General features: G+C 46.4%; 1 protein-coding gene across 1 annotated transcript; it reads left to right on the top strand.

The window, feature by feature from the left end:
* Positions 1 to 15,656: 15,656 nt before the first annotated feature.
* EEF2KMT (eukaryotic elongation factor 2 lysine methyltransferase) lies at positions 15,657 to 213,200 on the top strand. The gene is made up of 8 exons (XM_078662965.1): positions 15,657 to 16,391; positions 62,325 to 62,387; positions 123,300 to 123,380; positions 139,695 to 139,796; positions 169,808 to 169,941; positions 170,651 to 170,958; positions 206,062 to 206,211; positions 209,766 to 213,200. Exons 1-8 carry the CDS (start codon positions 16,314 to 16,316, stop codon positions 209,864 to 209,866), a joined length of 1,017 nt encoding a protein of 338 aa, XP_078519091.1. The 5' UTR covers positions 15,657 to 16,313; the 3' UTR covers positions 209,867 to 213,200.
* Positions 213,201 to 250,077: the final 36,877 nt, after the last annotated feature.

The following is a 250,077-nucleotide window of genomic DNA, read 5'->3' on the forward strand; positions in this document are numbered from 1 at the left end:
TCTCAGACCTACAATTCTTGATACAAGACTATAAACAGCGCTTCCCTGAATCGTCATCAGCCCCAGCAAAGGAGAAGAATCCACCTACTCCAGGGCAGACCACATCCTCAAAACCTAGACAGTCACCTTTGGTGGTCCGTCCAGAAAGGGAACAAGTTCACCATGTCCCGTCTTCGGGCGACGAAGACGAAGGACCCGAAGAAGGGGAGGTACAGGACGACCAGTCAGACCACAGAGACGATGAGGACTACATCGCTCCTTCCCCAGCCACACCTGAGCCCACTACATCAGATTCGCCGCCAGCGGATATTGGCGGTTTCCACAATTTGGTGGAGAGAGCGGCCAAAAGATTCCATATGACTATGGAATCCCACGAAACAGACTGTTTCTTGTACGACTTTAAAGACCCTGCCAAGAAAACCTCCAGATCAATTCCCATCATTGATCACATTTGGGAACAAGGAAAACAGCTCATGCAGACACCGGCCTCGGTCTCCGCTGTGGTACCAAGGCTCGACAAAAAGTATAAGGCACCGTCGACAGCTCCAGCATGCCTTAATGGACATCCTAAACCAGATTCCGTAGTTACCCAAGCGGCCCAAAAGAACTCTAGGAATCCATCATCCCCTTTGTCAGCTCCACCGGACAAGGAGGGCAGGAAACTAGACGGAATTGGCAAACGATTCTCTACTACATCGGCCATGACCGTTAAGGTAGCTAATGCCATCGCGCTGCTAGGCCGTTACAACAGACAACTGTGGGAGGATATTGCACCATACCTCACGGAACTGCCTGATGATCTCAAGGAGGAAGTCCAATCACTCCTTAAAGAAGGCCAAACATCAGCATTGGAGATCATTGACTGTGCTGTGGGCGTGGCAATGACCGGCTTCAGACAGCTGGCGGGAGCCGCGGTCTTGAGGAGACAAGGCTGGCTGAAAGCCACATCCTTCCGTCAAGAAGTCCAAACAAAGGTCCTCGATATGCCCTATGACGGCCAGCACCTCTTTGGGGAAAAGATCGACGAGGTCTTACAAACCATCAAAAAGGATACAGATACGGCACGAGCACTGGGCACATTACAATTTAAAAGCCAGTCCTTTCGAGGGAGCAGGGGCAGAGGTCAGCCCTCTTACAGAGGATCGTACCAAAGCAAATCCTCTTATTCTTATAGCCAAGGTCGATCGCAGTACCAACAGCGACAACAGCCACAGGGCCGCCAGACCTCGTACGGAAGGTCTAACTACAGGGGAAAATCCCAGAGGAAGGCCACTGGCGGACGCCAATGACCGTTTCCTCCAGCCAGTCCATCTACCATCTTGTTCTTTCAAACTTGGAGGAAAACTAACACACTTCCTCCACAATTAGAGATCAATAACTACAGATCGGTGGGTACTCCAATTGATCCAATTTGGACACTCACTGGAATTCAACTCAATTCCCCCACCAACTCCCCCTCGCCAACTTTAACAGAGGCATGTACGCTTACTCCTTCAAGAGGTATCTTCCATGTTGAAGAAAGGAGCAATAGAACGAGTCCCTCCAGCTCAAAAAGGGAAGGGATTCTATTCCCGCTTCTTTCTCATACGGAAGAAGGCGAAGAAATGGAGGCCCATTCTAGACCTCAGGGCACTCAATGCATTCTTGAAGAGTCAATCCTTCCGCATGGTGACTATCCAAGAGATCTTAGGGTCGCTGGAGGAGGGAGATTTCATGACGTCTTTAGACCTGCAAGACGCGTATTACCACATCCCTATCCACAAACGCCACAGGAAATTCCTCAGATTCGCAGTCGCAGGTCAGCACTACCAATTCTGCGTCCTCCCATTTGGCCTCAAATCGGCACCTGGAATTTTCACCAAGTGCCTCTCCCCTGTGGCAGCTTTCCTACGACAACATGGACACCAGGTCTTCCCTTACCTGGACGACTGGCTGGTGAAAGCACCATCTTTGACAGACGCAGCCGAGTCCTCCAACGCCTGTCTCAATCTTTTCCAGCACCTGGGTTTGACACTCAACTACCAAAAATCTGCCTTACAACCTTCCCGAGTTCTCACCTTTCTCGGGGCAACCTTGAATACGAAATGCTCCAAAGCATTCCCATCACAAGAAAGGACACACAAACTTATCTCGCTGGCTACCGCTGTGGCCTCAAAGCCATCCCTACGGGTCCGCACTTTCAACTCCCTCCTAGGGATGATGTCCTCATGTATCCTGCTTGTCCCACACTGCCGGCTCAAAATGCGCCCTCTGCAGGAAGCATTGACCAGACAGTGGACCCAGAGCACCGGCTCTTTTGACGATCACATCGTCATCACTCAGCAGATCACAAAAGCCTTGCTATGGTGGACGTCACCCAGGAACCTCTCTCAAGGTCTACCATTCCTGCTGCCTGCAACTCCGCACGTCATAACTACGGATGCCTCCCTCGAGGGATGGGGAGCGGTCCTCCAAGATTTGCAGATCAGTGGCAAATGGACAGACCAAGAACGACAGCTCCACATCAACCTCCTCGAACTAAGAGCAGTCTTTCTATCTCTACAAGCCTTCCTCCCGCGCATCAGGAACTCCACAGTGCTTGTCAGGACAGACAACACCACAACAATGCATTACCTGAACAAGCAGGGAGGAACGCGTTCGCTAACACTATCTCGCAAATTGCAAAAACTTTGGAACTGGCTTGTGCTCCAGAATATCACTCTAACAGCGGAGTATGTCCCAGGCAAGGACAACCTCATAGCAGACGCTCTGAGCAGACGGAGATCGCTGTCCCACGAGTGGGAACTCGACCAAACAGTGCTGAACCACATCTTTTCAGAATGGGGAAGACCGCAGATAGACCTCTTTGCCACCAGGGAGAATGCCAAATGCCGCAACTTCGCAAGTTGGCATCCCCAATCGCGGTCCCTCGGAAATGCATTTTCCATCGCCTGGCGCAACGTGTTTGCGTACGCATTACCGCCATTTCCCCTGATCCAAAGAGTACTTCGGAAAATGAAGACGGAACACTGCACCCTAATTCTGATTGCACCGTTCTGGCCGAGGCAGCACTGGTTCACGGACCTCCATCGCCTTTCAGTCCAACCCCCAATCCGTCTAAGCCAACATCCGTCTCTTCTCACGATGTCCAAAGGCCAAGTACTTCATCCGAACCTGAACGCACTCAACTTATCGGCATGGCTCCTGAGTACAGAGAGTTCTACCAACTAGACATTCCGCTGGAGTGCAAGGATGTTCTCGCAAAAGCAAGAGCAGATAGCACTAATAAGAACTATTCCTTAAAATGGAAACGCTTTTGCATCTGGTGTAGGGACAAAGGTCTCCATCCATTTCAAGTTACCCCAGAGCAGTTGCTTCCATACCTCTTACAACTGGCACAATCAGGTCTTGCGCATGCTTCTATCAGAGTGCACTTAGCAGCAATCTCTCGGTTTACAAGAACTTCAAAAGGACCCTCTCTCTGGTCCCACAGGTAAATAAAACAATTCCTTAAAGGGCTCTACAGATCCTTTCCTCGTCCAAGGAGAGTTCCACCATCATGGCATCTCAACGTGGTGCTCAACCAGTTGATGAAGTACCCCTTTGAGCCCATCCACAGGGCGGATATCAAATAAATCTCCTGGAAAACAGCCCTCCTACTTGCTCTGACCTCAGCCAGGAGGTTCAGCGAACTACAGGCTCTTTCCATACAAAATCCCTTCATGCAGTTCAAGGAAAATAGAGTGATTTTAAGAACTAATCCTCGATTTATTCCTAAGGTCCCGTCGGACTTCCACCTTAATGAACCCCTGGTCCTCCGTTCATTTTTCCCAAATCCCAGCACTGCAGCGGAAAAATCCCTGCACTCTCTGGATCTAAAGAGGTGTCTCAAGTTTTACCTGGACCAACAAAGCACTTCAGAAAAACTAATCAGCTTTTCATCGCCTTCAGCAGACCTAGAAAGGGCATGCCACTTTCCAAACAAAGTATCTCACGATGAATATCTTCTGCAATTGCCTTTTGCCACGACAAGGCCGGACGGCCATTACATTCCAAGGTGAGAGCTCACTCTACAAGAGCTGTGTCCACATCAGCGGCGCTATTCGCTGGAGTGCCAATACTGGACATTTGCAGGGCGGCGACCTGGAAATCGCCGAATACCTTCACCAGGCATTACTGCCTGGAGACAGAACTGATGCAGGATGCAGCTGTGGGCCAGGCTGTGCTCCGCCACCTATTCCAGTGAGGTGAGCCTTCCTCCTTCCCACCATCCTTCACTGGTATGCACATTTATTTACTTACTTCTTGTTACTTGTTGATGGTTCTTAGTCGCATGATATGTATTATCTCAGACTGCTTATACTGTTCCATCAGTAATGTGCATAATGTATTGCTTGCTACTCTGATTCAGGCATGTGAATCTATGAAAGACACCCATAATACTGGATAAAAAATGCGTTACTTACCTGTAACAGCAGTTATCCAGTATTGGTGTCTTTCATAGATTCACATGCAACCCTCCCGCCTCCCCTGGAAGGTCTCACCACTCTCTCTAACATGTATTACACCTACCTAGCTTGGTGCATACGAAAATCTGAGAGACTGAGGCTCCTGACAGGAAGGTTCTAGAGGGAGGTGGTAGCTGATTGGCTACCTTCTGGAATTTGGTCCTTTTTACAAAAGGACATAGATAGGCTACTAAGGCAAGGCCCTTAGGCCTACTTTCTCTATGTATGTCTATAGGACATTACTTTTCTATGTACCGGGGACTCCCGTCTCGACGACGGGGAATGATTCAGGCATGTGAATCTATGAAAGACACCAATACTGGATAACTGCTGTTACAGGTAAGTAACGCATTTCTTTTTCTAAATCAGTTTCCAGATAACTATAATGTTCCTGAAGTGCTTATGCCAAGTCACTAACATCCATTTTTAACACTTTTGCGCCACCTGGCAGCTTTGGTACCAAAGCGTTCTTACAGCGATGTACTCCTGGCCCTGTCTTTGTGAATAATTTTAGACCAGAACTGAGAATGGCACTCATATCATGTGAAAAAATAAACATGGAAATCCTCTATAAATGAGACCACTATAATGGGCTCTGACATTTTCACATGTGCACCATTCCACATAGACTTTCAATGGCTTACAATATCTGTTTTGCAAGTACCTCAAGCTCCACAGGCTTCCAAAGACAAGCCGCGGAAGTGAAGGTACCTTGTTTTGCTCCTAGACAAGGGCTAGATTTAGAGCTGAAAAAACTCCAACTCCTGATGGAGTTCTAAAACCAGAGGAAAATGCACCATTACCACCCTCCTCACCATACTGTCGCTAGATGCAGGAAATTTAACAGCTATCCCTTTCATCTCCAGACTGAGCATCATCACTAGGAAGAGGAAGTTCCCCCCTCTCCCACCAACCCCCAGCTTCAAACCTGGCCCCAGATTGCTGGAGTGGAAGAGCACTTAGACTGCGCTCTGAAGTGACCACGGTCTCAGGTCTAGATTTATCTCTGTAAAAATAAAACAACATAATTGTGTGTGCAACCCTATCCTTTATTTTCCTGTTAGTCCGGACCAGAAAACTCCTGACACCACCTTAGCCTTCCTTTATAAACTCCTATCCACTTTTCCTTCACATCTTCCTTCCTTTACAATCTCTCTCCCTTTCGTTCTCACACCTCCAACTCCCTTTATGTTTCCATTCTTTTCCTCATTTATCCTCAACCATTTCCTTCCATTCTTCATCTCTAGATCTTTCATCTTTTTTCTCCTCCTAATCTTTCTCTCTTATATCATCTTTGTGTCTTTCCTTGTTTTATTTCTCACTTATCCAATTACACCCTTTCTGTCCCACTTTTGCATTTCTTTCTCTCCTCCCCTCAACCAGCTCTAATGTAACCGTTGCCTTTTCCTCTCTCCTCCTTTTCTCTCTTGATACTTCCAAATCACCCAGCACTCCCCCCTTTTTGTTTCCAACGGTGTTTCTATCCTCCCACCTCTCTCTTTCATCTGTTTGTCTCTCTCTGTCCTCCACACATTTCCATAATTGTTTCTTTCTCCCTAGCAATTCAACCTCAGTTTTCTTAACACTCTCCCTCTTAACGTTGTCTATCCTTGTAAGAAATTCGATTACTTAGGGGCGGGGTCGATGAGAACCGACCTTAAATAAAAACCACAATTCTTGTCAGGGTGAATCACAAAAGTCATTAGATAAACCTCTGCTTAACTCTCCCGTACCTTGGCACAAATAGAGTCAGGCTTAACTTTGAGGCAATATGTAAAGGTTTTATGGAGCACTCAAACAGTAATAAAGTGAAAATACAACCCCAAAAAGAAAATATTAAACCAATTCAGAAAAATAGAGTGTATTTTAATTAATAAATTGACACCGGAATAACACCTAATAAGTGGAACTAGAGTTGTAATTTTTTTAAGGTCACAATTGTGCCAAAAAGCATTAGGCACCAACTGCGGTTATCTGATTGCGCCAGACCGAGTCAAAGTCAAAAGTTAAGGCTGACTGCGATGAAACGATGTTTGGATACAGAGACCAGATTCATCCCATTGAACTGTTTTACCTTCTAACTTAGAGTCTGATTAATAAAGGTAAATGTACACTTTTGTGTAAGTTTACGATTTTTTGCAATTCACAAACAAATGATACAAGTAGTATCTGCTGAGTCTCCACACATAAAAAGATAGGAAGACGTAAAGATACTACTCATAAAATTGCTTTGTGAATTGAAACAAATTGTGACCTTACACAAAAATGAAAGTTTACCTTTGCAAATCAGGCACTCAGACTTTGTGATGGAAGTCAAAAATCCATAGTGGGACAAAGCAGCAAGCAGGCTGTGGCCGAATAGAGCTCCATACTGTCAGCTTGCTCTTGGATGAGGTTTTGGTAAAGCTGTTGACTTTTGGTAGGAAAGCTTTAGGCGGGAGAAATTTGAATTTCATGTCCCGAGGAGGTCCCTCACTGCTCAGATACTTTTGTGCATTCACCTGGTAGAGATTTCTTCCTTCAGACTTAGTCACTTTTTTGGAGCACGGATTCTTCCAGCAGGGCAAAGCTCCAGGCCTCAACCAAAGAGGGCTCTACGAGAGCAGAGAAGAATGTATATGGAGCAACCTGAATCTTTGGCCCAGATTTTTAGTATCTTTGTCAGATCAGCTTGTCAGGTTAGTCCCAGTCCCCCGTCGATTCTAGATGCCAAAAGTTGGCAAAAAAGTTTCTACATCCCATGTTTCAGGAAACCTTAGGAGGAGTACACTTTGACACCAGCCAAGGGTTAACGACCTAGGGGACAGCACATGTGGGTCGAGATTCACTCTAGCAGAGGCCAACGGCAGGATTCAGGGTAGGTCCAGTTGGAACTGGTCAGCTGGGCAGTTGCAGCTAAGACCTCTGGAAGCTTGTGTACATGTAGCTCAAACAGGAGGTCAGCCACCCAAACCTTCGAGTCACTCCTAGGGTCCTGGGTTCAAGGCAAGCAGGGTCAGTACTCCTTCATTTATTTTATAAGTAAATTATGTGTGCCAATTAGCAATATGTTAATTGTACCATGTTTGAAGGGAGAGCACAAGAACCTTGCCTCTAGTTAGCAGGAGTCAGGCATGCTATTGCCAACCTAAAAGTGTTCAGTAAAAGAACGCAAAAAATCTGGGGTGACCTTGCAGCAAAGGCAAATGTCCAACAGTTCTACTTTTTCCTCTTCTCCCTTATTTGTGGCTGATAACATTTCCTACAGACAGCAGGTTAATCCTTCTTCGGATTTTTCACAGGTCCAAGAGTGTTCTCAGGAGAGTACTTAGGATGCCATATTTGTGCCTAGTGCCAGTCTGTGGATGGGGGAAACTCCAGGCCACTCCCTAACCAATGGGGTAATAGTTCCTGGGGAGACCCTACACACTGTTGCAGCACTTCCTGTGTATTTTATAGTAAACTATCCAACTGTGCCCCTTTGTACCTGAATCCAACATGGCAAAGCCCTTCTTCTCCTGTTCAGAGCTGCCTATGTCTACCCAGACGGGTGACTACGAAATGGGTAAAGCCTCCATTGTGGTCACCCCAAACACGTCCTGGGGCAGCTACCCTCCCCCACTGGGTTTGGAGCAAGCTGACAAAGGAGACAAATGGAGGCAGACTTAGGGGTGATCTACATCTGCCAGTGTCGGGGTGGGCACCCTTTGACGCTCATGTTTTATAGTGCTGCTTTGGTGGGTGTCACAATAAGTCCTACAGCCCACTAGTAGCATTTAAGTTAAAGGACCTGGGTGCATGTAGTACCACATACTAGGGATTTATAAGTAAATTATGTGTGCCAATTAGCAATATGTTAATTGTACCATGTTTAAAGGGAGAGCACAAGAACCTTGCCTTTAGTTAGCAGGAGTCAGGCATGCTATTGCCAACCTAAAAGTGTTCAGTAAAAGAATGCAAAAAATCTGGGGTGACCTTGCAGCAAAGGCAAATGTCCAACAGTTCTACTTTTTCCTCTTCTCCCTTATTTGTGGCTGATAACATTTCCTGCAGAGGTAAACTACATTTTTGACAACATGTTACTCATTTGAACTATTTATTTAGGCTAATTTAGTCAAAACACATAATCTACTTGGCACAATAATAACTTTTATTGTGAAAAAAGAATGAATGTGACATAGATATTATTCATATTCTTTACTGATATTAGTGGTTGAAATACAAAAAAAACAACACTGCGCCAAGCAAGAACATTGCTGGTTTAGGACAAGAAATTTTTTGGGCCAAATCTGTCTTTAGGTTTCACCTGCACAGCGTTTGTGCTGTGCTTATGAAATCTCTTGCATTTGTTTAAAACAATCCTATAACGGGTTTAGAGCCTTCCCATTACATACCTGTACTTAACACTGGTAGGCTCCCACATCACTCTCTATTCCAGTCTTCCTACTGGTCAGCGTCTCCTCCTGGACTCCGGCTTCTGCCTGGGCTTGTGTGTCTTCATCCATCCCATGGAGCATGGAAAGTACTGCTTCTTCACCCTACCTGAATTGGGGACTGTCTGATTTGCCTTCTGGGGTGCGTTGTGATGAGGCTGACTCCACTTGATTCTGCGGGCAGGGGCGACGGTAGCTACAACAAGGACCAGGAGAGGTAAGTCTGCTGTCTTTTTTGCCATTTTGTTTCTGCTCTGGCTCTGCTGCCAATTATTGGCCATATCGCTTCCATCATTGCTGCTGTGCCGATGTGCAGTAACCCACGACAGCCCATTGACAATCTCTTTGCCCTGTGCCTGCTGTTGCGCCCCAGCCTCCCAACCAGTTTCAGCTTGCCTCAACTCTCCTCAACTCCTCAACCTATTGCATCAGGGAGGAAAAGCAGCTTTTACATTGCATTTTCACTCGCTTGCAGACTACGGGATAGAGAGCACACATCCCACACTCTTGCAAGGTTCACATTTGTTCACATTTTTTGCTATTGAGGTTTGCTATCTCCTGCTGGCTGCAACCTTTAACTACAGTGCACCTTAGTGAGACAGCCATAGGCAAACGTAAGTGCGCTGGAAGGCCACAGGTCCTTTCTCCCCACACTTAACCCACCACAATCGACCGATGTTGCAGAGGGCGGTAGGGGAGGTATCAACAGAGATAGAATTGACAGAAAGAAGACTGTCTCTGGGTTCAGCAGCATCCATTCATCTATCAGTTGGCTCACCAGGTTCAAGATCAGCAATCGACGATCGATAGGCAGTATATAGTAACAACGGGGGGTTCTGGCACATCTCCGAATGCAGCCAGTGGAGGCAACTTTTAGGAGCCCTGCTGCACAGAAATCCATCAAGCTCAAAGAAAAACACGGAAGGCAATTTTGAGTAAACAGAACAAGGCAGGGAGTACGAGAAGGGGGGCTGACATACCACCTGCCAGGTTGGCCCATTTAGTGGAGGAAATAGTAGAAAGGGTCAAGGAAATCCTGGGTACAGAACTCACACTAGTACTAGCACTGTTTAGCAGAAGAAATAGTGGAAAGGGTCAAGGAAATCCTGAGTACAGAACTCAAACTAGTACTGGCACGGATGGTCGCAATTGAACAATCATATAAAACCCTAAACAAGCTGGCAACTATGGGAGGAGTTAAGGACGCTTGCTGAAACCCCACTATCCCCCCTAGGAGTCTAGCATCGAACTATGTGAGTAAAAGCCCTACTCCCACTATCCATGCACTAGCACCCAGAGCCATTACATCAACCTCTGGGCATTCAATAGGACATCAAAGGGGCTTACAGTGCCAAAATGGGAGCTAAAGTAGGCCAATGAGCCCACCTGGCATTATCAGTAACAAGCTACCTGTTATAAATGTACCACCTTCAACATGCCCCTATGTGACTATACTTGCAGGAGTCCCTGAACTACGGAAGGGCAGAGAGAACCCCAAGAGGAACTTTCCAATAAATGCTTGAACTGGCTAGCAAGAAATAGGAACTTTGCATCACATAGCATCCTCCTAACACACAGAATGGGGTGGATTGGGCAAGACCGGGCAGAACGTCCTGGGGACAGCATCATAATTAATTTTTAAAACCCGAATATGGTGCAGAAGCATCTATTCGACACTGCCCATAGGCCAATAGAGAAGAGGTTTAGATCGTTTCGGCTCCAAGACCTCTAATCATTCGCTTTACCAGATAAAACTGGGGGCCAATAGGGGAGTCACAAATTGCCCTCTTACTGCTGGGTTATTTCTACAAGCCAAGAACCTCCTCCACCTGCGAGCACCACACACAACTACCGTTCCCATCTCAGCTGCCATATGCAGAACCAAATTGCATAATTGACCCTGGTAGAATTAATGGTGCTTCAAACCAAAACCGGAGGAGGGGTGAGGACTACTACACCATACCGACCTACACCATTTTGACTGTTTGGAAGGGGCTGATTGACCTTTACTGATGGGGAAAAGTCCACAAGACAGTTCACTCATATTTAGTTTGAAAGTAAGCAGGTCTCTTACCCCTAGGGGGTTGTATGGTTTTGAAAGGGAAAACAGTGCCTGGGGTCCTAAATTCAAGCAGGGCTGACCATATAAGGAATACCAAGAAACCGTATACGGACAAAGGAGAGAGAAACTGCTGACAGGTATACCCTGACTTGAGAGAACAGCATTTGGGTCAAATCAAGATTCTGTCTACCGTCACAGTTGGCAGCATTATCAGAACATACACCCCAAACCCCACAGGCGGCAGTAATCTCATACTTGAACTAAACATCACACCAAGAACAGAGGTGGCACTCCGACAGATCATGCAAAAGCAAAAGAGCAGCATGGAGGGGGTTACTCTAACGACAACCACAGGACTCCAGACTAATCTTATTTCTTGGAGTGTGGCAGGTTTGGCACTAAAACTTGGATCACCCAGTTTGATTTCTGCCACTTCCAAGAGACCCGGTCTATCCAGCCACTTTAGCATGCAGGCTATGTGATTTTTCAAAGGCAGCTGTATCACCCACTGGAAAGGGAAGACCATCAGGGGGATTTACAACCTGGGTAAGGACTACAGTGGAGGGGGTGTCAAGAGAGGTCCGGTGGACTCCCCAAACTTACTGTGTGTTTGTCTTGCAACCACCCAGGGTTAAACCTTTTATCTTTATAATATCTACTGTAGGTCTGCCATGAATAACAATAAGCCCATAGTACTGGAGCACTTAAAAGCTCATTGAGCCTCATTACCCGCTAGTGCCAGGAAAATTGTAGTGTATGATTTTAATTGTCAATTTGAACCTCTGAATATAGGGTCCTCTTGCCCTCTGATAGACGAGGATGAACTGTGGTCTATTCCATCTTTGGAGATTGAGACAATTAGGAAATGGACAGCCACTGCAATAAATGTCAACACACTGGTCTTAAACCAGGGGCTGCAAGCCTGCAATGACAGATCTACCTCTGAAAAGGCAAGGTCGCACACCTTCAATCGCATCACATCAACTAGCGTAATAGAATATTTTTTTCTGGATCTTAAATTATGGCCCAGTTTGGAAGATATGGACCAATTAGGAAATGGACAGCCACTGCAATAAAAATGAACACACTGGTCTTAAACCAGGGGCTGTGAGCCTGCAATGACAGATCTACCTCTGAAAAGGCAGGGTCGCACACCTTCAATCGCATCACATCAACTAGCGTAATAGAATCTTTTTTGCTGGATCTTAAATTATGGCCCGGTTTGGAAGATATGGACCAATGGGCCAATTAGGAAATGGACAGCCACTGCAATAAAAATGAACACACTGGTCTTAAACCAGGGGCTGCCAGCCTGCAATGACAGATCTACCTCTGAAAAGGCAGGGTCGCATACCTTCAATCGCATCACATCAACTAGCGTAATAGAATATTTTTTGCTGGATTTTAAATTATGGCCCGGTTTGGAAGATATGGACCAATGGGCCAATTAGGAAATGGACAGCCACTGCAATAAAAATGAACACACTGGTCTTAAACCAGGGGCTGCGAGCCTGCAATGACAGATCTACCTCTGAAAAGGCAGGGTCGCACACCTTCAATCGCATCACATCAACTAGCCTATTAGAATATTTTTTGCTGGATCTTAAATTATGGCCCGGTTTGGAAGATATGATGGTTCTACCTCGGCAGGACAGCGACCACAATGCCCTGTCTCTCAAATTAAGATTAAATGTTAAAGGGTCAACCAACATCTCCAGAGAGATGAAGATCGAGAGTCTCCAGTAACAAGTGCAAGGTCAAATGGAGTAGGGTGTAGAACTCACAGAAGACTTTGGGACAGAATAATGGAGTGGTAGCTGATGGGATGGAGCGAGTGGGGTTGCAAATCTAAACAGGAGAATACAGTCCATCATTAGGGAGAATTGCTCAGATCCACCAAGGGTCGTTCGAAAAACTGAACATCTTATTTTATATTGATGCCAGGCAAACGATAGAAAGCGACCCCCGTCCTGATACAACCAACAGTGTAGAGTGGCAAAACATAAGCAATGAGCAACCAAGATAGGCCCCAAATTCAGGCAGCACGGGGTGCCCACAAACAGCCCCTCAACTTAGCCAAAAAAGAGTGGGAACAGGTAAGGTGGGAGAGCCTCTTATCCGCTGCTAAGCAAAAGGACCATCGTGCTTTCAGGAATTTAATGTCCTTTGGTTCTAGGGAGGGACACTGTACTATAGTGACTAATATTGCTGCGAGCGACCGGGTAGCACACTTTTCTGACCTGTATGTACAGCTAGGTAAAACCACCATTTATTCACCCAAATCATTGAACACAGTACTTGCAAAACAGATACTTGGAAGCCCTGGCGAGGTAGAGGATGATATTGGGGGGACGTCAAACCCTATAACCGGGAACAACCATAGCTTTTTTAAATATCTGTAGAGGAAATTTGTACAGCAATGAAGGGCATCGTCGCGAATAAAGCACCAGGATTGGATAACATTCCTGAGGACCTGTTCCAGGGTGAGGTTAAAATTTGGGGAGCTTCTTTTTCACCATTGCTCACAGCTTTCCTGCAAGGGACACCTCTACCACCAACGTGGGCCGGGGCAGAAATTGTCCCCATTCATAAAAGAGGACCCCGTAAACTTCCAATCAACTACAGACCTATTAGTCTGCTTGATAGCTCTCAAAAGTTATTTTCCAGCATCCTATTGGGCAGAGCATAGGATTGGATGACAGATACTAACATCCTGTCCCTGTTTTAGGCGGGTTTAGGAAGGCCACAAGTACAGTTGACCAGCTGTTCTGACTCCTTATGTTAATTTGGAAAACGGTCACCCTGGAGGGAGGTCGCCTGTACATCGTATTTGTGGACCTCTGCTCTTCCTTTGATCTAGTCCCTAGGTTAACTCTATGGCGGGTGCTGCAGGAGCTGGGGGTGCCAAATTATTAACAAAATATCATAGTGAGGCTGCACAACAATAACTATGCACAGGTCAGATGTGGGAATGCCGGTGAGTTTACAGAGCCATTATCAGTCAATGAAGGGGTCAGGAAGGGGCGCGTGCTTGCCTCCACTGATTTCTCACTCTTCATCAGAGGCCGTCAAACTTTTTGATGCCGCATCCCCCTTTTCAAAATCTTTTAGACGTACGGACCCCCTCCTGACAAAAATTTCTAGAACCTGGTGCTCCTCATCATCAAGAATCCCCACAGAAAACCATTTTTACGGTGGGGAAATAATACCAAACAGTGGTTAGTAAGGTAAGTGAGCGTGTGGGCATGGTCAGAGGTGTAGCTAAAAACAAAGGGCCTCATTTACGAGGAATTGGCACTGCCCTACGCCAATGTGAAAGGGCAGAAATGCACCATATTTATGAAATACAGTGTATTCCTGTCCTTTCCCCTTGCGTTGGCGAACTAAATGCTGCATAGCACCAACATAGGCAGGATTGTTTTTGTGCAGGAAGGGGCACCCTCCTTCACAAAAACAATCCCAAGAGGCGTTTTCCTCTTTCTATATGAGCTGCAGAATGCAGCACACATGGAAAGAGGGAAAAAACAAAGAGAAATGAAAACATTTTTTTGCCGCTGCCCCAGGTTTATGTGATTTTGTAAATATGGGGCAACATCAAAATCCATTGGTGTTTCGTGGAAACTCCCACACAACACCTATGGAACACCTCCTTGACGCAGAGTAAGGCAACATTGTGCTGCTTTGTCTTACTCCATATCTATGAGACCACACATAGCCATGCAGGGTGACTGAGCGCCGCCTCATAGGTACGGTTGAGATACTTGCGCACACTGGAGCATCAAAAAAAGTGATGCTCTGGTGGCGCGAGCCTCTCATAAATAAGTTCCAAAATATTCTGTACGTTTTTTAGGTCTTTCACCATCAATTACCTACATGTAAAATAATGGGCAGTGTAAATGAAAAATAAATTAAAAAAAGTTGTTACCCAATCGGAAATGCACTGTAGTACATTATGAAACCTCTATTAATTAATGCACTGCAAAGGTCTGCGTGTAACTAGGGAGCCACAAAATTAAATCTTCGTTGGTGCAGTGGAGAATAGTGACGTGTATTTTTAGTGGTATGAGGTCACACTATGACAGAAAGCACTGTGAATACCCACAGTATAAGATAGAATGATAAAAAGTGCGCAATTTGCTTTAAGATGAAATGGTGCTTCCATAATGTAGATTTTTACATAACTGTCCCTTCAACACCTTCTTAGGAGTACTGTGGGCTGTGTAAATAAATGCAGTTAGGATTAAAAGCAAGCACTTCACAGCCCAGTTGTTAACTCTTTGCACTACCACAAAAAAAAAAAAATATTTGTCATCACAAAGGCTGGGGTGATTCACTTGGTCCCAAACACCCTTTGCACTTGCGGATGACCTAATAGGACACATTTGCAATACTTTCAGGTGACCAGGCACACTGGCACTAAAGCTTTTCACAGACAGGAGACTCAGCTGAAGCATTTTATCAAGCGAATATTGGAATCCAGGCACAAGTAAGGCTGGGGAATGCATGACCCCCTTCCCAGGACTCCATGGCCCCCCTGGGGGTCGCGCCCCACAGATTGAAGAACTCTGCTCTACATCAATGGCCTTATAAAGCACCTAGTGACAACAATGCCCCAAAACTGGCAGACATGCTGGGTTCTTATTCTCTGTCCACAAGACAGTTTTAATATTTTTACCCACATTTACTTTCGGACCATGTAATTTATTGCATTATGATTGTCAACGTTTTACCATGCTTATTTATGTGCTTTTATGACTTTGAGCCGAAATATAGCTCTTGTACGAAACGAAACTTGGCAGGGCTGTTTGTTGATACTACAGGTGTCTGATCTTTAATGAGTGACAGGGTTGTTTGTCATGACATTAGCTATATTTTCCTCTAGACAATCTTTTGCTTCGTTCATAACACTGCAGCTTATTTCTTGCAATTGAAGTAAGCCGCAACAGATTTAGTATAACATGCGTCCATACTTCCAATTTCTGTGGGGAAGAGTTTTAAAAAATAAATGTTTGTTGCATGTCAAACTCCACCTCCTTTCGGCTGCCACCTCTTGACTACCAATTTATAGAATGGTAGAGTATATTGGTTTGCTTTCCAGCACTCATAAAGGAAGGCTTCTGCCGTTCCATAACAGCACAGTTAAATCGTTCACGCATTGAAATGAATCACGCCCTGCCGGCTGCCGACTATTTACTTCCGGGTAGGGCACGCAGAAAACACGTGGTGGTGCTGGAAACGTTCGGTATTGCCCGTGTACCTCCGGAGGACACAGAAAAATACCAACGCCAGGAACACAGACCGGCGAGATTCTGTGGGCTTCTCGTTTAAGTATTTTACCCGGGCGGCGTGGTTATGGAGCAGCAACAGCTCATTGCTTCCTTCCAGCGTCTCTTCCTCGCTGGGCGACGGTTGTGTTCCTTTCCCTGGGCGGTGAGTACAACGAGCGCCCCTTTACTCCCGGAAGTCTAATGCAGATCTGTTACCGAGTGTTTATTCCCACGGATTGCTTTCACTGGTGTCACGTGGTTTCTTAAGTGTTGCCGACATCAAAGATCGTTACACTGTTTCCGATACACAAAGTGGATAGGCTGACCAGATGGCGCCATGTGACCGGCGCACTACTTTTCCATTCCTGGACTTAGCAGTCTGGGAGTTGTAGTATTGGTTAGTTTGATTTGCATTAATTGGATCAATACTTCTGATAATATTGATATGTAATAGTACAATCCATAAATGGAAAAGCGGTGACCGAGCCATGTTATTACGCTACTTGTGGATAGTTGAGAGACTAGAGAACAGCATCCCCTGTGACACTTCTAGTAGGTTCTACCATGGTCTGCAGAGGAGGAGCGATTTGGCTAATTAGTTGTACAAGCTTTGGTCACCGGAATGATTTATGGTATAGAAACAGCCTTATCTGCCAAACCACTGGCGTTCGACATTGATTCTTATTTTTTTTATTTCTGTAATTTTTTATTGAAAAAAAAAAAGATATATTTACATGGAGCACAATATATACATGGTAGGAAGAGAAGAAGACGAGGGGGGAAAGAAAGGAGAAAGGAAAGGAAAAGAAAACGCCCGGGGGGGGTCCACCTTGTTTCCAGCTTTACAGTCTTATTGGTGTTAGTCCGACCGCCATTTGTTCGAACTCTGCCGTGTCGCTTGGGTCCTCCTTCCCCTTGTCTTGAATCGATTGTCACTCTTAAACCCTCTCCTCGACCGTGGACAGGAAAGATAGAGAGAGAAAGGAGCGGCACAGGTTTCCGGTGTTCGCACTATCAAGTGGGCTGGGTGTTTGGCACTTGTCGGCTTGGGTGTCTGGCTGTAATGCCTATGGGGGTTTGTGCGATGATAGGTAGTTGTCTAGGGACTTCCACATATTTGACTGCCTGTGTGTTTTTGGTGAGTGTGTCGCTGTTATGGTGTCTGCCCCTCTTAGGAAAGTGACCCAGTTGAGCCATGCTCTGGACGTGGCTTTCCCTGTGTCTTTCCAATTGTTCAGAACTGTTTTGACTGCCGCTGTCAGCAGTAAATCAATGAGGTCCCTGTCTTCTTTGGTTGTGATTGAGGGAGACGTGAACCCCAGTGCCAGGCTGTGGAAGTCTAGTTGCATGGCGACCCCAGTGATGTCGCTTATTAGTGTTTCAATTATGTTCTAGAACTTCCTAACCTTGGTGCAGTGAAAGAGTAGGTGTGCGAGGTCCCCCCTATCTTTGTTGCAGTTCCAGCAGGAATCACTGTCGCGGATTCCCACGGAGGCTAGGCGGGCGGGGGTCCAGTATGCCTTATGTATGAGCCAGAATTTAGTCTGGTTTAGGGTTGCTGTAACCTTTTTCCTAGATGTGGATCCCCATAACTCAGCCCTCTCCTCATCATTTAGCACCCTACCCACTAGTGTACCCCAGTAGGTCGTGACTTTTTCGTTGAGTTTGGTGGATCTTGGGCAAAGGGCCTTGTAGAGGTGTGCGACTTTGTGCCCTAGTTTATTAAGGTTAGTGGCGTATTGTAGGAGTGATGGTATTAGTCCGTTCAGGCCTGCTTTCCTTATTGCTACCTTAATCTTCAGGAAGTTGTACAATTCTATGCTCTCTAGATTGTGTTCTTCTTAGAGTGTGTTGAAGGTTAAGTTTGTGCCTCGCTTCTGTAGATTGTTCGCTGTGGAAATGCCGTGCTTGTACCATGAGTGCATGTTCAAAGTCTTGTCCCTGTATTTTATTCTAGGGTTGTGCCATATGGACTCAAACTGAGTTTTCTTTATGCTTGTTCCCATTAGCTTGTCAAGAGTGCCGTCTTGGTACTCCTTAGGATGGGGTTGTCTTTGATTGCTGGGTGTCGAGTGGCGGTTAGCAGGGCGATGGGGTTCATCCCTTCCAGTAGTCCTCTCTCAAGTGTGAGCCATGCCGGGGTATAATCTTGTCTTGGAGTGAGCCAGTATAGTCCCTGTCTAGCTATGCACGCTTTTTGAAATGTTTTGAAGTTTGTTATGTTTAGGCCCCCTAGGTCTTTCGTCAGTCTAAGCTTCTGGACGCTGATTCTAGGCTTCTTCCCCCTCCACAGAAAGGTGTTAAGCATTTTATCTAATCTCTTGTGGAAGTCTTCAGTATTTATCAATGGCAGCATGTTAAGCATGTAGTTCACCATTGGTGTGAGCATCATTTTAATCGTCTCCACTCTCCCCCACCACGTGGTGAATTTGGGGGACCATCCCTCCACTCTTTCCTTTATTTTGCGTAGTGTGGTTTGTTCATTGTGTTCTAGTGTGGATCTAAGGTCCCTCTCGAAAAGGAGGCCCAGGTATTTAATTGGTTCCTTTTGCCATGTCAGGCCAGATGAGCCTAGTACTGTCTTAGTGGTGTGGACGTTTAAAGGTTTGCACTCGCATTTTCCCCTGTTTAATTTGTATCCCGAGACCTGGGCATATTGTTCTATCGTTTCCATCAGTGCCTTGATTGACTTCTCTGGGTTTTCGGTGATTATTAGGACGTCGTCCGCATATGCCGCTAGCTTAAAGGTTACCCCTTCTACCGGTATCCCTGCTATGTCTGTATTGGTTCTGATCATGTTTGGTAGCGGTTCTATCGCTAGCAGGAACAGGGCTGGGGAGAGCGGGCACCCTTGCCTGGTCCCTCGTCCAAGATGGAGTAGTTCTGATGTCCCCCCGTTTACTACCATACATACTAGCAGCCCGTCCCGACGTTGTCCGGGTATGAATTGCTGCCGGCCAGTAGTATATTGTTTTGTAGGATTTCGTTTAGATAGCATTTCTTATCTGTGACAGGCCTGTGAAAAGCTCCGATTCACAGTGCACTGCTGATGCACTTGAGAGTGAGCGTTCAGTAGTGTGTAAACTCGAGTTTCCCTACTTTATTTTTCCTTGCAATATTATGTAGCACGAACTCGACAACATGGCATGAGCACAATTTACATTACAGAAGAACACATTCATTTGTGGTAGGCACGGGGAGACAAAGCGATTTGCCTGGAATCACAGGATGTTGAGCTGATGCCGAGATTCGAATGTAGCTCCCCAGCTCTAAAGTTTGCAATTCTAGAACTTGTGGCGGGAGGTGTGTCTAAAAGTGTATGTCGGTGCTGGCCATCAATGAGAGAGATCTGTGCATTTATCAAATGGGTGGTGAAAAAATATGAGTATGTTGCTGGAGATGTGGGCCGCCGTGCCACCAATGTACTTACCGGGGGAGGGTAAACACCCCTTATTCCGCAACTTTCTTTCCGCATACCATCACTCCGCATACTTTCATTACAAAAGTACCATGACTCCGCAATGCCATTATAAAGCATGGCATTACATTTTATATGCTTTTACCACGCATACATTTACAACGAAATTCGTTGTAAATGCATGAATGGTAAAAGCATGTTTTTTTTTAAATGTTTGGATAAGGTAAGTATGGGTATAGGGATATATGTTTTGGGATACTGAGGTATATGTTTTGGGGTGTTTGGGTATTTTAAGGGTTCAGATATAGTTTTGGGTTATGGGGTACAGGGGTAGGTTTAGTGTTAGGTATGGGTTTTGGGGTACAGGGGTAGGTTTAGGGTTAGGTATGTGTTTTGGGGTACAGGGGTATTTTTAAGGTTCAGGGCTAGGTTTGGGTTTTGGGGTATAGGGGTATTTTTAGGGTTTTGGGGTAGGTGTGTGTTTTGGGGTACAGGGGTATTTTAAGGGTTCAGGGCTAGGTTTGGGTTTTGGGGTGCAGGGGTATTTTTAGGGTTCAGGGCTAGGTTTGGGTTTTGGGGTACAGGGGTATATTAGGGTTCAGGGGTAGGTTTGGGGGTACAGGGATATTTTTAGGGTTCAGGGGTAGGTTTGGGGGTACAGGGATATTTTTAGGGTTCAGGGCTAGGTTTTGGGGTACAGGGGTATTTTTAGGGTTCAGGGGTAGGTTTGGGTTTTGGGGTACAGGGGTATTTTAAGGGTTCAGGGCTAGGTTTGGGTTTTGGGGTACAGGGGTATTTTAAGGGTTCAGGGCTAGGTTTGGGTTTTGGGTTACAGGGGTATTTATAGGGTTCAGGGATAGGTTTGGGTTTTGGGGTACAGGGGTATTTTTAGGGTTTAGGGATAGGTTTGGGTTTGGGGTACAGGGTTTATTTATAGGGTTAAGATGGGTTAGTGTTTGAGGCTGTTGGGGTATTTTAAGGAGTAAGGGTGGGTTATGATTATGGCTTGCAGGGGTATTTAAAGGGAGCAGGGTGTGATTAGCACACAATATGAGACATGGCATGAAGGGCGGAACGTACCACACACCCCCAGCGTTTGACACGCCCCCAGCACACGCCCACAGCACAACGCAGACACGCCCACAAGGGACTACTTTGCTGGCACGGTTCTTTTACCTTTTAAATGTATATGGTGGGCGTCTGCATAGCCTATGTCCTTCTGCTGCAACTGCCCTTTCCAACGCTGTATTGGAAGTTGTGATTGGTACTGTGGTTCCTGAGATTACCCGCCTCAAAGGTTTGGGCTCTCTCTTTATTATATACGGACGGAAGGACGGACACACACACACACACACGGACGGACACACACACACACACACACACACACACACACACACACACGGACGGACACACACACACACACACGGACGGACACACACACACGCACACACACGGACGGACGGACACACACACACACACACACACACGGACGGACACACACACACACACACACACACACACACACACAGACGGACACACACACACACAGACGGACACACACACACACACACAGACGGACACACACAGACGGACACACAGACGGACACACACACACACACACTCTCTCTCTCTCTCTCTCTCTCTCTCTCTCTCTCTCTCTCTCTCTCTCTCTCTCTCTCTCTCTCTCTCTCTCTCTCTCTCTCTCTCTCTCTCTCTCTCTCTCTCTCTCTCTCTCTCTCTCTCTCTCTCTCTCTCTCTCTCTCTCTCTCTCTCTCTCTCTCTCTCTCTCTCTCTCTCTCTCTCTCTCTCCATAAAAAGTTAGAAATAAAGATCCCAGGTTACATCCAGCTAAAAACAAAATAAAGAAAGTTAAGTCCACACCACAATCAATCGGGTCTTGATTGTCTTCACCTAAAGGCCACCCTCAGGAAGGTTGTGACTACAAAAAGGGTGCGTTCGTTGGGCAGGAACGTCAAGGAAATGAGCGCCACTCGAGCTTGCCTGAACTTTAAAGATTTTAAAAAGAGTCGGAGAAACTGCCTCCTAGGGAGACTAAGATATTTACATAAAACTACAACATTTGGGTATCCTGTGGAGACCTAGAGTCACAGCCCAAGGGCCCTTTCGAGTTTGAGTGACTATAACCAGACGGGGTAGCCAGGAGATGAAGCTGATTCAACCTAAATCGGGCCAACAGAAACCTATCACTTGCCCTAGTAAGGATAAAAAGATAATTCTCCATACCCTGCACTGATTTCAGCAGAGCGTGCCTCCTCACTGCAGGTTTCTGGAGCTCAATATTTTCACGGTGAATTTATTAGTCTTATTGTTGTCTTATTTCAAATCTGTATAAATGGGGTGGAGTAATTCTATATTTGAATGCCATTATTATTGATCTGGCCAACAACATTGCTATATACCACCAATACCAGACTGAAACTCGGCTAATACTTAAATATTATGAGCAGCCCAACAAAACAGCATTTGCATCTACTGGGACTGTGTAATACTCTGAAATGAAGGTCCGAAACTTCCATCCACTGAGCCTGGGTTAAACTCACCCCATTCTCATGTGACCACTTGACTTGCATTCTTAGGAACTGGGCCTAGAAGTTAGTTTCCTCTAAATTCAACCATTTTACCCAAGTGAGACTGCTTTGCATAAACCTGCACATAATGAAAAAGAGCTCCAACTACCTCCCGGATTGTTTAAACTTGCAGTGGCTGGAGTTTCTTTAGGATAGACATAATTTGATAATATACCAGCTGATTCTTCCTCCAAAATATAAGAAAAAGAAGCTGAGCATTCTCCCATGAAATCAGGGCCTTATTCACCATCTAGTTTCCAACTTCCCCCAAACTATATTTCTCCAATATCGAAGCTACCACCTTCAGCTCCACAGGACAGCAACACCGAATGGAACTTTCAGCATGAATATTTGGAACTTGTAACCATCGAAACAATTGCTTCTGCTTAGTTCTAAAAACTATGAGTGTGCGATACCAAACCTTTTTGGTGTACTTCTCCAAGGAAATGTTGGGATCTAGACAGCCATGGCACAAAGAAAAGAATTATGAAACGTTTGCACTGGTTCAGAACTCCATATCTAGCACAGTTCAGCAAATGGTCTGCTAAGTAATACAATTTAACATCTGGTAAGGCAACCCACCTTGGACCTTCTGCAAAGATGGCCTCTCCACACTAATTCTCTGACTTCTCTTATCCCATATAAAAACAGTAATCGATCTATTGAGCCTTTGGAAAAAATGATGTAGCATGTAGAAAATGGATGTGAAAAAAAATTAAACGGAGGTTAAATATGCATTTTAACTAGTGCCACCCTGCCAATGATTGAGATTGGCATCATCCCCCACAGTTTCAATATTGCCTTGGTCTTACTGGGCGAAATAATTTAATTCGTACAGATTCTCATATTTTTCTGAAACCCGTATAGATACCGGAAAATACTTTTGCTGATACTCCTTCTGAAGATTTGAAGGTAAAACGGAAATATCTGTATTAAAAACCAGAATCTCGGTCTTAGATATGTTCACTCGGTATCCTGAAAGCTGTGCAAATTGGGAAAAGATGCTAAACAGTTCTTGGAATACCACCCTTTCAGGTGCAAAATATAACACAAGGGGATCCACATTCAGTTTAAGTTTGGACATTCTAGGCAGTGTTGCTTTAACTCCTTCCTTTTGACGAATAAGGTGAGCACAAGAATAAATTAAAAGGACAAAAGGAGTTGGAGAGCGAGTGCAACCCTGCCTAGTGCCTGGATAAATCTGGAAGGGTTCCAATACCTTGCTATTAAGTGATACTGTCACAGTAGCTCCCTGATACAATTACGCTTTTGTCCTTGTGCACTGGGATGGGAACCCCATAGAGTCTACTATCAAAAATAAATAATTCCCATTTCACAAGGTCAAAAGCCTTCTCTGCATCAATAAACAAGACCACTGCAGGAGTCTTTTTTTTTTTTTTTTTAAATCTTTTTTTTCTTCTTTTTTGTCCTCATATTTGCCACCAGATGGAATGACTCTAGATGGAAACTCTCAATTCTGCCAACACAATACCTAACTGTGCGCCCTGGAGTGTTCTTGTTATTGCGTTTAGCTTTCAAGAAGTCTCCCAGAGGTAGGTTCTCTACCATTCCAACTCCCCTGATCAACGTCTCTGTACCTTGTCTTGTCTTGGGGAGGACCGGACCACAAACCCCTGGCATAATCATTGGACATTTGTTGTCTAACTGTCCGACCATCTTATCAATGGAGCCCAGATCCTCTCCTCCACACGATAGGTCTATTTTGCTAATAGTCATAACATTTTTTAGGCAATCTGCAAACCTAGGGGGGATTGGGGATTTCCATTCTCTACATATCTCCTTCCTGGCAATAATAATTACGTAGAATATAAACTGGGTGATGCTGTCTCTAATATCATATTCCTCTGGCAAACCCATCAATATCAGTCTACGGTTACACGTGACTGATCTGGACAATACCTCCTCTAAAAAGGTGCAGACCGATGACCAATAGTTCTTAATCTTTATGCAGTCTGCAAAAATATGTACATCGTCTGCCTCTATATTTTTACATCTGGGACAGAGGTGTGGTATTCCCGATATTTTTGAAAGCTTGGAGGGAGTCCAATAGACCCTGTATGCCGTGTATAGGTGATTTCTTCTGAGGTTAGCAGGTTTCACTATTTTTTGAGATGTTGCAAATGAGTCTAACCAGACCTCCGATTGTTTCTCCGGGTTATCTCCTATTGTATCCCCCCAAAGTTTCGAAATCTCTTCCTCCTGCCTATCATTTGCCCCAATTAGTATGTTATACCATGCTGAAACCTCACCCTTCCACCCTTCTTGTCTATTAACTAGATCTAAAAATTTGCAACCCACTGTTTCTGACACCCAATTTTGGCCTCCCCACCATGATGATATTTGATAGTATTTAAACCTCGCTAGGGACCCTCCCGTCAGATTAGATATAGATGTCCAATCTAATAGTTCTTGATTTACCTGGACATCTCCCCATCGTTTTAAACCAGCCTCTCTCAGGGGAAGGGAGAGTCGATCTAGTAAGCATTCAGGTGTTCCGGGGGAGTCCCAAATTGGTGCCAAGCAGTTATAGTAGGGGATTTTCCAAATTTTGCAGGCTGCTTGCCATAATTTTAAGGCTGTTAGTAAAATTTTAAGGCAGACTTTTTTGTAAAATTTTTGCGCACCAAATTTAAACAAAAAATATTGAAGACCCTTAGGAAGGTCGGATAACAAAGCTTGAAACAAACGGCCGTGTGATGATGAGTCTAACTTGTTGGCTAGGAGTCTAACATTTTTCAACTGAAATGCATAACAGTAAAATAACAAGTCTGGGAGAGCTAATCCTCCTCTTTTTAGCCCCCTCCTCAACTTCTTCCATGCTATTCTGGGTGACTTAGATGCCCAGATAAATGAGCGATTTTTCCCTGAAGATTTGAAATGTCTTTATTACAAAATGTTAGTGGAATGTTATTAAATAGGAAAGTCACTTTGGGTAATACTACCATTTTAATTAAATTAACTCTTCCATAGATACTGAGAGGAAGGTTGGACCATCTTTGGAGAAGCTTAGTTATCTCTTTTACCACGATCTGCCAGGATACTTTGGGTGTCTCTTGTAGTTTCTGAGTGATGTGTATACCCAGATACCTGATCTTTGTTTTTGTATCTGGTATAAGAACGGGACTATTCCAATTCATTACATCTGTTTTATTTTTGTTAATACCATAACCTGAGACTGCTCCAAATTCCTCTGCTAGATTAAATAACTTCGGGATGGCCTCTAAAGGGTTAATGGTGTATAGCAACAGATCATCAGCGTACAATGCCGTCTTTAACTCCAGCCCACCCATATTAAAAGGAAGAATTGTTGGATCAGTACGTATCACTATCACAAAAGGCTCAATATAAAGGTCAAAAAGGAGAGGAGACAGGGGGCAACCCTGCCTCGTCCCTCTTGATATCTCGAACCACTCTGACAAGATCCCGTTAATTAAAACCTTAGCTCTAGGACGCCCGTATAGATTTTTGACAGCCTGAATAAAGAGTGGTGGAAAGCCGAACCTTGTAAGGGTGTCCCACAGAAACACCCAGTTAACTTGATCAAAAGCCTTCGCGGCATCTATTGCCACGATGGTAAGTGGCAATCCCTTTACTTCGGCATAATCGATTGCACCGATGACCTGAAAAGTCAACTTGTTCAGTTGTCGTCCAGGGATAAAACCCCTTTGATCAGGGTGAATGACAGATCTGATAACTTTGGATAGTCTCTCAGCCAAAATCCCCGAGAATATTTTAAGGTCCGAATTTAAGAGAGATATAGGTCTGTATGACTCTATGTTCTTTGGGTCCTTATTTGGTTTTGCTATTAAAGTGATGGTTGCCTCAAACCTGGAGGGTGGAATATCTCCTCTTTGATGGTAAATATTATTAAAAAGGGACAATAGGTGTGAAATAGTCACCTCTTCATTATCTTTATAAATCTCAGTTGGCAAACCATCGGGGCCTGGCGCTTTATTCCTACTCATCTTTTTTAACTGAACTCTAATTTCCCCCTCAGTAATGTCTCTCGACAAGGTATTTTTATCTTCTTCATTCAATTGGGGTAAAGTCCTTTGGTACCACCATTTCTCCAAGTCTTCTATTCCAACCTTGATGTTTTCTCGATACAGTTCTTCCATGAATCTTCTGGCTTCCTCCCTGATCTCTTCTTCCTCAGTTAACTGCTTTTCCGGAAGACCTTTGGTTTAGAGTTTCGATGTTGTTTCTGGTCCTGTCTGCTCTGGCCTTCCACGCTAACAGTGCCCCGCACCTCTCTCCATATTCAAAGTTTTTTAATTTACTAATCTCCCATCTATCATGGGTCTGTTTGTCAGCTCTAACTTTAAGACTCAGCTGTAATCTTTGAAGCTCCTTTTCTAATTCTGGAATCATCTCCCTTTCCTCCAAGGCTGCGTATTGGAGCTCCTGCTCTTTCTTTTTTAATAAAATCTAGTGCTTTAGTTTCTATATCTTTTATCTCTCTTCTTTTTAACCTCATGTGATATCCCAATAGACCTCTAAGAAAGGCCTTAAATGATTCCCAAACAAACTGCTCTAGTGCTGAGCCCTCATTAAATGAAAAAAATTCCCTTATACTATTTCTGATTTTAACTCCAATGTTGTCATCTAAGAGAATAGTTCTATCTAGGGTCCATCTTCGTTCAGTAGCGATATTTGTGAAATTGATATTAAGTTGTACTACTGAGTGATCAGAAAGGCCCACGGGAATGTGAGTAACAGATGCCAAAACTGTTTTCAAAGAATGATCTATCAAAAATAAGTCAATTCTCGAAAATTGCTTGTATCTCTTACTGTAGAAGGAATATTCTCTGAGGTTGCCGTTCTTAGTTCTCCAGGCATCCAACAGGTTGTATTCTTTCATTATATTTTTAAGAGCAGAGTGGCATTTTTGGGGCAGGATGTATTTTTCTCTAGAGGTGTGATCCAGTTGAATATCTAAAATAAGATTAAAGTCCCCCCCAAGAATCAAAGGTACCCTACTCGGGATTAAGGTCCTTTCAAGTTTGCCCAGGAAAATTTCATTGTCCTCATTCGGGCCGTAGAATACTGCAAGAGTGTATGGTGAGCCAGTAATTAAGAACTCGGCTATCAACCACCTCCCGGTCTGGTCTGTATCCCATCTCTGAACTTTAATGCCCTTGTTTGCTCTAATGATTATTGCGACTCCTCTGGATATTCCCTTTTGCCTTGAACATAGAATGTCCTGAACACAATGCCTTTTCTCGAAAACCTTTTTACACACTTTTTCTTCAAGATGTGTCTCTTGAAGTAAGTATATACTGGCTTCGAGATTCTTTAGAAAGTCACATATTCTCTGTTGTTTCTTGAAGCTTCCTATTCCATTAAGATTCCAGGAGATAATCTTACTACTTGTATGGGGATTTACTGCCATGGCCAAATTTTACTCTCCAGATTACTCTCCAGGGTATTGTCTGAATGTCCATGTGGATACTTATATATTTGTGTTTGTCTATATATGTAAATGTTAATTTTAGAGTTTCTATGTAAAAATGAGGACTTTTTTCTTTTTCCCCTCTCCCCTCCCTCCCCCAAGGAACCCTCCCTTCATCTTGGGCGTTTGTCCTGCCCCTATGGAGCTCTCCACCTCACAAGCACCATGTCTACCTACTTGTCCCTTGCCTCGTTAGCTATATCTGCTATCATCAGCGTGAATTAGTGTAAATTAGTGTATTTTTAATGCTTCCCCTCTTCCCTTCTCCTCGCCTACCTTCTCCCCCAAAAATGTATTTTTTTTTAAAATTTTATATTTAACTTTCTCTGGTGTGATGTGCGAGCCCCATTGTTGTGTGTGAGTATTTTTTTTTTTTATACATCGTACAGTTTAATGTACAGGTTTTATGCTTCTCCTAAATCGCTAAGTCACTAAATTGGATCTTAACTAACCTACTCCCTTACCTACTCCCTCATTTTCTGTAGCAGTTTGTCTACCTCCTCCGGCTGGTTATAAGTGAAAGTTTTGTTATTCCACATAACCTTAAGCAGGGCTGGAAACTTCATCTGTACTTTTGCTCCCAATGATCTTAGCTCCGGCATTCTTGATCCCAGTTCCCATTGTCTCTGAGCCGTTCTGCCTCCTATGTCAGACCTGATCTGATATGGGTTGGCCCTATAATGGAGAGAGGCACTTGCTAGAGATCTACTCAGTATCAGCTCTTTAACGGTGTAGGTCTGGAAATAGACCAATATTTTCCTGGGCCCTTTACGGTCTTGGTGTATTCTAAAAGGGTCTCTGTGGACTCTCTGGACCTACGCTTCGAGGTCTATATCCGGGCGGTCTTTCAATACCCCCTCCCTTAGGAGTCTGCAGACAAAAGTTATTATATCCCCTACTTCCTCTCCTTCAGGGATCTTCAAAATGCGAATATTGTTCCTTCTCGAATGGGTTTCCAATCTTTCCATGTCCATCATTAAAGCCTTATTCTGTTTCTTTAAGGCGTTTAATTCCTCACTATTTTCTGTTGTAGAATTTGAAAGGGTAGAGACCTTTTTCTCCAAGGTAGCTGTTCGCGCTTCTATTCCTTCTAATCTGGTTTCCAATAGATCGAACCTGTCGTGTAGTCTTTTCTGATTTGTCTCAGAAGTTTCAAACTTCTCCATCAGGTCGCTTCTTAAAGAACAGAGTAGAAGGCCAATCTTGTCAAACTCCTGGGAGGGAGTGGAGATCAAACCAGTGTCTTTCTCTGTGGTTTCTTCTGACGCAACATGGATTATAGGGGTGATTGTGGATGCACTTTTGAGGATTTCCACAGAGTCAATTGTTGTATATAGGATGGTAAAGGATGACAGGATACTTCTAGTTGATTACAGGTAGGTTTATTGTAGGACACAGCTGAGCACACAACCTCGCCAGCTGACCAGACCATCAACTGACACTAGTAGAATTCTTAGGTGGAAGTAAGAACATACATAGGCATTGTGGTAGACAGAGAATGAGAGAACACTAAGAAAGGACTAAGACTACAGACAACCACATTACATGAAGAATCAATGTACAACACATCTCCCTCCTTTATAGAAAAGAAATGAAAAAGAAACAAAAACCGAGATTACAACACCTACCCCATGTAGTACAAAAACGAGATACACAAATACAAAAAGATAGTAGACATTTGTACACACTCCATCCCCCTCCCTTGGTGGAACCAAAACGTGGTTTAGATAAGGAAAGGTGATCACGCCCACAACCTCCCCAAACACGGGTACACCAAAGAGTAGGTACACTTTCCACACTGACCCCCAAAACACACAATAAGTTAAACAAACCAGGTAAAATTATATAAGCTCTCCTAGATAGGGTACAACAGGGGTATTGACCCGTAAAACAAGAATGAGGCACCGAACGTCAGCACAACAAAGGATATACCATGGGTACTGACTGGCCCCACACCCTCCCCAAAGAAGGGTACACCACTGGGTAAAAGACATTTTCCACAATGACCCCCAAAACACACAAGTTCACACCCTGGAACTAAAACTACAACATACCCTACATAGCGTATACCATGGGTACCGAAAGGCCCCACACTCTCGCCAAAGAAGGGTACACCATTGGGTAAAAGACACCGCCCTACACAATGACCCCCAAACACACAAGTTCACACCCTGAAACTAAAACTACAACATACCCTACATAGGGTATACCATGGGTACCGAAAGGCCCCACACCCTCGCCAAAGAAGGGTACACCATTGGGTAATAGACACCGCCCTAGGAAAGTACAGCCACAACAGCTCTTCTTACACTTTCCACCATGACCCCCAAAACACACAAGCTCACACCCTGGAACTAAAACTACAACATACCCTACATAGGGTATACCATGGGTACTGACAGGCCCCACACCCTCGCCAAAGAAGGGTACACCATTGGGTAAAAGACACCGCCCTAGGAAAGTACAGCCACAACAGCTCTTCTTACACTTTCCACAATGACCCCCAAAACACACAAGTTCACACCCTGGAACTAAAACTACAACATACCCTACATAGGGTATACCATGGGTACCGACAGGCCCCACACACTCGCCAAAAAAAAAGGGTACACCATTGGGTAATAGACACCGCCCTAGGAAAGTACAGCCACAACAGCTCTCAATACACTTTCCACAATGACCCCCAAAACAAACAATAGGTTAAACACACCAGGTAAGATCATATGAGCTCACCTAGATAGAGTACATCAGGGGTATTAGCCCTTAAGACTAGAATAAGGCACTGAATGTCAGAACAACCTCTCCATGAAGAAAACAAAAGGAGAACGGACCCTTGAAACTGGATGAAGAGGGAATCGCTCATACAACCTCCCCTAAGTAAACGTTTATCACCCTTGCAAACTGTGCAATTTCCCTTAAATGCAAGAACAAACTGGATTGAGACAGTAACTGTCCACACTTGACCCCATAAAAAGAGTACACGTATGGGAAATTACTATGGATAAACAAACAAAGGGAAAGAACCTGAACACCGGTGAGCGGTCCCTCACCCGAAGTAAACACCAATATGAAACTGGTTCAAAGTTCATTCTATGTAGCTCTAAGAGGCTCCATGAAGGTTGTCCTCTACCATTATCAACAAGTCAACCCAACCATTGACACAAGTATCGTGACCTGCAGCAGGCAAGACCAGTCAAGTCTCATAAGTAACTTTGAAACTGTCATCGAGTACCTGGTGTTGATCTAGTACGAGCACTCCCATACCTCATTCATGCACCACTTACCAACGCACTTGGTGACTTAATCACCTACAACACAACTAAACAGGGGTGACCACACACACCACATAGCCCCCTCCTAGACAAGCTGATGAGTTGCCTAACAACTATACACAACTCACACACAACATTTGTTGTGAGACAAACTCTAGTCCTGGTTCTTCTCAGAACCTTTCTGTCACAACTCACTGTCGTGAATCTGGGACCTTAGTCCTGGTACTTCTGTAAGCCCCACCGTCACAATTTTCCTTAAGGTTCCGGGACTCTAAACCTTCTTCTTAATTCAACTGGAAACTTCTCAGTCACAATCGCTCAGATGCTCAATCCTCTCCTAGATTCCTTGACTTGCTTCTGGACTCACTGTCTCATATCAGATCTTTTCCTTTAAGTTTTGGAGTCACCTCACTTACAGCCATTATCCTGTACATTCTCAGTCCCGAACACAGATTTTAGACTCTATATTGTTCACAGACCCAGTTCAGAACTCACTGTTCCTCCGTAGTGGACTTCTTGACCAAACTCTGACAGTTCCCGTTGTGAACTTACCGTCCAGAGTCTCACGTGGAGTCGCTGTTCCCGTTATAAATTTATCGCCGAGACTCTCACCTTTGACCACTGTCCCCATTATGGACTTACTGTCACCTTTGTCCCCGTTGCGAACTTACTATCGAGAGTCTCACTTGGGACCTCTGACCCCGATGTGGACCTTCCGTCGAGACTCTCACCTGGGACCTTTGTCCCGGTTGTGAACATTTTGTTCATCTTGCAAACTTGATTCTACTTGCAAGACCACTGCCCATGCTCTGTTTATTTTCAGGCTCTTTGACCAGCTTCTAATTGTGTGGAACTTAATTTCTGTTCTAGATCCTCTGAACAGCCTCTGCTCCTTAACTCATTAGTGCTTCCCTTTGTTGTTCCTGGACGCACTGTACTTTTTATTTACTTCAGTCACACTTGGCTTCTTTGCCCCAGCTATGTACCCTGGTAATAATCTGCACGTTGAAGTTTAACTAATTATAATTTCCAGTCGGTAGTAAACAGCATAGGCAAAATGATCAGAATAATAGAGGCTTCACGTAACACAGTACATTTTCTTATGCTTGCTCACTGACACGTTTCATATATTCTGCCAAAATATTAATGAATACAGAGATGGCACTGTTGTGAAGAAAACAAATTAAACAGTCTTAAAAATGCTGTCTTAAAATGTTGATACGAGGGTACAGTACTGCCGTGTTGAATGCAGTTGGATGACTCGCATAATGACTGCAGCTTAAAACTTGATGAAGAATGCTGACATTTTAGAACCAAGAGAGGATATGCTCGCTTACCTAAACTTCTGGCAATGAAGCTGGTAGCACATCACAAAGTTGCTGAAAATCCTCGTTTTAAGCGCTCCCATTCCGCGCCACACACACGAGGAAACGCTAAACATCCCTTCAATAATACGCAAGTGTTCTCCATTGCGTTGTGCTCTCGTAGCCTCATTGCCATAGGAACAGAAGTACAGAATAAATATAAAATGGATGCTCACGTCGCGTCGTGACGTCTTCCCTTGCACGATGACAGACTGAAGGCACACAGACTTCTTCAAAACGCTGGAATGAGGCTTGACACGCAATGACGCCTAGGAGTAGGCTGCTTTTCCGCTGAATCACACGGAGATTCCACCACGTCATCAATTATGAAAGTGGCATGATGGAGAGCAGGTCGGTGTAAAGGCTGACAAACGGTTGCAGTCAAACGGTATTCAAAGGCAAGTATAAGTTTCATAGTTCAAAACAAAACTCACGGTAGAACTTGAATTCATTTCTTCATTTCCTTACTGCGTTCGTGTCACTTATACACTCGTTCTCTAGATAGTATTGATTTAGCATGTGACCATTATTTCATCCAATTCACTCGTTTTTCACAGCAGCTGTAATTTGTACTTAAAAAGTACTCACTTGATCTCTGTGTGTCACTTCATTTGAAGCATTTCAGGAAACAGAAGAGTCATTTCTTAACAAACAGAGCTTTCATCTGATAGTAGTGGAGGAGTTTCCCATCAAAGATCAGTTTAACTTCTGCTACCAATTTAGGCAGTTTTCTCAATTAACAATTAAATATCTCCAGCCAGTTTCTTTTATTCTCACTGCCCTTCAAAATAACGGTATACAGCAGGACAAAAGACTCACGGTAGATGGCCTTGAGGATTGCCTCTTGTTTTCCTTTCTTCGTTTATATCTGTAATTCACTAATTTTTTTTTTTCCAGCATGTGATTGTTTATTCACTCCGATTCACTAGTTTATATTTAGTAGAAGGTTTGCAAATCTGTCTTCTTCTTTTGCTGTATAAGTCTGTAACTCTCTCGTTTTTGGCAGAAAGTTCTTTATCTATTTGTGATTTCTTCACTTTTGGCAGAATGTGTATTCACCTTAAATATCTGTGTTGGTTTCTTTTCAAACTTGTGATGAATTTCACATTATAGGCAGTTCCTTTTTCCTTGTTTTAAGCTGCAGCTGGTTGCAAAGTAGTTTAGTTTGACTTTTGCTGCCACTATAAACATGTTCCTTAAAATCTCGAGGCGCTAAAAATATTTGAGGATAGTTTCTACAGTTTATAGGTTCTCTGCACCTTACTTATTGCCGCAGAGACTTGAGTTCTTGTTGCGCAGCGCTGCCAGAGTTCAGTAATAAACACACGCTTGTAAAAGATAAGCTTATCTTAGATGCGCAAAATTCATTTGACTTATCTCTCATTCATGCAGTTTCTTCTTTCTTGTTTCCTCTGATCACAAGACTGGCAGCACATAGGTGTAGAGGAGTGGGTTCTTTTCACGAGGTGTGTCTCAGGCTGTGTTAGATGGTTTCTTCTCTGGTCTGGTCAGCAGAAGACGTCGCCAAAATGTTGTATATAGGATGGTAAAGGATGACAGGATACTTCTAGTTGATTACAGGTAGGTTTATTGTAGGACACAGCTGAGCACACAACCTCGCCAGCTGACCAGACCATCAACTGACACTAGTAGAATTCTTAGGTGGAAGTAAGAACATACATAGGCATTGTGGTAGACAGAGAATGAGAGAACACTAAGAAAGGACTAAGACTACAATTACATGAAGAATCAATGTACAACATCAATATTACTACTTCCCGCTTTCTCTAGTGTCTGTAGATTCAGAGAATCTTGATGAAGAGGAGGATTCTCAGAGGGACTATTAGTTTTATTACAGCTTATTAGAATGTCGTTGTCTATATCAGCTGGACTCTCTAGGTCTTCAAGATTTTCCTCAGTTTGAATTTCAGCTAATGGACTTTACCTGTTGACTAAGACTGGACCTGGTGAGAAGGGGGGTGCCGTATTCTGGATGGGCTGCCGGGCATCTCCCATATTAGCTCCTTCTTTTAAAGAATTCATTTTCTCTAACACCTTGAAGTAACTTTTAAGAGAAGGAGTACTTTTTTGCGTTGAAATCTGCTGGGGAGGTTTACTACTAATGGCTTTCTTAGAACTCGTTTTCTTCTTACTTTTATGTGGAATTAAAGGTGAGGGCCTCACCTTCTCACCGAGTTCGGCTGAATCTAGGACCCCCTGCTGTTTTAGCTCTAGTTTTGACCTCAGCTGGTATCTATTCTTGACTACCTCTCCTCGGCTCTTCGCCTGCTTACTGTTTGCCCGGTCTCTCCCCTTATACTCTAAGACTCTAGTAGCTTTGGCTGAATGTAGTTCTACTTGCGTGGGAGTTTCAGTATCAGACACAAAATCCGTGCTCCCTTCCCTCTGGTTCAGCAGAACTGGCACTACTACTTCTGCTACAGGTGAAGCTACAGGTGAAGCTGCCTCCATACGAACTCTACCCTTAGCAGGAGTGACTGGAGAAACTAAGGAAAGGTGCTTATTAATTGAAAAATGCCCCCAGCAGACAGGACCTCGGTAGTGTTGCAGTGGAAAAACGCTTCTCCTGCGCTGCAAAATATCCCACTTCCAAGTAACCCCCTCCTGAATCCCACCACAGCGTCTTAATTTGGCACTTATCTCAGAATTGCAGGGGTGCTTTAGAGAAACTCCCACGTTTGTAGCAGACTCCACCGCCGAGTCTCCCAGGTCAGCTATCGCCGTTCTCGCCACCTTGTCTCTCACGTCCTGCGTCCGCCCTTCCTCCGCGTCCTCACAGCTTGTGCCTGCTGCAACCATCCCCCTGCTCCAGGGTCCTAGCGCCGGCCGCTGACCGCAGCCTCCGTAGATTTCCTCCGTAGATTTCCACCGCCTCAGTTCTCCTCGTCCGCTAGTAGCAAGTAAGTGCAAAGAAAAACCTCATTTTCCTGCTGAAATCTTACACGCAGACTTCGCGCTACCTGTTCTCACCGTAGGGGCTCTATCGGGACATCCTTTCCGTCAGTCCGATGGGCTCAGGTGAAGAGCTCGGCGACAGCCGCTAGCCTGCCGCCGCCATGTTCCCGCCCCACTGCAGGAGTCTTAGTGAGATTGAAATAATCAGTTGCTTCTGTCAGATAATGTGTGTTATAATATTGTTGACTGCCAGTAATAAACCCGGATTGGTCTTTCCCAATTAACTTCTACCAATTTTGCTACTAAGATTTTCATCAGATTTTTGTAATCCGAGTTCAGATTGGGCAGAATGAGTATTGATCCTCTGAGTCTTTATCCTTTTTAAGAAAGCACGTTAATAGGCCTTTTCGAAAAGAGGGTGGAACAGAACCATCTTTCAAGATATTAAATAAGACAGTCAAAGGGGCTGTCACCTCTATAATCGATGCCTGGTACCACTCTACGGGGAACCAATCTTCTCCTGGTGCTTTCCCTCTTGACAAGGATCTGACAGCAGCCTCTTTTTCTAATCGTTAAATTGGATGTACCACATTTAATAGATACAATCTGATAGCTTCGGGAGAGTGATACCATAAAAAACCTGCATATCTCTCCAATCCAAAGATGGGCCAGCTACATATATAGCTAAAATACCCTTTCAATTTGCGAGACTTCCCTGACCAAGGCACCTGTTAGTGGCTCCCAAATTGTATCCACAGTATTTTTAACTTGTCAGGCTTTAGCCCGCTAGGCTAGCAATTTCCCCCGAACTTCCCTCTCCTCCTACAATTGTTCACCATAAGTTCTAGCGCTAATAATTTGCTACTCTAAAGGAAACATCTGCAACGTATCCTTAGCTTGTTCTATCCTCTTAGAGTTCATTCCATTGAGGACCCTAGAAAATTAATTCTGTGCTTATTGAAAATCCAAGGACAAATCCTTAAACTGTGCCCTTGCTAGATTATTAGAGAACATTTGAAAGGCAGAGATATCCCCCTTCATAGTAGCTTTACACACTTTCCAATTGGTCTTTGATGAGAAAGTGTGTTAATTTTCATTAAAAAAACAGATGCTGTAACTTCATTTGCATGAGAAAAAATGGATTGGTCTGTGAGTAATGCTCTATTAAAAACCCACCACTTAGCCCGAGGAGTCTTATTACCGGGCCCATGAAATCGAAAAGGCCTTCCCAATCTGACCATGGCACTATATTATGCTACAAATAGAAAAAAAAAATGTCACTAATACAATTCATAAACATAACACCCATCCCTAAAACTCCCTGATTTCCCAATATTCTCCCTATTGCGCCATTCGTACTATCATTCACCCTAATTTGCTCATCATTCATGCACCCTTCCCTATCAGCCCATGCAAACGTCTTATAACCTTCACCATAGACCTCATGTGCCTTCTGGCCCACCCCATCCCTCCCCCTCTCTTCAAAAGCACACTGAGTTGGCTAAACCCACACTGTGGCTAACCAGCCCTTGCCATCCAGAAAAATGTGACAAAGGTGTTTTCTGGCCCCACCCTAGGACCTCAAACATCTATAGTGGCATCACAAATCCACACCTTAGATACTCGCCACTCGTTTTCCTCTCAGCCAAGAGATGGCGCTCGCTGCCTTAAAAAAAAAATAAGGCACCTAATCAGGACAAACCAATTACACTTCTTCAACAATGTTTCAGTGCACCAGCACACCACATCTATGCTCCTGACAAAACACCCTCTTCTCCCTATTCATCTTGTATCTAACTATGTCCATAGCTCATGACCCAGTGCCCACTCCACAACCTTCTTGGCACAACATTAATCAAGTGTATGTGCCAGACCATAACTGCTTCTAGTGTGACAAATCCACCATCATCATGTTAAGGTGTGCTAGCCCGAGGGCTGCACTAATCCAATTTCCGCTGTGTGTGATCAGAACATCAGGACAGCCTCTTCTTACAAACAGGTTTGCTGAATAGGGCAAAAGTTGTACCCAACCCATGCCGGTACTTCCCTGTCAAGAGACCCTATTCTGTCTGCTGTGAAGTTCAAAGGATCTTCCAAAAAGACGAGAATTGTCCTATTCAGCCAACCCTTTAATCAACGCGTGCCCCATGATCCAAATTAATGTCTTTTCATGGGGCCTCGAACATGTCCTACAAGAAATATACATCGAGCTAATCAACTTCAACACCTACCTCAATCCCCTAAATAGACTAATATAGCTCTTGCAATATATACATCTGATATCTTCTTGGGGAAAACCTAATCTTTCTACCCCAATTCAGAACCACTGCGTTCCATACTACGCTGCCTGTAGCCCCAATAAACTCCATACCTTTAAAAAAGCATTTGCAATGTTATAGGTCTCGCATTTATGAAACTTTTGTAAATGCGACACCTATTGCATTGTAAATGCTTGTTTGTAAAAGCGCCCATGCGGCACTTTCACTTTAATGTCAGCTGCTCTCTTTTCCTTAGACAAGCGTGTCTAAAGAATGTTGCGTGGCTGCAATTGAAGTGAAAGTGCGGTATGGGGCACTTTTACAAAAAGAAGCAACTCCAAACTGACTTCAGACCACAGAAGTCAGCCCCTTCTGTCGAACAGAGGGAACGCCTACAGGGCGGGTCCATGCTGCTGGTGATTGTTATTGTTACTAAAGACAGGGGTCCCTAGAAAACGAATACTGGCGACGAAATCATCATATGCTAAATAGACAATATGCTCTTTGTCCAGCCGGACAGAGTTTATTTGAACAATATAAGTGATAACAAAATTATTATCAAGTGGGCACAACCTGTGACCCACACAAACAAAACAAAACAGCAATAGGAAGGGGAGGATTCAGGCAAAAAGAGAGATGGTCTGTTTTCTAGTAATCAGTAGACAGACTTGATTGTATGTAAGTACCATTGCGCAATACATTCAAGATATTTGAAGCCATATGGTACATTAGTGTCGACGTTTCGATCCCTTAACTCAGATGTATGGGATCATCTTCAGGACAGTGGTTATAAAGCATGCCTGTCTTGAATACATGGAAACCCTTTCATACAAGCATTGTAACATAAATCAGTCACAAGAAGGAATGAGGATTAAGAAGGGGGGCAAAAAAGAAAAGGTAATGTTAAAACAATTGCTAAGTACAGACCAATAAAGGCAAATAATCAGTGCCTTTAAGTGACTTTTTATGCACATAGTGAGGAAGTGGAAGATTACGATCTAGCACACTAATCGCTGCGATTTCAACATGGTTAGCGATAGGCACAAGGTTAAGGCAGGAACAGTCTCAGAGGAAATCAGATTGTTGGAGAAACGATTAAGAACAATGGCTTGATGCAGTGAGGGCGACGCGAGATAAGCACGGTATTATTTGCGAAATCACAATGAGCGTGGAGATGTTAATGGTAAACGACGCAAAAACAACCCAGCGAATGTTAGTACCTCTAAATTATGTCTACATGTTGGGTTGTCCGCCTGGGCTTAGTGAACCGGTGCAGTACGGGGGAGAAAGGAAGCATACGCTGCAACCAACGTGTTTCGAGTTGTAACCAGTGCACAGATGTAAAGGCGCAGCAAGATAAAGCGGCGCGGTGCGGGGAAAGACACATGCTAGGAAGGACGGTTCGGGCGCAGCGAAATTTACCGAGAGGTCGGGTGACTGCACTTTCAATGGAGGGTGCAGTTTTAGGTGAGGGTCCAGCGAGATCAAGGGATCCTGTCCAAAGGGTGGGAGTAATAACCTAGAGTAGAGAACGCACAGTTGAGGTACAAAGCGGCTGGTGGGACAGTGTGTTACGGGGGAAGAACATAAAGAATTCTTACCCTTTAGCAAGTATCGGTTTAGGTAGTTTACCGAAAATTATTTTCAATGGAAAGCAGGCCGTCGCTGGTAGCGGGATACGGCAAAATCTGTAAGGTGGAAAATAAACTAAGTGTACTGGGCTTGGGAACGGGAGCAGTAACGGAGCAGAGAAGGCACACACTTACCGAGTGAATCCTCGAGGCGGTAGTCGGTCGGCGCTATGCTGCGGTGATCGCTAGGTGACTAAAGCAAAATTGGGAATATAAGGCGGAGTGGTCAGAGTCACGTGGGAAGAGTGCATGTGATATGTAGTGGGGCACTAACATTCGCTGGATTGGTGAGCACTTAATCCAAAGCAATGTTAGTTGAATATCAACATATACATACATTACATCAACATACATACATACATACATACAGGTCTCTGGTGTGCAGCCACTGGAAATCTAGCTCTTAGTGTGGCGTGTCTTAAGGCTTCAGTCTGGTGGAGGAGCACTGTGCGCAAAATGGGGCCGGTGGAGTTGATCGAGGTGCCAGCACGGGCACTAATAGAAGGCTGTAGGGGATCGCTGGGGGGGCGCAGATAGTGTTCCAAGGCAATCAGATGGGCAAGAGCACGCTGCACATTGAAGTGGAAAGCCGGTGGCGATATAAACTCGTACTTTCGTTATTCAGGGGGCTCGATAGAAAAGGATGCCATAACTGGAGGTCTCCAGTTATGGCGTCCTTTTCTATCGAGCCCCCTGAATAACGAAAGACACGCCAGACTAAGAGCTAGATTCCCAGTGGCTGCACACCAGAGACCTCCGGGTATTGTTTTTGCATATACTTAGACCAAGCAAGTTGTGAACCGCCCCATCGAAATTCAGAGCAAGATCTGTCAGATTCAGCACGGTGCATACCACCACAATATACCGCGCCTGTTGATTCTCTCGCTTGACAAAGTAATTGTGCTTGTAAAAACTGCTCATTTCTGATATATCTTTGTAGACCTCCTGATGAAGGCACGTTCTGTGCCGAAACGCGCGTTGAGAGCTCTCATCACCCAGCCACACTATATTAGTCATACGTTATAACTGTTTGTATTGATTATATGTATGTTGATGTAATGTATGTATATGTTGATATTCAACTAACATTGGTTTGGATTAAGTGCTCACCAATCGTAACTTGTGGTGAATACATTGTATCAGATGTATAATGCACCAATGTGTGTAAAAAAAATTTTTTTTCGTCTTTTATCATGTCTCAATTTTTAGATAAATCTCAATAAAGAAAGAATTCTATATGTTTTAAATAGTGTTGATCTATTGCACTAAGTCTGGGGTATCCCCCACGTTATGTTATGTCATGTTAAGAGTAGACTAATGTAATTTGAATTGTAGTAACTTCCTAGGAATTTTTCTTCTATTGTATTATTACCCTGGCCTAGGAGTTCTAGAACACTAACAGGGGGTCCTTGATATTTACATAATTATTGGCAGACTCCTTACACAACAACTGGTCTTGCTCTGGGGCATCTATCGTTGGGGCAGGTCATCACCGACTCCATCCCTCATCACCGCCAGTGGCGCCCGACATCCCCTGACAACCACCGGATAGACGAACAGAGGCGACAGGTGCATGCATAAGTCAACCAGCACCGGAGAGCCCAGCAGGTGCACCTGGAACGGGGTGATCAAGTTCTACTCAAGAACCACATGACCAGCAGCAAGTTCGGCCTCCCATATGAAAGGCACCGCAGGACTGTCATTCATGTGAAGGGCACTCGGGTGATGGCCAGGCGAGATGGCGAAACAGTAACCCGCAACGTCTCACATTTCTAGAAATTTTACTCATCCGAGACTGCATCATCGGACAGCGGCACTGGGAGGTCGAATAGGCTCTCTGGAGATGCCTGGCTAGAAGAGGATCAACCGGAGGGAGCTGTTGACTTGACAACCCTTCAATCCGAACACTGAAATGTTTCCTGACGACACCATTGCGTCAGGAAATGCCGAAGTGCAAGAGAGCCATTCTGGGGTCCAACGCCTTGATTGAAGTGGCAAGGCGGAAGAAGAATCAAGTGGGTGCAGAAGCTCACAGTACCGGCTCCGACGAGACCCTGAGCTGACCCGCATTGTGATTGTGGTCATTCCCCATGGTTAACTTGGGACGTTTGTTTGAAATTTTGTTTTGGGGAAGAATGTTATGTCGCACCCGTGACGCAACGGTGCGTTCAGTAGGTTGTCCCGACCTCTGGTCCGAGGTAGGGGTGCCTGGGGTCTTGCCCCCTTTAGAACCTGGCCAGATGTTATGTGACGGCAGTTTAATAAAGGGACTCCGCGGATGTGACGTCAGTAGGCGCGCGTACGCGGTAGCCATAGGCAATGCACCACAGGCTCCGTGTCTTTATTTAAAAGCAGGCCGCGCTTCCCTGTCACGCTAAGGGCCTGATCAGCAGTGGTGCCTCAGCACCAAACACAACATTAATGGCGTGCAGCTCCAACAATATTTTAAGATGTGAGATAGACTGTTTAAGAGATTATTACCATATGCTGTCATTGTGGACCACAGTTGAGTGGAAGGGTGCAGGCTGTGCTGTCCGAGAAAGGTGCTAGAAGGCGGCACTCCATGGGCAAGTTCAGGAAATGTGTCCATATAATTGTCGGGCTCCTACGTCTGACATGAAGGAGAGCGTTCGGCAAGCAAAGTTTTCTGCATCGTGTTTCCAAATGCAGCCAAACAATCCTAGGAAGAAACCCATCTCTTTCTAATCAAGTTGTGCAAGCCACAGCCCCATTGTTTACTCTGAAGACAACACTGCTGAAATAGATTTCGAAATTTTCGACAGTGAAATTAAAACCTAATATTTCAGTGACTGAAAAAAATACTTTTAAAACACAGCGCGTCGAGCCATGCTGCTTTTAAATAAATATATTATGTAGTGTGAAGTCAAGATAGAATTCGGTGAGAAACAATGGTTAAAAAAAAAAAGAGGCAGGAGAAAGTTATTTAAGGAAATAAAATTGTGCCCAGTCTGTAATTATAACATCCTGAGTAACAACACTATCTCATCGTTCTTCTTTTTTGGCAACATTGCTTGCGTGAGAACTGTATCCATCTTGAAGGCAAATAAATGACAACACTGTACTTGGGCCTTCTGTTATTTCACTGCCAAAGGAACTCCCAACTCCTCTGCTAAAGATAGAAAGCTCCTAAAACCTGTCTCATATTCCCACAAAAGCGCAAAGAGGGGTCAAGGTACTACAAGCCTGCACCAGTCAGTCTAGTGTAATGACAATTTGATTAATTTTTATAACAATGATTTTTATTCTACTTCAAATAGGCATTTTAGTGAGCTTTTAAATCACACCTCTAATTTAGAAGGGGCTACTGGGATTCTCTTAAGTGGTGATTTTAATGCAAAATTCTCATTTACATCTTATGGTGTGGGTACACCCACCCCAGATCCTGCTTTGCGCAGGGGTGCAGAGCTGGACATTCTACTGACCCGACAGAATCTTGTTAACGTCATGGACGTTATGGGTGTCTTATATGATATTAACTACCAAGCACCTACTTTTAGAGGAAGGAATTGTTCCTCAACTATTGACTTTATTTTTATTTCCCCTTCCCTCGCGGACCGTCTAATGCCTGCAGAGGTCACTGCTACGGATTATGGGGACCATAACCCTCTTAAAATAGTCCTGAGATTAGCATCCCGCCCCGTGTTCACTAATGAATGTGGGGCTAGGGATATAATACCATCAACTGAAAATCTAAGATTAAAATGGAGGGGTGTTGATAGTGGTAAATAGTTTCAGACACTAGTAGAGGAGAATATGCATTTAATCAGCTCATGTTTATCGATTTATGAACCACACCCAGGGGTAATTGAGGATTTCACTAAACTTTGTTTGGCAATTAAAACCCTTTTGTCAAAACCAATCCCCCGGGTTGAAAATGATACAAGGTGGTTCAATCATGAGTATTCTGAGGCGAACAGGAATCTACGTAAGGTTTTATCATCCAACCCAAGGTGCATAGCAGATGTGAGAATAGCTAGGCGGAGGTATAATATAGCGATTAGTGAGCGGAAGGGTGCCCTCCTTAATGACTGTTGGGAAGCCTTATCTAAGGCTGCTGGCATAAAAAAGAGCAACATATTCTGGTCTGCTGTTAGGGATTTGCGTTCTATGGGTCAGCTATTAACACCTGTTAGCTGCACTATTTCAAGCGAGTCGTAGAAGAGCCATTTCTCTAAAATTTATGCTACTCCCTTACAAGAGTCAGATCAGTATGAACCCGGCCAACTGTCTAGCCTGCAAATAACCCTGTCTGTGGTGGAAGATGCTATTGATCAGAGCCTTGGGAATAAGGCTCCTGGCCCGGATGGGTTGCCCATAGATTTAATCAAATGGAAACCAGAGTTCTGGGCCCCACTTCTCCTGAATGTTTTTAATAATTTACCGTATGCCCCGATGCCTAGTACCTGGGCCATAAGTACTATCGTTCCAATCTTTAAAAAAGGGGATCGATCAGAACCCATTAATTACAGGCCCATTTCCTTGCTCGATAATACCTTAAAGATATTGGGCAGAGTCTTATATAATAAGATTCTAAAGTGGTCAGAGGAAAGTAGCATTTTAGAGCCATGCCAACTGGATTTCCGTAGTAAGGTTGGGACCAATGAACAGTGTTTAAATCTTAACCTGGTCATTGGGAAATATACTATTGCTCGATCCTCTCCAGTCTATTTGGCCTTTATGGACCTATCCTCCGCTTTTGATTTAGTTAACAGGTGCAAGCTTTGGTCAATTTTATTGGCCTATGGACTGAATGAACCACTGGTACACTTTTTGGCCCATCTTCATAAAGTTCTTAAAGCCCAAGTCAGGATCGGCAGAGGGGGTGAGGTCTCTGGAGCTATTGGGGTGGGTAGGGGAGTCAGTCAGGGATGCGTTTTGGCACCCCTCCTTTTCATTATTTATATTAACGGATTGAATAACTCCCTGAAACCCTCGACCCCAGACGTCCCCAGAATTAATAGAAAACCCCTAACGGTACTATTATACGCAGATGATGCGGTCCTCATTGTCCGCACTCAAAATTCTCTGCGTATTTTAGTAAAGACCTTTGTAAATTATATGGGCAGTTTAGATCCATGTGTAAATTAAAAAAAATCCTTTATAATGTCCTGCGGGCCCGGAAAGCGCCAGCTTAATTCTATCACTGTAGGTTGTCAAACATTGATGTACACTAGTACTTTTCCTTATCTTGGGGTGGTCTTTGCTGCAAACGGCTCATGGACTGAGCATTTGGCTCACTCCAGGAGCAAGTTCTCAAAAGCCATCAATTCCATCCTTAGTCTCCCCCGTCCAAAGAACACAGGTGCTATTTTAGCTCTTTTAAAACATTTTAAGACGCAATGTGTTCCAGTAGCCACGTATGGGGCTGAGATTTGGGGTATTGTGAACAGTCACTGCATCCAGCAGGAAGAAAATAGGTTTTGCAGAGAGCTGCTTGGTGCTCCATTTTCCACATTTCAATACATTTGCCATAGGGAACTTAATTTAAATTACATCAATGATTTTATTAATGCTCGCCCTGCTCTTTTCTGGCTATCAATCTGGAGGAACCAATCCGCGTCCCTAACCAGAGAAATTATCAGTGACTGTGTTAAATGTGAGAGAGGAATGGATATCCCTTGGCTGTCAGGAGTGTATCAGAGCATTTGTAGTATTAACAAAGGTAGCCTCTTTTTGAACCCGAGCACAGCCGAAATATTCCATAAAAATGAGTTAAAAAGCGCACTCTATACATTATATAACACAGGTAGGATTGGTACGGAATCGAAGAAATCCTCTGTATTAAGCTATATGAGCATAGAATTGTACAGGCATCCTTTACCAATTTATCTTACCATATCAATGACCCATTGGGAAAGGAGCCTTTTATTCCGTTTGAGAGCGGGCACTGTACAATTTTTGCTATGTTTCCCTTTTGGCTATCAGTCTAACCTTGATCACACCCCATGCCCATGTGATGGAGTGAGTGCACAAACTAATCTGCATTTCTTGTTCTTTTGTAAATATTATTTAAAATATGCAAAGTGGCTTTTAATCCCATTTTTAAAAAAGCAGAGACCTGTTTGTTTGGATAAAGCTTACCAGTGGTTGCTTACTTTGAACAATGGAGAATTGGTCTTTCGCACTAGCACTTTTCTGAAAATTGCCACCCGAGCACGTAAGATGATGTCTAACCTCTGAACATTTTTATCTCTGTATGAATACCTTGCTAAATTATTGATGGATTGTTATTGTGCATTGCCATAAACTGTCTAATTTGATATGAATTTTATTACTATTTTTGTATAATTGTTGTGATCCTGTGCTTTTATGGATTTTTCAGAATCCGAATAAAGTTAATTTGAACTTTGAACTTTGACAATTGAGTGAAACGTGAGGTGCAGTGAGCCTGTCTCATATTCCCCATGCCAGCTCATCCGATGAACAAAATAGTCCAAATAATGTGTTATTCCAATCTTTCTCACATTTGATGCATTTGAGAAAAGTGGTATTTCAAAATGTGAACAGGAAATGGCACAGCCCACCGGTAACATTTTGTCAATGAAACCAACCCTTCAAACTACATCACAAAAAGCAAAAAATCAACTGGGAGCACTGTTGGAATGTAAAGAGCTGACTTCAAATCACATTTTGCCATTTTGAAAACCATCCCTTTTGCTTGTATCACTCTCATGGCATCATCCAGTAATGCATACTGTACTGTCACGTCTTCTTGTGCTATAAAATAATTTATGGGCTCACCCACTGGCCAAGATCAATGTACAGGAATTTATATAGCGCAAATCACCGAGCGGTTTCTAAGCGCTTGCTTAGGGAACCCGTCCTGGTATTCCCTTGTGAGATAACCCCAGCAGGGTATCCGCAAGGTGAAAGCCAGGCATCCCACCGCGAGGGGCCGTTGTGGAGATTAAGCAAGCTATTGCCCAGAGTCGCAGAGTGTGAACCCGTGAATCGAGTAGGCACCGGAGCGAGAATTGTCGAGTCCATGGACATTTTAGGACTCAAGACCCCGCCGAGCCGGGAATTGAACCCTGGTCCCGGGCTGACCTCTGCTTCCAGGTCTGCCTCCTCTAACCAGTGAGCCACACTTCTCCACAATGATGAATAAACCTATACTGGTCATGTTCCTTTTTTGAAACCACCCCAGAGGTGATATCATTTTGTCAGGTAAAGGCCGCAAAACAAATGGCCAGCCACTCTGACTTCCTCCATATCGTTATATAATTAGAGTTCTCTGCCAACAACTGTATCTGAGAACCTTTAGAATCCCAATCGGAAACCTTCCCCAAATCCACCTTTCCAGAGTTTTGCTACTCTCTTGTCTGGATCCTTGGCCAGCCGAACCCTAAGTCTCTCCACTTAACTGTTGTAAGGGCCCCTTGGCATACGCAACTGGCGTTCTTTGCACCTAAAGTTTTAGTGTTTTAAACAAGCCGTTTCTCTGGAAGAGAACGCTGTTAATTCCTTTATTGCCCACCAACAGCACTCTGGTCTCTTGCAAACCCTGCACCCCTCTTTCTGGCTGGGGTGTCTCAGCAAAGGGCCAATAAGGGACTGGCAGACTGCTGGCTATGTGCTGATGGTGCAGGACTCATAGGGGCCATCCATTGCAGTCATAACTCCCCACCTGTCTCCCGCCATGTCTTATCTGTATCCACGCTAAGCCTTACCTGAGATTCCTCGTCATATCTCAACCAAGAAAATCCCCCTAAAACCATAGGTGTCTTACTGATTATGTCCATATGTTTAACAATTGCCTCTGCTTTCTCCAGATGCTTCACACAAAATACACTGGTACATATTAAAAATAATGATAACCAAGTTTCTATGGTTACTGGCAAGTGGATGACCTTGCCACTTCCCACTCCTTTTTAGAACCCTTCTTAGCTTGAATTTCCCTATGCAGTAACTTGTACGCAGTCATAAATTCACCATTGCAAATCTTTTCCTTGGTTTTACTCTATAAATGGGCCTCTAAAGGTTTCACCAAAGCCATATAGTGCAACTTCTTCTAATCATCCATTTTCTACCCCTCCTTATCTGAATCTGCATCACCCTCTTCTGCCTTTTCCTGCTTATCAGCCCTTTTATCTTCACCTTCCCCCAATGTACCTTTCTTATTGCTCATCTCTTCTGTACTTACCGCTTGCTGTTAATCTTAAATTCATCAAATTCATCCTAGCTGTGCCGACTCCTCCCCAACACTAGCCATACAGAATTTGTGCAGTTCTTTAGTTCTCTAACCCCAACCTCCCAATCACCCCACCACTTCCCCATACCTTGCTGGCTGTCTCACAGCTCACTTCCTGTGCATATGCTGATCACTCTGATTCCCTTCTCCGAACTTTGCTGTACCAACACTGCTGTTACCACTGTGTCCTTCGAAATGTCCTACAAAACAAAACAGATTCATAACTCTTATGGTTAGCCCCAAAGACATTTTCCTGCCCATTTCTGCACCAGCTTTACCTGTTCAGCCTACACAGGCCTCACATCTCCACCATCATTTCCTCATTCTCATTATAATCTAGATCCATATCCTCCTACACCCCATCCGCAAACCACACACTTTGCACACCAACTTGTTCCCGGCAGCTCTCCATCACCCACTCTCCCATCATACCATTGGCACTCAGCCGACTTATAATAGGGTTACTGTGGTGTGATGTGTTAGTGCTCCTCAGCATCTGGGGGCACATTAGAATCCCCTTGTCATTGGAATGGCACCATAAAGCTGCACAAATCTCTTCCTGCATGCGTGTTTAAGGCTTCCTTCAGCAGTACCTGGTTCTCTCGATGACCATCCCCTGGGCTGCTTATGCCCAGAGAGCTGCCTCTACGGAAGGACCCTAGAGCTGGCACAGGCTCCTCTAAAACCTCCCCATGTTGCCCTGCAGATAACCAGATCCATCTCATGGCAGCCTAAAACCTGTTCAACCTCTTTCACACCATCCTCTGATACCTGAGCATATTACTATCTTTACTTCAACCTAGTTTATTTCAATCTCGCAAGACATATTTTTGTGAAAAAGACTGCTTTGATAGGTGAAACGCGTTACCAGAGCCAGAAATAAACTTGTTCGTCCTGTGAACCCGAACGTGCTGAACCCGTTTATGGATTGGGAACGGGCATAGTGAGATATATATATATACACACCCACATACTACGCAGTGTAGCATGCTACTCATTTATACAGGCACTGCAGCACCCCACATAGGTGTAGTGAGTGCTATTTTAATGCTGCAGTAAGATACATACACTTACCTTATATACATACCATGTGTGGTAAAAGCTGTTTCTCTTCCCCCATCTGCTTTAAAATCCAATAATGTCTCTACCCTCCTCCTCAAACTTCAACTAATTTAATTTGACTGAATAACGCCCTAATCCTTACCAATAAACTCTAACCCTTTGACTCGAAGTTAGATCCTTGCAGATGACATGTCACAAATCACCTATTCCTCTCTGAGATATACTCAGAGATTCTGAAACAATCGATCATTAACCTTACCCTGAGGAAGTGACACACATCTTTTTCTAAATATAGACCCATATCGTCCTTACCCTTTTTGACAAAAATCATTGAATCGAAAGTTAGATATCAACTGAGAAAATTCCTAGAAGTAAACCACTTACTCTGACAACCAGTTAGGATTCAGATGAAACCATAGCACAGAATTCTTCACATTAAACATCAGAAAAGACATACTTAGTATTCAGGGAAAAGGTCATAATGCCACACTTTAATGATGCTCTCCAAAGTATGACTATAGGGATATTTAACAGGGAATTCGTTGAGGCATTTTTCAACTTTTAATGTTTTTTCTACCATAATATCTGCAGCAGTCTTAGATGTTGATCAAGTCACAGCAGCAACTTTCTAGATTCGTATTACTGTCTTGGCAGCTTCACCAGTTGCACAGTTCTCTTTAGAGTGAATCCCTTCACGTTTTTGGCTACTGAATACTATACATGGACCAATGTTCTCCTATCCTGTAGGATGACCTTGTTTCTCCAGATCTGTTTAGTTTTTATTAATTTAACATTTGATTCTCTAAAAAAAGTCAGGTCTGCATTGCAGACGTGTACCTAGAAAGCAGAATCCAACACTATTCATTTGAGAACTAATGGATCTGCTTCCTGAAGGAAACCGAAAGTGCTTGAGGCTCAGTGATAAGGGCAGTAGAGTCCCCAAACTTTTTAGGATGAACCTTCACACTTCATACTCTCCATCTTGTGGTACTCCTGATTCTGCAGCACAAATAGCAGAATACTTCTGTTTATTGCCTATTACAGGCAGTGCACAACTATTTGTATAGAAAACGGTTATATCCATGGGTAGCATATGAAGAGGTTGCTGTATCTCTTGTTGATATAAGAATTCCTGATTCCTCTGGGTATATTTAATACGTCAGTTGATGTCCGAATTGAGGCCCATTGCTCCCAACAAAGATGTAGTGCACGAATATTAGGAATGGTTGCCTTAGTTACTCACTCTATTGTAGATCTAGTAATTACTAGTATAACCTTTATGTCCTTCAGGAGTGCAGTCTGCACCGTTGTGAGAATGTTGTCTGCCAGAGTGAATCACTGTTCCAGTTCAGCAGTTGAACGTGAATGTGATTATTTTGCTATTTGAGGCCCTTGTCGCACCTTTTTTTACTTCAATTCAATGAGGGAGTTTATCTTAAAGCCCCCATTGGTACTAGGGGAGAGAATGCTCCATGCAATACTTCTTTTCCACAGGCATATCGCTAACAAAGGCTGGTGGCTGATTACCCTCAGCTAGGATAATATTGTAGGTTTTTAATATGTGTGTGTATTATGCATGATCTATCCGCTTTATTTGAACTTCTACTTAATAGTGCCTATAAGGGGCATTTACATGTCTATCTAGCGTCTCTGTATGAATATATTCGTCTGTCGATTTTTTGACACGATTCTCCTTGGGAGTCTGGCATGCTATCGTTATTTCTGCTGCCCTATGTAAGCTCTCCATTGCCCATTTCCTCTTTTGCAGAAGTACTCAGATTTTTTTGAGGCATGATATTATTTAGTTAAATCTTCTGTTTTCTTTCGTGAAGTGAATTTTTCAGACTTCCTTCTTTGCTCTTTGCTCAGTGTCCCTCAGCTGACTTTTACAGAGTTCATAAGAGCACACTAGTCATCTCTGGAATGCTCGTTCAGTCACTCTTTCTATCCTCTGAATTATTCTCTCAGTGTCTGTTATTCCAGACATCTTGTGAGTAATATGGAGAATGGTCCTCAGCCTACAGTTTTATAGTCCTTCACTTGCTAATGCCCTCTGAACGTTTGTGATTGAGGTGATCCACTCCATCTTTTCTATTTACCCTTTTGCTTCTTTTTCACATTGGAGATTTATCTCTTGATATTCCCTCTACCTCACACTTGAGCTTAAGTTTATGTTTAGGTGTTCTAGTACCCAGGGTAGTTTGACCTAAGAATGTGTATATTTCTGAAATAATTGTAGGAAAGTCATGCTCCTTTTGAGAGGGAGTCACCATAGCGATCGACAGCTTTGCTCTGAATGATACTCAAACAATTGAAAAGGTGGCATCAAAATTCCTCATGAGTTTGATATCCAAATAAACCACCTGAGCAGCTCCATATTCGTTTTGTATCTATTACAGAACACCAGAGGTTGTTCCATGCGTACTTGTATACACAATACCAAATATACTTTCCCATGTAGGACACTCTTTGATAGGTGGTTTCATTCAAATAGGAAAGCACATAGTTTGTATCCTATGAAGGTGTCTGAGGATACCTTGCTTTTAATTCATTTTGCAAGTTATCCAGAAGGGTACTTCATCTCGCTTTGTGGGCGCTTTACTCATAACTGCATTAAGAACCTGCAGGTTTATTATGTGAGCGATCTTCTTAACTGACCTGAATTTAAAGTCTTTGGAGCTGAATATGGTGTACATCATCCTAGCACACGGCAGTGGGGGTCCCAGAAGACTTGACTGTCTGATCCTAATAAATGTCTCTACATGCAGTAATTCCCCATTAAAGCAATGAATATGCTCATGGTAACTAATAGGTATGCAAGTTTTTTTTATGGTGCACATCTAGCAGGAATTATAGATGGCTTGTACTTGAAAAGTGTCCAGTATCAGTTTCAGTTGGTGAAAATTCTAGCAATGAGTAAAAGATTTAAAACCGATACGTTTGGCTTGCTGTAACAACAAAGTAGCTGGAAAGCCTTGTGACATCGGATAATTTTTCTGCAGACTGCACATTCATTATTATTAGTACTTCGCCAGCTGCCATTTTACCACAGTTTATAGAAAGTCTCCAAGCGCAATCAAATAATGGGTGACTCCTTTTAATAGTGAAAATTAACAAACCCTTGAACAAGGTAACGCATTCCAGTTAAAATTGTTCCCATCAAACCAAAGTTCTGAAGTCTCCATATTGGTACTCATTCTTGCGAGTGTCTTAGCATATTCAATCTATTATGGCATCACAAAAGGTGCCATTTTATGCATAGGCGGCTGGCATGTCCCGAGGGTGGGGGGCAATTTTTTTTAATACATTAAATAAAATAAAACACACTTAACAAGCGCGACGTCCGCAATAGTATTCTCTCTTCAAGGCAGGCTCCTTAGTCAATCCTGGCGCTGCTCTCATGCTCATGAGAGCAGCGGCCTGATGTTATGTGTCAGGAGTCAATCGTGACCACCTTCAGTATGGTCCCCTAGAACTCGGACAAGCACAAGTATGCCAACCTACCAGCTTCAGCCGTTTAAATGGACAGGTGGTATTCAATCCGTATCTGCTGATCTCATTCAGAGAGAAATCCTGTTTGGAACATAACTGAAATTGAGTAGTACCTGTTGGAGGCGCTGGGGTTTATTTTTCCATAACAGAGCACACGTGGGAAATATGAAATCTATTTTATAAGCCTCAATTGGAGGCTATTCACATTAATATCTTATGTAAAGCTATAAATAAATATATTAAAATAATTGTTGTGATTTATGAATGAACAGAGAGTAAATACAGATAACATAGTACATTAAACAAATTCACCTTTTCCCTTGCTAAAAATGATTAGCATGCAAAGTTCTTCCATGGTGACAAGTGCACAGTACTGTTCACTTGTTGACTACAGACAACTCAGGGCTGTCTGCAAATAACTTTTCTGAGAAGGTAGGGTGCTCTCAAACTGAAGCCTTTATGAAAAGACACCAAGTTCTCCCCTGAACTTCGCGCTGATAAAGTCGTTGTAAAAAAATGGAGCGCGCCTGGAGACAATCTTATGACCCCTCTGCCAAACTGGCATGTAGGAAAGCTCTAAAAAGCTTTCACAGATTTAAGCGCAATACCGTAAAGGTCTTCTACTCCAACCAGATTAGCTCTGCTGGCAACTCAGCAAAAACTCTCTTTAAAATTGTCCAAGGCTTTGTAAAACCTGTTGCCACAACCCGTACGGTTCTCCACACTGCTTCCCTTTGTACTGGTTTGTTGGACTTCTTCCAAGATAAAATTCAAACTTTTTACAGCACCTTTACCTCCCCCTCAGACTACCATTGAGCTCCCCACCTCGTCCAACAACAATGACATGCTTACTAATTTCCACCCGCTCTCTCCTGCTGATTCATTGCAAAAATTATTATCTTGTAAATCCAGGTCATCGAGTGATCCTTGCCTGGCAGAGTTCTTTAAACTTTTGCCACCATGCATTAACGTCCCGTTAAATCAAATTTGGAACTCCTCTCTGAGCTCAGGGATCTTCCCTGCAGTGTGGAAACAAGCCTACCTCCTGTGATCCTTAAAAAAACGGATGCCGACCCAGCTGAATTTAAAAGCTTCAGACCTATCTCCCTGCACCTGCTAAAATCCTCAAACAAATAGTTCATGAGCAACTGTCGAATCACTTAGAATCTAGGAATCTTTTCCACGACTCCCAATGCGGCTTTAGAGCTGGCTACAGCACAGAGACTGCGCTCCTTGAAGTATCTGAGAGTGATCGCGAGAAGGTTGACCAGGGCAAAGCAGCCATGCTTATGCTTCTCAACCTGTCTGCGGCCTTCTATACAGTTGCCTACCCATTTTCATTAATAGACTAAGTGAGCTTGTTATCCAGGGTACGGCCCTGTCCTGGATTCGATCTATTCTGGCTAACCAATCACAATAAGTCTTTCTCCGCCCTTTCATCTCTGCCGAAAAACCCCTGCTCTGTGGGGTTCCCCAGCGTGCGACACTGAGACCTCTCCTTTTCAGTGGGAAATTTTACGTAGAGGAATCGCGAAAATATCATGTTAATTAAGAGGGTTACCTTGCCAAGTACATTTATCAGCAGTGATACCCATTGCTGGAAGTCCATTTCTGTTCTGGTCAGGAGAGGGTTAAGATTGAGAGTCCACGTCAGGTCCGGTTCTCGAGCCATATAGAAGCTCAGGCACTGGAAGCTGAGACGTGTAATGAGATCTAGGATTGCCAGTCTGTGATGTTGCTGTCCCATGTAGTGGAACTAGCAGAGGTTTGTTTTTGTTCATTTGGAGGCTAGAGGCCTCTTCGTGGAGGTCTAAGAGTTGAAGGCAACAGGATCTGGAGAGGTGGGGGTTAGCTAGGAACAGAAAGATGTCATTCGAATACGGCGCAATTCTTACCTTCTCCCCACCCCTCCATCGCCTGCCGGGGATCTGAGCATCGCAGCGTATAAGTCTGGCGAGAGGTTCGATGGTCATTGCAAAGAGGAGCAGAGGCAACTACCAGGTACCAATGCGAATAGGGAAGTGGTCCGACAACACACCATTTATCTGCACTAGTGTCAAGGGTTGATAGTAGCGTAGCTGCACATATCTACGAAATCGAGGACAAAGACCAATATGTTTAAGAACCCCTCACTCAGAAAGGGCAAATTGACGGAGTCAGACGCCTTCTCACAATCAATTAGAAGGAGAGTGCATGGGTCTTGGAATTCCTGAAGTCTGGCCAGGGCTCCATGCACCCATCTTATACAGTGGTGGGTACTACGGCCCGGCATAAAGCCACATTGGTCTGGGTGGACAAGGTCAGGTAGGACACGCTGGAGCCTGTTGGTGAGGATTTTTGTAAAGATTTTGTTCTCTGTTAACTATGGAAATGGGGGTGTTGTGCCACGCAATGGAGTTCTGGGTTATTTGATTCACTGGGAAGGCTCCCAGTGCTTCTTGGTAGAGGACAAGTATGCAAGTATGATATCAAATTTACGGTATTAACCTTCCGGGCCAGGTGTCTTCCCGAACTTCATCCATTGGATCGCCTCTTCTATGTCCTCGGTTGTGTGGAACATGTCCAGGTCTGTGCTAGATGCCCTGGGGAGTGAAGGAAGGGTGATCTCTGAGAACAGGGCCTGGTGATGTTCACAGGTTGGCCTGGGGTTATGGGTGTAGAGTTTAAAATAATAGTCGAAAAGACTGAAACTATCTCAGCGGGATGGCCAGCGGAGTCTTGAATCGCTGGAACAAATCGGGAAGCCATTTCCCTGGGGGCCAACCTACACAGCAATTTCCCAGTCTTGTCCACCTGTCCATATACCCAGTGTGTCGAGGCTCTCCAACACTGGTGCGCCTCGTCAAAATAGAGTTTGCGCAGGTAGGTTATCAGAAGTTATTGTTGTGTGATCTGTCATGCTCTTGGTGTCGAATATACCTTTTTGCTATGCCTTTCATGGTGGACCTCTCGGGGAGGTCACTGTGCCCTGGGTTCAGTCGAAGTAGGATTGTAGTTCAGTGGATATATACTCCGAGCATTGGACATGCGCAAAGTGTCTGATCTTAAGGCGCATGATCAGCTGTGTCCATCCAATCATGCGCCTTAATCATAGTGGAGAACGAGGGGAGCGTGGTCTGAGATGCCCCTAGGGAGGATGGCGTCAAATGCAAAAATCAATCAATCAATATTAGTATAGCATGATTAATCACATGTGAGGGTATCTAGGCGCTGGTGATCTAAGGTGCTTGAATCAATCCTAGCCACTGGCAATCGCTCGGGTTGCATCCCAATGCATCGTTTTTCACCCCACCATGCCACCTCAGTTTGGACCCAGCCATATGCAAATCAGCCTGATATTAATTCAAGCATTCCATCTGTGACCTTGTTGTTGTTGCAGTTGACGCCCTAAGTGCAATGGGTATGCCTAGACTTGGGGTCCCGTCACCCTGCCACTGATATCATGCTATATCTGACTGAAGATCCCATATTAAGGATGAAACCGGTCCGAGGTTAAGGATGAAACCGGTCCGAGGTTACTTGTATGCCGGTTCAGGGAGGACCTGACTTTGCAGTTCGAACTGGACTATTCCCATTGGCGTAGGGTCAAGATTGATTTGCATATGGCTGGGTCCAAACTGAGGCGGCATGGTGGGCAAAAACCGTGGGGGCGAGATGGGGCCCCAAGTGATTGCCAGTGTCTGAAAGTAATTCAAGCATTCAATCCATCACCTTGTTATTCTCCTAAGGAGGATGGCGACAGTGTGAGCCCAGAGGATGTTAGGGACTGGAAACGGGGCAAAATCAATGCCAGAGAGCATTTTATTGGCTGCGGAGGTGTGACCGTACTCCTCAGTTTAAGGGTTCCAGGCCCTCCTGACGTTGCATAGGCCCAGAAAGTTCATCCATCTTGGGAATTGTTCGCTTCTTTGAGTACATGTCGCAGTGGAGGACTCGGGGACGTCAGATTATGGTGGTGCCCTGGAGTAAAGCTAGAATGGTGGATTCAATTCCCTTAAGCGTGGGAGTGGGCGCCTGAGGCAGCACTTAAACATTCAGGAAATTGTATTGTTTGCCCTCTAGAAGACCCTACAGTCCGACAAATCTACAGTGGGTTAAAGAGGAATTAGCAATCACCGCCGGGAAAGTCCTTGGGGAAGGAGCATAGCCATTCCTTTGGACCCTCTTGTGAGTCCTGAATCGAAGACTCTGTCATACCCAAAAGGATGCAGAGAGCACCATGAGGAACCTAACAAATGGGTTTCCTGCAACGTAAGGACTAATGGTTGGGTGCATCTGGCGCAGCACAGGACATCTGTCCATTTAATGCAATCAAGTAGCCCATTGACGTTCCATAACATAAGGAAAAAGTACTTCATGGGGGATACATGGATAGGGTATGCGATCATCTGGTGAACCGGGCCCTCACAGGCGACCGGTTGAAGAAGCAAAGGGACATAGTATAGGACCAGAAGCACAGCAAGCGTCTTGTGTGGGAATCTAAACTATCTATAGAGGAGTTGGCCTAACGGCTAGGGCGCTCGACCTCGGACCTGGAGGAACTGGGTTCGAGTCTCGGTAACGACGCCAAACCTCCTGTGATTCTGGGCAAATCCCTTAATCTCCCCGTGCCTAAAATGAATGTGTGTCCGTCCTCATGTAACGTAACTGGTGCTATGTAAAGCGCTCCGATACCCGATTCGGTTTGGGTCTAGTTCGCGCTATATAAAAGTCTGCAACAAAAAAAAAATAATTATGGCGTGCTTGGAACAAAAGATAACAATAACACAGTGAACCCTCCACACACACCCCCTTCCCCCCAACACTTCCTCCTAAGAATCATCTGTTGCCCCATAAGTTCCAACACAACCAACTATAGCTATAACAGATTGTAGACATTCCAGATGGACCTCCTCCTATTTTAGGATAAATTGCTTTTCAGCTTAAGGAAACTTAGCTACAAAAAATAGCTTAGCCAATATTCACTCCAGCCAAATGCACGTGTCCGGGGCTAGGGCCGCTTGTAGCTTAATCCGGGCAGTCTGTGGTAGTTTACTTCCCAGACTGTGTTGGCCCATGGTCCCCAGAGTCCATGGGGCAGATAGTTTTGGGGAGAGGGGAATACCAGGTAAGTGCTGAGGCCCCAGGGGGCAAGATTGTAAATGTATCCATTTTGGTTTGGGCACCGGCCAGAGCTTTTATCCTTCCCCTTAGTGTTGTTGCTCACTGTAAGGACCCCTAGCGGGGAGCTTGTGGTGCCAGAGACAGATCAGCTCCACAAGTTGGTCGTCCTTAGTCCGTGTGTCTGTGGGCTGGAGGGGGATGCGACCCAGCGGTGCTGTTGTAATGGGAACTCTCCCCATCTCACTCAGACCTGCCTGCTTGCTCCAATGTATCCGACCAGGGGTGGGGGGTGCAATGGCAGGTGTAGCACAAGAAGCCAACAGAGATCTTCAAAAGGCAGGTATAGTTCAGCATCCTACCAGGTCTTCAGTAGAGCACTCGGCGCGTCCACCGTCTCGGTCGGTCCCGTCCTCCATAATGTTTTATAAGGTTTAATGTATATTTGTATATATGATGTCAAAGGCAATTGTCCCTAGTATGTAAGATAATGAATGGTTCTTTATTTATTACCTCCAGGCTTGGTTTGCACTCTGCAAGATTTTATGGCAATTTTTCGATCCCTTGCCCAAAGCTCTGCACTGCTGACCTGTACCCTTAGTGTAGCCATCGTTTAAAATCGGTTACTTCAAATAAAAATAGAATTAACATCCGAGATTTTTTAGGTCGAGCCTAGAGCAGCGCATGCGCTGCTGCTCGACTTTTAGTAAGGGGATTTTCGAAGTGCTACCCCACAAGCTTTTCCTGGCCTAAAGCTTGCGTGCATGTGTGCGTGAACGCGCGCAGCCGCCAATTGCCTATCTTATCTCATTAATTTACATTTACGAGCCGCCATGGCTCATTAAGTGCTTCGTACACAACTCCCTCCGCCGCTCTCTCCCGCTGCAGCCCCCATCTATGTATTCGCAGATAATATAAATATAGCTTGCTTTTTGCGCAGAAGTTTAGCAAGTCTGCATTCTTTGAAAGAGCTGCTTGGGGCCAGTTTAGGGATCAGCTGCTTTCTCCCAAATACAACAGGCTGGTTTGCTCGAGATTACACCACTGGGAAAGAATCCATGTCAGATTTAGTAATGTTTACGTGAACACCAGAGAGAAGGCTTGTTTATTATCTTTTACAAATGAAACCATGCTTTCCAGCAACAATATTTACTACCGTAGTAGTTTATAGTTCTCACGTTAACTAACAGTAATTAGCGCTGTTTCTCTTATTGGTGTTAACAATACCTTACAAGAGCACCATGTTTGGCTTTGAAATGTTATCTCAAGGGAGCACTTCAAAACAACGTTTCAAGTTTGGCAACCTCTCGCCCAGCCCTGTGTGTTGCCTCAGAGTAATCTATAGTATGTTCCCTACACATATTTCCTCCCTTTATCTCTAATTTCTGTAACTTCGGTATCTGATTCCGCTGCTCGTTTCATGTTGCTACATTTGTTGCATGTAGACTTCTGAAATTGACAAACGCAGTGACACTTGCACCACCAGTAACGATTTAAATTTTGATAAAGATTAGCTACTACAGAAAAAACAAGTTTTATGGTCAATTTAAAAAGTGTGATATATACAGTTCCTGACTTTCTTATTTATTATATATCCGTCCATATAACAATAGGCTCGTTTTGAGGCCTACAAAACTGGAGAAATGAGTGGCAAACGCATAATTACTGCACAGTTATTCCATTGCTGCAGAGTTTTGAGTCATGTGGTAATAATGTGATGTTGCTGGGCCTTCACGTGGGTGGGAAGCTGGGGCTATGAGTTCAATGCGCACATGGTGGGGACCACCACCTTTATCCACCAGGTTATAGCTGAGGTCACTCCTCGTAGCCACCACCCAGCCTCACTGAGCTTTCCTACAGGGGCAATTCAAGGGTGACTTGGGCCCTAAAGCATGCAAGAACAATACACCCGTCCCACTGTTCTCTATCTAAATTACAGCTAGAGTTGGGGTGTAGTGGGACTCACATCCATGGACTCTGGCGCCACTGCACCTGCTGCACTAACAATAGCTGAGCCCCTGCCTGTTTCTAGACATTGGAGAAGTGTATTTTTCCTGTCCCTTGTACTCTTTGGCTGGAATACCCGGCATGAATTGAAGCAGCATACAAGCCTGCTTTCGGTTACAGTGGGAACAAGCTAGTTACCTGGCTGCGGCCTGTATGACATTTGCTTGGGACTCAACCTTGGCCGGACTGGCCGTAGCGGACACCGGGCATTTCCCCGATGGGCCTGAGGGGTGTGGGCCAGTTTTGTGCCGGCAGGGCCGGTTTTGCAGCAGTGCTGCAATATCGGCCCCCTGGAAAACTAGCATTGGCATAGTCAATAGGTCTCGCATTTGGGACCTTATAAGTGTTTAGCCATGCAACAGTTGATGCTTTTTACTTGAGTGCATTGTGCTCTTTAGGCTAAAGGGTCTAGAGCCCTGATTTAGAAAATGTGGTCACCCATGACTGCAAGCTACCACTAAGAACACACACTGGCAAGGACAAGAGGTCAGTCCATAACAAGCTGATGTGATGGTTACTTTTTATTTTTTTAATAAGCATATGTTATTTAAAAAAAGAAGAAAAGAAATCACACTTCCACCCTCATGTGCCTGCTAGAAGCTTGTAGTTATTGATTTTTTTTTTTTAAACAGACTTTATTCCATTTTCACATTCCATACAAAGGTATCTCTCATAGGTTCGCATAAAGAACAACGCAGTTGTGCAAATCATCATACAGTTATAACCCCACCTTATCTCATCCCCATGTCTCGTCGGATCGTTCAGGCCAACAGTTCCTTCCCTACAAGGGTAGTAGTCCAGCATGTGCCATGGACGAATCGCATCCAGCCTTTAGGTGAGCCCGAAGAGTCTGTGCCAAGGTATCTCAGGGCTACATAAGCACTACAAGCATCTGCAAACCATACCAATTAACCAGGAAAGGAACATCCCCCCAACTCATATCCCCACCCCACCCCTACCCCAATAGCCATCCCTCCCTCCTGCCCTCAGACATGCCGCTCTCCCTATCAGCACTCTCGCTATACAATAAGTGTGTCCCATGATCCGCTGAGTACCCAATGGCATTGATCCAGGTCGCACTTGGGTGGGTGCATCTGCTTGGCCCTTTCTCCATCTACCCCTGCCCCCTGCGGCCCAAGATTATGTTCTCCCGCATCACAAGGGTGATACCAACCATCCACACTATCAATCTTCATCACCCATCGGGTTCTTAAGGAGATCCACCATCGCCGCCCAAGCTCTCGCCGCGTCCCACAGCTTGTCATTATCAGTTCTCTGGGCTAGCTGGAGCCGAAGGGTCCCTTCACAGTCTGCCCACTTTATGAATTCCCGGAGCCAACGCGTCACACTGGGGCCTGTGGCTGCCTTCCAATGGCTGGTAATTTCACGCTTGGCTAGTACTAACCCCAGGTCCAAGAATCTGCAAGTGGTATTATTGCGGGAAGTGTGAGGGAACCAATGCAACAGGCACACTCCTGGAGTGGTCTGCAACTTCCTATCTGTCACCTCTGTCAGTTTGACCATGACCTCCCCCCAATATCCCTGGAGTAACTGACAATCCCAGAACATGTGCATGAACGCTGCATCCTCCAACCTGCACCGCGGGCAGGCTGTGTGGGAGCCAAAAAATTCATTAATTTTGCAAGGCATAAGATACGCCCGGTGAAACACATAGAATTGTATGAGTTGGAATCTCGCATTGCGAGAACATTTCCATGCTCGCTCCTGTAGCATTTCCCAGGCTTTAGCCTCTATAGGCATACCCAGATCAGCCTCCCATTTCACGCGCAGTCCCTCCAAAGGAGTTCTGGAGCCCTGCGTCAGTCTCTGATATAAGCACGTGACCGCCTTGATTTTACCCGGAGAGGTGACCACATATTGACAAGGGAGGAAAACCTGCGGTTCCTCCATCCCCTTTTTCCAAAAGGAAAGAGCAGCCGTTACTGCCGCATGGAGGAGGAAGTCCTGAGCAGGCAGCTCGTGCCTGTCCATGAGGTCCTGAAAGGGTAAGAGGGCACCATCCTCATATAGAGCCCCAATAGAGGAGATCCCCAGCTCCTCCCATATCTGCAGCCGCTGCCAAACCCCTACGTGGGGCAATGCCTCACAGCACCACACCGGAATCTCAGGGGCATACGCAGGGCCCGCCCTATTGCGCCGTATAGCCCTGTTCCAGCATTGTCGCACCACCCACAGATCTTTGGGCACTTCTCTTTCCCGCACCGGAAACTGCAACAGGATCCGAGTCAGGAGACTGAGATCCTGATCCCTACTTCTCTGATCTGGCTCACCTCCCAGCTTCTCCACCATCCTCTGCGTGAACCACTGCAACTGGGCCGCATGGTAGTAAGCCTCGAAATCAGGTACTGCGAGGCCCCCCTCCTGTCAGGGGCGTGTCATAGTAGTCGGCGCCACCCTGCGTCTCCCTGTGCCCCATAGAAAGCTCAAGACCATCGAGTTGAGTTGGGCAAAGTACTTCCCGGGTATCCAGAGTGAGAGCGTGACAAAGTAATACAACAGGCGCGGTGGAGTGACCATTTTCAGCAGCGCCACCCGCCCCGCGACCGATAGAGGCAGCGTCCCCCAGAACTCAAGGTTACTCTTTGTAGTCCAAGCTTGTAGTTATTGATGCTAACCAAATATATGATCAGCTTTTAAGTAATGTAACATGAATACATTTTAACCACAAAAGGATGATTATAAAAGAAATGGAAGAAGAAAGGATTGGCAAATCAAAGTGTTTGTAGCGCTTGCACTGAAGTATGTTCCTTTTGGGCACATGTGCACATGTGATTGGGCAAAATGCCGCACTCATAGTCCAAGAGAGCCAATAGTTGAAGGGGGCTCCCCCATTGCCCCATGCTGTATGCTAAATTGGTTGGAGCAAAATGTGAATTACAGTTGAACAGACCTAAGAGTGAAGAGGGCTGCCCTCAAGACTCCTTACGTATCCTTGTATAGGCCAGACTTAAAACGTGTGCCACTGAAGCTGGTAGGTAATACTAGAGATAGTAAGTTCACATTGATTTGTCAAATGGTATTTCCGTGATAAAGTAGCTCTTTAAAAAAAAAAAAAAAGGATTTCTTTTGGACAACGAAAATCGCATGTGCCATGCTGTTGGTGACTTATGCATTTTGTTTACACTGTAATTGCAGGGTCACTGCTCTATACTGTCATGAGCTACATCTACTCTAGGATCTGTCATATTTTGCATAAGATGGTATTTGGCAAATTTTCTGTCTTAAATGCCAATACTTTATGCTTGTTTTATTTAACAAACAAAATATTCTTTTTTTTGTTAGGAACTGGAACAGCAGTTGAAGGAGTCCTCGAATCGAGTGATACTGCTGGACATTTTACAGAAGGTATGGTCACAGGCTTCACAATTTGCCCTTTATGCCTTAACTATTGTTTTATTCATGTATTTGTGCCCTAATGTCTTTATTTATGTTGAGTACTGCATAGAATGTGATGTGATTCTAAAGGGGACAACTTAATAATTATACTCCTGTAAGATGTGATATGAACTCTTTTGAATACCCCTTAGTTGCTGTTTACTGGTGTTCTAGCCATTTCTCAGTGGGATGTAAGGCTGAATTTTCTGACATTCAAACTTGTGAACGCAGGTATCTGTTGTGGATCCCATATCTTATTCAACAAATATATTTTGGTCTCATCTGGAGCTCATTTAACCTTATTTGTAAAGTGAAATGTAGAGTATTTTTTTTCCTCATTCACTGTGGTCGATTTAATGATGCATTTTCTTTTTGATATCTGCGAACTATGGTTGTACTTTGGGTAGAGTGTTTTGCTTTCTGAGGAGCTGTGTTGTGTTTTGTTAGAATGCTTGTAGTAAATTCAGTCTGGCCTAAAATTGAGAGCCATGACAGTATTCTTGTGTACTTATTCTCTTGACGGGTAGCTTTGACTGACTCATCCATGCACTCTTCCTTAGTACTTGGAGCCGAAGTCACATGACTAGAAAGCAGATGGACGGTGCAGGTTCACACCTTCAAGGTATAAGAGATTTTTTGACGACATGCAAGAGTGACCTCATTTGCGCTTAAAAAGAAAAACAAAATGTTTTACAAACATTTTGGACCATCACCTACTCCTACAAAATGTTTTTTTTTTTAATACTCAAAAAGGGAAAGGATCAAGGGGCATTTGGGTATCACCTCATTTTAGGTGGTGATAAAATATTATTATTTTGCAACCAATTTCAGTCGCAAAACTTTAATATATGCCTTAAGAAATTGGTATTTGGACGGACACCCTTAACATGTACCTTTTTAAAATGCAGATTCTTAGTGGTTTCGTAAACCTATTTAATAATTTGGAAAACCTTTTCCAAAACTTTAAATGTGCTCTGTACATTCTAAAAAAGATTTCAGCATTCCAAATCCTCTGATTTACCAAATTAGAGGACTTGCGAATGCTAAAACTGTTAGTACATGAGGCTACCTGTTACTAATTGAGTAAGTCGGTTTGTGATCACTAGTAGTGCTATCACTAGGCAACATCAATCACTGTCTGTTCCATTCTCTGTGCTGAGCATTTAATTACAAATAGAAATTTGTAGATGTGCATTTGAATCCTCTATGGCCCATTACATATTATGTGAAGGCTAAATGGAGCTGTAGGTGTGTCAGCGAGTTGAGTGCATGCTGCTGACACCTGTTGTCCTGAAGGAACAAACTCAGTCCTTCGTCTTTCCAAAAGTGATAGATACACTGAGTATCATAAATTTGTGTGGCTGTAGTAAGGCCTCTGATAAACAGCTGCTTTAATTGCTATTTGGGTGAGAAGGTACAGCACAGATCGCTGACAGCTTTTAGTGTGAAACAGGTGGTGCAAATCACAAAATGTTACATAACCCGAGGTAATTTGTGTTATAGCCTCACTATACACCACTAACACTTATTGATAGTCCTATTCCCACTCCTAACTGTCCCCACCCTCTAAAAGTCCCCAAACTCAACCATCTGTCACTGTAGCTCTACTCTACATCATAAAATAACTAACTTTGCTTCCTAAAACTGTAAATCTTTAACTTCTGCCTTTGCAAGTATAAACCTATTTGCAGCCCCCTACCCGATTTGAAACTGCTTCACACACCCCCAACAGCAATAAAACCAATTCACACCATAAAAACATCCTGGCAAACCACCACGCAGAAACACTAGTCAAATCCCCCCCACCCCCGAACCTCTACTGAAGCCCCACCCCACACAATAAGGCTTCCTCCCATGCATCTTAATCTGCTGCTCACAACCTTATGCTCAATGCCTCTGCTAATGCCTCACGTAACTGTAGTAAGTATAGGTCCATGCCCATAGTGGACAAATGCACTCCATCACCCCATAAAAACTGAACAAATTCAAACCTCCACTGCGGGTGAACAATCCGGCCTATGCTTTTCTCTCTGCAAATCGTATGCAACTCCCTATTAGTCATCCTTCTGGCTTATCTATTACAGCCAGCTGGTCTGCCCCTCACCACTTTCATCTTTGTCCACAAAATGTGGGTTCCTGCACAGCCTCTCTTTATTGTCCCAAATCCACATTCATGGCCTTCAACAGTGCTAAATCTTTCTCTCCAGATCGTTGTCACCAAAATAATAGCCAAGATGTCTGGGCAGCTGCCAATCACATGCAATTTGTTTAAACATGGTAATAGTTCAACCCATAACGTCCCACCTTTTCCTTGCCAATGCACTCTAACCCCATTTTCTGGTGGGCCAAGTTGTGTTCCACATCTTTTCAAACTCGCTTTTCCCTCCTCCCACTTCACAAACAAACTCTCCACTATCCGGTGTTCATCTCCTCACTCTCCGGTCTCGGAACAGAACCTATGAAAAAAACACAGCGATTAGGTAATAGAATCACCATTCTGGTTCTTCGCCGTGACGCACATACCTCCTATAGTAGTCCGATGACCATTTCCCCAGCAGCATAATCCTGTCCTTGTCTCAGCCTCCTCTGCTTGCTGCTACCCCAATTGTAGGAAGGTGGCTACCTGACTATGGTTACCCCAGGTTTTTGCCTTGTGTTTAGCTGGTTTTCGACTTAGTTGGCCTGGTTCCCTGCTAATCAGGGCCCCAGGCTATCTGCTCTCTCTGTAAAATGGATTCCATGTACCCTAGGTACATACCACAATTGGAAATGGACTCCTTGTCAGCCCCTGTACTATGCACTATAGGTGCTCAGGGCATAGGTGCCACCAAGGCCTACCAGGGGCTGCATCGTATCTTTTGCCACCCCTGGCTGGTTCTTAAATTGACACAACTGGCTGATCACTCAGCTGGGGCAAGATGGTGTAATCACCTCTTGCTTAGATATAGTATACCTATATCTAAACCTATATCTGGACACATATAAACCTGTGAGCCACTCATATGGAAGGCCTTATCAATCCTGGAGGCAGAGTGCGTGGTTTAATGTGAGTTGGAGCTCTAGCATGAGCTGAGCCTGTCTGCAGCTGTCGGGAACAACTCCCTAAGCTGTTCCGGGATAATACCATACCATATACTATTAAGTGCCTTATAATACTTGCGGTTATATAGCAACTTTGGTTTGGCTTTATCAAAACATGTCGTGTAAGGTGTCATACGATTTGGAATACTATCCCCTCGCCAGTCCTGGCGACGGGGATAGCATTCCACCCCTCTAGAGGGAGAAGACATGTTACTTTGCTGAAATGCGGTTGATTTTTAAAAGAGCCTCAGATCCACAAAATGGATGCTTCTGCCACAGACACGGGTCTGACCTCCTGCAGCTGACCGAAACTCAGCCAAGGAGGCCTGGACAAAGGGTTTCCTGTCGCAGGGAGGTGTCACACCCCCCAGACAGGAGATAGTGGATTGTAGCAGGGAGGTTTGAAAGAAACCAGACACTGCTTGGGGAGCACAAGGCTGCCCCTTGCATAATCCGGCCAAACCGGTTCTGGGGCACACCAGCCCCCGTCCCAGCGCGGCCTGGATCAAAGGAAAGGGGTGTACCCACCCCCTTCTTGGGTCCCACCCATAGGAGGGGACCTAGCAGGTAATCCAGCCCCCTAGTTTGGTATAAGAATGGGAGCAGTGCCAATGCACTTCAGATTATCCTGATGAAACATAAGAAACGAAACTCTGGACCCTTCGACATCCTACTCAACGTAGAAGACTGAAGAATCTCCCTTGTGGTCAAGGAGTGACCACCCTGTGCAAACAGGCACCATCCAGCACCTCGACGTCTGCTTTGTTGCAGTTCCCGTCGGAACTCGAGCGACAGAGATCGACGAGATCAAGCTTGCCTGCCTTCTTGCTGCCCGATCCACAGTCCCTGCAGAGCTGAGACCCGTGGAGGCGACCGGAGGCGTGGGACACGCCATCTTGGAAAGACCACGAGACGCTGACCGTGCAGCCCACGAGTGACCCTCGAAGCTGTACACCGGGGTTTGAGAAGCCCCAACCCTGAGCCACTCTTGCACCGAAGCTCACCCCTCCACACTCGACGAGTGCTGCGTGGGGCCCTTTTGCTTTCTTTGGCTCAACGCGTTGGCCCAGTCACTTTCCAGCTGGCTTGTGGCCCCTGTGCCGGCGAAAACCTAAATACGACTTGTGATTCTGGTTGCTCCAGACTTGCACCCGCTCCTCTGAAAAGGAGCACCCACTCTGACCCTCCTGGTCCGAGTGAGAAGCAATCTTCCAGTTCCGCGTGGATTGCTCTTGCCAAGTGTTGTTTGCTCCGATCTTGAAGCCGACAGCGCCGACGGTGAGAGCCTACGTGGGACAGCGCGTGACCCACTCCTGGACATCGCAGATGCCCCAGAGCCCACGTGGCAGCGGAGAGAAGCTCCTCGACAACCACCTGATTGCGCCCGACATTGCCTGGTTCCGTCCTGGTTCCACCCTGGTCACTGCTGAGTGACCCAGACTCTGTCCCCTCTGCTTTAAGGTACTTTTCTACTCTGATCCACCCTTAGATCACACCGGACACTTCTCCTTTACATCGCCTGCAGCATCTTCAGCTTCAAGCACCCAGAACCTGCGTGACGAAACCCGACGCCACTTCGACCCTATGCACCCGCTTCCTGTGGGTGAGGTAACATTGCAACGCCTGTTCCCACACTGGTACACACCTCTAGGGTCTGTGTCTAAAGTTTTGTCCTTCTAGGTTCATCGGAAGTATCCTAAAACTCTATTTGTGTAACTTTTACGCACCATTGACTTAACATTGGTGCATGCGTGTGCTTTAAGCACTGCACCCGAATCCCGCGGGCTTTTCCTGACTTCAGCATTGCTTGTCCCGACTGCTCCCAGCGATTCCCTAGGCCCTAGGCCTAACCACTGTTCGATTGGTATCTCTTATACCACTTTCTTAATATATGGTCTGAGTGGCCACCCGCCCTCATCCATAATTGTGCAACTTTGTATGTTATACTGTGCTTTTGATTTAACGCTTGTGCCCCTTTGTTCATAAAGAGTACTAGGGATTATGTTTAGAAATAAACACATATATTTTTATAATATATACTTGTGTGGTGTCCTTTCATTTGATATTACAGGACTGTAATTGGTAAAACAGCTCGCTTAACACGACCTCTTGAGTTTAGCCTTTAAGGCTGCTTAGTCTATGCTACCATTAAGATAGCTTGTCTACAAGATTGACTTACAACCAGACACCATAAGGGATAGTTTGGACTGATACAAGGTGGTTCCAGAATTGGAAACATCATATATCAGGCCAACTTCTCACACCAATTCTAAAGAACTTTTCCAAGGAACCCACTACCAACTGCAACATCCTCTTTAGCCTATCTGACATAACTCATCTGGTATTGGCATTTTGTCGTTGTCTGCTCGCGAAGCAAGACCACTGAATCTCTTCCACTGCAAACAAAACAAAGCCTCCGTAGTGTCATTCTCAAGGCCTGGAACATGATGTGCTCAGAAAACTGCATGCTTCAAACAGGCCAACACAAAAACCCTCAACAGTTTTAGCACCTGTGTGTCCCAATGTGGACTGCACTGCCCTGTAACAGCGTGAACTGTTGGCATGTTTCCATATTAAACAGTACCCTATTGTTGGCAAACTCATCGCCCACAGAAACAAGTCAACCACTATGGGGGAAAAACTCCAAGAACGCAGTACTAGTTCCTCCATTGTTCCAGTCTGTTGGCCACTGTTCTAAACATGAATGTCTTTGCCAATACTAACCAAAACCCAATCCTCCTGTGGCACCAGAAAGTATCTGTAATCGTCTATTCAGCCCCCCCAGCCCCTCCAAGGAAATTCGATTGAAATGCTCCAAGAAAAAAAGCCACATTCTCAAATCCTCCTTAACTCCTTCTTTCAGCCTCAGTCTGTGGTGTGGCAGTGTTAAATCACACCAAATCAGCCTCCTGCAGAACGTCCTTCCTGCCCACAGCACCCTGCATGCAAAGTACTTGCACCTCCCACACCTGCACTTTTTTTCTTGCCCAACAAGATATCAATCAAAGAAGAAGTTTCCCAAGTGGTGTGTCACCATCGCGTGCAATGTCACAAATATAAATTGCCATTGTAAAAGTGAACTAAATCTCTCAAACATGCCCACAATGCGGAGCAGCCCAAGGACAAAGCTTTATCCACATACCATTTTCTGCGAACTGTATACTCAGCAGCTTAGTGTGCATTGTGTATCAGGCAAAATGCTGACTTCATGTCACTGTTTGGCCCCACAGGGTTTACCCTGTCTATGGCTACATCAGCCGATGAGTAGGAAGCAGAGGCCATTTCAACCGATAAGTAATCATTTATTTATTGTCCTTCCAGCTAAGACAAAAGTTAAATGAGTTTGCATTGTCCCTTCTGTTTCTTTGGATCAACCTAGTATGTGACACAATCAGTCTATCCAAAAGCCAGTCATCAAATGGGCCTGCCCTGACTTCCTTCTCCAGTTTCTCTCTTACCACCTGGTGGTGTTCCTTCTCTGATTTCACATTCTCTGCTCTCCTCCTTTTCATGGGTCCTGTATAACCCAAATGAAACCCTTGCTGAAACCTCTCCTGTAATAATCTACTGTCTTTTCATACCATTGCAGCTAGTACAAAAAGCCTGTCCAATTTAATCAGCGTAAAAGCCTTTTCCTGCAGGACTCGTTGTCCACCTACCTCCCCCTCTCGCTGTCTGTTGTTACCAAGTTCCTGCTTGCAGTCCTTGTGTTCCTCCCATGTGTCTTACACAGTGAATGAGCGGGTGCCGGACAGCACATTTCAAGAACTTGTGTCAAAGTATGCGGTACTCCTTGATGAAGGATTCCCTGTTAGATGCCCAACAAGCTCCACCCTGTCCCGACCTTCCCTTACCCGCCGTTCCCACCCCTCCCTGAGTGGTATGCCTCTGAAAAGGCAGATAGACTACTGGTAACCCGCTAGCAGTAAACACAATTGGTGCAGGTCACACAGACCCCATTGTGTGGAACCAGAAATCCAGCTCAACTTACTTGCCATCTGCTAGGCACACCCTGAATTCCTCATTATACTGCACCCATGAATAGCCACCAAATGTTATGTGAGCTTTCCTTATAATGTCCATGTCCTTAAATAAAGCCACACAGTGCTCAGTAATTATTTTCACAATACACACTGACGTATACCAAAAAACTACGCAGTCCAGTTTTCAGTGGTACTAGGAGTCTAGGCCTATTTGCAAACTCGTACTCTTCTACATTTGACCCATCCTTGGCTCCTATTTTCCTGTGCAAAAACTTAAAAACCTTTATATACTCTCCTTACCATATGGGTTATTTTGTGAGCCCCATTAAGTGAGTCCCAATAGGTTTGTTATGCCCATGTTGTGCAGCTTTTTTAACCTTAAGCTCCTTGCTGTCCTTTTTGCCCATGTTTTAATTCCACTGTCCTTCATTCCTCTTATCTGACAGCGTCTCCGTATCTTTAAGTCCTTTGCTGGCTTTCGTCACTCCTGAACCCCCCACTCCTATGCTGTCTTTCACCTTTTCCATCTCTGCCCTGACCTCTCCTTTAGCTTCTGCCTCCTCTGGTGTGGTAAATAAATAATTAATTACCGGTACTATTTTTCTATGCATTAACTGAAAAGGATAGCTCAATAAATAAGAGGCAGGATCCGTGGTATCTGAGTCAGATGGGCTTTAATCAGATGGCTCGAGCCTGCAAAGGATCAGGATGGGAAATGACAGTCGCGCGCCCATCATATTAACATCATACAGTATATATAGTAAAACAGTATAATTGCATTGCATACAGTAGGCGTAACAAGTGACAAACGGAAGATAAGAACATATGGGCGTACAAAGAAGGCGTGCACAGGGTGTGCACGGAGAAATGTGATGTAAACGTCACAGAAGTGTCATAAATGGGTGGATACATGGAGGGGGCTACCTGGGCAGCTGGAACCTTTAACCTACTGGTGCGCGCAAACGGGCCATGACGTGTAACTGGGGAGAGCTGGGGGCTCTGACTTCTGCACTAGAAGAGGAGACTAAAGTCTGGGATGTCAGGACGACATGTACCTATAGCATATCTGGTATCTCATGTTTGGAGTACATGTTGATAGAATCTAAAAGTCATCAGGGCAAAGGCTACTTGACACTAAGGCTGGTGCATGCATATATTCTTTATGTATTGCGTGTGCTATGAATCTTCTAGGGATACTAATTTAGTAATTCTCTTGCATGGAGACAGAAAGACTAGACTATAGATGAAGATGTTTATACGGTTCGTTAGCTTAGGAATGTGAAGCCGGGGAGCTGAACTGATAACTAGAGGCATAACATATTCTTGGCAGACAGGCAGACAGGCCAGGCCGGGCACCGCGCTGCTTGGCAGGAAGTAAGTGAAGGGTCAGGGATGCGGGAGGGGCTGCATCGCTCCTCGGAGTGGTTTCAGGAGACTTGAGCTTGAATCTGGTGTCCGGGCCCTACGAGGCCTAGAAACGGGGACAACTCGATGAATTAACGTGCACAATGGAAAAACGTGGGCAACACAGGCCTAATACTCGTTGCTTTCACGAGGACTGGATAACTGGCATATTAACGTTGGACACAACTATAATTGCGTCTTTATTCGGGCAAGGGGGTAAATATGCATATCGATCATGCACATATAACATATAATGGGGAACACGTAGGGACACATGACAGGGCAAAATTCGATTTTCCTCATTCCCTCCTTGTTCCCTACGTTTCCTTCAGGAAACATCAATATTCATGATACCATCTATCTGTTCATACAGCATCATTTGCTCGTCTCTTATCTTCTTGGAATGGGACTTAGGACTTGGAATACAAGAGGTAGCGCACAAGCCGCAAATCGCAGGGCCACATTGTAAACATAGACAACAACTGAATATGATCATTACTACTATTCCTAGGAATGACAATACTTTCCATCCCCAGGCAGATATTATACTCCAGAGCCAACCGGACCATGTCCAGGTGCCTGGATTCTGGTGCAACTGATGGGCTATTTTATGAAGTCTCGTTATAGCTGAATAAACAGACGGTGCGTTATTAGGAATAAAAACGCAGCAACTAGATCCGATGACTCTACAAGCTCCGCCCCTATTGGCCAGTATGACGTCAAGAACGAGGCGGTTCTGAAGAACGACAAATCTCATAGCAGATTGTTCTTCTGTTAAATTACCTAGAGCGGAAGTAGTCCATTCACTACTGCCTCAAGGGTTCTGGTTAACCTACGTATTAGCTTACTATTCTGGACGGGACCTATGAAGAAAAAGAAACCTTTATTGAAGTCTGTATACTGTTCTAAGGCAGTTTCAGTTTGATCGACAATTGGGGACTCGATCTCCCTTCTATGTCTGACATGTACTAGATGTGTATTTCTGTGATAATCGGATGGGGCTAGAAAAACTGGTGGCAGTAGGAAGGCAATGTAACATGTTCCATCCCAATCTAGGGGCAGACGTACATATGCGGTCTGACCACACACAAAATACGAATGACGTGAGGCTTTGAAAGTAGACTTCCCACTGTCACTATACTCGACCACAGTATTACAATCACTGTGTCCTAGATGTACTGAACCATTCCTTCTAACACATAATTCGCCTTTCACTGGTAGGACTGTAATAGCGGGCAAATCTGGAGTAGTCTCGGACTGAACATTCAAAACCATGAAATTCGAGGAGAAATTACCTAGATCATATACTTCATTTTCTAGATCTAACCCTGTTCTATGGGAAAGACCTTCCTTGTCCGGGAAACATGTTCTATTCAGAAGGGACTTATCGTCTGAGGATGATGTTATCGTAAACCATGCTCCACACGAACCATTGTGTGAAAACGGATAGGGAAAGAGTGGCAGAACTCCCTTCGGTGTCTGGAAAGGGGGGAGTCGACCACACACCCAACAATTAGTGGCATTGCTAGTCTGGTGTGAATAGTGTAACATTCGGATAAAAGTATTGTTGCGCATAGCAAGTCGATAGGATAACTCGTGAGGAGGTAGTTCACTAAAAGTGTGCTCTACTGTATCATTAGAGGAAAGATGTACATGCGAATCAATAGGAGGAAAAAATACATGTAAAACATAACTTATGCATGTAATCGTAAGACTCAGAAATAACATAAACCATAACGTAATCACGCATCTGCTGCGCAGATTTTTACAATAACGTATTTTCTTGGAGTTTCTATCTCTCTCACTATGGGGGTCTATCTCATACATGTCAGGAACCTGTCTAACCGCTTCACCCGAGAGGGACTTAGACAATTAAACTGTCTGACTTGCTAGACCGTAGTTTGTTTTTATACTCCTGCTGCGGAGTTTTCTCTAACAGTGGAAGTTTAGAGTCAGTATCGGGGCAGTCCTTGAAAAAAGTCTTTGGACGGAGTCCATGAAAACGCTTGATGTGGCTGGAGTGTAGCCACCCCTTCCGGCCCTCCAATTTCACTGCGGTCCTTGTGGTCATCAGAACAAGTTTCGGCTCTTTCCAGCGGGGCTCCAGCGGACTTGAACGATCAAAGTTCCTCACTAATACGAGGTCGCCTGGTATGACCTCGTGCGGTTTCACTTGAGTGTTGTCTGGAAAGGCAGCCGCAACCTGTGAACGACAAGAGAGTAGTGCAGACATCAAGGAAGCTAGGTAATCTGTCAGCATATTACTGTAAACATCGGTTATTTTACGTGGCATAGGTGTACCCCACATGTTCGGGGGACGACCGAATACGACCTCAAAAGGTGACAGACCTGAACGGGAGTGAGCGACCATTCTCATGTAAAAAAGGGCGACTGGCAGGGCTACCATCCAATCTACGCCTTTCTCTGCGCAAACTTTTGCAATGCGGATTTTCAGAGTCTGATTATGTCTCTCGACGAGGCCAGCTGCCTCGGGGTGTCGTACGCAATGGAACTTCCACTGGTACCCTAGCAGAAGAGATACTTGTTTCATGAGTTCGGATGAGAATGGCTGGCCGTTGTCTGAATACACGACCCTGGGCAAACCATAGCGGGGAAAAAACTCACGAACCAACTGCCTGGCAGTGGTCGCGGCAGTGTAATCTGGGACTGGATATGCTTCTGTCCATCTGGACAAAGCGCATACAACTACAAGGACATACTTGAAACCTCGACATCGATCCATCTGAATATAATCCATCTGGAGGACTTCAAAAGGGTGGTCAGGAGGATGGAATCCACCTTGTTCCACCGGAACACCTTTACCTGGATTGAACTGACAACATATCATGCAGGTACGCACTTTCTGCTTGGCTGCTGCCCTTAAATGCTTGTTAAAGGTTCTGGATACTATCTAACATGGCTTTTTCTCCTAAATGTGCTGGACTATGTGCGGTGTTAATAATGACTTGAACCATAGAGTCGGGGAGAAACCATGTGGCTTTTCCCTTCGTCAACCATCCTTGATCTGTCTGGACCCCTCCTTGTTCAGACCATTTCTTGATTTCATCTGGGGTAGCATGTGACTGTATGTCTAGTACATCTTGTGTAGGGTCTTTAACTGTCATACAAGTAGTCTGATCTGGAACATCTGTCTTTGTCGTGTTAACTGGAATGTCTGGAGTCTGAGCTGTAAGCTTGGCTGTTCGATCTGCTAGATCGTTACCTTGGGAAATGGTGTCAGTGGCTTTCGTATGTGCTTTGCACTTCATAATGGCAATGGCTTTCGGTAAATGTATTGCTTCTAACAGAGCTTGAATGAGGGGGCCATGCTGAATCTTGGCTCCATGAGAGGTCATGAAACCTCTTTCTTGCCAGAGTACTCCAAAGTCGTGTACGACTCCGAATGCATAACGTGAATCTGTGTATATGTTTACTTTCAGGTTCTTGGCTAGTATGCAGGCTTGGGTCAGAGCAATGAGCTCTGCTGCTTGGGCAGACAGGGTGTCGATACGATGTGTTTCTATAACTTCAGTTTCAGTAGTCACTGCATACGCGGCTACTAGTTCTCCTGTACTTGTTCTCATACATGAACCATCCACGTAAAGTGTCAGGTCGGGATCAGGTAATACAATGTCAGTCAAGTCTTGTCTTGGCTTAGTCATGATGTTAATAACTTCCACACAGTCATGTGTGGCAGGGTTTGATGTAATCGAGGGTAACAGTGTAGCAGGATTTAAAATGTTGCAGCGTCTGATTTCTATGTGTGGCTGAAACAGTGTCAGTTCGTATCCTGTTAAACGTGCAATTGTCAAGTGCTGAGTCTGTGTTCGGTTTAAAAGAACTTCCACGGAGTGTGGAACTTGTACTGTCAGGGAGTGTCCTAACACTATGGAATCACTTTGTCTGATAGCTAGAGCTGTGGCTGCAACTGACTTGAGGCACGCAGGCAGAGCCTGGGCTACTGGATCTAATGTGCTAGAAAAATAAGCACAAGGCTTGTGTTGTCCTGCTTGATCTTGCGTGAGAACAGATAATGCTGTACCATCACGTTCAGTGACAAAAAGTGTAAAAGGCTTACTGTAGTTTGGTGTCGCTAACACAGGTGCATTACATAAAGCTTTCTTTAACTCATTAAAAACAAGTGTATGTTCCTGGGTCCAAGGGAGGACAGTCGATGTGGCTGCCTCCTGTGTCGTTAACTGTATCAGTGGTTTGGCTAGATATGCGTACTGAGGAATCCATTGTCTGCAGTAAGAAGTGAGGCCGATAAAAGCTCGTACCTCCTTCTGTGTCTTGGGCTGTGGAAGGTGTGCTATTAACTGGATACGGTCAGGTGTCAACTGTCTACCCCTCTTGGACAGTAAGTGTCCAAGGTATACCACTTGCTGGACACAGAATTGCAGTTTCGAAGGGGACACCTTGTGCCCCATCTCTGCCAGAAAATACAAGACTGTCAGTGACGCACGTTCGCAGTCACGTTCGGTACGGGCTGTGATCAATAGATCATCGACATACTGGAGCAGGGCAGTGTCAGTTGGCATGTGAATACTGTCTAGTTGTCTTTTGAGTGCTTGACTGTAAATACTAGGACTTTCTGTGAAACCTTGAGGTGCACGTGTGAATTTATAGCTTCTTCCATTTAAACAGAATCCGAAAAGAAACTGGCTATCTGGATGAATGGGGACACTAAAGAATGCGTTCTTGAGATCAATAACAGTAAAGAACGTAGCTTCAGAATCAATGGCAGTCAATAGGGAAGAGATATCTGGGACCACAGGGTACTGGGGTATGATACATTTATTAAGTTCTCGGAGGTCAATCACTAATCGATAAACTGGGGGTGCATTTGGATCAGTACGTTTAAGAATCGGAATGATAGGAGAATTACATACATTGGAGTCAGTTTCTACAACTACTCCTTGAGCAATGAGCTCGTCAATAATTTTCGATAAGGCTGCTACAGCCTCAGGTGGCAATTTGTACTGTCGGATTCTTGGTAATACAACACCTTGTTTCAGAGTGACACGATATGGTGTAATGTGCATACAACCTACATCAGTTGGACCTTGCGCCCATAAATGCTGTGGTACATTCAGCAATCTTGGATCAAAATCACGTAACACATAATGACCTTTAAAATCACGTAAAAACAATCTCACTCCTTCCGGGGAGCAGCATATAACCGCTCCTAATTCTTTCAATGTTTTAATACCAAGTAAATTTTCAGGACAGGATTTCGTAAGTAACAAGTCTGTAGTTCGGGACAATGGACCAACTTCTAGAGAAACTGGTTTCGATATTTCATTAACAATAGGCTTTCCTGAAAATCCCAGGGAAACATTTCTTGAGCCTGAGAGTGGAGCCCCTGGAACCTCGTCATGACTAATGGTAGTCCTACTTGCCCCTGTATCAATCAGAAACTTTCTGTCTTTCCCTAATACTTGACTGTGTACATAGGGACCCTCTTGATCTACAGGAACCTCGATGAGAGGCAAGCCAACCTCCCTCTCTAGGCTGTTTCATGAATACTGCTGATATTCTGGATAATCTGACTGTGCGTACTGGTACATCTGTTGTATAACGTGTTGTGTGGCAGCTATAGGCTGCGGTACTGTAACTGTCTGTTGTGCATTCTGCGGTGGTTGCTGCGAATTCTGCGGAACATGTTCTTGTCTAGGAGGACGCGGTCTCTCTTTCGTCTTACCTGTAGCTATGTTGTGTTTCAGAACTGCACATTCGTTTATATAATGGCCTGGCTGTTTACAGTAATTGCATGTCCCTTTAACGGGAGCTGCAGAATGACTAGTCTGATTCGGACCCCTCTTCTGACTATCTGGTGGAACAGACTGTGCAACTAAAACTTTCATTTTCGTGTCTTTCATACGTCTCCTTTCGTGTTCTTGCTCTTCCCTGATTCTGTTCTGGTGATACTGTAACATCTGGAGCATTTGAGACGGGGTATTAGCTTGCCAAGTACTCTCGACCTTCAATACTCGATTTTTAACTTGCGGTAAAGAATTCTCAACTAGTTTAGTAACAAAAAGATGTGGATACGATTCACTACTTGTTTTCAGACCGCTATTAATAATGAAACATTTCTCAAATCTGGAATAAAAATCACTAGTGTCTTCGTCTTGTTTCTGTTTACAGGCTGAGATGGCATCCCAATCTTCCTTTTTCGTGGCTAGTAATCTTGGCAAGACTTGTATTAACAGTTCGGGCAACTCTTTGGCTCTATCCCCAAGACCAGTACCTGGGACTCGTGCATTATCTTCGTTCTCTAACGCGGTCCAGTCAATCTTTTTCTCTCCCACCTCCCATTCTTTTTCTTTCAGTTTTTCATATATGCCCGCAGGCAACAGGACCTTTAACATTTTGATGATATCTGGATACGTGTATTCTCCCATACGGAGCATGTCTTTTAATTCACGGTGGAACCCTGCTGGATCTTTATCGTGACAGGGCACTAACTTTTTCATTTCTAGTAGTTCTATTTTCGTTATAGCGGTGTAAACAAATACTCGTTCGAGATTACCCCCCGCTCCCTTAACTGGATGCACTTCTCGTAACGGATTCTGTCTGTCTATGTAGAACGGAGGTGAAACAGGAACAAAATGCGGAGTCAGGAACGTTCTGTATTTGTGGCGCTGTTCTAAAATGACACTAATTAAATCGGTACCTAGACCTTTCCATCTGTTTAGGAGTAACTCGTTTAATACATTATATAAAGGACCTGGATCAGAATGCTGACTCTCGTACAGTGTGATGAGGTGCTGGATCATATACATACCCACCAGTCGCTGCTCGGCTGGGGGCAGTTTCAGAAACATTTGAGCCACTACTTCGTCTGGAAACGTGGTAGAATCACTAGTCCATCGGACTGCTGATCGGGCTAGTTCTTGTTCATGCATGGTACTAAGCTCACTGTAACCTATTCGTAATTTCAGAACTTTATCGGTAGCCTGGAATACTTGTTCAAGAGAACACTGTTCTGGTACGGGAGGAGGAAAAGCTTTCTTGCAATCTAGGCGTGTATGTCTATTTGAAGGTCTCGTTCTGCCTACATACGCTATTCTGGTGAGATTCTCGTCGTCTACCTCTTCGTCTGAAGAGTCATTCTCTTTCTCGGCTACTCTCATTGCTTCCTCCTTTTGGTGCATACTTATAATTTCTTTACGAATCTTTCTGTACATGGTTTCTATACAATTTTGTGTTCTGTGTTTTCCTTCTGCTATATTGTCACTCCATCTTGTCAGGACTTTCATATCTTCTTTGTTTTTATCAGGATAATCCTGTTCTCTTATTAAACAATTTATTAAAAATTGCAAAATCATGCCTTGAATCTCGACTTTTCTGTGTACCATGGCTTCGTGAATACTTTCTGGTTTCTCCCCTGTTTGAATAAAGTGATATATTCTGTCTAGATGTTGTTCCATATTTGATATGGTAACTAAGAAGCTTGCAACTCGTCGTAAACGTATGGAATATATTATCATGCTATCTTCGCCTGGTACTGGGTCATATCTACAATCAGATCCACACTCATTAAAATACTTTTTGAGGGCTTCGTACGTAGTCACTTTTGGCGTACGTTGTATTGCTGCATCTCTCAGCGTCAGTCGCTTTGTTTGAGGCGGGGTGATAGGAATACCTCCCCCTGCTCCTCCTGAACTGGAATCGTCAGTTAATACTGAATGTGCGGCTGCTGGTAACGTGACTGGCAAAGTGGGAGTACGTAATGTGGGTTGATCCTGGGGTGCTGGCACATTAACAGGACCAACGACTGGAGGCACAGTAATTACATTAACAGGAGGTGAAAGTTGAACCGGTGCAGGATTCGTATTAGCATATTCTGGGACAGTGTCGTCCAAATAGGAAGAAAGGAAAATTTCAGCCGCGGTCGGTTTATGACGCAGCTTAGTCGGGACCAAGGGTGGCGGTAAATTACAGAGTGTTTCCGGGGTTGCTTTAGGCAAACCCTCGGCGAGAAGAGGATACATACCTTTAATAAGGGCATTTCTTTGTCTGTCTGACTGTTCTGCTCTAACTCGTTCACCTTCTTCTAGTAATTCCCTTTCTTGGGCTTTTTCTGAGGATTCCCTACTTAATTCTGCTTTTCTGAATTCTTTCTCTGTTCTTTTATGGGATTCTTTACGCCATAATTCTATGGCATCTTTCTGGGATTGTCTGGCTTTCTTTTTCCATAATGCTTCTTCTACTCTCATGATGCACTCGGCATCCCATGTTCCTGAAACAGGCCATTTATATTTCTCTTCGAGATCCTTCGTGTAATCAACCCATAAATCTAGATACAGTATGGCATCTAAGCCATGCTTATGATACATGAAATGTCCAGGACTGTCCCTGGGAGGGACAGGAACTGATTCTTCAAGTAACCCTTTTCGGGTTTTTATCTGACGTAACTTCGAAAACAGCGGCATATTCAAACCGTACTTGAACTTGAACACAATACACAATGAACACAGTAATGAATAGCAAAACAATCATTCATACCACGACATCAAGAACACATTAATAACAGTTCGAACAGAATACTACCTGATACATTGAAAACATAATACTTGAATTTCTCGAGAACAGACTTACTAGAATTACTGGATGCACTGCTAAAACAGTACAGAACATACCGGTCTCCTAAAGAGACACGTCATACCGTATCCACCTAGGTGAACACGTCGGACCGGATCTGTGTACCCCAAACCCGTCGGACCGGGCACAAACGAATGAACCCGTCTAGATACGTCCCAGCAACGGTACTCACCGGGAAGCAAAACTGAAGGCCTCGGACTGGACTGCTACGACGTCTGGTTACTGCTACGCACTACGCATGCGCCTCGGGCTTCGGTTACAGGTGGGCCTCCGGATACCTCGGACCTTGCTCTCTCGGCTTGGGCTCTGGTCGGGACGAACCGCCTTCCTCACCGCCTCGTCTGGATGCCGGACCGCAGTTTCCGTCTCCTCCGTGGGCCTGAGGGAGACTTGAAGCAGAAATATCTGCACGTGCACGTAGGGTTCCGTCACGGCTGTAGAAGGGTCAGGGGGCCTGCGTTACATCGCCGGCGCGTGGGGAAGGGGCTCGTCCCTATTCGGGCGCCATTATGTGGTAAATAAATAATTAATTACCGGTACTATTTTTCTATGCATTAACTGAAAAGGATAGCTCAATAAATAAGAGGCAGGATCCGTGGTATCTGAGTCAGATGGGCTTTAATCAGATGGCTCGAGCCTGCAAAGGATCAGGATGGGAAATGACAGTCGCGCGCCCATCATATTAACATCATACAGTATATATAGTAAAACAGTATAATTGCATTGCATACAGTAGGCGTAACAAGTGACAAACGGAAGATAAGAACATATGGGCGTACAAAGAAGGCGTGCACAGGGCGTGCACGGAGACATGTGATGTAAACGTCACAGAAGTGTCATAAATGGGTGGATACATGGAGGGGGCTACCTGGGCAGCTGGAACCTTTAACCTACTGGTGCGCGCAAACGGGCCATGACGTGTAACTGGGGAGAGCTGGGGGCTCTGACTTCTGCACTAGAAGAGGAGACTAAAGTCTGGGATGTCAGGACGACATGTACCTATAGCATATCTGGTATCTCATGTTTGGAGTACATGTTGATAGAATCTAAAAGTCATCAGGGCAAAGGCTACTTGACACTAAGGCTGGTGCATGCATATATTCTTTATGTATTGCGTGTGCTATGAATCTATTAGGGATACTAATTCAGTAATTCTCTTGCATGGAGACAGAAAGACTAGACTATAGATGAAGATGTTTATACGGTTCGTTAGCTTAGGAATGTGAAGCCGGGGAGCTGAACTGATAACTAGAGGCATAACATATTCTTGGCAGACAGGCAGACAGGCCAGGCCGGGCACCGCGCTGCTTGGCAGGAAGTAAGTGAAGGGTCAGGGATGCGGGAGGGGCTGCATCGCTCCTCGGAGTGGTTTCAGGAGACTTGAGCTTGAATCTGGTGTCCGGGCCCTACGAGGCCTAGAAACGGGGACAACTCGATGAATTAACGTGCACAATGGAAAAACGTGGGCAACACAGGCCTAATACTCGTTGCTTTCACGAGGACTGGATAACTGGCATATTAACGTTGGACACAACTATAATTGCGTCTTTATTCGGGCAAGGGGGTAAATATGCATATCGATCATGCACATATAACATATAATGGGGAACACGTAGGGACACATGACAGGGCAAAATTCGATTTTCCTCACTGGCACCACCCCTTTGTTTGTTACATAACTCCCCGTCTTCAACCGTACGCTTGTGACCTGCTGGACCACAGTTGCCTTTCCCAAGCCCCTTTGAAGCCATCACTGCTCGCAACTTCTTAGACATCTGCTTACCTGGCTTCAGGGTTAGGGCCCACCCGAGTGCTTGCTGTCCCACCAGCTGCCTGTTGTCTACTACCCTGATTGTGTCACCATTGACATCTTCCCCCGTGCTCCATCCTGCAAAACACTAATGAACGTCTATTTATTCTGACACCGCACCTCCGCTGCCCTGCTGCCACTCGTGCCACCCAGATACTTCCTCTCCTCATCAACCTCAACCAGCTACCCCTCTTCCACATCATCATCCTCCTCTTAATCAAGCACCAACTCCTTCACCTCAGCCACCCCTCTTCATTCGCAAACAGGTTTGCCCTGGCATTTCATCGTAAAAAACTCTTGTCCCACCAATCATGTGGCATTTGTTGCTCCTTCCGTACCTGTGCAGCCACACCAGACTTTTCCCTTGTCCTGACCCTGCTGGGGCCCCACCAGACCTTCCACAGGCTGATGCTCTGTTTTCCAATGCCTCCCTTAAGTTGGCTACCTGCAACCATACACATCTCTCGAGTCCAGATAGACGTCCACTGCAAAAAAACGTATCACCAGTGATGATGCCTGCTTTAGTTAGGAATGCTCTCTGCTGGTCTATGCAATCTCCCTCCTCACCCAATCATATCCATCTCCCCTGCGAACAAGTCTCCCTGCCTCTTCCCACGGTACTTCCCACCCTGTCCCTCTCGTCAACTCGCATGTCTTACCTCTTTTGATCCCCAGGCCCCACTTCCCTCTTGTTTCTCGCCCCCCCCCCCCACTTACTGCTGTCAGGCCCCTATCCCCCATCCTCAGTCAAAAAAAACCCTTCAAGGGCTTCTGCGGTACCTCCCTCAGTCCAAAAAACTACTCTAGTTTGCACTGTTCCCCCTCCTTCTGTTCACCCCCCTGTTTACCCTCCACCCCACCGCTCCACTCAAGAAGGGCTTGAACCACCACCGAGGCAGAACTCCAATAAGGTTGGCTGATCTGCTCCTCCTCTGGCTCCTGCGTGCTAGGCTGCCTTCTTCAGAGCCACACCTACACGCCGCCTATGCGGTTATTGAACATCCTACTCGCTCCTTCCCCCCACCTACACCCTTTACCCTGCAAGGTACTGAATGCAAATTAGGTTTAGGTCTCACCTAGCGACGCTTTGCATGCGCTGTTCGCTTGCGAGACTATTGTCGTCGATTTAGCTTCCAAAGCAGGGGTGGAAGATCTACCCATGCTTCTGATTGGCGGGGCTCCAAAATGTGAGGTTTTCATTAGAAGGGAGGCATGTTCTGTTTCCTCCCTGTCTCCTGCTCGCCGTGCCTTCCCGGACAGGAGATGTGCACGCATTCGCATAATTGCATAGTATTTTCCCCAGTCCAGCGGGCGTCTCTTCTCATCACAGCGCGCGCATGGCACGCTTTCACTTTCACACGCTCCCATTTCTTTTTAACATTCTATTTTCCCCAGTCCCGCGGGCGTTTCTTTTATCACATTGCGCGCTTTCACTTTCGCACGCGGCATTGTTATATATACACAGATGCTTTAGCACGCATTTTGTCATTGTACAAGCTGGCGCGCTGTCACTTGTACTTGTATTATTTATTTATTTTATTGAGGTGCGGCTTCCTCCCGTTTTTGTTGCGCTGTGTCTGGCAAGCGCACCACCGTGTCTCCGAGGAAGCTGGAATCCCGTAAGAAGCCCTCCGACCCCCTTGCACGGTAGAGTAACTGTTTTTTGCACGATGTTTAATAAACTTTCTAACAATTAATTGTCCTGTTACGCTATGCTTGGTGCGAGCACGGCTTATCTTACACTGCAATCGTAACTTCGGCTTCCTCCCGTTCATTTTTGTTGCACTGTGTGTGTGACATGCGCACCACCTTCCCACCATGCACCCACCCTTTAACTCTTCCCTTTTGCTTCTCAGCGCCCCCAAACCCCTGCCCCCCTTGTGAGCACACAGGGAGTGTTATTTTCGTTACACAGCAGTGTAGAGCAAGCGTTTTCAATTTATATTTAAAGAGCCTGTTGCGCTGTGTATGACATGCACACCACTGTGTCTCTGAGGAAGCTGGAATGCCGTAAGAAGCCCTCCGATCCCCTTGCACGGTAGAATATCTGCTTTCTTTTGCACGATGTTTATTAAACTTTCTAACAATTAATTGTCCTGTTACGCTACGCTTGGTGCGCGCTCGACTAATCTTACACTGCAATCGTAACTTCGGCTTCCTCCCATTCGTTTTCGTTGTGCTGTGTGTGTCATGCGCACCACCCTTAACCTCTTCATCCCGTTTGCTTCTCATCACCCACATCCCCTACCACCTCCTGAGCACAGAGGTGTGTTATTTTCGTTACACAGCACTGTAGAGCAAGCGTTTTCAATTTATATTTAAAGAGCCAAGCATCGAGTCTCTCTTCCAGAGCTCCTCCCTTCCACCCTTCACAACATTCATGCGCCACACATAAAATAAGGTAAATTTTAGCTGCTATTTGCTCAGCCCGTGTTAAAGTAATGATTGCTTTTTGCTCTGTTTTAACACTATTTTTTGTTCTTGTTTTATTTTCGGCGTGCCATGCACGCTTTCAGTTTTGTTTTACTTTAACAACGGCAGCGGATGCCGCCACTCCACTAGCGGGAGGCCTGGGTTTTTTAGGTTGAGGAGCGAATAAGAGAAATGGGTTGAATGTTATAGTAGGAGCTATGGCTTGTGGGAACTGGTGTTATTGGTCAGCTGCTTTGGTTTCACTGCTGCTTTGGTTCCACTAGCGGGTCCCATCACAACCCTGTACAACTGCTATAGTGTGTTAGAAAAGTCTACACTGCATTGCAGGTCTTCGATCACACTGGTGACTTCAGTGGACACATCGGGTGAGCGGTGCACAGAAGAGTGCACAGAACCTGCTCACACCTGCACTGTTGTATATGAAGAGAAGAGGGATTCATTATCGCCTCTTATATCGTGATGAAAAAGCCTGCCAAGAACCATCTCTGCTGTGATATCTCGCTTGCTCTTCCCCTATCTCTCTCTCTTCTTTACATTCTTCCTCCCCTGTCCTTCCTCTGTAATGACTATTAATTTCACCGCATCTCTCTTCCTCCTCTGCTGGCTGAGACGGAGCTCAGATCTCCATTCTCAGTTTTGGTCCATGATTAATCTCAGCCGCAGATAACTCCTCTGGGCCGCAATGCAGTCCATCCGTTTTTTGGTTACCGTGCCTTTACAAACTGGGAAAAACATAAACAAATCAACCCCGTTCCCTCAGAATAGGAAGAGTCCAGTCCGAACTGCCAGGCTTGTCCTTTCTGACCCGTTTTGCTTAGTTGTTGGGCCCTACCAATGAGGTCCAGGGCAAGCCCTAGGATCTCTGAACTAAGTGACCCATATCTGGCTTTACCAGTCGCACTTAGGACATTTCACTTAAAAAACAGATGGATAGAAATGCTTGCATTAAGCTAAGCTACATATCAGTACATCGTATTCTCTCTCTGAACGTTAGCACAATAAACAGCGTATTGTAAAAATATTTTCTTAACTGAAAAAAAACCTGGCTTTCCAGGCTGTTTCCGGGTTAGCAGTAAATGTGTTGGACTTGTTGGACAGTTGGACAGTTGGACAGTTCGCTACTATATGAGCAGTTGTTTATGGTGAGAGGTATACAGTGTTTGCCTTTGCATGCTCTTACCAGGAATTTATCGACGTAAAGCTCAATTTATTTATTTATTACATTTATATCGCGCATTATCACCGATTGGTCTCTAAGCGCTTGTACTTGGGAAACTAATCATCGCAGGAGGACAGGCAAGACAAATTATAATAAACCCCAGGCTTCTCGGAAAAGCACAGTTTTTAACATTCGTCTAAAAGGCAATAAATTTGGTTCCTTCCGTAGAACTGGTGGTAGCTTGTTCCAAGCTGCCGGCAGGGTGGTTGAAAATGCGCGTCCACCAAGGGTGGTCAGACGATAACGCGGGCTTACCAAAAGAGTGTCCTCAGACGAGCGCAAAGTTCTTCTGGGGATATACTGCACCACTCTAGCTTTAATGTAACTGGGGGCATTACCAAAGACCGCCTTGTGTGCGATGCATAGACCTTTGAATAGGATCCTCTGCCTGATGGGAAGCCAATGCAATTGGTATAGAAGAGGAGAGGCATGCGTGCCTCTAGCTATTCCGAAAATCAGTCTAGCTGCATCATTCATCACAATTTGCAGTCTCGAGAGTAATTGCTGGGTAAGCCCAACATAGAGGGCATTCCCATAATCCAGACGCCCTAAAATCATTGCCGACACCACCGTCCTTAGAGTGGAAAAAGACAACATTGGCGAGATTTTCCGGAGTTGCCTGAGGAGGCCAACGCATGTGCCTACCACCGACGACACTTGATCTTTCATGGAAAGATTACCATCGATGTGGATACCCAAGCTTTTCACCACCTTCGCTGGTATCGGGGCCGTACCCAACTCCTGAGGCCAGAGAAGATCGTTCCACGGGTTGCCCGAGATGGTGATGGGCAACACTTCGGTCTTCTCTGGGTTGATCTTTAGGGAGTTGGAGGACATCCAGTTACTCGTGAACTTTAGAATGTTGTGCAACCTAGCTTGGGCTTCAGATGGATCCTCATTTTGTATGATAATCTGCGTGTCGTCGGCATAGTTGTAAATCTGACACTCCATCTGATTTAGAGCGGCAATCAGAGGCTGCAAGTATATATTAAAAAGGAGCGGCGAGAGGGCGGATCCCTGCGGTACCCCACAGGTTATTGCCGCTGATGTAGAGATCAAATCTGACAACTGGACCCTCTGCGATCTTCCCTGCAGGAATGAGGTCAACCAGCCCAGTGCGGTCCCCCGATGCCTAGATCTCTCAGGCATTTCAGCAGTAGGTTGTGATTCACTGTGTCAAACGCAGCTGAGAGATCTAAGAGCACCAGGGCCCGGGGATCTTTTTGTCAGCTCTACATCTTAATTCATCCAAAATGGATATCATCACCAGCTCCGTGCTGTGGTGTTTTCGAAAGCCTGCCTGATTCCGCTCTAACAGAGCGTTGGTTTCCAAATGTTTTGAAAGGTGTATCAAGACGTGCTGCTCCATCATTTTGGCCAGGAAAGGTAATTGAGAGATGGGCCTATAGTTTTTTTGATTTTTAAGGTCAGCACCCGGTTTCTTAAGGAGCGGTATCAGTCTAGCTTCTTTGAACGAAGTGGGAACCTGACCCATCTCTAAAGATCTATTGAAGAGGGTAAGTACATCCTCTTCCAGATCTGACATCGCTAGTTTGAAAACATTAGGTGGGCAGGGATCTGCCTGCGAGCCAGAATTTACTCTCTCTACTAGACTGGCCAACATTTCCTTAGTGATCAAGGGAAATGTATTTATAAGCTGATGTACCTCAGGGGGCTCTGGCGCAATAAATAATGGACAATCCAAAATTGGTGTCCGAGATATTTCACTCTGGATGTCAATGATTTAAGTGCTGAGCTATTCAGCTAACCTGCAAGTAAAAGTTCAAGAATGGAAAAGACCCATTCCACCATTAATCTGAGGTTGGTAAAATATGAACTGTTGAGTTGGGTGATACTGACCCCTGTTATTTCACAGTACTAACACGCTGGTGAAGAAAGCAAGCCATGAGCATCAATCCAGTCCTCAATGCTGATAGTATTATTAATTTATCAAACGTAAAACAACCTCCTCCTCTGCTTTCCAGCAAGTTCATGGGATATAGAATTCTCTAAGGCACATATAGGGTATCTGTGTAAACATGAAACTACATTAAAAAAAGTAACCTTTGGGATTCTAATGAACCCGTTTTTAAGCCGTAGATATAATATTTATTTAGGAGTAAAACTGTACAATTAATTATAGTCAGTCGGCCTAAAATATTGTTACAGAAAAGGCAAGACTCAAGCAAGAGTAAAATCTATCCTTTTCAATCCAAAAACTAAGATATCCACTGCTCAAATTAATTTCATATTTCCCCAGACTAATTCACAACAAATCCTTTTTTGGTTCTAAAGTAGTGTGCCGCTCGCCTAAAGGAGCTTAGACACCTCATCAGGAGTAGCAAGCACTTCATAAATGCTTTGTACTTATAGTCCTTGCTCATGAGAAGCAATACTGGCAGTAAAAGAGGCTCAGTTACTGGGGGGCGTGGCTAAGTAAGCCATGATGGCGGACACGGTCTGCTGAGGCTCCGCAGCCGGGCGGCCCAGAAGACAGTAATATCTCGTCGGCCAGGGGGATAAATTGTCCCCCCTTGCATCTGAACCGCAACAGTGCCGGAAGGTGCCTCCGGTCCAAAGAAATCAGTGGCGCTTGTGGGTGAAAAGGCGGAGAGACGAATCCCCGGGCCCCGGGGGGAAAAGCACGGCGGCTGCCTACCTCTAGCCTGGACCGACCTGCAACGGCGCTCCCACCAGGTGATGTCCTGCGGTGGGCGGACCTAGAGGACTCTCCACAGTCGGTCGGGGCCTGGCGGCGACTTCTTCCCACCTCCGACACCAACTAACGATGACCTGCTTGGCCACGGCGGACGTCAGGGAGCAGCCGGGGACTGGCGGCAGCGCCCCCCGCAGTGGCGGGGAAGCAATTACCAACGGCGGCATAGGCGATCGTCACCGGCACTTCACAGGGGACAGACTTCGGGGACGGTGGCGCGAGGGCCCCCCCCATCTCTTTGCTTCTCGCGCCGAGGTTGCCTGCTCCCAAGATAGCGCCCGCGCAGTGAAGCTGCCCTGTGAACACCAACAGGACCTCCGCAGAGCACCGGAGGGTGAGTACCACGAGCCCGGACCCTCCGCTGCCCATACACGCCCTGCCAGCCACAACGTCCAGGGGAATGGACTGTAGACCACCCTTGCCTGACCCCAACATGGCGGCTGCGGAGACAGATCGAGCGCACTGAACAAATCGCCGCCGGACCCCCACAGCGCTACAAGACCACAAGCGCGGACCCCTCTGCTGCCCATACGCCTCCCGGCCTGTCACACCGTCGGGGGGACTGGACTACAGACCACCCTTGCCTGACCTCCCTATGGCGGCTGCGAGGACAACTGGGGTGCAATGAACAAACCGCCACCAGACCCCCACAACGCTCCAGGACTCTACGAGTGGGTGCTCAGACCGTCCCTGCTCAGGAGTACTACACCGGGTCGATGGAGTGATGCGGGGCTTCGGCCCTCCCGTGGTGACCCCCCCGGGTTGGGCAAGACAAGCGCTGTGGCGTTTGCTGTAAGACCGCAACGTGGGCGGAGGAGGACGACGACCTAGAGGGGGAGCTACTGTGCCATACGGACCCTCGCTGTGTGCACACCTGGCGGAACGGGGGAAAGGGCCCCGCTGGGGTGCCGGAGACCTGCGCGCGCACTACGCCCCCTACAACAAGAGGTCCACGAGTAGGTCTACCGACCCCCCGACCGCGCAACCTCGACCGCGCCCCCACGGCTGACGCGGCACAGAGTGAGGGAAATCACTTCAGAAGGCAGAGTGGGAAAACCCAGGGCCACGCAGCAGACGGCGGTTCCAGAAACAGCGCCGGAGAACCAACCTCGCACCAACACGTTGGCTAAACCATCCACAACCCAGCCGGATCTGACCATATCAGATAAACTGGACCAAGTCCTGGCGGCCATTGAACTCTCCAGAGCCTCCATGGAGTAGCGCCTGGGCACCCTCACCACGGACATCACCCTTATACGCGACGACCAAGCTGGCCGACAAGGTGAGGAAAGGAGAGCGCTCCCTCGCTGATTTACATCCCGCCGCGAGTAAACCACAGCAAACACTTAGATTGGTCCTGGGCCGCCTGACAACCGTAGAGGAACGCATGGATGACTTAGAAGGGCGCTCTCGGCGCTGTAACATACGCGTGCTGGGTCTTCCGGAGGGCATCGAGGGGTCCCACCCGATCGAATATGTGGAGGCATGGGTCATATCCTTCACTCCAACAACGGATGGTACAGCTTTCTTTTCCATAGAGCGAGCCCACCGGGTGCCGGCTGGCAAACCACCACCTGGTAACACACCCCGCCCGCTTCTTGCAAAGTTCCTACATTTCCAGGATCGCGACGCGGTGCTGCGGGCGCCAGACGCGCGGGTCCCTTACAAGTAGAAAATCAACACGTCATGATCTTCCCTGACTATGCTAAAGCGGTACAGAAGCTTCGAACATCCTTCCTGGAGGTGAAACGTCGCTTGCGAGCGAACAATATCCAGTATTCGTTGTTATTTCCATCCCGCCTAAAAGTCATTTATGCCGGTACCACGCACTTCTTCTCCACTGCCGCAGATGCATGTGAATGGGCGGACCACCACTGCACACGAGACCCCCCTATGGATGCACCACGAGGGCGCACTCAAAGAGCACCGCGCAATAGGAGGCGCGCCCCACAACCGACGCAAACGCAAGGACGACAGGGTTGGAGGGAATCCGCGGGGCGTCTTGGGATGGACTCCCCGGACTTGGAGCAGATTATACAGGAGCGTCGCAAGGCCCTCCAGGCAGTTACTGAACTCAGGGCGCCGCCCTCTGAGGAGGACATTGAGGGAATCCCCCACCTCTTGTCTTCGGGAGGTGAAGAAGACAGCAACGCGGCCCATTCTGCAGCTGACTCCATTACCTTACCCCCGGTCACTCCACAAATTGCAGACACCCTGCACTGAGTGAAAAGACAGTGACAGACCAGAAACATTCCGCTTCTGTGGGCACATGGAAGCAGGCACCCCCAGGAAGAGGGAGTTGCCCGCACTAAGCGTCACGACGGATACAGCGCTCTACTCTCATACAAGACGAACATTAATCCTTTCAACGCCCTGGCAGGACCAAGCCACGCAGCCACGTGCCACCACCCCCACATGTTGACTTTTTCGCTCTTTTGTTTCTATGAGCGCTGGTTTGGACGTATCGGGCCTACCGATATGCCCCAGGTATTGGGACAGTTCCCCCCCTTACATGTTTTGTTCACCCTAGTTTTCTTCACCCTACACCACGCGGGGGACACGAGTATCCGGGCCACCAGCACATCTGGGTGGGAGTTAGATGGGCCTTCTAAGGGGACCGGGCCACTCGGTCGCCACTCACACCAGCAACCCCCACACTCGAGGTTGCGCTGCTGGGCGCAGATAACGCTAATTAGACTCCCCAATGCAGTGCGCAGATGTTATTTTTCTGACCCTAAACGCACGGGGCCTCCACACACCACGCAAGAGATATGCTGCCTACGCCTATATCAAACGCCAACATGCACAAATTGCGTTCCTGCAGGAGACACATCTCACAGCATCAGAGATTGACAAACTACGGTCCCGATGGCGGGGAACAATATGTGCCACGTCATACTCGGCATTCGCGCGGGGCGCACTGGTTTGGGTCTGCCCAGCACCCCATTCCAGGAAATACGCAGAGTAGTGGACAGGGAGGGTAGATATGCCCTTTTGGAGAGAATACTGGACGGTCAATCCGTACTACTGGGCAGCATATATGCGCCGAATATAGAGCAGGATAAGTTCTGGGACTCCCTTACAGACACTCTGGCCCAATTTGCATCTCTTCCATGGATCTTAGGGGGCGACTACAATTACGAGCTTGATGTTGCAGTCGACAGATCAAACCCAGCACCACCGCGCTCCCCGCCCTCGCGCGATCAGAGCGCATCCGCCGCTGGGTCAGCCACTGGCCGTTAGTGGACGCATGGAGAGCTACCCATCCCCAGACGAGGCTTTACTAGTTTCATTCCATTCCCCACAACTTGCGGATCCGCTTAGACAGGTTTTTATGCTCCCTGTCACTGATCTCTAAGGTCCAATACACAGATTATCTTGGCCGGGTAATCTCAGACCACGATGCACACATAATGCGCGTTCAATGGCGACCTCCTCATCCCCCGGTCCCCACATGGCGCCTCCCACGTGACTGTCTGACAGAACAGGTGTTCCGGCACGAACACGCGCAAAGTATTCAAGACTATTTCATACACAATGCGGGGTCCGCCACCTCTAGACTGATGGAATGGGACGCTTTTAAAATAGTGGCGCGAGGGGCATGCATCAAACAAATAGTGAGGGTGCGCCGTACACTGGAACAAACACTCGTTGACACTGAATGCAAGCTAGCAACACTCACGAAACAAGAGGATGCAAACACCGCAACGGTGGCCCAGGTAGCGGAGGCCAAAACACAATACTCTACTGCCCTAGCTGACATGCGCAAATATAATTTTAGGGCCTATGCCACTCTGATGCACAAGGAGCGAGATAAAACAGGCACACTCTTGGCATGGCTAGCGAAAGAGGACACAGACACTAAACCCATCACCGAGATTATGACTCCCTCGGGTAACCTAGTGCGCTCCCACATAGACATATTACACGCTTTCCAGCAAAACTACACCGTTATTTATCGCACCCCAACTCACCTCCGACGGGAGGTGCTGAACCACTTCCTTGATCCCCTGCCGATCCCAAATATCACAGATGCAGACAAGACCGAGCTAGATGCTAAAATATTGACGGCTGACGTCTCCAGTGCGATCCGCACGCTGGCCCAGAACAAGGCACCGGGACTGGACAGTCTGCCCCTAGAATATTACAGTACCTTCTCTACTCTTTTGGTCCCTCGGCTGACGGAAACTTTTGCGGATGCCCTTGAGAGGGGAGAACTCCCAGGCTCTCTCCGCGAGTCCGTCATAGTCATGTTTCTCAAACCACACCGAGACCCGCAACAACTGTCCTCCTACCGTCCCATCACCCTCCTCTCCGCAGACTGCAAAATCCGGGGGAAAATCCTGGCGGCTTGATACGAGCAAATTTTGCGCCCCTTGATCCATCCGGACCAATGCGGGTTCGTCCCCGGCAGGAATACGTCCCACAACATGGGGCGATTGTTCCACATCCAAGATCAGGTAGGGGACTTATTCCCCCGAGCGGCCTGCATAATTTTCGATCTCGAAAAGGCCTTTGATACTTTAACGTGGCCTTACCTCTTTGCTGTCCTGCGCAGGATAGGAATAGGTCCCACTCTTCTGCAATATACGCAGCTACTCTACACCAACCTTACATCTCGTGTCAGGCTGGGTCGCTACATCTCGTCCCCACTCCGGGTTGAGAGGGGCACTAGACAGGACTGCCCCCTGTCACCCCTGATTTTTGCCCTGGCAGTGGAGCCCCTGGCGATACGTCTGAGGCGAGAAGGGGCTACATGGGGTATACCCATAGCGGACAAGGTCCACTGCGCTTCCCTATACGCGGACGACCTCCTTCTGTATATTCGGGATATTACTGCGGATCTGACGCCCATATGGACAGCTTTGACGGAGTTCGCGGAGGCGTCAGGCCTCCAGGTGAACTGGGATAAATCCACGATCTACCCATTGTGCCAGTCCCTTGAACCACAGGAGATACGAGTGGGTAGGCAGCGCCTGCCGTTGACCACGGACGCCCCTCGATATCTTGGTGTCCATCTCTATCACTCCCCTGCTGACATCTACGAGGGCAATCATCGTAGAGTGTTAGCTGGCATTAGATTGTCGGTGGGCTTTTGGAGGGACCTTCCATTGGTCCCGATTGGTCGAGTAGCTATAGCCAAGATGATCATAGTACCCTGCCTATTGTACTACTTCACGAATTTACCCGTTATTCCACCCAGGGCCTTTTCTCGAGAACTAGATGCGCTCCTTCGTGCACTCGTATGGGGGACTGGCCGCCACCAAATAGCTCTCACCAAATTGCAGCTGCCCACCACGCAGGGAGATCTAGGCGCTCCGGCCTTCGAGTCATATTTCCTGGCGGCGCAGCTCCAGTGGCTGTCGTACTGGACGGCGGGTAGACATACCAGGGAAACCTACACAGCAAGGGGCCCAATCCCTACTCCTGAATTACGCCGTCTCCTGCTTCCAGGTGCCAAGCCCCGTCGGACATACCCACTGCAAGTGTCGGTAGCTCGCCGGTGTATGCAAAGGATACACCGCATAGCGGCGGGTACCCCGTGTTACTCCCCTAGGCTGCCGCTGGTCGGCTGGCCGCAGCGGGAATTCCACTTCACACACACCATGCTCCGCGCATGGACAGACTGCGAGATACCTGAGGCGGAGGGATTGTTTGCGGAGGGACGACTTCACCCCTACCAGCAGCTTGTGGAGGACCATGACCTCCCCCCGGGACAGTTTTTAACACACCGTAAGCTCATAGATAACTTTCGCCCACACTGTGACCTCAGAGTCGGCGAACCGGCAACACACCAGGTCGTCCACACCATTCTGTACATGGGTGTAGGCCAGCACTTGGTCACTTGGCTGTATAAGTCCATACGAGAAGGCCACTGCACAATCTGCGAACCACTTGGGAGGACGAAATCGGATGACAGTTTCATGATGGGGAATGGGTCAGGGCTTTGGAATTTCCCAAAAAAGTATCCAGAAACGCGCGGTTCAAAAACATCCAATTCTACATCTTGCACAGAGCGTATCAGACACCGGCGCGCCTTCAGAGGTTCTTTCCGGACACACAGTTTCTCTGCCCCAGATGTCACTCGCAGGACGCACACTTCCAACACATGTTCTGGAGCTGCCTCATCCTGAGACAATACTGGTCCACCGTCCTCGACACAGTTCGAACACTCATAGGCCTCATGGACCTACACACGTGGGACTCTGTCCCTACTCCTAGCCAAACGAAACATCGCCATGCAGTGGCGAACAGCATCGGGACCTAAGTTGGAGGCATGGGTGGGAGCGGTGCAGAAATGGGCGAAAGCTGAGGAGAAAACCCTGAGGGAGGAGGAAGCTAAGGGACAGCGAAAACATCCCATATTGCTGGAGTGGGCCATGCTGACCCACCAGTTCACAGAGGCACACACGCGCATGGCTTCCAACGCTTCCCAAGATGATCCTACGGTCCCGGCAACGCACACATCGCACTAGAGTACATGTGCGGCAGCCCCCATGCTTCAAGGCCACCTAAAGAGATACGGACACACCATGGCATGCGACTCTTCCTACTCCGCCTGCGGATTTTCCTTACCGGACGGCCCTTATGCACGATGTGACACCCTACTGACAGATAGTGGCTGACGCGACCCGAACATCCTCCATGCTTCACAGTCCCTGACCAGGTCCCCCCCCCCACCCTTCCCCTGACTGGACGTCCCTAGTTTTATCTTCCCCTGTTCCCCCCTTGAACTTGCATTACCATGAAGATGGGTGGACTATTCCCCCAATGTTCCTGCTGTATGTACACACCATGCCTACATGTAGCGTACCCGTACCTCTCTTGTGTACTTATGTGTATCATAAGGTAATGTGAGCATATTTGAAAAAGGTTATTAAAATAATTTACACAAAAAAAAGAGGCTCAGTTACTGCCAGTCTGGCTTCTTGCAAGCAATGACTACAAGTACAAAGTGTGTGTTAAAGCACTAATTGTAGCCTTTCAAAACACATTAAAAAAATGCATTGCCATTTACAATGCCAATTGCTAAAACTCTGGCAAATGCGAGACCTATTGCATTGCAAATGCTTGTTTCTAGAGCATCGGTTGCTGAAATTACTTCTCTTCCTCCCTCCCCAAAGTCGCCTTATGCCCCACTGGCTGCGACCCAGAATTATGTGCGACTCTAGGGTTCCCAAAATGCCACAGCCGTCTTCTTCCCCGTCGCCAACTTCGTTCTGCTGTGCCTCATCCCCCCAGCATGCACCTGTGCTGCCTCATCCCGGGGTCCGCCTGGCCTTTGCTGTCCGCAGACCCTCCCTGCCAAGACTTGCTAGACTTTTTTAGGTCTCGCCTGGCGTTAGCAACGTGCATGCGCTGCTCTCGCCATGGCGAGGGCCTTTTGGAATCGATACGGATTCCAAGCGTGCACGTGGTGGGACAGAAAATGTGCACGAGGGGACTGGATGCTTTACTTGCGGTGTGAGACAGCCGCACTATTTTTCACTCTGGCGGCGCCAGGGCGCATGCGGGTGATGCATCAGTAAACACTTTGGAGTGCCGCCTGGAGCCTGGGCATTCTATTGCCAGCTCGAGGGCAGCGGCACCTCCCCGAGGAAGGAGAGAAGCGATGCATTCCTGTGGGGCTGCTGTAGTGTTTGTGGTAGGGAGCTCTATTTACCTCTGGTGCCTGCTGGACCATGACCACTGGGCCCGACCGTGCCCTCCTTTCCGTGACTACTCCCGTCCCATAAGTGCTGCCCTGGCATCAAGCCCTCCTCCGGGAGGAGGAGTCAAGGTAATCTCCAGGAGGCGGTCTTAGGCCTGGAGCTCAGATACCGTCTGATGCTTTAATCACACAATATCGCCTCAGTGCCTCTTGTGGCAGGGCATCCACAAAAAATGGCAGCTGGTCTGTCCCCCAGCCTCTCACAACAGCGGAGCCCCAGGCGCCAGCCTCCGTGGAATGATGTCACTCACTCACTTTTCGAGGGAGTAGAAAAGTGGCCAGTTTCTTCAGAAGGAGGCGCCCGTGTACGCGACTGCTCACTGGCAGGAGAGCTCCAAGTGACCACTAAACACTTGGAAGAGGCTCGTTGTAGTGAGTGTCAGACCCTACAAAAAACAACACTGAATTAAAGGAATACAACGTTGTGCGTGCACATGCAACTACATCACCATGACGTCACTCGAGCGTTAGAGAGCGCGCAAGAGCATGTTACTACTGCAACACTCTCACAGGTCTGACATCACAGCTCTGGCATCAGCCTCATGCGGTCCTGACATCAGCCTCAACCATCCCTGACATCAGCCTCAGCCCTCTCTGACACCAGCCTCAACCGTCTTTGACACCAGCCTCAACCGTCTTTGACACCAGCCTCAACCGTCTCTGACACCAGCCTCAGCCGTCTCTGACACCAGCCTCAGCCGTCTCTGACACCAGCCTCAGCTGTCTCTGACATCAGCCTCAGATTGCTCCGACATCATCCTCAGCTGTCTCTGACGTCAGCCTCCGATTGCTCCGACATCATCCTCCGCTGTCTCTGACTTCAGCCTCAGCCATCCCTGACATCATCCTTAGCTGTCTCTGACACCAGCCTCAGCCGTCTCTGACACCAGCCTCAGCCGTCTCTGACACCAGCCTCAGCCGTCTCTGACACCAGCCTCAGCCGTCTCTGACACCAGCCTCAGCCGTCTCTGACACCACCCTCAGCCGTCTCTGACACCAGCCTCAGCCGTCTCTGACACCAGCCTCAGCTGTCTCTGACATCATCCTCTGACCCCAGCCTCAGCTGTCTCTTAACATCAGCCTCAGATTGGTCCGACATCAGCCGTTTCTGACAGCATCAGCCTGGCATTGAAGCTAGTTTCTCTCTGACCATTGGCATAGGCAATATGTCTTGCCTTTGGGACCTGCTGCATAACTAAATACTTATAAGGTCCCAAAGGCGAGACCTATTGGCTATGCCAATGCTTATTAGTTTTGGGCACGACCATACGCATGTGAAAACCTCTGCCGCCACTCCTGATGCCTTGCAATTGGGTCTCACTCCGCCTCCGAGCTCTGCACCCTCTTCTGCATTGTGTACCAGCATGTCCGCGTTGACTGTTTACTGTAGCAAGTGGAAAGCTTCCACAATCCTTGGGCCTTCCATAACAGCCCCACGGCACCTACAATACCTCCCACACGGCTACAAAACTTGCTAACTGGACAAAAATCTGACCCTGCCTAGGCTAATAATCAGTGTCACCTATTACAAAATGGTGGCTGGTAGTACAACTGACCCGTTCTTAATTACAGTGCCTCACCTCTCCTACCTAAAGAGCCCGATTTCTTAACTTGCAATCCTGTTGACTGCACCATTGCCTAAAAAGCCCGGGGAGCACACCTCCCATGTCGGACACTCCCTAAGCCCCTAATAATTATATTGACATGTAACTATCAAACCAATCACTACATCAGCCTTTGATACCCTATCTCCCTCGACTTTAACAGCCCGTCTGAGGGAGATAGGGGTGGAGGGTCTAGCATTGAGCCTTCTGACCTCCTTCCTTAACCAGAGAGAGCAGAGGGTCAAGCTAGGAGAGTACCTCTCCCCTACTACACCTGTGCAATGTGGGGTACCACAGGGGTCGGCCTTGAGTCCGACCCTTTTCAACATCTATGTGGCCCCACTTGCCAGGCTAGTAAGATCGCAGGGGATGGAGGTGGTGTCATACGCTGATGACACCCAGATCATGGTGTCTTTCTCTCACTCGGTGAGTACCTCCGCGTTCAGTTTCAGGAACTGCATGCAAGCAGTCTCGGAGTGGATGATCTTAAACTCACTAAAGCTGAACGGAGAAGAAAACCGAGGTCCTGGTCTTTGGCAAGGATCAAGACACATGGTCAAGTGATTGGTGGCCCCCTTCCCTTGGAGCCTGTCCTCAGCCTTCGAAATCCGCCCGAAATCTGGGTGTGATTATCGACACCTCCCTTGCCATGACACAGCAGGTTAATAGAACTGTGTCCACCTGCTGGGGAGTTATTAAGATTCTCAGGAAAATCTCTCACTACCTCTCCCCCCAAGCCCGCAAACAGACTGTGGTTGCTTTAGTTACATCACGGTTGGATTACTGCAACGCGCTCTATGCAGACATCAATAAAGGCCGTATCCGACGTCTTCAAACCATCCAGAACGCGGCTGCTAGATTTGTACTGGATGTTCCTAACTTCTCCTCAGCTACTTTCGCCAGGAAGAGCCTGCATTGGCTCCCGATCCAGGCCAGGATCTCATTTAAAATCCTGTGGCTGGTTTTCAGCGCTCTTTCTGGCGGCTGCGCTGAAGCTATAAGTTCCCTTCTGGTTCCTTACACCCCCAGTAGAAACTTACGTTCTGCTACTAAGAACCTTCTATCCGTCCCTCGGACAAATAGAGTCAGATGGGGGGGAAGGGCTTTTTCCTCTGTGGCCCCTATATTGTGGAACGCCCTTCCCGCCGAGCTAAAAACACTACCTTCCATGGCGCTTTTTAAGAAATCTTTAAAAACGTGGCTCTTCATCGAGGCCTATCCATAGACATGCTCTCGGACCTAAGATTATGTTTTGATTATGATTTGGTTAGGCGCCTTGACGCCCGAAGGGCTAAGTTGCGCTATATAAGTCTTTTTTCATTTCATTTCATTTCATGAAATAATTTTCTTTAAAAACAGCAGAAAAAGAATGGAACTAAGTAATCCGATTGCTTGTGAGTAACAACGCATTATGACATTTGAGCGTATTTTTCGCAGTATACTGAGTTTTAAATCTATGTTGAACCAAGGAAAAACCGGACGGAGATGGGGGATATAAATTACAGTGGGATCAAAGACGATAAATGTACTATTGCCTTTTTAGGTCGAGCTGGAGAAAGCAAAGCGTCCAGCTCGACAACTAATGTTGCCCGTCTCCTGGAAATCTGAGACAGGGGTCGGGCACGCGCGGCGATTGGGATCTGTGGACCCGCACGTCCAGGCCGGCGCCGTGCCCATCTCCTGCCTCAGATTCCCTGAAGTGCGCAAACACACACACAGCCACACTCATGCATGCACACACACACACACGCACACACGCACGCACACACACACACACGCTCGCACACAGCCACCCCCCCCACTCACCTGGCTCTTTTGTCGCGACTCCCCTGGTATCTCCGCCGCATCACCTGGCCTGTTCGAAGACGGGGACGCATTGTAATGAGCCTCGCAGAGTCCCGGTGTCAGTCAGTGGTGCGGGGTGTCCTGGAGTCCCACGAGCGCCAGCCCTGGTGTCCGCGCGGCATCCGTCACTATCCGGCCGCCTCTGCCCGGCTAGACTTCTACTGCCGGTGGGCGGTGCCTCGCCGCGCTTCCTGCCCCGCCTGCAGCGGATTGGCGCGGCCGCACTAAGCACCGCCTTGTTTGCCGAGTAAACTCCCACGGCGCCAATCAACAATGCTATCAACCAGGCGGCGCGTGCTCAGGTACCACTGACTGACATCCCGCGTGCCTGCACTGCCAGGGAGACGACCGTGGGGGCATGATACCCACATCACATCCCAGAGGAGACATCTCACAGCTCAGTGAGAGACACCCTGCTGCTCTCATGCCGGAGGCCACCAGTGCTTTCTTTACAGTTCAGAAGATACCCTGCTCATAGCCCATGAACACCAGTCAGAGACATCCTTCTCGCATCTCAGGGACACTACTAGAGAACATGCCTGCTCGATTTCACGAGGAGACAGCGAGGGTTACTCTTATTGCGTCCCATGAGCATTATGAAAGAGACACCCCCCCTGCTCACTATCATTTGCGTCGCAACGCTGCATTCTTTGTACCTTTGTGCAGTCAGGACAACTGGGGGCTCTGCCTGATGTATGCGTAGTAAAATAAAGCAATGCTCAGGGTTCCAGGAGTCCTTGACGCTTCTGTGCACCGATGACACGCTCCTACGGCACTATTACATGTGTCTGGGTGATCAAGAGAAGACACTTGACATTATTGGTTTACTGGGACGAGGATATAGGAAAGACCTCACATGAAAGTCTAACGAGTACTCTGTAAAAACCCCCTGTCTCTCTTTCGCGATCTCTCTGGATGGATGGCCCCAATCCGTCAGAAGGTACACGCATGCCCCGTGTCCCCATACACATTTTTACAGTAGCATTGATGTGACTTGTGATATTTTCCTCAGCAAAAAAAATAAACACTCTTTGGGCTCATGATGTGTATCCAGGTGAGCAAGTCCTTTTGCATTTAAACGTCGCTACGCCCAGATGTATTGCTACGCTTTGCTTCTGATCAGTCAGCATTTCCAAGCTTTTGCTATTTTATTACTAAACTCTAATTTCAACATTTTAAGTTTCCGTGGGCTCGTGCCTCTTTCTTCCTCTGTCTCAATACCTCCAACACAATAAACTAGGTTGATAACCAACCGTGATAACCAGATGAGAGAGTGACCGTGCACACAAGCGCCAACACACACCGATTGATTTAGATATTTAAAGAGCAAGCACACAGTCCGTGAAGACGACGCGATAAACCTGTTAACCACAAGGTTTATAAATTTGCTTAAATCCACTTTTTGTTTTATTTACGAGGAACAAGATTCTTCAGTGATCAGAAGGGTAAACTTCTTCAGACAAGTTGGTGTGATACATAAAGTGCATGCGCCATGATGTAACGTGTGTGTTTATGGTGTCAGGTAGCTTGGACGGGGCTCGGTTTTATGACTGCAGCGGATCCAGTTGATTGTCTCGTCCATGTGACACTCACACAGAAGACAAAGCGCGGATCGTGCCAGGTCCCGAGCGCAGACGCCTCTGGTCAAAGGTAAAGTTTATTCCTCGCAGCAGTAAAAGGGACTCGGTTGTTTTCGGCCGCCACCAGGTGTCAGCCCGAGGAAGTTCAAGTTCAGGTTAATCAAAGCCCGGAGCCCGTAACCCGGCGGCGTCAAAGCTGCGTCAAGCGCCCACCCGCAGACCTGTACCACAAACCACATCTCCGCAGCGGCTACGCGTTTTGTTGTACACCATTGCGGCCCCCAGGGGAAGTAAAGGTCGCAGACCAATCTTCCCCTGGGGAATTCGCGCGGGACCGGAAGGACAAGGTGGAGGGTGGGATTAGAGGGGTCAAGGGGAAGGGGTGGGATTAGGAGGCCATAAGGAGTCGGAAGAGGCGGAAACAGCCTCTTCCTAACTCCTGAGCACCACCGGGAGGGTCATGAAAACTTTGTAATCGGTCAGTAGGGGGTGGTTGGGGAAGTTCAAGTTCAGGTTAATCAAAGCCCGGAGCCCGTAACCCGGCGGCGTCAAAGCTGCGTCAAGCGCCCACCCGCAGACCTGTACCACAAACCACATCTCCGCAGCGGCTACCCGTTTTGTTGTACACCATTGCGGCCCCCAGGGGAAGTAAAGGTCGCAGACCAGTCTGCCCCTGGGGAATTCGCGCGGGACCGGAAGGACAAGGTGGAGGGTGGGATTAGAGGGGTCAAGGGGAAGGGATGGGATTAGGAGGCCATAAGGAGTCGGAAGAGGCGGAAACAGCCTCTTCCTAACTCCAGAGCACCACCGGGAGGGCATGAAAACTTTGTAGTCGGTCAGTAGGGGTGGTTGGGGAAGGGGCCGATTGGTCAATCTGCGGTATAGTGTGGGCTGTCTGGGGGGACTGCGGCCGGCGCCCCCCCCCCTTTTGGTGGGTGTCGTGTCGGCCTGCGGGCATGTGCGGGTGTTCGCTCCCCCCCCCCCTGGGCCGTGAGGCGCGGCGCCCCTAATTGTTTGTCTGGCAGGGCAGGGCCCACCCCCCCTGTTTGGGCGTATAGCACGAGGGTGGGTGGGAGGCAGGCCTGTCGTTCACCCCCCATGCGTGTCCGTTTTTCCTGTAAGTCCCTGGGGCGCCCGTGGGTTGTTTCGGAGCAATGGCGGGCGGGGCTCTCGGGGTGATATACATGGCCAGGGCTGACTGGCAGGCACCTGGAGGCACCTGGAGGGGGGCGCGGCGGGCAGGCACCTGGCTCAGGCGCGGCACCGCCCGGTATGTGGGAGTGAGCTGGCTGCTGCGGGGGGGGGGGCGTCGCCAGCGGGTGCGCTCTGGCCCCCTCCTCCGCCCGGTGCTGCTGTGAGTTGGCTGTTCTTGGTGGGGATAGCGGAGCAGGGCCCCGCCAGTGCGCATTTATGTCTTATCGCATGGCCGGCTGGAACGTGCGCGGGCGGGGGGCAGGGGCAGTGTGCGGCTGCTGCTCGCTTTATGCCTTTCGGTTCTCATCCCTGGGGGGGGGGGGGGCGGAGGAGCTCGTGGGGGGGGGCGTCCTATGGTGTTTTTATTCCTGCCCCTCCTGCATACCCTTCTGCATACTGCGGATGCCTGGCTAGTGTGGTTATTTAGGCCAGTTTTGGCGCAGGTCCCCCAGGAGCGTGCACGTTTGTCCTTGCCGGGGGCTTTGTTGGAGTGCTGCGTGGGAGGGTCAGGGGGGGGCGGTCGGGGTGTGCAGATGAGGTTTGGGGCTCTGGGGCAGTGTTAGGGACCGCCAGCACGGCGTGAGGCCCGGTGGTGCTCGGCCCCCACCTGGTTGGAGCGGTCTGGTGGGTGGGGGTGGGGGGGATCCAGGACCGGATTGTTCCGGCCGAAGAGGACGCCAGCGGGGCGCACAACGGCCTCCAGATGCTGGCCCGAATCAGTAGGGGGGTCCGCGGCGGCCTGCCCTCCATCGTGGGATCGCGCAGCTCAAGCATGGCAGCGTTCTGAATTTATTTGCAACAATGACCAGTGTGTCACAGTTGACGTGTGGCATGGTGGTCTGCTGAGGAGGTGAAGGGTGCGGACATGTGTGCGGGGTATGCTGTGTGAATAGGGAGTGGGTTAGGGGAGTACAGGATGCAGTACAAGAGGGTTGCCCAAGGGGGGGGGTTCCAGGTAATTTGTTTGTGTTACTACAGGAGTCAAGTACGGTAACAGGCGTCCGCGGGGACGGAAAATGCGGGAACGCCAGCGACTGGAAAGGCGGAGGAGGTCCTGGATGGACTCTCAGGTACGGATCTATCGATGGGGCGAAAGGGGGAGCTGCACGGAAATGGTTCAACGGCTGGTTGGCCGGGGTGCATTGGGGGGTGGTGGGGGGGACGAGGGAGGCTTGTGTACGGTTCACGGTCGGGTGACGGGTAGGCATAGGACTGGACTGGGGACTGACAGGGCACGCCGGGTGCTAGTTGGATTGTTGAGAATAAGGGGTTTTGTTGGTTCGGCGTGGTTGACATTCTTTGCCAAGGGTCCCGGTGCATTTCTCGGAGTGGGGGAAGCGCTTGGGGACCGGGGGGGCCGATTGCTGCGACACAGTAATAGGTGGAATACGCGGCCTGACGGGTGAGGGATTGAGGGGGCTAGGAAGTCTGGCGGTTGGGTTGAGGCCATGGGGGTCCATGGAGTTTCACTGTCATGGGGAGGAGGCCGGGTGTCCGGCGCGTAGGCAGGATTGTACCCGGGGGACGCTGGGGGCGGGAGTAGACGGCTGCGTGGACGTGGATGACTGCCATGGATGCTGCAGATACTGCAGTCCGGCGTAGGAGTGGTAGGGCGTGCAGTTTGCGCTCCAAGGAGGTGGGTTTGCCCGATATGCTGCCACTGTTTGTTGAAGTACAATTTTCTATGGCACCTGCGCGCATGGCTGTGGAGGGGAGACTGGCACGGTGCTCTTCTCATGAGTTACAGGAGACTTGGAGGTGCTTTAGTTTCTCCCTGGAGGTGGTTTGCAGTGATCAGCGTTGGGCAGCGGATGGATGGGTGAACGGCCTTGTGGCTGGTGTGCTTTCGGGTGCTTGCTGGGGGGCACCTGATTCTCAAGCGGGGCGATTTTGGTGCTTTGGGAGCCTTGTGAGGAGGTTTTGTCAGGGTGCCTGGAATCTGGGTGGTTTTAGGGGTTACGGTCGGGGGGGGGGGGCGATCTCCGCGGGCACTGAGATTATATTCTTGTGATCGGGGGCATGTGACTGGGAGTGTTGGTTTTTTCGAAGAACGGTGGGGAGTCGTTGCCGTAGATCGTTTAGGCTTCCTACGCAAGGGGACGGCTTACGGTGGACCACGTTTCTGGGGTTTCGGGGGGCCGTTTCAGAGTTGACAGGCGGGGGGGGGGAGTGGCTGCAGGATTCAGGGTTGCGGGTGTTCGTCACGGTGTTTCTGGGTTGACGTAGCGACTGGTCATTTGTCGGACGGGGGGGGGGCAGAAGGACGGAGGCCGCACTTCCGGCAGGACTAATTGTTCTTTTCTACTACAGGAGTTGGGAGTGGAGCAGGACCCCGGGCGGTCGCCTGGCAGGTGTGGTCCCCCTTTTTTCTCCTGGGCGTGGACCGTCAGACGAGGCGATTTCGCCAGTTGCCTAAGGGATGTACGAGGATGTTGGAATGTGGGGGACGTATTTGAGGGTTTGGGTTTGGATGCTGACAGTGTGCATGCGAAATGTGGAGTCGCCCATTCCAACGTTTCGAATGGGAGGCGGATGTCTGCTTCTCCCAGCAGACGTTGTGGTATGGCTTGACGTGATGATGCACAGAGTGGGACATGCTGCGAGGAAGCGGATGATGGAGACAGTGAGATCGCTGTGCTGGCATTGGGCCTCGCAGCGGAATAAGCCGTCAAGGGGAGCCATTGCATGACGGAGGTACAGGTTGGGGTAGTGAGTTGCGCCGGGGGGGGGGTGGGTCACCTGCAGGGGCAGTGCAGCCCGTCCATACTTGTTACTGGAGCAATTGGGAGCAGGCCATGGTGATGGATCGTTCAAAGCAGGGGGGCGGGGGGGCAAGTGACACAAACCAAGTTCAGCCGGATTTAATATTAACTGTCTACAATGGTGGCGAGCAGGAGGGTGGATGGTCGTCCATCCTGAAGGGAACACTTGGCATCAGTGAGGTTTTGGGGTCCTCCGCATCCTATCTATCTCCATTGGAAACAAGCCAGAGGGTGGATGGGTATTCACCGATGAGGAGGATCTCGTCAACAGCACAGTTGGGCACGGATTTTTTCCGTTACTGGTTGCGGGCAGGAAGGTGGATGGTCGTTCACCGCAATGGGGGAGCTTGGCGCAGGTTGAAATGGAGAACGAGAATGCTGTCTGTGTACACGGGATGTGGCCTTGTGAGGGGGATGGTTGTTCACCTTGGAAGGGGTGCTTGTTACATGCGGCTTTGGTCCCGCATGAATCTTTGGATACGCTGAAGTCAGGCTTGGGGTGGATGGTCTTCCATCATGGAGGGGGTGCACTTCCCAAGTAAGGTGTCGGTCACAGTGAATCATATGGGTTTGCAGTGGAGGTGGACGAGAAGGTGGATGGCCGTCACCAAAAAAGGGGGGACTTGGCACTGACTAGGTTTGGCCTGGGGATCCTATCTGTTTCAATTGGGATGAGTGCATGGGGGATGGTCATCCGCCACGGGGAGTGCACTGATAACGCATACAGTTGCGGTCCCAGTCGAATTTTGGTTTTGGTGGTAGACCAGCGATCGGGTGGATGGTCGTTCACCGTTCATGGGGCGTTTGACAGGAGCAGGTTTCGGCCGCGAGAGTCCTGGCATTTTTCGATTGGAGGCAAGCATAGGGTGGATGATCGTTCACCGCAATCGGGGCTCTTTTTTCTATGAGCGGGGTTTTGGTCTAAGGATCCTATCTGTTTTATTTGAATGAGCAAATGGGTGGGTGGCCACTCACCGCGGGGGGGGGGGTGCACTTGTGGATGTTTGGCCTGTGAATTTTTTCTTTGTTGCACTGGCGGCGAGCAGAGGGTGGATGGCCGTTTTCATCTGGAGGGGTACTTTCGTTGTGCTCAGTGTTGGACTGAATTCCTATTTACTTCCTTGAGGTGCAGGAATGGTGGTGGATGGTCAGCCACCATGGGGGGGCTGGGGGGGAAGGGGGGGGGGGCCTTTCGCAACAAATGGCCCGGAAAATGTGCTTTGTTGCGGGACGCAGTGATGGTTGGTGGATGGTCGTTCACCTTGGAAAAAGGCAGGCAGCTTCCCGACAACTGATTGGGAATGTGATTGGGAATCTGGGGCACGGAAACAGGTGGTGGATGGTCGTTCACCGGCGAGGGGGGACTCTTGTCCCGGACATGGTTTGGCACGACGAAGGTCGGATTACAGGGATTGCAGACAAAAGTGGGCTTGGTACTTTACCGCGAATGGGGGGGCATCTTACTGGTCGGGATTGCCTCGCATTAGGTTATTTGTGTGCCCGAGACGAGCGGTAAGGTGGTGGCTGGTCAGCCACCGGACGCCACAGGGTGGCGGATGCATTCGATGCACACGGGGGGGTGGGGCAGGGGGTTCCCTGGTTGGCGGTTCTTTGGAGGGGTGGTGAGTCACATACGGGCGGATCCACCCCTCGGGGGGAGAACGGTACACGGGTGACTGATAGCGGGGCGCGGGAGGCAATGAAGGAAATTTAACAGAGGGTGCGCGGAGGGCAAGTGAAGGTGAGAATGGGTAGAGGAAGGACGTCACCGAGTGAATGGGGAAGAGTCAAACCGGTGAGATGGTTTGAGAAAGAGGAATGGAGAGTGAGTCGGAAGGAGATAGGGAGAGTATATTTATTGCATTTATGTACTATGTAATAAAGTTGAAAGGATTGCAACCTTGTCCTAATAAAATGGCATTTTACACTTCAAGTAACAGCGTGGAGTGTGGTTCTTGCGCGATCTGCAAGAGCGTCAAATGCATTCCTTAGCACGCAGAACGTGCGTGGTCTTCAGCTTTACTTCTCTTGTTTACTTTAGCCTACTCTTTTTTCCACTCCTTTTCTTGCCGTCACTCCCCGGCTGTGATTGTTGACTTACTCCGAGATATGTACCGCTTTATATAGAAAAATGTAAATTTGTGGTGCAGAGCATGCCCCCTCTTACAAGCCTCTGGAGCTGAACAGTTTGCACACCGATTCCTCCTCTACCTTACGTCCCTGTACCAGCACCACCGTATCGTCCCGCTTCCAGCTGGTGGGGGTGGCAGGGAGCCCACAGGTGGTCCGGCCCGTGTGTCCAATTGTGGGGCCTGTCACAAGTCGCTCGTGTCTGCCCTTTCAGCGGTACAGGGAAGAAAGGGGGCTTTAATGGCCCCATTGTTTCCGACACACGGTTGGTTACCCCCTGCACAAAGGGGTCGAGTCATTTATATTAATTAATTCAGGGCACAGTGAAAACGAGGCACGTTCGCCATCTGTGGCCTCTGAGCCATAATCTCCCTTACCTCCGCCCTAATCTTTCAGGACTTTAAAAACGGTCTGTACCAAGTGAAACGTGAACTGTATATTTTTGTGTGCTACTTTTTTGTATAGTCCATAACACCTACAAGTCTCACATTTTGTCTGCAAGGCCCGCAACTTGGACCATTTTCTTTTGAGCTCCTTGACAGGAGTCTCGCTCACACCTGGAAATCGCCATCGCTGCGATTCTACACACTCCGTGTGATGTAACCAGGTTACAAAATATATATGTCTGAGTGTGTGGTTTCACAGTGGGTTTGTTTGAGCACAGTTTTTGTCAATGTGCGTATACTGCTTTAAAACCATTTCAAAGTGCAGTTCATCACTTACCAGCGAGTACACAAGTGAAGCCACTTTCTTAAAGCAGCACCCTCTCCCACCCCACCTCCAACTGCCACAGAGCTCTCAAGTTTTCCAGGTTCATGCATGAGTTGGTCATTCACTTCACTTTTTTTTTGCTATGCTTTATGGGACAAGTCCTGTTTTATCACATAATACAGATAGAAATATGATTCTCAGAATACAAAGGAAAAAGCAAGCTTGGATGAGCTACCCACACATGATCATTGGAAATGTAAGAGTTCTGCTGTGCTATCTAAAGAACTGTCTGCCAGCTTAGTGACTAGTAGGGTAACATATTGTCCCTACCACTTAAGGTTTTTGGTGCGTGCTAAAGAGGTTATGGGACTATTTTTCAGTGCTGTTCTAATTTTGGCAGTCGCAATGCAAATAATGTATGGGTATAATGTTGCCTTTGTGCTGCTTCTCATCCAACTGGTGCTAGTTTCTTAAAGAGCACAAAAAGCTACTTCATGGATATTGTTGGCAGCTGTGATGGAATAAAAAGTCAAAAGGTGGAAGTATGGAACCGGAAAGGTAAGCGGGAGAGAGATGGAGAAACCATAACTTTGTGCCGTGCTGTGTTATTGCATATTACTTATGGATCCCTAACATCTATCGCCATCACTCTATCTATCTATCTATCTATCTATCTATCTATCTATCTATCTATCTATACCTATCTATCTATCTATCTATCGATCGCCCTCACTCTATCTATCTGTCTATCAAGTCAAGTCAAAGATAGCTTTATTCGATTTTTGACATAAAAATCATAAAAGCACAATTTGATACAGCATAAAAATTGGTTAAAAACACAAGTATGAAGAATTAAAAAGATGTCTTACAAAGATATGTAAGATAATCAAGTAATGACTGTCAAATTTAAATTTAATTAATAAATCAGTTCATGGACGCTCTACACCTTACTGCATATTTCAAAAACCTGGCAGCTGCGGTAATCGTAATTTCGTCTTCAAGCATGTATAATTTAAGTAAGGCTGGTCTGCATTGTCTTAAACCCCATAATTTTAGCAATGGGAGTAGGTGTTTCTTTCTTCCCCATTCATAAAATTTGCAAAACAAAACAACGTGGATATTGGATTGTTTGGAAATATTGTCGCAAGGGCAAGCCACCAGATCAGCAGTCCAGTCATTTATAATAGGAAATGTTAACAGTCGATATAAACAATCAGTCCTCATCCTAGTAGGCAGGAGTCTCGTATAAGCAGTGCGGGGCGGAGACAGATAAAGCGGGATGCCTGCATCATCCAACAAGAGATGGTGATAAACAATTGTTGGTTTGTTACCCTCTAAATAGGAGCGCCTGTCCTCAAGCAGGCCTAAACAGCGAGCCTTACGATCCTTTTTCGAGCTTAATAGACATGAGGTAGGATTTTCATATAATTCAGCTAGCCCCAGTGAGGTTAAAAATTTCTTGACATAAAGAAGCCAGGGTATTTTCCTTGAGTCTGTTAGAGCCATACAGTCAGTGATCACATCTCTATTAAAAGCTGTTTTCTCCGAGGACCATATTTTATGCCATAATAAAATTGGGGTGGTCTTAATTATATCTGAAATATGGACCCGAGCAAGCTCATTGTGGCAGACTGTAGTAGAGATGGAACGTGGAACAGCTAGCAAATATCTCAGGAATGCGTTCTCGTTGGTTTGTATCTCGCGGCAGTCCGCCATGCCCCAGATACCAGCACCATATGTCGCTGTGGAGACACATTTAGCTGCATAGATGTTGAGCAAAATCCCAACCGGTTTCCCACCTAGTTTTTTAGCAAACTTCTTTAGAGCTCCAATTTGTCTAATGAAAGCCAAGTTGCGTGTATGAATAGCTGCATTCCATGTCCCTTTATTATTAAAATGTACACCCAAATAACTAAAAGTTTTCGTTAAGCTTATCTTTGTTGAATTTAGGAAGATATTACATGAAATGTTCTTTTTATTACTGCAACACATAGTAAAAGTTTTGCTCACGTTAATCTTGAGACCTCTCGAGGCCATGAATGTGGAGAAGCCTGACAACGCTTTCTGTAAACCTAACTGTGTCCTGGACATGATAACAGCGTCATCCGCATATAATAGGATTGGGACTGCAAGGCCAGTAATTTTTGGATAGTCGACGTCTAATTTGGCCAGGCAGTCTGCAACGCTATTTATATAAAGATTAAAAAGAAACGGGGCAAGGATGCACCCCTGCCTAACCCCTTTTTTTATAGGAAATTTTTGTGTGCATGTTCCATTCTTTCCATAACGGACCTTGGCCCCAGCTCCACGGTATAATTCCTTTATAAAAACAAGAATATTTGAATCAACTCCCAGGTCTATGAGGGTGGACCAAAGTATGCTGTGATTAAGACAGTCAAAAGCAGAGCTTAAGTCTACAAAAGTCATATATAAGTTGCTTTTCTTAGCCATTAAATATTTGTCTGTAATCAGGGCTAAGTTGAGACATTGCTCCACCGTCCCAAGGCCGGAAACAAATCCATATTGGAATTTAGAAAGAACGTCGTTGTCCAAGGCCCACGCTTGTAGTTGATTTAACAAGACTCTCCCGGCCACCTTCATCATGGAGTCCAGTAAGGAAATCGGTCTGTAGCATTTTGGGTCCATTCTCTCTCCCTTTTTGAAAATCGGTATTATTATGGCTTCTTGCCATGTTGTGGGGAAGCCTTCGAGAGCATAAGAATTTAGTACATTTGTAATGATTGGCGCCCAGAGATGAATGTTGTCTTTGAAGACATCGATGGGAATTCCATCGGGACCTGGTGCTTTAGCGTTAGAGCTTTCCAGTATGGCCAATTCCACCTCTGGGTAGGTAAAATGAGTAAAAAGCGGAAATGACTCTGTCTGACTTCTTTGCGAGTCATTCTCCTTCGCTATCTGTACTTCGGGGTTGGGTGGTTCAATCAGCTCGTCTAATTTGTACAACTCGGTAAAATAATTTATCCAAACATCCTCGGTGATGGCAATTTCTATGAGGTCGGACGTCCTGTCCCTAAAAAAGGGTGCATTGACCTCCCTCCAGAAGGCCGTATTGTCCCTTAGCGTACTTGCTTTTATTAGTGCCTCCCATGCAGCATCTTTTAATTCCCTTTTCCAAATGTTTTTTTTTTTTTTTTAAAGACCTTTATTCTGTTTCTGCACACTCACACAGCTTCTGGCCTACAACCTCTGGGGCCGGCCGCCATCATAACTCTCGTGTTATCAACGGGTGGACTTGACACAGCCGAGAAGCCGCCAACCCGGAAGTGCGGCGGCAATATTGTACATTGTTGCAGATACTACATCATCAGAGTATAGAATCAAACAGGTCCACTTTTATGATTAACAACTAAGAACAACTTGAACATGGAGTCATTTCACACGATTAGTGATATTACTTACAACGGTTGTGATATGTCTAGCCCGGCGTGGGGTACCTTACGGTTAGTGCGTGCGCGCCTCTACCCTACCCCTCGGCTTGCTGCCCCTGTAGTCATCTACATTAGTATAGTCCCTCACCGTGGATACCGGTGCGGAACCATCGCTCCTTCGTCGCCCACCCCCTATCAGCACCAGTACGCAATCTAGAACCTCCACCGCCTCCCCCCTCTACGTTGCTTCAGTCTTCCTCCTCCTCCTCATCTGACGTCAATTGCTCTTCCTCCTCTAGTGGTTCACAGGTGTTCCCCCTAAATGTATTCCATGGGGTCCATATTTTGTTCCATTTACGTGGGCATGCCCTAACAGTGTACACTGACCTTTCTGTTACCATGATCTTGTCCATATTCGTGCACCATTGTGTCAGCGTCGGAGAGACGGCGCTCCCCACTTCTGTGCTATGTCGCGTTTGGCTATTGCCATCCCTATCACTGCCCATTGCCTACCGTGTCTGGAGAGGTCGTTAGGCCCCCATACGTTAAGTAAGCATTGTCGTGGGTCAGGAACCACGGACAAACCTAGTGTTTGTGATACAGTACGCAGGACCCGCCTCCAGTACTCCTGAACACGTGCACAGTCCCAGAGTGTGTGAAACAGGGTCCCTACTTCCCCGCATCCCCTCAAACAATACGGGTGCTGTATCTTGTGTATTGTGTGAAGCATATGTCTCGTATAGTACACCCTATGCAGGATTTTTAATTGCACAAGCCGAATTCTTGCTGATATTCCCACCTCCCTAGGCGAGGCTAGGGCCTCATTCCATTCAGAGTCATCTAAGTCTCCGACATTCTCCTCCCATTTGGCTTTCAGTTTTAGGGTGGGATCTATCAAATTATTCAAGAGTTTGCGATACGTAAGCGATGTCGCCTTCTCCTGCATAAAGTCTGTGAGGAGGCGGTCTTCCATGGGTGACGCCTCCGGGACGGTCGTGCCGCTAGGGATGGCCGACAGCAGGGCGTGCCGTATTTGTATATACCTGTATAGCTCTGTGGGCCTGAGTTCGTATTGCTGTTTCAGCCGTGTGAATGGGATCACCGTGTCTCTGTCCCACAGGTCTCCCACCGTGGATAGACCTATGTTGTCCCATGATGTAAACCCTTTGCTGCAGCGCAGATTACCCAGGGCCTTTGTGTCCCACAGAGGGGTGAGTCGTGTGAGCTTCCCCTTCCACCCCAGTTTTGCCTGTGCCTTGTGCCACAACGACACGGTAAGTTTCGTGGGTCCCACTAGTGAGCGCAGCTTCCCCTGATCGTATAAGGGCGCCAGTAGCGTAGTGGCGCCTAATTGTTCCCTGTCCGCCCTATAGGCTGGATCTCCCTGGTGTACGTGTAGCCATTGATTGATGGGTTTTAGCTGGGCGGCCCAATAATAAAGTTCCAGGTTCGGCAATGCAATCCCGCCGTCATACCATCCTCTTTGCAACTTGGCCTGCGCTATCCGTGCTGGTCGGTTATTCCACATGAGACCTGCCAGCAGGGCGGATACTTTACCAAAGTATCTCGTGTCCACCGGGTATGGTGTATTTTCCAGAACATACAAGAACCGGGGCAGGGACACCATCTTATAGAGAACCGCTCTGCCCAAAAGTGTCAGCGGTAGCGCCGCCCAGAACTTGACGTCTTGTTTTAGGCGGTCAAGTAGCGGCAGTAGGTTTTTCTAAAAGAATTCCACTGGGTTTCTTGTGACGTGTATCCCCAGGTATCGAAAAGCGGATCCCGCTAGTTTAAGAGGGCAGTTGGCTTCCAGAATGGGATCCGGGCCGTGCAGGACATACATTTCAGATTTGCTCCAGTTTAAGGTATACCCTGATATGCTCCCCTGTTCGTCACATAGTGCCAGTAGAGCAGGCACACTCCGCTCCGGTTCCGGCAAGTACACCAGCATGTCGTCTGCGTACAGCGACAGGCGGTCCTCCCATCCTTCCGACCAGGTGATTCCCTTCAACAGCGGGGTGGAGCGTATTCGGGTCGCCAGTGGTTCCAGCGCGATCGCAAATAGCAATGGCGATAGGGGGCATCCTTGACGGGTACCCCTCCCCAGCCGGAACGCTCGGGATATGTGGCCATTTGCCACCACCCGTGCCACTGGCTCAGTATATAGTAGCCGGACCCAGGCCACGAATTTCGGGCCAACCCCCATGTGCGCGAGGACTTCGAACAAGTACTGCCACTCTACCATATCGAACGCCATTTTGGCGTCGAGTGCCAGTATCACCGCCTTTTCCTTCAATTTGTCCGCTCTGGCCAACACCTTATGCACCCTACGTAAATTGAGGGCGGTGTTTCTATGTGGCATGAAGCCAGACTGATCAGGGTGAATAATGTTCGGCAGGCAGGCCATTAGCCGAGTGGCGAGGAGTTTGGCTAATATTTTAACCTCTGCGTTGAGGAGAGAGATAGGTCGATACGACGCACAGTCTCCCGGGTCTTTCCCAGGCTTGGGGATTGCAACAATGGTCGCTTCCCTCTGGTCACTCGGAAGGACGCCCTGGTGGAGGCTCTCCACGTACATGGACAACAGGGGACCGCCAAGCGCCTCCGCCGCTGCCTGGTACCACTCTATCGGAATACCATTCGGTCCAGACGCCTTTCCCGGCTTGATGTCATGGATCGCCCGTTGTATTTCTTCTTCTGTGAGATCCGCCTCCAGCTCCTCAGCCGCTTCCGGCGAAAGCTTCTGGAGGGGGATGCCGCCCAGCGCCCCTCGTACCGATTCCGCTGATACAATATTGTCAGGCGTGTATACCCCTTCAAAGTGATCTGCTAGTGTCTCCACTATCTCTTCTGGGCTAGTGAACACCTCTCCTTGGCTGTTTTGAATTCGTTGAATTCCCCTGGCGCTATCTCCCCTCCTGTCCAGCCATGCCAGCATTTTCCCCGCCTTATCTCCGACATCGTAGACTCTGTATGCCTTATCTCTCACCTGAGACACCGTCTGTTGGCGTACGTGTTCCCTAAGTAGCTGCTGCTTTAGGAGCAAGGCCAGCGCCGTTTCAGGTGTAGAGTTTGCCTCGTGGTCCACTGTAGCAGTGCGCAGCGCTAGTTCCAACTCCGAAATATCACGCTGCTTATCTTTCTTATGGCCTGCTATGGAGGCAATGGCCTGCCCCCTCAGCACCGTCTTATATGCTTCCCACAGTGTGACTGATGACTGCACTGACTCGGTATTTTCTGTAAAGTAGTGCGATGTCGTAGTGCGAAGGGTTTTGCGGAACTTGGAGATTTTGAGATATGATGCGTGCAGTGGGAAGACTCGCCTACGCGATTTCTCCTGTGTGGTGAGTGTGAGCGTGACCGGGGAGTGGTCTGATATTCCTCTAGGGTGGATTTCCACTGCGTCTACACGTTGTACACCGGTACCCAGAGCTAAGAAGTAATCAATTCTCGATAAGCTATTGTGCACTGTGGAATGGTAGGTATACTGTTTGGTGGCGGGTGCGTATAACGCCAGAGGTCAATCAATCCCATGGCGGTCATGAATCTCTGGATCTGTGAGGGGCCTCCCATTGGGGTGACTATTGGGAACCTATCCATGAGAGGATCTATCGCTGCATTAAAGTCTCCTCCGATGATAATGTCTCCCTCGGGCAGGGTCAACAGGAAGTCCCCCAACGCCGGAAGCGTAACTGAGTGAAGCGCCGGAGGAGCATACACCGACACCACGTTCATAAATTTCCCCTCCCACTGCCCTTGGATTGCTGCGAAGCATCCCTGCGTGTCTGTCTTAGTGCTCAGTGTGATGAATGAAGTTGATTTCTTTATTAAGATGCCCGTGCCCCTGGAACCTGCAGTAAACTCCGAGTGTACCGCCATCTTATACCCCTTCCTATCAAGTGCCTTGGTTGTGTTTCCCGTGAGGTGTGTTTCTTGGAGTAACACCAGAGCTGGCCCCTGCCGTCTAACCGCATTCATCACCAACCCCCTCTTGATCTTATCCCCCAGCCCTCTCACATTCCATGACATGAGGCGGAGTGGAACCACTTGTGTTTTCGGCATCACCTCCTCAGGTGTGTGCGTTCGCGTGTCCTGCATACTGTAGTGTGGCGCTTCGACAGCGTATAATGGGCGTGTAATCCGGGGCATACCTCCCCCGATCCTGGCCTAGACCATCAATGCGTTCTGTTACGTGTGTAGACCCTAACCATAAAACTGTGATAACTAGTAAACAATCCCTCCCCACCTCCCCCCTCCCTGCCTCCCTGCACAACGGACATTCAACCGCCCGCCACCCCAACTTAGCAGAGTGCTTAGCCCTTCCCTGAAACATGTACTTGCGCGCTGGGGTGGAGTAACCTCCGGAGCAGGCGACATCCCTGCCCCCCTCTGGTCCCCCCAGGTCCAACGTCCAGGCAGTTCCACCCAGCAGAGTCTTTCGGTAGTCAATGACGTGAGTGACACCTCTGATTCATCATTCAATTCCTCCTTCTGCTCCTCGGCTTTCTGATGTCGGTGACTTATTCATCTCCGCTCTTCCGGATGCACTGGAGTCTTCGCATGCACTGTCTCGGTGATTCCGTTCCTGTCTATTCGCGTGCAGAGGGCGGCCAGCGGGTCGCCATCCCTCCAGCCACTCCCGGGCCATCTCCGGTGTGTCGAAAAACCAGACCTTGTCCTCAGCCACCACTCTAAGACGCGCCGGGAAAAGCATGGAATATTGCAACTCCTTCGCCCGCAGCGCCTTTTTAACATCCAGGAAGGTTTTCCTCCGGCGCGCCACTTCAGCCGTATAGTCCGGAAAAAAGGCAACAGTCGAGTTCTGGATACGGAGAGCTGGAGACGTCCTCGCTGCCTGAAGGATGACGTCCCGGTCACGAAAATTGAACAATCGTGCCAGGATCGGTCGTGGAGTGGCCCCCGGTTTTGTTGTCCCGCCTGGCACTCGGTGAGCCCTTTCCACCGAAAAGAAATGGGAGAGTCCCTTGGGTTGCAGGTGGGTTTTAACCAGGTCTTCCACATAGAGGTCCATCGCCCCTTTACCCTCTGATTCCGGGACCCCCAGGATTCGTACGTTGTTCCTCCTCGAGCGTCCTTCTTGGTCGTCCAGCTTGTCTCTGAGTGATTTGTTTTCGGCCACCATTTTCTCCATCGCTGTCTGTAGTTCTGAAACATCTTCCACCAAGGATTTCGTCACCACTTCCACCTGCTTTACCCTTTCGTTCATTTTTTGCAGATCTGCTCTGATCAGGGTGACTTCTGTTGCTGTAGAGCCCACTGTTGTTTGAACCTGTGCCAGAGCGTGCATTACGTCCTCCAATGTCGCTTTCTTCGTCCCGTCACCATCTTGCGCCTTTCCAGGGGAGTGACGCGAATCCGTTTGTGGATTAGCTTTGTCGTAGGCGAATTTTTCAAGTTTGGCCTGCGTTGCTGTCTGTCTAGGGCCCCTACCAGCCATGGCTGCGTCCGTGATCGTAGTTTTCCGCGAGTCGCGGTATCTTCGTTCCGATCTGAGCCTCCGATCCTCTTGCCGACCTTCGTCCGCCAGCGCGGGATGTGCGGCCGACCTCTGGTACAGAATTCGTAGCAGGCCACAGGTGGAGTGGGTTGACGAGGACGTAGATGTCCACTTTACTAACAGTCCACCCTCGCGTATGGGGGGGGGTGGGTCCACCGGCGTCCGCTGATGTTCAGGCAGCACGCCAAGTCCAGGCCTCCCTTCCCGCTTGCCCCACCACTGGCCTCAAGGACCTTCTCGGCTGCTGCACGGGGTCCGCGTGATCTGTTTTCCGCACCTCAGGGGGGGGAGGGGACGGCCCGTGCAGTTCTTCGGGTGTCGTGTGGGGGTCCAATTCCAGCGCTTCCAGAGGCAGGCGTAGGGACGGAGTGCCGCCACCCGGACGTGCCTTGCCCCAAAAGTGCACCCGGTCTCCGTTGTGCGCCGCGAGCCCCAGCGCAACCTTCCATCCGGGCTCCGAATCCAAAGAATGGGGCGTACGGAGTTAACCAACCTTGTACCCCACTGCCCGCAGTCACTGGATCTGGCCTCAGTCCCCCACCGGTTCTCGCGTGTGCTGCGCCTCCCCCGCCGCCCGGCGGATTTTCGTTACCTCCGCTGCAGCCGTCCTCCTCCTTACCGGTTCCCTCAGCGGGAGTACTCACACCGGTGTAGGATCCGCCGGCTTTGCTCAGGTCGACGCACCCACCGACTCCGACGAGTTTCAGTCTTTCTCCGCTGGCGACCGATTCCGGTGTAGGGACCCCGCCGACCCCTCACTTCCGATTACAAAAAGGGGTGGTGATGGACAGAGTATCTGATTTTTTTCCAATTCTTCACTGGAAAGGAAACAAGCTTCCGGGGACCGGTTTCTGGCATTACAGCCGTCTTCGGCCCGGCTTGCTTGAATCCTGATGGTGCAATGAGCAAGGGACTCATGTCTGAGCATACCCTTCCACACTCACTCACTCACTTCCGGTCGGGCCACAGGTTCAGGATAGGCCGCTGTCAGTCTCCCACCACAGGCCTCACTGCGCCGAGTGCTGCCGCCGCTGATTCCGGTGTCCGTCAGCCTCCAAATTCGCTCCGCTGGTCACCGCCCAGACCTAGACCCGGTGTGCCCCGTCAGGGAACGTTTCAGGGCGGATAAATGTGCCGGATTTAGAATGGATGTCGCCTCTTCTCCGGAGCTCCTACGTTACGCTGCCGCCATGTTCGGCTGCCAGCCACGCCCCCCCCTTTTCCTATTTTTGATTGCCTGTCCATAGGCAAGTCGAGCAGTTCTTATCTCAGATTGGTTTTTAGGTGATTTTTTAAGTATGTCCAAGAGTGTTATGTGTTTTTGAACATTCAGAATTAAACCAACCTAAACTCTTAGCCCCAAGACTTTCTTTTTGTTTTCTAGTTAGATTTTTTCTAATTAGTATTGCAATTTTTTCGAAGGCAAATTTGATTGCTCGTGGTTTAGGGGGGTATTCAAGGCATGTCTGAAAGAGGTCAGGGTCAGACGTAATCAGTTTTTCCAAAAATTTAACCGTATCAACTTTGGACCATTTTATGGAATAGCCATTTATGGATGCCAGGGATATTGAATGAGAATAAAGATTTTCCGTTGTATCCCCAGATTGGCTCCTACTTGAGGCAGTGTAAGTTTTAGCACTAATCGGGTAGTGATCGCTCATAACTATATCTTCTCTCCTGGCTTCTAGGGCATCGCCATGATAACTATTGGACATCAAAATAAAATCTATTGTCGTAAGTAACCCCCTTCCATGAAATGTGGGTTGAAAGTCGGTCATGGGTACAGTTAGTTCGTTAAAGAAGCCCAAATCCCATTCATGTAGTAAGTTATTCAAGCGGTTTCCAACAGGTGTGTGCTCAAAATGGGTAGTATAGTCACCATTTAGGCCTCTTATATCACAGACCCTTGTTCCGCTGTATGGACATAAATGACAGTTAAAGTCTCCCAAAATTACTATACGGCTATCAGATCTGTCCCCTCCCGCTCCCTTCTTCAGAAGTTTAGACAAATGATCTGTAAATGCAGGTTGGTCATCCCTCGCTATGTTGTTATATAGGTTAATTATAAGGGAACTGACAACCTCTTTCCCAGTCAATCGGAAGGCCTGCAGAGAATGACCAATTTTATTATTATTGGGGCTGGCTGGAGGCAATTCTATTCTCTCTAGTAGGAAATTTGCCCTATTTGAGGCATATAAACAGAGTCCGCCTGAACATCTACCTTTATTTGACTGGATAGCTGGGGTCAAATTAGTGCTGAAACCATCTAAATTAGTAGGTACCAGATCCCAGCATTCCTGCAATGCTATTATGTCAAAATTATTTATGAATTTCAGGAAGATTGGATCATTCGCTTTTTTTGAAAGACCAGCAACATTCCAAGTTAAAAAATACATGTTTTGATTTATATCGTGGCTATTTGACGGAATATTGGTCTGTATTGATCCAAGGACTGAGTTCGGGGGTAAGTCTGAAATTCCTTCAGATAGTACGTCTGTGCACCGTGGTATGGGCATGTCAGGATAGACTCCACATTACACCTAGGACTAGAGATAGAATTTATAATTATGCCTTCATTGGCATCAGTTCTTATTACATGTGCACTAGGGGGTGTTTGTTGCGTATATAAGTTTTTATTGGATGCCCCTGATTTTTTGGTCTGTACCTCTGTTTTCCAATTGTCCAAAGGGACATGTAGTTCATTACCTTGACTTTGGGGTACCCCTAAGGTTACAGGTGGCAGAAGATATGTTGGTTCGTACTTTGGGGATGTTTGGTTGTGTAGTGGTCAATCCACCATTTCTAGAGCTGAAAAACGGTTGCTGGTTGGTACCCCTCTCCATCCCTCTATGTACGGTTGCTCTCTCCTGGAATTCCAGGAGTAGGGTTCCCATTCCCGTCTCCTGCTGCGTGTGTCTATTTGGGACCAGCTCCACCCAGGAGATTGATTCCAACTAAAGGGGGGGTCTTGATCATAGGAGAACTATGGAGGGTAAAAGAAGGACAGGCGGTTGGCATCTATACTTCCCTTTTTTTCCAAAGCTGTCCAAGAACAAATGTATCTTACCGTACCTGGGTCATCAAAATTTATGATGACACAGTCCCCCTGTGTTCTTTTCCTTGTGTCCCCGATCCAGGAGACCCTACGTACCATAGAAAATCTACTGTTGCAGTTAGGGGGAATAGGTCTATTTATGCTGAGACATTGCTTCACTTTATTTGTTAGGGACCAAGTAGATTCTCTCGAGTTTTCCAGAAGTTCTGGAACCCCCGTGAGGATCACAGTGAAGGGGCTTGCCTCTGGGGGAAGATGAATGGGCCTCTTGGGTCTTACTGGCTTTTTGATGGTATCACCTCCCTGTTGTATATCTGGGGTCTTAGGTGGAAGAGACTTAAGTTTAGATTTATTTAAGTCAATGGGTGCTCCAGTCTTCCCCTGTATTTGCTGTGTTATACCCTTGGCCTCTTTTGCATTGACTTGCCGGTTGGTAGGAATCGTGGGTTTTTTAGGTGTTGATAACGAAGCTAAAGGTTTCTGTGCAATAGTTTTCTGTGCAATAGTGGCCTTGTTGACAGTCACATTAGGAGGAGCTAGTGTATTATGTGCAGTGACACTGTTTGGATGATTTAAATGATTTGAGTGATTAATGAGCTTGGCAATTTGTTTCTCAATGCTCATTAAGGATCGTTCAATTGGAAGTAAATGAGTCTTTATTAGATCCTCAATGGTGGCCAGCAGTTGCACATTTAGGACAGAATTGATATTTTTACTAGCTGCCACCCCCCTCTCGTCAGCACCCGTAAGTACAGATGCTGTAGGAAGGTCATCTATATCTGCAAGTGAGGAATTTGTGACGTTATTTCTTGGAGACACTTGGGGGATTTGCTAGGTCTATTTTGATTTAAAGGGCAAGGCCGTTTATATTTGTCTTTATGCCTAACGCCGTTATGTTTAGGGATAGCTCCCCTCCCTTATCCCCTTGTCCGGTATGTTCGAAAGGTCTACTAAAGTTTGCGGGACCGATTGGGTGGGGCTTATCAACATGATCGGCGATTTCTCCAAGTCTTCCATGGTATCTACGTCCAGTGAGAGACGTGTAGCAGATAGATCAACGTTCCTTGGAATAGTGTGAATATCGGCACGAGCTTCATGCAGTAGTGGGGCGCTTGCACCCGTCTGGATAGGTGTTGTAGCTAGGGCCAAAAGGCCCATTGAAGACCTTCGTGCAGCAGCAAGATCCTGCGAGACACGTCTTTCTAAGAGTACGATCCCCTGATTAATTGCTTCATTAGCTTTGGTGATAAATTGGTCTATTGGGCCGGTAATCTGGCCCAATCCCTGGGCCGTCTTGCTCCTGCTTCCCCTTGTGGACATGATTTAACTAAAAAGTCACGTGAAGACAAAAAACGTATCTGATAGATAAGGCTGACATACAAAGGGGATACCGGAGACAGATGTTAAAGAATAGGCCCAGTCCAGCCGGTCAGCTGGAGGCGGGCACTGGGAGGGGGCGCGGCTCACGCGGGAAGAGGACCCAGCTGCTGGTGGTGAATGCTGGTCCTCGCAGTCCCGGGGGCCGCGCCTCTCGCCTCCTCTGCGGCCACGGAGTTGGTCTTATCCACACACACAGTTCCCTGGGAGATGAGAGACTGCAAAGCTACTCCTGTAGCGAAGGGCAAAGGTTGCTGGGCAAAGAACCTCAGAACGAGCGGCTCCCGCGTAGCGGGGGCCGCGAGAGGTGAAGTACGGTCAGCTGGAGGCAGGCACTGGGAGGGGGCGCGGCTCATGCGGGAAGAGGACCCAGCTGCTGGTGGTGAATGCTGGTCCTCGCAGTCCCGGGGGCCGCGCCTCTCGCCTCCTCTGCGGCCCACGGAGTTGGTCTTATCCACACAAACAGTTCCCTGGGAGTTGAGAGACTGCAAAGCTACTCCTGTAGCGAAGGGCGAAGGTTGCTGGGCAAAGAACCTCAGAACGAGCGGCACCCACGTAGCGGGGGCCGCGAGAGGTGAAGTACGGTCAGCTGGTGGCGGCCACTGGGAGGGGGCGCGGCTCACGCGGGAAGAGGACCCAGCTGCTGGTGGTGAATGCTGGTCCTCGCAGTCCCGGGGGCCGCGCCTCTCGCCTCCTCTGCGGCCACGGAGTTGGTCTTATCCACACAAACAGTTCCCTGGGAGTTGAGAGACTGCAAAGCTACTCCTGTAGCGAAGGGCGAAGGTTGCTGGGCAAAGAACCTCAGAACGAGCGGCACCCCATAGTAAATTAAAGTGCGTACAGTAAAAGGAGGATTATAAAATAATACTGTGTAATCCCTGATTGCCCTCAGGATTGGGTGTAACCTATAGTCTACCTGTGGTGCTCTTGTACTGTAGGAAAGCAGACTCAGTTCAAGGAAAAGGGTTGAAGGTTCTTTACTAGTAAACAGAAGATTCAATAGAGGGATAATACTCCCTAGCAGCACAAAAAAGGGTTAACACCACCCTAATGTTCCCTACCTCCTTTACCCGTCCTCCGCATGAGTGCCCGTCCGGACACTCCCCAACGGAGGGCACTGTACACAGCAATGGCCGAAAATGACAATCGAATTTCCGGTCTCAAACCGTCCCCCGCACGAATGCCAGTCCTGGCACTCTCCAACGTGGGGTACAGTAATCCGGGTTAGAATCACCAGGGGCTTTTGGACCCAATGTTAGTCAGCCCATATGCCAGGTAAAACTCCTGCTAACAATTTCGCTAGGCAGGGAGCGCAGTTATGTCACTAGCTCTCCCAGAGCGTGATGCAGTACTTTTTCAAACTGCTCTCAGAACACAGAATGTACACAGGTCCGCAACACCGAGAGAGCAGTTAAGGCACTCTCTCCCCAGTGTACAAAGTCAGGTCTGGAACGGTTATAGTTCGGTTCTCTCACAATGCTCCTAAAGTAGCCTTACACCTGCTTGGTGCTGAAGGAGTTCTCCCACAGCGCAGGGAGGCTCTGATGGTTTCAATGAGTTCGCAGCGCGTGAGGTAGGCGCCGAACTCTGACTTGGTGGCTGCGGCGTAGGGGGGTTGAGCTTCCCCTGTCTAGAACCAGAAAGCAAGCGCAGGAGAACGCCGTCTCTTACCTTGCAGCGAAGCTTCTGCGTAGCGTCAGCAATAATCTGTCTATCAATTGCCCTCACTCTATCTAGCCATCAATCTATCTATCGCCATCACTCTATCTATCTATCGCCCTCCCTCTATCTATCGCACTCACTTTATCTATGTATTGCACTCACTCTATCTGTCTATCAATTGCCCTCACTCTATCTAGCCATCAATCTATCTATCGCCATCACTCTATCTATCTATCGCTCTCCCTCTATCTATCGCACTCACTTTATCTATCTATCGCACTCACTCTATCTATCGCATCACCACAGTATCACTCAGCACCACCACAGCATCACTCAGGGGCACCACAACATCACTATGTGCTACCACAGCATCACTGAAAACCACAGCATCACTCGCCGCCACCACAACATCAATCCGCGCCACCACAGCACCAGTCTGTGCAACCATTCAACAACAACTGGTTCAAATATGTTCTCTCAATGTTTCAAGCTTTATTACAAATGTCACAAAAATATGTTAATATTTCACTCTGTTCTTGGATTTTCGTCACAATAAAATACACTGAACATAATCTTCACAAAAGTTATTTACAAAAGTTTAAGCTATTGCCATTATAAATTACAATAACTTTAATTTAAGTATTAATTATTTAAAAAAATGAAAAGAAGGCCTTGTTATTTGTGATATCAATACATCTAAGTCACGTAAATACAACACATAGTACATTGGCATTGTAAATGACAAAGGTATTAATGTTGCTATTTTCAAAACCAACACATAAATACAAAATTTGTCATTTACAATACCAATAGCTCAAACTTTCCTAATGCGAGACCTATTGCATTGCAAATGCTTGTTTGTGATAAGCCGTCTGAAGTATATAATAGTCTCTGCTACTTGACACCCCCTATATACCATTTGAGGCCTCATCTACGCCCCACTCTGAGGTTGTAATGTAACTCAGTGACTCATTAGTTTTGATCACACCATAACAACAATTCCTATATATTAAGAATGTTAAGTTTGTTTGTCTGCATCTTCTGAAATTATGATATTGTTGTAACATATTTGTCTGTTGTTGTTGTAGACAGTTCTTGACCCTCTCTGCGTCAGACACCCACCCTCTGTGAAATACAGGCGACTATTCTTGACAGAGCTCATTAAAAAGGTTTGTAAAACTATACAGAAGCAAGACTCATCAGTAATGCGAGGAAAACCATAATGTTTATAAAATGCACAATGTTTAAAACTATTAATGTTCTTTTTAAAATGTATTTATATTCTTAAAGGAGTTTTAGGATGTTCTTCTGGGGTCCTCGCATTTATTTCAGATATGCACCCAGGATATTGCAGAAATGTTTGTCACATTTTGCAGACCCCAAAACAAAACAATGTTATCAAAAAAAGCAAAAATTGTGGTTTTCTTACAACAGCCACAAAATGTGCCTGTCGCAAAAAGCATGCCTATATACAGAACCAGCAAAGTTGCCCTGTGCCTGTCAGCAATGTAGAGCTGGAAAGATCGATGCCTGGAGCCTGGGATAGTGGAGAATTCAATATACAAGCTGTGCTCCTGCAGGCACCACTCTCTCACCCCATTACCTCCTCGTCCGTCTTCCTCGCCTCCTCCTGGCTGTCACCACCGGAGGCCATATTGGGAGAGGGAGAGGGAGACTAGAATGATGACTTTTGCTTGGAGTTTCTGTGGGATCCGGAGGCTCAATGGTGATTACTGTGGCAAGGAAGACAAGGACTCGGAGTAATGAAGATTACCGGTAAGTAACCGGGGCATTTCCCAGCTTTAAATCCTCAGTGTGAACTACATGGTGCTGGTACTATAGCCCCTTACATACTACTACCATCTACTGGCAAGAGGCAGGATTGGGTCTACACTAACAGGCCTCTCCAGCATCATGTATTTCATATGGGTAACAAAATGAAGTGTGAAGAAGGTACCGGAAGTGGGGAGAATCAAAGAAGTTGTGGCACTCTTTGGGTGAAGGCTGGAAAACAGGTGCAATAGGAGGAGGAGAATGGGAGTCACAAGGGGAGGGAGGAGCAAGGGAATGAGTGTGAAGGAAAACTAGTGCCACAGAGAGTCAGGAGAACATCTGACAAATGAAGCCGGGATGTTTACAAGCCAGTTTAATATCAGTCTTCAGCAGTTGTTTTTCCTCCTGGCTGTGCTGACAGCTTCAGCTTCTGGATAAGGGCTCCACCGCCATAGAACCGTCCTAGAGAAAGGCTTTTGAAATCTTAGGGTTTTTACAGAAGTCGCCATTTGCGTTTTGGAAAAATAAAATCGCCAAAGTCCTGCCATAATCTGTTCAGAGCATAAAAGCTGGACTATAAAAAGCACATAAAGTTGAGAGAAAGGCAGAGGCACCAGTCTGTTGTTCTTCATCGCAACCATTGTGAGGGTTGAATTTAATTGTAGACAAGCTGGAAGCTTTCTGTTTCAACATAATTTAGCCAAGCAATGTTACCTACTCCATCTAGTTTCAGGACATCTTTACTAATATCTCTTGTCAAAGCAAGGGACTCCTTTCGCCATATTGAGTGCCACATTAGGATAGGGGCCATTGCAATTATATCGGTTATATAGGGGGCACTCAATTCCATGTGACACTTATAGTTGGCACATGACTTTGGTAACGAACGGACCCTTTTTATGAAATTATCTTCAATAATCTGCAATTTTGTATAGTCTTTCTTTCCCCAGACAGCTGCCCCATAACTGGCGGCTGATACAGTCTTGGCTTGATACACTGTTTTTATTAAGTCTATTGGTTTTAAACCATTTTTTTTAATAAACTTATTTAAAGCCCCAATTATTTTTTCCCTCTGAGTTCCTCTATTAGCAATCATCTTTTGCCATTTTGATTGAGTCAAACATAATCCCTAAATAGTTAAAAGAATCGACAACCCCCATTTTCCCCCCTTCAGTAGTAATTTGCGGATAGTTTTGATGCTTTGAACGTGCTACTAACATAAATGACTTTGAGTAATTTGCTTTCATGCTTAAATTGCACATAAATTGTGTATAATCCTGGACTAGACAACGCAGTGCATTACTAGTGTGAGCTAAAATTACGGCAGCGTCCGCGTATAATAAAATTGCCACTTTTACTGAATTAATATAAGGGACATCTGGTGTAGAGCTTAACAGTGCAGATTCTACACCATTGGTATAGAGTGTGAATAGGAAGGGGGCAAGAACGCACCCCTGCCTCACACCTCTTGCAATTTAAAAAACCTTGTGCACTCGCCATTCCTCCCATAGTGGACACAGGCTGAAGCATCTGTGTACAGGTCAGAAATAATATTAATGATCTTCAGGTCAATGCCCATCTCCTCCATGATCTGCCACAGCCTAGGCTGTGCCATGCAGTCGAAGGCTGTGGACAGATCCATGAAGGCTAAACGGAGATGACCTTTTTTTGCAGCCGTGTATTTTGCCATAATTGGACTCAAGTTCAGACACTGATCTACCGTGCCTTTCCCTTTTCTAAAACCAAATTGGCATGGGATAATAATATTCTTCTCCAGTGCCCAATCCTCTAACCAATTTAAAATCAATCTGCCCATTAACTTTGCAGTAGAGTCTATTAAGGAGATAGGTCTATAGTTTTTCGAAATTGACTTATCCCCTTCTTTGTATATGGGAATGATTACAGTTGTTTTCCACGATGGCGGTGCATTTGATTGGGCAATTTTGTTAAACACATTTGTTAAAAGTGGAGCCCGTAGATCTTGATTATCTAAGAATAAATCTATAGGAACTCCATCCGGTCCTGGAGCCTTTGCTCGTTTACTTTGATTTAAAGCATGCCTTGTTTCAGCAAGTGTAAAGCTAACAGGAGGCTAATCAGTCTCCAAAGCATGGGGAAAGGATTGAGAAAATGTCATGTCGTCCATCCCAAAGAGGGCTTCAAAGTGAGTCACCCATTCCTCTTAGTCAACATTGGTATCTGTAGTCATAGCCTGCTCGTGCTTTAAAAACGGTGCATTAATCAAAGACCAGAAAGCTTGTGAACTTTTTAATATAGCAGCCTTTTGCAAGTTTTCCCTCCATTCTTCTTTTAAAAACCTCAGTCTAGTGGTCCTTGCATTTTTGTAGGCTTGACGCAAGCCTTTTACCAGTATTGTGTCTCGTGGTTTGGCCTTCAAGGCTACATGCAGACTCTTTAAGGTTTTGTCACAATTGTTATCAAACCAACTATATTTTTTAGATTGGCCAGTTAAAATTGAGTCAAAATCCAGGTGCATGCTATTGTGCAAATCCGAGTCTAAACAGCGGATTATTTCCCCATAACGTTTAGAGACAAAATTTGCCAAACAAACTCCCAGTGTCCACCTTTTCCCACTTTAAGGCGATACCGTTCTCTCTTGCAATCACGGGATTTGTAGGGAGTTTATAGGGACACTCCATTTCCTTAGTGGTTTGCATGTGGAAGGTTACTGCAGCATGATCACTTAATGAATAAAACAGAGTCTTAAAGTGAGAAAAAAGACCAATTGTTGCATCAGAAACCAAGACATAATCAAGGGTAGAAGACGAAAAATGGTTTAAAAAAGTACATTCAAACTGACCAGTTAAGTCATCAGAGACATTTAAAAAAGCAAGATTATTTATCATTACTAATCTATTCAGGGTATTACCACATTCATTATGACAGAAATGGGGGACACAGTCTCCTTCGTCATCCTGTATTCCACAAACTAACGCATTAAGCTTATCACAAGGGTGAGCATTAAAATCCCCAAGCCAGATTATATTACAGGGTTCGCTGGATTTATCCTGTAACTCAATAACGTCTCTTTCCAGAGTTGCCAACACCGCTGCAAAAATACCTTCACCTTAAACGGTGGAAAGTTAGAGAAAAATGTCAGAAGACCGCCCTTAGCCCGACCAGCAGATGACTGAACAGCTGCAGTGTGAAAGGAGCGGTACCCGTTCAGATATATTGGGTCCCTTTCCCAGGTCTCTTGAAGGCACACTATATCACTAGAAGTCAACAAGGAAAGTGATTCATTATTAGACCTTTTTTTGGTTATAACCAGCAATGTTCCAAGACATAGCCGATGTGAAACCAGTAGAATTCCCTCAAGATGTCAGGCACTGGGACAAGTTAGAACTGCTTTTACGTCTGACTAGGGTCACTACAGAGGTGATAGAAGTAATAGTGTGCAAGGGAGACCTTTTGTGCAGATCTAGAGCAACATTCCCACTAATTGACATAGACTGAGAATCCAGTCAGTCACAGACAGACAGGCCTTCTAATGCGGCAAATCTATTTCTTAAAGAAAGCGGGGGAACTGGAGTTGGGAGAGGTTGATTGAACAGGTGGCGAGGAGGCTTCCAGATAGTTTGCTGGCTAAAATGTGGGAACTGTGGCAGCTGTGGGATAGAATAAGGTTTATAAAAGAAACCCAGAGGTAGAACAAATATTTCAGAATGAAATTAAGGCATATTTGGAAGGATTGATAATAAATCACCCACAACATGGCAGCTATCAAAATGTACTACGATACAATTGCCTTTGATAGTTTATGGGGCTCTCACAAACCCAGGATACCCTCCTCGCCATGATAATGTTATGATAAACATTAGAACTTTCACCTAAACATTTAGATAACCAATGATGGGATTTATTTATTAGCTGCTCCGTATTTTCTAATGTATTAGAATTAAGTTCTGGGATGTTAGCTAGAGCCATAACATACGGACAAGCAGCTGGAGGGAGATCTATTGCTGACTTTGGTTTCGCAAATTCATCTTGATGCTGAGAAACTCCCCTAGTCGAGCTTAAAGACTGTAACCCTCCCTGTGGCCCTCCCGCCAGACAAGTTGCAGGTATAGGTCTAATAGGACGTGGGAGAGTAGCAGTAGAAGTAGTGGATATTTGTTGTTCGTCATACAACCTTGAGCAACCAATATTCTCAAGATTACCTTGTAGCTGTTTCTGCGTTTGGGTCCTATCGTGGGTTTTACATACGTTAGCTCTCAGGTTATTAGCAGAATCACGGACAAAGCCAGGAGGAACAGTAGAAAGCCCAGTAGTTTGTTGTAGGGCATGGTTTCCCATCCCATCAGTCACAACAGTGACAACATTAGGCCTATCGGACCTTGCAGAGGAGTCTATACCTAGCTTGGAATTAGATCTAACTACATCAGTTAATACAGTGATATTGGGGGGGGGGTGATTTGAGAGATAAGAGGTCTCCAAAGCTGTCAATTTTTCCTCTATTTGAGACAATTTGTACAATATAGGATTCAATAAGACAGTCATCATAGTTTCTAATCTCTTCACTAAGTCAGAGTCACAAGAATGCTCAGCCCCCACAGCAAGATGGCTAACAATTTCATTTTGTCTAGTGCATCTAGTAGATCTTAGCTGTAGTGAGAGTCCTGTGTCCGAGTTGTTACCCCCAGTATCTTTCTCCTTAAAGATCCGTTTTGTAGTTCTTTGTTTTACCGGTCCAGCTCCCTTTCTCTTTTTAGCGTTCGTATCTAGATGGGTTGTTCCCACTTGGTTGGTCATTGATTGCTTGTGGTTAATGTTGGAGTCTCCATCTGTGGTGGTGTTAGGGGGTAAAGATGGATCCACAGTTGGAACTCCAACAGAGCCAGATTCACCTACAAGTTGGCTCAGGTTCAGTCTGTTAGTGGCAGTGGCTAAATACCCTTGTCCTAAAGAGGAGCGTTTTTGCATGATCAAAGTGTCCAAGGAGAGCCTCTCTCTGTAAGTTCAATTTCATGCGCCAAAACCGATTCTGCTCTTGTTAAAAAGGCATCCAAGGTCCCAACATGACCAGTTCCTTGTTTTTCCTTGGGATTATTTCTTTTACTCATTATTGCCCTTAATTACACAGATCGCCCCCACTCAACTTGCAACTTCCTCAACAGTGACCCAGTACAGGATGTAACTATAACTAGGCGCGGTGTTTATAAAACCAAACGAGGTCCACGCCTCTCTACCTTATCCTTCAAGTTGGTAGACGTCAAAAACACCAGCAGCGATGATTTTTCTGGTAACGGGCAAAAGGGGTAGGGCTAGCCCAGCCCAGCCTCTACCGGCCCCTGATGGGCACGGACGGGCCCGCTCTTAGCCCGGGCTGCGGAGGCCCTGTGTTGGTTTAATGGGCAGGAGTGACGCTACTCGGGAGCAGCCCCTGGCGCGGGTGCCTCTGGGGATTAGAGCCCCCTCCTCTTTGCTGCCTCTGGTGTAGCCGCAAAATCCTGAATGAGTCCTTTAATGCGCCCCTGGATTCCATGCTGGGAATTTCTGTATTAAGTTCTGTATTGAGGCTGCGCGCTGCTGTTACCTATGCTATGTGAATAGCTGTACTTATTTAAACAAGAGCAAACTGTTCGTTTAGCCAAAGATTCATGGACCTTTTGTGTTTTAAGCTCTTGAAGAGGGCTGCATAAATTACTATGCTGGTTTCTGTTGCTCTCCTCAAATGTTAACTCTCCAGAACACTGCTCACTACTTTATGTAAACAAAGCAGGCAAACACAGTCACATTAGATATTGAGAGCAGTTTGACAGGTTTGCACAAAGCACACGTTTAAATGTAGTGTCCTCTTGATCAGCTGCAAGCCATAAGACAAATTAATATTAAAGTGCCTTCAAATTATTCAGTTTGTGGCATGCAGATCATAAATATTCATTGGTCTTGACATAATAAGGTATGTAAACTTGACCATTGCAGGGGTCTTTCAGAATTCACATGCCACCTTTTTCAGTTACTGTGTGCAACGAGTAACTAGCACCTAGTGACTGAAGCGTCAGACTGACCTTTCACTTACCGTGGCATGGCCTAAATGAAATCCTGCAGGATGACGGTGGAACCGATAATTTAAAAATAAAAAAAATATTTTATTGATTTAGAATGTTTAACCTAATTAGAACAGGCACACCTTAGGACGAGACGTATGCCTACCTCTGTATTTCTTTTAGCAGTAAATGTCAACTTGCCACTAACCACAGAGCCGTAAGAACAAAAACAGTTCGATATGTAGTGAACTAAAAATTACTTATTTGCTCTGGCAAAGCAGAGTAACTCAGTTTCTAGTGCTAAAAAAAACTGTGATTTGCCACCTGGGAAGCTCTAGAAACCAATCCTAGAAACCCTGTCTTTACACTTTACAGTATTACCCTAAGTGATATTTCTCCTCAAGAAAATGTCCACAATAAAAATGGTAGGAGTAGGGCCAACTGGGCTTCAAGATGGCACATTCCTGTGCAAGCTGCAGATCTGGCTCTGGCCTTTCTCGTGGCACAAGTGAAGCGATAGGAGCAGAGCCTGAGGAAGGCTCAGTGGAGTGCAGTTTAATGAGGCCGACGTCCTGATTGTGGCTTCTGTGTCATCTTTCTACTGTCTATCAGTGTTGTTATGCAGAAATACAAACTTCTTTGGTGGCTGCCTGAGGCAGCTAAAATAGAGCCTTCTTGCATCGGATTCTATATGAGACATTGGCTGGTGCTGGATGGAGTAATGACGATGAGCTGCGTGAAACCTGGCTGCTACAGAGAGCTTGTGAGGCCTAGTGGAAGAAATTGAGCGCAGGGGATTCCTCATCTGCGGCCCTTGAAGGGGCCTCTCCTTTACACCTCTGTGCGCAGCCCTCACAGAGTGGACAGTAAGGCTCCATAGGTTATCTCCCACCGTAACTGTAGGTCATCTCACTGGGAACCATTATTGCATGGAGGAGAAACATGAAAGAATAGTTTTTTTGCCTCGTGGGCAGCGACTCCTAAAAGTAACCAGAAGATCTCAGAGAATCAAATGAAGGAGTGGACTTGCTGCCTGAGGAGAGAGCCCTGCAAAATCCACCTGTAAATTCAGGGCATATCTGCACGAGCGGTCAGGCATAATAGGAAAGAAGATTACTAGCATGGAGTGGATGTGGAATGGACTAAGCAACAGAGTGCAGCAAATGGAAACAGGAGGAAGTAGATTTCTCAGTGTGCAGTCTTGTGGGCTCATTGACTGAAACAGTGGCTAGTGTGCTGGAACCTCTAAGCTTTTAGGAAAAGTGCCATGTATCCCGGAGGTAACAGCTGGGCTACTGGGCAGACGGTGTAACCTTAAGCAGGAGGTGGTTTAGTAAGTCTAAAGGCTCTCCTTGTGGTCAACGACTTCTGGAATACTATAAGGTGGTACTCTGGTGGTAGCTATAAACTGTACCGATTGGAAGGACAGAATTATGTTGTAGTGGTGCGAATAAAATGGTGATGCTGGGCGAGAATATTCTATTACTCTTTCCACACTTAAATCACTCCCCTCTGGCTTGAAAAAAAAAATTCCTGTCCGTCAACTGGGAACTGTTGACAAAAGAATACCAAGCTTCGGTTGTGTACCTGGTACCATTGGAAGTTGATACCTGGATTGAAGAGATGTCAATTCTCACAGACTGACTAGGCTAAAGTTTTTTTAGAGAACCTTCAGAAAATCCTGCTGAAAGAAGGTGATGTTTTGTCGGGTCCTGGAGTGGGGCAGTTATTCATACCACGGCAAATGTAGGCCTGGGGAATGACTTTTCAGATATGTGGACTGAGAGGAATAACATTCTTTTGTAAGTGTTATTCACGTTCTGATCTCACTACTCTCCTACGTTCTTTCTTGGCTCTCTCGAGCCTCTATGCTATTAACCCCTTAAGTGGTGGGACTTTCCCACCAGTGCTGAGTTCTTTTTTAGGTCGAGGCTACCGTCCCACTGCGAAGCTGTGGGGGGCGGAGCCGAAGATTTAATGAGTTCAACAGTGGTGCTCCAACACGCCTCTCTCTTCCATTGGCTAGCTTCGTAAATGGAGGCTAGCCATTGGAAGAGATGTGTGTCAATTACTATTTTACCCGCCTTGATGCGATCCGTGGGCGTTTCTGCCTCTTTTTTAAGTCCCGCCCCTTGTTGCCGTGTGTCCCGGGCCGCGCTGTGATTGGCTGCCGGCCCGGGACACCCCCGTGACGTCACTTCCCGGGCCGCGCTGTGATTGGCTGCCGGCCCGGGACCTGACTTGTTTTCTCTTGACATCGACCGATAAAGTTTTTATGGTGATCACACTGACATTCCACTCGCTCTGGATGGCCTGCCACGGGCGCATCATCGATGAGATGACTAGGCACTTCCTGTTATCCTTAGTAACCATGCAGTGTCACCTCCCCGGCCAATTTTGAACCAATATGGAATTCTTGATCCGCCGCAGATGCCTGTTTTCTTTCAGGTAAATCAGCAGCGCTGCACTCACATTCCCCGCCCCCACCACTCCGTGATCACGGTTATTTACGTCCCGCCTTTACCCCCCCAGGATCTTCGATCCCACGCTGGACGTCTAGAGACTGGGACCAGTCGTCCCGCTATGCTTTTTGCCTCACCGCTCACTGTCTACATTAAGTTTCCCCAGTAAGTAGCTCTTGCCCTTGCCTCTCCGATACTCCATGTTCCCCCCGGATTGAGCAGCATTCCTGACCCTACACCTGTATCCTCCTTACGATCAAACACGCTTGGTCCGCCCTCATTGACAACCAGAAACAAAAGCACCATCGTTTTGTGCATACCACCGATACATATCACAGGTATGTGAGGCCGTCTATCCCGCGATCCCGCTTCTACCTGCCTAGCCCGAGGTTCTCACTTGCCGGTCCTACCCTTTTCAGCTTACTTGAATGTGGCCATTCCTTCGTGATACTACTCTGTATCAGTCCAAATTTTTTATTCTATACGGCATCTCATTGTAAAATTAAAATCTCGGGTTACAGTTCAATCACTCCCATCTTTGCATACAACCCGCTTAATGGTAAATGTATAGTCCATTTGGACAAGCATGTTGGAATTATCGGCAGATGTGTAAACATTTTATAAATGATCTGCTTACCGTAGGGGTAAGCCCGTTTTGGTCATTGTGGAATTCTAATAATCTCTTTGATTATGTTGGGGCACATTATATGAGAGGTTGGATTTTACCAATGCCCTGTGTGTTAGTTACTCCTTTATGCAAATCTAAATGCATACAGCCTGGAAACCAGTCTGCACCCACACGCACTAACGCATTAAATCACCAACTCCTCTCCCATCTAACCCTACGCTGGGAGAGGTCGGAAATATACTCCTGTCGCAGACATCTATAAAAAAAAAAATCCACGGGGGGTGGCGTTCAGCATGCACAAATATGCTTGAGTATATTTGCTAATAAAAAAATAAATGTTTACACTTTTGCTATGAGTACGGTTCACAGGCCTACTTCTATAAACTCTTGTGAATTCCTGATAGTCGTAAATCTGCACGAATGCCATCACGTACATGGAGGTGCCCTTTTGAGACTTTCTTTAAGGTTTTAGGTGTTAATGTGTTTATTTTCATGTTACTGGTAATGTTGCCCATGGTTTTACAGTGATTCTCGATTATTAATCTTCGTATGCGTTCTTTGCGTATATTAAACCCATTTTACTAAATGGTGCCTTGGAGAAATAGCTTTTAAAGCTGCACCCCAGTTGAAAAAACACAAACAACTTTTTCTTGCAGAGTTTTTGTGTGTATTATGTTTTGAAAGCAACAATCGCTTATCTTAATTACATGGTTATGTATTTGTTTGCATGTAAATAGGAAACAGTGTGGCAGCATTATAAATAGCCTTAAATTGGTATGTGTTGCTTCAGGGTGTACATGTTTACACTGGAACCATTGCTAGTAATGCTTGCCTTAGTAGTAAAGGCTTTGCCTTATTGAATAATGTATACAAACTTGAACAGCTGTTTCGTATGGATACACATGTTTCATCAGTGACACACCTTATCTTAAGAACATGCAACCTCACCCAAGAGGCACAACATCATTGCTTACCAACAGCAGCAGTAAACTGTCACAACTCTGCCAACTGACATGGATATCAAACTGCAACTCTTGATAACTGTCCTGACTCCATTCCAACTACAGCATACTCTGCTATATACAATAGCAGACTATCTGGGCCATGGCAGTGTGAGTAGTAATGGGTACACTGTGGATTGGCTAGGCGCAGGTGTTTGAAATGTCAAATAGAGGTCTGATAATGAAGGAGCTGTGTGTGTGTGTGTTTCCTTTTCGGTCTTGCGTGTCTATGGTTGTCAGCACAGCACCTCTTAAACTTAGTGACCACCACTGTTAAGGTTGTTTTTTTTAACTGGGTTAGAGCAGAGGTGGGATTAGATTTTCTATTCTCTCCATCTATCCACTTCCTTTTTTCTCCACCCCATCACACCTACCTTTAGGAATTAAATGGATGCTATTGGTAACAGAGACCAGCTTTCTTGCTAATTTATTTTCAGTAATGGATAGTGGGTGCACGTCTGTGTAGCGCCAGATCTCTGCACCATAAAGTGCAGAGCTCTGCTCTTTTGTGCGATAGACCTCTAGGGCTGGTGAAACAAGGCGTGAACTTGTTTATTACAGTTATGTTTTTGTAGACATTGTGCACTTAAGTATCCTCTCCAAAATACTGTGTTCTTTAAGATAACTTCCCTTATACATCAAGTGAGTGATTCTCATTCAGTATGACGATTTCCTTGCATACTGGGTCTTAATTGTTGTCTTAAATATTTTTTAGAGAGAAAATGCATGTTAACAAGCAGCATAGTCCAAATAGAGGTTGATGAAAACGTAGTAAATGGAGTAAGTTTACACTCCAGTGTCCTCTGAAAAGTGTACTGATTAAGGGCGTAGGATCAGGTGGGGGCTCAAAGGGGAGATTGAACTCCTCCAGATGTTTAAGAGGAGAGGTGCAAGGGACAATACCGCCACCTACTGACTTTGGAGTGGAAACAGCGGAGTAAACAGTGTATGAACATGATTCTGAGGAAATGCTGGACACCACAAAAGCCTCTTCTGAGTGCTATATCCTGCTGAGCACCCTCTGTCCATTAATTATTTAAAAAAAATTAAACCCAATGTTATTTTTAATATCAATACATCTAAGTCACGTAAATACAACATATATTGCATTACAAATGCTATAGGTGTCACATTTGTGAAAGTTAAAAATATTGGCATTGTAAATGACAAAGCTATTAATTTTGCTATTTTCAAAACCAACACATAAATAAAAAAATTGTCATTTACAAGACCAATAGCTCAAACTTTCCTAATGCGAGACCTATTGCATTGCAAATGCTTGTTTATTTTTGGGACTGTGTGCTCTTATGGATTCATAACTTCTACTTCTAAAAGGTAGCCATTTGTGTCCGTTTTTTCCCTACATTTCTGGGGATTTCAGAGGTGCGAGGAGGTTTGTGGATTTTCTGGAGGGAATGGAGAAAGTAGCCAAAAAGTAGCAAAATGTTGGGTGATTTTGGGGTAACATGTGTTGTGCAAGAAAGAATGCAGTTTTGTGTTTCTAAGAATGACAGCATCAAAAGGTTTGTTGGGTTACGATTAACCACTTCCCAGATTCCAGTAATAGGCAGAGTTGTAAAAAAATATATTCTTTTTTTAATAACCTTTTTTGCAGTTTTGTTAGTAGTAGTCAATTTTTCATATGTTGGTGGTTTCTACCTACTTGAAGTTTGTGGTGAAAAGAGGTGAACCTGAAATTATCCATTTTTTGAAAAGTAGACACAATTCAGAACTAAGCAAACAAAGGGTCATATCTGTAGGTTGCTTATGGTTTCCCCCAAATTACTTAATAATTGAAATGAAAAACTAATTAGAGCAAGTAAAAAAAATGTAAACATGTAACAATATATTTGTCTGTAATATTTTGCCCTGATGAGCTATCTACAAAAGTAAAGTACGATTACTTCCATCAGACTCTTGTGGTTCCAGGCATATATGTAGTGTTTATTGGTTTAGTTATATATACCAACCAAGTATCAGTTTCTAAGGTAAAATCGAATGGATGAAAATAAGTATGAAAGAAATTCTATGCCTTTTTCAAATGTGCTTTATATAATGAGTTTAGGAATATTGGTTATTTGGACAACTTTGAATTTGAGGTTACCCATATTATCACAGGTTGTTTTTCAAAATGTGTTCTTCCTTGCTCCTTTCCAACCCAGAAATGAGAGAAATTAAATTCATAATGACACATTGTTTACTATTCGGTGTTCTCACACTTCTTACAATCAAAAGCAGCACCCTACTTGTTTAGATGGGCCTATCACATGTTATATTATGTTATGTTATGTTATGTTAAGTTAAGTTATAACGAGTTTTATTAAGCGCTCAGCTACTCGGACCGAGTGTCCCGGCGCTGTCAGACCCAACACAACACAACCATCACGGCCGAGGGGAATTAATTGCGGAACAACCACGTCTTCAACTCCTTCCTAAAAGACACAAGGGTCCCGCATTTCCTAAGTGACAGTGGCAGTGCATTCCAGGCTCGGGGAGCAAGATATCCAAAAGAGCGGCCCCCAATGCGAGCGCGCCTGACTGCCGGGATAGTGGCCAGTGAAAGGGACGCAGAGCGAAGTGCTCTGGATGGAATGTGAAGTCCCAACCGCTTCCTTAGGTAGCCTGCACCAGAGCCATGGAGTGCCTTAAATACCAAGGTCAACGTCTTAAACTCGATGCATTTCCGTATCGGAAGCCAATGGAGGGATTTCAACAGGCCCGCAGCATGAGACCTCCTGCCAAGGCCGAAGATGGCACGAGCGGCCGAGTTCTGCACCACCTGCAGACGTGAGAGAAGATAATAAGGGAGGCTGAGGTAGAGTACATTGGCGTAATCAAGCCTCGATCCTACCAACGCCTGCACTGTACTTTTCCTGTGGGCAATGGACAGAAAAGGAAGGAATTTCCTGAGCATTCTCAGTATCCTGAAACATTGACCCACCAGGCCCAGGATATGAGGTTTTAGGGACAAACCGGTGTCCATCTTGACTCCCAGGTTCTTTGCCATCCCCGTCTCCACAGAGGGGGGGGTGGATGTCAGCCGGCCACCAGGACTTCCAACAAGGGTCAGGAGGGCACCCAAAAAAAAGGACCTCAGATTTATCTGGGTTGCATTTCAGCTGGTTTATATGAAACCAGCCGAACACAGCACCCAGGCAGTTCTTAATCAGCTCTCCATCAAAGTCCCTATTCTTGCCGCAGGTGAAAAGAAGCTGGGTGTCATCAGCGTAAGAGACGTGCAACAGGAAAGGCATCAAAACAAAATCAGGCAACATCAAGATTCTCTATTTAAAATTAACTTGTTCTGGCAATGTGAATAACTTTGGTATTTGGGCCCAGGCCCGTCCAGCACCCATTGAGAAATACAAAAAACAGGTGTTTTTGTAAACTAGACAAATGGGGAGTCTGTGTTGTGTGCCTTGCATGAATCACACTATGTTTTCTTACCCAGATTGGCCGCAGAGGTCAAACTTTAGTTAAAATCATGGATTTTCATCTCTTTTCTTTGAGGGAAAGTTTTGGAATCTATGGGGATCAGCCACATTCCGATCACCCATGGTTCTCACAGTACCCCGCTGGCGTGGGTGGGCTCATCACCCACAACAGGAAAGGCTCCAAAACGCCACATGAAAATGTCAAGATTTTTCTTTTGGAATTTACTCATGCCAGTGGTATGGGTGGCTCTGCTGTTTTGCCCCAGGCTTGGTCGCCACACAGGGAAACCTATCAACCCCAGCCATTTCTGAAAACTTGAGTTCAAGAGGAGTCTGTTTTGTTGTGGCCTGCTTGGATCCCATTATGTTATTGTACCCTGCTAAAATAATGGATTTTCATCAAATTTCTTTGAAGGAAAGTTCCAGAATCTACGGGGATCGATAAAATGCCTACCACCCAGTGTTCCAACTCTTCTCTTGATAAAAACAGCAGTTCATGTATGACTGGGCATATCGCCTGCAACAAGATCCGCTCTGAACTTGCACTGTGTGATGTTAGTGTGTTGTAAATCAAGTTATCGCATGGTTCAGGTTTGGTATGTTCTCCTGATGTACAGTGGATCCTCCCACATGTGTGAGGCAGCATTTCACTATGGAGAAGTGTGAGAATTTAATGTGGTAAGACTTTAGCTGTTGTCTCGAAATGGGCAAGTTTTCTCTTACATAAACATGGGAAATAAATATTTTATTTAATCCATAATCTTTTGCAGGGCATTCCTGTTAAGAAAACATTTTGGAATACTAATATGAGGCATACAACCCTGAGTTTCCCCGAGTTTGTAGGTTTCATGAATGTCCAAGGTTGGTAGGGTTTCATGATTGCCGACTGACCCAGACCCAGATTAGTACACCATGGAAAGTGAGAGGATATTGGGAATCATTTGGGTGTAGTTTAAATCTATGGGCTGAGAGAGATATGGTAAACCCTCTATTCTGCTTCTCCTCAGAGGCATAAATACAGTGTAGTGCCAAGGCTGGGTCCGATGCCATGATGGCCCAGCACTCCACTCCACTCCACTCCTCCCCTTTGCTTTTCTTATTTCTTTCCCTGTTAATCTGGTGGGCTTCCCCTCCAGGGTGGGAGATTGGGCTGTGTCAACTCTGTCTTTCCTAGGTGGCATTAAAACCACCAGACCATGAGGGGAAAAAAGTGGAAAACAGAGTGGGGTGTGGGGCTTTCCCTCCTGGGACTACATTGCAGCCCCCACCCAGGGCACCAGACAGTTTTCCAACCACCCAAAGGCAATAGAATGGTGCAGTTAAAAGTCTCTCTGCCTCTAAATATGTTAAATATGCCCAAAAGAATCAAAATTTCCTCTTGCCTACCGTGGGGATGGCGAGTTTGCACCTTAGGGAGGAAAGACTTATGGGACATTATGGGTGAGTGGTGAAACCCAATACAAGTAAGGGCTGCCCCCATAATTTTTTTTGTCACATCACCCTGAAAGCTAGGAGACATTGCGCCCCATCCCACAGGGGTGCACAAAGGCTTTAGGGTTGATGGTAAGCCCCAGTCCTAGGAACGGCCCCACCTGTTTTTTTTTTTTTTTTTTGTTTCTGTGTCTTTTGGACAGAGCGGTACAAAAGGTGTTTGATTGGTTCAAATGCTCCGTCCATCACCACCCCCTTTTGTACCGCTTTGTTCGCCATAAGTTGGCAGGGTATGCTCAGACGTGAGTCCCTTGCTCACTTTGCCACCGGATTCAAGCAAGCCTGGCTGAAGACGGCTGAAATGCCAGAAACCGGTCCTAGGAAGCTTGTTTCCGGTCTTGGGAAGGCATGGCTTGGCAGTTCGGGCTGGACTGTTCCCATGAGGCACAGGGTCAGACTGATTTGCATATGGCCATATCTGAACTGGGGTGGCAGAGTGGGCTAAAGAACGGTGATGGATTAAACACAGATCTGTTGACTGGGTGTGAGTGTTTGATTGGTTCAGATGCTCCGTCCATCACCACCCCCTTTTGTACCGTTTTCTTTATCTATAATCTTAAGGGCTTGTTCTTGTGTTAAATTGTTTACTACCATATTTTTGGTAAATAAACAAACGAGATATAAAAAAAAGTTTGATCTGTTTGTATATTTTATAACGATTGATTTTGCTTATTTCATCATAGCATGAATCAACACTGGTGGAGCCTCTCGATGAACTGTATGAAGCACTTGGCGATGTCTTGAATATGGATGAGCCTGCCCAGTGCCACAAAATGTACTTCCTGGTATTTATTTTGGAATCAACTTTGTTTTGTTTTTGCTTACTGACAGTTACCTTGTAACATGTGGTTGCGTTTTTATTTATGATGTGACTACCACTCCCCTAAACGCTAGGAAGTTTGAAAACAAACTATAATTTGACCAACACTTAAAGCATACATTTTTTTCGAATACAACCATATAAAATTAATACAAAGAAGCACAATTATTGCATATCACAATTACTTCTTACATTACTGTACAAGAGCACTGTCCAAATGTGTCATAACATAGCACATTTTTCATCCTTGGGGTCCTAATTGGTTACTGTTCGACTAGGCCCCTTTCATACCATCCATTCTCTTCCTGGACGTGAGCTTATGTTAACCTTCTGCCTTTTTATAACAGTTCTTCATTCAAGTCAAGTCAAAAACATCTTTATTCGATTCATAGAATCATAAAAGAACAAAGCAATAAAAACATATCTTTTGTTTCATAAAACATAGATAATACATTAATCCTCTAATAAGTTAGAATACAATACATGGATTTCCTGTTATTTACATGTGACGCTGATGTGTAAAAATTCAATAAAGTGCAAAGTACAAGGTGTAATTTCGGCAAGGCCTTCCAACTGTACACAATTCAAGTAGTAAAGTGCTGTAGTGCCAACAGTACAATTGAACAATTAAAACTTCAGCCCTTTCTTCATTCTCATAAAATTAATAGCCAATAAAAATCTACTGACACCAAATACGATAAGCTTTGAGTTATCAGTTTTTAGGATATGCAACATGTCAATGAATTTCCTAACGCCCAAATTCCTGCCCAAAGGTTTTATCCATTTTCTTCTAGCATTAGCATAAGCAGGGCAGAAAAATAAGACATGTGCTATATCTTCCTTTATTCCTAGGTGACACAATGTACACTTACAATCTTTCTCCCCATTCTGTACCGATCCCCACTTGGATATAAAAGCCTTTATTTGAAAAATACCATATCTGAATTTCAGATATAGTACCTTCGCAAGTTGGGGTTCAATTTCATCTAAAAACGGTTCAAAACAGGGAGTTATCTTAAACATCAAAAATTGAGTTGTAAGTGAACCAGATCCACAGTTTAAAGTGACTTTGTGCATAATAAAATTCCAGTAGATATTTTTAATTTCCCTTTTTGATTCTGCAGTCAACATATTAGGATGTTCCCAGAATCTTCTCAGGCCCAGCTCCAAAAGCCATTTACGAATGTTGGCCAACCAGGGAAAAGTGACATGGGTATCTAATACAAGTAATTCACCCAATGCATTTCTATAAGTATAAAGTTCATCAGTAATCCAAACTACCCTTTGCTCAACACGTTTTATGCCCAGGTCATACATAAAAGGAATCACTGGTGTATTTTGAGGGAGGGGAATCAACCTTCTTAAAACCTTCTTTTCCCCCACAGTTAGGGTAGAAAGTAATCTCCCCCCCAACTCTGAGCCATACAGGCGGCAGTTTGAGCCATGGATTTATACACTTCCAGGGTTGTTGTTATGGCCTTTGTCCTGGTTGCATGGAGTTTTTTTAAAATAGGTGCTGAATTTTGCAATAAAATGGTTCTTGATTTCTTTATATGCGGATACCATGAAAGTTTTGAATCAATGTTTACCCCTAGATAAACAAAGCTGGGAACACGCTCTAAAATTGCACCATTCAACATTATGTTGTTCTTAAAACTTTTATGGGGCCTAATACACATATATTTAGTTTTAACTGGATTTATTTCCAAGCCTTTTAGTTTACAATATTCATCAAGCTTGTTCAGCAGATTTTGGAGGTGTTTATGACTACAAAATAGTATCATCTGTAAATGTCAATGCGCAGATATGATTCCTGCCTAACCTTGGGAGTCATGTTTTGACTTTTGTAAGAACTCAACCATGTCATTAACGTATAAGAGGAACAAAGTTGGCGCCAGGACGCACCCCTGGCGCACTCCTCTCTTGACTGGTATTTCCTCTGTGAGTTCCCCCCTTTACCCCAGCGGACTTTTGCGAAGTTGTCTTCATGAAGTCTAATCAGCTGGACCAGAATATATTTTGGTACCCCTTGTTGCATCAGGTTTATCCATAACAGATCGCTAGGGACTGAGTCAAATGCGGCCTTTAAATCAATAAAGGCCACTTACAAATGACCCGATCTTAGCCTTGTATATTTCCAGGCTAGAGTTAGAAGCCTAAACACTTGATCTATAGTGATAGTTCTCTTTCTAAAACCCGTCTGGCACAGGGAGAGCACTTCATTTTCGGTCATCCAATCATTTAACTTGGCTAAGATCTGTTTGGAATAAACCTTTTGCATAATATTCATCAGGCTGATAGGCCTGTAATTAGCGGGATCGTCCCTACTACCCTTCTTGTATATCGGGACGATCTGCGCGCCCTTCCAAGATGCAGGGATGGGCTGCCCTCCACTAATTGCATTACATAAAAGGTTGATATAGGGGGCTCACACCTCAGGAGAGTGTTTAAAATGGTCTCCAGGAATTTTGTCAGGGCCAGGAGCTTTAGATGGCTTAATAGCAGCTATTGCCAGCATGGTATCTTCCATACTAAAATGTAGAGGTTCAATCTCATTTGACATCATTAAATCTTCAATAATATCTAAATGGTCTCCAACTGGCATCCCTGAACATGCATATAGTTGGGCAAAATGTCTATGCCATGTATTTGGGTCTAAATTATAATCCTGGACCGGATTTCTTATTTTAGTACCATTTGCAATAATCCGCCAGAATAAGGTTTGATCACCTGTCTTCACAGCAGCTATCAAATCCTCCCAGCTAGCATCCTCCCAATTCCTATGAGCTACTTTCATTACATTATTGTACACTTTTCTTTCTTGCCGAATTACCTCTGTCTCTTTCGATTGTATGGCCTTAATTAAGCGTTTTCTTCATTCAATATTGCCATCTCCAGTCATCAATGGTTGATTAATAAAAAAACACCCATGCCTAAAGTTGAGGCATCTTAGTTAAACCATCATTTTTCTCTACATAATTTTGATATTTTAATTACCATAAAAACACCAGCTGTATACGCTTGCAGCTTCTTCCCTTGACCAAAAAATTATTGCATTTCTAGATTCACAAGCGTACAATCATACTTAAGGTACCACCTAATAAAGTATATACCTGTGGTATTCCTTAAGGTATTTTTAAGCATGAACTGCATCCCTGTCTTAAACGGGTAATTAACTCTGTCATAAATTAGGATTGAGTCCACCCTGGTAGTAATACCTTACCAGGGTGGGATGAGGTGACCAGTGATGAAGCTTGCTACATTACGTGGGAGACCGCCTCACCCAAATATATTTAGACCAACAAGGGATGTGGCACCTTGGAAAAATTAACTAGGAACAAGGAAATGCCATTCCTATTGAACACTCCAGTGCACCTGCTGTGTTTTAACTAATCTCTAGAATGCCTGACCAGCTGGCCTGCCAGGGCTCCTAATTCCCAAAACTACCTCACAGAATTCAACCAGGTCTTTACAATGAGCAAACCGCCATGTACAGGCCGAGGGAAACGGACAGCCTACGACGCCGGCTGAGCAGGCACAGCCCTAATTGTAGGGATAACAGTTCCGCTGCCGCCCGACGTGCTCCTTGAGCCCATTGGAAAAGCAGCGGTCAGTCCCTCTGCCAGATGCCTCCGACTGCCGGATCATAATCCGGTGGTTGGACCTCTTCCATGGATGTCAGTAGGCTAGCCTCCAACGGCCTGTCAGTGGTGGGCCAGCCGACTTCGGAATAAGGCCCATAGTGTCCAAATTTTGAATATGCTATGGGAAGCATTTATGAGCACTATCGTAACATGTTAACATATATTTACACTCATTCAAATATTTTTTGATTCAAACTTGCTGTTTAACCTTTACTTTATTACCTTCAAACTTTCGGAATGGCTACATTTATGTTAAGGTTGTTCATGTTTACGGTCTGTTTGCAGGAGATCACCTAAAATTTCAAAACATTTCAATTCTTACAGCGTTTTAAGCCTGTATCCATTTTTTAAACATTTTAAATACTCTGATTGTAGTCCCCCCCCCCGAACCACCTGGTTCTTCTAATTTTCTATACAATTCAGTTCCCTAAATCCACACATCTGTATCCTACAAATGAACCACTAACATACTCTTTATTCAGTTCCTGTCTCTCATTGATAGCCCCATGTTCATGCTTTACCATTTATATGGTGTACCAGATGCATTTGCACCAATTTTTTTTTAGATAATATGCCATCAGTGTCCAATCTCGAAATACCAGTTACTAAATCAAGTTTTAAAAATCTTTTCCACTTTGCACAGTATACTCCGATTTCCATGTACATTATTGAAGCTTCATTTTATTATACCTGGTTCATATATATAACCCTATTGATACACTTGTAATATTGCCTCTCGTGTGATAATGATGTTCTTAACATGTGCAGTGCAATAATTTATAGCCTTCTTCGCAATACTAAAAGCTCTTTATACATTCTTGCCTTTTTTACAAACATTCTACGTGTTTTGAGCAACATCCGCTTCCCCTTCCGAAGTCATTAAGGAGTGCAAATGATTACATGATATTTCCACAGTTTTATTTGTTTCAGTGCTCATTCACTTGCATATTCACACTGGTTTGGGATTACATCCAGTCCTGCTAAGTATCACTCATCAGGTGTTAGACTAGCGCATTTCATTGAGGTGCTTCGCATCACTGCACTGAAATGCATTGTCACGCATAATGCATAGTGTCTCAGCTATCACTGTGATTGAAGCGCTGCAAAGTGGGTGTGTGTGTTTGTGTGGCAGCTCAGCTGGCTAGCAGCGCGCTGCCTGTGGCCTGCCTGCGCTGCATCGCTGCTCCCGTGGGATTGAGGCGCTCGGCTCCTAGCTGAGCTAATACCTGCAGGCTCAGTTAGCTACAATGTATCTCTTCATCAAGGATTCCCACAGCGTCACGTGGCCGAGCCACTGTCACACAGCCTGCCTGAACTCTAGGCCCTGGTAGTGATTAATAGCTACTACCAAGACAGCCCGGGGTCCAGTCAGGTTGCGTGAGACACACGTGTGACCCGATTGGCTACGTGGGGGAACGTCTCGTTCCTGTGCGCGGGGAGTTTGTGTGAGGAACTAAGGCTGGCAGCTCACTGGTTTGCAGGCGGGCCGGCCACAAATGGTGCTAGGTACGCAGTGCTGCGACTCGCACCAGCCAGCCACCCACACTGTCCCTGTGGTGGCTGTGGGCTTTAATGGCCGCACACCCGCAACTGAACTGATTTCAATTATAATTTAATTCCGGGCCAGTTGAGGGAGAGTGCAGTGGGACGGATCATCAGTGATGGAGTCATGACTGAACAGAGTCATGGTTGCAGCGGCCGCCAGGATTCATTGAGAACACGCTGCCCATAGCCACCTGGACTGACTAAGGCGGATTGCCGCTGGGGGAGGTGGGCTGCCACTAGCCTTGAGTCGCCAATGCACCAGTCATCTAGCGCTGCCTGGCTGAAGATGAATGAGAACAGTCAGTTACAAGTATGAGTTGTTTACCAGCCACACACCCGAGTAAGTCTGTGTATAATAAATACTACATTTCCAATGGAGTCCGCCACACGATCAGGCCGCGCCTGCAGTCTGAGTTAGACAGTAGGTGCTCACTAGCAGACTCTGCCCCAAGAAAGGTCTTTCGTTGTGTGGCTAAAACATTGCTTCCCCTAATCCACTGAAAACGTATTCAGATGTGGAGATTTTATACACCGTAACCTAGGTAGTCTATCTACAAAGCTCCAGTAGTGGAGCTGAAAGTAGGGGTGAGGGCAATAGATAGCCCCCGTAAATCTTTGACTGACAAAGTCCAGGTAATTCTGTGAACTGGAAAGTACTGTTCCTTCCTCTGAGTGCATGTTGAAAATATAATTATATCATTTTAACTAGTGAAACTTTGGCACAGGTTGGGGAGTACATGTGAAAAAAAAGCCACACAGACGTTTTTAACACACATAAATTAAAATATGCTTACTTTACTAAGCAAACCTCATATCTCAAAATATAGTATACTCATTACTTTTACCATGTAATACTTTTGGTAGTGAAGCTAAAGTCCTGCTTAAGATGGTGGTTAGACTAAGATTGGCTCTTCAATTTCTGGTGCTTTGCAGCAGTTTAAAAACCTTCTTAGAATATCTCGTTGCTCAAATGGGTGTAATTTCTGATATTGATATGTTTCCCTCGTATTCAATGCTTGATTTGGCTTGTGTGAAAGTGTCACTCAGTCATTCATTGTCGCTCATAATTACACGGAAATTATGAAAATGTCATGCATAGCAATCTGGAACCTTGGCAGCTATGTGTTACAACTGACCTCATCCACTTACATGCAATCTGTTTATGTACCCATACTATTTTCTCGTACAAATACTGAAATCTAATGTCCAATATTTCTCGTATCAATTTTTTTTATAACTGTCACAGGTGCTGTTAGTAAACTTTCTTAAGTAAAATACTTTTTGTATATTAAAACATTACGTCCTTGACCGCCTTGAAATAGTTCTCTTGAAGGACGATATATATGTTGACAGCCCAGATGTATACTACAAAACTAATTCTGATGGATGGTCTATGAACAATAATTTACTTTTGCTGAACTGCTGATAATATACGACTATGATAAACTAGTATCTCCCTTCTTTAAATGAGTAAACATTTTAAGTGCTTATCCATTGCGTTTTGGGAATTTTGTAAATTACTGATCTGCAATAATTGTATTTAACACCATAGGCAGCCAGATGGTGCTTGAATGAAGTGTCCATGTTGTACCTTCTAAAACTGCTTGTGACTTTGAATAATATAGAATATTGCAATTTGTGGTTGTGCAGCAACAATTGATCCACTGCTATCTCTATAATAGTTTGCAAATACAAAATATGTAATCGCTTCAAGTTAACGACTATGCAGATTAGCATACCTCTAGTCTATTCAAAAAAACTTCCAGCCATAGCTACTGGTTCTGACATTGATTGAAATGTACTAATATTTCTCAATGACTCAAGAACTTTTAGTTGGGACAGCAGGAATGTCTTGCTTCTGCACCACCTCCCTACCAATGGTGTCTATTAAAATGGTAGCAGAGCTTTTACAAAATTGACAATACATAATCGAAGCACAGCAAAAAGGTTTGGTTATTTATTGAAGGTAGAAGCCAATTGTTTTATAGTTATTTAGTTTCTGCATTACATAAAAACACATATATTTGGTCATAAGCCAGTCTTTCAGAAAATCCTTCGTGCATTCTTAGACAACCAGCATGTTTTGTCACTCGATGACTTTTACACGACTGTAAAAGTTGACAATATGCTTTAAATTTTATGACATTTCTTTAAAGCAGTTTACTAACCACATACATGACTTTTAGAGAAACGTTTATGAGAGGAGGGGTAGAAACGAGGTAGGATCAGACCCTGAAGAATCGGCAATAGACGACCTTCTTTTGTTCAGAAGGACGCTCAAGACGCACCTTTTTCCACCTAGGATCTAATACTTGCCCTATATTTCTGCTTTGTACCTGCCGCTGCTACCCTCCACTCCATCTGGTAGCTGGTTTATTGGCTGTCTTAGCGCCGGGACACCCTTTTGCTGGGGCAGCTGCGCGCGGTATAAATTATATTAACATAACATAACATAACATAACTCTGTGGCTATAAAAGTAAAAGAAAACAAAACTGTTCATAGGTCATAAAATGAAAAGTACAATAGTCATGTAGGCTTTGGTATCATTGCATATGGGACATGCGGTATTAGTATTTGTGTTCTAAGAAATAGCATGTGTACATAATGCATTGCATATAGGTACATAATGATGCATGAGGTCAGATATAATTGTTTTCGCAAATATCACAGTGAGGTTTATAAACTTTGTTATGAAAAATGTTTTTCTTGTATATTAAAACATATCACCTGTTACAGCCTTGATAATTTTCCATGAAAGATGAAACTCGTGTTGGCTATCCCAATGTATGGAAAGAGGCTATTCGGATGGATGGCTTATGAACAAATAATGAAACTTTTGAGGATTGCCATTTGCTCACTCCCAACTCATGTTCCAACGGGGTGATGAGCAGCTCGTGTTCACAGTGTCAAAAACAAATTAAAGATTAAAGGGATCAATTCAACAGCGTGGCCTCAGTCCCTCTTCTCCAGCAACTGAGCCATGGAGCTGACGAGCTTTTGGAGATGCACCTGTACGCCAGAGGGAGGTACTGAGACCTGAGAGGATTGTGGCAGCTTTCTCAGCAACCCCAGATGAATTTCATTTTTTATCTCCTCTGATGAAGTATAATATCTAGAAACACATGTGTCTAGAGATTCACAGCACTAACCTGCACCAACTTTGGTGAAACACTTCAGCAAAAACTCAAGTAAGCATTTAAAGTGAACTGCATTCACCATAATGCTAAGGGGTGCACTGTGCTGGGTGGTGAAGCAGTGTCCTCCCATCCCCCTTCTGTTCCATAATATCCTGTACTTCATGCCCTACCTCAGAAGTGTCTAAAACTGGAACGCCAAACAGTGTTTGTGTCTAAGTAATGCTGCCTCATGGTGGCAACAGATGACTGAATTATTTTAGTTACAAATGGCAGCCTTGAAAGAGGCCTAGAGTGTGCTGCATCTTTTGAACCCAAACTTGCCTTGTTTATGAGGGAGGTAGCCATGCATGTTGTAAAAAATCAGGGTCTAGTGCCATCTGCAGTAAAACATTCACTATCATTATTACATCCTCAGCCTGTAAGCTAATGCTCTCAAAAGAAGCATGCACGAGGTCCATTCTAGCACCACAAGGGCTTAATAACACTCGTTATATTTACAACTTCTGTGTATGAGACAAAATTAAAATGCAAATTCCCACTTCTGGGAGAGGCATTTTACTTTGGTGAGATGTAACTAATCTTGAGGAAATGGAACATACACACACCAATGTTTATTTCAGAAGGACACCAAGAATGTTTTATTTTCCTTCTTCTCTCTGTTAAGGAGACATGTCTACCTCCACCTGCGCTGATCAGTAGGAGAACAGAAGGAGAGATTCCCTGACAATGTCAGAGAAGACAGTTCTTATGCATGGTGTCTGTGCCTTTGCATTGATTATATGAGGGTGTTCATTTAATAAATGGGAGTTTTTTTCTCTCAGCAGGGTTCCTTGTTGGAAAAATATCTCAAGGATATCTCGGGGAGAGGAGCTGGCCTAATGGCTAGGGCAGTCAACCTCAAATCTGGGGAACTGGGTTCGATTCTCGGCAATGACGCTGAACTTCCTGTGATTCTAGGCAAATCACTTAATCTCCCCGTGCCTAACAAAAATGGATGTGTCCTCATGTAATGCAACTGGTGCTATGTAAGGTGCCCTGATACACGATTCGGGGAAAGTTCGCACTATATAAAACTCTGCAAAATTAAAATAAGGAGAAGGAGAAAAATTGTTGGGAGGAGGGGCTTTGGTACATTCCTCCAGTGTTATCTTGCTCTAATCGGCTTAGAAGGTTATGCCTGCTTTTTCGGGCTACTCACAAATGTTATGTGGGGACTGGAGGCGACGATTATGCTGTTTCTTCTTCACTCTTTATTAAAAGCAGCTACAAGGAACAATATATGTCAACAATCAACAAACTACTTTTCCCATAGACACCACGGAAGTTAGAAATAACAACAATCTTGTTACATCCAATTACTACATACTTCATCTGAATAAAGTCTATCGTCACTGTTTAGTCCCCCCTTATTCTTTGCTGCTACGCAGTCAATTAGGTCAGGTCTTGAGTTTCTCCTTCAGATACTGCCTTATTCGCGCAAATAAGGACTCTCACACGACTCTGTTTATTAGCATAAAAGGTCACTTTTATTACTAGGACAGCCAAAGACAGACCCCGCAACATTAACTTTTTCCAACAATACCTTGTACTATTTTCCCCAAAACCTTTTTCCCATTGTATACATTTCCTTTCCCCAATGCTTTATTCTTCGCAACAATCCATAACTTATTTTCCATAACCAGCAGTATTATTTCCATCTTTCCTTTTCTTTCCCACCTACCCTCCCAACCCCTCCCCCTAGAGAAAGGATGAATCCGCTCTAGATTATCCTATCCCTTAAAACACGCCAACAACACAGAACGAAAAGAGTCTGCCTATAGAGCCCTAAAGTGACATCCTTTTTTTTAATTTTTTTTTTAGACTTCAAACAGGACCACAATACAGTCAACGTAGAACAAAAAACACCTTCCCCGACTTCCTTCAAAGCCAGGGTGGGTGGGTGGGTCAAAAAGACACCACCGCTCCTTCACTCGCACAGAGTGACGTCGCCCTCCCTCTCCCTCCCCACGCCTGGAACAGCCCCTCCCACCCTCCCAATCAGGTCGCGTGAGGTCGTCCCTCGCGCGAAATACCCCAGGGGGACATCGGCTCATGCCCAGTCCCCCTGGGGGCCCATCGCGCAAATAAGGACTCTCACACGACTCTGTTTATTAGCATAAAAGGTCACTTTTATTAGTAGGACAGCCAAAGACAGACCCCGCAACATTAACTTTTTCCAACAATACCTTGTACTATTTTCCCCAAAACCTTTTTCCCATTGTATACATTTCCTTTCCCCAATGCTTTATTCTTCGCAACAATCCATAACTTGTTTTCCATAACCATCAGTATTATTTCCATCTTTCCTTTTCTTTCCCACCTACCCTCCCAACCCCTCCCCCTAGAGAAAGGATGAATCCGCTCTAGATTATCCTATCCCTTAAAACACGCCACCCAGGAAAACCTTCAGAGTTTTCCTGCCCCACCCAAACACTTATCATAAACCAAGTGGCACCAACTGTACTGCCATGGCACCTCATGTGAGCAATCTCTCTTTCTGTTTTTTTGTTGTTGTTTTTTAATATGTCTTTCTGTGATCACCATGAATCCACGCAACACAAGTTAGCCAATGTATCCCGCAGTTCCATGAGATAGTATGATTGGCCCATCTGTGAGAGGTGTACACCATCATATTCGCAACAAATGAAGCATTTCGCTGTTAAAATGCTCGTGGGCCAGCACCGTGATACCCATAGCTGTGCAGAAAGTTTTTAGCGCTCTGTTCACCTTGCGGCGAGCTCTTTCAACCGCCGCATGTACCCGGGCACCTCTCCATTGATTCCTGTACCAAAAATTCCGTCCAAACCACCCGAGTACCCACCCAATTGTCTTTAATTACCACTAAATCCAGCTTCATTTGCTTAATGAGCATTAATCCAGACAAGTCCACCAGATCGTTCTCACCCAGGTGTATTATTAACAAATCTGGAATTCCCCAAGCCGCAGCTAGTTTGGATAGCGAAGGAAATAAATCCCTCCATTTTATTCCCCCCACACCTCTTGTGCTTTCGGGGGAAAAACCAAAACTAGACCTATGAGGAAAAAACCCATAATTAATTAACCTACGAGAAAAGAACTGTATGTCATAACCGTACATATCAGTAAGAACAGTTGGACTTCCACCTCTCCATGCCCTATATCTCCACCCTCCCCCAACCCAACTGGCAGCCTCCGTAGCCGCACCTAACCGAAAATAATGTGTCCCAAAGCATTGAGTATTTTTCCCCACCAATGCACACCCTTTCCGCAGTACCGATAAAAACTGCAAACCAGACAACTGCCCCCCTTGCTCCTGGCAAAATCACCCAGAACGGAAAACACCCGAATTAAAGAGGAATCCCACTCCCCCAATGGGCCACATCCCACAACCCCACTTGCTTTCAAATGAATCCAAGTTCCAACCTCTGTTTGGTCTGTCTTTGACTGTCTCCACCTGATCCGTAAAACTTCCCCCAGTCCCAACCAGAATGTCCGAATGTCTGAATCCACAGTTAATTTCTTAAACCCAAAAGTTCCGATCCCGGAACGCCCCGAAGAACAACCAGACCATGCACAACTTGCACCTAACTAATTCCCAATCACTATGGCAGCAATTAGACAACACACTTAAAATCCTTCCTAACAACTCAAAAGTAGCATGTTCCCTCAAAAACTTAACAGAAACTTTGCAACGCCCAAACACCTTCAGCATCATCCTCAATAAAAACCCAACCCGCCCTACCATACCCAAAAATTAATTGACTATAAAAGGAAATATCCTCCCACTTGCCAGAAATCGTTGTAAGCGACAACCTTATCTAGCTCATGTTCCACTGCTGCTCCATCCTGAGTAGATGACAAAGCATAAGTCAAAATTCAGACCACGGTTGCTGGTAACTCCTGCAAGTGGACTTAGCATTAGACTGCTCCACCATTGCCACAATCCTCACTCCCCCAGAACCCAGATGGACGGTGGAATCACCATCTTGCTTCTTGTCGCTGTTGGCGCCAAATGCCGGAACTTCCGCCAATTGCAACGAGACAGAGCATCGGCGATTGAGTTGTTCACCCCGCCCCCCAGATACAGCCCAAAACGTAACATGACAAATTCCTCCTCACCCAACTGCTGCATCACCCTGGCCCTGTGAAGAAGCATATTATAAAATTCGGACCACACCTGGTGGTAACTGCGTCTTGTTGACTGAGCCATAAGGTGTTCCACCCCTTCAGCAATCCCCAAACGCACAACCTGTCTACCAATTACCACGAGACAGAGCATCTGTAGTTAAGTGAATTATTCCTGGTATGTGCTTCACCTTAACACCATGTTCCATTGAATAGTTTGCAACCTAAGAAAACCGCATTAAATGCCTAACACGTACCTATCTAGCACTTCGCCAGTTGACCCGGTTCACAACAAACATATTGTCACCGAGAAAAAAGGACACCGCGAATCCCTGTAAACCTCACCCCACACCTGTAAAGCCACCAGTATAGGAAAAAAAAAAAAAATTTCTATGAAAGCAATGTTACTACCTTGATGGAACCAATGATCCGGCCAGCGCTCAGCACCCTGTCCATCCCAAAAGAGCCCGAAGCCGTGATCCCCAGAGGCATCTTAAATTTTATTTTATTTTTTAAACTGCCACACCATATCATCTTCTAAAAAATTTGATGGAGACCCCCATGACATCTTCTAAAAAACCGCAGCCAAATTACCGAGTCATCTCCCACCGCTTAAAAGGACCTTCTATACTACCGAAGTGCACTACCTTTCACAATTTCACACGAACCACCCGAGATAACTTTTGCTGATTTCAAGTTGTCCGTCCAACACTGAGCACCAGTGCCTCGGTAACCAATGCGAAAAAACTAATTAACTACTCCAAACAACTCAGAGGTGGCTACCCATCCGGGTACTCAACCAAATCTTGTAACATAGCCTGTATTCTAAATGTGAGGGCCGCCTCTGGGACAACCGATGCACCAGCCCTACTGCTTTTCTGACGTCTGCCATGGACCCTAAATTGCTGACTGGAAAAAACACTGTGAAATTGGGTGTCTTTCCACCCACTGTGGACACTTGTGCTTGAATATGCAAGATTATTGGCTACTGGAACCGCAGTTAAAAAATCCCAACAGGCTCTTGTTGCCGGCAACTGTGCTCTGCCAACCCCACCAGCCGCCCTTTGGAGCGGGACATTGTATAAAAGGCCGAAAAATTATGGGGAGGACACGTACTGTATGGATAAACGTCGATGTCAGATGAACAGACCACCCATGCAGCCAAAGCTCTTGGTCCACTTCCCCCCAATGGCTTGTCATTGTAAATACATACCCTGGCCCTAACTCGGCAGCATAATTGAGCTAGTCCGATCTACCCACCTACAATTGCTCCCTCCTAAGAATGTCAATGTATTTACCTCGCGCCACCACCCTCTCCAGATGTCTCTCAAGTACACTAGCGAAAATGAGAAAGGCAGCCGTCCGTTTCCGACGTTGCTGGGGACCTTAGGTGGCAGAACAATCCCAAATTCTTCCTCTCTCGAACCCTGTGTGGCCTGCAGATCTCTGCGCAACAATCTACAAACATCCGCAAACTTGTGGTTCCAAATTTTGTAACCAGTCCTGCCGTAGAGATGTGTACTCAATGACATAGCCAATCCCATATAAAGTATTTTCGCCCGGCCAGACCCAAAACCACACTCTTTCGTTTACTGGCCACATTCATAACCGGACTGCAATGAAATAATGGCACCCCAGCGGTTTGTAGCACTGCCTTAACTGTGCTACGAAAGAAACCGAAAAAAAAACCGCAATTCAACTCCCACGAACCCAAAATTGCCGCCCAGTAAAGAACAAAACCACACCGCCCACCATTTGTTCCTACCTGAAGTAACTGCGTAGCCCCCTTTTTATTTATTTATTTACTTTTTTTTATTTCTTTTTTTTATCTTTAGGATCATCACGCCCAGTGATGCCCGCCACGACTCCTTGAAAATGTTGAGAACTCCGCTCCAGATCTCTGTAAACAACGAAAAGACGTGAAATAACCCCTATCCCCGTTACCCAACTTCTTTAAGAACATCACGCCCATGATGAAAATGTTGAGAAATCCGCTCCAGATCTCTGTCAGAAACTAGCAAACGTGAAATGACCCTTGCCCCAGCTACCCAAAACTCCTGACTAACCAAAACAGGAGCCGCTTCTTGGACCAAATTTTCAACATTAATATCCCATTCTCGTTATCAGAACCATGATATGTATTATGCCCCAAGCGAAATTGCTCTCGTCAACCTTTATACTCTGCTTTCTCCACCTCCAATACCCCCATCCAAATTTACCCATGAGGTCACATGACATTTTAAGAGTACCCAGCCGAAGCCGCCAGATCCGCCAAAGATCCGCCTCGGGTATAATCTGACTTACCAAAAGCCGCAATTGCTTTGCCTTAGCTGGAAGAAAAATCTGAGACCCAGAATTGCTCCCAGAGTCCGCTAACAATTCCTCGCCGCTCCAGTCAGGAACCGCCACCAACTTACCATTTATCTGATCCTTGCGTAGACCAGACGCCTCATTAGTGGACACATGTGAGTGCTCAACCCACAACCACTGGCCCCGCTGTGGACTTGCTAGAATCTCTGACTCCTGCTGCACCGTCTATAACCAATGGTTCTTCATTCATAAAAAAGCTGCTAGAGGCTATGTACAACACTGGCGCTGCTTTGCCTTGAGCCCTCCTTCCATCACCGAAAAAACTATTCTCCACAACTATGGAAGGGATTTCCCAGTGTGTTCCGGTAGTTAGAGTGTTTACCATTTATTGCAGTATTATCCTTGTACCTGTGTATGGTACCCTTTTGTAACTTGCACACATCACTTTTCTCTTGTAACACCTGTTTTGCTACCTCTCATATTTTGTTTGTTGTTGATACTTGCCCAAGTGCCACCATTGCCTACGTAACGTTTGTTCTTGTGCCTCTGTCTAGCATATAATGCAGTATTATCCTCTAAGTGTACTTTGTCTTCTCTTGTAACCTGCACACTTGACACTCTTTCCCCCTGTATTGCACTGTTTGCTACCTCATGTATTTTGTTTGCTCACAATTGTCACTTTTACCCCATGTAACTTATCTTGCTGTTGTAATATCGTTCATTCGTAATTTCCAGTTCCTAATGTGAAGCGCTCTGACGCCCTCGGGTTCACTGCAGCTCCAAGACGCTGTAAAAAACCTCTCCCTACTGCCAAAAAGCTTCCACAGCTTTCCTCGCGCTGACGACGTACGTCATGTTGACACGATCTTCAGCCCCCCTCACGATAGCAGCTTTCGTCATGTCAACTCGCCTCTCGTCTTTGCCTGAAGAAAGAAAACGGCTCGACGCTTGACAGAAAGAGTCTCCTCAGCTGACAGAAAACAGTTCAGCTCCGTGAAAACATGCAGTTTGACAGGAAAAACGGGGGGGGGGGGGAGCAGCCAAAACGAACTGCGCCACTCAAAAAGACACCACCGCTCCTTCACTCGCACAGAGTGACGTCGCCCTCCCTCTCCCTCCCCGCGCCTGGAACAGCCCCTCCCACCCTCCCAATCAGGTCGCGTGAGGTCGTCCCTCGCGCGAAATACCCCAGGGGGACATCGGCTCATGCCCAGTCCCCCTGGGGGCCCATAATGCCATAAATTGTTTGGTTATAGCTCTTTTTCTCTGATTGCTCTATGCAGTGCTGACATACCGTGGAATTTTCTGGAGTAATACGGTCTGGCTGTGCGTGGTGCTCTCAGGGACCGCTAGAGGATGTGTGTGCTAACACTGTTGCCCATCAGATGGACCTCTGCGTTCACTGACCAATCCCCTGGCTCTCCTCACTCTATTATCGATTATGGGCTCTTTCTTTCTTTTCAGGTTTTTGCAAGCAGCTTTTGTTAGTTTTGCTTGCGGGGATCAGTTTTGTCCCTTCACGAGCGGTGTGCTTGACGGGCATGGTGTGCGGTGTGTGCTACTGACTGCTAGAGGGCACTGCGCTCCACCATAGAGTGTGACGCTCTTCGTCGGCTCCGTTTTTCGGCATGAGCATTGAAGAGGGCTAAGTGCGCTGCTCAGACGCCTATCGCAGCCCCTTTGCCACGTCGGGCGTGGAGTGAGACGCCCTGTGAGAACGCATTGCATACAGCGCTGCAGGTGCTTGGCGCACATCGCTCATAATGCCATGTACAGCACAGTCGGTAAAATTCTGTAAAATCAGAGTGTGCATATGCACTTTTGTGGACATATCCGCTGCCCAAGTATCCTAAGGGTAAATAATTGTCCCATGGGCAGGGCCGTTTCTAGGTGTTTTGTCACCCTAGGCGAGAATTGAAAAATGCCGCCCCCTCCCTTTTACTAGGATCTCTATCGCCCCCAGGCTAGAGGAATTATTCCATGTACCTGGAGAACACTATATAGGCAACAGACGCTACTACATACATTTCCTCTCTCAGCATCATTGTAGACGAAACAGCCAGAGCGAACCCTTCCCAGCTCTGGTAGAAGGTCGAATCATGTGAGATCTCCAGGGACACAGTTCTGCTCACCCTTTGCACCAATCACTACTCTCTAAGCCCTATTGGTTCAATGTCTCCATGTCTACCTTATTTTATTTGTTAGGCCTGGCTAAACGCAGCAGCTTTGGAAAGACCTATTGTAGCCAAGTCTACAAAATATCCACAGAGTAGCCCGGAAGAGAATTTCCCTCTCCCACCTCTTGCTACTGGATGTTTAATGTACCACTCCTGCTTCCATTGCAATGCAGGACGGATTATTGTACATCTCAAAAGCACAGGGAATTCTTGCACAATATTTTCTTCATTTTATGTGTGCATTGCATACAGAAAGGAAATCTGGGTGTTTTTCTGTGCATCAGGCTTCTTTGCTCTTTTTGTCAGGAAATGTGCGTGAGTCATACACACACATATTTTCAAAAACTTCTATCCAAAAAGCCAAGGAATCTAAAATATAATAGCATTGGCTAAACGAATAGGTCTGGCAATGCATGAAGCACAGGCACTCACACATACAGTTCAAATATTTTGCACACATACAGTTTAAATAATTTGCACATTAACATCAGTTCTATTGGCTTTGCCAAAGCTTGTGGCTCAGAGGCTCGCTATCTTCTTTTTATTTTTTTCGGATGCCTCCACGCATGTCTTTAGTGCTAGCTAGGAGCAGCTTCGCCTTATTGCCTCCATGTTTCCATTAATGGCTTTTGTTTTAAAAAGTATAATCAGGGTTAGGGCCTGCTGCTGCAACAAACAAATGAAACCCACGCCAACATCCATATCCCTCACAGTTGTGCGCCCGTCTCTGGGGCTGTGAGGACCGGGATGAGTTCATAGACTCACTCACAGGCCTCTTTTAAAATTACAAGTAAGGACTTATTACAAATATTTTGCATGTTCGCAGTCACACGCAGCAGGCCTGAATGATGATGTTCTAATTTCTTACTCACCTGTGGTCACATCCACACGCAAGTCCGCTCTAGCAGAACAGACCCTGGAATCGGATGTACAGTTTTCAGGCTCCGAGGCTCGTGGTGCACTGCTGGCTCGTGGTGCACTGCTGGCTCGTGGTGCTGCTGCTGCCTGCATGTTTTTTGCCGCCCCCCACCTTTTGCCGCCCTAGGCGGCTGCCTAGTCCTGCCTAATGGCAGAAACGGCCCTGCCCATGGGAAATCCCCTGTTGGTTATTTAGTGCCTTTTCACCGCTATATTTGCGCTTAACCCAGCGCCCCAAACAACGTGCAATGCAGGACGAGCAGACCTCCTTCATGGAGATAGAGCAAGTCCAATACTTTCCAATGGACGACAAATTCTGTGATGTAGTGGGTGAATCTATCATCAAGGCTGTGTCCTGTGCCATGGAGCCTTTTGAGAGGAAACTCCAATGGCTGGCTGGGCCTGCCCTGTATCCCTCTTTGAGAGGGAAGACTTTGGAGTCTCCCCTGGCTCACAACCTCATGAGCTCCCTATCCCTGTGCCTGGCAAGATGTAAAAACATAGATACTGATGCCTCAAGCGAGCCTTCTTGGCCAGGGATGCCCCACATTCTGATAACTCCACACTATCGCTCCCAGCTGGAAGTCAAGATAGAATTGTTCCCCCTATGTAGACCCATAAGCTGATGACTCCCAAGCGGGGTTGGACATGGATAGCGAACAATCTGGACCTTTGCATCCATCATCCAATGGTTTTCCTTCGGTCTCTCATTCACCAGCCCTACCAGATAGTGACATGCTGTTTTCTGACATCCTTATGCATCCTTGGTCCTCCGAGTGAGTCCCGGCACCCAAAGTGGCGTCCTACGTGGTGGCGGGCTTAGGGAGCTCCTTGACAAACTGGTTCAAAATCACCTATGGGCAGAATGTCCCCTTCTCTCTCTAGAGTGAAAAGTTGTGCTCACCCTTGAGCTGGAATTCAAAATGGCGACCTTCCTCTCCGAATAAATGCAGGACCCAAAAAATGGCATTGATCGGTCATGATGGGCTTGCCAGGACAAGCTCCTTTTTTTATATATAAATCTTTTTATTTTAGTAATTATTAGCATGTAACACATACAGATGATAGTCGACACCGTGACAGAATACATGATATGTTATGATTTATCTAGAGAATTTTTAAACCTTTGCTTCCTGTTCAGAAACTGACTGCAACTTAGATTCCCACCCATTATGATGTTCATCATGCAACTGGCCCCAACTTCCCCCACCCTCTCAAACTACAGGCTGTGCTTGCAAATATTGTATTAACGGTCCCCAGAAATCCTTTGGGCCTGAGGCAGCTGGTAGCTCCTCTGCATTTGTTGTCAGCTGTTCCTTGAATATACCATATCCGTTATCCAATTCTTGATGTTCGGGGCTGAACCTCGCCTAGGGATAGGAAGCTCCGTTTTCAAATTAGAGCTGGTGCTCTTCCCCTTAGGTGTCTAACAGGCAGGTGGGGGATTTATCTAATAGCAATTGTCCAGCCTGTGGAGCACATAAGGAAACAATTGGTCACTTCTTATTTGCTTGTAGAACCCAGGCGCATTTGGTTAACACCCGTGTGCAAAAACCTAGGCACCACCAGTAGTGATGTAGCTTTAAGAAATATTTACACTAGCACTTTTTTGCCCCTAGTTATAGCTACAGCTAAATATCTTGGATGGGCATGGTCTATCAGACAGAGGGTTTTAGGCAGCTGATTGTTTTTATTGTATTCAGGGATTGTCTGTATTTTATTTTACCTGCATATTTTATTCGCAATTTTTAATTATGAATTAATGTCTTACAAATGTAGTGGTGCTTTTCTATCAATGTTTTTTATATTTGTGACTGTATGTGCTTTTATGAGAAAAACTCGAATAAAGCATCTTTGACTGAAATCTTTGACTGATGTTCGGGGCTTTCTTGGCAATACACCATTTGGCTAATAAGAGAGCAAAGGCCAGTAGCCTGCGATTTGATGGTTATTTGGATTTAACCAGGCCTAATAAACAGAGCTGTAGGGAATTGGCTATAAGTTCTGTTAGCATGGTTTCTAATTCTGTCACCTCATCCCACCACTACCGTATCGGGGGGCATGCACATGTAACATGTATGAAGCCTGCTTGCATGGCTCTGCAATGTATACATTTATCATCCTCCCCCAGGCCATATCTGTTAAGTTGCACCGGAGTGTAATAAGTTTGGTACAGGAAGTTAAAGTGGATAATGCCTAGATTGTAGTTTGGTGTAAGCATCTTTGTTAGTGTGCAAGAGATGTCCCAATCTTCCCCAGATCGAGGTGTGTCTAGCATGGTATCCCATTTCTCTAGTGCCTGTTCAGTAGGTCTGTACTGTTCTTGCTGTGCTGTAGCGTAAAGTTTGACGGTGAGATGAATACGTGTGGGCGCCGTCAGTAGTGTCTGCAGGGTATGGAGTGTTGGGAGTTCCCGTGGAAATGTCGGTTTATACATTTTTAATTGCTAGTCGCAGCTGCAGATATGTGAAGAGTGTTAATGGAGTGTGTGCAGTGTCCGGAGTAATGTCTGAAGGACCAGTTTATGCTCAGTCTGGAGTATTTCTCGAAGCGGATGTATGCCCTTATCAAGGGCCTTAGATTGTCTTCCCGGATTGTGGACATAGAGGGGCATGTCATCTGCGTGTAGTGAATACTTATTGGCTGCAACCGGAACCGTAGTGCTGGGTTGCCGTGTTGGCGTATTTTACATGCCAGCGGCTCAAGGGCCAGCGTGAACAGCAATGGGGATAGGGGACAGCCTGGTTGAGTTCCCCTATTAATGCTCAAGGGATCTGCTATGTTGCTGTTTATATGATTTCTGGCGACTGGCCCGGTGTACAGCAATTGGATCCAGCAGAGATAGCTCTGCGGGAACCCCATTTTCGGTAGGACAGCAACATATATTTCCCTTCCACCAAATCAAATGCCTTGGTGGCAGCGAGTAATGCTGACACCGCGTGCATCTCCGGATCTAGTTGGTGAAATAGAGCGAATACCGTGTGTAGGTTATGAGTTGTGGAGCTTGCGGGGATAAATCCTGATTGGTCAGGTAAGATTAGATTTTGCATTAGGGGCTGTATTCTGGTGGCTAGAATTTTTGCATCTGTGTTTATAAATGAGTGAGGTCTGTAGGAATCTCAGTGGTCTGGGTTGTTGTCTGACTTGAGCAGTGTTATTAACAGGGCCTCTCAAAGGGTCGGTGAGTGCGCCTTGTTCATAGGCCTAGTGCATACAATGTTAGTAGGTGTGGGATTAGTACGTCACTATATTCCTTGTAAAATTCACCCAGCAGGCCATTCGTTCCGGGGGCCTAACCGGTTGGTAAAGTCCTTATCGGGTCCTTCACCTCATTATGGATATGAGCTGCATGAAGTATTCCCTATGTTCGTCAGCCCTCCAAGTAATCTGAGATTTCATCATCTGGTGCTGTCAGCTGCATGGAGTAGAGATGCGAGTAGAAGTTTGTAAATACCCCTTTTATATCCGGTGTGTCATAATGCTTCCTGCCCTGAGCGTCTGCTATCTTCACTATTTGCGTGGGGGGTGCGAACAGTCTGCAGTCTTGCTGCAAGCGAGTGACCTGGGCGGTCCCCCTCCCCATATCTATGTGCCGCGTGTCTGCGTGATAGAAACCTAACATCACTCTGCCATCTTCTGGTATTCAGTCATTTTCCCACTGATGGTAGCTAGTAGTGAGGCATCTAGAGTCTGCTTATGTTCCCTCTACAGTGCCTGAATAGTTTTTTCCAAATCAGCGAGTTGTCGCCGTATGTCATGTAGTACACCAGTCTGTTTGCTGATACATACCCCCACCCCACAGTATTACCTTAAAGGCCTCCCAGAGTGTTAGTGTGCTCTTAACTGAGCCTGTATTGTGTTCAAAATATTCCACTATGGCCTGGTGTATGTCAACTCTGTAGACCTGATCCAGCATTGCTGTTGTCGGGAAGCGCCATACAAACTGTTTAGGTGTATGTGTAGGAAGTTGCAGCACTAGTCGGACGGGAGCATGATCAGACAGAGTTTTGGCCATGTGCTCTATAGTTTCTGTCCAGGTGCTGACCTCCCGAGATGCCAGACAGAAATCGATCCTGGACCATGAGTTATGAGTGGTTGAGGAGTACGTGACCTCCTGCCTGCCTGGATGCCTTAGCCTCCAGAGATCAATTAGATTTTGCTCCTCCATGCCATCTCTGAATACCCTAGCTGCCTGCTTGCCATATCTGTCAATGTTTGTCGATCTGTCCTTTGTTGAGTCAATGCAAGTGCATCCGTATTGGGGCCATATACATTGACTAGCATCAGGGTTGTGCGGGTAAATTTACCTTGCACAATAATGTACCGGCCTTGGGTATCTGTAATCCTATGTAATAACGTGAATGGTATGGCTTTCTTAACCATCAATAATACCCCTTGAGCATATGTCCAGTGGGAGGACACTCTACATGTAGACCCCCATCAAGTGCCCACGTTTAACTCTGTGTGGGCCACGAGATGTGTTTCTTGTAGGCATACAATAGGTTACGGCACGGCGCACAGTGTAAATTTCGTTGAGAAGTTTAATGGCTCTGAGTAAAAGTTCATGAATTTCAAGGTGCTCCAGTAGGTAACGTAACTGTCCAAGTACGTCGAGTAACTATTGCTGGGTCGAGTGCGTTACAGCACGTGTAAACGCATCCCTACATTTGGGCACACATTATAGTGGTTCGTTGTAGACATACAACTGACTCCAATAAGTTCAAATGACCAGTGTTTTTTGATTTTCAAAACGTCATTCAGTGAATTACGCACGTTTTTCATTATCTGCTTGCAAACGAACCACTTTCATTACAATGCATGATTTCTTATGCTCACACGATTAGTCACCTTTTTTAACAGATGGCAAACATTTTTTCTGACTGTTTACATTCGTTATGTACATGATTGTGTTGTGTCAATTATGACACATATATTGATAAGTGCGTTATTTTGTGTTTACCCACAGCGCTCCTCGACAAAGGGCTCCATTAGCCCGAAATGCATCGGAGCATTGTTTTGATTATACCTTTGTTTTTACAACGATGAAAATTTCATGGAAGGATGTTGACACTATGAATTTAGCTGTATGAAGCACAACGAATTAATTCACTGAATGTGTGCCCAAATGTAGGGATGCGTTTACACGTGCTGTAACGCACTCGACCCAGCAATAGTTTCTTGTAGACATGCCACTTCCACTCCATGTCTATCTTTGTACGCCAGTACCTGTCTGATCTTACGTGAGTTGTTTAAGCCTCTAAAATTACACGTGAGCAGGGTCAGGGGCCTATTGATTGGTGCTGTTGTGCGTTTTGGTGCTGAGTTTCAGTGAGTGCAAAGGAGTATGATAGCCAGAAGCAGGCAATAAATCAGGTGTGCTATATCGATCGGTGTGAACTATTCTTAACCCCAACATATATCCTCTCACTCCGACACCTCAATTGTATCAGAGACATTCCCTTCCCATAACTCGATTTCCCCAACATCCCCCTCCCCCTTCAACTTTAGATGATTGATGTGACATACACATGGGGGTGGAATCGGCCTGCTAGGTACCCCCATGATCAGGTATTGCAGGGTGGCCACTCAACAAACATTTTTCAGTGAGCCAATAGCAGTGTGACCATGCATTAGTCTGTGTTTTGTCCGTTCCCAAAATTAGGACACTAGAGTGACTTTTGGTCCTTTTCTATTTAGGCAGGAAATAGGCAGTGGTGACAATGTTGTTCATCCTCCTAGTCTATATAAAGTTTACTAATTTACGTTAGGCCATAACTTGATGTAGGACCAGAGTTGATAACATGGTATTAGGTGGGTCGTCTAGACCGGAGTTGCATTCCTGTTTGTTATCATCTCGTCCAGGTGATTTCCATTGGGTGCTTGCTTTTGCCCTCTGCTGTAGGCTTTGTTGTAAATTTTTAGTGTCTCTGAATATATTTTGCCTGCCGTCTGTAGTGATCTTGAGGCGAGCTGGGTATAACATGGCATAGGCGATGTTCATTTCCTGCAGCTTTCTCTTCATTGGCAAGAACTTCTTACCTGCCTCCTGGAACTGTGTCGTAAAGTCGAAGTAAATGGAGATCTCCATGCCCTCATATCTGAGGGTCTATAGCTCCATGGAATGACGCCGCGCCGCATCTCGGTCTCTGTAGTTTAGAATCCTCGCTATGATGGGATGGGAACTTGCCCTGGGTGGCGGTTGCAGTGTAAGTGATCCGTGTGCTCACTCACCCACAAATATGTTAGAAAAGGCTTCTTGTCCCAACATCTCAATCAGCAGTTTTTCTACAATGCGCTCCATGTTGCCTGTGTTTGTGGTTTCAGCAATTCTAGTTATCTACGGTTGTTGCACCTGGAGCGCACCTCCAGGTCCTCTGCCTTGGCCTACAATAAAGCTAGTGTTTTTTCCATATTCTTCAGAATCTCTGCAGTGATATTCTGTGCATCTTCTGTGTCGGACACTCTACATTCCACTGTATCTAATCATTCTTCATGCTTATCCATTCTTTCTGACACTTTGTCTACACGGTATGTTAGGGTGTCTATTTTCCCATCAATAGTTGTTAACGTAGCCTGCACCACTCTTAGGATTTGGCACCGATATCCTCCGATCTCAGAGTCCAGAGGTGGCGCCTCTGCTTCTGACGCCTCCTGGTCCATGTTGTGCAAACCCTGTGTCCCACGGAGTTCAAATTGTATCTTCGACTGTATCTTATCCGCTTTCCCCATTTCTGTAGTGCTTTAAGATAATGAGAGATAAGATGAGGACGATGGCTGATTGCCACCCTGTTGCTTATCTATCAGTAAAGTAAGTGACGGTACCTCTTTCTATAGCCTGGTGGGGTTTCAGGTGGTCAGATAATGTGGATTGAGGATGAAATCGGCTGTTGAGCCAGGTCGCTCCCCCACTTCTACCAAGATATCCTGTTGCCTTCACTTCGTCCTTTTAGATCTGTGGGCGGTTTGCCTATTTCGGCAGTCCGGTTATTTAATAGGTCCTGCAGATCTCGTACTGTACAGGTCAGCACAATTCCACCATGCTATACAGCCCAGCTGGTTCTGCTCTGGGTTCTACAGATGGGGCTGTAATGCGTATTTTGCTGGCAAGTGCAGAGCGGCCCGGCATCGCCCGCAGGTCCCAGCCTGGACAACAGCGCACACAGACGGGCGCTGCACAGTCCGCAGGGCCCGTGCCCAGGCAGCAAGCCGGTTAAGCTGGAGTGTCGCCACCACCCCGGTCGCAGGCCCCCTGCTCATGGTAGTTCTCTCTACAGGCTGCCCTGCTGCGCCAGCAGTGGGCCATGCCCTTACTCACCAGCTCAATGCCGCAGGCCCCCAAATCCGCTAAACCGCTCCGCCTGCCATGCGTAGGTTTCTCCTGGTCAGCCACCGTCTGATCCCCAGGCAGCAAACTCCCTGACTCAGGCCGTATTGAAGGAGCATCGAGCGGTCTCTTCAGCAGCCCCGGCTTATGAGGACCAGCGGGCAACTGTCTCATTCGGCGGTTCTGCCTCACCCCAGGCCATCCGGCCGCAGTATCTGATTGACTCCGTCGCCAGGCTCAGACTGCAGTTTGTGCTCCAGTTCTTGGCTTCGCCTCCTGGTAGCACCGGGCCGGTGTTACGGGCGTGTGGAAATCGATGTTTGGCTCAGGATATTGATTGATTATGTTAGCGGCCGAAGGAGCTCACTCAGAGCTTGGCCATCTTTGAGCTAGACAAGCTCCGCCCCCCTCAGGACAAGCTCCTTGACGTCACAGGGCCCATCACAAAAATGCTAGACATGGTGGAGGATGCCAAGGCATTGAGGTCTCATATTTCCTGAGGTGCTGTTTTCCTTGGGTCCAGTGGGCAATAATCCTTTTGGGGAACACCAACTGTGTCCTGTCTAAGGAGCGCCATTGGTCCTTTCTAATCAAAGCTGACCCCAAGCCGGGTGACTTGGCGACCTCCGAGGCAGGAGCGATAGCCCAGGGCGGTGTGTTCGGAGACCCTTTCATTAAGGAGCTAGGAAGTTTGTTTCCACCTTTAATTCCCTAGCTAAAGCGCAGGTCTCAGTTAAGCGCATTTTTAGCCCTAGGATTTTCATCAGAGTCGTTCATGGTTGAGGGTGCACAGCCAGCTGCCCCATAGCACAGCCCTTTTTCATAGGTCAAGGAACACGGCTGCAGTGGCAGGACTCCAGTTGATTTAGCTGCTTCTGTTTCTTTAGAGGCGGTCCCCGAAGTGCTTGCATGATGTTGCCCACCCAAGGACTTTCTAATAAGGAGTCCAACATTTTCCTCTCACGTGGAGGTGGGGAGCACATTGAAGGAATTCTTGCACAATTGGAGGGAGGTTACCTCAGACGCATAGGTGCTGCAAACTGTCCAAGGTTTCCAAATAGAATTTTACAGCTTCCCGTCAAACCCCCATCGTCGATGCCCTTTAATATTTTCCTTTCAAGACTCGGCCCTCATAGATCTGGAGATTTGACCAATCCTAGCGAAACAGGCCATCACTCTCTCCCATCTTCATCCTTGTAGGTTCCTAAGCAATCTTTTTCAGGTTGAAAAACGCGATGTGGGTCAACGCCCGGTTATCAACCTCCAAGAGTTCAATGGGTGGCTAGTCCTTCGCCACTTCAAAATGTAGGGTTCTACCTCCTCTCTGCTGCGTCCTGGCGGATGAATGGCCTGGTTCGATCTCAAGAAAGCCTATATATCGATTCCAATTTCCCCTTAACACAGATTCTTGTAGTTCCATTGGAAGGGTACAGTGTTTGAGTTCACCGCTCTCCCGCTGGACCTATCTTCAGCTCCCTGGTTCTTCCCCAAGGTACTGAAACCTGTGGTGGAACATCTGCAGGCCCAGGGAATCTGTCTTATCATTTACTTGGGCAACATTCTGTTAAAGGAACAATGTCCTCCGTATTTCCAAACATCTGCAGATGGTGGTATCTCTCCTCGAATCCCTTGGCATCATCATAAATACAGAGAAGCCTCAGTCTCTTTTCCAGGAAATTGGCAAACATCAGACAGACGTTATGGAAAACTCTGGCAAAACCCAAGACATCTCTGTGCCTAGTAGCACAGGTAGTAGGTCTCTTATCCTCTTCCATCCAGACGGTATTTCCAGTTCCTCTACATTATTGTGCCCTACAGCGTCTGAAGGACTCCCACATTAGGTTCGGACTCATGGAACGGCAGAGCCATATTCAGCTGCAGTCCTGAACTCATCATCGAATCAGTGGCCAGTGTGATGGGTTAGAGCGCCCACTCTAGGGGGTTATCCAGAGGCGGCAGTTGGTCTTTTCAAGATCAATTGCCTGGAGCTTCTGGCAGGCTTTTTTGCAGTCCGGTGTTGGACCAAAGACAAAATACAATGTTGAGTCCTCCTAAAGATGGACAATGTGCCTACGGTCCTTTATATCAATCTTCTGGGGGGAATGAGATCCAAAGCCTTGTTGGATCTGGCCAGGGATTTCTGGGACTATTTCCTTGCCCACAAAGTCTCAGTGACGAGCGACTATCTTCTGGGTACTTAAAATACAGTAGCGTACTGGAGCTCCAGATATCTCTATGACTCGAGCATGTGGAAACTCGAACTCAAGCTCTTCCAGTCTCTGGCTCACCGATGGGGCCCATTCACTGTAGATCTCTTTGTATGGTGTCTGGACCAACAGCTGGACTGGCTCTTCAGTTGGACACTGGACCCACTGATGGTAGCAACGGGTGCGTTTCTGCAGGTTTGGAGCTTGGAACAGGGGTACGCATTTCTGCTGTTTTCATAGATAACTTGGTTATCGCCAAAAGGCAGAAGGCGAACATAGTTTGGGTGATGCACATATGCAAACCTCAAGCTTGGCATCCAGGTCTGATGGAACTTTCTTGGCATTTACCAATCCCTCTACCCAGCTATCCAGATCTCCTGAAAGATCCCTCAGGGAATCACAACAACTTAGTGATAAAGTAGTCACTCTGTCTCATGGTGTGGTGGCTTACCGAAGAGGATGCAAGTAACAGGCCTTTTACAACAGGCTCAGGATCTCCTCACAAAGGCATGGCATCCTCTACAGTATGAAGATACAAGTCTGCTTTGTCCAACTGGGCCAGTTGATGTATGCCACGTGATTAGAATCCCGTTGACTCCAGTGTGGTGCTGAACTCCTTACCTACATAACAGGCAAAGGAATGGCTTCCAGGTCAGTACATTTCTTGTGATCGGCGATCTTGGCTGGTCATGATCCTATTGAGGGTCTTCCTGTTGGAGAACATTTGCTAGTGCAGTAGTTGTTAAGGGACGTTTGACTTTCTGTTACCCCGGAGCCCAGATATTCGTCCCTATGGAATGTTACAGAGTGCTTAATCTTTTTCTCTCATGGCACAGTATCTCTCAAGGAAGGATGTTTCTGGTAAGTTTGCAATCTTACTATGTTGCAGAGTTGTTTGACGTCCGAGCTCTGGAAATTACAGGTAGAGGGGGTTTTGTTTGATATTTCAAGATGCACCTGTTACATTCCAGGGTCATTTCTTATCCGGCTTTTCCTGATAATCCCAAACTTTGTATTGTAAGATGCATCAAAGCTTATGAAGCAATGACAGACGAGTTAGGATTCCCTGAAGAGATACCATTTCTTATCTCCCTCAGGAAGCCTTTCAAGGCGGTTACTTTTCCAACCACAGCTCGTTGGCTTTGATGGGTGATGCAGGAAGCAGGTATTGAAAACTGTATTTTTGGCACACATTCTGCAAGAGGTGCCATGACCTTTAAAGCGTTTGGGCTGGGTGCCCGTCTGGAGGGTATTATCAACGCCGCTGTCTGGTCTACCGATTCCACCTTTAAGACTTTCTATTTTAAGCCGGTAATAGGTATGGCTTCATTGGAGGGAAGTAAACTTTCAAATAGCACAATCCTCGCCTCCGGTCCTGAAATAGAATACTAAACTTCCTATCTATCATAATGGAAAGTTTTCAATTCTGTTAAGGACCTGGAGGCAAGGATTATTCCCATCCACTGATCAGCAAACCAGTAGATCCCACCCTTGATTTTGGGTTCTATTTGGGTTTGTGATATTTAACAGAGACAAAGTAAGGTTTCAGTGTTTTTCTTCTGTTAAAGTTGAATATTAATTTGGTGTGTTTGCAATGGTCTAAACAGTGTTGTAAAAATTGGATGACGTTTTTAACCTGCTTAATTGATGATATCAGTGTTGGGTGGTACTCCAATTTATACTCCTATTTATATACTATTTGTTTTCGCAAATACTGATTCCTCCAAACAAGAATAGAAGATTTGGGTGATATAGATCATAGCACGAAGAAAGAGGGGGACTTCAACACTGGCAAGGGACTTTATTTGAATGAACTGTGTAGTGATTGGATGTTCCAAAATTTTTCTTTTATTTCTACACTCCCTGGTGTTTATGGGAAAGGTAGTTTGTTGATTGTTGTCATAAATCGTTCCTTATGGCTGCTGTTATTAAAAGAGAAGAAGGAACAGCACAATCCTCGCTTCCATGTTTTTAACAAAATTATAACCGTTCCTTTACGATTACTGGGAAGTTTTGTATTCAGACCATCATTATAAGATGGCCAATATCTGTAGGGAGAGATAACGTGGTTACTGGTCCTTGGCAGTATCTCTACCCCAGCTACCGGCATATACGAGGTACTTAGCCTGGAAATGGGATAATATACAAGTCCTACAATTCCTAACATGACTGGGCTTGGTCCTTTCTTCTAAGATACCATTCCACACAATGTATTGTGGGGCCCTAAAAAATGTATACGTTGAGGTAGACGTTCTTGCTAAGTTGTTCGAGCCCAATATGCTGTAGAGGGAAGTATTTGTAGATGTGTAACAAAGCATTTTTATGAATACCCTTCTGCAATTTTGTCAACAATTCTTTGAGTTCTCTATAGTATTTGATGGTGAATTCATTAAGAAAATTTTGATGTGCAGATGAAGAGACATTTCAGTGACCTACATTTGTATAGTTTTAGTTTGAGTTTGATTTTTCTCGACTTCTGAGTTTTATATTTTGATAATCCTTTGTCTATGGTCATCCTACATAGATTGCCTCTTTCTTGACAATTTGTTGTTTTCTTGTTCTGATTTCAGCCCTCTGGTGAGACTATCACTCTTTCTGAAAACTTGGCTATCATATCAGAGGGAACCACTGGTCTGGTCACGTGGGAGGCTGCCCTACATCTTGCCCAGTGGGCCATGCAAGAGCGTGACCTTTTCAAAAATAGGTAATTTAAGTAAAATTGACATATTTAATCTCAGTAAAGATCCGAAATGTATAAGTGTGTACAGTTGTTAGTTGGATTCCGGCTTCAATTATCACTCTGCATAATATGAGGGTGAATTTCTACCTTTTGGCATAGTTCAGTGAGTTAATATACACGTGGCAGCGATCTGCATGTTACCTGATCCACTCGTTTGTGATCTTATCTTCTAGAGCAAGTTGTTTATCCTCACGCCCCTGATCAAAGCAATAGAACGTCATTGCTTAATATTTACAAAGTAGACGTCCTAAATGAGTAAAGATTATTTCAATTTTCTGTGGGTGCTGATTTTTTTTGTAGGTGCATGCTTGTTAAGGAGGGTATATTTCCTACACATTTTTACACCTGTTTGGACTCACTGGAAAAGCACAACTATTTGTGTAATTGAGATATCAGCCAGGTCCATTGTGCAGTTCTGGCACACTCCCAGCTGAAGATGGACTAGTTTAATCAGTGCCCAGTTATCTCCAGGGGAACCACTTGCTGCAGTACGCTGACTGAGTTCACCAGTGTTGCCTTCCATCTACTCGTACACCTTACAGTGTACACCAGTGTTGGTCTAGAGATTAAATCCAAGTCTATTGTTACTAAGTAGATAGGTTGAGCAGTTGTGTTATATCTAGTATAGACATAACTAGTATGTTAACTCCTGCTTGCTTTGATTTCACTTTAGGGCAGTTTTGGAACTGGGAAGTGGGATTGGCTTGACAGGGCTTACAATTTGCAAGACTTGCAATCCCAAGAGGTTTATATTCAGTGATTACCACCACCATGTGCTGAAGCAGCTTTCTAAGAATATTCAGCTGAATGGATTTCGAGTGGGCTCTGAAAACACTTCTTGCCCCGTAGAGCACGTTCCTGCTCTAGGCGAAGGCTTAAGTCATGAACTGAGGCCAGAAATAACAGTCCTGGAGCTTGATTGGGAAACTGTTACAGAGGCGCAGCTCTCGCAACTCCAAGTTGAAGTTGTCATTGCATCAGGTACGTAGGAAGTTATATTTGACCATCACTTATTCAAGGGCAACGGGATAATCCGGTAATCGAGGATGAAATTATGTGGCAGTGTTGACTAACAATTTGAAACAAAAAGCATTTTTTTCAGTTTAATGCGCATCCTTCTGTGGCAGTGTAACAACACTATTTTGACATTTTAACACACATTAATACTGTCTGATCGGTGGTTTCACTTGATCAGTACCAACTTAACACCTGAATATATAGCAATTAGTGGCGTAAAGATGGACATTTAAACTTTACCAAGGGCCTACCACTCTGTGGCCTCACGTGTCGATGTATTTACTTTTTTAACTTTTGAACTGTTGCAGATAGAAAAACACTATTTTTTTTACATTTGCAATTGAATGCTGCATTGGTGAGTTATATGGAAAGTACAGTCAATCTATAATGCACCATCCTTCCTTGCAAGCACGCTGGCTTCGATTACACATTTTTCAATTGGAGCAGCCCCATAATAAATTGTCCTGTTGACCTCGTTCAGCCGCAATGTCCATTAAGAGAATACATATCTGTGTTTGATCCTTTTGTCAGTCTCACTTAAGTGTGCTTGCAAGGAAGGATGATACATTATGGGACTTGTACCCAGAGGGGCCAAAACTCCTATTAACAGGCATGATGATACATGATTGGGGCTACAACAGTCCTTTGTTGCTTACGATGATTTACCAGCCAATGGGAGCATGCACAAAAATATAAAAACCTATCAATGAAATCACCCTTTTAAAGCCAACATTGAAAAAGACACTGCCGGTTAAAACGCATCTGTTGGTCAATAAACTCGGAGTTCTGAAAACCCGTGGAGTGCGTTTTGTTCCTTGTGAGCTGTTGGAGAAAAAATATGTGTGTGTGTATGTATATATTATATATATATATATATATATATATCAGATACCAATTACTCCGTGTCCGAGCCCCATCCTCCACAGAGCGGCCTCGGCGCATGAGGATAAAGTTCCCAGCATACATTCAAACACCTTCCTTGTTGCCAGCAAAGAAGCACACCAGACCATCAGGATAACATGTGCTTTTTTTCCAAACAGCATTTTGGCAGCTAGCTTTCAAATCCATAAACCCTTCATAACGTGTTTCAGTTTCAGCTCATTCACGCTTTGATCGCAGGTGGGCCATCAATGTGTTAGCAGTGATGTCACATGACTTTTTACACCCTCTAGAACTACTCAGTTCTTAAAAACTGTTTTTAAAAAGTTTGAGGGTTAAATATGAATACCAAGGTGTATTGGTGAATCAGAAGGTGTATGAGTGCCTGCATGGATGATTAAGTGGTTGCATGACTGACTGTATAAGAGAGTGATTAGGCGCCTCAGTGAATGTATGGGTGAGTGCATAGGTTGTGTGAATGTCTGTATCAGTCTGTCAGTTGGTGTCTAAGTAGCTGTATGGGGTGGTGAGTGGGTAGGTGAGTGGCTGAATGGGTGAATGATTCATTGTCTGAGTACCTGTATGGCTGTATGAGTGTCTGTTTGGGTGGATGAGGGGATGTGTGACTGCCTGCATGCATAAGTGAATGGGTGAGTCTGTGTGGGTTAGTGAGTATGTCTGTGAGGGGCTATATGATTGACTGAGTGTGTGTATGGCTGTGTTGGTGAATGAATGGATGTGTCAGAGGTATATGGGTGAGTAACGGCATATGTGAAAGGCATTATAGATGAGTGTTGGAGTATATGAGTGACTATGTGTGAGAGAGTGATTGTGAGAGTGGCTCTATGGGTGAGTGTGTGTTTATGTCAGTGACTGTATAGGTAAGTGAGTCTGCGTTAGTATCTGTATGAATAAGTGAGTGGGTGTTTGTATAACTGTATAGGTGAGTGAGTTACTATGTGATTGACTATGGGTGAGTGAGTAGCTCTATGGATGACTGACAGTGTGTGAGTGGCTGTATGAGTGACTGAGTGGATGTGTTTGTAGACCTATGAATCAGTGAGTGGGTGTGTAAGTACTGGCATGGGTGTGTCAATGGTTTTGAGAACAGTAGTGTGGAGGTTGAAGTGAGTGTATGAAAGGTTATATTGGGGTCTGAGTGGTTGCGTCAGAGATTCATTGCATGATGTCATCAGTGATGTGATTTGAAATGTCATCAGTTATGTCACTGACGATGTCTAGAGTGATGTAAAATGTGCGGTCATAAGTAGTGCATTGCGGAGGCATGATTTATAGTTAGCTCAGCTAACTATAACTGTTGAATTTCTCTTTACGAGTGAAACCTGAGCCTAACTATAACGTCTCTGTAACCTTTGTTTTTTTTCAGTGATTTTCGAAGGTTTTCTCTATTTTATTTCCCAACAATAACATCTCTGTAACCTTTGTTTTTGTCAGTGAATTTGTAAGTTTTTTTTAATGCTAATTCCTAACTATAACGTCCCTGTAACCTTTGGTTTTTTTTTCTTTGAATTTCTCAGTTTCTTTTTTTAACTAGGTTTCGTGTTTGCAGAGTGGTGAAGAAAGGGGGCATGGCCTCTGATGACCGCTCCGCAATCTATTGCGGCCCGCCAGACCTTCCCTTGCGGCCCCCATGGAAAACAACAGCAGTCAGGGACTCAGCGCCATTACTGCTGTTGTGATTCCTCGGGGGCCGCATTTGCAGAGAAGAGGTCAAAGGGGCATGCGTAGACAAGTAGTGTCTTGCATGCTCACCTTCGGCCCCCGCCCTCATCTGCCACTGTGAGGTCATAGGCTTGGGTCACGGCAGGTGAGGATTTTAAAAGAAGGCACGCAAGTTGCTGCCTTTCTTTATCTGCCCTTATTTATTGCGAGTGGTTTTGCACATTAATTTAAGTGAATGCGACAATAGATGGTGCTGTTGTGGCCAGTTGTGAGTTAATCATCAGCTTGAATGTACTTTTTATGCTAGTTTGTTCTCCCGGAGTTAACTGGCAGGGCTTTTAGTGGGCCAGGTGCTTCAAAGCAGATGCTGAGACGGGTAGCTATCGGGGGCTCCATTTTTGCCTTCACGGTGGAAAAAATATATATATATTAACTCGTTAGCATCACTACTGCTCAGAAAGTCTTTGTCAGTTCAAATCAACATGTTTTCATTCTTTCAGTCTCATCATTTCAGACCTGAAGCATTTTCAATATTATATACAACAAAGTCATAGTTGTATTTATCTTATGCAACAGGAAGATAGGAATGAGGGGTTATGTAGTCTATATTCCTCACCCTGAGCTCCCCTGAATGGTAAAGATCAGCCATGTCACTATATTCCAGGCTGCTAGCATTGGTCGTTTTTGAACCGAAACACACAGTGGTAACATCTTGGGGAGTTTTTCATCACTGTGCCTGTTCTGCCTGGTTGTTTGTCCACAGACCCTGCAGGAGTCGTCTTCACTAAGCCATACACACTGTAAGACAGATTAATCCAGGGCCCTTGTCACAACATGAAATATTAGTAGCACCAACACACTTTGCCAGTAGCTAACACAGTGCCAAAGGCCATGCAGATTTCAGTGTGTCACACTTCAAGAGTATTAAACACAAATGAGATGCGTGACTTGGACTGCTTACAGCACTCTTGCATCTATCGGAGTTCCAATGCTTCTGGGCAGCACCCTTCTTATCCAACTCCATTGGTCACATTAGATACCCCTCTTACCTAAATTACTACAGAGCACCCTAGAATACACTACCACATCCCTAAATAACTTGCATGCTTCGTTGCATTGGGCAGAGGCAACCACTTCCTTTTATGGTTTAAATCTTTTTATTGAGTGTAAGACAGAATAAGAACAAGACCCACAGCTCCCACGTTAAAGAGCGGAGACCAAAAGGTTGCAGTGTACAACATTGCCATAAGCAAGAAGCATGGAGCGGGTCGCACAATCAACAAAAAAGGAACAAATAGAAAGTGTCCCCAACCAACCCCCCACCCGCCCCATCCATCCCTCGTCCACCAGAACAGACATTTGAAAGGGGAGGGGAGGAAGGAGAAGGCTTCACCTAGACTAGCGACGTTGTTTACGACTTTTCGTGGAGCTGTCGCTTGGAATCTGCGTGTCAGGGAGACGAAGCAGTTAAAGATACCTGGGGCATGTCAACTCTCGGAATTCGGACACCAGTAGGGTCAGGAAAGGCCTCCACAGTTCAGGGAATTCCGACCCCCTACCAGCCAGCGTGAGTGTAAGTTTTCCATACCCAGCACCATCCAGAGCCGCTGAAGCCAGCCAGAGAGTGTGGGGACTTGGGCCATGTGCCAGTGGATCAAGATGTTTTGTAGGGCCGCTCCTATGGCAATCGCTATTAGTTGTCCCCTTCTGGACTTAAGCGGGTACATTAATGGATTGGGTGGGCCCAAGAGGATGTAGGCGGGAAAACGAGGGAGCTGAGTTTCTAAGTGAAGGTCTATTTCATCTAGCACTTGGGACCAGTAAGGCTGTATGTGGGTGCAACTCCAGAGGATGTGTTCCAGTGTGTCTCTTTCCCCGCACTCTCTCCAGCACAGGTCGCTGCGTTGAGGGTCAAAGCGGTGTACTCGCTCCGGCGTATAGTACCAATAAGTAACTATCTTGGTCAAGGTCTACATGAGGCCTATATGGTACGCTGAGTGCCGTGCTCTATGGTAAATACCCTCCCATTCCTCATGACTTGGGGTTCTCCCCTGGTCTCTCTCCCACTGGGCGCGGCCTGCATTATAAGTATGAACGGTGGGGTCTATGAGCATCTTATAGAGATCTGATATGATCCTTTTATCAGAGGTGCACGTCATCAGCCATTTTTCGTAAGGGGATAGTAGTCATTGTGCTTGCGGTCTATTGTGAGGATGTAGTGCCCAGTGTCGAATCTGAAGGTATGACAGGCGTACGGCTTTGGGGAGGCCGTAGTGTTCCCTAATCTGCGGAAATGGGATAATGCCCTCAAAGTCAAAGAGATGTCCCAGGGCTCTGCGAGGGGAGGAACACCAGGCTTGAAAGGCTCGGGCTTCAGTGCCGGGTTGGAACTCTGGGCTATCAAATAGCGGTGCGAGAGGTGATGGGAACGTGGTCAATTGTGCATAAGTGTTGGTGCGATCCCAGGAGTCCATGATAGTGCTTGTGATGTATTATGCATAAAGATTAGCTGGCCGGTGGGGCTTGCGGAGAAAGGGGATCCCTTGTAGTGGTCTGCCAGCCACTGCCTGGTCCTGAAACAGCCAGTGCTTTTCAGATTCCAGCCACTGCCACTCTACCAGATATCTGAGCTGGGCGGCATGGAAATATGACTGAAGGTCGGGCACTCCTACTCCTCCCTTCTCCGGGGGTAGCATTGCAATCTGATGGCGGAAGCGCGGATTGCGGCCATGCGATATACAACGCAAGAGGTCTGCCTGTGTTTGCCGGATCCAGCCTAACGGTGGTCGGAGAGGAAGAGTCTGAAATATGTACAAGATTTGGGGGAGTATAGTCATTTTAGTGGCTGCTATCCTACCCAGTCAAGATATTGCGCAGTGTTGCCACCTGTTCAATTCATTTCTGACGCGTGTTCGGAGATTGGAGTAGTTAATGTCGGAGGTGGCCTGAATGGTGGGAGCAAGTTGGATGCCCAAGTATGGGATTCCCTCCTTGGACCACTGCATCGGGTGTACCTCTTGAAGGTGGGCAAGAACACGTGGAGGGAGGGAGAGGCTAAGGGCCAAAGATTTTTCCATGTTAATCTTAAAGCCCGACGCTTGAGTAAAATTGTGTAGTTCTATGAAAAGGGCTCGCACGGACGTGATCGGGTCAGAGAAGTTCTGGTCTCCTGCAGTCACTTCATTGGCTCCCCATCCGGAAGCGGATAACTTTCAAAGCCCTGACTCTGGCTCATAAAGCTCTTTATGCGTCAGGAGCCAAATACCTTCATAAAAGGGTAGTCTTTTACCACCCTACAAGACCTCTGCAGCAGTATACACCATCCACATTTCTGGATATTATCTTCCTTTTGGACTAAAAAACGTGACTCCTCTCAACAAGAATATAAAGGACCCCTTGATTTTAATTCTATTTGTATTAGTCTATGTTCAATGTTGTCCCTAATGAAGGTGACATAACCTTTCTCACCGAAACGTACGTAGGCCATTTCTCACCTGAGACCCGAGTAGAACAAGATCAATAGAAGAGAAAAACCAAGAGAAAAAGAAATCTATAAATTTAGAAACAATAAAAGATGAAGAAACAGGATATTTAAACTGTAAAGAATCTTCTGGGATCTCTAATATATTGTTGTCTTTTGTATGTATTTTGGTTTTCATTATGTCACTACTGAGAGTAAGTATGTTTTAGTATGCATGATGAAGTATGTGTGAGTTCCTGATAGCAATACTTTTTGTTGTGGGGTCTGTATTAACTTTATTTCACTTGCTAAAAATTTATTTTGCACCTAAATATCTATAAAATAAGAAAAAATTATGAAATGTCTACCTGATTTTAAATGTTAAATGACAATAAATAACGAATCAAAGTACTCCATGTTCATGTGAATACTTTCAGTTTGATTGCATCTCTACAGAAATGTATTAGATTAATTCTCAGTTGCGAATAAGATACAGGTCAGTTTAGAGGTTCTATTGTTCAGTATAAGGGGCATCCCTGTCTTGTTCCCCTCCCGACAGAGAACCGAGACGTCGTGTGGCCGTTAACGCGGACTGTCGCCATTGGCGACCTATAGCAGTTTAGGATGCAGGTGCGGAGCTTTTCGCCAAAGCCAGCTGCAATCAGCACCATCTCCAGATAGGGTCAGTTCACCCTATCAAAGGCTTTTCTTGCGTCGATGCCTAGGAGGATGTATTCGCCTTGGTTGCGGGGTGCTTTCTCCATGAGGTGTAGTATGCGCTTGATGTTGTCACTAGTCTGTCTCTGAGAAATAAAGCCGGCTTGGTCGGGTTCAATCAATTGTGTCATGTAGGGCGCCAATCGGGTCGATAGAATGCTAGTGTAAAGTTTGATATCAATATTAAGCAGTGAGATGGGCCTATATGCGCCACAGGTCGTCTTATCTTTCCCAGGTTTCGGGATTATGACCACCGCCGCCTCCAGCATCTCTCCCGGAATTTCCCCAGTGTGCTCGAAAGAGTTAAACAGTCGCGTCAGAGTGGGGGCCAAATGATTGCAGAAGGTCTTGTAAAAGGCGGCAGTATAGCCGTCTGGGCCTGGCGACTTACCCACTTTGAGGCAGGAGGTAGCCAAAATTACCTCCTCCACTTGTATGGCCCTGTCGAGATATTCAGCCTGCGCCGAGGAAAAGGAGGGCATGCCAGACCCAGCTACGCAGTCTGCACCACACTGGAGATCAAGCGAGTCTCCGGCATAGAGGTCTGCGTAAAAATCCCGGAAGGTTTCAGCTATAGTCGCGTCATCTGTCACTGGCTCGCCTTCTGGCGTACGTATGGTCTGGACCCCTTATTGCTGCTTAGCCTCGCAGAGTTTGTTGGAATGAAGGCGACCGCACCTGTCCCCCCCCCCAGTGTAGTAAGAGTGTTGCAGCCGAAGGGCTGCGTATTCTGCCCTATCCTGATCCAGGGCTGCGCGTTGTTTCCTCTCTAGGCAAAGTTGGCGCCATGCTCTGGAAGCCAGCGTCCTCTGATGTAGCTGCTCACGCTCTGAAACTTTCCTGGTAAGTTCTGCCCTCTTATTTTCCCTATCTCGGTTGTGGGCTGAAGAGATCGCTATAAATTCCCCCCGAAGGACAGGTTTTAAGGTTACCCACTGCGTAGCTAGTGACTTGTCCAGGTTAGCGTTGAAGGAATTAACAAGCATTTACAATGCAATGGTCTCGGCATTGTTAAAGTTAGAGCTATTGGCATTGCTCATGACATTTTTTATTTCTGTTTTTGTTTTTAAAACATATAAATAAATGGCATTGTCATTTACAATGCCAATAGCTTAATCTCTCGCAAATGCGAGACCTATTGCATTTGCACCCACACACAGAGCCACCCACAAAGCCACCCACACACACATACAGAGCCACCCACACAGAGCTACCCACAGTCGTTCACATAGAGCCACCCACACACACACACACAGAGCCACCCTCACACAGACAGAGCCACCCTCACACAGAGTCACACACACACAGAGCCACACACACAGAGCCACACAGAGGCAAGAAAAACAAGTCACGCCACCAGCCCAACCCACTTTTTTTCCACAAGGAAACAAACCAGTTGATGCCTAGACCCAAATGTGGTTTTGGGAACAATTCACCCAATGGCTAGTAAGTTGGCAAATATCACAATCAAATCCATGTGTTGCCAAAACACAGGACAGATTATTGGTGAACAATGCCCTTCATAATTACCCAATAAAGACTGGTTTCAGGTTAGCATGAAGTAGCATTCGAGATCAATTCTAGTCTAACAGCGGCAGTGGAACCTTGGAGTGACCGTCTCATGAAAAAAACTTCAATTTAAAACATGTTGAAATCTCGCCCAAGGAGAGTCATCACAGGAGGTCAATGTCTAATGCTCAGTCTGCGCAGGTAGCCACCAACGGATGCGGCACAATTTCCTATAGCTCAGAAAGGGTTAATCGAGAGATGGCTTCGTAGCTACAGGAGGCTTCATTGAATGACGGGCAAATTACCTTACCAAGTTGGCAAATATCACAATCAAATCCATGTGTTGCCAAAACACAGGACAGATTATTGGTGAACAATGCCCTTCATAATTACCCAATAAAGACTGGTTTCAGGTTAGCATGAAGTAGCATTTGAGATCAATTCTAGTCTAACAGCGGCAGTGGAACCTTGGAGTGACCGTCTCATGAAAAAAACTTCAACTTAAAACATGTTGAAATCTTGCCCAAGGAGAGTCATCACGGGAGGTCAATGTCTAATGCTCAGCACTGCGCTGGTAGCCACCAACGGATGCGGCACAATTTCGTATAGCTCAGAAAGGGTTCATCGAGAGATGGCTTCGTAGCTACAGGATGCTTCATTGAATGACGGGCAAATTACCTTACCAGCGTGTCCGTTTGTGCCCCTACATCAGTGAGAATTCTCCAAGCTACGTCAATCGCAAGTACAATTGCAATCATTAAACAAGGTTTGTGCAGAAAATGCCCCCGGAATCCCGCCGCGGCCGCACCGGAAGTCAGGTAAGGTCGCCTGTGACGGGGGCGGGGCCGCGTCCGGACCGGAAGAGGAGGCAGGCGGAGTCAATGCGTCTCACAGCCCGGGGCCCCTGTGAGCGGTGGAGAGCCCCGGGGCCGCCAGCAGGAGGTTGCGCGCCGCGTGCTGAGGGCGGAGTCCCCCGAGATTGGCCCGGTAAGTTCAAAAGGGCTGGGGGGGCTTGGTGCACTCGTGTGTGTGTGTGTATGCTCGTGTGTATGTATGTGTGCGACGGTGGCGGGGGGGGCGCCTCGGTGCACTTGTGTGTGTGTGCGCGCGTGTGTGTATGTGTGGGGGGGGTGTCTCTGTATGTATGTATGTGCGTGCGTGTGCCCTTGTGTGTGTGTTTCTGTGTATGCGCATGCGTGTGTTGTATTGGAGCTGCGCGCATTGCAAGAAACTTGCAACAGCGCTCGTACTTGTGCGCGTGCAAGTTTCAAATCGCCTCCAAAGAGATGCGCGCGGCCAGGATTGTCTACTGGAAAGCAGACACGGCGACAAAAGGTTCTCGGCGAGAACGCGCTTCCGCGCGCTTAGCCGAGACCTAAAAATCTATGATGGCCTTCTGGATTTGAGTCAGTACAGGCGGGAGTTGCAACAGCGCAACAGCGTGTCACGCAGGCGCCAATGTCTAAGGGGACGCGGTGAGCAAGGGAGGCGAAAGCTGACCAGGACAGGGGAGTGGACCGAGAGGGAGGCCGTCAGGATCTCAATGTCGGTCATATGGGTCTGGAGGGAAAATGAGCCCAGAAGGTAGTCTAAGCGCGCGTAGGTCTTGTGTGCCCCTGAGTAAAAGGTGTAGCGACGAGTGTGGGGATGGGAGTGGCACCAGAGGTCAGACAATCCCAGCTCCCAGAGCAGTGGTTGCCCAGAAGGCGGGAAAACCCCGGCCTGCGTCGTCCTCTTACAGGAGCGATCCAAATCATTGTCAAAAACAACATTAAGGTCTCCCCCAATCAGCAAATGCCTATCTGCGACTACGGCTGCCTCTCTTATTGCCTTGAGGAGGAACTTCGTCTGCCTTTCATTAGGTACATAGATAGATCCCATGACAAAGGTTGTTTCTCCTAGCAAGAACTGGTACGTCAGTAATCGGCCCCTGATCTCAGCCTGCTTCTGTAGAACCCTCCCCGAAAAGGATCTAGAGACAAAGATGGCCACCCCCGCTGATTTAGTGGAATTAGAGGAGAATAACTGGATGGGGAATGCCCTAGCCCTTAATCTGTGATGATCTTTCGATAGGAGATGGGTCTCCTGGAGTAAGCATATGTCCGCTTTAGAATGCTCAAGATAATGCAGTATGGCTCTGCGTTTGATTGGGTTGTTCAGGCCGCGTACATTAAGGGTGAGGACCTTAAGGGAATTGTGCGCCATCAGGAACCTGCGATCAAGGAGAAATGCGATATAGGGTGCCAGTCACGTTGCACAGCCTCCAATCTACGAAGGTGAAAGAAAGCATGAGGTGGCCAGTGACATAGAATATGGCAACTTGTTAGGGACCACCAGGGAAGGTGGACGAGGAAACCCAAACCCAACAAAAAAAGGCTCAAAAATAGTTCTAGTAGCACTAATACATCTACCAACAACAAAAGGTTCAGGAATACAAAGAAGACCCAGTCTCTAGGGTACAGTCTGCCAACCCGGAGGAGCCGGGCGGTCGTCGAGTGGGGCACATGATGTGACCAAGTGAAGAGGACCAGTTCCCCCCGCCATCCGCCAGAAGTCAAAGTGTGTGTTTATGTCAGTGACTGTATAGGTAAGTGAGTCTGCGTTAGTATCTGTATGAATAAGTGAGTGGGTGTTTGTATAACTGTATAGGTGAGTGAGTTACTATGTGATTGACTATGGGTGAGTGAGTAGCTCTATGGATGACTGACAGTGTGTGAGTGGCTGTATGAGTGACTGAGTGGATGTGTTTGTAGACCTATGAATCAGTGAGTGGGTGTGTAAGTACTGGTATGGGTGTGTCAATGGTTTTGAGAACAGTAGTGTGGAGGTTGAAGTGAGTGTATGAAAGGTTATATTGGGGTCTGAGTGGTTGCGTCAGAGATTCATTGCATGATGTCATCAGTGATGTGATTTGAAATGTCATCAGTTATGTCACTGACGATGTCTAGAGTGATGTAAAATGTGCGGTCATAAGTAGTGCATTGCGGAGGCATGATTTATAGTTAGCTCAGCTAACTATAACTGTTGAATTTCTCTTTACGAGTGAAACCTGAGCCTAACTATAACGTCTCTGTAACCTTTGTTTTTTTTCAGTGATTTTCGAAGGTTTTCTCTATTTTATTTCCCAACAATAACATCTCTGTAACCTTTGTTTTTGTCAGTGAATTTGTAAGTTTTTTTTAATGCTAATTCCTAACTATAACGTCCCTGTAACCTTTGGTTTTTTTTTCTTTGAATTTCTCAGTTTCTTTTTTTAACTAGGTTTCGTGTTTGCAGAGTGGTGAAGAAAGGGGGCATGGCCTCTGATGACCGCTCCGCAATCTATTGCGGCCCGCCAGACCTTCCCTTGCGGCCCCCATGGAAAACAACAGCAGTCAGGGACTCAGCGCCATTACTGCTGTTGTGATTCCTCAGGGGCCGCATTTGCAGAGAAGAGGTCAAAGGGGCATGCGTAGACAAGTAGTGTCTTGCATGCTCACCTTCGGCCCCCGCCCTCATCTGCCACCGTGAGGTCATAGGCTTGGGTCACGGCAGGTGAGGATTTTAAAAGAAGGCACGCAAGTTGCTGCCTTTCTTTATCTGCCCTTATTTATTGCGAGTGGTTTTGCACATTAATTTAAGTGAATGCGACAATAGATGGTGCTGTTGTGGCCAGTTGTGAGTTAATCATCAGCTTGAATGTACTTTTTATGCTAGTTTGTTCTCCCGGAGTTAACTGGCAGGGCTTTTAGTGGGCCAGGTGCTTCAAAGCAGATGCTGAGACGGGTAGCTATCGGGGGCTCCATTTTTGCCTTCACGGTGGAAAAAATATATATATATTAACTCGTTAGCATCACTACTGCTCAGAAAGTCTTTGTCAGTTCAAATCAACATGTTTTCATTCTTTCAGTCTCATCATTTCAGACCTGAAGCATTTTCAATATTATATACAACAAAGTCATAGTTGTATTTATCTTATGCAACAGGAAGATAGGAATGAGGGGTTATGTAGTCTATATTCCTCACCCTGAGCTCCCCTGAATGGTAAAGATCAGCCATGTCACTATATTCCAGGCTGCTAGCATTGGTCGTTTTTGAACCGAAACACACAGTGGTAACATCTTGGGGAGTTTTTCATCACTGTGCCTGTTCTGCCTGGTTGTTTGTCCACAGACCCTGCAGGAGTCGTCTTCACTAAGCCATACACACTGTAAGACAGATTAATCCAGGGCCCTTGTCACAACATGAAATATTAGTAGCACCAACACACTTTGCCAGTAGCTAACACAGTGCCAAAGGCCATGCAGATTTCAGTGTGTCACACTTCAAGAGTATTAAACACAAATGAGATGCGTGACTTGGACTGCTTACAGCACTCTTGCATCTATCGGAGTTCCAATGCTTCTGGGCAGCACCCTTCTTATCCAACTCCATTGGTCACATTAGATACCCCTCTTACCTAAATTACTACAGAGCACCCTAGAATACACTACCACATCCCTAAATAACTTGCATGCTTCGTTGCATTGGGCAGAGGCAACCACTTCCTTTTATGGTTTAAATCTTTTTATTGAGTGTAAGACAGAATAAGAACAAGACCCACAGCTCCCACGTTAAAGAGCGGAGACCAAAAGGTTGCAGTGTACAACATTGCCATAAGCAAGAAGCATGGAGCGGGTCGCACAATCAACAAAAAAGGAACAAATAGAAAGTGTCCCCAACCAACCCCCCACCCGCCCCATCCATCCCTCGTCCACCAGAACAGACATTTGAAAGGGGAGGGGAGGAAGGAGAAGGCTTCACCTAGACTAGCGACGTTGTTTACGACTTTTCGTGGAGCTGTCGCTTGGAATCTGCGTGTCAGGGAGACGAAGCAGTTAAAGATACCTGGGGCATGTCAACTCTCGGAATTCGGACACCAGTAGGGTCAGGAAAGGCCTCCACAGTTCAGGGAATTCCGACCCCCTACCAGCCAGCGTGAGTGTAAGTTTTCCATACCCAGCACCATCCAGAGCCGCTGAAGCCAGCCAGAGAGTGTGGGGACTTGGGCCATGTGCCAGTGGATCAAGATGTTTTGTAGGGCCGCTCCTATGGCAATCGCTATTAGTTGTCCCCTTCTGGACTTAAGCGGGTACATTAATGGATTGGGTGGGCCCAAGAGGATGTAGGCGGGAAAACGAGGGAGCTGAGTTTCTAAGTGAAGGTCTATTTCATCTAGCACTTGGGACCAGTAAGGCTGTATGTGGGTGCAACTCCAGAGGATGTGTTCCAGTGTGTCTCTTTCCCCGCACTCTCTCCAGCACAGATCGCTGCGTTGAGGGTCAAAGCGGTGTACTCGCTCCGGCGTATAGTACCAATAAGTAACTATCTTGGTCAAGGTCTACATGAGGCCTATATGGTACGCTGAGTGCCGTGCTCTATGGTAAATACCCTCCCATTCCTCATGACTTGGGGTTCTCCCCTGGTCTCTCTCCCACTGGGCGCGGCCTGCATTATAAGTATGAACGGTGGGGTCTATGAGCATCTTATAGAGATCTGATATGATCCTTTTATCAGAGGTGCACATCATCAGCCATTTTTCGTAAGGGGATAGTAGTCATTGTGCTTGCGGTCTATTGTGAGGATGTAGTGCCCAGTGTCGAATCTGAAGGTATGACAGGCGTACGGCTTTGGGGAGGCCGTAGTGTTCCCTAATCTGCGGAAATGGGATAATGCCCTCAAAGTCAAAGAGATGTCCCAGGGCTCTGCGAGGGGAGGAACACCAGGCTTGAAAGGCTCGGGCTTCAGTGCCGGGTTGGAACTCTGGGCTATCAAATAGCGGTGCGAGAGGTGATGGGAACGTGGTCAATTGTGCATAAGTGTTGGTGCGATCCCAGGAGTCCATGATAGTGCTTGTGATGTATTATGCATAAAGATTAGCTGGCCGGTGGGGCTTGCGGAGAAAGGGGATCCCTTGTAGTGGTCTGCCAGCCACTGCCTGGTCCTGAAACAGCCAGTGCTTTTCAGATTCCAGCCACTGCCACTCTACCAGATATCTGAGCTGGGCGGCATGGAAATATGACTGAAGGTCGGGCACTCCTACTCCTCCCTTCTCCGGGGGTAGCATTGCAATCTGATGGCGGAAGCGCGGATTGCGGCCATGCGATATACAACGCAAGAGGTCTGCCTGTGTTTGCCGGATCCAGCCTAACGGTGGTCGGAGAGGAAGAGTCTGAAATATGTACAAGATTTGGGGGAGTATAGTCATTTTAGTGGCTGCTATCCTACCCAGTCAAGATATTGCGCAGTGTTGCCACCTGTTCAATTCATTTCTGACGCGTGTTCGGAGATTGGAGTAGTTAATGTCGGAGGTGGCCTGAATGGTGGGAGCAAGTTGGATGCCCAAGTATGGGATTCCCTCCTTGGACCACTGCATCGGGTGTACCTCTTGAAGGTGGGCAAGAACACGTGGAGGGAGGGAGAGGCTAAGGGCCAAAGATTTTTCCATGTTAATCTTAAAGCCCGACGCTTGAGTAAAATTGTGTAGTTCTATGAAAAGGGCTCGCACGGACGTGATCGGGTCAGAGAAGTTCTGGTCTCCTGCAGTCACTTCATTGGCTCCCCATCCGGAAGCGGATAACTTTCAAAGCCCTGACTCTGGCTCATAAAGCTCTTTATGCGTCAGGAGCCAAATACCTTCATAAAAGGGTAGTCTTTTACCACCCTACAAGACCTCTGCAGCAGTATACACCATCCACATTTCTGGATATTATCTTCCTTTTGGACTAAAAAACGTGACTCCTCTCAACAAGAATATAAAGGACCCCTTGATTTTAATTCTATTTGTATTAGTCTATGTTCAATGTTGTCCCTAATGAAGGTGACATAACCTTTCTCACCGAAACGTACGTAGGCCATTTCTCACCTGAGACCCGAGTAGAACAAGATCAATAGAAGAGAAAAACCAAGAGAAAAAGAAATCTATAAATTTAGAAACAATAAAAGATGAAGAAACAGGATATTTAAACTGTAAAGAATCTTCTGGGATCTCTAATATATTGTTGTCTTTTGTATGTATTTTGGTTTTCATTATGTCACTACTGAGAGTAAGTATGTTTTAGTATGCATGATGAAGTATGTGTGAGTTCCTGATAGCAATACTTTTTGTTGTGGGGTCTGTATTAACTTTATTTCACTTGCTAAAAATTTATTTTGCACCTAAATATCTATAAAATAAGAAAAAATTATGAAATGTCTACCTGATTTTAAATGTTAAATGACAATAAATAACGAATCAAAGTACTCCATGTTCATGTGAATACTTTCAGTTTGATTGCATCTCTACAGAAATGTATTAGATTAATTCTCAGTTGCGAATAAGATACAGGTCAGTTTAGAGGTTCTATTGTTCAGTATAAGGGGCATCCCTGTCTTGTTCCCCTCCCGACAGAGAACCGAGACGTTGTGTGGCCGTTAACGCGGACTGTCGCCATTGGCGACCTATAGCAGTTTAGGATGCAGGTGCGGAGCTTTTCGCCAAAGCCAGCTGCAATCAGCACCATCTCCAGATAGGGTCAGTTCACCCTATCAAAGGCTTTTCTTGCGTCGATGCCTAGGAGGATGTATTCGCCTTGGTTGCGGGGTGCTTTCTCCATGAGGTGTAGTATGCGCTTGATGTTGTCACTAGTCTGTCTCTGAGAAATAAAGCCGGCTTGGTCGGGTTCAATCAATTGTGTCATGTAGGGCGCCAATCGGGTCGATAGAATGCTAGTGTAAAGTTTGATATCAATATTAAGCAGTGAGATGGGCCTATATGCGCCACAGGTCGTCTTATCTTTCCCAGGTTTCGGGATTATGACCACCGCCGCCTCCAGCATCTCTCCCGGAATTTCCCCAGTGTGCTCGAAAGAGTTAAACAGTCGCGTCAGAGTGGGGGCCAAATGATTGCAGAAGGTCTTGTAAAAGGCGGCAGTATAGCCGTCTGGGCCTGGCGACTTACCCACTTTGAGGCAGGAGGTAGCCAAAATTACCTCCTCCACTTGTATGGCCCTGTCGAGATATTCAGCCTGCGCCGAGGAAAAGGAGGGCATGCCAGACCCAGCTACGCAGTCTGCACCACACTGGAGATCAAGCGAGTCTCCGGCATAGAGGTCTGCGTAAAAATCCCGGAAGGTTTCAGCTATAGTCGCGTCATCTGTCACTGGCTCGCCTTCTGGCGTACGTATGGTCTGGACCCCTTATTGCTGCCTAGCCTCGCAGAGTTTGTTGGAATGAAGGCGACCGCACCTGTCCCCCCCCCAGTGTAGTAAGAGTGTTGCAGCCGAAGGGCTGCGTATTCTGCCCTATCCTGATCCAGGGCTGCGCGTTGTTTCCTCTCTAGGCAAAGTTGGCGCCATGCTCTGGAAGCCAGCGTCCTCTGATGTAGCTGCTCACGCTCTGAAACTTTCCTGGTAAGTTCTGCCCTCTTATTTTCCCTATCTCGGTTGTGGGCTGAAGAGATCGCTATAAATTCCCCCCGAAGGACAGGTTTTAAGGTTACCCACTGCGTAGCTAGTGACTTGTCCAGGTTAGCGTTGAAGGAATTAACAAGCATTTACAATGCAATGGTCTCGGCATTGTTAAAGTTAGAGCTATTGGCATTGCTCATGACATTTTTTATTTCTGTTTTTGTTTTTAAAACATATAAATAAATGGCATTGTCATTTACAATGCCAATAGCTTAATCTCTCGCAAATGCGAGACCTATTGCATTTGCACCCACACACAGAGCCACCCACAAAGCCACCCACACACACATACAGAGCCACCCACACAGAGCTACCCACAGTCGTTCACATAGAGCCACCCACACACACACACACAGAGCCACCCTCACACAGACAGAGCCACCCTCACACAGAGTCACACACACACAGAGCCACACACACAGAGCCACACAGAGGCAAGAAAAACAAGTCACGCCACCAGCCCAACCCACTTTTTTTCCACAAGGAAACAAACCAGTTGATGCCTAGACCCAAATGTGGTTTTGGGAACAATTCACCCAATGGCTAGTAAGTTGGCAAATATCACAATCAAATCCATGTGTTGCCAAAACACAGGACAGATTATTGGTGAACAATGCCCTTCATAATTACCCAATAAAGACTGGTTTCAGGTTAGCATGAAGTAGCATTCGAGATCAATTCTAGTCTAACAGCGGCAGTGGAACCTTGGAGTGACCGTCTCATGAAAAAAACTTCAATTTAAAACATGTTGAAATCTCGCCCAAGGAGAGTCATCACAGGAGGTCAATGTCTAATGCTCAGTCTGCGCAGGTAGCCACCAACGGATGCGGCACAATTTCCTATAGCTCAGAAAGGGTTAATCGAGAGATGGCTTCGTAGCTACAGGAGGCTTCATTGAATGACGGGCAAATTACCTTACCAAGTTGGCAAATATCACAATCAAATCCATGTGTTGCCAAAACACAGGACAGATTATTGGTGAACAATGCCCTTCATAATTACCCAATAAAGACTGGTTTCAGGTTAGCATGAAGTAGCATTCGAGATCAATTCTAGTCTAACAGCGGCAGTGGAACCTTGGAGTGACCGTCTCATGAAAAAAACTTCAACTTAAAACATGTTGAAATCTTGCCCAAGGAGAGTCATCACGGGAGGTCAATGTCTAATGCTCAGCACTGCGCTGGTAGCCACCAACGGATGCGGCACAATTTCGTATAGCTCAGAAAGGGTTCATCGAGAGATGGCTTCGTAGCTACAGGATGCTTCATTGAATGACGGGCAAATTACCTTACCAGCGTGTCCGTTTGTGCCCCTACATCAGTGAGAATTCTCCAAGCTACGTCAATCGCAAGTACAATTGCAATCATTAAACAAGGTTTGTGCAGAAAATGCCCCCGGAATCCCGCCGCGGCCGCACCGGAAGTCAGGTAAGGTCGCCTGTGACGGGGGCGGGGCCGCGTCCGGACCGGAAGAGGAGGCAGGCGGAGTCAATGCGTCTCACGGCCCGGGGCCCCTGTGAGCGGTGGAGAGCCCCGGGGCCGCCAGCAGGAGGTTGCGCGCCGCGTGCTGAGGGCGGAGTCCCCCGAGATTGGCCCGGTAAGTTCAAAAGGGCTGGGGGGGCTTGGTGCACTCGTGTGTGTGTGTGTATGCTCGTGTGTATGTATGTGTGCGACGGTGGCGGGGGGGGCGCCTCGGTGCACTTGTGTGTGTGTGCGCGCGTGTGTGTATGTGTGGGGGGGGTGTCTCTGTATGTATGTATGTGCGTGCGTGTGCCCTTGTGTGTGTGTTTCTGTGTATGCGCATGCGTGTGTTGTATTGGAGCTGCGCGCATTGCAAGAAACTTGCAACAGCGCTCGTACTTGTGCGCGTGCAAGTTTCAAATCGCCTCCAAAGAGATGCGCGCAGCCAGGATTGTCTACTGGAAAGCAGACACGGCGACAAAAGGTTCTCGGCGAGAACGCGCTTCCGCGCGCTTAGCCGAGACCTAAAAATCTATGATGGCCTTCTGGATTTGAGTCAGTACAGGCGGGAGTTGCAACAGCGCAACAGCGTGTCACGCAGGCGCCAATGTCTAAGGGGACGCGGTGAGCAAGGGAGGCGAAAGCTGACCAGGACAGGGGAGTGGACCGAGAGGGAGGCCGTCAGGATCTCAATGTCGGTCATATGGGTCTGGAGGGAAAATGAGCCCAGAAGGTAGTCTAAGCGCGCGTAGGTCTTGTGTGCCCCTGAGTAAAAGGTGTAGCGACGAGTGTGGGGATGGGAGTGGCACCAGAGGTCAGACAATCCCAGCTCCCAGAGCAGTGGTTGCCCAGAAGGCGGGAAAACCCCGGCCTGCGTCGTCCTCTTACAGGAGCGATCCAAATCATTGTCAAAAACAACATTAAGGTCTCCCCCAATCAGCAAATGCCTATCTGCGACTACGGCTGCCTCTCTTATTGCCTTGAGGAGGAACTTCGTCTGCCTTTCATTAGGTACATAGATAGATCCCATGACAAAGGTTGTTTCTCCTAGCAAGAACTGGTACGTCAGTAATCGGCCCCTGATCTCAGCCTGCTTCTGTAGAACCCTCCCCGAAAAGGATCTAGAGACAAAGATGGCCACCCCCGCTGATTTAGTGGAATTAGAGGAGAATAACTGGATGGGGAATGCCCTAGCCCTTAATCTGTGATGATCTTTCGATAGGAGATGGGTCTCCTGGAGTAAGCATATGTCCGCTTTAGAATGCTCAAGATAATGCAGTATGGCTCTGCGTTTGATTGGGTTGTTCAGGCCGCGTACATTAAGGGTGAGGACCTTAAGGGAATTGTGCGCCATCAGGAACCTGCGATCAAGGAGAAATGCGATATAGGGTGCCAGTCACGTTGCACAGCCTCCAATCTACGAAGGTGAAAGAAAGCATGAGGTGGCCAGTGACATAGAATATGGCAACTTGTTAGGGACCACCAGGGAAGGTGGACGAGGAAACCCAAACCCAACAAAAAAAGGCTCAAAAATAGTTCTAGTAGCACTAATACATCTACCAACAACAAAAGGTTCAGGAATACAAAGAAGACCCAGTCTCTAGGGTACAGTCTGCCAACCCGGAGGAGCCGGGCGGTCGTCGAGTGGGGCACATGATGTGACCAAGTGAAGAGGACCAGTTCCCCCCGCCATCCGCCAGAAGTCAAAGAATCGTGACAATGGTATCTAACGGCTAATGTCTCACTCAGTGGCGGGTTTCGCCCCTGCCAGGGCATCACCGCGGAGGCAAGGGCCTCCCGCTGCCCCTGGACAATGTCTGCCTTGGTCAGCTTTCGGACTTGCCGCCTCCTCCTCTGAAACTGCCAACCTGAGGGTGTGATTTCGGACCCAGGGCTACCGCTGCGGCCCCCATCGTCCTCACCATCCGGTACCGTCAGGCCCAGCAACCGAGAGGACTCTGTGAAAGAGCGCATCTGGCGGAGCTCGCCCTCAAAGCTGAAAATGAGGCTAAATGGGTGCCCCCAGGAGTAGGTGATGTTATGTTGTCGGAGATGGTCCGTCACCGGGCGCAATTGCCTCTGGCGCTGTAGGGTGACCAAGGAAAGGTCCTGCTACAGCACAGGAGAGTGACCTTGGTAGGTGAGAGGGTGGAGCATTCTCGCCTTCACCAGGATGGCTTCTTTGGTTTTGAAGTCTTGCAGGCATACTAAAATGTCCACTGGGAGGGCGTTGGGCGCCCTCGGGGAGCCTACTCTGTGTGCTCTATCTATTACAATGTCCACATCTTGAGCAAATGCTAGGATATGGCGATAGAGGCCCTGTGTGAAGGCAAAGAGATCATTGGTGTCCTCCGTTAGTTTCACCCCTCGGATTCGGATTTTATGCCAACGCGATCTGTTCTCGAGGTCCTCCATGTGCATTTGAAGATCCAACTGCTGGTCTTGGAGATGCAGGACCTCTTGCTGGAGCATGGTCACCTCCGACGTGGTAGAGTCGTGTTTAGTCTCCAGCGCGGTGACCAGCTCCCCCACCTCGTCCACGTCTCTGCGTATTTCCCGCATCTCGACCGTCAGATCCGTCTTCACCATCTGTATGTCTGCCCTGAGAGTGGTAAAGAGCGATTCCAGGAATGCCTTGGTGAGAAGCTCCGCTCCGGCGTTGGGTGGTGGGCTGCGTGGTCGCCATTGAAAGGGGTGTCGCGACGGAAACAGGCTGGGTCTTCCCAAAGATGTCCTGCAATGTTTTCTGCTTCCTCGTCCGGGCCGAGGACATAGTCTTAAGGGCTTCAAAAGAAAGTCTGGGCCGGTGAAGGCGGTCGTGTGAGGCGGAGAGGAGAGGAGAAGGCCCCCCGGCACTGTCGTCTGTTGCGCTGTGAAGCTGGACCGACAGCCTTTATGGCCCAAAGGAGCCGCGCACGTGGTCAGTAGGAAGAAGCCCCCAGCAGGCCAGAGAGACGTCGACTCACGGCCACTAGAAGCGCCACCATTCCCAATAGAGCCGTAAGGTGAGCCAGTCTAATACGAACAGGGCTGCGAGTGCGCACTCTACCAGGGTGGTCAGACAGTCTCCACCACCGCGGGACACCGTCTCTGTCGAACCTCCAAGGTCCCACTTGGTTCACCCCCGCATGTGGCACTGCAGAGCGGCAGAGTCCCTTGAGCTGCAGACCAATCCTTCTCGCCAGGCAGTAAAGTTCGCTCTACAAGGACTGCGAAGGTGGGGGGGGGTGTCCAGCGCTCAAGAGCAGCCACTCCACCTCCAGCTGCGTATCCCCACTGAGGAGCTCCCCTGATCACGCCCGGCAGGGCCCCCGACCTCCACCGGCTCCCAGGTGTGCCAAGCTCACAGTTCCACGCTCCGCCGTTGTGGTCGGACTATAACACACGGTCCTGCGGCTTCGGGCTCCGAGCCAACCCCGCCAGCGCCGTCCCTCCAGTAGTCGGGTGAATGAGGTAGGATTGGTGCAATCTGGGCCCCTCCGGCCCACCCTGCGGCCCCTGCTAGGTGTCCCGATAGCCTGCGCCTGAAGTGTGATAGGCAAACCAGGGCTTGCGGCCGCCAAAGTCTATTTGCGTGAGGCGCCGCGCTTCAGTGGAGGCCTACCTCGGAAGTTGTGCTGAGGCGGGGCTCCATCCGCCCCCTCCGCGAAGTTCCAGAAATCTCCGCTGGTTCCGGGCCCCGGTGCCGATTCTCATGCCCTGCATAGCAGTTCAGCAAGCCCGGACCACGTGGCAATGAGGGAGACAGACCTCCATCTCCTGGTGCCCCGGGCGGCCCTCTCCGGGTCGGTGCCTTCAATGGCAGGTTTGTTCAGTCGCTCCGATGGGGTGGGAGGCGCCAGTCTCGGGTGCCGCTATGCTAGGGGCACCCCAACCCTCGGCCGGTCGCCGAGCCGCCAAACCGGAATGCCGTGGGGGAGGAGGTGGCAGGACGGAAAGGCCCCACCCCCGCTCGCGGCTACCGCCGCAGGCCCTGTACAGCTCCCTCGGGCCCGCAGTGCTCAGCGAGCGTCTCCCGAGCCGCTTCACGTCAGGCCACCGGCTCCACAGGTCTCGCGGGCCCCCAACCGGGAGCACAGCCCCCGCCAGACCGTTGCTAATGGGGCAGGTAGCGGCCGTTATGGTTAAAGCCGGCCGCAGCGGTTCCCGTCACGGGCCGCTCCTCTAGGCCTCCGCCGCTTCGCTGATGCAGCCGCCGGGCTGATCTCTCCACAGCCCTTGCACAGCACCCACTGTCAGTCGCCGGCTCCCCGATGGCAGAAAGGGACCGCGGAGACTCCCGCCACTGATTTGGGCGCTTCCCAATAGTCGTAGGAACAATTAGAAGCTATAGACGGCGGACGGCGAGCAGGAGCTCAGAAGTACACGTCCTGCCTCGCCACCATCTTGGCCACGCCCCCCACCACTTCCTTTAAAAATGGAGAAGAACACGCCCTCTGGTTTTCCTCACCACACAAAATATTCTTCGAGGAGAGAACTATTAACTGAAAACAAATTTCCTAATTTGCAGTTCACTGATATTACTTCCGGATGGACTGAGTGAACTCGAGTGATGAAGTAGAGGTGAACGAGCCTCAAATTAACAGGGTGAGCAGAGATAAGAGTGGGCTCTGGCTTTAAGAGCCCATGCACGTCCTGAAAATATATGGCTTGCAAATAATTCAACAAGCATCATGTTAGACTATTATAAGGTGTCTTCAAAATTCAAAAATGGCGCTGTTGTGACATTTTTGCCTTCAGGGTGGAAAAAAATAATATATGTGTATATATATATATATATATATTTTGTCATGTGATCAAGCCTCCTTGGGAGGCGAAACGCGTCATGGCGGCAGCGCTGGCTTTCAAAGAATAAACCACTGTTCACCAGCACTTTATGGGTCGGCTCTTTGTTGCTACTATTGGACTTTTGTTGGTTCGGTGTGACAAGCTACGCCATATATATATATATATATATATATTGCAGTACTCTTTTATATATATTTTTTTGCAACAAGAAGGCGCCGCACTCAGGAACTTGATTTTCTTTTTAGAATTTATTCAACAGAGCCCAGTCTGCACACCGACGCGTTTCAGCCTTGCGGCCTTGGTCACGGTAAGTGGTAATACCTTCAGCAACTGTTTTTATACAACTTCCTGTTTGTCATGCCCATGAATTCTGGGACATGTAGTTTCAATATTAACACAATTGAACCACAGTGCAGACATTCTATGTACATATAAACAGTTTTTGGTGCATTTCTTACCCTTTTCACAATATTTATAGCGGCAGATGTTACTTTTTGGTGTATTACCATAAGACAATCACTTTTAGGTCCTATTTCTAAACATCTCAAACTTGGTAGAGTTTTCACATTTATTCTTGGAAAGTTGTACCTTCCCGACAAAGCTTTATTCGTTCATTATATTTTTTATATCACCATTATTCCAGTATTAAATGGTTCTAGCTTGTGAATTATTTCTACACAAGACTAATACCTTCCTTTAATTTTGGTTTTTGGTCAGGACTGATTGGGGGTATAGTACCCTAGTATTATAAAATCAAATACCAAGTGAATTTAGAACATATTTCAAAGGGACCAACAAAGATGTCAGAGATTGTATAGATTTTGGTAATTATCAAAAACACAACCAATAGTAATTAGATTGCAGTGTCACAGGATATCTATAGGACTGTATTAACACAGGTTCATATCAGTTCAAAATGTCTTTGGATTTGATTCATTCCAAATGGACATACATTTCCTCATCGAAATTCATTCCTCTTGGCTGTTTTGTCTTCATCCGAATGATATATTTCGACTCCAGTTGTCGTAATTTTTTCTTTTGGTCTCTCATGTGTTTCGATTGCATCTATTGCAAAAAAACTCGTATGTAGCCAATTCCCATTTTGACAATCCAAAAGGTGTTTCGCAGTGGCATATGTGAGATCCCGATTCTTGACAGCACGGATGTGCTCAAGAATTCTCTTTTTAAGCATGCAAACCGTACTTCCAATGTATAGCATGGTACAATCACATTGTATTGCGTAGACTACATGTTTTGTCGTGCATGTGATTTTTTTGTCTGTCGTGATCAATCTTCCTTCCGGGTCTCTGATGTTCTGTTTACTGACCCTATTTTGCATGCTTTGCATGAGTTGCATTTTCGGAAGCCCAGTTGTTGATTAGTTAGCCAATTAGTTTTTGTACTTTGTGGATTGAAATGGCTTTTGATCAAAATGTCTTTTATGGATGGTGCTTTGCGGAAAGTAATTTGTTGTCCTGGGCCTATGATTTTCTTTAGATCATGATCTTGTTTTAAAAACGGCCAGTATCTCTGCACAGTTTGGCGAATTTTTGGGGATTCCTTGCTGTAAGTTAGTATGAGTCTTGGTGGTTGTTGTTCTTTTTCTTCTGTATTAGATGTTTTCGGTTTTTTGATCAGCAGCTCGGTTCTAGTCAGTTTGACCAATTTTTTCTTACTTTTGTTGAGCTCTTTTTCAGGGTACCCTCTTTTACGCAGACGATTGGCACTATTTTTGATTTCAAGTTCTGCATTTTTTCCTTGGGAGCAGTTTCTTTTCATTCTGAGAAATTCTCCGTAAGGAATACTGCGACTCAGTGGTTTTGGATGAAAGCTTGCAGCATGTAGAATGCTATTGGTAGCAGTCTTTTTCCGATAGAGAGTTGTTTGCAGCTGATTGTCTTGGATATAGATTTTAATATCTAAAAAATCTATATGATTACGATTTATGTTGTAAGTAAATGAGAGGCCATTGTTGTTTTGATTGAGGGAGTTGAAATATTCCTTGAACTCTGATTTACTTCCATCCCATATTAAAAACAGATCGTCGATGTATCTGATCCAAAGGACAATTTTGTCCATAACATCATTGTATCTTGGGGCCCATGCGACCTCCTTCTCCCACCAACCCATAGTTAAATTTGCATAGTTGGGGGAGAAGGACATTCCCATAGCACATCCGCAAAGCTGGTGAAATAGCACGTGGTTAAATAGAAAGATGTTATTTTCCAGACATATTTTGATCATGGTTAGAAGCATGGCAGAATGTTCTAGTTCTCCAATATTTTTTTGTTTTAGGAAGTAGGCACATGCATCTAACCCTATTGGATGTTCAATAGACGTGTATAGAGAGACTGCGTCAATGGTGAACAGTTGGTATGTGGAATTCCAAGTTATGTTTGAGAGAACTCTCAGGAAATCACAAGTATCTTGTATGTGTGATGGTAAGTTTTTAACCATTGGGGCTAAATATTGGTCAATGTATGAAGAGATGTTTTCATAGATAGTCACATGACGAAACAATAGGTCTCCCCGGAGGATTTATTAGGGTTTTGTGAACCTTAGGCAGGAAATAGATTGTAGGGATAGTTGGTTTCTCCTTGAGTAGAAATGTGTATTCATCTTTATTTATTACTCCTTTTTCCCGCCATTCGTCTAAGTGCTGTCTCGTATCCTCAATCATTTTCTGTATTGGATTTGTTTTTAGTGGTTTGTATTTTGTTTCATCTCGTAGATGGTGATATGCTTCAACAATGTAATCTGTTGTGTTTTGGATGACAATATTCCCGCCTTTATCGGCTGGCTTTATTATGATTTTGTCATTTTTAGCCAATGTTTGTAGTGCTAGACGTTCATTGTTGGACATATTTTCTCTTTTACCTTGGTTTCTCAATTTTTCAATTTTTTCCAAGTCACACATTAGTGCTTCGGAAAATGCATCTATTTTATTTCCAGGTGATAGTTGAGGACAAAATTTTGATTTATTTTTTAAACCACTAGTTTCATGTGATGTTGTTATAATGTCCATTGACTCTAATATTGTTAGTTCCGAGTTCTCATTCTCCTCAGTGTTCTGCTCTAGTTCATATAGATCTTTCAAGAGTGGGATTTCCTCAATTGTCATTGAGTCTGAATTTTGCAAGACATCTGATTTACTTTTTCCTGGAAGATTGTTATTAGGAATCCGTTTGTTGATGTGAATTTTGGCAAGTTTCAATTTCCTCACATATTGCTCAGAAAGCCTTTGTCAGTTCAAATCGACATGTTTTCATTCTTTCAGTCTCATCATTTCAGACCTGAAGCATTTTCAGTATTATGTACAACAAAGCCATAGTTTTATTTATCTTATGCAACTAACAACCACTTGGGTCTCCATTTCCGCCCTTAGATAAATCTCAACTCAACAGCAGCCCAAAGCCCTTGTGGTAATTCCAAATAGGCTCGTGTAAGTTCTTTCACAGTTTCATCATTTCAGAACTGAAGGATTTTCAATGTTATATATTATATACAACAAAGCCATAGTTGTTGCTTATTTATCTTATGCAACTAACTATCGGGGTCTCCATTTTCGCCCTCCGGGTAAACAAAAAAAATCTCATCTCAGTGGCATCATTGCACAAAGATTTTGAAGTAATTTCAAATAGACTGGTTTTACTTCTCTCACAGTCTCATCGTTTCAGAACTGACGCATTTTCAATATTATAATTTATATACAACAAAGCCATAGTTGTTGCTTATTTATCTCATGCAACTAACAACTATTGGCAAAGCCAATAGTCCTGATTTGTTGCAGGTATAATGTTACTGGTTGTATCTGATTTATCTGGATCCAATGACAAACAGCAACATACCAGTAGGGTGGCACACTATGCTAAACAAAGATTTTTGTTTACATGTTTTTAAGCCAACCCCTTAATTTTATCAGTCATGGCCCTTTGAGGGAACCCCCAGGTTTTTCATCCCACTAAAAGCCCTGTAACCAGGCAATCCATGTCAGTTATGTGTATATATCACCGTAGTTTGATCTAAAAATCTATTTTTAGGTTCTGTTGCGTGTCTGTTAATAGTAGAGAAATACTGCTATTTAAAGAGAGAGAGACTGACTGACTGACTATGAGAGAGACTGACTGAGAGAGAGATACCGACTGAGAGAGAGAGAGAGAGAGACTGGCTCAGGGAGAGAGACTGACTGACAGAGAGAGCGACTGATTGACAGAGAGACTGACAGAGAGAGCGACTGACTAGAGAGAGAGACTGACTGAGAGAGAGTGACTGGCTGATGGAGAGACTTACTGGCTGAGAGAGAGAGACACTGACAGAGAGAGAGAGACTGATGGAATTGAGGTCAAAGTGTGTATGGAGCTATGCAAAGCCTCTTAAGATTGCCATTGTCTGCTAATACAAATTTATTGTGAAAATTTGCTCTTTGTAGTTACATCTGCTTTTGAAATATAGCATTGTCACATTGTCTAAGGTTTTGAAACAGGTTTGATTTTTTTTTTACTCTAGCCCCGCCCCCCACTGACCCTGCCCCCACTGACCCCGCCCCTGCTGGTTCGGCCCTCGGCCACAAACCACACTGTGATTTTGGCCCCGACAGAATGTTTGTGAGTACCCATGCTCTGGAGTAAAGTAGACTTCATCCCCCAACCAGTAGTGCAGCAGGAGCCACGTTTGGAGAGCGTTGTATCAGCAATCCAACTGTGTGGGTCTTATTGGAGATAACATGATGAGTAGTTGGCCCCCAAGGGCGTCCTTAGGGGACTACCACCCCTCCTATTACCTTCAGTAAGTCCCACACAGAAGGTTTGCTGAACTTGACTAGAAACATATGCAGTAGAAGGGTATCACATGGAGATGCTGAATCTTTACATGTTATTTGGACACAATCTGTAATCACAATTTTATATGTTAAAAAGTATATGAGGAAAAAGGTTAAGCATTCAAATGTTACACACACCAGAACAAATTCTTCGTTTCCACCTAACGCGTATCCCAAAAACTAAATACTTTTATCTCCCTACCAGGGGCTTGGTTCCCACAGACAGTTCTCTTCCAGGGGATCCTCATCAATAGTCATAAGCACTGAATATTCCCGCCCACGTGCGGGGACCCCGGAAACAATATAAAAATATATATGTAAATCACATATAAATAGCTCCACATATGTGTATGCACATATATAATTTTTTCTCACACCAATGCAGCCCCAAAATTGAGGCTAAACAATGTAATCACTCATACATGCACTGAAATTAGCAAGGAAATAACTTTGTGTTTTAATGAGCAAAAACACTCATGAATCCTGAAAATTGCTAATAAATAGACATCGTTAGCCACAGGCTGCATTGAAAAGCAGTAGCATAGAAAATGAAAGCATTTTCAACAAAAACTGGCACCATGCCTTTAAGGCAGCCATGACCTCTGGCTTCCCATCATGCCTCACGGGTGACAGTTAGGTCAGTTGTTCTTTCCGGCTCCTTCTGTCAGGACCCTGGTTTAACAGCTCCCACCTTTTTGTACTTTTTGTCAAAAATTATTGGTGAATTTCTTTCACTCGGCGGTTTTTGACCTAAGAGGGTTAGTGCTGCCTTTTTTGAGCCTCAAAAAAGGATCATTTTTGTCAAAATGCCTTCTCTTTTTGACACCTGCCCTTCCTGTGGGAAGAAGAAGGCCAGGACTGATACACATCCTGTGTGTATCCTCTGTCTCCCTGAGACACACTCTGCAGCCACCTGTGAACACTTCAAGACTTTGTCCAGGAGAACCCTCAAAGATAGAGAGAGGATAAGGATTTATGGACTCTCTGAAAGGGGTAGGTCTCCTAAAAGACAGAGAACGCTAAGGACGCGATCGACGTCGAGAAAAGTCCCGACTTGTTCTTCATCGGCGTCGGGATTGGCGTTGAAAATTCCGACGGCGAAGACGAGTCACCTTCCTTCAACGACGAAGATTTCAGCGTCGAGAAACAAGTTACCTCCTCTGCCGTCAGCAGGGCGACATGCAGCGTCGAAAGAGAGGTCTCAGTTTGAGCATAGGAGCTCGATGTCGAGACAGCCGTCGTCGAAGCCTCATCAGCAGTCTTCGACGTCACAGCTTCCTCCGTCGACGCCTAGTCATCGACGCTCGACGTCGAGGCATCCTCCGTCGTCGCCCAGTCAGCGGCGCTCGACGTCGAGGCACCCTCGGTCGACGTCGAGTCACAGGCGCTCGACGTAGAGACGGTCTCCATCGGCATCGCATCACCATAGTTCGGCGTCGAGGCATTCTCCGTCGACGTCACGCCATCGACGTTCGACGTCGAGGCATCTGTTGTCGAAGTCAAAACATCGGCTTTCGACGTCGAGGCAAGTCTCTCCTTCACGATCCCAGAGGAGGTCGACTTTGGAGCACAGATCTCCGCAAGGAGTTCATCAACCCTCGGCGCAGTCTCCATCAACAGCGTCAAGGCCGGCTCTGCCCACGTCAACGCCGACCCAGCAAACCACGACGTCGAGTTTGCCAACTCCGTCGCCAGGTCATAAGTCTCGGTCGCAACAGTGGTCTCCAAGATCGGCTTCAGCTGCGGAAGGAGAATCAGTCTCAGGGAGAAGGTCTAGATTTGTAGAACACTCTCCAGTGAGCATGAGCCATCTGGCTAAAAGGAAGAGATTTCCAGAGGATCGGGCTTCTCTGAGTCACACAAGATCCCTCTCTAGAGACCCTTCAAGGGAGAACACACCTCCAGTGAGCCTTTCTTCATCCTCTTCAGGCTCTTGTTTGTCTCACTGTAATAGGTCTACAGCTGTGGTCATCTATTCATCCGACAGTGAGAGGTCAAGGCATTCTCCTGCATGTTCGCTGCATGTTCGCTGCATGAACAGACGGATTTACCGCCTCCGGCACGTTCACCAGCGAGGGAGCACACCCAGAAGTCACCTCCCATCAGATTATCTCCAAGATGGTATAGACCTCTTCAGCACTGGGCTCCAGACAAGGAAACAGCGGCCAGGATGCAAGCGGATCAAGGCAGACAGGTTTCCAGATCCAGAGAATCATCATGCTTTCAGGTGCGCTCCAGCAGACGAAGGTCAAGGTCTAGGAGCAGGCGACGGGAACGCAGGTCTCCAACTAGTTCTTCTTCTTCTCCAACCCGCTCTCATAGAGATTATTCTCCGACTTTGACCGACAGTCCTCCATCGAGAATTTCTCCAATAGACGACATCTTTACTTTTCAGGACATTTTGGGGAGACCAGCTCTTAAGCTGGGAGTTCCCATGACAACTCCCCAGGTCAAGACCTCGGTAATCTTCGAAACGTTACATCACAGGTCTGCACCCAAACCTCTGTTGCCTTTGGTGCCTGGCATTATAGAACCCGTTATGAAGGTGTTCCTCACGCCAGCGACCATTAAGGCCGCCCCAGCGAGGATTCTCAAAAAGTACCGCTCGCCAGAAGGGGATCCTCTTATCCTCAGGGCCGATCCACCACCAGACTCTGTCATTATCGTAGCGTCGAGAAAATCCAGTGCGGTAGCTTCCTCCTCCACAGTGCCCCCGGATAAAGAAAGTAAATCGCAGGATTTGTGGGGCAGAAGAGTCTGTAACACCTCAGCCTCTTTTCTCAAGGTGTCCATCGCGGAAGCCCTTTTGGGACGTTATGACAGGTCCCTATGGGATTTTCTGCAGCATTTTGTCGAGAAACTCCCGCAAGACGACCGAAAAGACTTTGAAGAGATTCTCTTGGAGGACAGCCAGGTCTCCAATCAGATCATTGGCGCCGCAGCGGACGGAGCTACCCTCGCAGCGCATGGCTATGCGCATGGGATATCTGCAAGGAAGTCCTCCTGGTTGCGTCTTACAGCCTTAAAACCAGAGGCTCAGGCTCGGATCTTGAACTTGCCCTTTTCAGGGACATTGTTGTTTGGGGCAAGTACTGACGAGGAAATGCAGCGAATGAAGTCAGAGTTGGACACTCTTAAAGCCGTAGGGCTTGAGAAAAAGAAAGAGTTTAGGAGAAGGTTTCGCTCCTACAACAAGGGCTCTTCTAAACAGAGGGTTCAAACCCCTCAGTGGCAGAAGGGTCAGGACCAACAGTGGCAACAGAAGTCTCAGTTCAGAGGCAGGCGTAATTCCAGAGGAGGTGGAAATCAACACCAGGGCAACAATTCCAGCAAAGCCCAGTCCAAACAATGAATCCTTCCTTCCCCCAGCGCCGTTAACCACTCCAGTGGGGGGAAGCATTGTGCATCATATGAAAGAGTGGCAAGGCATTACAAAAGACCAATGGGTGTTGACTACACTTCAGAATGGATACTGTCTTCGTTTCCAACATCTGCCTCCACCAGCTCCTCCAATGCCAACATCAAGTCATCAGCTAAACCTTTTGAAAAAGAAAGTGGCTATACTCCTCAAAGTCAGCCATCGAGCGGGTACCAATCTCTCGAAGGGGGAAAGGAGTGTACTCACGATATTTTCTGGTCAGAAAAAAGGGCCAAAAGGCAGAATACAGACCCATTCTGGACTTGAGAACACTCAACCTGCATATCATAAAAGAAAAGTTTCGCATGTTGGCGCTTCATCAAATATATCCACATCTCAGGAGGGGAGATTGTATGTGTTCGCTGGACCTACAAGATGCCTACTTTCATGTCCTGGTAAACCTCAACCACAGAAGATTCCTTCGGTTCCGGGTGGGGACCTCTCACTATCAGTTCAAAGTCCTTCCGTTTGGGTTGAAGTCGGCGCCCCGGGTGTTCACGAAGTGTGTCGCAGTGGTAGCGGCCGCACTACGCCGCAGGGGTGTCTTCGTCTACCAAAACCTGGACGATTGGCTGTTGAAAGGTCCTTCCCCAGACAGTGTAAGAAATCAGTTCCTGACCTTTCATCGAGCTCTGTCACCGTTTGGGGTTGCATGTCAACTTCAGCAAGTCAGTCTCTCAGCCCACCCAGAAGATTCACTTCCTAGGAGCTCTGCTATACTCTGAGGTAGGAAAAGTGTTTCCTTCAGAGGAGAGACAGTGTTCTATAGCTAAGAAGTGTCAGCTGGTACTCCGCAACAAGGTTCAGAAAGTGCGAAGAATTGCCTCCCTGCTAGAGTCGATGGTGTCATGCATTTTCCTGGTCCCGAATGCCAGGCTTCGGATGCGCCCTCTTCAGCAGGATCTGGAGGTCAAGTGGGACCAACAGTCAGCTCGCTGGGATGACCAGATTACTCTGTCAGAAACAGCCAGAGCCTCCATTTAGTGGTGGACAAAACAGCAGAATATGCAGGTGGGAGTTCTGTTCCATCAACCTCCTCCTGCACAGACGTTGATCACAGATGCCTCTCTGCAAGGCTGGGGAGCACACATGGGTCATCTCCAAGTGCAGGGTCTGTGGTCTTTCAAAGAACGTACTTACCACATCAACATATTGGAGTTGAGGGCAGTCCACCTAGCCCTCAAAGCGTTCCTGCCCTCGATTCAAGAAGCTTCATTATTAGTACAAACGGACAACACCACCACAATGTACTACTTGAACAATCAGGGAGGAACACGCTCACGGACTCTTTCATTGGAAGCCCAGCACATCTGGCATTGGGTTCTAGCTCGCAAGTTGTCAGTCACAGCAGTCCACCTCCCAGGATAACAGAATGTGAGGGCGGACTCGCTAAGTCGGCATTTCGAAGACTGAGAAGACTGGGTTCTCAACGACGAGGTAGTCGAAGACATCTTCCAGTCTTGGGGTCGTTCCACCATAGATCTGTTCGCGGACGGCGAAAACACCAAATGCCGAGACTTCGCCTCAAGATTTTACCGGCCAGGATCAAAAGGGAATGCCCTTTTGATAGACTGGTCAGGGGAATTTGTGTACGCCTTTCCAGCTCTTCCGCTGATCCTGAAGGTGGTGAGCAAGCTGACACACTCTTGCACGACGATGATCCTCATTGCCCCAGACTGGCCAAGCAATGGTGGTACACAGACCAGCTTCACCTGTCAGTGACTCCTCACAAGAGGCTGCCATGCAGACTGAACCTGTTATCCAAAATGAACGGGAGGATTCATCATCCCAACTTTCCGTCACTGAGCTTGGCAGCATGGCTCCTGAGGTCATACAATACGGCCATCCAGGACTGCCGCAGGACTGCATGTCCATCCTGAAAGAAGCGAGACGTCCTTCCACAAGAAATTCTTATGCATGTAAATGGAAGCGCTTCTATATGTGGTGTATGCAGAATGGTCATCATCCTATTAAGGGTCAGGAAGAAGTCGTTCTTCCTTATTTATTATATCTGGCTGAAGCAGGTTTAAAGTTTAATTCTATTAAGGTGCATTTAGCTGCTATAACAGCTTATAGGCGATCACCTTCACAACCTTCTTTTTTCCAGTTGCCAGCTGTAAAGGACTTCCTGCAAGGGTTGGAAAAAGTGTACCCTCTCAAGTGCGCCCTCCGTCTCCTCCCTGGGAGCTGAACCTGGTGAAATCAAAATTAATGGGTCCTCCATTTGAGCCCATTCATAAAGCTACTTTGCAGCATATTTCCTGGAAAGCAGCTTTTTTGGTAGCAATCACGTCAGCTCGTAGGGTGAGCAAGATTCAAGCTCTCTGTTCCAAAGAACCCTATACTGTGTTTCATTTGAATAGAGTGGTACTGAGGGCACATCCTTCTTTTCTTCCTAAGTTGGTGTCAGATTTCCATGTAAATCGACCATTTCTCTGCCCGCCTTTTTTCCCAATCCCTCTACTCCAGCTGAGAGGGCTTTGCATTCTTTGGACCTGAAAAGAGTTTTAAAATTATCTGGATAGGTCCAAGTCTGTAGGTAAGTCTGATCAACTATTTGTCAACTATGGATCGATCAGATCAGGTCATGCAGCCTTGAAACGTTCTATATAAAGGTGGATAGTTTCGTGTATCAACCTTGCCTACCAATTGGCGCAGAAGACTCTAGGGTTTTCTCCCAAGGCACATTCTACCAGGGGTAGAGCTGCTACTACAGCGTTTCTCCATAATGTGCCCATGTCTGAGATCTGTATGGTGGCGACCTGGAGGTCCGTCTATACATTTACCAGACATTACTGTCTTGATTCTGACACTAGAGCAGATACCCAGGTAGGCCAGGCCTCCTTGCGGAATCTGTTTAACGGCTGAGTTCTCGGCTGTTACAATTCTTATGGTTGGGTCATGTACGTCTCATTTACCTGCAGGTGGTTGATGGGCTTGCTATTCTATTCAGTGCTTATGACTATTGATGAGGATCCCCTGGAAGAGAAGGATAAGTTACTTACCTGTAATGCTAGTTCTCTTCCAGGGGTATCCTCATCAAAGTCATAAGCAACCCACCCGCCTCCCCAGGTGAATGAGATTGGTGTGTTTCTGGGTTATGGTTGAGCCCTGACTTCAGGGTTATGCAAAGAACAACTGACCTAACTGTCACCCCTGAGGCATGATGGGAAGCCAGGGGTCATGGCTTCCTTAAAGGCACGGTGCCAGTTTTTGTTGAAAATGCTTTCATTTTCTATGCTAGTGCTTTTCAATGCAGCCTGTGGCTAACAATGTCTATTTATTAGCAGTTTTCAGGATTCATTAGTGTTTTTGCTCATTAAAACACAAAGTTCAAGGGCTATTTGACCTAATGTGTTTTTTATTTCCTTGCTAATTTCAGTGCATGTATGAGTGATTACATTGTTTAGCCTCAATTTTGGGGCTCCATTGGTGTGAGAAAAAATGATACATGTGCGTACACATATGTGGAGATATTATATGTGATTTACATATATATTTTTATATTGTTTCCGGGGTCCCCGCACGTGGGCGGGAATATTCAGTGCTTATGACTTTGATGAGGATACCCCTGGAAGAGAACTAGGATTACAGGTAAGTAATTTATCCTTTTCTCTGAAGTTTGACTATTGGTTCTGAAATAAATATGCACATTTTATAGCATAGTCCTTTTTGCCAACATATGGCAGCAAGAAACACTAGATCTTATTTTACAGTGTTCCTATTTCTTTATGCTGGCTATGGTGGGTGTAATGTGAGCTTTAAAAAAATGTAAGTATATTTTTTTTCAGCAGATTTTCAATCCAACAAAACATTTAATAGTGAATGGATTCAGTTTGAGTGCATACAATTATTCATTTTTATTGCAGATGTGGTGTATGATCCTGAGATAATTGTTTCACTTATCCATGTACTGAGGAAACTTTTAGACTGCAGAACAAACGAGAAAGCCCCGGATGTGTATGTGGCTTCCACAATCCGAAATCCAGAAACCTACACTTTATTTCAGACTAAACTTAGTAAGTGATTGGATTTATTTGAGTAGACACAACAGATGGATGATTTTTGTGTGTGTGTGTTTTTTAGAGAAAGCGAGGGAGAGAGCGACAGCACCGTGTGCCTTTGATAGCCACTGCTGTTTGTTGAGTGCATCACCGCTGCGTGTGTCTGTGTGCCATTTGTAGTCACTTATGTTTGTTGAGTGTATCGTCGATCTGTGCGTGTGCGAGACATCATTGCATGCCATTGTAGTCATTGATGTGTTTCGTGCATCACACTGTGTGTGAGAGAGTGTGCCAGTTGTAGCCGTTGATGTTTCTTGGCTTCATCTTCGCTGTGTGTGAGAGTAAAACAAACAAGATGATGGACGGAATGTTGCACAATGGCAAAACACTCACCCCCAGTCACAGATCTGGGTTTAATCCATTGTTATTATGCTCACCAAGCCACCCCAGTTCAGACATGGCCATATGCAAATCAGTCTTGGCCCTGTGCCTCATGGGAACAGTCCAGCCCGAACTACCAAGCCATGTCTTTCCTGGACCGGAATCAAGCATCCTAGGACCGGTTTCTGGCTATCAGCCGTCATCAGCCAGGATAGCTTGACTCCAGTGGCGTAGTGAGCAAGGGACCCACGTCTGGGCATACCCTTCCCACATAGGGTGAACAGCAAAACAAACAAGCTGATGGACGGAATGTTGGACAATGGCGAAACATTCACCCCCAGTCACAGATCTGGGTTTAATCCATTGTTATTTTGCCCACCAAGCCACCCAGTTCAGACATGGCCATATGCAAATCAGTCTTGGCCCTGTGCCTCATGGGAACAGTCCAGCCCGAACTGCCAAGCCATGTCTTTCCTGGACCGGAATCAAGCATCCTAGGACCGGTTTCTGGCTGTCAGCCGTCATCAGCCAGGATAGCTTGACTCCAGTGGCGTAGTGAGCAAGGGACCCACGTCTGGGCATACCCTTCCCACATAGGGTGAACAGCAAACCAAACAAGATGATGGACGGAATGTTGCACAATGGCAAAACATTCACCCCCAGTCACAGATCTGGGTTTAATCCATTGTTATTTTGCTCACCAAGCCACCCCAGTTCAGACATGGCCATATGCAAATCAGTCTTGGCCCTGTGCCTCATGGGAACAGTCCCGCCCGAACTGCCAAGCCATGTCTTTCCTGGACCGGAATCAAGCATCCTAGGACCGGTTTCTGGCTATCAGCCGTCATCAGCCAGGATAGCTTGACTCCAGTGGCATAGTGAGCAAGGGACCCACGTCTGGGCATACCCTTCCCACATAGGGTGCACAGCAAAACAAACAAGATGATGGACGGAATGTTGCACAATGGCAAAACATTCTCCCCCAGTCACAAATCTGGGTTTAATCCATTGTTATTTTGCTCACCAAGCCACCCCAGTTCAGACATGGCCATATGCAAATCAGTCTTGGCCCTGTGCCTCATGGGAACAGTCCAGCCCGAACTGCCAAGCCATGTCTTTCCTGGACCGGAATCAAGCATCCTAGGACCGGTTTCTGGCTATCAGCCGTCATCAGCCAGGATAGCTTGACTCCAGTGGCGTAGTGAGCAAGGGACCCACGTCTGGGCATACCCTTCCCACATAGGGTGAACAGCAAAACAAACAAGATGATGGACGGAATGTTGCACAATGGCAAAACATTCACCCCCAGTCATCGCTTTGTTCGCCCTAAGTTGGCAGGATATGCTCAGACGTGAGTCCCTTGCTCACTTGGCCACTGGATTCAAGATAGCCTGGCTGATGAGGATTATGAATCCGAAATCGGTCCCAGGATGCTTGTTTCCGGTCCAGGGAAGACATGGCTTGGCAGTTCGGGCGGGACTGTTCCCATGAGGCACAGGGTCAGACTGATTTGCATATGGCCATGTCTGAACTGGGGTGGCTGAGTGGGCTAAAGAATGGTGATGGATTAAACCCAGATCAGTTGACTGGGGGTGAGTGTTTGATTTGCTCAAACGCTCCGTCCATCATCCCCTTTTGTATCGCTGTGTGTGAGTGACAGCACTGTGTGCCATTGTTAGCCACTTGTTTGTTGAGTGCGTCACCGCTGTTTGCGAACTGTGTGTGTGCAGTGTTGCTATGTGACAACATTGTGTGCCATTGGTAGCCACTACTGTTTGTTGAGTGCGTCACCGCTGTTTGCGAATATGCAGCATTTGTGTGTGACTTTGTACAGCATTGTTAAAGTGTGAATGTGAGGTGTGTGTCTGTGAGACAGCAAGGTGTGCCATTGGCAGCCACCGCTGTTTGTGAGCTGTCTGTGTGTGTGTGTGTGTGACAGCAGTGTTCCATTGGTAGCGATTGGTGTTTCTTGAGCGCGTCACCACTGTGCGCGAATGCACAGCATTTCTGAGTGACTGTGTACATACAGCATTGTTAAAGTGTGAGATGTGTGGTGTGGTGTGTGTGCGACCACTGTGTGGCTTTGTTAGCCACCGATGACTGCGGTGTGCATCACCTCCGCGTGTAGCTGTGTAGTAATATTACTTGTTTGTGTAGGTTATCATTTTGTGTCTGTGTGCACCGTGGCTGAACCTCAATGTGCGTCATGTTTGTGGCTGCCATCAATGTGTGCCACGGATGTGTTTTGTGCACCATAGCTGCGTGTGGGTGTGCAGCACTCCGTATGTGTGCCGGGGCACAGCTTTTTCCAAGGTGTCTTAGAATGTTTGAATTTTCTAGTGCCATCACAGGAGGTGCAGCACTAGGTAAGCGGGGCGGGCCGTGCTGCAGCCTGCACGTCCTTTCAAACTGTTCATTTATTCATGGGATTTTACAGAGGGCAGCCTGCCCCCCCAGGGGCTCGGAGCGCTGTACAATATTTATAAGCATGTACTAGGCGCAGCATGCCTACGGCCTATGCGCATGTACCCAATCTCACCAGGTGTGATGAAGGGGCAAATAATTACGGGGGGGGGGTTCACCTATTAGCATTGTAAATACCAATACCTTTTATGTTTTAAAAATCAACACGTAACTAAAAGGCATTGCCATTTACAATACCAATAGCTCAAACTCGTGTGAATGTGAGACCTATTGCATTGCAAATGCTTGTTTATATCTGGGAAGGAGGAGGACAGAGCTTCCCTGTCTGCTCATCCTGTCGATATATTCCTACTAGTCAGGTAGTTGCAATTATTTATTTTTGCATTCACTTATGGTAAAGAGGTGGCTCTATCCAATTTACTAGAAACTTGTTTTTTCATTTTGAGTTCTAATGATCTGGTCTCAACATCGCACTTTATTTACCTCTGCTTGCAGTTACTTGAGTGTGACCTAGCCAGTCCAGAAACGTACTGCACATCTGATATTACTGACAGCTCACGTCTGCACTGGAACAAGGCTCATGTAAAGTTGTATTTTAGGCAGGCTGATGAACAATAATTGGAATGTCTATGTTTATTTAAATGATCTCCAGTCATGCACAATGGTAACATTTAATTCAGGCTAGAGAGCTCCTGAGTCTACAAATTAAATATTGTTTTGAACAATTTGAAACATTATAACATGTCTTGTTTATTATTCCTTAGGAAATGTTGGAATTCGATGGGAAGTGATTCCTGGTCACATACAAAGATTCTTTCCATCTGATGAACAGTCCACTGTAGAGATATTTAGATTACATACGTAGACTGGCATACAGCATGAAGTAATGAGCAAAAGACAGCTTAAGCTGAAGAAAATTGAAGTGATGTTCCCAAAAATAAGAGAATGGAATACCGGGTATAGAAGTCTGTTATGTGGATGAACATTAGGTGCAGTCTACAAATGACCGGCTGTTGCTGAAAACATACATTTTGCAAATTGAAGACCGCGGACAGCACAAATACAATATCTGCATAATGTGCAACAAATACTTGTTGACGATAGTTTTGGGATTTTTGCCTTTCGGAAGCTGTATTTGTTTCTAAAGCAGCATCATTTTCTCTGCCACAAAAATCATAAATACAAAGGACAACTAATTTGGAAGTTTTCCATATCTGTGAAGGATGAGGAGAACGTGGATTAGACCAGCAGTAAGGAAAGGTACAGAATATTACAAATACAAACGGGGATGAGATAATACACTTACTGTCTCAACCACACAACCGCTCCTGGTAAAATAGGTCTGAACACCATAATAAATTTCAGAAATAATATTTGCCTAAAAAAATTCCAAGCCGTCTAGAACGTTGTATAGATATGGAATTTAAACCAGCAGGGTATGTATCTCTACGTACTCGAGGAACAATAGGACAGCTTCCCTCAATACATGTAGAATTCCAGAAAAATAAAAAACAAGGCAACAGGAGATGGTTTCTTTAATGGTGATGTCATGGGTAAAGTGGACCAACTAATGTGTAACCAGAAACATGTATATTAGACTTAAAGGAAATTGCATAGTAAGTTGCTAGAAAATATCTGTATTAAAATTTGAATCTAGGAATGTTTCTTGTAGTTTATGAACGGTGTATCGAGACAAATGCAAAGAAGCATTGCCCGAAGCAATAGCTTTGGTTTTGAGCTATAAATAGGTTTATCAGGTTTAACACAGAGGAACAGGGGCACTGGCGAGTCAAATCTGTCTTATGTAGAGCGAGTACAAAGGCTTCTTTACACCCACGCAACCAGGTACACTGCAAGAAACAGTCCTACACAATTCCTGTAACAGACAAGAAACGTGCACAAGCCTAAGCACACGTTTCCAATGGCATAAATAAAGATGTGCAACACAGGTTTCTTCATGCACACAAAACTGGTACAGCTCTGGCAGTAACTATGCATGCCTCTTTCACACAGGTCGGGTGCAGCACAGCAGCAACAGCCTATCTTGCATGCACAAGTCAACCAGAGACTGCAGTGGTGGAGCAGAACCACCGCAGACAAAACGTATTGTACATCGGCAGTGCACGTTTCTGTTATACACTGTTAGAACTGGCACCATTGACGTGGGTCTCTCTTCCATTTTTTTGGGCTGTTGCCTCCTGTATTTTTGCTGTTTTTGCTGGTCTAGATGCTTTGGGCACTTTGCCACTGCTATTCAGTGCCAAAGTGCAAGTGCTCCCTATTGTAAAGTGTTGTATTGGATTAGTGACGCCATGATTGGCTTATTTGATTTACTTGTCAGACCCTAGTACAGTGCACCATGTGTGCCCAGGGCCTGTACATCAAATGCTGCTGGTGGGCTTGCAGCACTGGTTGTGCCACTCACAGAAGCAGCTTGTAAAATGTGACTCAGTCCTGCCATTGCAGAGCCTGTGTGCAGCCTGGGGCTGCCATGTCGACTTGGCAAGTGCACCCACTTTCCAGTCCCTACACCTTCCCTGTTCCACATATTAGTCACCCCTAAGGTAGGCCCAAGGTACCCCCATGGGCAGGTGCATTGTATGTAAAAGGTAGGACGTGCCCTGATGTGTGTCGCATTTCCTGATAGTGAATTACCGCCAATTTCGTTTTTCACTATTGCAAGGCTACCTGTTCCCATAGGCCAGAATGGGCAGTTTGATTATAACATTTTGTAATCCTAACTGACTCAGGGAACTAGGTCAAAATTTGAGTTTAGTATGCCTGAACTTAGAACGATAAAAACCTCTTTTAGTGAAGTTGGTTTTAACATTCTGTGTTTGAAAATACCACTTTTAGAAAATAGGTATTTTCTTGCCTAACCATCCAGCATGCCTCTGCTTGGTTGTGTATTGCATGTCTGGTTTGTAATTGGTTAAGGTGGCTCCCGGAGGCAGGGCGAGTCAGCACTAGGCTGAAGAGACCTATCTGCATTGGGAGTGGTGGGAGGAGTAGCACCTGGACCGGAACAGGGCTGTGCCTGCCTTCCACAATGCTGGCTCCACCTCCTGTGGTGCGTCTGATGACCCTGGCCCACACTGACAAAGGAAGATGTTGTGCACTGGCAGAATGCACACACAACTAGTTTGGACTAGGTACAGATACTCTCAGCCTTCAAAGACAACGGATTTGTGTGTATAAAAAGGGGGACCCAGACCTCAGAACTTTAGATCACTTCTGGGAATCAAGACGACCCTTTGCCAAGAAGAAGAGCCAAGGAAGCTGAAGGAGGAGACTGCCCCTGTGCTGTGCTATTGGGGTTGGCCTGCAGTGGTTACTTTATTGCCAAGGAAATGAGAAAGGGAATTTTGTGTGTACTTTTGCAATCTTGAAGAAGAATCTCCAAGGGCTTGCATTGTGCTTACCTCCTGTCTGAAGTCTCTGGAATACAAGACTTCACCACCACATCCCCTGAATTCCCTTGCTGGGAATTCTGCCTGCGGATAGGTGCCTACTGTTGTTTGGGCCCTCTGAGAAGACTGCGTGTCGCCGGAAGCGCAACGCAACTAGGAGAAGCATGTCACCACCGCCGCAGCAGTTGCCGTCACATCGCCGAAGAAGCGTGCCGCCGCCGCTGTTTGTCATCGCATCATCAACGAAAGTGTGTCACATCCCTGGAGAAGCGTGTCGCCGCCTCAGAGGTCGCCGTCGCATCACTGGAGAAGTGTGTCGCAGGGCCTGTCGCGACTCAGAACTTACCGAGTTCGCCGCACGGCTGTTGGGAATGCATGCATCGCATCCAACGTTGTCGCATCGCATCAAGACGCCATTTTGTCGCATCTGACCAGATCCTCACATCTCATTAAGGCTCCATCTTGTCGCATTGTCACCAGGCCGCAGTAAGAAACGGCGCATCAACTCCCCACACAGTAAGGAAGTGAGCCTCAACTCCCCTGCACAGCAGTAAGGAGCCAAACGCATCCACTCCGAGTGTAAGGAACGGCGCATCAACTTCCCTAAAAAACTTTTGTTTGTTTTGCGTGACGCATCTAAGGTACTTTGAGAGTAAAATGTTGCATTTACCATCTACATTGAACTAAGCTATTTTCTACCATTTTAAAGTCCATTTTTGATTACGTTATTGTGGATTTTTGTTGTTTGGTCTTGTGTTAAGTCTAGTAAATATTACTTATTTTTCTAAACTGGTGTGGTGTCCATTTGTAGTGTTGTCACTGTATAACTGTATGTGTTCACAAATGCTTTACACACTGCCTCTGTGATAAGCCTGTCTGCTCGTGCCAAGCTACCTAGGTGGTGAGCAGGGGTTATTTTAGAAGTTTAGTCCCTTACCCTGACTAGAAGCAAGGGTCCCTATTTGGTCTAAGGTACCTACCTCTGCCAACTAGAGACCCCCAGTTCTAACATACACAAAATACATGTTTTTCATGGCAGCATTACAGAAAGCTTCCCTCACTCACAAAATAGGTAACACATGGGCCTCAAGAGTGCAATGTTTCGAAAATTCCCACAGTACATTTTATAGGCAGGCATCATTCAAGTTTAAAAATGGATGGTCTCAAATAGCACCCACAATAAGGGGACACTGTTTATTGCTATATTTATGGCTGTATGTTGTATAAGGACAAATGCGGCTTGACCGTGAGCCGAATGTGTAGCTGCAATAGAGTTCCTTCCTGGTGTATCAGCGTACATGCCCCGCAGAGCATGGTGATTGCGTTTCCAAAGAAGAAATAAGCACCCAATATGGACAATTGTGTCTGAGTCTTCACAAGCGGGTGGCGACGCAGAGCTCCCCGCCTGCGGCACCTTCCTTAATTTGCCCGGCACGCCTGCAGTTGTTTCCATGAACAGCCGCCCACGCCGGGTTCTGGACTTCCTGCACCTCATTGTGAGACCTGGAAGCAAACGGGTAGCTCCCAATGGTGACCTATGTCTACCACCAGCTTGTTATCCCCCGTAGAGGCTCCTCATTAAGATTAGTTGTCTTCAGGGGTCTGGATTGGTCCACAACGAACCTGACATATTCTTCGGTTTCTTTGGTTTTGGCTGTCTCAGGCAGGTTGGCTGGCCGAATGTGTCTGGATAAGCAGTCCGCTGGGTTCTGGGGGCCTGGTTGGTAACTCACGGTGAACTGAAACTCCTGTAGTTGTAGGATCTACTTCTCGATCCTGGGAGGAGGGCGTGATAGGGAACCTTGGAATAAGGGGACCAGAGTTCATTTGGTCCGTGATGACTCAGAACGAGTGTCCATACACGTAAATGTGAAAGTGCCTGCAACCCCATAGGAGGACAATGGCTTTGCTCTCAATTTGGGAGTAGCGCTGTTCTGTTGGTGTAGGTGTACGGCTGGCATACGCGACTGGGGCCCACTCCTGTTTTTGAGCCAACACTTCTCCCAGACCGGTAGGGCTGGCATCCACTGCCAACTGTGACTCTTTGTGGGTTGAAGTGTACAAGAGTGGTGTCTGTGGACAGGGCAGCCTTCGTCTGGTGAAACACCTTTTCTTCATCAGCTTGAATGACTTGGTGAGCTTCCAAAGGGGACCGCTGACAGCTGAGAGGTTTTTCATGAAGTGGCCGCAATTCGTCACCATTCTGAGGAAGTTGCACAAGTCGGACAGAGAATAGGGAGCAGGGGTGTTCCGTATGTCTTTCACCTTTTCAGGATCAGGACCAATTCCTTTGTCTGAAAAATGGTATCGGAAGAAACTGATATCTCTGTGCAGAAAGTCACACTTCTCACTATGGAGCGTCAGTCAGCACTCTGCCAGCCTTGCAAACACGGCGAGTCAGGTGTTCTTCCAGGGTGGCTGAATGAACAAGGATGTCATTGCTCACATTCAGCACCCCAGGTTGCTTTGCAGTATGGTCTTCACAATATTCTGGACCACTACAGCGGTGCTGGAGATGCAGACGTTCAGGTGAGTGTACCGCTCTATAATGCCAGCCTTCTCCAAGAGTCTCCATTTTGCTTCTACCTTTGACCTGAGGTGCAAGGCTATGCAGCGGTGTCTGAGAGCGACCGGGCCATGGATTTGTCGATCTGAAGGCGTACCGCTGGGCCAGAAAGGGTGTCCCGAAGTTGCTCTACCGTGTGGACAGCCTTCTGTGGTGGCTTGGGTTGACACCCTTGCGAGGATCGGCAGATTTGGGTTGAGAACCTTGTGAGGATCTGCAGACCTTTACGAAAGGGTTAGGCTTGCCACATGTGCTGCATGTCTGTGCATTCGCTGGTGTGCCAGCGTGAGGGTAGGGGAAACCACACCATCCACATGGGTGGGACTGCACACCTTGTTTGGCGAGGCTCGGGCATTCGGCGAGTTCACGTTTGTCCATGTGTAGTTTCTTTTGGACAGCATTGACGGACTATTCTTTGACAAAAACTGAAGAGGTTGGGTCCATATGGGCTGCTCAGGCCTTAGAGAGCTCCTTTGAGCGACCTAAAGTTAGTATGTCCCTCATAGACCTGTTGGGCTCCTGGAGGATTCTTTCTCTAAGCTTGGTGGAAGTACACCCCTGGATAAATTGGGCGCAGACTTCGTCAACTTTATCGGGGAGAGTACAGGTGCTGGCAAGCTCTCAGCTGAGCATGGAAAACATCCACGGATTCTTCTTTACACTACTGGGCTTGGAGCACGATGAATCACTCCTAATCGGTGTTGGCATAGGTTCGAAGTAGACTGTGATGGTATCTCGTAGTGTTGCATAGTTCCGTGGGGAGCTTCTGGTCCTCCACTCGTTGTGTGTTTTTTGTTAGCATGTGTTTATACAAGAAGGTAAAACTATTACTAATACTTCTATTTGTTGTGCCCTGGATGCTGCAGACACTGCCTCAAGGGCAATCAACACCAGTACACTATTGCGTAGACATGCCTGGCTACGTATTTCAGGTTTTAAACCGGAGGTACAAAATTCCATCCTCAATCAACCATTTGATGAGTCACATTTATTTGGCCCGAATGTCGATGTGTCTTTAGAGAAAATGAAGCAAGACACCGACACGGCAAAATCTATGGGAGCCTTGCAGCTGCAAGCTCCCAGACGTTCTTTTCGTCGCTCATCATACAGAGGCAACACAAGCGGCTACTCCTCCGAAAGCCCCTCCACTTCCTACAAGACCCCTAGCCAATCCACATTCACTAAGGGCTACCAGAGAGGGGGTTACAGGGGTAACAACAACAAAGGCATAGGCAAAACCACCAACTCCCGCTCTGACTCCACCCCTACCCAATGACTTTCCACCCCTTCCCCCCCCCCCAACATTCCACTCCTGTGGGGCAAGACTGCAACAATTCCTTCCTGACTGGATCAACATCACATCATACAGGTGGGTGCGACAAATTATTCAGTCAGGTTACTGTCTAGAACTAACATCTACCGCCCCAAACATACCACCCAAACAGCACCCAATGTCACAAGAACATCTATCACTGTTAAAGCAAGAAGTAATATCTTTGCTGGAAAAAGTGCAATAGAACCAGTTCCTTTGCACCAACAAAACAAGGGTGTTTACTCCCTATACTTTCTTATCCCAAAAAAGGACGGCTCTCTAAGGCTTATTCTGGACCTCAGACCACTAAACATATACATCCAGTCAGACCATTACATGGTCACACTCCAACTAGTCCTTCTTCTCCTATTACAAAACAACTTCCTTGCTACTCTAGATCTCAAGGACGCATACTTTCCCATTCACAAAGCTCACAGGAAGTATCTCAGATTTGTAATAGACGGGCAGCACCATCAATTCAAAGTGCTCCCATTCGGAGTCACTACAGCACCAAGAGTATTCACCAAATGCCTAGCAGTAGTGGCAGCACATTTACGAAGACAGCACATCCACGTCTTCCCGTACCTAGACGACTGGCTCATAAAAGCCAGCTCATACAACCAGTGTGTACAACACACTCATGCCACAATCCAACTGCTTCACAACTTTGGGTTCACAATAAACCACACCAAGTCTCATCTACAACCATTCTAAGTACAACAGTACCTCGGTGCCACAATAAACACCCCAACAGCGCTAGCCTATCCCACTCCAGTAAGGATAGCCAGCATGCAAACTATTCTCACAAAGTTTCAGCCACAACACTCCCTTCCAGCACGAGTGTTTAGGCAACTTATAGGGATGCTGGCCTCTTGTAATTTCATAGTGCCCCATGCAAGACTTCAAATGCGTCCTCTCCAAGAGTGCTTATCACGTTAATGGAACCAGGCTCAAGGTCAATTAGCAGACCTAGTGTTGGTAGACAGTCGGACTCATCGTTCTCTGCAGTGGTGGAACACCAAAAACCTTTCCAAGGGACGACCGTTCCTAGAGCCAGTTCCTCAAATAATCTTGACAGCGGACGCATCGCTCTCCGGCTGGGGGGCCCTCCTACTGCAATACACCACGCAAGGCAGGTGGACTCCGCAACAAAAGTTACTCCACATTAATCATCTGGAGTTACTAGCTATATTCCTAGCACTAAAAGCTTTCCAACAGCAAGTATCAAACAAAGCTGTGTTAGTCCGTACGGACAACATGACACCCATGTATTACATACAGAAACAGGGCGGAACACACTACCTGCAACTTTATCAGCTAGCACAAACATATGGCTGTGAGCTATACCTCAAAACATATTCCTCGTAGCCCAACATGTCCCAGGAATTCAGAATACCATAGCAGACCTGTTAAGTCGTCCGACACAACAGATCCACGAGTGGGAACTTCATCCGAAAGTTCTTCAACCATTCTTTCAGATGTGGGGACAACCTCAGATAGACCTCTTGGCCACCCACGAAAATGCCAAATGCGCAAGCTTCGCCGCCAGATATCCACACCTACTGTCCAAAGGCAATGTGATCTGGATCAACTGGTCAAACAAATTTGCGTACGCTTTTCCACCTCTACCACTCATGCACTAGTAGTATGCAAACTACAGCAGCATTCTCTGACCCTCATCCTAGTTGCTCCAACGTGGGCCAGACAGCCGTAGTACACCACACTTCTACAAATGTCTGTAGTGCCTCACCAAAAACTATACCTGTCTGCACGCCTTTTAACACAGAACCGTGGAGACATCAGGCACCCGGACCCAGCTCAGCTCAACCTTGCGATCTGGCTCCTGCAATTTTAGAATTTGGATATCTTAACCTTCCTCCAGACTGCATGAATGTCATAAAAGAAGCTAGACGTCCAACCACTAGAGCATGTTATGCAGCTAAGTGGAAACATTTTGTAATATATTGTCACAACAACAATGTTAATCCTTTAGACGTGTCTATTCAACACATCATAGGATACTTACTGCACCTCCAAAGATGTAACTTAGCCTACACGTCTATTAGACTACATCTTGCAGCCATAGCAGCATATCTTCAAAACAGACAGCCTCGATCTCTCTTCAGAGTGCCTGCTATTAAAGCCTTTATGGAAGGCCTTAAGAGAATAATTCCTCCCAGAGTACCACCTTCACCAGTGTGGAATTTGAACATTGTTCTCACACAGCTAATGGGATCTCCCTTCGAACCTTTACATAAATGTGAATTACAAAAAATTTTTTTAAACTGTTTTTATTGTTTTCATTTAACACAGCGGCATAAATCACAGGTTGTTTACATTCACAATGCACAATTAGGTTACTTGACCAAAGACAATTATTCGAATTCACCTCCCCATACATTTGAATAACATCACTCATGACCTTGGGCAATTTGTTTACAATTATCACTCTATTCTTCCCCAGTCGTCGTCCGAACTGCCTCCATCAGAGTCCGATAGCGGATCGCATATATCCCCCCGGCATGCATTCAATGTTGCCCATATTTTAGTCCATTTCCGTGGGCACTTACGGTTTATGTAGACAGTTCTTTCCGCTAGCATATTAAGGTCCATATCCCTGCACCAGGTCCCCAGCAAAGGCAATTCCCTCGCTCCCGACTTCTGCGCTATATTACGTTTTGCTACTATGAGTCCCAGCGTGACCCATATTTGCCCATGGCGTGTTAAGTCATTCGGTTCCCATACATTTAAAAGGCACCTGCGCGGTTCTGGCAGAAGTGACACTGCCATTGCTTGCAATATTGTTCGCAGAACTGCTCGCCAGTATTCTGCTATCATTGGGCAGTCCCATATTGTGTGGAAAAAGGATCCCTCCTCCCCGCACCCTCTGAGGCAAAATGGGTGTTGTGCTCTCCCCATTTTGTGTAGTGTGGTCCTAGTATGGTACGTGCGGTGTAGGATCTTTAATTGTACCAAGCGAAGCCTGGCTGGTATTCCCACTTCCCTAGGTGATGCAAGGGCCTCCTGCCATTCAGTTTCATCCATGTCGCCTACATTCTCCACCCATCTCTCTTTTAACTGGGTCCGGTAGATTATTAATTATTTTACGGTACGTAAAAGACGTGGCCCTCCTGGGCATGTGGTCCGTAAGCAGGCGATCTTCTAAAGGGGACGCCTCAGGGACCTCAGTGTCTGGTGGTATTACCGCCATCAACGCGTGGCGTATTTGAGCATAACGGAAAGTCTCCGTCGGGCCTAGATCGTATTGTTGCCGGAGCTGATCAAATGGCAATACTCTCCCCTTGTCTCAAAGGTCTCCCACTGTTGAAATACCAATATTGTCCCATTGGTCAAACCCTCTGCTTTTTTTCAGTTGTCCTAACCTTTTAGTGTCCCATACAGGTGTTAGTTTTGTAATTGTCCCTTTCCACCCCATCCGAGTCTGTGCTACGTGCCATAGCATAACCGTGTGTTTCGTGGGACCCAGTAGTGTTGTGGTTTGTCCTTTGTGATATAGTATTGCGAGCATATTTCCTGTGCCTAATTGGGCCCTGTCTGCCCTGTAAGCTGGGTCTGCTTGTGATTCATGTATCCATTGGTTTACTATTTTGAGGTGTGCTGCCCAGTAGTACATCTGGATGTTAGGGAGTGCTATTCCCCCATCATACCAGCTACGGTGCAACTTTACTTGCGCAATTCGTGCTGGCCTGTTACTCCATAGTAGTGTGGATACCTGTGCTGCTATCTGTTTGAAATATGTTGGTGCTATTGGATATGGTGTGTTTTCAAGGGCGTATAAGAATCGAGGTAGCGCCATCATTTTGAACAATGCTGCGTCTGCCGTAACGTGTATACCAAAGTATTGAAATGAGTCTTGTGTGACCATCAGTGGCCAGTTATCCGGGAGTCGTGGAGCGGGGCCCTTTAGGACGTACAAGACAGACTTCGACCAGTTAATATTGTATCCTGATATCCTCCCGAAGCTATCACATGCCTCCAGCAGCACTGATATGGAGTTCTCGGTGTCAGTAAGATATACCAGGGCATCATCTGCGTATAGAGAGAGGCGGTCCTCCCATCCCTCCGCCCACTGTATGCCCTTCAGCAACGGTGTACCTCTGATCCACGTCGCTAGGGGTTCTAACACTAAAGCAAAGAGGAGTGGCGACAAGGGGCAACCCTGACGTGTTCCCCTCGACAACAGCACAGCCTCCGATATGTGCCCATTAGCTGTTACGCGTGCCATTGGTTTTGTGTAGGGAAGCCGGATCCATGCGCAGAACTTAGGGCCAAGCCCCAGGTGTGTGAGGACCGCGAAAAGGTAGTTCCACTCCACCATATCAAAAGCCATCCTCGCATCCAGGGACACGAGAACCCCCGGGTCCGACAGTGACTGCGCTTTAGCCAGTGCCCCATAAAGGCGCCTAAGGTTAAGCGCGGTGTTCCTATTGGGCATAAAGCCGGACTGGTCCGGGTGGATTAATTGTGGGAGATAAGTTATGAGTCTATTTGCCAGCGTTTAGCCAGAATTTTAGCCTCCGCATTTAGTAGTGAGATTGGGCGATAGGAGGTACTTTCGGATGGAGGTTTTCCCGGTTTTGGGATAGCTACTATCGTGGTGATACGTTGATCAAGTGGAAGTTCGCCCTTTTCCAGACTTTCGGTGTACATTTTAAGCAGATGTGGGCTGACAGTTTGCGCTAGCTGTTTATACAATTCTATCGGGATCCCATTAGGTCCCAGTGCCTTTCCTGACTGCAGTGAGCCTATTGCCACCTGTATCTCGTCCTCTGTAGGATCAGCCTCTAGTTCCAGAGAGGCTTCCTGTGTCAGCTTGGGCATTGCTATATCGGTTAGAAATGCTGCTGCCTCCGTCTTTGACACCCCTGATGTGAATGTGTACACCCTTCGGAAGTATTTGGCTAATTCTTTCACTATATCCCGGGGGTCCGTTGTTAATTTCCCCTCCTCCGTCCGTATTTGCAATATGCTTCTACCGCCTCTTTCTCGCCTATCTAGCCATGCCAGAAGTTTCCCGGCCTTGTCCCCCACATCATAGATTCGGTGTTTGGTCGCTGTGTGGGCAGACACTGTTGCATCTCTCAGGTATTCCCTATAGTGTTGTTGCTTAAGATGTAGAGTGCGTGTATTCTCAGGTGTGGGGTCTGTTGCGTGAGCCGCCTTGACTTTGTGTAGTTCCAGTTCCAGGTCCCTTAACTCTCTTTGTTTGTCTCGCTTATGCCCCGTAATGGTTGCTATCGCTTGCCCCTAATGACCGTCATGTATGCTTCCCACACCACCAATGGGGAATTAACCGACATCGCGTTTTCGGCAAAGAAATGTTTAGTGTCTGTCCGGAGCTGTTTCCGAATTTTGGGGATTTGTATGTACCCAGGGTAGATGGGGTAGAGTCTGCGCTGCGTTTTATGGTGATAAGAGATAGTCCGCACCACCGGTGAATGGTCTGATATGCCTCTGGGCTTAATCGCAATGTCTTTGACATTGTGCAGATTGGATTCCACCGTCATAAAGTAGTCTATCTGAGATAGACTGTTGTGTGGGTTTGAGTGGAACGTGTACTGACGTGCTGTGCGATGGGTGTGTCTCCAAATGTCGACCAGCCCCAATGCCTCCGCAAAGCTCTGGAGGCGTGAGACTCCAGTTGTCGGCGTCCTGATCGGGTACCTATCCAAGTCAGCGTCCATTGTGGCGTTAAAGTCTCCTCCGATAAGGAGGTCTCCCTCCGGCAGGTTAAGTAAAAATTCACTAAGTGCCGGGAGGGCCACGGCGTGGAGCGCCGGAGGGACATAAACTGACACTACATTGATCAACCTACCCTCCCACTGTCCCTGTAGTGCGGCAAATCTACCTTGGTCATCTATCCTAGTCTGAAGCACTATAAAGGAAGAGTTTTTCCGAACCAAAATGCCCTTACCCCTGGAGCCTGAGGAAAATTCTGAGTGTATTACCATCTTATATCCCCACCTGTCCAGCGCTTTACATGCCGTGCCCGTGAGGTGGGTTTCTTGCAGTAGCGCCAGTATCGGAGCCTGGCGCTTCAGGGCCCGCAACACTAAACCCCTCTTAATTTTGTCCCCTAGCCCGTGGACATTCCAGGTTAACAACGTGAGGGGGGTCACCTCTGCTTCGGGGGTCGTGCCCTGTGCTAGATCAGCTGGGGTGCGTGTCGCCATAGAAGTAATGATTGGTGAGCATGTACCATTTCCTAATTGTGACCCCTGGGGATTCGTTAACCCAAGGATGTTGCGCCCTGTCATGTGTGCCGTAACAAACTAGAACAAAGAAAAACTGAAACTGAACTTCCCTTCCCCGTAACCCACCCACCCTGCCTCCCTGCCTGACGGACTCAAAACCGTCCACCACCCCTACTCAGCAGAGTGCTTCGTCCCACCCCAAGTCATTGTATTTGCGTGCTGGGGGTGAGAAGTCCAAGGGGGAAGTGGTAGACCCTCCCTCCCTTCCAATGCCTGCTGCCGACCAGTGTCCAAGGCCGACACGACCACTATTATGTCTATACGTGGGTAGGTCTCCTGTGGCTGCTCGACCGTTTCAATTGTCATCCGTGGTTGGGTTCGTTCGTGTCTGATCGCTGTGAGTCCTCCAGGTCCGGTTGTAGTGGATCTTGGCTGTCAGAAGTTCCTGCCATATTTCTGTGGCGATGGGCTTTATTCCCTCGGCGTGGTCCGTCCACTCGGTGCCACCCCTCGAGCCAATTGTGGGCTTCTTCCGGTTTTTCGAAAAACCACGTCTTGCCCTCTGCCACCACTCTGAGCTTTGCGGGGAACAACATGGAATAGGGTAGTTCTTGGGCCCTCAACTCTTTTTTGACTTCCAAGAAACTTCTCCGGCGTCGTGAGACCGCTGCCGTGTAATCCGGGAAGAGTGAGATTGTCGAAATCTGGATCCGAATCGGCGGGGATATTCTCGCCGTTTGTAAGATGGCGTCCCTGTCGCGAAAGTTGAATAGACGCGCGAGCACCGGTCTGGGGGGTGCTCCTGGTTTGGGTTTGCCGCCTGGGACTCTGTGGGCTCTTTCCATAGAGAAGAAAGTGGAGAGTCCTTTGGGCTGCAGTCGGGTTTGTATCAGCTCCTCAACAAAGAGGTCCATAGCCTGCGCCCTTCGCTCTCTGGAATTCCAAGGATGCGGACGTTGTTTCTTCGAGCACGTCCCTCCTGGTCGTTCAGCTTCTCCGCCATTAATTTATTTTCCAGCTCGAGTCGCTACACTGTTTGTTGTAGTGTGTTAGTGTCTGCCACCAAGGTTTTGGTGACCTGTTCAACGTCTGTTACTCTAGCTGACATTTTCTGGAAGTCTGCCCGCAGCAGGGACACATCCGTGGAAATAGATCCCACTGTTGTCTGTACGTTTGTGAGGGCTGCCATTATGTCATCCAAAGTTACTTTGCGTGATCCATCGCCCTCCTTGGTCTTCCCGGAGGCGCTGCGTCCCTCTGGGAGTGGTGGAAAGTCCTTCCCATAGGCGTATTTGTCCAGCGTGGGCTGTGTGGATTGATTGCGTGGGCCTCGCCCCCCCCCCATGTTGCCCCCAAAGCTTTCCCCCCAACTGGGCAAGGTCCTGAGAGGCCCTCTCGATAGGGTGGCTGCAGGAGGGGTGGGTTGGTGATGGATCCCCTCCCTTGAGGATCTGGCCTGCGCTCGCTCAGTGGAGCAACTGCGCAAATCGTATAGTACCTTGCGTCGCGGCGCCTCAGGATCTCGTGTGGCGGTAGTTGATGCCTGGTGAGTCGTCAGGGACTCGATGCTCTGTGGTGTCCCCAGATGGCTAGGGGCGCCCGTTGATATGTGGGTCCACTCCTGGGCTCTCCGGGTGGCTGGGCCCTCGTTTTATTTTAGCCCCCGGTTGCTCTCCTGCTTACAGGCCTCACCTCGACTCCAGCTTGATCTCTGGCCAGGACTCTGGGAGTATGCTCCGCAATGCGCAGACACGCGCTCCTGGAGGCCTGCGCGGTGTCCTCTTTCCCGCCGCAGGCTTGATTTTTCTCGCTCCTCACTCCGCCGCAGGGGTCAGGCGGCCGCCGTTGCCTCCCGCACCGGAAGGCACTTCTAATTTAGGCCCCGGTCTCGGCTTGGTGGTGGGCCGCGGCAGTTTGCCCTCGAGCAGTGCACACACCCGATGTCGGATTCACACCGGAGTGGGGTAGGTGGCCGCCGCCTGGTCCCGGCCGTCGGTGCAGGTCCTTGGAGTGCAGAAATGTATCGGATTATTGTCCGGATTGACTTGGAGGGCTATGCTACCCTTGGAGCTTCTCTAGTGAGCAGCCATCTTGCCGGCTGCTAGCCACGCCCCCGTTAATTACAATCTTTAACATGTAAGGTTGCGTTCCTAGTAGCTATTACTTCTCTACGGAGAGTTAGTGAACTACAAGCACTAACCATTCAAGAACCTTTCTTGCAAATGCATCAGAATAAGGTCGTTCTCCGTACTAATCCAAAATTCCTACCCAAAGTCATTTCTCCCTTCCACCTCAATCAATCTGTGGAACTGCCAGTTTTCTTCTCGCAGCCACAAAAGTAGCAGAAAGAGCTCTTCATACCCTAGATGTCAAAAGAGCATTGCTGTACTACATTGAGAGAACACAACCTTTTCCTAAGACCAAACAACTTTTTGTGTCTTTCTCACCACCACACAAGGGTAATCCCATATCAAAATCTGGGATAGCTAGATGGATTGTCAAATGCATACAAATTTTCTACCACAAAGCTAAACAAACGTTATCTGTTCCTCCTAAAGCCCATTCTACAAGCAAAATATGGGCTCCAATGGCATTTTTAGGTAACATTCCCCTAGATGACATTTGCAGAGCAGCTACATGGTCTACACCGCACACATTCACAAAACACTATTGTGTAGATGTGCAAACCAAGCAACAAGCTAATGTGGGCCAAGCTGTTCGCAAAATATTATTTCAAAGTACTGCAACAGATAGGGGTGGTCGCCGCTAACGGTGGGTACTGCTATACAATCTATGCACAGTGTGCATTCTGCAGCTCATATGCTTCGAACGGAAAATGCTACTTACCAGTATGCATCTGTTCTTGGCATGTAGAGTTGCACACGCCCACCCGCCTCCCCGGCTACCCTTGTCTGTTCCAGTATTATCTTAATTAGATACAGTTTACACAGACATCCTTCCTTTTCTTGCAAAGCTTCATCATTTCCCTAAATGGCGAAAAACAACCTGAGGATGGAGCCAATGTCCATGCGCAGTATGGTCCAGGGGAGGAGTTACCCATCTTGTGACTTCCAAAGAACTTTTCAGGACAAAAACAAACTGCAAATATCTGGGCCCAACACTAGGTGGGGATCTATGTACAGTGTGCAACTCTGCAGCTCTACATGCCAAGAACAGATGCATACTGGTAAGTAGCATTTTCCTTACAACGCAGTCATTACATCGCAACATCCTTTACAACGCATAGCACTACAACGCATCCATTACATTGTATGTCACTACAACGCATGTCACTACAACGCAGGCATTACATCGCATGTTATTACAACGTATAGCACCCCTACACTATCCAACACTTACACTACTGTTGCATCCCCTGAAGTTAGAATAGTAATTTTTACCCCTATACTATCCAACACTTACCCTACTGTTGCACCTCCTGGAGTTAGAATAGTAATTTTTACCCCTACACTATCCAACACTTACCTTTACAACGCATACCATTGCATTTAAGGTATCATGCGATGTATTGGAATGCGTTGTAAATGTAGTTTAAAATAAATTGTTGTAGTGGTATGCGATGTAAATGTGTGCGTTGTAAAGGATGCTGCAATGTAAAAACTGCTTTGTAAAGGCATGCGTTGTAAATGTATGCATTGTAACGTCATACATTCCTGGGCTAGAAGAGAGATTGTGGTGTGCAGGTGTGGCCAGCCAGCATGGGCTGGAGGGGGTCTACGATCGGGCTGGGTCTTGGGGGCGACCGGGCCAATTGCTGAGTGGAGCACCGCCCGACCATCGGTGAAGGAGAGCAGCGATATCAAGCCAGGGCAGGCTGCAGCGCATACCCTCGAACTCAGGGGAGGGGCTCGATGAATGCCTTTGAGGATGCCAGCAACACTGTCATGCTGCCGCTGGGATCCGGAAGGCGCCGGGTGAGTGGCCGGATATGTGGGTGATGGGGGATGCACACAAAGAGAGAGCAGGCCCCCCTGTCGCCAGTGTAGTGATTTCAGGTTGGGCCCCGCGTATTGCCCCAACAACATGGTCACAGACACCTTGGCTTCAGTAGTGGTTACACAAGGAGATAATGGACGGAGCGCTGAAAATTTTCAGACACTCACCCAAGTTACAGATCTGGGAATCCATCATCAATCTTTAGCTCACTTTGACACACCAGTTCAGACCCAGCCAAATGAGAATCAGTCTTGACTTTGTGCCTAATGGGAACAGTCCAGATCGAACTGCAAAGCCAGGTCTTCCCTGAACCAGAAACGAGCATCCTCGGACCAGTTTCGGAGTAACAGCCCTCATCACCAGGCTAGTTTGAATCCAGTGGAAAAGTGAGCAAGTGACACGTCTGGGCATACCCTGCCAACATAGGGCAAACATAGCAAACACAAAGAGATGTTGGACAGAGCTCTAAAAATTTTCAGACACTTCCCCCACACAGATCTGGGTTGAATCCATAATTGTTCTTTAGCTCACTTTGCCACCCCAATTCAGATCCAGCCATATGCAAATCAGTCGTGACCTTGTGCCTCATGGGAACAGTCCAGACCGAACTGCCAAGTTCAATAGTAGATATTCCATGGATTAACCACGCCTTGCCCTCCAGGCTATTTATTACTTTCTTCGAGCCAGATGATACTATTATAGTCACGCTCATTGGGTTAAAACACACATCGCCCCTGTGCACTTGGTATCGCCCAAGTTATCGCGACACTGCAATGCCTTTGCCAATGCTTGTTTTAAATGTGCCACAGACCCAGAATGCTTCCTTATTCAGGCAACTATGTCTAGCCAAAGCATTTAAACCACATGGGTGCTCATGACGAGCTGAGCTCGTCATAACGTCCGCAACGCTCGCACGCGGGGCTAATTCCCCCGCTGTGCGAGCGTTCTACAGAAACGGGTGTGGCCGTGACGAGCTCAGCTCGTCATGAGCACACGGCCACCTTGCTGTGTGACGAGCTGAGCTCGTCACGAGCACCGGGGCGCTATGCGTGCGCCCCTACCCCCGCCGCGGAGGGGTTAATGAGGGTTTAGATTCTGAATGACGTGTTACCACAAGTCCATACACTAGAGCAGAGTAGTAGTTGTTCACAGCCAGCCACATCCCATCACTAGAGAGTTTTCTGTATTGGTGTTGTTTTTGCTTACCTCACTTTATAATGCACTCCCGTTAATACTATAGGCCTGCTTTCATGCCAATATTGTTTAGCTTTGTTTTGGCATATCTCCGTTGATCAATATTGAAGATAATTCATGAGACGAAAATAGAGATATTGGCCTACGGATGTCTTCTAGTTGTCATCCAACTGTTCTTTAGCAGGGAAAAGAATATACACCGCTTGAAAATAAACATAAGCTCTTCACCTGGAAAAACCAATGTGGCAGAGGAACTGACTGTACAGTGCTCCCCACAACCAGTTTTAAAATAACTGGTAGAACTGTTACTCATCACAATAACGCTTGTGTGTTAATTGGTGGAATGAAAGACTAGCCCCCAGATTCATGAAAGCCACATTCTGCGAATTCCAAATTGCGAAAATTACCGAATCGCAATTTAGAATTCGCAGAATGGGATTCATGTAGAAAAGCGATCAAAAAAAGCGAATCGCAATCGGCCGCAATTGCCGTTTGCGATTTTGCCTAAATCGCAAAAAAATCGCAGATTCACCCTTTTTCCGTGTTGAAATTGCAATCTCGCAATTACCGAAATCGCTAATTGCGATCTCGCTAATTTCGAGATCGCAAAAACGGGAAGTCGCATTTCGAGCACAATGATGACATCACAACCAGGAAGTAGGCAGTTTCCTGCCTCATTCTGCTCACTGAGCCTGAAAGTGGAAGCAGCACTTGCCAGAGCTCCACTACAGCGCACCTGCAGCAGCAAACCAGGACACAATCAACCCCAGAAAATGTCCCAGGAAGCAGCAGGGAGCAGTGCCCTTGGAAGAAAAAGGAAAATTAAATTTTCCGAGCAGGAACTAGAATATTTAATTGAGGGAGTCACCAAGGACCATGACCGGCTCTTCGGTAAGAATTCAAGGAGGGTGCCTGAGGCGGACAAGAGGTGCATTTGGCTGCGGATCCGCGCTAAGGTCAATGCAGTGGGAGTGACCCAGCGCTCCATTGACAAACTCAAAAAGAGGTGGTATGACCTCAGAGGGCGTGCAAAAGAAAGAATTGCAAAGAGGTTGGGGGAGCGAATTGCAACCGGAGGAGGAGAGCCCACCCTACCACCCAACACCCCACTGGAGGACCTTGTGGAGGACACCCTGAATCCCGAAGCATGCGTGGGGGTCACCCGGCTGGACTCCTCCCGACCCACCCAACAATCCCAAGGTAAGTGCCATGCGACTGCGACCCGGTCCCCTGACAATGGCCATGACTCCAGAGCTAACCATTAGAAAACCCCAGTCATGCAGGCCATGCACACCAGAAATGCCCAATTGCATTGTGGGACTTGTAGTGTGACCACAATTTTCAGATAGCCCCATACAGCCAGACCTGTCAAGTGAGAGTCATTCCTAAAGCCAGTCAGGGAATGCTAGCCTGCATGCATGTAGCAACCTCCCATGTGCAAGAAACATGTCAGTAATCACGGTCCCATTTACATCACAGGTGGCACAGAACAACCCAGCTCGGACAGTGAGGCCCTACACATTGGCGACAACCCCGAGGACACCGAGGGAGAGGGCCGTCCTGTACACCAACCGGGACCATCACAGGCAGCACCAGCAGCAGTAGTACCACCACCTGCCCCTGTGGACAGTGCCACCCCTGCAGCCACATGCGCGCCACAACCAGCCGGTGTAACACCCATGGCAGTGGCACAGGCCACAACAGTTGCAGCCCGGAGGCAGACAAGGCGCACAGACACTGTGCGATCACAGTCCAGTGGACTGGTGAGAGAGCAGCGCGACACAACAACACGCGCTGGCAGTGGGGGAAATATTCGGGATCCTGGCCTGTCCATTGAACGACGCATGCTCCGAGTCCATCAGAAGCAGGCACGTCACTTGGCTGCCATCCACCTGCAGCTGCACAAGACTGTACTTAATGTGGGACAGCTCACTGACAGCATGCAAATCATGACCGCTGCTGTCCAAGAAAACACCCAGGTCCTGTTGTCCCAGCAGGATATCAACCGCCGCCGCCAGCTGCTGACCCGCCTGTCAGCTTACACACGCTCCAATCACATTATCGGGAATGCCACCTCCCAACTATCGCGTCGCTCCCTAGCGATGCAGATTCAAATGGTGCAGTGCTGCCAGGACGTCGCTAGGGCACTGGAGCAAGTCGCCACAGCAGTGCAGGGTCTGCAGGCGACTAGCCATGGACAAGCTAGTGGGGGGGGGTGATGCCAGTGAGGGCAATTCCAGCCACAGCAGCCTGTCGTTGCTGCTGGTGACGGTACCCCGCCGCAGCACCAGGCCCACTGCAGCCTCACAGGCTAATGCTGAAGTGGAGGAAGTCGAAAGGCGACTGCGAGCGTCCGCCCGGAGGCGCCACTGACTCTTCCTAATGTACCTGCAGGGCCATGCTGATGATACAAGCATGCCCTCTTCACAAACATGGGGATGTATGAGTTAATACTGCTCTCCTGCAATGTAAAAATAATATGACTACATTATTGTGCAAAAAAACAATAAGGTTTAATATGCACAAGTTAATCTGACTCATGTCATTATTTCATTTGTCATGCATGAGTGAAGTGTTGGGTGAGGGGAGTGGGTGCACTAGAAACAGTTCATTGTGATTTGGTTGCGGCGCCTGTGTCCTTCAGCAGGATTCTCCCCCCGTGCATGATGCACATGTGCAGGTGGGCGGTTATCCCCGTCCGACTCACTGCCAGAGATCTCTACAGGTATCCTCCGCTTGGTAGCAATGTTGTGGAGTATTGCACACACGGCCACGATGCGGCAGCAGAGTTCAGGCTGGTATTTGAGGGCCCCACCAGTCTTGTGTAGTATGCGGAATCGGCTCTTCAAAAGCCCAAATGTCCGCTCAATGCTATTTCTTGTGCGAATGTGTGCAGCATTGTAACGCCGTTGCTGTGGTGTGGCAGGGTTGAGGTATGGGGTGAGGAGGTACTCACGAAGACCGTAGGCGCTGTCACCTGAATGAAAGGAGCAGAGGGTGAGTGCCTGTTATGCGCAGCTACATGGTTGCGATGTACTGTTTGTTGGCATGTGTACTTACCTAGGAGGTGTCCTTCGCCAAAGTCTCCCCTGGCCAGTCGTGTGTGCATGCCGCTGTGCTGGAATATGAAGGAGTCATGTGTGCTCCCCGGGTATTGTGCCACTATGTCAGTGATGATTGTCTTAGCGTTGCACACCATATGGATATTCAGTGAGTGGTAGCACTTGCGGTTCCGGTACAAGTATTCTGTTTGTGCAGGTGGGCAGATGTGGATGTTGGTACAGTCAATGAATCCAATAACATGGGGGAATTGCGCAATGTTGTAAAAATCAAGCTTGGTTTGATTCAAGTCCTGTTGGGTGGTTGGGAATTTGATGTAATGGTGTAGCCGGGTCAGCATGGCCTCCAGGAAACTGTTTAGGCAGCGTGACATGGTGCTCTGGGAGATCCCCCCCTGCAACAGCAATTATCCCCTGGAAGCTTCCCGAGGCTAGGAGGTGCAGGCTGCACAAGACCTGGACATGGGTGGGCACGGCATTGGTCCTCCTTGTTGGGTGATGCATCAGGGGGTCAAGATCCCGGATGAGCTTTGTAATCATTGCCCCATTCAGCCGGTACTTTGAGTAGATTTGCTCCTCAGTTTGGCCCAGAAGTGTGATCCGCTGGCGGAAAATTCGCTCCTGGATCCTGCGTCTGTTCCTTGCTGCAGCCTGGAGCCTTCGCCGCCTAACCACCATTTATAGTCCTGGCATTGTGAATGTCCTCATGCTCCTACTGTGTCTCCTTAAGTGTGTTTGGTCAGGGCTGTGGCTAGTTTAGGAATTTAAAAAAAAAGATATTTTTTATGGACTTCATGGTTACCACCTGGTTTGGGTTCTCCTTAAATTGCGCCTCGCAAATTGCGATTTTGTGGTTTTTCGCAATTTGCGATTTTTGATGAATTTGGTTTGCGATTATTTAGCGAATTGGCAAACTAAATCGCAGTTTCATTGGAATCTCGCAAATTCCATTCGCTAAGGGGGTTCCACCTTGATTCTGCGATTTAATTTGCGATTTCGCAAAATCTATTTTGCGATTTCGCAAATTGTTCATTTTTCGTATCATGAATTGCAGATCATTGAATTGCGATCGCAATAGCTAATTCACAGCTATTGCGATCGCAATTTTGGTTGATGAATCTGCCTGTAGGTCGGCACTATTTGGTATCACTGAGATTTACAAGAGGCGCATACATTTCTAGCATTAGTGCTAAACCTATCGAGTCACCGGATTTTTCTGTTGGAAATAGTATAGGCTGTAGATCAACTAAGTGGTTGTTCGGGCCCAAGGAAAATTTGCATTCACATGTTATGCTGCTACTTCTTTTGTGGTTTGGAAATATACACATGAAATCAGTCAAATACAAAAAAGGCACTAGATTTTATTCTTACGCATTGGTGAAATTTAGCTGCTGAGGAAGAAAGACCCCTGTTATATAAGGTGTAGATGCTGAACACTTGGAAAACGGATGTGTGCTGTGATAGCACTTAGTCAAAAGAGCAATGCTCAAGGATCTAGTGTGAACACGCATGGGGGGCAAGTTTGAATAGACGCATCAATGCTTATACGATTTGTTATTGAATTCTTACAAACTGGGTTTACTGGAGAGCTTCACAGCAATACCCCGAGGGAGACCTAGCTTGCACTCACATTGCCATGTCACATCTTAGGAATGTCCCCGCATAGACGGAGGACGAACAGCAGCAGTAGGAGGGGCACATACCTAATGCTAATTAAGCCTGAGTGGAGTTCGCAGAGTTTTACTCCACAGAACTCCGCGAAGTGGCAGAAAAACTCTGCTGCGTTCAGCAGAGTCTATTAAGTTGCGTTGCTTGCACTGATTTTCAGTGCCAGGAGTTTGTCGGCGCCAAGTGCACCACGCATTGCACCAGAGGGCGCTGCTGTTTTCTGCTGCTCAAGTAGACATTCTACTTGAGCAGCAGCTTCCTCAACGCAAGTAACAAACTTCTCACTGCGAGCGGTCGCGACCTGACGCCACTGCTCGTGGTGAGATATCTTGCCTGGAGGTCTAGCGCGTTATTGTTTCTCACAAACGCTCGCCAACTTAGTGTTGGCGAGCCACTCGAGAGAAATAACTCCGCTCCACATCACTTCGCAGAGTTTTTCAGACTTCCGCGCTGAGTGGGCAAAACTCTGCAAAATCCACTGCAGAGTGGAATTCTTCGCCCACCCCTAGTGTTGATGCACCCCTTGCTTAGCAGAGAATAGCAGACGAACAGTTGATGAAAGCATGGGTTAATGGAGGCAAGCCAGTAGCTTACAGAATGCTTGTATAGTGTGATCGCCACAGGGTAAGTAATACCTTGTTTATTTTGCTTCTTGTAGAGGTAGACAATCCAGAAAATTCTTTGAAAGATCAAAGCCAGAGGTCTGACTTGGATTTAAGAGGCAAACAGTGAGACGAGACTTCAAAATAACTCAGTGGAGTTTTACGAAAAAATATTTTATAAATCACAAAACTATATCAAGACTTTGTAAAATGAAAACAAATATTTTTGAAGAACTGTATTTTAATTGTAATTCAATAAAATACCAACGTGTCCCATAGCCAATAGTACTCTTCCTGTTTGGATGATTAGTGCAATACTTCTAATACTAAATGCAAAACTGCGAGTCGTAGAAAGGCAAGTGCTGTTTATTAAAAGCCAGGACCGGCTCATATGTGTGTCACCATATGAGTATGCTTGGTAACTTTGATGGTAACGTGAAGAAGCACATATCAGTTACTGCTTTTAACTGCATTATCCATTACCAGCAGGCAATTGGTAGCTTTATTAAGCACTGGCTTTTACAAACCATAATAACAGTCTCTGAAAATGCATGTGTAACAAAGGGAAATATAATTTATATTTATTTCAATCAATAAAACTTTATTTAGTTTGTTACAACCATAAAAGTATACACATTACATATATTCCTTCTGTTAAAAGAATAGGCGAATACATTTCTAAAAAATATAGCACATGTTCATCACACCTAAAATGACCCATGACCATAAAAATAAAAATTACATATTGTTCTAAAATTAATAAAACCAAAAGTGTATCTCTATACGTCCAATACTTCTGATAGATTAAATATGTTACTGTTATCCTTCTAATACGCAATATCATATTATCTTCTGGGAACACATACGTTAATTACTCTGTACATTTGAGGAACACTTTAACTTTACACATAAATTTCCCCATAGCACAGGCTATGTCTAAGTTCATCAAACCCATCAGAAGATTGACAGCTTGCGCCCTATTCGTAATCCTATATTTTTTTTAATATTGGACATATCTCCTTTCGTATATCTAAAAATTTCATACAGTCAAATAAAACATGTAAAATATTGCAGCGGGTACCCAAAGTCCAGGTGCATTTCCCATTATATTCTATCATGAAGTTTTTGGCCCCATTGTTTGCGTAACACGGATTTATCCCAATTCGCACTTTTAACACCTCACGTCTTAAATTGTAACTGGGTAACCTATCTACATAAGGGTAATGTTGGTCCATTTCCCAAGCCGAGATCATGTGGGACACTGAGCTTTTTCGCAAAAGATACTCCCGATCATATATACGGGACGTATCGAGGCCCAGAGACCTAAGTTCTTTCTTGTCTATTTGTGGGTGACCTAGCTGCGGGCAAAGCTCTAAACGTAGCACTCCATACGCTTCCCTTAGTGAGGCTGTTGTCTCTTTTGCCCAAGACAGCTCACTAATGGCAATTTCAGCTTTACACCACTGGGAAATTTTATGGCACTCCTCTGCCCCTAATCACTGCCAAAAACGTATTAGGGCTGTACAGGCTGCTATGGTCCAAGAGGTAATTCCCAACTCTAATCTTACTGCTGGTACCATAGATGATTTTGGTAGCAAGAACAAGCTTTTTAACGTACTTCCCTCTTCTTTATCCCAACAGATTTTGCCACTTAAGTAAAGTACTTCTGCCCCGTACAGGAATTGTAGAGAGACCATTGCTAGATAGGCCTTTATAACCGTCCTATCCGACATTTCTCCGTAAATACTGTTAAATCTTTTTAGGCCCTTCACCAAAGCCGCTGCACTCATTTTTAAGGTTTCCAGATGGGTGTACCATTTTAGATTATTCGTGAACCACATTCCTAAATATCTGAAATAATTTACCCTCTCGAGAAGTTCTGTACCAAGATACCAAGAGAACTTTGTTTTCCTCCTCCCGAAACCTAAAATGTTGGTCTTCTCCATATTCACCACTCATTTTTTCATTAAACAATATTCTTTAAACATGTTTAATTTTCTCTGCAGACCTATCTCCGTCTGGTCCATAATCACCAGGTCGTCTGCATATAGTAGGCAGGATACATGGTTCCCTCCCAATTTCGGGCTAGCCCCTCTAACCTCTCTTAATTTTCGAGGTAGATCGGCCATGAACAGGGAAAAGAGTAAAGGGGCAAGCACACACCCTTGCCTCAAGCCATTTCCAATCTGGATCTTCCCAAACAGATCTCCCTCCTCATCCAAAATTATTTGGGCCAAGTTTTTAGTGTGTAAGGCCTGGATCAGAGCCAAAAGGTCGTCCTGTATTTTATACCCTATCAGGGTTGACCACAGCTGCTCCCTGGCCACAAGATCAAATGCCGCGCGGAAGTCCACAAAACAGCAGAATAAGTTACCCCTCTGTTTTATAGACTTCCGAGCGATAGACCAGAGGGCAAATCAGTGGTCCACCGTCGAATGACCTTCTTTGAACCCACCCTGTTCTGGGGATACTATCTGATTATCATACGCCCACTCCTTTAACAAGCCCGGGATTACCTTGGGGAATACTTTTTCGCCTATGTCCAGGAGATTTATTAGGCGATAGTTTTTAGGGGAGTTTACATTGCTTTTTTATGTATTGGCCTCACGATCGCCCCTTTCCAACTATCTGGCAGAGTTCCTGTACTCACTATCCTCTGGAACATATGCGAGAAAAACTCGGCCCACCAGTCTGAATTCGTTTTTATAACTACTGCTGGTAAATTATCTGGTCCTGCAGCTCCTGTTAAATTTAACCAAGATATTATACTTTTAATTTGGCCTGGGGAGAAATGCAATTTCACATCTTCCCTAACCCCATGCCAGTTATTTAATCCTATTTCACTCCTCCTTGGCCATTTGCCATAGATTTCCTCAAGATAGGCTACCCACTTATCTTCCAAAACGGAGCACTGCAATGTCCCTACAACTTACCCCGTACATTCTTGTACCATTTTCCTAAAACTTTTGACGTTTTTGTCTTCAATTGCCTCTAGTAAATTCGCCCAGCATTTATCTTTATAGGATCTCTTTTTCTCTCTGATAGTTACTTTATATTTTATCCTTAATTTCTTACGTTCAAGAGAATATACATCATTATAACTACCTCTGAGGCATCTTTCATGCCGCCTAATAGCGGCCTTTACCTTCCGGCAATCGTCGTCAAACCATGGTTTATTGTTGGGGTTTACTTAAGCTTTACATTTGTGGGCTGTGATTACCCCATTTAATTTTCATCCTGAGGCATTCTACCAGCTGCTTTATTATATCCTCATATCAGGGTATATCCTCTCCTGGTGGTAAGTTTTGAACCCCCACTGTTATCTGGAGTGCACTCAGTTTTTTTTTATATATTCCTCACTAATCCTGGTTGTAAGATGCTTAGGGTATTCAACCTCTATTTGTAACGCTTTTTGTCTCTGCCGTGCCTTATTTACCATTAATTCTATCAATAGAGGGTAGTGATCACTACCCTTTGCCCTGCCTATTTCAAAGTGCTTAATTAGATGGAAGCTTCATGCCTGAATAAATGCATAATCTATGGGGCACTTTTGCTGCCCTATTTTAAAAGTACGCTTTGCTGGCCGATCCGATTTCTTTCTACCATTGGCACAGAGCAGGCTCATGGCCACCAGCATCTTACCAAGCTCCACATCTTGGGTTGAGCTGTCATACCTTGGGAACTTAGCAAACTCTATATTAAATACTCTTAGCAGCTCCCTCTGCCAGGAGTCAGTTTTCTATGGGTTTAGTCTATGGTTAAAATCGCCCAATCACAGTAACACATCTCTAGGATATATATCTTGTAAGCCCTCCAGGTCCTTTTTTAGTCGTTCCAAATCCACTTTATACTCATTTATTCTTCCTTTACGTATGTACACATTCATAATGCATAGACCTTCCCCACCTGCGTTATTATTTGTTATCAACACTCTACTATCTAACGCCCAGTTACACTTAAGTTCCAGGGATTTTATATCTCTCGCTATCCTTGTTGAAACTATTGTCAACTGACCGCCTGATGGCCTACCTAATAAATTCTTTATAGCTGGTTTTACTTGGTGTGTAAATCCTTTCGTAACAAGGGTTTCATCGCACAGCCAAGTCTCCTGTAAGCAAACAATATCGGTCTTCCTAAGAATCTCTTTGAAGCTTTCTTGAACCATTATTCTTTTGTATACATTGACATTTCAAGACAGAATGGCCAAGCTGCTCGACCACCCTAGATCCTAATCCACATTACTCAGGTACCCGTCTTCCTCACTATCCATATATTCCAATTCTCTAAACCTATCCCGGCCAGTACATCTGCATTCTCCCACCCTGGGTTTTTAGGGGTTATAGTGATTTCAAGGGCTACCTTCATACCTCGTCCCGAACTGATCATTTTTATTTGCCATTCTCCCAACCCTGCATGGTTCCTTAGGAATGGTTTCCCTTGTTTATCCGTCAACACATCCTCTCTTTTTATCAACCTAATTCCTTCCCTTAGCATCTCAGCTTCTGCCTTTTCCATTGCGACTTTTATTAATGCGGAGTAGAGTAAAACCTTTGTTATTTCTTTCCCTTTTGTGTTCCTCAGGAACCCCACTTCCTTTAGATCTTCTGTACTAACGTATCTTAAGCTAGGGCATTTTGCGAATGAAGAGAGGAGCTGGGAACGATTAAGGGGGTTTAGTTTCTTAACTCTTTTTCCTCCCTTTTTCTGTCCTGTTGGTTCTACAAATAACCTTGGGGCATATTATCAAGGGGGTTTATCTCCGCTTTTTTGGCTTTAAAAGCCAAGAAAGCGGAGATAAAATTATCTCCCTATTACCTAGCTGTCGCTAACACCAGTTAGCGACAGCTAGTAGGAGATAGCGACCATCTTGGGCCCCACTTTGCATGTCAGTGATATTTATCACTAATGACATGCAAAGTGGGCGTGCCAAGATGTTAGCGACTGGAAACAGTCGCTAACATCGCTATCTCCTATTACCAACTTTTGGAGATATTCGCGCTAAGCGCGAATATCTCCAAAAGCTAACACCTGCCCTGAGCAGTTCTTAGCCATGTTATCCAATGGGAGGTGGATAACATGGCTAAGAGCATTAGCTCGGTAATGCATGAATATCGCTGACTTTTCAGCGATATTCATGCATTGCGGCCGTTTTTTATCGCATTTGCGATAAACCTTGGTAATACCAAGGTTTATCTGCGATAATAATCGCCGCAGCGCAGCGGTAAATGTTTGTCTCTAACCAAGAAATAGCGATAATTATCGCTATTGCTTGGTAATATGCCCCCAAGTGTCTAAAGGCCTATCTATCTGCATATCCGGTGATCTTTCCTCTAACATTTCTTCCCTTCTTTGGCAAGATACTTCTTCTCTTCCTCTATTCCTACGCCTCATCCCAGCAATTTGGTTGCTAGGCCCTACAACTACGGACGTCTCCCTCCCCCTTCTGATGGAACGTCCTCCTTTTCCCTGGGGTATTTCCTCAAAGTGCCCTCAGTGCTCTTTACCAAACTTTTTCCTAGTTCCCACCTTATTTGTCCCTCAGGTCTGCAGGTACTCACTCCTGTATCTACAAAGGTTAGCTTCTTTGTTTCTATCCTTACAACCTTATCACTTAACCTTTGATCTAAAGTTACACCCTTCCCTTTCTCCTGTTAGTTTTTAGCTGGGGCCTTTTTCCCGTACTTCGCCACCGGGTGTTTAGTTTTATACCCCTCCTTTCCCCGTATCTCTTTATAATCATAGGCCAACGGTATATATATATACTGAAGGTTCATTTTCCTTTCCACATTTATCCCCGTATCTGCAATAATTCCCTCCTGTATTTCTACTGATCTTACTAGGGAGGGCATTAGGCTTTTAATCTGTGTCAGCTCCCCAGTTATATTCCTAAACTGATTACTTTGTGTTTTTAGGATTTCATTATTTAAAACTGACACCTCTAAAATGCCCTGCAAAGTTTTCTGCAGCATCAGCATAACCTCAAGCATAGATAAACTGGAGGAACCAGTCACCTCCAGGCTATGCGGGGGAGGCCTGATAAATCAATTTGGGCGGCATAGGGGTTTTCCAACCTCGAGTGACAACTTAAGTCAATTACTTCTTTTTGAAAGCAAGTTAATACTCTTACTTTCCCCGTCGGACTAAATACCCTCTGGGCAGAGTCTTCCTCACGCATTGATTTACTCTGTTTTGCTCTTTCTTCCTCCACCACTTCTACATCCCTGTCCTGAGTAAATAGCGACTGGAATAACCGTGGCGAGGAGGACAAATGTTGTTCCATCGGGATCTCTTCGATATTAAAATTAGTCAGGTTCAAAGACTACACACTTATGGCTGCATCGTCCTCTATAATTTGTCTCACTTATCTCCTTATCTGGCATCTCCTTCAGTTTAAAATGTTTGCCAATAAAGTCTTTGATGGATTTTGAAACTGCCGAACCACCTTTTGCGCCTGCAGTCTTGGGGGTTGTCGTCTTTTTCTGTAGGCCTGAGCCCAAAGAGGGGGTAAACCCCCTCACCGGTGTTTTACTTCCAGACGGTATCACCATATCACCATTCATATCATTCGAGTCTTCTGGTAATTCAGGTGTATCCTCCATCCCAAAGCTTTTATTTCTTAATTTCTTGAGGTTTTTCGGGGGTTTAGGCTTCCCTAGGGCCATTGCTTCTACTTCTCTTGGCTCCTTCCTTCCAGTGTACGTAATTTATGATGGACTTTTCCTTCACTTTCTCCTGAATCACACTACACTTTGGTACCCTACAGCTTCAGGCTTTCTGAGCGCTTTGTATTTTCCCTTATTATTTTTATTTAAAAGGGAATAAAATATCCTTCCACTAACCTCTGTTCTGTCGGCCCGCACTGTTGCCTCCACCACTTCTCGATTTCAACTGCTTTCCTTTGTCAGACTGCCTCTACTCCAATTGCTCAGGCTGAAGGCTTACTGCTAGCTTAAGCTCCCACGGGGTGTTTAGTGTCTACCATTCACCCCTTCACGGCTACAATTCTTTTATTGAATGCTTCCTTCGTCGGATTTAGACCCACTGTTCTGCCTTCACTCGTGCGAGTTAAAATTTACCGTGCTCCAGGCCCACACAAGCATTTGCTGCCAACCACGCTGCTCGGGGGTTGCAGCCAGCGCCTCCCGCGCCTCCCAAACCAGGCTCGCGGCCCACGGCACCACCCTCCGAGTAGCTGGCGGTTCCCTGCAGGCGGCAGTAAAAAAAAGACCAAATTCCAGTTTTCAGCCCTGCGCACGGCACACTCGACCACCCTGCCGCGGGTCTCACAGGTCTCGACGGCGGCGGCAGGAGCGGAGGCCATGAGCGGAAGTCGGCGGCAGGAGCAGAGGTCGGAGGTGCAGCGCGAGGAGTGCAGCGCGAGAAGTGGGAGGTGGGCGGTTCCTTGCTGAGTGCGTCCGTGACCATACAGCACTCTGCAGCATTTATTTCAAACTCACGGTTTATGGATAACAATATTCTATCTTTTCTTAGTTGCGTTTTTATGGCTTCCAAGGGTTATAGGAATTTCCTTTTTTGCTTTCACTTCCAGTCATACTTTCAAAATGCTGCTAGGATTTTAAGTGCCAATGAGCAGGTGCCTATGCCCCAGCACTCACTTACATTGAACTGGTCCTCCAATCAGTCTAAGGCCCTTTTCAACCCTGCTGTCTGCCTCAAGGACCTGCCGTATTGCGCTTCTCCTCTCTGTCTCCTGGCCTCTTGCTCTCACTCACTCTTTGCACTCTCGCTTCTTCCGCTCTTGATTGTTTTCCCAGTTAATGTGCCAATTCGGTGCTCGGTCTTTTCTGCACTGTTTGTTGCTTTGTCCCATCTTTTGTTCCCATCTCATCTGTGTGCCCGTTTTTGTGCCTTGCCTAATTGGTGTGCCCTTTTTGTTGCCTTCACTCATTTTTGTATTTAACAACAAGGGGTGGTGATGGACAGAGTTTCTGAATTAAGCAGAATACTCTCACCCAGTCAAGAGATCAGGGCTAGATCCAACACCGTTTTTTAGCTCACTGCACCATCCCAGTTCAGAACCTGGCTATATGCAAATTAGTCTGTTCCTGTCCCAGTGCATGATGGGAACAGGGCAAACCAAACTACCAAGCCAATTCTTACACTGGGAAGGAAACAAGCTTCCGGGGACCGGTTTCTGGCATTTCAGCCGTCGTCGGCCCGGCTTGCTTGAATCCTGATGGTGCAATGAGCAAGGGACTCACATCTGAGTATATCCTTCCACGCTTAGGGTGGACAAAATATTTAACAACAAGGGGTGGTGATGGACAGAGTTTCTGAATTAAGCAGAATACTCTCACCCAGTCAAGAGATCAGGGCTAGATCAAACACCGTTTTTTAGCTCACTGCACCATCCCAGTTCAGAACCTGGCTATATGCAAATTAGTCTGTTCCTGTCCCAGTGCATGATGGGAACAGGGCAAACCAAACTACCAAGCCAATTCTTACACTGGGAAGGAAACAAGCTTCCGGGGACCGGTTTCTGGCATTTCAGCCGTCGTCGGCCCGGCTTGCTTGAATCCTGATGGTGCAATGAGCAAGGGACTCACATCTGAGTATACCCTTCCACGCTTAGGGTGGACAAAATATTTAACAACAAGGGGTGGTGATGGACAGAGTTTCTGAATTAAGCAGAATACTCTCACCCAGTCAAGAGATCAGGGCTAGATCCAACACCGTTTTTTAGCTCCTGCACCATCCCAGTTCAGAACCTGGCTATATGCAAATTAGTCTGTTCCTGTCCCAGTGCATGATGGGAACAGGGCAAACCAAACTACCAAGCCAATTCTTACACTGGGAAGGAAACAAGCTTCCGGGGACCGGTTTCTGGCATTTCAGCCGTCGTCGGCCCGGCTTGCTTGAATCCTGATGGTGCAATGAGCAAGGGACTCATTTTTGTGGCTGTTTTTCTCCTTTCTCCCCCACTTCTCTCCTCGCTTAATGGACTATTCCTGCCTCCCCCACCAGCTTTCTTAGCTCCCTTCTCTCCTTACCTGTTTGTCCCACCTTTGGATTCTTGCCCCTCCAGAGCCCCCCTTCCCCACACTCCTCCCTTTCCTAGGACCTACTTAATGGCAGCTTCTGCGTGACCCCATTGAGCAGGTGCCTGGACTCCAGGTACCACTTACCTAGGACTGGTCTTCCGAATCTCCCTCAGCCCAGTCCTTCTCAACGTGTACATGGCCCCCCTCCCCTGCATCTTAAGAGTTTCTGGCATCAGAATTGTCGCTGATGACACATAGCTCATACTCTCCAATGAGAACACCACCACCAGGAATAACTTCACCTCCTGCATGGCCGACGTGGCCAACAAGATGAGGGAGAACTGCCTTAAACCGAACACAGACAAAATGGAGATCCTGATCTTAAGAAACAAGCGTTCTCCATGGGACTCCTGATGGCTATCCGAACTATGGCCCACCCAACAAACCATGCGAGAAACCTTGGTATCATCCTAGAAGACAAACTCACGATGAGTAAACATCTTAAAGCTGTGACCACATCCTGCTGCCTCACTCAGAATGCTTTGCAAGATTTTCAAATGGCACCCCATGCGACAGTTACCCAGGCCCTCATCACAAGCAAACTGGACTACAGCAACACGCTCTACGCCCGCATCTCCATCCAACTCACACAAAGACTACAGCCCATCTAAAACACTACCGCCAGACTCATCCTAGATGTTTCCAGCAGCACTCTCATCACTCCCTCCTTCACTGAACTACACTGGTTACCCATCCAGAAACGCTGCCAATTCAAAAACTGCTCGTCTACGCCTACAAAGTCCTCCCCATCAACTGGCCAGCTTACCTCAATGACCGACTTCAACTCTACCATCCAGACAGCTACTACTCTCAGCCTTTCTGTCCATCACACCGGACCCCCACATCTCCAGAAGCAAGTCTGGAGAGTGCCCCTTCTCCTTCATTGTTGCCAAGACCTACAATTAACTTCCTCAGCACATCAAGACAGCTCCCCCAATACTCATTTTCTGCAAGAAACTGAAGACCTGGCTGTTCATCTAGGAGCTCCGCCAGACCTATATTTTTGCTCTAGCACCTGGATACCCTCATGGGTGATAAGTTGCACCACACAAATCAACCTAATATAACCTACAGCTTATGCGGTCTGTTGTCAAAGTTCTAATGAGTACACTACAAATACAGTGGACATTGGGTCAGACAATTGCTTATCATTGTTTGGCTTTGTCAGTCGCATTTACTTGCTTCTTATTCAGATACCTTCCTTACTCTTCTTGTGCCTGTCCCTCCCCAGAGCACAGCTATTTTACAGTATTTCTGATTGTATACAGTGGAAAGATAAAATTCATCCAATCAGGAAACTGTTTCTTTTTCTTTTACCATGGCATTAGAGTTGCATGCATTTTTAGGTCTCGTGCCTATTGGTGCACTGCGCAGCAGTGCTCGCGCAGCTTGAGACATTTTGTATGTGAAAAACCGGGAATGTGAGCTGACCTAGGAATCGCACACCCTCGTGCATGTGCCTTTCCTTTTGAGCTCCCCCATTGGCCTTTGCGTGCTTCTTATTCTAAAAGACTGCACGCAATTGGCCCGAGGCGCGCGGATAGCTCCTCCCATGGCCTATTGGTGTCTATTATATGCTTGGTGTGCGTAATAGATACCAATAGGCCATGGCTCGCAGTGGCGCGCGCACCACTCGCAAGCTTGTTTCGTGTCGGGAACTGCCGGCCATCTCTGCTCATCTCTCATTGAGATAAATACATATATCAGCCGGGGGGAGGAGAGGGGGAGACCAGACCCGAGACGGCATCTGTCCCCAACAAACCTAGCCATTTTACAGGCCCCGTTAAATAGACTGGGCCCCTTTAGGCTGACTTGACATGCACACACCTCTGACTCGATCTCTCGCGTTCCGGACACGCCGCTTCCACCTGACTTGATTATCTCTAGCTGACGTTACGCTAGCCTTTGCCTTGCGGTCTTTCAGATAAATTGGACTGCATGTGACTGACTCAGCCTCAGCCATATATAACTTTCAGACGTCACAGCCAAATCTGACGTAAATGATTTAGGCACCTCGAGTGACAACTTAAGTCAATTACTTCTTTTTGAAACCAAGTTAATACTCTTTAAGTGAGGGCTGAACATTCCAGGTTGAAAAGGTAGGCGCCGCACTGACCATGGGGCACTTCGCAGCTGTGCGCCCCTACAAGCCTCTATGGCGCAACACCCACTCGTTTCAGCCAAAAGCTATGAGCATCTGCAGTGCTAGCTATGGGAGTCTCAGAGGCCCCTGACCACGTTCTGCTGGCAGGCTCCATCATTTTGCGTTACGTCACAGCCCCATATCTGGCGGATTTACCTGACCTCGGCTCTTCTAAGCTTACTCTTCCCTTCACTGCCGCTCTAATTCCGAGGTGAACGCTGCGTCTCCTGATCTCCACGTAGCCCGGACATGTTCTTGGCGTGAGAAAGGCGCCTCGTGGGAGTCTGCAGAACAGGTATGGGTGTGGGTAGGATGTTCAGGTTACGAACTGCACACCTTCCTGCTCCTTATTGTGGGTTCGCAAGGTCCTCCAGATTTGTGTTATTAGTACTCCTTTCTGCGAAGTACACATTTATTTATTTTTGAAAAACCTGCAATAGCTGCCAAGTGGTCCTGCGTCACTCCCGATACCTCCATACAGACCCCACTGTTTTAGTCAACAACTTGAGGTGACTGACCACTCACCAGCGCTACTGACCTGACTTGTGATTGAACTTGACCCAGCTCCATCGCCCCTTTAGCACTTAATCTGACAGCTTGAGGGGGCATTCAGTTTAACCAAGCTACTTGATTTGCATGTCAAATAGAGCTAAGGTGGCTCTACTGATGGATTTACGTACTCACTGGTGAGTTCTGCTAAAAATCATGTTGCTGTCACAGCAGGACAGGCTTTGGAGTTTCATCCTTCTGGGGTTGGTAAATGAAGACCATCATCTTATTGAAAATAACTTGTGGTATTACAAATTGCAGCTGTTTTTCAATCCCAGGTTGCGGCGCTCTCAGGGTGCTAATTAAATTTGGGATCAGTTTAAGATACTGGGTGAAAGGGAATAGGCTGTAGTGGTTTCTTGGGCTGTAATCATAGTACGAACCCAAGAAGAGGCACTGTGGATTCAAGCCCTAGAACTCCCTTAACACAGATATATCTTAAACACATGCGGAGTGTGACCCCAAATTCATTATCCAGTGTTTCACCAAGACACTCGCCACCTTTAGTTTCTTGGATATCTCAGGTGTGTACACCACCTCCATTTTCTAGGGGATCACTGTCACCATTTCAAGAGGTAAATCCCTTGGGTTTGTTGCTTCTAGCGGAGACCTTCATCTTGCTGTTGGCACTTCACAAGGCTGAAGAAAATGAGAAGCCAAAGACTTTGTGAAGGAGAAGCTAAGACTAAGTCACCGGGAACAGGAGGAGAGGGGTTGGAAGAAACAGGAAGATAGTGACCGAGAAGAGAACTTGCAAGTGAAAGAGGAGAAACAGAACATGGTAGGTGAAGGAAAAGGAAAGAGACCTGGAAAGGGAGAGGTTAACCCTTGTGACACAAAATTAGAATGGAAGCAATGACAAAACCATCTTGGATAAGTGACTCTACTGTTGAAGCCAAGGTTCCAAAAGATTCTGTGCATGTGGAATGTCAGGATATTTGGTATGGTTTGTGAGCTTTGAGGTTGCTTGTAAGGTGCAAGCCTTGGATAGCGGTGTGTAGGGCACCTACCTTAATGGGGCAATTGCCATAGGAAGGGGCAGCAGTCATTGAGGAGAATGCCTGGGACAGATCAAATGGGCTATGAGCGAATGAAGGAAGCTATCACAAATTTTATTTATTTATTTTATTTGAAGAGTTTTATAGGTTTGGACTGAAGCCAGCACAATACCTACAGAGAATCCGCAACTGCCAGAGAGCGGATGGTGTTAAATTTCAGACTTGGATTCATGGTGCCTTTCATGATTGGAATGAGTGGGTAAGGGGGTGGAGGCCAAGTATTTTCAATCCCTAAATCAGTTGATGGTGCTCTACCCCATTTAGCCAGTACCAGTCTGATTTGACAGATGGATCCAACAAACGTGAAATTATTTAAAAAGTGGTTTGCTGACAGGGTTCACAGAGGGATGGAGCAGCATAGTTCTAAGCCGAAAGTGGAGACCTCCCCCACAGACTGGTTCCAAACTGGTTGAGAGGAAGTACCTTAATCCTTAGGAGACACTCCCTGACACCAAGGATACAGGATTGGTAGCCAGTAGAGAGGGCATGGAATATCCTCTTACCTGGGTTAAGATGGCCATGATTGATCTCGGGGTAAGAAAAAAACAAGTAGCTGATGTCTTTTTGGCAATGATTTAATTGGCCCTGGCATAGCTGTGTTAACCAGATCAGAAGCTGCAAATCAGTCTCAGATTGAGGCTGGAATCATCTCGGATTTGATTTGCAGGGACCTGGACAAGGTAGGTTGCATGAAAGGGCTGACTTTGGTAAAGCAGTGGTCCTGGAAGTCCTTGCTTCTGCTCCAGCTCAGCTAGAAAACTTGCTAGTAAAGTCAAGACCAGAGGTACTGTGCCACAGACAGAGGCGTTATTCATACAGTAAGACAACACTAAAGGCAGTGACAACCAGGTACAGAGAAGCGCTAAAGGCTGTGAAAGTGCAATGAGGAACTAAAAGCAGTAACATTTTTGGCACCAAGAAACACTAAAGGCAGTGACAAATAGGTATAGAAAGTGGAACAAGCAGGGACATCCCTGTGCAAGAGAACGCTGCGAGTAGAAGCAGGTAAATGCAGAGAAACATTAGCGGTGGTGATAACAAGATACAAAGAATATGATCACACTTACCAGAAACTCAGTAAAGCCATCCGACCTCAGCTCCAGGTGCTGCAACCCAAGCAGAAGCACAAGGGTTGTGCCTACCAGGCTGGTGAATCATGTTGGACCAACAAAGGCAGTGAGCGGCGGTCGGAGTAGTGCAATTTTTCAATGGCTGCTGAAAAGGGTGCAAAATATTGTGCCGCCGCCTTCTTGAAACCTTCATCTCCCATCGATACTGTCAGAAAGCAAAATATTGGCGACAGATGGACTGCCTGGTTTGAAACCTTAGATGAGTTCATTGATGTGGTGGAAGAAGCAAATGAAGAAAAGATCATTAAATGTCTAAATAATTTATCAGGTGAAGGAGTAAAAGAAGTGATGAAGTGACATACCGTCAAATTAAAGAGGTGTTAAACACCAGGTTCAATCCAATGCCAAATGTTGACTAAGAAAAGTGCATTTTCTGTCAGGAAAGGCAGAGAGCTGGTGAACCGGTGGATGAGTTTGCAGAAAGACTTGATTCGCTCATAAAGCATGACAATCTCAATTAGTTCAACGATGATGAAGCCATGCATCTCAAAGTAGTAAATGGTGACCATTTCACAGCAATCCTAAAACTAAGATGCCCCTCGCATTAAGAGAAGTAGGGGTTGCAACTGCAGGAGTACGATTGTACAACAGCCAGGAAAGACCAAAATCTTGCTGACTACTTCTAATGTGTGACAATACATTGTCATGGCACTATTTCTAAAGCGGCTGATACCTATGTTAACTTCACTGTGGAGTCTAGTACCTCTGCTGCCATATCGATAGAACAAATCAGTACTGCCACAAGTACTGACAGGGATTTGCTAATGCTCAAAATATATTATTACACACCAATTGTGGCAAAAACATAATCAACCTCTTACTGATGACCTTGAATAGAAGAAATTCAAAAATGCGCAGGAAGAACTTTGTTACCCCAGAAGACATCATCTTACGAGGATTTTCATACCTGAGAGTCTGAGACAAGTTATTGAACTGGCTCATGAGGGACACCGTGGAGTTGTTGCTATGAAATGAGCCCTACGGGACCGAGTGTGGTTCCCTCGTCTTGATGAAAGATTTAAAAAATAGTTAAAGGCATGTAATTTGTGCAACTGCTTGTCATCCATGACAACCTCACATCTGTTAAACAGGTCTGATCTTCCAAAGCATGCATTGGAGAAGATTGCAATTGATTTCTTTGAACCCCTGGACAATGGATATCATCTACTACTAATTGTTGATGAATATTCCCGGTTTTCCCCTTGTGGAAGATATGTCGTCACCTACTCATAACAGAGCCATTGAGAGATTAGAAAGTATCTTTGCAACATGGGGTGTTCCTTCGATTTTGAAATCGGACAATGGCGCGTCTTTCAATTGTCAAAAATGTAAAGATGTTCTCACTCATCTACATGTCAAGCATCAGAAAAGCACACCTCTCAGGCCACAGGCTAATGGTGTGGTCGAGAGATTTATGAGCACCCTCAAGAAGACCGTAAAGAGTGCTGCGCTGAAAAGACAAACTCAAATCAGTTTTTCCATCTACGCTTTGTGAATACAGAGTCACCCCCCATTTTTCCACGGGTGAAAGCCCTGCCACCATAATATTTGGGAGAGCCAGAGGACCCAAACTGCCACAATGGAGAGATCAACTGACATTGATCAACTTCGCATTACTGATTTGTTTCACAAACTCAAAAAGAAGACCTATGCTGGCAGACGCTGCTGTGCTTGGAGCACTGATTTCAACAGAGGAGACCAATTTATCATCAGACAGAAACGCAAGTCTGGTGATCCTTTTGATGCTGACCCACTGAAGGTTGTGACTAGTAAAGAACAAATGGTAACTGCTCACCATCCGGGAAAAGTCCATTACATGAGATTCTTTGCATTTCAAGCACCTGCCTTGACCTTTGCCAGCTATAGATGTCAGAAGTGAGACTTATCCACCTGAGAATCCGGTTTTATATTGTGAAAACGAATGCCTGGGTTCTCCTAGTGCCATTTCATGTTATTTCAGCCAGGAGGTCTTGGATTTGAACATACATGGCATAGGCACCAAACGAATTAGTGTTTACATCAGACTTTAAACTAAAATGCACACCACAGCCACAAAGCTACACATGGTCAGTTTTAGCTCTGCCCCAGCAATACTGCTACTCATAAAAATGCATTTTTGAAGGAGACAGCAATACATTAAAAGACAGAACAGGCCTTCAATCACAACAAACAGCCTTACCTTAAGACCAAACTCAGGTGACCACTTGATCGTTTTGTCTCCACTTATCTAAAACCCTTACCAGAGTTCAGGACTCCTCTCAGAAGAAAAGGTGACAGGAACTAGAGTAGGACATCCATTCAAACCATAAACTACTGCCTCAACTATATTCAGGAAAGTCCTCTTACTATTTGTGGAGACAGCTTCCTCAAAATCTTTTTCAAAATGTAGCTGCCAAGAGCCAACAAAAAAAGTTGAACACTCAGTCGAAACTAAGTATCAGAAAACATTGGACTGGATAAGGCTGAATGTAGCTGTAAAAGATACAGCTATAAAAGTGGCTGAACTTTCAACACCACGTTTGCCCAATGGCATACTAAGAACCAAAACAGACAACAATCTACATCCATATGCATTTTGACGCTTGTAATAAGCATTGAAAGTATTTCAGGTTAAGCAGGAACTTACTCTGAATACAACACTTCCTCTCGATGGACATACTCAGATACTACCTTTGAAAATTCAAGTAATCAAACAGAATAACAAGTTATGCAGTATTTTAAGACAGCAGAAGGCGCTGTAGGAAGATACTTTTATTAAAAAGATTTACCGTCTTTTGAAAGCATTAACGTTTCTATTTCACAAAATGATGTCACGCAAAACAGGGAGCTACTTTTTCGGTTGCAGCAATCCTCTTGTTTGTCTGTTGAGTACTGTTGTTGCCAGGAAGCAGTCCTTTGAACAACCAATGAAATACAGTCAGGTCTTAGGTTAAAGTGGGATAGGGTTGATTCTAAAAAGTTGGAGGAAACGATTTTTGGAGCCAATTATCTTCAAGTAGATACTTGCCTAATGAGTACCTGTGAGCCTGAACTGATAATCCAGAATTTTGAAGCTTTGTGGGAGTGTGGCCACATACCTTCTTAAACCTGCTGGGAAGGGCGATACCCGGGAGTATAAATGGTTTGATGCTGAATGCTCCGCACCAAAAAT

The sequence above is a fragment of the Lissotriton helveticus genome, chromosome 10, assembly GCF_964261635.1.
Source record: "Lissotriton helveticus chromosome 10, aLisHel1.1, whole genome shotgun sequence".
NCBI lineage: Eukaryota > Metazoa > Chordata > Amphibia > Caudata > Salamandridae > Lissotriton > Lissotriton helveticus.

Bases quoted from the DNA above. Each gene is read 5' to 3' on its own strand.
- EEF2KMT (XM_078662965.1), top strand. From the start codon at position 16,314: ATGGAGCAGCAACAGCTCATTGCTTCCTTCCAGCGTCTCTTCCTCGCT. The intron at 62,388-123,299 runs GTATGGTCACAG...TTGTTGTTGTAG, and splicing joins TGCTGGACATTTTACAGAAG to ACAGTTCTTGACCCTCTCTG. The intron at 169,942-170,650 runs GTAATTTAAGTA...ATTTCACTTTAG, and splicing joins CGTGACCTTTTCAAAAATAG to GGCAGTTTTGGAACTGGGAA.